This window comes from Vulpes vulpes, chromosome 13, assembly GCF_048418805.1.
Source record: "Vulpes vulpes isolate BD-2025 chromosome 13, VulVul3, whole genome shotgun sequence".
Lineage (NCBI taxonomy): Eukaryota > Metazoa > Chordata > Mammalia > Carnivora > Canidae > Vulpes > Vulpes vulpes.
This window is the reverse complement of record NC_132792.1, coordinates 26,783,282-27,023,573: the sequence shown is the minus strand read 5'-3', so window position 1 is coordinate 27,023,573 and position 240,292 is coordinate 26,783,282. Positions and strand designations below refer to the sequence as shown.

The window sequence follows — 240,292 nt, the reverse complement described above, 5'->3', positions numbered from 1 at the left end:
ACTGTGTTGTTGGCAAAGATAATATTGATTCATTAAACTGAGATAGATAGGAATAATATTTTTGTTTTTGGAGGTAGACTGGCTCCAAAATAGTTTCAAGGAAATAGATACGTACTGCGTTCACAGGAAGAACATAGATTTGATAGTTTTAGTTTAAATCCCGTTAATTTTTTCTCCATAACTAAAATATATCCAGACTGATTTTCTATGGCTTTAGAATTTTTAAAGATTTTTACTTTCATAAAAGTTGTTGCCCCAAATTAACATCGTGTGTTTTTTTTTTTTTTTTTTTAAATGTCATAGATACTCTACAGGCTAACTACTGCTGCTATGTTTGAATTAAAATCTTATTTCGTACTAAAAATCACAGCCTATGTAGAGAGATCACCCTAAGTCCTTTGCCTAAGCTCCCAGACTAAATGTGATTATAGAACCCAGTTGAAATTTAACTTTGGTAAAAAGCTGCTTTTTATAGTTCCAGGCCACATTTTCAGTTACCATGTTTATTAGCGTTTCTGCCAATAAACTCCCAATTAAATAGAATTGGACTCAAATTTTTAGTAATAAATGTATTCTCTTTCCTTATTTGTATTTATTTTTAGTTATGAGAATGCTACCTGACTTCTCTAAATTTGGGGTTCATAAAGGATAACCTCTCCTTAAGTACAATAAATTTTACTGCTTTTCCCCAGTAGTTGACAAGTATTGAAGTCTACTTTGGTCATGACTTTAACTGTGTGGGATTTTGTTTTGTTGGCTTTTTGATTTTTATTTGATTAGAAGTAAAGACTGGTTAGAAATTCTATGATTATTTAAAAAATATTTTTTTAATGAAAAGAATAAATAGCAATTCTGGGATTTCTTTTTTTTTTTTTTTTAACTTTGTTGGTATGTAAACTGAATTCCTGTGTTAAATTGGGTGTAATATCCCAAAAGAATTTGTGAAGTTAAATACATATGATAAACATTTCAGGTAAATGACCTTTTTAGCTTTGCAATTTGTAGTTTCTGTCTTTGTTTTAATTTTAATTAAGAATTACCAGTTTTAGAAGCCTCTTAGTAAAAGTCAAGAAGAACTATGGGTAGGCATAGATGGAATTAGTGAAGTGCTATCCATTATCTGAATTGTGCATTTCATGTATTGAGATCCCAAGTAATGTGCAGAATGTGAAACTTTGTGTTTTGTCTATCTACCTACCTATGGTTTACACTTCCACTTACGAAGCTGTAGCTGAGGATAACTTCTACTTTTGTCTTGACAACTTGACTTTTGTCTCTTTTTTAGTAGCATAATTAATTGAGTCAACGTTTTAGAACTGAGAATTTAAAATTCAGCATCTAAGTTCCTCAGTTTTGGCATGCCCTCATCTCCTTTGGCCAGGATGATGATTGGTGGTTGGGAAGAAGGTGGTAGCTATAGAAACTGGCATCTGGATCGAGCTTCCAATACTACTCTATAGGCTGCCAGTGTTCCAAAAAGACTGTTTTGTCAGGGATGGCCTGGGCCAGGTACAGCTGACCTTGTTTAATCCCATGTAGTTTAGCTTTAAGCTAACCTACAGCAGTGATTTTCACAGCCTTTAGCCTGTGTTCAAAAGAAATCTTTGAGGGCAGCCTGGGTGGCTCAGTGGTTTAGCGCTGCCTTCGGCCAGGGGCATGATCCTAGAGACCTGGGATCGAGTCCCACGTTGGGATCCTTGCATGGAGCCTGCTTCTCCCTCTGCCTGTGTCTGCCTCTGACTGCCTCTCTCGAATAAATAAATAAAATATTTTAAAAAAAGGAATTTTTCATAAGGTGTATAAGCAAATAACAGTTACCATGGTGAGTAGTTTTGGTTGAAGCCACTTTGCAGAGTAAGGGTGCAGACTGTTGATGGGAAGAATCAACTTTCTCAGGTGAACTGGAGGGATGAGGAAGATGCTGGGGAGCTTATTTTAGTGAATAACTTCTTTTTTTTCAAAGATTTTATTTATTCATGAGAGACACAGAAAGGCAGAGACACAGGCAGAGGGAGAAGCAGGCTCTGTGTGGGGAGCCTGATGTGGGACTCGATCCCAGGACCCTGGGATCACAACCGGAGCCAAAGTCGGATGCTCAACCACTGATCAACCCAGGCACCCCAGTAGTGAATGTAATAAACTTGTGCTCACCATTTACATAGAGTTTTAAAGTTTGAGGTACTCTTGATATCAAAAGGGAGCTCTTTTTATCTTTGTATAATTTACTTCACTTTAGCATAGGATTAGCATGTGATTCCTTTTGTATTCAACATTTTTTACTTTGCTTCCTACATTTTATTTTCTGTGCCCCTTGGTCATGGCTGTTGGGCTTGCTCAGTAAGTAACCAGGGTAAGTTTTGAGAGTAATGACGCTTTTCATCAAAAGCCTTGATCTTCTAAAGCTGGAAACAGAGACTATTCTAGAAACACACCCTTATGCACATACCTGCCCCCTGCCACTCCCACGCCCAGCAGATTTCTACCCTGAATACCTGCTACTGACCACGCAGGAGCTTTTGCATAGAAACCTATGCTTGAAGTCTGGCCAACCAGGGTAATTGCAACCTTCCCTTCCGGGAACTTAGCAGAATTAATACAGGTGCTTTGCCTATATATTGATCGGATTGCACCAATTCTGAGACTCAGAGTTCTCAGAGCTGTATAAATGGTGCAGTATTAAACTGCCTGAGTTTGCAAATCATTTAAGTGGAGATGGCGGTTTTAAGGATTGGCTGAGACTAAGTTCATTATAGTGCCTGTGGCACATACCTAAACACTCGGCAGATGGTAGTTGTTATGAAGGCAGCCCCATCCCTGTGGACAGTGGGAGAAGTTGGCTGATCTTGCCATATTAATCTTTACACACCTTTATGGTGAATTGCAAGTTTAAGAAAAGGAAAGCATTATTTGTTCAGCTTTGAGAGTCTAATAGCAATGACTCCTCCCAATCCAGTGAGGTAGACATTACCCCATTTCACATATAGAGTAAAGAAAGGCAGTTGTGTGCTTGATTAACAGAAAAAGAGCGAGCTTTGAGAGCAAATTACCCTAGTGGTTAATCAGCATTCAGTGTGGACCAAGATTTCAAAGTCCTCGTCTCTAGAAACTGCCAGCTGTCAATAGTTCATTAGAATTTCCTTTCTAGTTCTTAAAGAACTCAGTGAAAATGATCTTACAAATTGCAGTAGATAACATCTATTTGCGTTTTCTAAGAACTTTTTAATAAGGAATTTAGCTTGGCTTTTATTGTCATATAAATAACTGTAGTTCAATGTCTGCCATTAAGACTATTTCCAGTATACTTGAGTCAGATAGAATCAAGGCAAAATGAAATGTGGTTTATGTTCACACAGTTGCAAAAATAAGCCAATTACTGACTTGATTGGCTCATTGTTCTGAGGCCAGGGTCACAGGTTTTGTGCACGTATGGACCAGTGCTGTAGCCAGAGACCTTCCTGCCACAAACTGTGTCCCTGACCTTGTCTGGCTATCTTCTTAACGTGATTTTAGGGTCTGATTGAGAGTATAAATGGCACAGAAAAAATTTCCATGCATAGGAAATTCAAAAGACACACTCCTAAGTTCGTGGTATGTTGAAGGAAATCATTATGGCTTCTTACCTCCCCACCCCCCCCGCTTTTTTTTTTTTTATTCATGAGAGACAGAGAACAGAGACCTATGTATCACGCCCCAAGCCAAAGGCAGATGCCCAACTGCTGAGCCACCCAGGTGTCCCTATGGTTTCTTACTCTTACGACAATTTTGGCTCATTATAAGATACTAACTTCTCCCCCAAGTCAGTTTTATTAAAATAGTCAACTCTATACATCAAGGCAGTTTCCAAACCTGTTGACTATTCCTAAATAAAATCAGTGTTTACCTACTTTATGAAGAAAACTGTCATCATTAGATACATTGACTTGTGAAATCAATTTTTTAAAAGTTTTTTGACTTTTTTTTGTAGTGGTAAATGAAGACGTTTGTAAGGCTATAGATATATTCAACTTGTGTCATTTAAGTTTAAAGTACACAAAAATGTAGGTGCTTTTTATTGCTTTTTTGAAGCTTCACAGCACATCTGAACCTCATAACTGCCAATCTGTCTTGCTTAGAAGGAACCTTCATGCAGTAAGATACTTACATAGGTGATTTTTTTTTTAAAGATTTTATTTATTCATGAGAGACACAGAGAGACACAGGTAGAAGAAGCAGGCTCCCTGTGGGGAGCCCGATGTGGGACTCCATCCCAGGACCCTGGGATCGTAACCTGAGCTGAAGGCAGATGCTCAACCATGGAGCCACCCAGGTGCCCCCATAGGTGATTTTTTTTAAGATTTTATTTATTTATTCATGAGAGAGAGAGAGAGAGGCACAGAGACACAGGGAGAGGGAGAAGCAGGCTCCATGCAGGAAGCCCAATGTGGGACTCCATCCTAGGACCATGCCCCGTGCCGAAGGCAGGCACTAAACCACTGAGCCACCCGGGGATCCCCAAAGGTGATCATTTTTAAAACCTTTTTCCATGTACCACTTTCAGTGGGAGATGTGAAAATTATTAAAACTGCTTTCATTGTTTTGTTTTCTCTATATAATCAACAAGCCAGAAATAATGTGCTGGTTCAGAGGAATTAAAGGTCAGTTTAAAATGCCAGCACCTATTGTTTACTGTAGAAAGTAAGGCTGGCAGACCATTTCAAACACTGTGAGCTATTTGATTGCAAGGAAGGGGAGGGAGGGCCTGATTGCACCATCAAATTGGGGAAACATTGCAGTTGTTCATGGTTTTCATACTCATACTTTCATTACAGCTCCAGTCTGGCAAAAATGTAATTTTTCAAAGTTATTCAAAATCAGTTTGATCAAAATGACACCTTCAGGGAATGAGAGTGTAACTACCCCTGAAGTTGGGTCAGATAAGATCACCGTGGGGAGGAAGTTTAGGGTGGGGAGGAGCAGCAGGTAGGACTCCTGCCTTTATAAGCATTCAGCGGGGAGCCAGACTGTGGGTTTTATGGCCAGCATCATTCTGCCTCATGGTCCCAGGGACTTATGTGAGCTCTGGAGTGAGAGCCTCTTCACAGTTAAACCAACGGACCATGGGCAAACATGTATGAGAAAGATTAGAAAGCATCTCCATGAAGCAATCATTTGTTTAGGACAGTAGAGAATTGAGGCCTTTAGCATTGCTCAGAATACTAGACCAGGGGACTGGGAGTCACCTCACCAGGGGCTCTTACAGGAACTCAAGGTTTTTGAAGCATCCCCATATTTAGTGAACTGGCTTCCTAGCTGTTCTCAGAGGTGTTGCTGAGACCATTGTCTGGGATGAGAGGGAGGCAAATGGCAGGGCTCTGGGCCTGGTGCCCCTGTGCCCAGACTTCACTTTTATGTGACTTATGTATGGGGACTTTTATGTGGAAAATAAAAGCCAGTTTTTAAAAGAGGTACACCTTTTACAAAACAGTTACTGAAGTCTTCCTGTCTTTTAATACAAACTTCTGTAGCATTCAAATCTGAGATTTTAAAAATTGTCTGAAATTACTGTTGTAACCATTAGTTATCACAGCCATCGTGACTGTAAGAGAATCAGCAGTCACCGCAGAGCATGTCTTCCAGTGGTTAAAAATATTACCTGATATCCACCTGTATTACTCTAGGTGGAATTTCTAATTGTTTTCTTTGGGACACCTGGGAGCTTGACTTTCTTTCAAGATTTGATTGTGAAAACCATTATTTTTCAGTTCCTAGGTTACTGCTTCATTGTGCACTTTGCCTGGTAGGACCGGGAATAGATCAATTTTGGTAGAAGTGCTCACTGAGCCAAAATGGAAATTGGAAACTGCCCCTAAACCTCTGAAAATGAAAAGTCCTCAAGAGAAAAACATATCAGACCCAACCACTACTTAGGCAGGGCCTATGATAGATGCAAATCACAGACTTCCTTTCTCTCCTGCCACAAATGTCAGAAACGCTTGGCATCTGAGCACAAATGCGTTTCCTGCCCCTTTCTGAACAGCTCAACTTGGAAAGGTCAGCTTTTCCCTTTGGGGTAAAAAAACAAAAACAAAAAAAAACTTTTCTTATAAATTGGAATGTTTGCACACACAACAGTAGGAAATGTTTAACATTTACTTTGATGGGACAGCAATTTGTTCAACAGGGTGGAATCGATCTTCTCATGTTCCTCTTTGTACATCACAGGCACACAAATTACCAAATGCAGCCATGAGTGTTTCTAGATCAGATCATCCTGTCCGCAAAACCAGCCAACGCCTTGGGCTTCCGAAAGGCAAGCTTTATTCCATCTTTTTTTTTTTTTTTTTTTAATGCCAAGGGACTCATTTGTGAGAGACTGTTCTGAATAAAAGCAGTAATTTTCCACAGACTATACATACTGGAACCCTGAAGGAGTTGGAGGAAGGGCAGGGAGGCAGGGGGTGAGGAAAAGAAAAATAGAACAACTGGTCTAGGATCTTGTTTGAATCTCTTTGGTTTACTGAAAGAGGGATCCAGAACGTTATGACAAAGCAAATCACTGTTTGTGATCAGCTGCCTCCAATTTGATAATCAACATAAATGCTTGTGGTTCATGAAGAATTCTTCTTCACCAGAGCCTATCTTTTGATCCATTTTAAAATGATGGTGAACAGCTCTGAGTTTGTGTGTTATATTTGTTTCTGTAGCAACAGTGGATACGGAAAACCTGCTTATGATTTTTCTAAAGGTAAAAATGCTTTAATTTAGCAACGACCAAAAATAAACACAAAGAGGGACCATAAGGAAGATAACAGTGTCTAGGTATTGATCTAGGCTGGGGCTGGACTACAGGAAGGGACCTGAGTCCGCATGGCTTATTATTTTGGGACACTTCCGATTATTCACCTCCAGAAATAGTTTCCCTTCCAATTTAGACAAATTCCTCTACAGTGTGCAAAGGAGCCATGTGTGTCCCGAGGCATGTGTGTTCTCTAGTAGAAGAAACGCCCTGTCAGAGACAAACTACCCCTCTCCACATCCTCATGCCAGGCATCCTATCCCTTCTCATCTCCTCAGGGGCTTCTTTCCTTCAGTTAATCCTTCCACTCCTGGGTTAACAATTTCTTTTCCACCGCTCAACTACAAAAGCATACAAACACGTTCTAGCTCCTCTCGATATTGAAAAATAAAACAGCTTGTAACTCATATTCCCTTTCATTATCACCCACTTCCCTGCTCCCTTTCACAGTTAAACTTATATTTTAAAAAAATAACAAACAGCAGTACACACTGATTTCTACTCATTCTCCTCCATTCACTCTCCAACCCACTTCAATCTGGCTTCCATCTGGACTTCACAGAAAAGGCTTTTGACAGTTGCTAAGACTTTGTTTGTCAAAGTCAATGGGCATGTATCTGTTCTTGTGTTACTCAGCTTCTTGGCTGGGTTTCCACACAGTTGACCACGCCACTCTGGAATCACTGTCCTCTGTTTTCACAACCCAGCCTTCACCTGGTTCTTCTACCTTTGGGCTACCTCTTCTCAGGTTCCTTTGTTGGTTCTCTGTCCTCGATTTTTTTTTTTTTTTAAGATTTTATTTATTTAATCAGAGAAGGACAAACATTATATGGTCTCATTCATTTGGGGAATATAAATAATAGTCAAAGGGAATAGAGGGGAGAAGAAATGGGTAGGAAATATCAGAAAGGGAGGCAGAACATGGAAGACTCCTAACTCTGGGAAACGAACTAGGGATGGTGGAAGGGGAGGAGGACGGGGGTGGGGTGGGGGTGACTGGGTGGTGGGCACTGAGGGGGGCACTTGATGGGATGAGCACTGGGTATTATTCTGTATGTTGGCAAATTGAACACCAATAAAAAAATAAATTTATTATTAAAAAAATAAAACATTTCAAAAGTGCTCTAAAAAAATATTTATTTATTCATGAGAGACAGAGAGAAAGAGAGAGAGGTAGACACAGGCAGAGGGAGAAGCAGGCTCCGTGCAGGAAGCCCGACCTGGGACTTGATCCCGGGACTCCAGAATCATGCTCTGGGCCAAAGGCAGGTACTAGACCGCTGAGCCACCCAGGGATACCCCTCTGTCCTCTATTTCTATGTGAATGTGAGGTGCCCTAGGACTCAGTCTTTCGCTTTCTTTCCTTCTTTCCACTCTTTGGATGGTTTAATCTAATCCATGGTTTTAACAGTATGTAAATGCCAAAGAACCCCAATCTTATGGCTCTAGCCCTGACAATGCCTGTGTTTTTCACATTCGTATATGCAATTACTCACATTTCCACAGACATTTAATAGACATCTCAAATTTATTCTCTCAAACTGCCATTTTCAGGAAATGGCAGTAAAAACTGAGAATCACCCCTAATTCCTCTCTTTCTTAAACTATATCATATCCCCTCCCCACATCCAATCTCTCAACAAATCACCTTAGTTCTGTCTTCAACTTATATCTCTATTCAACTTAATCTCTGTCCACTTCAACCTCCCAAGTTGTCATAATCACTCACCTAGACTATTACAGTGGTCTTGCTGCTTCCACTCCTGCCTGCTTACAATGCATTCTGCATACAGCAGCCATAATTTAAAAAAGAGAAGAAAAAAAAAAGTAAAAACAAAACAAAAAACACCCCAGATCATATCATTGTCCTGTTTTAAGTCCATTCATATTTCTCATTGCATGGGGGATGAATTCAGACCAACCTTAACATGATTGATACTGCCCCACATGAACTAGCTACTTGTCCACTTCTCCAACAGCCTGCCACCCCCATCTCTTACTCCGCTCCAGCACCTCTGGCCTCCTTGTTGCCCTATAACATGTCCTGCCCTTTTTTCCCACAGGGCTTTTGGATTTGTTCTTTTTGTAACATTTACCCCCTATCTTCATATACCTGGCTCTTTTTAATCCATCGCACTAATGCTATTTCTTCAGAGATTTGCTCCTTTTCTTTATCCCTGTCACTCTTGGTCAAAACATTTTATTTGCTTGGAAATACCACCATTTTTTAAAGTGATTTTCATTTGTAGGCATGTTCTGTGTCTTTTACAGACAGAACCTAAGCTCCCTGAGGACAGAAACCTTGTCTGTCTCCTTCGGTATTGATTGCTGATCTTGTAAAGTGCCTGGTACCCAGTAAGTATTTGTTGGATGGAGTAATTCATCCAAAGGCTATTTTTAGAACCCCTACTATGTGCCACATATTGTTCTAAGTTCAGACATCTCCCCTCAGAAACTTAGTATCTTAGTGGGAGAGATGGGTAATGATCAAGACAAGTAAATCAAGTAAAAATACAGTATGTTTAAAGGTGGTAAGTGCTATGAAAGGAGAGTTTCTGGTGTAAACTTAGGATATTCTCACCTCTTTTTCCCTTTACAGTGGAAAAAACACTTGCTTTGCTGACACTTGAAATCCTGGCTTCTTGAGATGAACCATGAAATTGTGAGTGGTTTAACCTCCTTGAGGTTTAGCTCTGTTATCTGTAAAATAGAGTAATACTCACCTCACAAGGTAATATAAAGCACATATTGTCTCATCCTTCCCAGCCACCCACCCTCACCCTATTATTCCAAGGGGAGGAATTAGCATGCTCTCCCTCTCTGCATCCCTAAAATGCTTAAAAAAAAAAATCAACCCAACTTTTTTGCAAATACTCAACACATCCTTAGCAAATAAATATATGAACAAACAAGTGTATAGATAATTTCACAGCAAACAATCAAAGCTACTTTTATTCAGAAACAATGCTTTTTTAAAGACAGCAGGAAATCCTTACCTTTATTAATTTTCCCTTTTTCTCATTTCTTATTCCATTTTTATAGGCCCCTATTCGTAAAGAAGAAAGGATCTATCCATTTAGTCTTTCTTACTATATACAGAAGTAAAACTAAACAGATAATTATTTCATAGGAGGATAAAACATTTATTTAAATGGAAACACTAATCTTTATTTTCATCATGCTGAAGTGTGTAGGTACAAACAATTTCCAATAGAACACTATATAATAAGCAAAAAATAAGTTAATACGTTGTAAACTTACATACAGTTTCATTGATTAACAGGTTTAGGAACAAACAAGCCATTTTACAACTTTGGAGCTACATTTAGTAAAAAACTGCAAACACTCAAACCTTATCAACCCCAAGTAAGACACTAAGGAGCTATTCAAGACTTCTTCAAATCAATGACACAAATACGGTTTTATTTTTGGTTACAGTCCCCTGCTGTGCACAAGACCACTGGAATGCTGTAACAGTCACACATTTTAAAACGGCACAAAGCAAAGCAAGGAGATAACATGCCAGCCTTACAGAAGCTGTCTTGAAAGTGCAAACTCTGCATTTTCTCTTCCTGAACCACTAGGATAAGAACGGGTACCTCGCACGACACGGCAGGGTCAGGAGCATGCTTTCTCTACCACTGGTGGGACACTGAACTCGAACCACGTCTCCATGCCTTGGAAGATACCTCCGGTTTTAAACAGTGAACAGGCTTCGACTAAACATAGTGCAAATCAAATACGAGGAGCCAGACGACAGACCAGAGACCGCCGCAGGTCCCCCTGCTGATCCTGGGGGGGGGGGGGGGGGGGGGGCAGGTCCTCCTGCTCAGGTTTTGATGTGGAAGGCGGCGCGGCGGAGCGAATGCAGGGCGACCGCGCAGCAGCCCCGGAGCAGGGCTCCGATGTTGTAGACGGGGTCCGTGCCCCCCCTCTGAGTGCTGAATGCCCACAGGACGGTGGGGACCACGGGGGCAGCCACGGCCAGGAGATCCACCAGGAAACTGCGGCTCCAGTACTGCCCCCCCGCGGGCCCGCGCGCAGCCAGGGGGAGGGCGCCGCCGGCCCACCCCGCCCCCGCCGCCCCCGCCCCCGCCGGGCCCGCGAAGTCCAGCTCCCGCATGAGGCGGTGCGCAGGGGCTTCCAGACCCTCCGCGGCCTCGTCGTCGAACGGGGTCTCCACGGGAGACAGAAGGATGGCCGAGTTGGGGTTTCTTGGCGTCAGGTCCACCATGAACGCGGAGATGGACTCGGGGAAGCTCGCGGGCGAGTCCGCCCCCGACTCGTCCGGAGATTCGGGGCTCGAGGGCCAGGGGTCCTGCAGCCGCAGCACCTGCTGGATGAGCTCGGACACCGCAGGGCTGTAGGGCACCACGTCGGTCTGCACGGCCTGCTCGGCCACCGCGCTGAGCCCTTCCTGCCGCCCTGCCCTGGGCGCCGGCGCCAGGACGTCGGCCCCGGGGGCGGAGCGAAGCAGCTCCAGGTCGTGGGCCCGGGCCGCCCCATCGAACAGATCGGTGCCCTGGGCCATCGCCTCGCCCAGCAGCAGCTCGCCGTCGGGCCCTTCCTCCGCGCCCTGCTCTTCCAGGGCCAGCGCCTCCGCCATCTGGCCCAACGGGGTGCTGGGGCGGAGGCTCTTCCCTGGGGAGTCGCAGGGGAAATCCAGACACAGCTCGTCCCTCAGGGAGCCACTGTGCGCCATCTCCATGCTCTGCAGTAGAGACTCCAACTTCTTGTTCTGGATGTTTATGTCCACGAAGTACTTCTGAATGCCTTTATCTTTATCGGCCAAGCTGCTCCGCATGGTTTCGATGACCTGTCTGAGCTGTTTGATCTCCTTCCTGGCTTCCTTCAGGGCCAGCTGGGCCTCCACGCGGTGGCACTCTTCCTCGATCCAGTCCTCCCTCATGCGGGCCAGCTGGGACTTGAGCTCGGTGATCTCGCTTTCCCTGTGGGGAGAGGACAGGCTGGCTGAGTGAGGGAGCTGGGAGGGGGCAGGCTGGCTGAGTGAGGGAGCTGGGAGAGGACAAGCTGGCTGAGTGAGGGAGCTGGGAGAGGACAAGCTGGCTGAGTGAGGGAGCTGGGGAGAGGACAGGCTGGCTGAGTGAGGGAGCTGGGAGGGGACAAGCTGGTTGAGTGAGGGAGCTGGGAGAGGACAAGCTGGCTGAGTGAGGGAGCTGGGGAGGGGACAGGCTGGCTGAGTGAGGGAGCTGGGAGGGGACAAGCTGGTTGAGTGAGGGAGCTGGGAGAGGACAAGCTGGCTGAGTGAGGGAGCTGGGGAGAGGACAGGCTGGCTGAGTGAGGGAGCTGGGAGGGGACAAGCTGGTTGAGTGAGGGAGCTGGGAGAGGACAAGCTGGCTGAGTGAGGGAGCTGGGAGGGGACAGGCTGAGTGAGGGAGCTGGGGAGAGGACAGGCTGAGTGAAGGACCCAGGGAGGGGACAGGCTGGCTGAGTGAGGGAGCTGGGAGAGGACAGGCTGGCTGAGTGAGGGAGCTGGGAGAGGACAAGCTGGCTGAGTGAGGGAGCTGGGAGGGGACAAGCTGGCTGAGTGAGGGAGCTGGGAGGGGACAGGCTGGCTGAGTGAGGGAGCTGGGAGAGGACAAGCTGGCTGAGTGAGGGAGCTGGGAGGGGACAGGCTGAGTGAGGGACCCAGGGAGGGGACAGGCTGAGTGAGGGAGCTGGGGAGGGGACAGGCTGGCTGAGTGAGGGAGCTGGGAGAGGACAAGCTGGCTGAGTGAGGGAGCTGGGAGAGGACAGGCTGAGTGAGGGAGCTGGGGAGGGGACAGGCTGGCTGAGTGAGGGAGCTGGGAGAGGACAAGCTGGCTGAGTGAGGGAGCTGGGAGAGGACAAGCTGGCTGAGTGAGGGAGCTGGGAGAGGACAGGCTGAGTGAGGGAGCTGGGGAGGGGACAGGCTGGTTGAGTGAGGGAGCTGGGGAGGGGACAGGCTGGCTGAGTGAGGGAGCTGGGGAGGGGACAAGCTGGCTGAGTGAGGGAGCTGGGAGGGGACAAGCTGGCTGAGTGAGGGAGCTGGGAGAGGACAAGCTGGCTGAGTGAGGGAGCTGGGAGGGGACAGGCTGAGTGAGGGAGCTGGGGAGGGAACAGGCTGAGTGAGGGACCCAGGGAGGGGACAGGCTGGCTGAGTGAGGGAGCTGGGGAGAGGAAAGGCTGAGTGAGAGAGCTGGGAGGGGACAGGCTGAGTGAGGGACCCAGGGAGGGGACAAGCTGGCTGACCTGAGGGAGCCAGCAGCTCTTAGCCAGCCCCCCCCCCCCTCCAGTTCTGACCCACTGCAGAGAGCTGGTGCTACTCCCCTTCAAATGCAGAGCTTAAGTGGGTTTTCAATTTTTCTCTCACAAGTATTAGCCAGGAACTGCCTCCCCACAATTGTAAAATAGCAAAAATGATAATAACTAGAATCAGAATAAAAAATGAGGTGGCTGTTTGTCTTTTTCTTCCTGGGTGCTGTCAGGTGGTGCAATAAATATAACATTATCCCCCCTTCAGTACTTAATATTTGAAATTTTGTTATGAGAACGCTTTAGAATTTCTTTGCCTGCTTTTGCGTCCGTAGCCTACCCTTTCCTATATCTACACATTGTGGAAGGAAAGTCCATTTCACTTTTTTTTTTTTTTTCCATTTCACTTTTAAAGGTTACTACCTATCAAAAGAGGAAGGCGCACTGGTTAAGTTTTAGCCCTGCAGCATTGTTCTGATCATATTCTAATAATCATTTGAAAAAATTTTAAGCTATAACATGTTGCATGTTCCATGACATTTTTTTTTTAATAAAGATTTTATTTATTTATTCATGAGAGACACACAGAGAGAGGCAGAGACATAGGCAGAGGGAGAAGCAGGCTCCCTGAAGGGAGCCCAATGCGGGACTCCAGCTCAGGACCTCAGGATCATGTCCTGAGCCAAAGGCAGCTGCTCAACCACTGAGCCACCCAGGTGCCCTGCAAGGACTTTCTGAAGAGTTGATTACTCTTTGTCTCCTCTTAGGGTAAGATGACCCTGGAACCATCATCCTACACTGAAGGAAATCCATCTAAAAAAATAGATGGATTTTTTTTTTTTTTTTAGATAATTCATAGGACCTTATTTTAAGAACTTTGTCAAAAATCCCTCCTGACATATAATTTCTTCATAATCAATATAAATACAAGTTTTCATATTATCAGTAGGTATGAAGGCCAGGTGGTCAGGTTCCTGGTATACTCGAAGGAATGTTAGTTTTGCTTTTCTAAGTTTAGACCTGACCACTCTCCAGTTTCATTGTCATATGCTTCCCTGTCATGACTGCTCAAACCCTTCCATCGGTTCCTTAAATCATAAACAAAGACTTTCAGAAAGTAAGATCTGACTCATGCTACCCTGGTCAGAGCTCTGTTCGTCTATTCCCAAAATGTTCCAGGGGAAAAAATCATTAAGCAGAAAATCTGGCCCACCCCAAGATGTCAAAGGTCTTTTCTCTCTGAGATAAGATCTCTTTAAGCATGGGCTGTTTTTTGGTTTTTGTTTTTTACCTTAACACTTAGCCAAGAATAATGAACCTCTTCCTTCAGCACAGAAATAGCTTGCAGGAATCACAATACACAGGGCCATCCACGCTCTCAGAGAGATAAACAGGGCTTAATAGGGGCCCCTGTGTGTGACCCTTTCTGCTGGAAGTATGGGATTGTTCCTGCAAGTGTTCCTGCCATTTAAAAATAGCTACGCACACACCCAATGCTTCTGTACAGGCCCAGAAAAGCCAGGGGGTACCCTCTCAGGTGAATTCCTGAAACAGCCAAATCACACAGGAATATGAAATGGCTCTTCTGAAAGACTGGTTTAAGGAATTTGGCAAAAATGAAATGAAATACTTTTTCTTCTTTTCTATTTTTCAATAGTGTGGGTTTGTATTTCATTTCATGGAAAAAGAAACCGTCCTGAATCAGGGTGAAAGGAATGCAGATTCACCTTTCATGAAGGCGGCGCTCAGATTCCTTCAGCTTGGTCTTGAGGTGCCTCACTGTGACCTCTTTCTGCTGCAGAGGAGTCAAATATTGCTCTGGATTTGGGGGCTTGACACCATGATTTTCACCACAGGACATGTACCTTCCAGACCGCCTGAAACAATCCAAGCAATGAACTGTTAAAGAAAAGTTAAGGCACAGCTAATGGCTTGAGAAGGAGCGACAGCTGTGTATTGGGGTCTTAAGCCTCAATATTGTGCGCTTCACTTGGGAAGGGGGGCTATGACACACCGGCCACTCTTAGGGCCGCTCATTACTTGGGAGACTTCAGGAAGGCTGTTTGTGGAGAGAGTGGAGATAGTGGAGAGGGAGGATTTTCTACGGCTTACGAATGACCTCATGCAGAATAATGCACAATTGTGCACAGGCTTGCCTGTGGGTGCATAGTAACACACTATTATATTAGGGGACAATAAGCGGGGCAGGCGGGAAGGCAGGATGGGAGTGAGATGTCCTGACTTTCCACACAGTGTGCCACTACCCGAACACCTTGATTGCTAGGAGTTGGATTCAAATTGCTCTGAGATCAATCCCTGGTGTGAGTGTGCCAATTCGGTGGAACGTTTCCTTCTTCCAAAGGGAAAGGGCTACTCCACCGTCACCAGAGTGTGTTTTGTAAACGAAGTGCCCAGAGTTCTATAAAACTTCCTGAGCTGGAATGCCGGCCCCTCTCAGGCCTGGCCAAGTGTGGGGCATCCCTGCTGTAAGAGAGCTGACTAACGAGAAGGGCCACCCAGGAGGAAGAAGACTGAGGGTGGAGGGCTGGCAGCTTCCTCCCTGACTCTGGAACCAGTCCAGGCCGCTACAGTCACCCTGCTCCCCCTGAGCCTACATCTGTGCAAGATGGCCTGTGTCCAGCTCCCAACCTTCTAGTCCTCCTGTTGGGTCCTTTTGGGCATGCAGGTACTTTTTCCTACAACCTCCTGGCCCCCAGGGACTACTTAATTCCTTGCCCGACCTTCAGATTTCATTTCAAGGTCACTTCCTCAGGGAGGCCTCCTCTGGTCCCTCCAGACTGGGCTGGATCCCCTCCCAACTGCTTACTACACGTACAACAACGGGGACCTGCAGAATCACCTCAAACGTTGCCATGAGATGAGCCAAGTGTCCGGTACCCTCCTGCGGGAAGCCGGGGCCCCTCTCTGAGGCTCACTGCCCTTCTCAGTGCTTCACACGGTCCCTGGCACCGCGTGGCCCCCAGGACATCGCTGATGTCTGACTCCCTCCGGCCGGGGAGGGGGAGGTCCTGGACCCCCACTGCCCTGTGCCAGCCCCCCTCGGGCTGCTGAGCCTCGGCTGGGGCTGGCCGTCTTCCCGCAGCCCTGAGGGACTGGCTGCGCGTGGGAAGGGGAAGGCCGAGTGGGCAGAACGAGGCCCAAGCTCCAGGGCGGCCTCACCTTCCTCCCCCCAGGTTTCTGCACGCGAAGGCGGGCACCTGGGGCAGGGGCGGGAGACTCACCTCATGACCGGGCTGCCGTCACTCCCCTTGTAGGAGCCCGAGTTGCTGCTACTTGGGGAAGAGGGCGCGTAACCGGGATGGATGTTCACGGGGCTCAGCTGACTCCTGCACAGCATGGACAGGAAGTCCTTGTCCCGCGGGGAGGGCGGGCTGCTGGCGGCCTTGTAGGACGAGGCTCCATTACTCCGCCCGTGGGGCCCTCGGCTGGGAGAAGAGCGGAGAACGGCCGTGCTGGGTGCTGGGTGCGGGCCTCGGCCACCACCCGCCGCCAGCGCGGAGCCCGCCCGGGCCGGGCCGTGGGGCTGAGCTGGGCTGAGCCGGCGCCGCCACTGGTGCCCGGGCCGCGGGGGCCTCCTCCCGCCCCAAGCACCGGCGGCCTCGCCCTCCGCCCTCCTCGCAAATACTTTCTGGCCCCAAAGCTTGTTTCTGAATTAATCCCCAACGCCTGATAGGAGCACAAACCGCGTGGAATACCGATTTGGTTGAGGCTCACTTTGGAGGCGGCTGGAAGATGAGGTTGGTCCAGTCCACCTGTTTCCGCTTAAAAGCGTTCAGGTGTGGTTCACGTTGGGGTAAGAAAATTAGGGAGGTTCGTCTGGAGAATGAGGAGAAGGGGGGCTGCCCAAGAGGAGGAGGAGGGGTGGAGGAGCCCATACCAACGTATCAAGCCTGTAGCTTTGACCACCCATTTTCTTCCCGCTGCCAATGATCTAACAAAACCTTCATCATGTAACTGCTGAAATGTCACAGGCCTCCCGCCGCTCGCCGCCTGCTTTCTTGCCCCCTCAGCCAGGAGGCTGCCTCTGGCTCTGCGCGGTGTCCTCAAAGCCATTCAAGGGCTCCTACCTCCCGAGGTCTGATCCCACCTCCCCATCCAACCTACCCTCTCGCACCCCTCCCTCCTCCCTCCGTAATCCAGAATTACAAACAACTTACAGTTTCCTGATGACCCACGCTCCCCATCACTTTTATGTTTTTGAATTTATCATTTTCTCTGCCTAGAATGTCCTCCTGCTCCCTACCCTATGCCTTGGGATTTTTCCAACTTCCAGACGGGTGGGAACACTCCAAGCAGCCTTCTCCGGACTCCTCCTTCCCTAGGCTCGTGTACACGTGGCTCCTCGGTGGTCCCTAGTACTCTGTGCAAACATCCATCCTGGGATTTATCACATGGCACCACAACTACACAGTTGTGTGTCCTTCCCACTAGACTAGGGCAGTCTGAGGGCAGGAGCACAGTCTGTTCTTTTATATCCGCGCTACTTCCTGGCACATGCTAGGTGTTCCCAAAATGACGGCTAAATGAATAAACTGGGTTTGAGCCTTGGCACTGCCACTTATTAGGAGCTTAGGCAATGAATCTACTGAATACATGGGGATCTCTAATAACTTTTCTTGCCTTCCTCAGAGTTGATGGGAAAATCGAATCAAAGAATGCATGTGAGTGCATCTGATAAAATGTTAAAGGCAATGCAGCTGTAGGATATTATTACAGGATAAACTTGTTTGGACTTCCCTATTAATCTAGTTCCAGAAACTTGACACCCACTATGTAAGGAAGCATCTTGAAAATGTTGAAATTACTTAGATAGGATAACAGTTCAGTGTTGGGACTATTTCTTGATGACATTACAAGAAAATGAAAAAGAACAAGATATCTTTCATACAGAAGTACTGCTTTCTGACAATCCCCTCTTTGCAATTTTGATTACAGTTGTATCCAACGGACACATGTCAATGAGAAACGCATGTAAATGTGAGTGTGCGTGTGGGCAGACTTGGCTCCGAAACCACACTTACTTAAAATCAAATGTAACTTCAACTAGCTGTCAACCCAGTAAATCACATATAAATGAAACATCATCCGGTTCTGAAGTTAAAAAGTTCTTTCCTTTTGAAATCATCCAGATAGACTCTGCCTCCTTTTCATGAGAAGGGGACACTTTATATGGAACAGATGGGCAGATGGCTTTGTGACAAACCAACTTCAGCAACCCAGTGGTGCTGAGCTGAGCAGCAGAATACATGGGCTCTGGCTTGGATCTGCTTCTCCACACTTCACTTCTGAGTCCACTCCAACCGGCCTGACATTTCTGAATGTGACAATGAGAAACGTGCAGGATTAACCTCTCCCAAGTCAGGAGAGAAAGGAAAGAGCAATGCTTCGTTTTGACCGGGGGAGTCCTCTTCCAAGTCGACCTTCACTAATGACCTTCTGAGATCCTGGGCGTCTTCCAGATGTTCTACGAGCACAGTTTTACTTAATTTTGACCCTCATGCTATAAAGCTGGTACAACGATTACCACTCATTTACATTACACGAAGTACACGAAGTATTCAGTTACATGAAGCACTAAGGGTAATGTGGCCCAAGAACACACAGCTGACTAAGATTTAAAAACAGATTTTTTTTTTTTGACTCTACAGAAATATCTCCTTCTTACTTTACACAGATAGAATATATCTTTTGGAGCTTGTAAACAGGTATGTTATATACTGGCTATGCATGTGGTTATGACCTGAAGAATTCACCACCAACCTTTATTGTGCTGCAGTCACTAAGATACAAATTAAACTCGATGGGAATTTTTAAGAACACATCTGCTATACTGATATATTTCAGGAAATGAGTTGTTAGACTGCAAGAGCTGACTAGCTGCCTTTTTTTTTTTTTTTTAAATTCATGAGAGACACAGAGAGAGAGGATGAGATACAGGCAGAGGGAGAAGCAGGCTCCTCAAGGGGACAAGGGGAGCCTGATGCAGGACTCGATCATCGTGGGACCATGGGACCACACCCTGAACTGAAGGCGGACGCTCAACCACTGAGCCACCCAGCCGTCCCAAGAGCTGACTTTTAAAAAAGAAATTACATGCTTAAAAATAATCAATGAATTAGTTTAGTTCCGTTCAACTGCTAACACATATGGGTACAAAGTCATTGCAAAACATTTTCAAGGAGAGGCCAGGGTTCCATGTTTGCCATAGCTGTGAGAAGCAAACCCTATGCTACCTTCCTCAGCTTACCCCAAATGCCTTGGTGTGGTGGGCAAGAAGACTGAAGTCCACAAAGGGGCAGAATTCTGCTGACCCTACCCCTTCCTGCACACCTGAACACAGCAGATGGAAATGGAGAGAAAGGGAAGAGAACCTCACAAGGGGCCCACATTAATTTCTATCCCCCAATGTTGTCCTTTACTTCAAGGCAACATTACTACCATCACTGTCATCACGCTGATCACTGTTAGGGCTGCATTGTGTCGTTCCCCCCACCCCCGCCAAAATTCATAATGTTAAAAAGCCCTAACCCCTAGTACCTAAGAGTGTGACTGTATTTGGAAACGTGGCTTTAAAGAAAGGTAATTAAATCTAATTAAATCCTAATCCAACTTGACTAATGTCCTTATAAGAAGAGGAAATGGATGCAGGCACAGATAAAAATTCTGTTGAAGAAGCAGAGACAAGAGAGCCATCTCTAAGCCAAGGAGAGAGGCTTTTGCAGATGCCAATCCTGCTGACATCTTGATCTTGGACTTCTGGCATTCAGAATTGTGAGAAGGTAAATTCCCATTGTGTGAGACCCCCAGTCTGTGATATATTTTGTGACAGCAACCTGAGCAAACTAATGTGATCATCATCACAATCATCATCTTCATCAACATGTCCATCAGTATTATTTTTATCACTACTGAGGAAAATATCCATTTATGACCCTTTTACTAAATTCTGGGATTAGCTCATTTAATTCAATGAGGTAGATGCCACTATTATCCCATTTTCCAGAACAGTAAAGCTCAGGGCCCTGGCTCATGTACATAATTAATAAGGGAGGCTAAACACAAGCCCATGTTTCTCTGGCTCCAAATTCCAAACATTTTCTCTTTTTTTTTTTTTTTCCTTTTCACTTCTATCTGCCCTTGGTCAGATTAGGATTTTAGTTTAAGAAAGAGAATTCCTCAGGCGTGCCTGGATGGCACACTCAGTTAAGTGTCCAGCTCTTGGTTTTGGCACACGTCATGATCCCAGGGTTATGGGATGGAGCCCTGCATTGGGCTCTGTGTTCGGCCTGGAGTCTGCTAAAGGCTCTCCCTCTTCCTCAGCCCTTCCTCTGCCCTCCCCCCAAAATAAATAAATAAAGCTTTTAAAAAAAGAGAATTCCTCAGAGATGTTAACAGAGTTGGCCTTCTGTAAGAAGAGATCATTGAAACTTTAGTTTTGTTTTTAAGATCCCATCAAAAATATCCTCACCAACACCACCTGCCACTTATTTCTCCCACCCCTTCACCAAATGTTCCTGCTCGCCTTCTTCCCAGGAGCTGATTCTCCACAGAGAATATTCATTTATTGTAGGAGAAGCAAGCCATTTAAAAGGATGATAAGCTTTATAAACTTTGGCCCGGATACCTGGCACATCTAGAGGAGTCGTCCTCAGTGCATGGTCCCACAAAACACAAAAATTATGTGAAGTGCTCGAGATATCCCATCACATAAATCTACTGACTGTGCTCTATTCCTGGGTCAGATTTAAAAAAAAAAAAAAAAAGTGAGGCTAATAGAACATTGCCAATTCCAATTTTCCATCTATTAAGCATGTATCTGATTTGCACATAATTCTATTTAGCTATTTTACGTTTACTATATCAATTTTTAGTCATTTGGAGAAAACACAGATTCCAGACTAGACAATTTTCTCTAAATCACCCTGTATTGTTGACATTACCTTGGAATTTAACCACAAACACAAGTTCTTTTGAAGTGCTTAATACAATCAGCTTCTTCGACAGGCCATTTCTTTTTTCTTTTGCTCTCTGTTCTTTGATACCTTGTACCACAGGTATGTGCTAGTTTTCTTGAATGGGTTAGATAAATGGTTTATTCTCAGAGCAAGCCACATCTGATTTATACAGAAAATGTTTATATTCATATTATGTGATCCCAGAGGTATTTTATTTCCAAATAGATTGTGTTTGGGAATAGAACAATTGGGCTTTTTCATTGTGGGCTCCGCTCTTTTGTTACAGGTTTGTCTGGCTTCAGCTTTGTTTTTAACAATAAAATTGTGCACCAGGGGGTCTCAAGTCCCTTTTTAAACATCAGCTAAATGTTCTGCTCACTGAAGAGAAATGTGAGATACCTGCTTCCTGAATCCTGGGAATGCAAGTTTTTTTAAACTAACCTGTTTTTCTCCATGAAGGGACCTCAAGAATTATGTGGTCCAACCCTCCTTTTACAAATGTGGACACTGTGGCCCAGAAAAGTCAAGTGATTTGCTCAAAGTCTAAAGACAAATCATCCCCAGATGTCTTGTTCCTCATTCCACTGAATTGCTCGGGTCCCTGGCTCAGAGGTCTCCTGGAACCAGCCTATCCAAAACATACCATCCATCTCATTACTCTCAATATTCTTTACCCGTATGTTTTTAAAAATAATTATATTATTATGTATTTATTGTCATTTTTTTTATCTTACTAGAATCAATATAATTTCCATAAAGTTTTGTTTACTGCCCTATCACCAGAACCCGCCTCACAGTAGATGCTCATAGTAGATGTTTACTGCCCTATCACCAGAACCCGCCTCATAGCAGATACTTGAACAAATAAAATCATGCATAGTAGGAGAGAATCCTGGGGCTTAGAATCTTTCCCACCACATGTGAATGGTGGCTCATGAGTTTCCCACACTTCCCCCCACCCAAATAGTATCTATGGTGAACATTTGTTGATGCCTGCTAGGTTCTATGCACTGACCCACACTTCCTGTCTACTAACTAATCCTAACAGTGAACCCTACAAAGTAGGTATGATTACAGCCCTATTTTACAGATGAGGAAACTGAGGCACAGAGAAGTTAAGCAACTTGCTCAGGGCCACACAGCCTGCAGGTGACGGAGCCGACATTCCCACCAAGGCAACCTGGCTCCAGAGTCCATATAAGTAGCTAGTCTGCTCTAATGCCTCTTGGTGGTGGCCAGTCACGTCTGTGAACTTTATTCTTTTCTCACCCCTTCCCCAAGTGAGTGCTGGGGTTGTCTGAGCTCACTATGTCTCTTTCATGAGGGTAATAGGTAAGCTCAGCTAGAGGACAGAAATGGTGAAGTCAGAGGCTTCCCAGCTAAGAGATGACAGATTCATGGAGGGGAGGCAGGTAGGAAGTGGAAACTACTACGTTAACACCAGGTGAGTTCACAGGTGAGTGAGGGAAGGGGGGGAGAGAGAAGGGTGAGTGGACACACAGCCAGGGGCTGGCTGAGGGATGGCCACGGAGAGACACACGCGGATCCAGCCCTGTGACCACAGCTGGTAAGACAGTGAAAGGTTCTAATTCCAAATCATTATAAAAAACAGAAACTGTCCACTGAGTAATAACTAAATATGAACTGACAGCCATCCGAGTGGCTCCACAGGAACCTAAAGTACAGGTAGGTCACCTGTGTGAAGTGTCTTCACATTAGAGAGCAGGAAACAGTGCCTACTTGCGTGAGAAGGAGGACCGCTTGCTTCCCGCCGCAGACATGTGGACCTCAGGAGCGGAAATGCTGCCCGTGCTGCTCGAGGAGCTAAAATCAGCTTCACTACCTGCAAAACAAGGCGGGAGAGGCGTGAAGGAAAGGAAAGGGCCCTCCCCGCCTGTCCTTGGGGCTCCTGCGGGGCCACACTGGCTCAGCAAGTGGCAGGATTCCAGAGCGCCGGGCTCGCGGCCTTTTCCTCAAAGCAAACAAGAGAAGGTGCGAGAACAAGAACCAAGAACGGGGACATGGTTTCATAAACACCGCCGAGCCGAGCAGCACCCTGAGCTGCTTTCCTACGGCCGGGGCCGGCCGACCTTCCAGCAGACAATCGGCGGTGACCCGAGGTGGGGGCCTCTTCCTGCGCCCCGGGGCACTCCCTGGACAACAGGGACGCGCTGGCCGAACGTTAGGCCGCCTGGAAAGCACACGTGTCGGCCCCAGAGTAGTTTCTCCAGGGGAGTTTATCTTTGGGCGTTTGCAGTCAGCTAGCCAGACGCCTCGAATCTGTCACGTTAGCGGCTGGAGATAATCAGCCAGTTAGCAGCAGCTGGGAAGAAAGCCTGGGCTCCAGATAACGGCCTGAACCGGCGCTATCTGATCAGTGACTCTGACTGCAGCTGCTGTGTTTCTTTTTTTTCTCTTTTTTTTCTTTTTAAATATTTTATTCATTTGGGAAAGAGTGTGAAAAGGAGAGTACAAGCAGGGCGAGCGGCAGAGGGAGAGGGAGGAGCAGACTCCCTGCTGAGCAGGGAGCGGAGCTCGATCCCAGGACCCTGGGATCATGACCTGAACTGAAGGCAGACACTTAACCGACTGAGCCACTCAGGGACCCCAGCTGCTGTTTTTCCATTGAGAACACGACCGTGACAAAAAGCAGGAACTGAACATTTCCAAACAGGATGAAGAAAGTTCACAGCGACAGTGATAGAAACTGTGAATTATGCTGTGAGGTGAACATTTTAGTTGGGGGCGGGGTGGGGGGGTGGTGATGGTGGGGTGGTTTGTGCAGGGAGATTGTTCATTAGTTTACAAAAATCACATCAGACTACAGATCTGTATGTAATTAGAAACATGCTCTGTGGCCAAATAATATAAATTCATTTTTTAAAAGATTTTATTTATTCATGAGAGACACACAGAGAGAGGCAGAGACACAGACAGAGGGAGAAGCAGGCTCCCTGTGGGAAGCCCAATGAGGGACTCAATCCCAGGACCCCTGGATCACGATCTGAGCCGAAGGCAGATGCTCAACCACTGAGCCACCCACCCAGGCGTCCCCATTTCTTTCTTTCTTTTTTTTTAAATTAAGATTTTATTTATTCATGAGAGAGAAAGAGAGAGAGAGAGAGAGAAAGAGGCAGAGACACAGAGGGAGAAGCAGGCTCCCTATGGGGAGCCCAATGAGGGACTCAGTCCCAGGACCCCTGGATCATGATTTGAGCCTAAGGCAGATAAATGCTCAACCACTGAGCCACCCAGGCGTCCCCATTTCTTTCTTTTTTTTTTTTTTTTTAAGATTTTATTTATTCATGAGAGAGAGAGAGAAAGAGAGAGAGAAAGAGGCAGAGACATAGGCAGAGGGAAAAGCAGGCTCCATGCAGAGAGCCTGACGTGGGACTCGATCCCAGGACCCTGGGATCACAACCTGAGCCAAAGGAAGATGCTCCACCACTGAACCACCCAGATGCCCCAATATAAATTCATTTCTAACAAAAAATTACATAGTTCTGAAATGGTAATGATAGAAAAATTCCACGGGGTGCCTGGGGAAGTGAAGGAGAGTGGAAGAAGCAAAAGAGAACAAGTGGGAAGAAGGAAGAGAGGATTTAAAAAAAGATAAAATTCCATATGCTTCTGGAAGATAAATCTAGGTATATAATTGTATTTGACTTTATCTGTCAATTCCTACCACATGGTTTGTGAGTCTTCTGGTCTAGAACTCAGAGCCAGCTCACATATCTGGGTTGAAGAAAATATGAATAGTCTAAATCCTTTGAGTTTCTAACAAGTAGTGAACAGTAATGATCATCACACTAGTAACTATTTATTGAGGGCCTTGTAGGCACTAGGCCCTCTAGGACATATTTTCTATTCTTTGTTAATCTTGGCAACTCTGTAAGGCAGACTTAATCTCACTATTCTACTACTGAAGAAATCAAAACTGATTTGTCCAAGGCCTGTGGGGGATAAATCCTGGCCAGGACCAAGTCCCCACGCCACTTCTCCATACAATGCTGCGTCCTTGGGAAGGCCATGGGAAGAAGAGGGGCACGGAGGAGGTTCCTGGGTAAGCTATATACTACCATCTCCCTAACTGCCAAGATGATCTATTGGTACAAGGTGTAGCCAGACTGGTCCACCGCTGAACAGATCCTCTCACTGACGGGTTGTAGCAGTTTTGCTAGAAGGGAAGGCAACAGGGAGGCAGAAAAAGAAAAATCCCTTCCCCGGCTCCCAGGTCCTCTCAGGAAGTTCAGCCTCTTCTGGGAAAGACACCAAAAATGACCCCTTAACATAGATGACAGCAGTGAATCCTAATTCCCAGCAGAATTCTGGGAGACTCTCTGTGTCTCTCATGAATAAATAAAATCTTAAAAAAAAAAAAAAAAAGAATTCTGGGAGAATGAGGGTGGCAATTTATCAGGCCTGGGACTGGCGATTCCTTCCGGATTTCAGAGACTTTGTCTAATGTTGTTATGAGCTCCCCAACTGTAATTAGTTGCCTCTGAGTAATGCTCTGGCTAAACCGTAGTATTTTACTATCTCAAGGACTCACGATTGGTAGTGCTATCCGGCAATATGCTAGTCCTGACAGCCTAATTCCGCCAGCCTCGTCAGCTAGTAAATTATCAGGATGCTTATTAAGTGATAAAAGCAGACAATTTTCAAAATATAGATGCTGTGGTTGTAGCCACCAGGTTTGAGATATTATTTTCTAACATAAGATTATGATTCTGAAACACCCAATTTTCATTCCTGAAAAGAAACACAAAACCCCATCAATTATAACTTAACTGCCTCAACAAAAACAGAAATTCTAAAATAGAAACAGACCAGACAACTGCTGAAAATCCATTTTTTCCTCAGGATGCCTTTGATCTGTGCTAATTACTCTGAACTGAAGGGACAAGTTTGTTCTACACTTTACTGCTATTGGAACTCAATATATTGACCCTTGTGTATTGGCAAGGCCCAAGTTTCTTCCTATACTCTTCTAACTTACCTTCTGCACTCTGAAGGAGGTTAGAAGACTCATTCAGGAGACCTGGCGGTTGCACTCACTACTGAGCGACAGCATAGAGAAAAATGTCTATGCTACTTATGCCATTTCACTTTGCTATGTTTTAAAAAATATTTCTAGTTTGGTTAATGCAATGTAAAGTCAATACACCCTTTTTATGGGATACACAGATAGATCAATTTTACTACATCACCTGATATAGATATGCTTCCCATTTACTAACAAGGTAACTAAGAGAATGACTGGAGACCTGAAAGCTCCCCATTTATCAAAAAGACTCAAGGATCAGAGGCTCTCTCTATTCATTTCCTTTAAACAGCATGTGTAACTAGGTTATTGTTGCGAGGGCTGTAGGTCAATGCTCATCTGTATTATTCAGACCATACAAAGAGAATACCTAACACAGGCCCTGAGTCAGAGACCCTCAGTTCAAATCCCACCACTACCACTCACTAGATGGGGGACTTGAGGCAAGTTATTTCACCTTTCTGCGCTTCAGTTTCTAAATCTGCTACATGGAGATGATAATCATGGATTCTGCCTCTTAAGGTTATTGTAAGCAAAGAACGTGTGCGTGTGTATATATACAAATACACGCGCACACACATATATAAAGCGCCTGATTCCCTGTAAAGTCACAATAAATGTTAGCCATTCTTCTTCTTCTGCAGGGGTTAAAAAGACAACTTTTTTACACATTTCCTTTGTAGAAAATTTAGAAAATAGCAACGATCCATAGGACAAAGTGTAGTCTATTGTCCTATCACCAAAAAGTAATCATAGTTAACCTTTTGATATATAATCACTCAGCATACTTAGTTAATACATTACTATGTAACCTAATTGCTTTTCTTTAATATGTGAATATCTTCAAAATATACTCCAATTTTTTTAGATATATATATATAATTTTTTTTAATTAATTAATTTATTTGAGAGAGAGAGACAGCAGGGAAAGGGGCAGAGGGAGACAGAGAGGGAAAACTCAAGAAGACTCTGTGCTGAGTGTGGAACATGAAGCAGGGCTCGATCTGACAACCCTGAGATCATAACGTGAGTGGAAACCAAGAGTCAGATACTTAACCAACAACCAACTGAGCCACCCAGGGGCCCCTACATTCAGTTTTATTTATTTATTTACTTTTAAAGATTTTATTTATTTAAGAGAGAGAGAGAGAGAGAGAATGCAATCATGCAAGCAGGGGAAGCAGAAGGAGAGGAAGAAGCACAGTCACCGCTGAGCAGGGAGCCTAATGTGGGGCTCCATCCTATAACCTGAGCTGAAGGGAGACATTTAACCAACTGAGCCACACAGGGGCACCTACATTTTGTTTTATTAAATAAAAGAATATACACGCTATGTCTAATTTTTCTATCATTATATAATAACACTCTGCCAAAAATCATCCTAAGCATATTTATATAATCACTCATTTATTTCTCATGATAGTACAGACCCTTTGAGGTAGGGACACTTATCAGTCCCCGCTACAGATGAGATAGAGAAGTTGAGTGACATGAACAAGAGGTAGAGGCAAAAAAAAAAAAAGAAAGAAAAAAAAAGAAGTGGAGGTAAGACTTGAACCTAGTCTGTCTGACCCCCGGGTCCAGGCCTTTAAATACAGGCTTAATGTTCAATGGATATCCCTGGGGCATGCAAATTGACATATCTGTCTACTATTCTTTTTTTTTTTTAAGGTTTTAAAATTTTTTTGAAGATTTTATTTATTTGAGAAAGAGCAAGTTAGTAGGGGAGGGGGTAGTGGCAGAGGGAGAGGGCCAAGAAGACTGAGCTAGGAGCCTGAGATCATGACCTGAGCTGAAGTCAGACTGTGAACCATGTGAGTCACCCAGGTACCCTCCTTGTCTGCTATTCTTTAGAATAAATGCCTGAAAGAATTTTTAAGCCAAAGGATATGCTCAATTTCAAGAAATTTAATATATATTGTGTTATATGTATTTTTGAGTGTCATTAGCCTAAAGCAGTTTTTGTGGTCAAGAACGTATTTGCCTCCATGTGCCTGTATGTAGAAACTTGAATGTAAATCTCTGATGTCACAGAGAAGACTCTGACAAAGCCCAGGACACAAGAGTTGGCTAAGACTTGCGTTTGAACAGCAGAAGGGAGTTTTATTTTTATTTTATTTTTATTTTTTTTGTATATTTTTTATTGGAGTTCGATTTGCCAACATATAATATAACACCCAGTGCTCAGCCTGTCAAGTGCCCCCTTCAGTGCCCATCACCCCATCCTCCCACACCTCCCCTTCCACTACCCCTTGTTCCTTTCCCAGAGTTAGGAGTCTCTCATGTTCTGTCACCCTCTCTGATATTTCTGAAGGGAGTTTTAAATGGCGTTGGTGGAGCAGGATTCTAGGACAGAAAGAGGAGAATGAACTTGATGATCTGTAAACTACCTCTCGATGCCACTGTCTTGGTGACTACACGTCCTGCAGCACAGGGCGTTCTCCACCAATAAGAAGCTCTTCTCACTGGTCACCAGAAACTGGTGGTTTTTGTTTGGTAGTTCTGCTGGATTCTCTGGAGAGGCATTACTCTTATTCATAATGTTAGGGTAATGAGCATTCTGTGCATGTGATGGTCAGGCCAGAAATTAGAGAAGGAAAGAAAAATGGAAACATTAAGAGTATGCGCAAAAACTGATAACTAAACTTATTTTTTTGAAACACTGCCCGCAATCTGGTCTCTTAGGACATTATTATTTTTGTTTTCAGGAGACTATGGAGTCCTCAGACATCAGAACATCACAAGCCTCTGAAAACCGAGTCTACTAAGCTGTGTTAAGCCATTCTAAACCACTGATTGAAGCAACCCCAAACTTTCCTTTATCCTTTGTCATTACAGAGCTATCAAATTAATTCAGGTTGGTCACCTACATCCCCACCTCAAATAGAGGCAGCAATTTAAAAAAGGAAAAAAATAAAAACAAAAAAATAGTTCCCCATCCCTTCATCCTTTTCCCCTCCCCCAACACACACACAGATACACAGATCTTTTATTTAAAGGTCTCCAGGGAGGAGAGGAGCCATTTCCACTGAAGCCAAGCAGAGCTATTAAGAAGCAGCTGAGGCAGTGGACACATACAATTATAGAAGACACTATTAAAAAAGAAAAAAAAAAAGCTTTTCTAAGGTAGATTCAGTAGAATGGACTCGTAGCTATGAAGCTTTGGGGCACCCAACCAACGAATCCAAGAAATGCTTCACAAACTAAACAGGATTTTTGTTTTAGTTTCTGAAAACTATTCTCTAAAACTCCTATAGGTTATTTATTTTAGAAAAGGAGTATTTGATCCAAAGATCAATATATTGAAGATATATACACAGGTTTTCTTGCATTTCAGAACAGAAGTCTTCCTGAAAAACTGTAAGTATTGTTTTCATTAATGTCATAATTTCAGAAAGGGTTTATCTTCATTATGATTGATGTTCAATGAATGGAGCCATCATAAATTTAAAAGCATATATATAAACAAAAACAGAAGGAAGTTCAAATTTAAAGTATTTGGAGAATAATTTTGTATTGAAGAATCTGACTATACAACAGCAATACTGCTTATGGGAAAATAGCAGTCAAAGACAAATAATGAACTGAAGGAAAATGTTTACAACATATGACAAAGGGCCAATCTCCTTACTTTACCAAAAGCTCATACAAAAATCAGAAAAAAAAAAAGAACAGAAAAATGGGCAAAGGACATGAACAGGCAGATGGCAGATAAAGAAAAATAAATGATTAATACACATGAACAGCCATTCCACCTCACACATAATATTAAAAAAATGTAAATGTAAACAAGGATTTTTTCTTTTTTTTAGTTACAAGGTTAGTAAAAAATTTTAAAAATCAAGGTTTGATAATACTAGTTCTGTTGAAGCTTTGGAAAAAAACGCTAAGAGTCAGCAAGAGTGTGAGTTGGTATAACATGTGTAAGAAAGAAAGCTGTACTGCTAGGAATTGTTCCTGCAAATAAACATTGAACAAACAACCAAAATGCCCATCAACAAGGACCAGTGAAGTCAGGGGGTACAGCAACCTAGGAGAATACTCTGTATCATGATAAGGATGGCATGAACCTGTGCGTGCTGGAGTGAAAACATCCGAAGCCCTGTTGCTAGATTAGAAAAACTAGATGCAGAATAGGGGGTGAGGCATGTCTGCTTCTTCACAAATATATAATTAGCTCCATACATAGAATGTTTTTGTTGAGAGATTAAAAAAGGTCTATTAATATTGGTTTCCCTTGGGAATGGGCCAGTAGGGACCTAAAGGGACTCTCATCTTCATTTTATATCTTTCTGAGCCATTTGGCTTTTCTAACCATGTGCACATTACTCTTATTAAAAAAAATAGGATACACTAATAATTATGGACAATTGATTTTTCCTTTGGAAAAAAATCTAAATTTTTTTTTAAAAGAAAAAGCATTTTATAATAAAAGCAATCCCACCATTTAATGTAAGTATTAAGAGGGCTTTGGAGTCCAGTCACTTGGGTTTGAATCATGCCTCTTCTACCAAACTCTGTAAAGGCTTGGCAAATTATTTACCCTTTCTCTGCCTTAGTTTCCTATTCTGTGAAATGGAAATGAAGATATTAATAATAAGTATTGTTAAGGGATTGTAGGAATTAAGCGAAGCATGCAAAGAAGTTAGAATAGTGCCTGGCACATAGCAAGCACTCAATTTATGTTAGCTATTATAATTTCTAGTTAGAACTATGGGTACAATGGCTTGAAGGCTAGAAGAGAGCTTTTAAACATCTTTCCCTTTAAGGGAGATGCTCTGCGAGACAAAATGCCTTATCCTAGTTAAGTCAAACATTTTTACAAACATTCTTTATAAAAGCTGGTTTTCCTTCAGCCATTTGTCAGTGGAGAGTATGTTTCTATTTTTTAGTTTGTGTGTGCATGTAAAATAGAGCACATCTAAAAAATCTGTGGTCCTAAAACAAAGTCTCCTTGGCCTCCTCCAAAAATCTCTAGAGTTGCTCCTGAGTTAGAACCCCACCTTAAGAAAGCCCCAGGGAAAATACACATAGGTTTACTGATCTCTTCTCACCAAAGGCCAGTCATCTGAGCCAGGTAGCTTTGAAGGTCTGAGAAAGGGAGGGAAGGAGCACGGGAAAGGAGGCCCAAGAGGACTGAAAGCGTCAAAGACAGCTCCACCTGTTCACTCCCTGATCTTGGGCTGGCTCCACGACCCGTCTTGGCAGAAATACAGAGAATACACCTGCTGACCAAAAAAGTAGATAAATGATAAAGTGGGTGTAAAGAAACTTCAAGAAAGCAGGGGGAAGTGAACATTTCTGACAGGAACCCAGGAGACATCTAGTCTCCCTTTGCTTCACTCTGGGGAAAATTAAGACTATGCATTGGCCAACCTGAGTAGAGTACAGGAAAGACAATGGGTGCTGTTTGGTTCTGTGGATGACCACCCAACTTCCCTGGGCCTGCTTGATCAGTACTAAATATGTGGCCCTCTTAATTTACCAGAGATGGCCAAGAAGAGAACCCTAGACAAGAGATCCATCAATTCAACCCAAGGCCAACCAGGTGCCTCTGGGATCCTTTATAATACTGCCACAAACTACCCAGTATCACCAGAAGGAGGTGCCAGCCTGCAAAATCACACACCAACAAGCTATACATAAAGAAGGCAGTATAAATTCTGGCCCTATCTCTCAGCAGCTACACGTTCTTGCCTAAGTCCTTTTAACCTCACTAAAACTTACTTTTCTTATTTATGTATGTAAGTATGTACATGTATACATGTGTGCATGTATGTATTTTTAAAGATTAATTTGTTTAATGAAAATTAATTAACATCTGCCATGTCTTATGTATCAGGCCCCACTCTAGGTGGATAGCAGTACTTATCCTGGAGGATTGTTAAGTTGAAATAAATGTAAGTGAAATGCATGGGAAGTGCTTGACAGTTTCATAAATATTCATTTTATAATTATTATTAAAAATGCATTGATTCCTAAACCTTACTGTGGGAAAAGATCATCAGGAAAGTTAAGTCATAGTGCAGATTTCTGGGTAACACTCACAAAAGTTCCAGTTCAGAAGGTCTGGGGGGGAATCCAGGAATCTGCATTTTCATTAATTACCACAGATGACTATGTAGCCAGTGGTCCCAGACCACACTGAGGAGGGGACCTTAAAGATAAAGAGCAGATGGAATCTTCCTCCAGGTCTGATCAGATTGCAAAGACTTTCTTCAATGGTAAGCTGAAGGTCAGTGAGCAGAAGTTGACGTGGACCAGCCACCACATTTGTCAAGGACAAAGTGCCCAAAATCGTAGAATCTAACTTCCAGAGTGGCTTGTCCCCTCAGAGCTCTCCAGAAGCACCTTCCTGGGCTAAATCCATCTTCAATCCATCTTCTCCCCTGTCCCTGGGGAGACAGGGACATAGACAAGGCACACGTTGTCTGAGAACCAGCCCAGGTCCAGCCAAACTCATGCACACTTGTTGGTTTGCAAAGCTAGTGGGATACATAGCAGTTGGTCCACGGTTTCAAGTCCTCATAATCCTGTTTTCAAGAGGAGGGGCTGACCAGTTTGGAGCTGGAGGTGTCAACTACCATTTGGCAGAGAGAATCACCTCACAATGTAGCACGCTCCCCGTTTGGATTATCCCACTAGCCCTACCTTGCTGCCTTTGGTGTGGTCGATGTGTCGGTGGCTGGTATGCTGAATGGTACCAAACCACACAGGCACATGCCATCTCCATGCTGAATCAGCACTGGGGGTGAACCCTCTGGCAAGTGGGCAACTGTGTCCCACTGCCTTCCACTGAGCAGGTCTGGGGTGGGTTACATCCATTGTGGCCATGAACTTCATCCTAATTGATTATTTGACTATTTTGGGAGCCTGGATATAAGAAAAACAAATCCTCCCTGAAGAATTTTCCAGCATATGTTCCTTATCTTTAATTTCTTGTCAAGTTCACTGAACTGAACTTTCTTCTGCCCCTTTAAAAAAGCTAGCCGGAGAGCCTGCCGCTTCTATTTAAGGAGAAGTGTTTATTCAGTGTTTACCAAAATGAAGTGCCTGCCTCCGTGTCTGGCAGGAAAATCTACCTCAGGGAAAAGCCATCCTCGAGGTGGTGGGGTGGGATTAGAGCAGGGATGTCCTTGTGGGGGCAGTTAACAGGGGAGGAAGGTGGTGATGACATGGTAGGAAGAGAGAAATGGAGACCGAGAAGCCACCAACACTAAAAAGTCAGAGCAGGGCTAGGACTGAGGTCTGTGACTTTAAGTACAGAGTATAAGGGAAAAGGAAAGGATGAGTCTTTTTTGAAGCCACCTCATCTTCCACTCCCAGTGAAGTGGTGTTGTCTGCAGGCAGTTTGAGACTGTGAATGGAACAAAACACTCACTTGTTAGGAAGAGATGACACGATCTACTACTTGCTACACAGACCCCTAACACCACTCTAAAACAGTATGGTTTTTTATTTTGTTTCACTTTTTAAGAAAATTCTATCTTTGTATCTATCTATGTATCTACCCATTTATTTTTATTTATGAGACAGAGAGAGAGAGAGAAGGAGAGCTCCAGTGGTGGGAGGGACACAGAATCTCAAGCAGACTCCATGCTGAGTGCAGAGCCCAATGGAGTGTTCAATCTCACGACCCTGAGATCATGACCTGAGAGAAAATCAAGAGTCAAATGCTTAACTGACTGAGCTACTGAGGCTCCCCTTGTTTTATTTTGTTTTTTAACCTCTGTTCTGTCGAAGCACCATTTTCCTATTTGACTCTAAGACCTAAGAGACCTGGCTGCCTCCCCTCATCCTCCCCACCCTGTGGGCCAACCTCCAGGGCACACCACGCAGTGTGGATTCTCCCCTCACAGGCCCCTCCCACCTGAGCTGTGGTGCTGGGGTTGGGGGGCAGTGTGCCACAATCCACATCTACACTGAAGCTGCCTGTCACACTCGGCCAGCTCCCTTGACTTTCTCAGCGACACTGACCCTCCCCTTCCTGTACTGGAACAGTCTGCCAGAGAGTTACATCACTGGACCTTGTCAGCACTCAGCCATGCTCCACTTCTAATATCTTGATGTGCTTTCCTCTCGGCTCATGAATGATGTATCCCCTCTCCATTTCTCTCTTGCATTTTCAATCTCTTCAATCTCTCTTGCACATTCAATGTGAAGTTGTTTCTCTTTGCTTTTTATGAGGTGATAGGATTTAGTAGCCTCAATTACCAGGTGTGTGACCTTGGCAAAGGCACATAACCATTCTGTGCTTCGCTTTCTTCTATAAAAGGGAAAAGATAACAGTATCTATGTCACAGAGTTGTTGCAAAGATTATATGTGCTAATATATGAAAAGGTAGTGCCTGGCACTCAGTAAACACTTTAAAATACTGCCTTTATTTTCTCCTTATGATCATCCTCTCTGAACCACATCTGGGTCCCAAACACATCTGGCCAAAATCAGGGAAAAGGACTTGGAGCAGGAAGGAGGAGTGAGGGCAGGCTGTCCTCTTGGGTGTGAGTAACAAAACTAGCATGAAAATAGAAGACAGTTCTGACAGAGGGTGGTAAGGATTCTTCCTCCCCACTTTAGATCATAAATCAACGAGTAAATCTGAGTAAATCCTCAGCTCTGGGCTGCATCAACCGCTCTCTCCAATTTCACATGAAAGCCTAAAGCACACTAAACCACAGAGAGAGCTAACTACCGAACATTCCCGTAGAGGCTGTGGGTAGCATGCACGGCGGAAGACAACATCTGCACAAGGGCGAGATTTCATTAGTTCATATTTGAATGTACCACAGCTCTTTGCACACCTAGTAGATGTCCAGTTGAGACACTGATCCTGCCATCAGAAAATGGGGCAAATGCCTTAGGAGGACACAACTTGGTTTCTAAAAGAGGTCAACAAAGGAAAATACTACTTTCTTCTGGAAGGATTAAGATTCTGTGGAAGAGGCTCATTGAACTAACTAGCTTTCAAAACTATCCATGACTATTCAAGCCCATTGCATGGGGAGTGGTAGGGATAGTTGTCCAGGGTGAAGGGAACAGCACCGGAGGGAGAAGCAATATCAGGGAATGAGACCATAAAGGCAGTCCAGAGGCCAGTTAGTTGAACGTCTTTCTTCTTTTTTTTTTAAGGCTCATTTATTTATTTATTTGAAGGAGAGAGAACGTGAGCAGTGGGGCGGGGCAGAGGGAGAGAGGGAACCTCAAGCACTCAATACTCAATCTCATGACCCTGAGATCATGAGCCAAAACTAAGAGCTGAACACTTAACTGACTGTGTCCCCCAGGCACCCCTAAATGAGCATCCTTCTAAGCCACAGGCCCCAACATTTGTGTCTGGCAATAAGTTTCTCATACTGGACACAGTCTTTATTTTCTAAAATGTCTAGCTTTGCTTCTCTGAGAAAACATGTCAACATGTTACCTTCCACAGAAAGGTAAAGATCAGAGAAAGGAACAACATGGTTTTCCTACCCCAGTGATACCACAGCTATGGTCTCATCTGAAGTGACTCTGCTGGCAATCTTCAATGGCCTACTATTACCCTCCCTTAGTGATCTTCATGCAGAAAGAACCAACTGGACCAATGGAAATGAGGGATGGGACAAAGTGGCAAAGACTTCAAGTCACAGTGCTGTGTGGGAACCAAGCATGGGTCCAGAAAGTGACTTTTCATTATTTTCTTTGTAGAAAATCTATGAGTCACAGATGCACAGACTTTCATTAATCAAATTCCTTGGTTCTTGACACACTTTCATCATTGGCCCATGTAAGATTACCTTTATTTTAGTTCTTTATTGACCAATTCATATAAGCCAGTATTCATATTTATTTATTTAGTATTTATTGTACTTGTGTTTTTATTTCCTTACATTTACTATTATAGTAAATGAAGAAACCACCACCTATCACAAAACCTAGAACATCAACACTAAATTATATCTACCTCCTCATTCTATCTCCTGGTCACCATTTCCTTGCTTTCCTTTTTATAAAGAATGATCATACCTATAAGTATTCCTAAAAAGTAGATTCTTTTTTGTTTTCTGTTTTGTCTATCTTTCACTTTTTAATAAACAGCCTACTATATATCTATAATCTTTCAGGACAATTTGCATTCAAAATCATATTGCTAAGATTCTCCATGTATCTGTAGGGCATTCGTTTGACTGCCATATAATATTCCATTGTATGACTTATACCATCATTTATTTCTTCATTTTCCTGATAATGAGAAAATGAATTGGGTTTATTCCAGTTACTCATCTAGCCGGAGTTTCCATTCTGATAAACAACTATTTGTATTTCCAGAGGCACAAGTCTCCCAAAGGAAAAAACCAAAAGAGTAAATCCACTTGTATGTAATATATTCCATAGACAAAAAAGAAATGCTCTATGGATCATTTGTCCTTCCATACCTGTCCCTCTCATTGTCATGGAGAATCAAAAATTAAAAATAAAACTAGAATCTCTGCTTTATCCTATCCCAATTTTAGGATACAACATGCCTAAAAGTGAGCCTTCATTCTTGGGTCATTCTGACCCTGAATAGCACTCAAAGATCAGGAATTCCATGATGTTACTTTGGGTTTTGCTTAAGTTACTCCACGACTTTGCCCATTAGCCTCAGCAATGAGACCAGCTCATGGTGGTAAGATGACCCAGAGTTACTGGATTATGAATATAACCTCACTGAGAGAGAAAATCCTTGCTCCAGGGTAGGGAGTAATGGATGCAAATGGCTTCCTTAACGCAACCCAGAACTTGGTAAAATACCTAGTTCTAAAGCCAAACACTGGGGTTGCGTCACAGGGAAGGGAAATAAATATCTGAATTTTAAGCCAAGCCCCACTGTTTTGGAGAAGGGGAAGAGACTGTGTAAAAGTTTCTAAATTGAAAGCAACAGCCCTGCTTTGGAAATGTTAAAGCTAAAGTAAAGATTTCTATGTTTTGATTGTCACCTAAGTATCTCCATGTCAGAGCTGATGATTTGTCACTTCCTAGTGAAGTTTATAACTAGGTCTGTGAAGCAGGTCAGGCAATTATAGAGTAGTTTTAAACCATCCTTTTGTCCTAAATTCACCAATCATCTCAACCCTCTAAGATGGTGGTTCTAAAAGTGTGGTCCTAAATCAGCAGCATCAGCATCACTTGGGACCTCGTTAGAAATGCAGATTTTCAGACAACACCCCAGACCTACTGAGTCAGCAACTCAGAGACAGGGGTAGGGCTGCATATTCTGGGTTTTTAACAAGCCCTTGAGGTATCTGTACGCTCAAATTTGAGAAGTACTGCCCTAAGACATCCCGGATGAGATCCTTCATATGGCATATAGCATAGTTCCTGCATAGCTACCTCTGAGAAACAGAGCATCAATCTTGACTGTGACTTAAAATAGAGCTGTACACCATAGTATACATTTTGAGAATCATTTTCACACATTTCACATTCAAGATGAGTCAATTTCTTAATTTACTTGGCATAAATCTAAGTGTTACTAACCATGCTTCACATAACTGACAGTATATCTCTAAGAGCAGCAGATAAGAGCAAGGTCTAGCATTGGTAGGGTCTGAATTCAAATATCTGATCTTTAATGACAGTGTGACCGCAGGCAATCCCTTGATCTCTCTGAACCTGAGTTTCCTCATTCCAAGGAGGGATTGAGCATGCCTAGCTAATGGGATCACTGTGGGAAATAAAAGACGAACTGGGGACAACTGTTGAACTTCTCATCATTGTTATTATTGGCCTGCTTATCCATGTGTTTGGTATGTATTGCTAAACACTTATGTTTCTCTAAGAATTCTTGCATAGGGCCACTATAAATGTGTGTGTGTATTTTTTTAATTGCATGACTTAAATAAGAAGGTGACACGTTTCTTACATGACTAACTTCTAATACAGGTGACATAGTTTTTATAGATTACTGTGCTTCTGTCAGTAATGGTCAGAAATGGCTTATCAAGTTCACACACTATTCAATGTGGTTTGCTTGTATTCTTAGTTAATTCTCACATCAAGCCCATGAGACAGGTCCGGTTTTCTTCTTATTTTACAGATGAGAAGAGGAAAGCACAGGTAACTCACTTGTGGTCACACAGCTCATAAGTGGGCAGCTGGCATCTGAAACCAGGTGTACCGCCTTGAAAAATATCACAATAATAAATGCATCAAAATATGCCTTAAACACTAAGAATGCACACCTGAATGGAACTTCTAGAGTTGGGGGAAAAATTTTCTCCAGAAGTGTTTGCTTGCTTGCTCTTGCAAAGGCCGTGCTGAAACCTTTGAAAATTCATTTACAAACAATCTGTAGCAGAGGTTTTTTTTTGTTTTGTTTTTTTTGTTTTTTTTTTTTTTTGTAGCAGAGGTTTTAACAAGATTATCACCATTCTGCTCTGCTCACCATCCCTTATGGAGAGCAAACAATTAGTTACCACAGACCACACTAGCTAGAAGACTTTTTTTTTCCCAGCACATTAACCCTTGGGACTGAGCCATTCATGTATTTTCAACAGAGATAACAGGATTAGATTTTCATTTTTTTAAAGATTTTATGTATTTATTCATGAGAGCCACAAAAAGAGAGAGGCAGAGACATAGGCATAGGCAGAGACATAGGCAGGCTCCCGTGGGGACCCTGATGCAGAACTCAATCCCAGGACCTTGGGATCATGACCTGAGCCAAAGGCAGATGCTCAATCACTAAGCCACCCAGGTGCCCCTGGATCTTCATTCTTAAATGAAAAGTGAACATATTGTGAATGTACTTAAAAGAGTATTGCCATTTGAAAACATCCAATAAAAAGGGGCTTTTCATGATGTGATCTGAGAACTACCTATATCCATGTCACTTACATTATTTGCTGAAAATACACATTCACTCATATTCCAGGGTTGACTGAAGTTTCTTCATATCATTCCCATAATCCACACTTTTACAGTCCTGGTGATCTTTTACACACACTAAAGTATGAAAAACACTATAATAAATGGCTCTTGTTTTTAATATTTAACTATAAACCGCAAGCCACCTGCTCAGATCTGTTTCGTAACTCCGCGCTCCGTCTGCTTCTTCCCATCCGGAGGGCTCCATACCAGGCCACCAGGATTTCTCACCCAGAATTACTGAAACTGCCACACACTGTGCCCCAGCTGCTCAACGGGGCCTGAGCACTCCATCTTCCACACTGCTCCTGAGCATAAATCTCATTAGGTGACTCCCCTGTTGAAACCCTCTAATGGCGCCCCATGTCCTTCAGATCAAGTCTACGTTCCCTGACATGATTTACAAGCCCTTCAGAATCTCTTCAGCGGCCACTGCAGCCCCGGCCAGTGCAACTACCACCATTTCCTAAAGGCAGCACAACACTCTGCGGGCTCCCAGTTTCCACATATGCTGTTCCCTCTACCTGGATTATTCTCCTGTCCCTCTGGGCCTGGCTAACTATCACCTGTTCTTCAGGTCTCCAGCCTCGAATTTTAATTCCTTCCAGGAATGGAATCCGGTGTCCCTCCTTTATGCTCTCACCCTACCCAGAATTTAAGAAGCATTCATCACATTCAGAGCAATGCCTGTTAGTAATTTCCCAGCACGTCATCAGCTCCCTGTGGGCTTGCTCATCACTGTATGCAGTGCCTAATGCAGCCTGTAGCACACAGTAGGTGCTGCTGCTTTGACAGATTTCACACCATTAAACGTTCTCCACTCTTGGCATTCAGCAATGGCTCTTGGAAAGGCTCTGCAAGTGACCTTCCTTCTCTCCCTTCAGTTGGATTGACAGACTAGTATTATTGACAAGTAGGAAAAATATCCCTCTACTCCTATCTCCATCCCATATGCCCAAATCTCTCAAAATTCAAGTTTTTGGCCCCAAACTTGAGAAGCAAAAATCGTGCAACCTCTGTCTTATTCATCCCTGTTTCCCCAAGGCTGAGCACAGTGCCCGACATATAGTTGGCTCAGAACAATATTTATTGAATTAGGAGAAAAAAAATGGTACTGAAAGAACTTATAAATTTGACTGTGGAAATAACCCCACTCACTTTTGAGAAATCACAAAGGAAGAGAAGTAGCAGACTGGAGAAGGAGTATACACGCCATACAAAGTACTGGATAAGGGGTACCTGAATGGCTCAGTGGTTGAACAACTGCCTTTGGCTCAGGTCATGATCCTGAGGTCCTGGGATCGAGTCCCACATCAGGCTCCCTGCAGGGGAGTTTCCTGACAGAGTTAGGACTGCAGGCTGCCACCTAAATCATAGATGTGGCATTTGGTGGGCATTTAGTCCAACACTTAGGAGAATGTTACAAACGAGGCTGACATGCACACTGGATGAGGGCCCAGTCCGGTACCTGGAGGATGTTGACTAATGGATTGCCTGTCAACCTCGAGGGAAATCTCCAGTAATGTGTCACCTGACTCCATCCTTGTCCTTAACCTATTTAACATGCTTTATTAATGACATGAATGAAAACATGAAAGGTATGGCGCTGGCGGCAGACCATGGATTCCACAGGCCTTGAATAGATGAGATGAATGATACAACAAAGGGTGGAGTCAGGTACTAACATTACGAGCTGCCATGTGCCAAAAGCACAAGGTGTTAAAAACTCTAATTCCTCTCAAAAACACAGGGTGTCGACAAGGAAACTGTCCTGAGCGTGATGAGATTTGCCCCAGGCCATGAGCTGTACTAACAGGAGAGCTGGCTTGTCTGAGTCCAGAGTCTACTTTCTTCTTCACTCTCTCTGCTTGGCACCTTGTGATCAGAATCTGTAAAGATCTAAGAACTAGAAACCAAGATGATAACATTCAATTTAGTCCATTTCCGATATGCAATAAACTTTGTACCTGCTAAGGCCCTGGGGCTGGCAGTTGAAGAGGAGGGCCTGGAGAAGGAGATGTCTAGTGCTCAAAGATCCTTCTCGGAGCAAATGAGCCACACAAACAGCACACGAGAGGTCACGGTGAGTGCAAAACAGATGGAGGGGTCCTGAGGGATCATGGAGGAAGGAGAAATACTCCCAGCTAGGATATGTCATGGATGAGATGCCACTTGAGACAGGCCTCCAACACTGGACATAATATGAACAAGTGTCGGGGGTGTAGAAGGGAGCCTTGCAGGTGACAAGGATGGCATGAACTGAAACATGGGAGAAAGGAACACAAAGGGAATATTCAGAACACATTCAGTCCCTTGTTTGGCTGGAGTATAGGTATCAGACGAGATAAAGAAGCCATAAAGGTGGTTTGTACTTCGAAGAGTTGAAGCATGTGAACGCTACACTAAGGGCATTTACTCTGAAGACAAGAGGGAGCCATGAAGAGCCTGGAATTGGGAGGGGGCGGGTAATAGGAACACAGAGATGTTTTTTGCAGCTATCATAGCAGCAATATCTGGAGGAAAGGCTGGACGCTGGAAGTCAGGGCAGGTGACTAATACAGTTAGGAGGTGGGTCATATGGTAAAGTGCGGAGAGCCCTGACAGTGGAAACCCTTTCCAGTTCTGAATTCTTAGGTTCAGGAAACTAACTGCATCGGGTCAAAAATCATTTAAGCCTCCAGGTAAATAAAAGAATTTAAAACAGGAAAAGCAGAAATTAAGTAAAATGCTAACCAATACTTTCCCCTTGTGTTCCATGCTTGACGGCAGTGCTACTTACATAAGAGAACAATTGAGTGAAGACATGTATGTTTTCTGCACAGAGTGGAAAAACAAACCATACGGGAATTATCACAGTAAAACGAAAGGAAAAAAATGTCTCTCATATTGCCTGAGGACTATGTGAAAAATTAAATCACCTAATCAGAATGGATTGAGAGGCTCCAAGATCAATGCTAGATTTAATCTAGCACTGTGAAATCAATCTTTAATAACAAATATCTTTTATTTGCAAGCACGAATGTCAATAAGGTAGAACAAATAAACTGGGTAAATTCTGGCCATTTCTGGCATCTGTAGAGTGTTGGAACAAAAGCAAATGGAGAAATGGAAGGCCTAGAGGGGTTTGTTTTAATTCAGACATGTGTTCAAGGGTCGGGAAGAGGGAATAACAAAGTCACATGGAATTGTTTCCAGGAGAAAGCCTGGCAACACAACAGAGAGAATTCTGGATCAGAGGCCTGGCTTGCAGGAGAGCAGGTGCAAGGCAGGTGGACAGCTCCCTAGCTCCGCCCAGAGAGGGCTGTCCCAGGCCCGGCTGAGCCTGAGCCCCAGAACCTGCCCAGCCAGGGCACTTCACCTCGGAGGCAGTGCTCCCACTGTGACCTTTCAGAGCTGGGTGCACTTTGGTGAGAGAGACAAAGCATTCTGCAAACCAGCTCAGCTTCTGGCAGCAAGCTCCAGCATTTCACCTCACACCACTGTTTATCAATTAAAAACTATCTGAACTCTCAAGCTTCCGAACAAAATGTTTTCGAATGTCCCCCCTGAGAAAGTTCTGTACTGATTTTTGTGTGGTTTTTTAGCACTTAAAAAAGAATGGAGCACACTCACAATGAGATTATGCTCTGCACACAAATTATGCTCTGAATTTCCATGGACTTGTTTAATGGAACCTTCCCCAGGATCTCAACTCGAAGTGACATCTGGCATGGAGCACACATTCCCGGGCCAACACTTTGCTTGCCCTGCTGCTCTGCCCTTCCCCCAGCCCTCCACAAGTTAACTTTTAAATTCAAGTGTACTCAGTGTTCTCTCTTCTCTTCTTTCCTCCTCGCCCCACAATGTTGTTTGAAAAACCAAAATGGAATGGAAAAGCAAAGCAGACTGTTACAAAAATAGAGGCCACTCTCTTCGGGACCACTGGAGAATAACTACTTGGCAGTAAAACAGACAGTATGATAAGTAGGAAATGGTAGTTTGAAAATATCCCCGAACTATTAAATAGTGTATAATTAATTTTTGTAGACTGTATCTAGAAGCACTCCAAGGAGGCAAATATAACAAAGCTCAAAAGGAATAAGCTCGCTAAAGCTGAATTCCAGTATCTCCCTGACATATAGCACTACACAAATATCCTCTGCACTCTGGGGCATAACCTTCTATTCACAAACCTCTAGGGAGGACCTACTAAGTTCTAGGCACTGTGCTAATTATGAGGAACATAAAGGCACAGAAAACATGGCTCCAAGACTTTAAAATTTTACCCCTGTGTCTCTAACCTATTTTTAGGGAACACATATTTAAAATGGTAAGATCGTTTTTAAAGTGCAAGGAAATAATAAAACGCACATTTCAATATCGCAGTCACCTCTGGGGGAAGGCAGAGAATGGGATCTGAGAGATCACGCAGACAGCTTGGGGGTGATAATTCTGAAAATGGAAGGTGGATCACAAATACCTGCCTTATTATTGTAGCGAAAGGCTTACGCGTGTGTTTTATATATATATATATATATATTCTTGTGCATTACATTTTATCCATAATACTAAAAAGAAACAGGGAAGCAGCTCAAATGAATTTAAAATAAAAGATAATAAAATGATAAGGAAAGAAAGAGAAAGAAAACCTGGTCCATGACCTAGAAAGGCTCATTCCCCAGCAGAAGGAAGAGCCATCTAAAAAAAAAAAAGTATTAAATATAACACAGTGATCATAACAATAGAATTTTTAAAAACAATTCTAAGGGAGTACATAGTATTTAAGTTAACAGAAATGGCATGTGAAATTCAGATTCCCATGTGTCTTTGCATTTAAGAACCTGGTTTAACCCTTTGTAAGTGTCCATACCACATTACTTCCCCTGGGGTGCTTTCCAGACTCCCAAAGTCTGGGTTCTACCGTCCTTCTTTGCGCACTCATGGGGGCCTGCACTTCCCCCAGAAACATGTCACACATGTTACAGGGGGCCCTGTGTTTACTGTTATATCCCAGTACCTGGCTCACTACTTAGCTCATCAATAACTACTTGCTGAGAAAACAAATTGGTAGCATTACTGGTTCAGTTCTGTTAAGTGGTGGCTGAGAGTAAAGAGAAAAGGGAAGGGTGGAAATGTTAAGCCAGAGAATCCCACCCAAAATTCAAGGATGCCTCAGCTTTTTACAGACAAAACCGCTTTACTATCCCTGGTAAGCGAGGCTTGGCAAGATACGACACCAGAGCACCACTTACAGATCCCAACCCATTGCTCTGCATGCCCTAGAGCTTCTCAGCCTGTGGCCTGTATCCTTCCCTTCTTCCATTAACTGAGGGGAAGAGCATTGGATGTCAGGCAGTATCAGGTTCAGGCACAACCTCCATCTCTCAAGAACAGTCAGGTCCGCCCATAGTCTCGGCAGAAATCAGATCTTCCTGGCAGAGGCTTGCAAAGCCTGCCTATCTCAGCCACAGGGGTGAGTACAAGAAGCCACTCAGGAAGATCCAGTTTCCCCGAATAGTGTTGTTGCCCCACAAGACCCAAGGAAGCATCCCTCCCTCTGAAACTGCTACCAACTCCCACAGCTGAGAAAGGACTCAGCAAGCAGAACCGAGAGCTCCAAATGCTCTTCAGATGTCAACAAAGGATGTGACCCACGACGCATGCCTGCAGCACCAAGTGCCTAACCAACCCTTGACAAACTGTGCATCATCAGAGCATGTGACTGTATGACCGAAAACAATGGAAAAGAAAGTGGGGCATTATTTTGGTCACAGACCACCACAGCACAGATAAAAGGTCACCATGTTGGTGGGGGTGTTGCTAAGGATTTACTGTCTGCCTTGAACCATTACAACAGAAGGCTTATTCTAGCTACATGATCTGAGTGATATTGCATATGAAATCAAGTTTAGCATAATATATTGAGCTATATATTTGGACACATGTTGATTCTCAAGTTCCTAAACTCCAGAGAGCTCATTTTAAAATCACATCGTAAAAATGTCTTCCTCTTTTTTCCACTCAAGTGAATTGGTACAGTCCTTGTTCCACATGCCACGTTCTTTCCAGGGCAAACAGATGGAAAGATGGGCTATGCCAGAAAGAAGACATGGAAAATGAAAATTACATAAAATTAAAAATAAAGTTGCAAAATGTAATTTGGGTCAGCTCCTCCTGCGTTTTTAAAATCAGCACCAGCAGGTTCTGCGCATAGGGCACTGGTTTTAGATATTTTCTTTTGGCTCAGATGTCACACAGGATTAGTGCAAAAGGAAAGATCCCAGCATGGGGCCTATTTTTATACAGATTAATCAATCATTTCCTGTCTCTTCCTCTCCCATCACTCCCCAAACTTTCAACTTAATGAAACTGCTTTCTTTTCAAAGTGTGTCATTTACTGCACTCTGAACGGAAATCCTTTCAGGAAAGGGAGTAAGCTTAAACTTTGAGCCTAGATTTTTCACTGTCACATTTTTAATTTATTATAAATATTAACAACATTAAAAAAACCAACTTATGCCATGGCCTACCTCCTTTTATCTTATATATCCATTGTGGCATGCTACATACCCTTTAGTGGCAGCAAAAGGAACAGGCAGGTTTTATTATATGTATGGATAGCCATTTAACAAAAAGAGAAAGGCACGCATTGGAAAAGAGAAAAACTATTACATATCTCACATTTTGTTAGGTACATTACCATGTATACCGAATGCCATAATTGCCATCAGAATATCAAGCACATAGTTAGATTCTTAGTGGTGAGTATTTGATAGAAAATTTGATAGGCTCAATGGAGCCAAACCAAAGAATTGTGCAAGCTCTAAGCTATAGCCTTCCTTGACTATACAGCATCACAGAAATGGTGACGATGCTGCTCACAGTGATTGTAATACAACAGCTAATATTTATTGTATGCCATGTGCCACTGATTATGTCACTGAATTTTCAAAGCCTTATGTCATAGGCACTATTTATTATTCACTATACAGATGAGGAAACAGTTTCAGAGAGGAGATTCACACATTTTGAGGTGAAAAAAAATCCCACACTGTGCTGGTTTGCAGAGATGGGCAGGAGAATTTATCCCAGACAGATCAAGACGGGGAAATGGGGCCTTAAGCTACCAATCAGCTGAAAAACATTGGGAAAAGTGTCATTGACATTGTTTGCACGTCTCCAAAACCATGATCACAACAGAGTTCATCATGCCTCCTTATTTGTCTGCTGTTCCTTCGAAGGATGGAAATGATATTTATAAAACATTAAGGCAATGACCTAAAGCCTAATCTCCATAACAAAGTCAGATGTAGACTAGTCATACATAGTACAGTTCACATTCTCAAAGGGTGGTAACTCTTCACCATTTTTGGCAATTAAAATTGAGGCATGACTAAAGTTGTCCTTTGCTGAATGGTCAGTCAATAGTACAGAAAATAAGAGAAATTTACAATCTAGCACAATATTCTGTGCTCACTTTTTTATGTGATTAAAACTGAAGTCCTCTTTTTTTTTTTTTCTGACGTCCTCATACTAATGTTACACACATGTTTTGCTTTTTGTTTAGAGTTGTTTTATCTACTGTGAATGGTCTAAAAATCTAAATTTTACACAATTTAAAAGCTATCGAACTACATTTAGGCTTACCATATGTATAGTCTTTCTTTGTTTCTACTAATTAATTTTAACACCACAAGCATTAATCATTTGCCCACCAGATGAAAATCGCTTTAGGATGACTCATGTGTTTTACAACATTGCAAACCCAACCCGTATGTTCTTGGAATGCAGAGTAAAGAGGAAATGTTGGATCAAATCAGTTAATAAAAAAAAGAACACTCTTCCACATCCCAATTCCACGAACATGAAGAGTTCCAGAATTTCTACTGGATGCCACGTGAGAAAAGTAAATTAAAACTGGTCAGAGATGTGCTCTGAATAATTTCGACGAACTGGCAGACATGAGCACATGAGCAAGCTCTCTCCTGATAATAAATACATGGCGTCTCAGCCTACACAGAGGCCCACTGCAACTATGCGCAGTGCCAATTAGCATTAATTGTGGTTGTGCTCCTCTATTCCCATAGCACAGGACTGAGTAAGGCCAGGCTTTGCATTGACAAATGCACCAAGCAATGCTCAGAGTTAGAAGAGCATTCTAACACATAAAAGTCCATAGTCAATTTTTCTTGTTTTGGCTTCAAATTGCACAAACAGACTCACCCCTTAAAGGGGTATTTAAAACAATGTGTGTATGTGTGTGTTTAAAAGTTTGGTTATAGACTCTGCATTCAGAATATCTGAGAGGCAGAGTTGAAAATTTCCTTTCAGTCTACATTGTTAGCCTGCCACAACTAACTTTACACACGCATGCATACACGAAGAGCATATCCTCCATGACTATTATTTACTTACTGTGACTAATACTACTTACTTAGCAGGTAAGCTCCGTAGACTTTCATGGCAAACACTGCCTCTGCAAACAGCCTCCCGCCACAGGCTGGGGTACGTCTTGTGCAGAAATACAGTGTGAGCAGCTCATCTCTCCGTGGAGTACAGTCTCAGAGTGGGGTATCCATGGAGACAGAGCCTCCTCCATGTGCAGGGCAAGGAAGTTACTCTGCTGGGCACCATAGCAACAGGAGGCAGAGGGATGGCTGGCCTATCAGGGAAGAGCAGGGGAGCTTCTCCCTGGTGACTGCAGCATTTCAAATGAAACCATCGCCCTCATGAATGGACACAAAGCATTTAAAGAAATACCAAATTGTCAAATAGAAGGAAATGCCTACACAACAGTCAGGGCTAATCCTTTGACAATGTCGGAGCAAAACACTTAGTCTTTCTACAATGATTATGTCTCAATGGGCAAGAAAGAAATTACAGCAAAACCCCACACATTCCTAAATTTAGTGGCATGCATGTGAAGCTTTGAAAAAAAATGCTTGGTGTACTCCATGAATTCCAGCTATTTAAATATGCAAGGCACTTCATAGTGCTGCCCAAGAGAGAAGAACAGGAGAGATCTGTTGTTCTGAAGGGAGAAAAGGGAATCGAGGAATCTCTGGGACCACCCTCAGCATAGTCCTTCCAAATGCTGAGAGTAAACACATTTATTCAGCTTCCACCAAAGCCCTCCATTATATCAGAATAATTCTTACAAAAGAGGCATCTGTGATAAAACCAGACCGATACAGAGGAGATGGTGAGTGGACATTCAAATGCTTTAACACTGTGCTATTTGTCAACTTTCTCCATTTCTTATCACAGTGATCATTTATTGAACACCTACTGTATACCAGGCAAACACCATCACTTCAAACACAGCTTCTTGCCAAATACTGACATTGGTTTTTGTACATACATGATGTACATGTTTACTGCTAAAGCTGTGCTACTTGTAAACTATCCTCATTTCTTATTTAATAGCAATGATGATAATGATCATTTACTGAACACATACTGCATACCAGACAAACACCATTACTACAAACACAGTACTAACAATGATCTTTGTGATGTGCATGTTGACCTCTTAGTGTGTGCAGTATGCATATGCTCTGCTATATACCCAACACATTTTAGGATTCTCACAGTAACGTTTAAAAGCTAGCTATTAATCATCCCTCCATATTACAAAGAAAAAGTGAAGACATTTTTTTATGTTACAAAAGAAACTCTTGGGCAGCCCTTGTGGCTCAGCGGTTTAGCGCTGCCTTCAGTCCAGGGTGGGATCCTGGAGACCAGGGATCGAGTCCCACGTCGGGCTCCCTGCATGGAGCCTGCTTCTCCTTCCGCCTGTGTCTCTGCCTCTCTCTCTCTCTCTCTCTGTGTCTCTCATGAATAAATAAATAAAGTCTAAAAAAAAAAAAAACTCTTTTGCCCACTAACTTCCCTTCGCCCATAGCTCTGCAGGAGGCCTGGTGTACCCTATTCAGTGTCTAAATATAAGGTGAAGTAACCCTTCTTCCACAATTACCTCTCAGAAAAGAAGAAACCCCATATATCAGAGTCTTTCCAAAGCCTCTTATTACAGAGCTAGCTCTTGCTCATAAGTACTTTCTTTGAACAAAAAGTGCCATTTGAAAAAGACATCAGTCTAAATTGACCTCAATCTGTGCTAGTTTCGGCTGCCTTTGGAGGTCGACTGATAGGATTGTTTAAAATGAAGGAGGACAAGAAATTAAAAGAAAAAAACAGATTTTGTAATTATTCCTGTGACTCTTCCAGCCTTTAAAAGAACACTTTATTTTCTTTTTTAAAGATTTTATTTATTTATTCATGAGGGGCACAGAGAGAGAGAGAGAGAGAGAGAGAGGGGGGCAGAGACACAGGCAGAGGGAGAAGCAGGCTCCATGCAGGGAGCCCGATGTGGGACTTGATCCTGGATCTCCAGGATCAGGCCCTGGGCCGAAGGCAGTGCTAAACCACTGAGCCACCCGGGCTGCCCTAAAAGAACACTTTAAATAGCAATATAGTCAATGGTTAAATTGTACAGATCACAAAAGCCCCTATCCTTTGCTAACTGAACTCAAGAACCAAACGGCTTTGGATAGTGAAGAATACTCATATAGACTGACAGGAAAACAGAAAAGTCAGCTGTCCCCATGCTGTATAGCCAATGTTGTCCCCCAGTGTCTACCTCCATTCTTCCCTTCTTCCACTAAATAGGTGCCTGTTGACTAAGTGTCCTGGGATATAATTGCAAATGACATCCACATCCTGACCTTAAAATGAGTGAGTGCTCCCTTTCACCCTTCCTGCTGCCTGGTGGATGACAGCCACCTTGACATAGCTGCCGACCAGCTTCAATTACCCAAGTACCTAGGTTTTGTTCAGCAAGAGACAAACTTCTCTCTGGTTTTAACCTCTGTATTTTAAAGTCTTTATTTACAGTAACTTAACTGATACCCTCATAATACTTGTAGGCTTAAGAAAAATGTCCAATGAGAGGACCAGACACAGACTCAAAGTTGCTTCATATCCACAAATTAGGTGAAGGTGAAAATGATGTGCTCTAGAAAAGTCAGATGGGTTGAAAAGTAACTCTAGCGATGAGAACTGAATTTAAAAAATTACATCAACTATGAATTTTTAAAAATCAATGTTTCTAGGGGCCCCTAGGGTGGCTCAGTCAGTTAGGTGATTGACTCTTAATTTCGACTCAGGTCATGATCTCAGGGTTGGGGGACTGGAGCCTGGAATCGGGCTCCTGTTCAGTGGGGAATATGCTAGAGAATCTCTCCTCTGCCTCTACCCCTCCTTCCAACTGCTGCTCATGCTCTTTCTTTCTCTCAAATAAATAATCTTTAAAAAAATGTTGGTAAATGAATAATATAGTAAAAGTAAGTACATTTAACTAAGATAGCAAATTAAAAAACCCATCAGATACTATTTCATCTGTATCTCCAAAGATTTACTTGAGCTAGCAAATGAAATAAAACTTTTTTATTCTCCGTTGGGAAATGGGGGACATTACATTCTTTCATATACACTGTGTCCCTATACTTTTCTGTTTCCACTGCCTTCTTCCTAGGCTAAGCCATCTTAATTTAGCATACCTGCTTTTGGTTTTACCTCTTGATAATCCAAGCTCCACAGAGTAGCCAGAAGTATCTCAAACATTTACCTTAAATTATGTCTCTCTTCTTAATACCCTCCAATGGCTTTGTCGTACTCTAACAATACAGGCTCACCTGCTACTGCTCTTTACCTTCCTAACTCACTGCCCTACCCACCCACTCAGCCCTCCCTAAATATGAAGAAACATGGCTAAGTTCTCAGCTCAAATGTCATCGCCCCAGACACTCCTCTGCTCACCCTCTATAGAGCATTACCTTGCTTTGCTTGTCAGTATCTGAACTCATCTTGTTTGTCTGCTTGTATATCAGCCATCTCCCCATGTTAAAGGCAGACTCCATGAGAACAGGTATCTGTCTGTTTCTTCCCTCTCTCCTTAATGCCTAGAGCAATGGTGTCAGCACAGAATAAATGCTTAATAACTATTAGTTGAATGAATGAATGAATGAATGAATGAACGAAAGTTAATCAATGAATCCTGGCTAGAATTCAAGCAGAGGTTTAGCAGAAACCTCTTATATGTGAAAAAGTGAGGGTTTCCTTCTTTTCCTTTAGTTTCTACCATGAGCATCACCTTTCCACAAAGCCATAAACATTCTAGGCCATGCATTTCCAAGTATAAGCGCACTACAGCCAAGTTCATAGAGCATCACCTTAGTTTACCAAAACCTGCATCCTTCGTTGCTATCAGATACAAGCTTAGGTGGTAAAAAATTTAATGCAGTTAATTACCCAAATTAACATACTATGTGGTTCAACATATAACTTTTTGTCAATAACGCTGCTGTATGCCAAAATGCCACACAACAATTATACCAACAAGGAAGACAGAGAGATCAGGGTATTTACCCCTCTGGCTCTTTTCCTGTCAGGGGTTTCCTTCCTCTACCAAAGCTGCTTCACACGTGGCCTCAGAGCTCTCTCCCTCTGGGTTCTGGGTAACTCTACCCACGTCTTGGCCCTTCAGGATGTAGGAATGGCTCCAAGGTGCTGCCGGGGCCAAGTATTTCACCATGCCTTGTTGGATCCCCTTAATCATGCCCACTGCATGCAGAGTCTCTTCAATAAACTCACCTCAATTAGTACAAAAAAAAGGTCCAATCTGAAGCATATATCTGCATGATTTATAACTCTCGGTTTCCAAGTTTATGTATAAAATAAGTTTCTAGGTTTATTTCTCTTATGTTGGCAGTCGATAAATATGTCTAACGGTGGGTGTGTGGTCTGCTGAAACGTCTGCCCCGTATGGGAGACCAATAATGCTTTGCTCTCAACACATTAGAGCACTTAGTAAGCATTTGGCAGGACCCCAAACCAGTGGCTAGAACGCTGTACATGCAATAAATCCCAGCAGACTCAGGATCTGGACGGCAGTCACCTTTGGGAATAAGAGGATTATAATTCACTAATTCTTAGGGGGAAAACCATTAACAGACCAGTTGGCACCATTATAATGATTGGGTGCATCATCAAAAGCACAGATGGGAGAAAGTCATGAGAGTAAATATGTAACCCCACCATAAAGATAAACACTTCCATTCACTCATCACATTTAAGCTTTATTTTACTGGTCTGGTCTCTGTAGGGGAGAAGTGATAGATTGTATAACAGTCCACCACAAAACATTCTCTGCTGTCTCCTGGGTGAGCATTCTTTCTCTCAGGGTGAAAGAAAGGTTCAGAGACCCATTTCAGTATAAACGCAGAACCTCTTGTTTAAATTGACAAAAGTCTAATGATCTCTGCTTAGGAAAGTATTCATGATATGCAGGGCAGCACAATAAACATCCTGACAAGTAGGAAAGGACGAGTTTATGATGGGGAACACTGAAGACCTTAACATTCCTCTGATGTTCATAGCCTTCGGGTTTATTTTATTTTATTTTTTTTCGGGTTTATTTTTTTTATAAGATTTTATTTATTTATTGAGAGACACACAGAGAGAGGCAGAGACACAGGCAGAAGAAGAAGCAGGCTCCCCTTGGGGAGCCCAGTGTGGGACTTGATCCCAGGACCCCAGGATCACTGACCTCAGCCAAAAGCAAACACTCAACCGCTGAGCCACCCAGGCATCCCAGCCTCAGGGTTTATTGATCTGCATCCAAACAATCTTGTATGTTCAACTCTGTGAACTTTACATTGAGGTTCATTGATTTTCTTATCAGCAACAGCTAGCATAATCTACATATGGACTATATTAGCTAATTTATGAAAATTAAGAATGTTTAGGTTCTGCAGACATTAAAGGAAAATAATTTGTCTTATTCAACACATCTCTCAATTGTCACACTCCCTTATTGTAATTAAAATTATTCCTTTGAAGACAGACCTACAATCAGCACAATGGTTAAGAGTTAATAGCAAGACTGCCCTGTTGAAAATCTACTTACAAGCTGTATAACCTTGGATAAGTTATTTAACTTCTCTGTGCCTCAGTTTCTCCATCTGTAATATAGGGGACAAATAATATCCTTTTCTTTCACAGATGTTAGGATGAAAGACTAACATGCTTGGACTTTTGCTGGGGATGGTCAGCACTCCATAAATGTTAGCTAAAAAATATTGTTTTAAAAATATTTCACTTTTAAAAGTAATCTCTACATCCAACATGGGGCTTGAACTCATAACCCTAAGATTAAGAGTCATATGCCCTACTGAGTGAGCCAGACAGGCACCTCTAGCTAAAAAATTTTTAAATTCAGTTTCAGAGAGTTACTCAAGCCCCAAAATTACATCTCACATATCCTTCCTGATATTTTCATAAGGTTTTCTGTATCTAAAATAGATTACAGCCTTTACGTGAGGCTAGGTTTTGCTACTGCAAGACCTTTGATTGTACTATAAGCTATTACAAAAATAACACTTTGCCAGGAATGCTGGAAGTTTCCATAGAACCAAAATCTTTTAGAACTAAACTTTTAGTTGCTTCCATTCTATGAAAAAAAAATATTTCTAAAATGCTTAAGACATTTTTCTGCCCTCACACACGTCATTTTCTGCTGACTCCACCATCACAATGACTCAGTCTGTTTCTAGAACATTAATTACTGCACAAAGTGCTACAGAGCACTTAAACACTTAAGAGCCCCCTGTGCTTTTTTAGCATTCTTTTGTCTGCTCTTTCATATTTTCCCATCTCCTCATTGTCAAGGCATCAGCTGGCACTTCATACTGCTGTCCTCCTGTAGCAAACACTGCCCTCATTTTATATGATCTAGGATCCCAGGACATGCTAGAATGCTGTTTCAAATAAACAGAGGTTCTATATGAGAGTTTTAAAGGGTTTTCTTGTAAAGAAAGTGCATGGAATTTGTGACATATATTTTAGGAGCTACGAATGACCTCTAACATTTACTGAAGAATTCTTTTTTGGCAGGTCCAATGTTCGGCACTACATTCATTAGTCTACTTAATCTTTGAAGCAACTCATTTTATGGATGCTAAATATACAAGGTTTCAGGAAGAGAACCAGCAGCTGAAGAAAACAGGGTTATAAAGCAGTGGCATGAAGATTTGAACCTAGTAGGGTGGACATGGGACTCTGGTGGTTAGCAAGTGCTCCCAACTCTGACACACACTTTTTCTCCCAGGACCAGCCAAGCTGAGTAAACTGGAGAAAAGCTGTCCATGTCTACCCTCTCAACTCCTCTCTAGGTAGCTCAAGTTATTTTAAGAATAGCTTTCCCTCCTAAGTTGTCTAGCTCTCTTTTATCTCACAGAACCAACTTTGAAGTGAAAACATGTTTGTGATAAGCTCTGGAACATCTGTGAATGAAAAAGCCTCTATCTACTAAGCGAACCAGGGCTGATTAATCGCTAACCTAGTTGGTGCCTTCTGAGTTTTCTAGCATATGCCTCTGAATGTGGGAAACAGTCTTTTTAAAACAACCAGGCCTTGGTTATTGTTGTGAGGTTATTATAGTTCATCTGGCCAGGTCTCCAATTTCCATAGCCTGGGTGGTGTCAGATGACAACCGAATACTACCTTAGTTTGAATGCTGATGGCACACAGTGACACCTTTCAAATGCAGATTTCAACATTTCGGTTTCTAAATGTGGATTTCTTTTAAATTATAGTGACCCTAATCCTTTGGTCTTTACCTATCTCTTCCATCAGCAGGTGTTTTTTTTTTTTTCCCTCCCTTTCGTGTCTTGTGATTATTTGTTTAAATCATGTAAATTGTTTCCCCACCCAGCTCTCCAGCAAGCCTTGTGGAGAAAGGACTTAAGTTATTTCTTTTTGTAAAAGAATGACACCAGATCTTTTTCTTCCTGGGACTAAGATACACCAAGTAGTAAACCCTCATATTAAAGGAGGCCCAGGAAAGTCATTTAATGTACTCGGAGCGGGAATCCAATTAGGCTGTGCCAATCTGGGTGCAAACATCAGGAAAACCTGAAAGGAGTGCCTGGGAGCAGCGTTGTGACCACCACAGATTCCTCAGGGCTCCCAGATGGAAGGCCTTCATTCCTTTCCTTCTGATTGGCGCTATAGGCCAGATGCATCACAGGGTACTCTTCCTCCAGGGCTGAGCTCCCTAAAAAGCAGTGATGATGACACTGAAGACTTCTCTGCCCTGTCTCTCTGATGCTCCTCTCATGCCACACATAATTCCTTGCATAGAGTGCACACTGTATTTCTCATTGACGTATGTATTGGACACTACTTGACCACAGGCACCTTAGTAGGCTCTGGAGATTCAGTTTTGAGTGTTTCCTGAATTGACTTGTAGATAAAAGAAAACCGTGAAAATGCAAAGCCATCATCCATCTGGACCTTTAGGGATTGTTTTCTTTCCCTCTTTGGTGGTAATTTTTAATTAAATCTGCACAGCCATTAAGTGATAGAAGCCAAAGTGACAGAAGGCTCACTGCCTCCAAGAAGTTCCTGAACAAGGCCCGCCTGGAGGAAGGAAGGGCTTTCATGCTGTGTCTGTGTCTCAGTGCCCAGCTGGCAAGGTGCAGGCTCACTTAGCTCACCTTTCTACGCTTTTCCTGGCATCCCGTGACAGATTTCCCTTCTCCTTCTACATCAGATACTCAGTGAGCATTACTAGCTCTCTATCTGAGTGCCTAAAGGGGCATTTCAAGAACTCCTTTTTGAGGTTAAGAGCAGTTTTCCGGAATCTAGAACGGGCCTAAAATAAAATGGGCTTGGATTAATTTAATGTTAAAGAGTCCTGGAACATCTGTAGGAGAGACACTAATTGCTTGCTATTTTAATAAATTGGTATTGGTCCTAATGAGGAGATTTATTAAAAAAAAAAAAAAAAGTAGAGCACACATCTAGAGCTGAGGATCAGTTTGGGCTGAGGGGGGGACAATCACTTGGGGTTGGGGGGATGCAGAACATTTTAACCTGAGAGCAGTATCTTGTGGTTTAACACATGATGTCTTTGCATTTTATAAATTGTGGAGTCATCCAGGGGCCTCATTTCCAGGATTTCCTCTCTTCGTATTTATGAGACTGATAGGTTTATTCTGCTGAAAGTTCAGAGAACTATAGGTCACAGTGCAGATTTTTCTACAAAGAGCTTACGGTACAGAATTGGGTCCCACTCAAAAGCTTGAGCAACTTTTTCATTGATGATGTTAGGAATTTTAGGCAACTAAGAGATCAGCTTTCGGGATCCCTTTGACCTTGGTTCAATGCAAATAAATAAAGAGCACAAGGTAAAGATCGCATAGGTGGTATGTATGCCTATAAGCAAATAAATCAGAATTCTGATGACAAACGTTGGTGTTTGACATAAGTGGTGTTTCAGGATCTTCCTCTGGGTAAGGGTCATTAAGTTAGGATTCATAATTTCTAATAAAGGAGGTCCAAGAAACCTCAGAAACAGTAACTGATATTTTGTGCAAATGGGTATTTTTCTGGAGGGTGGGTTCATAGCCTTCTTGATTCTCAAAGGATCCGTGAATTAAAATGACATGAAGAACTGTTCCTGTTTTCTTACATTTTTCTATTCCTCCTCCCTCCCTCCCTCCCCCTCATTTTTTTTTCTTAATTGTCTGCATTTTCTTCAAGATGACCCTAGGCCTTAAACATGAAAGCAAGACAAGTACCTCCTTAGCAAGTGAGTACCTACTGCAGGACTAAGGACTTGCTCAGCGTGAATTCTGCACCCACACATAGGGTTGTAAGTCTTATGATAACATATGTTTATTCTTATTATCATTATTGAAACAAGGAAGGGCAATGATAATCTTAAATCTCATTTAATCTTCATTCTTGCTGCACCATACCTGTTTCCTGTGCCACTGTTTCCTTGTATTGTCACCACTGGAAAATGCTTTTGGAATGAGGCAGGAGGGGAGTGGGAACCAAGATTAAATAATTTCAAGTTGCATTCAAACCTTACAATACCTGCAAAATGAAATCACCTTTTCACTGTAATTCACAAAGCTGGCATTCTTTCCTGCACCATTTTCTCTTTTCAATCCCAGAGCCTACCTTTACTGTTAAGTCCCCACTATACACTGGACTCTGTGTGTTTGGAATACAAAAAAGAGGACGACAAGGCTCCTGCTCTTAAATTTACATCCCATATGAGAAACAGATCCTACTGGTGAGTACTCTCAGGTTAAAAGAAAATTGAAAAGATTTTTCCAAAGAATATGTACAAATGGCCAATAAGTACACTAAATGACGCTCATGTCATCAGCCATTGAGGAAATGTAAATCAAAAGCACTCTGGAGGTGCCAGGGTGCTCAATAGGTTAAGTGGCTGACTTTGGCTCAGGTCATGATCCCAGAGGGAGCCTGCTTCTCCCTCTCCCTCTGCCCCTCCCTCTGCTTGCGTCCACACATGCAGTCTCTCAAGTAAAATCTTGTAAAAAAAAAAAAAAGCACTATGAAATACTACTTCACACTCACGAGAATGGGTATAATTAAAAAAAAAAACAATAACAACAGTCAACAAGGATGTGGAGAAAGTGGAACCCTCATACATTGCTGATGGGAATGTAAAATGGTACAGTCATTTTGGAAAAGCCTGGCACTTCCTCAAACAGTTCAAAATGGTTACCATATGACTCAGCCATCTCTTTCCTAGGCATATATCCAAGAGAACTGAAAGCATATTCACAAAAAACTTTTCCATAGATGCTCATAGCATCATAATTCATAATAGCCAAGAGGCAGAAACAACACAAAAGTCCATCATCTGTGAATGGATAAACAAAATGAAGAGTAAGTGCATTTACCTGGCTTTACAAGGCCTGACTTTGGTTCCTTCTTATATCGAGATGACTGGATGCTTCCTTCACCAACCATTCCAATTGTGCATTTCTTCCTGGAAAAGTCTTCATCACTTCCAGGGCAAAAGCCAACAGGGCTGTTGCCAGTATCTGAGGGTGTCTTCACTGGAGACACTGACTGGCTACTGGGACAGCCTGTGTCATCTGGAAAATAGGAATCAATAAGTGTTTAATCAGGAGGAGGAAATCAATGATGGCAAAGAGAAGCCATTCAGTGAGCCATACACACGTGCACTCACACACATGTACTCTGCTTATGAGGACCTGGGTTAACTTCTGTGGGTGCCTCTCCTTTTATTTTCCATATTTTGGACAATTATGTTAAGAAAACATCAGCTATCATAAATCATATTTTAAGGCAAAATCTTCTAAGCTTTTTGGACCATAAATATTTCTGTAACATTCACGTTGTCAATGCTTAAAGGTTTGTCCATTTTAACACAGGTAGTGTATTTTGGATCAAACCTGTCCACTGATTTTTTTTGATGCGGTTAGTAATAAAAAGTTCACCACAGCAACTCAGGGGCATTGCAACTCTTCAGAGTTGTTTGTGTAAGGAAAAAATTTACTTGAGTATTATTGACCACACCCAGTTTTTGAACACTTGGCCTATCAACTGGTTAATCGAATTTAATAGGTAAGAGATCTGGGTTTTGGAGTTCAAGGGGACAGAACAAATGTGATCCCACCCATTTTATTAGCATACATACCATACCCACCCCAAAATATATCAATCCAATATCTTGTTATCTGGGATAAACTGGTAAAATGAAAATGATACTCAAATTAGAAACACCCCTTAAGGGAATCCCTGGGTGGCTCAGTGGTTTAGTGCCTGCTTTCTGCCCAGGGCGTGATCCTGGAGTCCCGGGATTGAGTCCCATATTGGGCTCCCTGCATGGAGCCTGCTTCTCCCTTTGCCAATGTCTCTGCCTCTATCTCTGTGTCTCTCATGAGTAAATAAATAAAATCTTAAAAAAACAAAACAAGACAAAACACCCCTTAACTTTCAAGTTGTAGATTATTACTAGGATCATTACTATAAGCTAATAATATGTGTAATATATGAAGTGACCTGTGTAGATGCTTATCGGGCAAGCAGGTAAGCCATACTGCTGACTCCTATAAATGCTTTCCATAATTATTAAATATTTATGATGGTTGGTTAATTCATTTATACTTTGATGAGGACAACTGTATGGGAATTTAAAGTAAATCAATATTATTTAAAAGTATGTCCAAATAGCCAATTAGTGGTAAATATTCATTACTAAGTATTTTGATGGCAGAGCTACTTTAGTAACTCATTAGACAAAAAAACAAAAAACGATAGAGACTTTTAGTACTAACAACTTTAGGACTATTATGCTTTTATGAATATTAAAGGAACAAAAATAATTTGCCCCCTGTGAAAGGCTCTCTTAAATTTTCACATCTTTAATCAAGACAGAAACAGAACTAGGCATGAATAAAATATATTGGTTGCCTGAATTAAGATGACTAGAATTTACGTAAGATATTATTGCTTTTGCTTCATTTTTGGCTTTTATTTCATTTTATTATGAAATAGCCCAGTTTCTGGAACAAAGTGAACTTGGCACTGGTAAAATGAATCATTTCTCCCAATCTTTTTTTTTTTTTTTTTTAACTTTTGGACATATTAGTATACACAGGACCTCAATGGTCCATTTCTGGAAGTGAGTGGATTTTAGTGCACTGTTCATGCCTTCTGCCTTTGCTGCTCTCTTACAAGTGCCTTGTTTTTTACCAAAGTCCGGAAGAAACTTTGGCCATGAATGACAGTGATGAGAGCCCCTCCTGGCTGCTACTGCTCAGCTCTTTCATTGAGTACTGGCCGTGCCTTTCTCTGACATTAGCATGTCCCATGCTTCCATCAAAAGAAATCCCAGCTCCTGCCTAAAGGTGCAAAGCTGCTAATTACTCAAATGGATTCCAGCACTTTTACAAGGCTCAACAGGCCTGCACATTGCTTCAGGAGGTCCTCCTTCTTGATTCTGATCCCAAAGCAGATAAACCCAAGCAAATGAAGTCTAATCATTTGAAATTATCCATTGCCTTTAAAATTATTTCCTTATGAGTCACTTCCATAAATTACTTCTTTTTAAAGAGAGATGGCCCAAATAAATAAAAACCCATGCTTCAGATTCACTAAACCAAAAAGCAAAAAATTTTTTTTTTGGAAAATGCTCAGACTCAAGGGGACAAAATCAAACCATTTCCAGTATTGAGAAACACTGTCAAGATTATAATTTATGTAAGTAAAAAGTGTTTTCTTGGTTCTATTATCATTTTGCCCGAGTTAAATAAGGATTATGTATAAGCCATATTTTCAGTGCTAATGATGTCAAGAATTAAGTGCTAGGGTCTGGTTAGAAATTGGGACCTGCGGGGCATCTGGGTGGCTCAGTTGTTGAGTGTCTGCCTTTGGACCTGGGATTGAGTCCCATCAGGCTGCCTGCAGGGAGCCTCTTTTTCCTTCTGCCTATGTCTCTGGTTGTCTCCCTGCGTCTCTCATGAATAAATAAATTAAATTAAAAAAATATTGGGACCTGAAATTATTTAGAATAGTGGCAGTTTAAGGAAGGCAGTGGCAACTTTTTTACCTGGAATGTGTCATCAATATTTACAGTTAGTATCTCCAGGGGAAGGTATTGAGAAGATGAAGACCTAAATAAATCTTTAACTATAGATACCTCGTACAGCATCAGAATCACTGCAGAAACTAGTGTTCACTCAACATTTCTTAACTGTCTAGTACTGTGCTTCATATTGAGGGAGAAATAATGGGAATATAGACATGATCTTTCATTGGTTAAACAAAGTGTTGGCACAGAACCAGCCTACTGGCATTATACCCAGCCCCCATATCAATGGCCCTCATAAATCAGCAAAAGGAGTTGGGTAAATATCACTTAAACAACATTCCTATAAACCAGCAAGCCTGTTAAGGCAAATCCATATGTAAGAAAATCGGTAACTTACTAGAAAAGTTTGGGATATTCTCTTGTTAGGTCTGATGAGATCAACACTAACAAAGGAAAATAGTTTTGGAAAGGGCGGGGTCATTGATTTTCCTTTTCAAAAATTTTATTTAAATTCAATTTGCCAACATATAGTATGAACACCCAGTGTTCATCTCACCATGTGCCCTCCTTAATGCCCATCACCCATTTACCCCATGCCCCCACCCACAGCCATTATTTTTCCTATTAGAGGGAACAGACTTTCAGGTATGCAAAAGGAAGACCTGAGCAAAGGCAACAAAGGTTCACGTACCAGGGAGTCATCCGCTAGCCTGTGACACCTGAGGTATTTTTCTCTGTGCAGCACTGAAAAGGTGGTTCTTTTTTCAACAAGTCTTAATTTAAGACTCCTTTTCTCCTTTCCTTCCCCTTCCTTTCTCTTCCTCCTCCTCTGTAACTTCACGGTCAGAGTTGGAAGCAGATTGCTAGTCCAGGTGAAAGTAATACTCCTTCCCAAAATTGTATGTAAAATATTCTCCCTTGACATTTACTCCGAGATTCTAAGACTGAAGTCAAGTTGATACTCTTGGTTATTCATGTCTAGTCTTACTCTGTGCCAAACTACATGTGGATCAAGCACATTTTACAGAGATTTATTTACTAAACCCACTTTGGTTAAACCCTTCGAGTATGCCCTCTGTTTTCCTGCTGCTACTAGCTAAATTTGTCCTTTGGAACCCATGGGTTTATATCCACAATATTTACAATTATGGCTTTTATTAGTTGTGTTAGTACAACGAAATTATCAATGACAAAAAATTCTAGTACAACACCATGAGGAAACTATTTCAAGGCAGGAAATGACAGAAATCCTGAATGACCTATCCAAAACGTGTGGAGTGTTTCAAATTTCCAGAAAAATGCCTGAGAAAAACAAAAACATTTCAGCCTGGTCTTGGCATAGGAAAGCTTTAGTGCAAGCCTTTAGGAAGAGCATGTAGAAGATTGTCAGTTTCTGGTGAGGGAGGAGTTTTTACATATACACACACACACACACCCCCTACATAATTGAGCTCTTTTTTTCCATAATTGAGCTCTTATACTTCTTCATTATTTATGGTAAATATAACTTCATTTAAAAAAAACATAAAACAGGACCACGTTTCATGTTTACACATTGTGATCCATCTGAAAATACAGGATGACTTCCTTCTGGGGTCAATAATTTTAAATCTCACTTAAATGGGCCCAGGATGGTTCCTGGTGGAACAGGGGTAAAAGTGACCCTTATCAAGGCTACTTTTGATCACCATCTGTAGGGAAGGAGACTAATTCACATTTCTTCTTTGATCTACGCTAAGGAATAGGTCATTTTGTTCTTGCTGTTCGTTTGCTTGGAATCTGTCAGCATACAGGATTAAGCATATAGAAAGAATCCTCACAGATCCAGAAGTCCCAGAAGTCATGATCCCCCCAGAGTGCTGTAAGAAATGTACCTACTAAATAGTTTCCAAATCATTGCTTAGGGGGAAAAAATGTTAAGGTCTGTAAGGACAGATGGGAGAAACAGGCATCTATTATAATTTTGTAGCCTGGAGGTTGTTTAAAAAAATGTTTTTAAATCTATTTTTCCTCTCTCTTTACATTACAAGCTCTTTGAGAATATGGGATATGGTTAATAATTGCACAACTGGTCTACTTATAATTCTGGAAAAAGGTGTAAGTATCTTCTAAAATAATTTGTGTCTTATTTTAAATTTACTAAAGGAATTTGATAAATTAAAGGAAATCTGTTGGGGTTGTTAAAATTTTAACTTAAACTATGACATTATAAAAGCAATAATTCTTAATGCAGAGAATCTAGATGGACTGCAGAAGAGTACACAGAAGGAAAGTAAAAATAAACAGAAAAGTTTCCTATAACTGTTGTACCCAGAAAAAATACTGAACAATTTGGTCTATTTATTATTGATCTTTTAATTATGCGTATGGTTTACTTGCTCACTTGCTTTTTGCTTTGTTTCAACATATAGTATATTCAGTTTCATTATTCTGATTTCTGAACACTTTCCCCTGGAACTTGTTAGGCTATAAAGAAAGAAGCTATTAAAGACAGGTGCTGGGGATCCCTGGGTGGCACAGCGGTTTGGCGCCTGCCTTTGGCCCAGGGCGCGATCCTAGAGACCCGGGATCGAATCCCACGTCGGGCTCCCGGTGCATGGAGCCTGCTTCTCCCTCTGCCTGTGTCTCTGGCTCTGTCTCTCCTTCTATCTCTCAAGAATAAATAAATAAAATCTTTAAAAAAAAAAAAAAAAGACAGGTGCTGATACAAAAAAGCCCACACTGGTCAAAGATGGAATAATCTGAGATCAGAAAGAACAAATAATTAATGCAATTGACTGATAGCCATTGGATAACACACACAAAATTTCTGTGAGTGCATAGTCATATAAAAAAATAAAACTAAAGAGAGAAAGTAAGATCCTTTCCACCTAAAAGAATCCCAACCTACTAGAAATCATTGGCAGTGACCCAGGGACCAATTTTTTGTATTGAAATTTCACAATTAGAAGGAAAGAACAAACTAGCATAAATCCTGATTTAAAAACCATTTCTATACAAACTATATTTCAGTATAACTGAAATCCTTCATTGATACTGGGAAGTCCTTCCTTAGAGAAGCATCTGGTTAATGAAAATAGATGAAATGATTGAAACAGAAAGTTACTATTTTGTAATTATTTCTTTTTATTTTTAAGGTTTTATTTATTTATTCATGAGAGACACACACACACACACACACAGAGAGAGAGAGAGAGAGAGGCGCAGAGACACTGGCAGAAGGAGAAGCAGGCTCCATGCAGGGAGCCCGACATGGGACTCGGTCCTGGGACTTCAGGATCAGGCCCTGGACTTGAAGGCGGCGCTAAACAACTGAGCCACCCGGGCTGCCCTATTTTATAATTATTTCTAATGAAATAATTGATTTAAATAACACACATAACGGATGAAACCATCAGACAATAGCCTGATGGAGAATTTACAGTGAAAGGATCAGGCCTTGCCCATCTGCACCCATTTTTAGCATCACCAATGTTGGGCAAACAGACATTATCTACCTTCTGACGGGATGCCAGATAAACACACAGCATTCCCCATGAGGTGTTCTTGCTCTGAAAATTTCCCCTGCATCTAACGAAGCTTTAAAGCTATTGTCCACCATATAAAATATATGGAGAACAGAGAGTAATGAGTCAAATCAGGGGCTGGCAAGCTGCAACCCGCAGGCGAATTCTGCTTGCTGCCTGCTTTTGTAAATAGAATGTTATTGGAACACAGCCATGCTGAATCCTTTAGATATTGTCTACTGTGGCTTTCAAGCTACAATGGCAGAGTTGAATAATTGTGCCACAGATCATCTGGCTAGCAAAGTCATAAATATTTACTATTTTGTTCTTTACAGAAAAAGTTTGTTGACCTCCAGGTTAAATGCTATAAGGAAGCAAACAGACACCTTTAAGACAACTGATGCTATTTCAATGTTCTCTATCATACTAAAGAATTACGTTAATTGTTCAGTAATGAAAATAGCACTATGATTATGTAAGAAAATGTCCATTTTTTAAAGAAATGCATGCTGAGGTGCATATGTAGGCATGATGAAATGACATGAGGTCTGGAGATTTGCCTGTAAAATGCTTCAGCAAAGTAAAAAAAAGAAAAACGGAATAAGTGTAACAAACGTGACAATATTTTGCTATTAATCTGGACAAAGTAGATAAGCAGTATATGGGGACTCATTGTAATATTCTGTTTTTAAATATGTTTTCAAAAGTCCCAAATGTTTTATTTAATTTCTCAAAAAAACATTATTTTAAACAAGTAATTATTTAAAATAGATATAAACATATCACTTAAAAAATCAATTCCATTTACAGCGGTTTTTAGGTTATTTCCAATTTTGTCACTATTATTGAAATTGCTTTAATAACACATTATGAAAATAAATCTTTCAGGCCACCTGGGTGGCTCTGTCAGTTAAGTGCCCAACTCTTGGTTTAAGCTCAGGTCATGATCTCAGGGTTGTGAGATGGAGCCCATGTTGGGTTCACATGCTGGGCATGAAGCCTGCTTAAGATTCTCTCCCTCCCTCTCCTTTTGCCCCTCCTCCTGCTCACAGGCATGCAATTTCTCTCCTCTCCCTCTCTCTCTCTCTCTCTCTTTCTCTAAAAATAAATAAATAAATAAATCTTTGGTCAAATTTTTTTATTACCTCATGGAATGTACATCCAAAGTGGAATTACTAAGCCTTCAAAGAATTTTGAGACAACTTAAATTCTCATTATTGAATCGGAGTATCCCACTTATAAAAATGCTGCCAATATTGAATACTATTGGTTTACATTTTTGCCAAGTAAATAATGAAAAATGTGTTTTTGATGTTTTAGTTTGCACATATTTAATTATTAGTGAGGCACAATGTCTTTCATATGTTTGCTGGCCCTTTTTACAATTCTATGAATTATTAGTTTGACTTTTTCTACTAACTGTTAGGATTTCTTATGGATCTGTAAGGAATCCTTATTTATGAAAAGCATTAGCTCTTTGTTATATTTCATTGAGTTTATTGTTTGTTTTTAATTTATTATGTTTTAACATTCAAACCTCTTTCTCTTTTTAGTTGTCAAATCTCTCCATATTTTCCTTTGCGATTTCTTCCAATCTTTTAATACTTAGAATATCCTTCTTCACTCCAAAATCAATCAAATATTTACTTATACTTTCTTCTAGATATTTAGAGTTTCATTTTTCATTCAAATTTAATCCATTTAGAGTTCATTTTAAAAGGCAGTGTGAGGTTAGATGTTAAATTTATTATTATTACTTAAGAAAAATTTTAGGAAATCTATTCTTTCCACATTACTTTGCAATGTTTTTTTGACAAAATTTTGAAAGCAATGAATAGTTTTTGCAAAGTGAATATATATATGCTTTTGTGTATATATACATTTAAAATCCACATCTTAAAGGATTAAGATTGCCCAAAGTGTGTGTGTGTGTGCGTGTGTGTGTATTACATAATTTCCTGATATTTAATTGAAGTGCCTACCAACCACTGTTATCAAACTTCTGGTGGCAATTATGATGACCAAGTCTCTACTTCAACATCCTTGCCCCAATTACATACAAGAATAAAACACTAGGTTCTAAAGATTACAAATAAAATATTTCTTCAAAGTCCAAGAAACATTTCTACAACTTCTGGTTCATTTTTGAATTAGATCGCAGAGCTCATTTGTTTTCCAAAATGCTGAACTAAACAATTCCAGAAGATGTACTTAAAAATAACGTCAGGCAGAAGAAAATGTGGTTTTGCCATAATGTCTTAAAACATTCCTTTATGGCTCGATGCTGTTCAATGTTCAGTTGCATCATCTGGAGGACAAAATCACTGCTATTCTAAGGAAACACTACTTTAAACTATAGGGAAATCTAGCTGATTGTTATGAATGACCGAGACTATTTAATTCATCCATCCAACAAATATTTATTACCTACTATGTGCCAAACACTGCTATGGGTGTTTGTACTCTTACTGTGCCAGCAATACTGTCATTTCTCAAGACAGTCTGATGGAGACATAAAATGCCATAGCCTAAACTCATGGTTAATCTGAACCCTGTGAAATTCTTACCACAAACCATTCAAATGGACTGAAAGGATGGAGATAAAACATAAAAGTGATATTTATTAAGTAGCTATCACATAACACTAATTTTTAATAATATTTTATAGGTAGGACAAATGAGGCTCAGAGAGGTTAAAGACTCCACAGTCACACTGCTACCAAGTAAGGGACTCAAGATTCAAACTCAGGTTTGCCTGACTCTAAAGTCCTTGCTTTTTTCCACCACTAAAGGCTAGTTTCTTTCTAAATTTTTCTACCTATGTTTGTTCCAAGAGGAAACAGCAGCTATTCTGGGAAGGCCCAAATTAAAAACAGACAGAAGGAAGCTGTTAGAAAGAAGCCATCCCATAATAAACAGGCCACAAAAATTTGAGGCAAGAAATTTTAGCTGGTTCTAGTTTTCCAATATTCTTGCTTCAACACAGTAACCATATAATGTTTGCCATTCAGATAATTTTGCATTCTAGGTTTGGAACAGGAAAATTTGAACTTCTCATCCTTTACCTAATTTTAGCATCTTTTTGGAGTGGGAATTCACAAGTGATTTTGCTTCAGTATTATTCAATGTGACACTACCCAATACAATAGTCAATGCTAAAGTGCAAGAATCCTATCCATTCGTCCATCCACCCACCCATCCACTCACCCATCCATCTACTCATCCAAGTCTTCCACAAATAGCTACTGATTTCCTATTATGTGCCAGGTAGCCTTCTAGATATTAGTGATGTTATGATGATCAAGACTCTCTAAGAGCCTTGTCCTGAATAAGTTTATGTTCTAGTGGTGGAAAGAGACAGTAAAAAAAATGAATTACATAGAGAAGATATTTGATTGTGATGTACTGTTAATGAAACAAATTGTGTGATATCATACAGACTAAATAGGTGCGGTGGGTGGGAAGTTATGTCATTTGACATGTTGTCATGGAAGGCCCTGAAGAGGTCATTCTAGCTGAGACAAAAAAAAAAATGATCATGAAAAAGGAAGGGGAAAGAACTCCAGGCGGAGGGAACAACAATGGAGTTTGTGCACCAAGGAAACTGGAAGGAGGTTGGGCAGGTTGAGAGGGAGAGAAGGCTGATGAAAGATTGAAGGGACGCAATAGCCTGAGCATGCACAGGAGCACAGGACCATAGACCAGGAATCCCAAATTTATGTTAAATGCGATGGAAGCCATAATGTGCATTAAGCAGATGACAACAATTTGGCTTGTGGAGGACATCCTGTAGTAATTATAATATACCTGGCTAATATCTGCAGAGTGCATACTAAGTACCTGGTATGTTCAAAACACTTAATACAAGTCTTAATTAACAGTCTAATATCCCTTGGAAACAGGCTAGTATCATCTTGCTTTGCAGAGGGCATATAAAACTAGTACTAGCATTTATGCCACCAGCCTGAGGTTGTAGTCAGTAAGTGGTAGAACCATGATAAGAATCCAAACAGGCTAAGTCCAAAGCCTCCTTCTTAACCACTATGCTGTGGTTTAGGAATGAATGAGCCGAAGCAAATAAATGTGTGGAGGCCCTGGCCCTGGTGGAAATCAGAGATGACAGTGGTTTGACTAGGTGGTAGCAGGGAAAATTTTGAAGAAAGTAGATGGATTTGGAATATATTTGGGAAAAATAATCCAAAGTATTTAACTCATGATAATGAAAAATAGGAAGAGTCAAAGATGTCTTCAAGGTTTTTCTCATAAGCAACAGGTACATGGTGGTCATACCTGAGTGAGAGAAAAATGGGTTTATGAGTGTGTAGGGGCTGAAACCAAGAATTCTGTTTTTGAGGGGCACCTGGGTAGCTCAGTCAGTTAAGTGCCCGATTCTTGATTTTGGCCCAGGTCATGATCTCAGGGTTGTAAGATCAAGCCCTGTATCAGGCTCTGTGCTGAGGGTGGAGTCTCCTTGAGATTTTCTCTCTCTCTCTCTCTGCCCTTTCCCTACCTCATGCTCTCTCTCTTAAAAAAAAAAAAAAATATATATATATATATACCTATATATATATATACATATATATATATATACCCTACCTATATATATATATATATATATATATATATATATATATATATATATATATCTGTTTTTGATATGTTAAATTTGAGGCACAAATTAACCATGACCTTGAAGATATCAAGTAGGCAGCTGTATATGAGAGACAGAAGCTTAGCGGACAGGCTGGGAACATCACCAACCTACAGGTGAGAAATTTAAAGATGGATACCCTTGGGGAGGGCAGGAGGAGAAGAGGGCATTGTGACACTATGAGGACAGGGAGACAGGGGAGCCAGCAATGATGCCCAAGGAGTGACTAGAGAGGCAGGAGGAACTTCAGAGGATTGGGACCACAGACACTAAGGAGGAAAATCCTCCCTAAGGGAGAGGTTTGTTCAATTGTGTTGAGTGCTTCTGAGAAGTCAAGGAAAATGAGGGCAGAAGAGAGAAAGATCTGCCAGCATGGTCACCCACACACTTGACAAGGGCAAATCATGGAGTTCTGCTGTGAAGAGAAGCAGAGAATTATGATGGCAGGCACAAGGAGATGAGGAGTCAAAGCAGCTTATTTGCTTTTAAGGATGTGTATACTCAAGCAAGTGCATGTGTGAGCTGATGAAAATGAGCTGGGGAAGGAATGCAAATGAAGCACTTCCACCAAGACTTGTCACCTACATCTATAAAAATGGAGAGTGGAGTAATTATTTAATGAATGTCTCTCTGGTTTCTTGGAGACAAAATAATTGTCTCACATGTAAACATTCCCAGGATTTCTGAGCTATTTTGGAGCTTCGAGTGCTCTCATACGTCATTCTGGTGCAGCCCTAGGCAGGAGAGGAAGACGAAGCAAAAGGAGGTAAGTCTCCATTTCTTCATAGGACTCGAGCTGTATTGGAAACAAAGGCCTGCCTCTACTGGTTTTTTTCCAAGCAGCAAGTTGTTTGATTTGTGTTAGCAGCCAGAGGAGAAGAAATTTGGAGAGGAAAACAATTTGGTCCAACTACATAGTTAATGTAGTGTGAGGAATGAATCTATGGAGTTCTGGTGAGGGAGTAGCTGGTGTGGAAACTGGGGAACCAGGGTGGCTATGTCACTGCCCTAAGACAGGTGCATCTGACGAGGGGTGTGGGGAAGGAATCTGCCCCTTAGGCTTCCATTTCTTTTGCCAGGTCCTTTGTAGGGTTATGATCTTTCCAAAATAGGCATATTATTAATACATCTGACCTTCCCTCTCCTTAGCAATACAAGTTTATTTGCAGTTTCTAAGCTATGCCTTCTTAAAGACTCAGTTATTTATTTTTTTAAGGTTCCTTGGTGGGAGAAGTTGGAGAGAGGGAGATGGAAGGAGAACTGGAAGGATCAGAAGGAAAGAGAAGAGAGAGCCAGACACACAGACCAAGAAGTTATCTTGTAATCTCTTGAAAACTTTATAACAAGGATACTCCAAGCCACTCTATGAACACCTGAATTATAGTTAGCTGTCTTGTAGCAATGTAAAGATTTTTCCCTTCCGTTCTATTTTTCTCACATTGAAAACCTGAACATAGTGATAGTTAGGAAGGAGTAAGGGATACAAATGGAAGAAAGTTATGGAAAAAACAATACTCTTAGAGTTCCTGCAATTGCTACATTTGAGTTTTTTCTATTTGAAAAAAAAATTGTTTTAGATAATATATGTGTATCACGGTATTTACTTTGGAACAGAGAAAGAAGAGAATTATGCTCATATAACAGTCTACTTCCAGTGATATTCATAAAATACATTCCAAATTTTGAAGGTTAGCCCCACGGACAAAATGTCCATCTACAGAAGAATGACTGAATAAATGATGGCCCTCTCTAGAGTGGGATATATGGTGTCATGACAATGAATGAGAGGACTTCTGTGTGCTGACAAGCAATGACAGGTACAGGTACTGCCTGGATACACATTCCTGGACGGCAAGAGTTCTGTCGGTAACTCTGTCCATCACTCTAGATCAGCTTCTGGGATAGTGCCTCGCCCACAACAGATGTTCAATAAATATTCACTTAACAAATAAATAGAAAGGATCACAGATCAATATAGCATGATCTCACTTTGGCAAAAAGCAAAACAAAATAAAACCTATAAATGTGATTACATCCACTCAAAGTGTTTGCATAGTTTTACTTCTTCTGAGTTTAAAAAAAATACAATAATTAGCATTAAAAATATAATTTTCACAAACAGCTCAGGGTAAATAGAAGGTTGAGTTAGGGTCCATGGGCTCAAGAATTCTGAGGGTTAGGTTAGTGTCTGTGGGGAAGGCTAACTGTAAGGGCACCCACACAAAAGACAGGATAAAGACTGAGCCAGCCAGGAAAAAGGAAGGCCCAGGAAAATTCACACTGAGCAGGAAAAAGCCTATAGGATGAGTTTCTGCAGGGAGCGGGGGTGAGTGTTGGATGAGGCTACATGCAGAGCACTGGTATGCACTGGGAAGCTTGGTTTGGGCTCCCTAAAAAGAGGGAGAGCAGTCATTCAGACCTACAAATATAGAGAACAAACATTGTGGCCAGAGGGGAGACAAGGGGAAAGAGAAGGGAAAAAAAGGTGAAGGGGAGTGGGAACCAGAGGTTGCCAGTTATGGAATGAATAAGTCACAGGAATAAAAGATACAGCACAGGGAACAGAGTCAATAGGATGTTGCATAGGGACACCAGTGAGCATAGCATAAGGTACAGAGTTGTTGAGGTAACTCAACAGATTTAAAAACCATACCTCATGTGGTATGACAGAGGAAACCCTAATGTGGAATGTATCCTTCGGCTACCTAGTCTGACCTGTAAATATACTTACCTATATTCACATCCAGCCTTTCTTTTCTTCCTAACATGTCTTCTTGGGTCCACCCCCAGTCTTATTACAAAGTTAATACTTTTCTGTTCTCTCTCAATCCATCTCTGTGTCTCTCTCATGCTCACTCCTCTCTCTCTCTCTCTCTCTCTCTATATATATATATATATATATATATATTATATTCTCTCTCTATATATATATTATATATATATATAATATATATATATATCTCCCTGTGTGTGTCTCTTTGTCTATTTCCCCTCAGCCTAGAAAACTTATCAAAATGCCTGTCATTTGATAAACACTGTCTTTACTACAAATGCAACACTTCTTTTTATTCTATTTACTCTTTCCTATTCCAGTTAAGCTTGTTTTAAAAAGTTGTCTACACTCTATTTGTCACCTTCCATTCATATCTTGGCCTGATGCAGTTTGGATCCATCTCCATGATCTTCTGGAATTATTTCTGTCTAAGAACACTGATAACCTAGTGCATTTATCTTTGAACACTTTTTAGTGCACCCCTTCCTTAATTTCACTGTGACATCAGAAACTGCTGACTACTTTCTTCTCAAAACTCTTCCATTAGCATTAGAGACACTGTCAGTCCTGGCTCTCCTCCTTCCTCTCTGAACTCTTCCTTGGTTGCCTTGATTTCCCTTTTTTTTTTTTTTTTTTTTTGTCTACTCTTGCTTTACCTCAGAGGTCTGGCCTTAGGCCTCTAATCTTTCTCCATGCACTGCCCTCAGGTAATACTATCAACTCCATGGACTTCAGCTACCAACATCTCTGACTTCTCTTTGGAGCTCCAGATCTTTCCCTTTATCTCAAATGCAACAATGGTTCATCTGAATTTGTTAACCTGACTCACTGTCTTCCCCAGTCCTGCTACTCCATTTGTGTTCATCCAGAGGAAAATGAGATAGAACACTTTCCTGCCCCTTCCACTTGCAATTGGCAGCTACGACCCACATGTTTTAGCCCCCAAATCCTCTTATATATCATGTTATCAGTCTTTAACTAGACTGCCACAATGGCCTTCAAACCAGGCAGACTCCTTACCATCATTCCTGCTTCCTTCCATCTACTGACCAACACATAATCAGAAAGATTTTTCTAAATCATAAATCTAGTCATAATTCTTTCCTGCTGAAAACCCTTCCATGACTGCAATATCTTTAGGAATTGTAAAATGGCAGCCCATGAGCCACATTCAGCTGTTTATGCATGGGACTTAGCTAGCAGTTAGTCAAATACCTGAATTTTTAGAATTTTGAATATCGTTAGCAGAGGCACATGCTGTCCAGTTCTAGAGTCCCCTTTATTGTCATCTATTCAGGTGGCCCCACTTTCTATATTACTATTCTAGTTTCTGTATAGATCCTTGATCTCATGAATCAGGTTAGCACAGCATATAAAACCTTTCCTGATCTGACCTGGCCCACCTTTCCAATCTCATTTTGTGCTTTTAACTCAGGTCTGTGATGCCAAGGCTCTTGGCATCAGTTTATCCAGTGCACTGCACTAATTAATGTTACTTCTTTGAGTCCTTGGGTTTATGAAATGTGAGACCAATGTGGATAATAAATGGAGCAAGAAACTCAAATTATAAGGAGGAAGTGTGTGTAGAGTGGGTGTAGGCAAAAGGGACAGGGAAACAAAACAAGTGAGTAAAGGTAGTTGTGTGAGAATTCTATCTAAAGATGTGTTATCCCACTTATTTTCTGGCACCAGGGTTAAGGCAGTAATATAATTGATTTTTCATTCTCTGTGTTTTATTCATTATCGTTGCTTCAGCACAATTCTGATCCTCAGTAGGCATTTAATAAATGCTTACTGGATACTACATTTTTTGTGGAAGCTTGCAAAAAATGGTGAATATCCTGTTACTCCTAGGTTAGTTTCTCTTTTTCTCTTTCAATGAATCCACTGGGTATTCACCAACAGTGTACCCAGTATACCTACTTTCAGTATATCCCGAATCATCCTAATACCAAAGAAAGTAAATGCAAAAGAGTTAGAAGTATGCTAGAGATGGTAAATCTAGAGAAAGGATTATTTGGGAAAATAAAGGAAGAAAATGCTTTCTCCTTCCCCTGTACCTGTCTACTATTTGGACACAAGTTACACCAATAATGTAGATACAAGGAATATTAATGCTAAGACTAATGACACGGGAATTGTAAAAACAGAGTGAGAAGCTATCATTTCCAGGGAATGCAGAGGCATTTTTCTTGCCGCATGCCATGAGTTTAGTGTGTCTGGTCATCAGTTCTGTCATCTTTGATCTTTCTTCATTTTGTGAAGCCACTAGGGTAGGCTCCTCACATCCCTCATCCAAAATTCCCAAACCCACACAGACCACAAAGGACTGAACCTCAGACTTCATGAGGCATAAGAGTCATCTGGAAAGCCAAAAAAACAAACAAACAAACAAACAAACAACAACAACAAAAAAAAACCACACACAACAGATTCCTCGGTCCTCCCATTCTGTGATAATAGGTTAGGGTGGGGCCAAAGCCCCAAGTTTTCCTGAGGATTCAAAAGTAGACAAAACCATTCTCTGAAATTGAGAAACAATTCATTGTTTCTCATTGTTCTAAAACATTGTTTTAGAACAATGTTAGTATTTCAGTACATAAAAGATTTTCATGTTAAGAACCATAACTTGCTCTTAGGCACGGTGCAATTCCATCACGATTACCATTCATTGTCCCCACTGCTATGTATTTCTTTTATTAGATGGCAAAAAAAAATTTTTGCTCTTGCCCTCCTAACTGCAGTCACTATATCCTCAAAGAAATACTGCCCAGGTACCCTTCATTTGTAACCTATATCTTTAGATACTTATTTCTGCAGCTGAGGCAGCTAAGCACTTGAAATCTCTATTATGCAATAGTGCCTGGGTCCCCTAATCATTAAAATGATACTAAAGTCTTAGGGTCTTTGTTTTTTTTTTTTTTTTTGTCACAGCAGGTTGGCAGTCATTCAATTTTAATGTAATTCAGTATTATAGCTCACTTCAGTTGAAGCAGTTCACCTCCATCCTGATTATTGGGTTCAAAGGTTTACTCTATCCAGATGCCAAGTTTCCTCAACTGGACAAAAGCAAAGCAGAAATATTTCTGTTTGACAAGCCTGGCAAATTTCTGGAGGTACTGTCATGTCATAGCAGGGCACTCAACAGGTTGTAATTTGCCTTAATTGTCCTTCCCACAAACAGCAGCAATGATTACCTCTAGGTCACTGGCGCTCAAAGAAGGATTTCTTTCCAGCCACTGTAAAATCCAAAATACTCTCCACAAACACCTTACTCAGGACTCAACTGCAAAGAATCTTGGATTCTGACCATTTAGTGTACAGACCCGGCACATGTTTTTAACAGGTGAAATCACAAACTTGTCTACGTATCTATGTGTGTATATTCACAACATGGAAGTAACTTCAAGAAATCACTGGTCTCCCATAAAACAACCAGGGTTCTCTACACATAATTTGTTCTACCTGCCATGCTTACAAGGCACCCCCAGGAGAACTAGAATAAAACCCAGAGATCCATCTGCCTTCCAGCTGCAAGGGGTAATTATTACCACAACTAAGCAAGGAGGAATGCACAGCATGCTGCTAACCACATCAGGTGACTGATGGAGGTGACTGGCTGACTTACCCGTGTCAGGGGCTTTTCCAAGAGTGGCTGGAGCCACAGTAGGGTGACAAACAGAATCCACTACCAATGAAGAAAGGGGAGGAAAATTGTCAGAGGCCTAGATTCAATGGGTCACACCCGAGACACAAATCACAAAGGTGAGTTTTATCAATTCATGGGTATGTTACAATGAGAAACAAGTTGCAGTGGGGTGCGGGGACAGAAAATGGGCTGACGTCATGCCAAAACACTGGATTAAAAAAACTATTTAAAAATAAAAGAGGGGGGACGCCTGGGTGGCTCAGTCATTTAAGTGTTCAACTCTTTGATTTCAGCTCAGGTCACGATCTCGGAGATGTGGGGTTGAGCCCACATGTATTGGGCTCCGCAAGCAGCAGGGAGTCTGCTTGAGATCCTCTCTCTCTTTCCCTGTGCCCTTCCTCCTTCTCTCTCTCTCAAATACATGAATAAATCTTAAAAAAAAAAAAGAGGAGACATGCAAGCAGACGTTTTCTTTCTACTGACTTATTATTAACTGTACTTCCTTCTGAATTCTTTTTTTCAAACTTCAGTTAATATTACTACGAATATATATTTTGCTTGCCATGCACACAAAATCGGGCCTGGCCTCCAATATCATATAAACTTAACTGTACCCAATTAAGGTCACAGTGACTAAGACTAAAAACAAACTGTAAAGAACAGACTCATCAGGAGAATGATATGGGAGTGCAAAATGTACGTGCTGATGAACAAAATATACGCATATCTTCCAAGAAATTCTGTTAATAAGAAGCTATTAAAAGAAACGCTCTTTGGGGATACACCCCAAATGAATTGCAAAAGGTCACACACAACTCCTCTCTGAAATGAGATAGATACAACATACAAATTAGCATATAGAATATCAAGTCATTAAATGTTCCTTGTCAAGACTCCCTTGGGAAGATAAGGGGAAGGCAGTGGAGTGGGGGAAGGAATAGAGAGAGTAGGCAAAAATGGACAGGTCACTTTGAAAATACATGCTTTCTGGTCTTTTAATTTCACAGATCAGTAAAATTAAAAGGAAAACATAAGGTAGATGTGGAAAACACACCAACATACAGTTAGTTGTCATTTATTTTGCTCAAGTTTAACCACCATCCACCATCATGACTTTTGTTATAATAAAATATAACATTATGAAAAACATATATATGTAATATATAAAGGATAGGATATATATAAACATGTATAAATAAATGCAACATATTTATATAAATATGTATGTGTGTATACATATGTATTGTATATGTATATATGTATATATATTGTATTGTATATGTGTGTACATATATATACATATATATATATTCCTTATGTAATATATAAAGGATAGGGAAGCCAGACTCTCGAAATAAAGGATAATTCTTTGTATTAGGTAAATTTAGTTTCATGTAAACTCACCACATCCTTTTTTAAAAAACTGAATATCTTAGAACATATGATGCTCTTCACAATTAATGCCTTTGACACAAATTTGGGGAAAGAGTCCAGTTTGCAGTTCTGAAAATGTAGTTTTCAAATTACAGGAATCCCCCTAACTCTGCATGTCCCCTTTCACATTGATGAATATGATGATTTTTAAAGAACACAAGCTAAAACAGAATGATCACCATAAGGTTATGAAGCTGCAGCAGCAACAGACACCTCTAAATTAGTTTAGGTTAATCCTAGCAGAGGATGGCACTTTTCACATTTGCATGTACCTTGGTCTGTAACTTAAATGCCATGATGAAGCAGCCAACACACATTCTGGCCTCAGTGTTAAAGTGGCTGGATTAAAACCAGCTATTTCCCCCTGCTGGTAGACATGTTTTACATTCTCTACCTCAATGCCTGTAGCTTTAATGCTCCCCATAGAACTAAAACCATTTATTTCCCATCCACCAACTGACCTCCTAAAGCATCATTAACACGCCCCCAAAGGGGGCTCCCGTCAATTTTCGTCAGCCCAGCACTCAAAGCTGTTGTGGGGTAGGGGTGTATCAGAGGAAAGGAAGGCAGAGAATGAAAGGGATGGACCCAAACCTTGGGGAAGCACCGACACAGAAAGATGAGGCCTAGGAAGAGAGGGAATCCTACCCGGAGGCAGGATGCAAGGCCAAAGATGGAAAGACCGGTTTATAGATGCCCATAATTAGATGCTTCTTTCACTCAATTCTCAGCTACTTAATGGCGGAAGGATCAATATCTGCTTTCGATTTTCATGTACAGCATTATGGCCTTAGTGGGAGATGGGTCTCCTGGGAAGGAGAGATCATCCAGGAATAGGTCTTGGAGAGAGTGAGTCATAACCAAAATTAGTTATTGTATTGGTTTGCCTAATGTATTTTCTAAAACATATGTAGAATTTTTCTTTTGTTTCAACCATCCTTTTTTTTTTTTTTCCCAACACTACTCACCCTGAAGTCCATATTAGAGAAGATATCAGGGATAAATGTGTAATGGAGTTATGTAAACAAAGAGTGTCAGTTTGAAATGATATCCCCTGGGTTCACCCACACTCTGACAAAACAATGCCTGAGCTCCAAACTGGAGTTAAAGCAAGCAGCACTGCCTTCTGCAAACATGTTTCCAGGTTTTAGGTATCTTTGTGTTTTCTCCTTGGAAGAGTATCAAACAACCATCAGTGGGTCTTCATTTTAAGCTAGATTCATATAAGCCAAATGGCAAGAAACAAACTCTAAAATGTATTTTGATAGAATTTTTTTTTCCAGAATCAAGAGAGAGTCTGAGGCTTTACAGAGGAAAAAAAAATGGTAGCATAGTATTTCCAATGTACAATTTACACATGGGATAGATTTCATGAAATTACGTTAAGAAATCCAAAGCTGCACTTAAAGGAACCCTGAAAAACATACTGGATACAAAAATAATGGAATATCGGAACCTGCTAAAATGGGGCATTAATCATGGCATCTTGATTCACATGTCCCTTCTCATACCTGTGTTAACCTCCTAATTACATTTTCCCTAAATAAGCTCTAAAGAATATCCACTATGAGACATTCTTCATTACTCACAAGACAGTCACTCTTTTAAATTTCATCCAATTTTCTGATACTTCCTAAAGAATGCAAGTTGTTCGAAGTCATGTCCTTTCATGGGTCATAACAGGTTCTGTTAAGTGATCATCAGGAGCTCTGAAGAGATTTGTGCCTTTACCAAACGTGTTCACAACTATAAGGAAACTTCCTAAATCATGTGCTCAAACTGACATCCCTAGTTCATCTTTTTAAGAACCATCATTTACTAAGCATTTCTATCAGCCAGGCACTGTACTAGGGAGTACTTTCAGGTCATTCAACCTTACAGCAGCTCTATAAGGTAGGTGATGATTCCATTTTATGGATATAATAACTGAGGCTTACGGAGGTTAAGCAACCTACCCAAGGTTATTAAGCTTCTAAAATGCTGCAAAGGTCAAGGATTCCATCTCAGGTCTGGCAGATTACAAAGCTCGTGTTTTTTCCCTCTAAACTACAAGGTCAGGCCGGCCCTGGGACATAAACCTCCTTGACCCTGACCTCACCTATTAGGAGTTGTTTCATCTTTGGGGATTCTATAATCAGATGTGCGCAGGCTTAGAAAGGTTGCTTGTATAAAAATGCAAGCTAATACATTTCCCAGATTTATTGAAAGAATAGTTTTTAAAAGAGTCATAGGAACAAAAGTTAGAGCTCATGTAGTAAATTATAAACTAGAAGAACATCTAAAACAGGTGCAAATTTCCATTAGGGTTGAACCAAATGAACCTGCTGTATGTGAAGGTCAAAAGTGGTCAAAAAAGGTGCAACCTAGGACAATTCATCCTGATAACAGAAGTGTAGATGTAGGCTCTAAGGGGCACACTCCAGCCCATTCACAATGCACCAGCAGAGCACACACTTCTTGATTGTGTGTGGCTTCCATGGGTACTATACCTGAGCAGAAGCTATTGCTGCTAATGGTCCTCGCTGAGCGCCCAGAGCTGCTGGCGTTGAACTCTCTGCTCTCTTCCTCAGAGAAGGGAGACTCAGAGGCGGGGGACACTTTGTGCTGTTGCTGGGGCAGATGGGGCCGAAGAATCAAACGGGGAATTCGGCTTCGGGAAATCTCCTTCTCATGATGCTGCACTCTCTGCTCCTTCTCAAAATTGGACATTAAAAAGAAAACAATAGGAAACTTGTTTCCTCCTCTTAACTCTTGTTTGTTTCTTCTGGGCTGTCTATGAAATCACATTTCTGAATATTGAATCTTCACAGAGCAGTCCTTATCTCAGCTGCTTAAATGAGCACCAAAACTCTGCCACTGAGCTGATCTTTCCAATCTACTGAAGAGCATACTTGAGAATAGGTGTGTGTGCATGATGCGCGTGCGCACACACACACACACACACACACACACACTCTTCCACCCATTAGCAGAAAAGCCATTTCATTCACCCATGCGATTCCTAACTCACCTTCCCACTTTGGGTTTTTTCTATCACATTCAAGCTTCTACTTCTCTCAAAGGTTCTTTATTACTCACAGTACACTCCAGCTTGTTACTTGATTTCCTCTAGACTTCCATTTTGCTTTCCCTGAATTAGCTGTGACAATTTGATTTCTGCTTTCCAGTCTGCTCACAGAGCAGTCCCTATATACCTGGAACAATTCTTTCCCGATAGATCATGCAGACTTATCTTTCAAATCCCTCCTCTTCCGGCCAGGATCTTAATTATTCATTAATATCCTGGTACACAAGGCTTTTTGCCAACAGAAAAGCAAACAAAAATCCAATACCCAGTAAGATGGCTCCACCTTTAACATCATATTTAGCTTTTGTTTTCCTTACAGGACACCCAGGAGAAGAGCGTTTTCTCTCTCTCTCCCCTTAAAAAAACACAGAATTAAACACAGAGGGCGATGGCTTGGTTTTAAAAATGCATAAAAAGTATTATCTTGGCAAGGTTTTCCAATTTTTGAAGTGCTTTCCCAACCGTTATTGCATTTGATCTTTACAACCCCAACTTAAATCCCTTTTTACAGATGAGGAAACTGAGTCTAAAAGCTTATGCAATGAGGCATATCATCATCTAGATGTAGAATGAGCCTTAAGCCCAGTGTTTTTCGGGGTCACCACCACCCTGCCTTATTAAAATGGATTCCTAGGAGGAGCTCTTCGCAAAAAACTCACCGCTCCCTCCAACCTCTGCAATCCAAAAAGGCCTTTGGATTGGGTAACAAACAGTGTTTGGAAACATGACCTCCCGCCCATTTCCCCGCGGCTCACCAGGCAGGGTCGCTGCCAAAGTCAACACCTCGGGAGGTCTGCACAGCGCAGGAACCGAGGGGAAAGCTCCTGAGGCCGCTCAGGCATCCACCCCATCCAGGGCGAAAGCCGCACCCAGCCGCTGGACCCGCGCTGCGCATCAGTCACCCAGCAGGTATCCCACGTCACCCGCCCTCGGCACACTGCAGACCTGGACCGATGCTGGGCTGCTGGCACGCTGGGGACCCTATTGCCGTCACCGGATCCTTTCTATTCTCATCACACACCACACCAGGCATCGTTTGGGAGCCGGATCCCAAATCCCCAATTTCAGGAGACGGGATTAACCCTCCGAAGTCGATCTTTTAATCCTCGCGTCCACACGTCAGCCCCTCAAATCTTTTCCTGCTGTGCCATCTCCCGGTCGCAGCACCTGAGCGGATGCCCCTCTGCCCTCCCAGCGTCCCCACCACCGCCCCCCCCGGCTCACCCCGCTCGCCCACTGCCCCGCGGCGCCCACCCTCCCTCTGCGTCTCCGGCGCCCGCGGAGGCTGCCGCCCGTCCCCCGACGTGCCGTCCTTACCTTGGTCTCCCGAAGGGGTCCCATCGCTCTGCCGCCCGCCGGGTCCCCGCGCCGCCGCGGCCGCCGTCCGGGAGGAGGCACCTGCGGGCACGGAGCGAGGACGCTGCGCTGAGCGGGCGCGGGCGCGGGCTGCGGGCTGCGGGCTGCGGGCCCCCCTCGCCGCGGCCGCCGTGCGCCGGGCTCCGAGGGCGCGCCCCGCCGCGCCGCCCCGCCCCGCCCCGCCCCGCCCCGGCCGGACACGTGGTGCCGCCGCCTCCCCGCCTCCCCGCCTCCTCCCTCACCTGCCCGACCCCGGCGACCGCTGGCGCCGCCCGCCCGACCCCCAGCGGGCAGGCCGCGGCCCGCACCCCCAGCCGGGAGGCGCCCGCCCCCTCTTTGGCACCTGGGGTCCGGCTGCAGGGGGTGCCCGTCTGGCAGGAGAGCGGAGAAAGCTGCGACATCCCCGAGGGCCAAAATGGAGAAAGTTCTTCCCTCGCGGCCCCCCCGCCGTCCCGGCTGCAAGTCGCCGTGCGGCTCCCGGTTACCTCGCCCGAGCGGCGGGGCGGGCCCCTGCACCCGGCCCCCAGCCCCCAGCCCCCAGCCAAGCCGGTGCTGCAGGACTGACACAGCGTCTGGGTCAGGGATGGGGGGGCGGGGGCAGAAGGGCCGGGAACGAGCCGGAGGCCGCTTCCCGAGGGCGGGGAGGCCTCTTCTCCGTCTCTGCCCCGCAGCGCCTGGAATGAGCCCCAGGCACAGGGCAAGGGGAAGGACCCTACACCTGAACTGGTCGCAGACCGGCCGCTCGGCAGCCCCAGCTCCCTCCCAGCTGAGCGCTTCACCGCGAAGTCGGACCTCTCCGGACTTGAGTCTATCCCCGTTAAATCGACGGATAATAATACCTACCTTGAGGGTGGCTGTGAGGATTAGATGGGGAAAACAAAACAGCTGTACCCACTTTACTGAACAGAATTTTACAAAGGCCCATTAAGTCACCCCTTCAATATTTCCTGAGGCCTCTTACTTGACAGGCAGAAAAAGCATTTGTGAGGCATTCAATTTTGTTCAAAAAAGCTCAAAACCCTGTCCAACGGAGGACTTAAAATAGAAACCAACAGCTAGTTCATGGGCCTTCTTATGAACACTCGCTATACTCTTATCTAGTGATGGAACTCAACATAAAGGATGACTTAGACGCCCTTCTTTCAGAATTGAAGGATATTTTTAGCAGCAATGTGGACAGGAAGCAGTCTGATCCTTACACCCAGTGTTATACATGGGAGGACTATAATCCTTGAAAATTGTGTTTGAACCACCACCATCCCCATTTGTCTGCCCTCCAAATAGCATTTTTCTGAGGTCCTCAAATCTCAAATCTAGGAATAAGCAGCGTGAGTTGAGAGAGCCTGAAATCAGAGGATTAGCGAAATCAATTTGTCTTTTTCCTAAATCCCTAAAGAAATTTTATCCCATACATCTTCCTGCCTTTTCAATCTACTTAGATTTCTTAAGCAGTGAGCTTGGTAATCTTAGAATCCTTTATCTGGAGGGAGGGGGTGATTTCTAATTCATCATACTCTCTATACCCACACTGTCTTAGATAAGGATTTCAGGAAACTGATGGTCCAGGATGATTCCTACAATGTTATTTCCAAAATTATGAGCTCAAGGACACACATACTATGACACAGGGATGTACTGTTAAGGCCAAAAGGTGCTTCTAAGTTCCCTACGGAGAACTGAGAATTGAGTCTGGGGGCCTAAGAGTAGAAAAGCCCACACTGAGTTGCCCCAGTCAGAACCTCAGAGTCATTCTTGACTTTTTCATCTCCCTCACATGGCCCCCACATGGCAGAAACCACCAAGTCATCTCCATGCTACTCCAGTACTAATATCTTGAATCTGATTACTTCTGCCCACTGTTCAAATCTACTATTTTCATTTAGAGTCTAAACCACAAACATCCCAGATTATTGTAGCAGTGGTCTAACTGGAGTTGTCTTGCTTCCAATTTTGCCTTTTTTTCCTTTCTTGCCAGTTCTTAAATTTTTCCACGAGGCCTTTTCAGAACGACCAAATCAAGCTATGTTTCTTCATTAACACCCATTAATGACTTCTCAGTTGTCCTCCAAATAATATTCAAACTCCTGAATGTGGCAGAGAGGCCTTTTATGATCTGGTCTTGTGTTGCCACTCCTCATCCACCCACCCTCTCTCCTTTACTTACCCCCACCCCTTGGCTACTCTGCCTTTACATTCACATGGATAACACTAGCACTCAGACTGTAGAACTTTCAGTTCTCTGGAAGTATCATGCTTTCTCATTCCTCTAGACTGTTCACATGCTGGTCTCTTTTGTCTAGAGCATTTCTTGCATCTCACTCTCCTTAACCCTCTTCGACTCCTAAAGATACATTAAGTTTCATTTTAGAGACAGCGTCTTCCAGGAAACCTCCCCTGATCCTCCAAGGTCAGTCCTTACATATATGCAGGACACTTGTTTTTTAAGTACCCTGGGAGAGCTGTTAATAATCTTGTTTCCGAATTCCCCACTTATTTGCCTGTCTTCACCAGGGGTCATAGGCAGTGCCTAGTACAGGTCCCGTCATGCAATAATAGGTGCTCAATATACAACAGTCTGATGAACGAATGAACGAATGAGTGAATTTTATAACCCCATAAGGAGCCCATCGATACAGAATAAAGAAAATAGGCACAATTCTGTTTTGCAAATGACTCATAAAGCCACTTCCAATATGTCTTTGTATTTGATGATGGGGTGTGTGCCTTAAAAATCCAACATGTGTTCAGTGAAAGCTTTTACTGCAGAAGTGCAGGCAGTGAGAGGCTGTGCAGTAGCCCTGCTGTCACCATAGCAACCTGCCGAAGGAAAGGCTGATGATTTAGTGTTCTAACGTCTCTTTGCTCTGTACTTTTGGAACACAAGCCTGTTTTTCTGCTGTTCTAAAAGGCAAGTTTTAAAAATGATAATATCTATGCTCCCTTTAATTTCATTCAAGTGTTTCTCACGTCATTAAGAATAATGTCTTACAGGGTTTGGATTATATCATCAAAAAGATATAATCTAATCGAGTATATTATATTCATCTTTCATCTGCTTTAAAATATTCTCATGCATCACTTTCCATTGCTACTTACTTATTTTGTTGTTTTGTAATTTTGTGGTTTTTCCTTTAGAAATGAATGTAATGCTGCTTTTTAGAGACTATCAACTGCTTTAGAAAGCTAAAACCCTTCAAGATTATAAATAATATCCCTGTCCGGGCCTCGGAAGGAAAGGGAGGCAGGGTGTTATAGATTGGGGGAAAAAGAGTACATACAGGTAATTATGCCCCCAAATTTGGTATCTATTATTTAATTCTTTGTTAATGCAAAATTTATAATTAAATGAATGATATCTTTCATCTGCACAAAACTTTATATTTTCAGAGCTCTTTCACATAGGTAATCTCATTTGAGCCTCACAAAAATCCTGTGAGGCACATGTGGCCAATCCCTGAAATAGATGTGATGAAGGACAGGTTTTTATCGATAGGAAACTGCCACCACCCCCCTCCCCAGACTGCAAACTTAACAGAAAAGACAATACATAGACATGCACTGCAAAGAGAAAACGAATGCACCATACAACCAGACCCATCACAGTCCCCCACATCTGCTCTCCCTCATAGCTCACCTGCGTGTGCTGAGGGCTTCTCCAGACTCAGTCAAGGCTGACAAAGCACCATCTCCTAATCCTATCAGCTGTGCAAGCTAGCGCTGCCTTCTGTCTCAGTGACCCGATGTTGGGTGATCTGCACAGCAACAAGGAGCAGCTGACGTGCTTTACCACACGTCATGAGGAGAAGAAACTGAATTCTGGGGCATCCTGGGATTTTTTTTTTTTTTTGTGGTGGAGTGGAGACCCATATTTTTCTTACCAGAAAGAGAGCTGTCCATTTTCCCTTAGAAGCATATATGAGTGATCAGCCCTCCTCTGATTCTATGTGTATTATTATTATTACTATATGGTTAAGGGATTTTGATGTTGTAAAACTGTAATGAGTAGAATTCTGTGAGATGGCTCACCGAGGAGGGGGCTTAGAGAGTACCTGGGACAGAGAGGGAGTGGGTAACCTGAAGCAAGACCAGCTAGAACATCCAGTGGATTCAGAGGGTGTCAGTTATCTCTGCTCTGCAAATGAGTCTTCAGTCAAAGGCACTTCTCAGATGAAGAACAGGAATTAGGGGAAAGTCCAGGGAAAAAAGCCAGAGGCTGAGGGTCAGGAGTTGCTTTGAAGGATGGTATGGATACAGTCTTCCACTTGCCAGATGGGGGAGCAAACGTGAGGTAATCCTCCCCAAATGCCATCTGCTGTTTGTGGCCTTTTGCCCATTTTTGAGAAGAGGAGGAGATACTAGCTGAAGACACAGGGATGGTGATTGTGTTGAACCAACTGGGGACACGTGGTTAAACAAGTACATATATACTTATTAGGACAGCAGATTAGAATGACTGAAACTAAGATGCTCTGGAAAGTGTGAGTGTCAAGGTTGCCATCTGGATAGGAGAAACTGAGTCTTGACATTTACCCAATGAAACGTTTTAAATGACTAGATGAGACAGCACAATGTGTGGGTCTTATGGACTTGCAGAAAGGGCAAAGAAAGTTATCTGTAAGGTAGGCATGGGAAGGCCTAAATCCAGAGGCTGAATTCTGGGCTGAGAGAAAATCACCTTCCATACTCAGGAGACCAAGAGACCAAGAAACACGAGAAGCACAGGGTGGCCGAACATTATCTGAACCCAGCTGGGATAGCTACCTTAAAGAGAAGATGAAGCTGAGACTCTTTTCACACATCCAGAGGCAGAGCAGCTACCCCAGGTTAGAGGCTCTGAAGGATTCATTCAGCATCCAAACCAGTCTAGGTTTAAAAATTTATAATGTGTTCCCAGAAAGATCTGTGGCTAGATTTGAGTTACATTAAAAGAACCTATTCTCCATTATATTGCTTATTTCCATGATTTTGTACGTTTTTTTCCTTTTTTTAGATTTTATTTATTCATGAGAGACAGACACAGAGAGAGAGGCAGAGGGAGAAGCAGGCTCCATGCAGGGAGCCCCACGTGGGACTCGATCCCCAGTCTCCAGGATCACACCCTGGGCCGCAGGCGGCACTAAACCGCTGCGCCACGGGGGCTGCCCTGTACTTGTTTTCTATTTAAGTTTCTAATAGATGTTCTTCTTATTATTTTTATTTATTTAGTTTTTGTAATTTGCCTTTATTTCTACTAAAAAAATGGGAAGAGACAGGATTTTGAGATTGTCTATTCAGAAGGCAGGAGCAGTATTGCAAAATGGAGCAGAGCGCTCCTAGTGGCAGCGGCAGGAGTCCAGGGAAAACCTAGAAGCACCAAGCCAGTTGGACTTTGGGAGTGGGGTCGGGGGAGGGGTTGCTTTATTTCCACCTCCTAGGTCATTGCTGTGAACACTTTTCCTTCATCATCTGAAATCCTGTGACCTAATGAGTAAATTTAGCCCCTGCTAAATTTCCAATACACTGCAGAAAATTCTGTAGGAAAATAAATCCAGAATTTGGGAATCTAGCTGATGTTGTTTCACCTGCCCATGTGTCCTCTTTGGCTATTTCTAGAATACTGTTTCATCAAAGAAGGAAAAAAGTACTTTTGAAAAATAGGTAACTTTAATATTTTCTTTTTAAAGAATACAAAAACCATGTCATCAAAATTTTGGAAAAAAAATATTACTCATCATCTCATTGCCCTAACATCAATTATCCATATTCCTTCCACTAGCATCTTTGTGTATTTGCTTTCAGGGAAATACTTTTTTTCATAGTATTTGCTACTATGCATCAAAAACAGGACTGTTAAAATGAGAATAAAATTCTCACTTGAGACCTCTTGATGCCATCACTTCTGGCTATTTCTGGATGGCTACGGTAAGCTCCCATGCCCACTGTTTTCTCAGAAGTTACCTCTGTTTTCCTCTGATTGGGCATTAATAAAGGATATAAGGCTCTTGGTCCTCCCTACCACTGTTGACAAACAGCTGGGACTGTAGCCAGAAACTCAGGACTCAAGGGTAGCTTCCCAGGTTCTTGGCCCAAGTGGTTACTGGATCAGCCAAATGTTTCAGGAAGAGCTGCCAGTGGTGTATAGTAGAGAATAGCAAATTCAAGGCTTGAGAAATGACCTCAACTCAGAGGCTGGTAGGAAAACATCTGTGTCCCTTTCAAATAGAAGCCCAGCTAGTGACCTCCCATAATGTGATGCTGATTCACTGGACCACGGGAAAGTGAAACAAGTTTCCTGAAGTTGGCAAAGACATCTGTACAAAAAAAAAAAAAAAAAAAGAAAGGAGTTTAGGGATGCCTGGGTGGCTCAGTGGTCGAGTGTTTGTCTGCCTTCAGCTCAGAGCATGATCCTGGGGTCCTGTAATCAAGTTCTGCATCAAGCTCCCTATGGGGAACCTGCTTCTCCCCCTATCTGTCTCTGCCTTCTCTCTGTGTCTCTCATGAATAAATAAATAAAATCTTAAAAAAAAAGTAGTTTAATAAAAAATATAGATTCTCATATCCCATAGGCCTAGTGAGTCCTTCTGACTGGGTAGCCTTAGACAAGCTGTTAATCCCTCTAGAACTCAGCATGTAAGTGCATGTTAATTCAAAGAAGAAGAAATGGAAGGAAGGAAGGAAGGAAGGAAAGAAGGAAGGAAGGAAGGAGAGAGGGAGGGAGGGAGGGAGGGAAGGAGGGAGGGAGGGAGGGAGGGAGGGAGAAAGGTCATTTTGTAGCAGTTAAAGTCTTTGGGAAAATTAACTTCTCTGATCTTCATTTTCTCACCTATAAAATGGACTTAATAACAGTAATTACTTCATAATACTGTTGTAAGGATTAGATAAGAATACATGCAAAGCCTATCATTTATGTCAGGCACATGGTAGAGCTTAATAGATATCCTTCTCTTCCTCAGGATCAACCACCATTTCTACCTCCTGTTTGCTTTTTTCATATTCTCCTTATCCTGAACATTTTTTATTTTAACTTTTATTAAAGGGAAACATTAAGTTTTTCCCCAGGTGACTTATGAGATAGAAAGAAACTGATTTTTTCATGGAAAAAGATGTTGACAGGACTTTTCTTCCCAAAGTAAGATTAAAAAGGTGGAATGCATGATAAATATCCTGATACCTATTATCCAACCATCCATCCATTAGTGTTTATTCTGTTCCTGTTCTGAGCAGAGCACCGGCTCAGGCACTGTTTCCAGAGTATTTATAGATGAACAGCGTTTCCTGTCCTCAAGGATCTCACAGTCCAACAGAGACATGAGCATAGCCATCGGCTGTCACACTACTCATTGTGTTAGCATCCTGACAGATGAATGCCCTGAGGGCTTGCCAATGTCCAAATTAGTCTGGGGTCTGAGGCTTCCAGGGGTGAGTTTTGAAATGAATTTCAAAGGATGAATAAGTCCTTTTAAAATTTTGGCTCCTTTAGAGTTCCTTTCTCTTTTTCTCTTCTGTCTTTTTCTGCCTTCTCTCTTCCCCTTCCCTCCCTTTCCTGGACCTTCTCCCTGCCACCCTCCAACCCTTATTTTTACTTTGAGAGACCTACTACCCTACATACTGGCCTATGATGGATTTATACAGAGAGAAGCAGCTTTAGATTTCCCACTTGAATCTTTACTGTCTGATTGTAACCTTCTGGAAGAAAGTGATCTGTCTCAGAGTTTTGATTACCTAATATAGCATCAAGCACATACCTAGTGCTTCAATTAGTATTTTAATTAGCAGTATTACTTAAAATTTCAAGAACGCCATGTTATACTGCCACCTATTGGTTCATTAGTGAAGTTTTCTCTTGATAAGTAAAGTGTTTTTTCGGTTTGCAACAAAGTCTTTATTAAAAAAACCTTAACGGTACTCTTACTCAAACTTTCATCACTTCCAGAAAATTTTCAGTGTTTAAGGCTACACATAACTGAATACCAATGGCTAGACTAAATATTCAGTAGGAATATGACAACAAGTATATGCTTTGTGGTGTGACAGACAAGCAAGTTAAGTCATATTTGTAAGTCATATTCAGATAGCCCCTACTGTCTGTATTTCCAGATCTATTTCTTAAATTATTAGACTCTATATTTTGAGCAGTTTTAGGCTCACGGGAAAATTAAGCAGGAAGTATAGAGTTCCTATACACTCTTTCAAAGATAAATAAAAAACAGATCTTATAATTTTGGACACAACCTATTCCCTGTTTGTTTGTTTTTTTTAATCTTTGGACACAATCCATTCCTAGTTAAACTCCAGTTCTGAAGAAGTGCAAGTAAGTGCTTGTCAAATGGATCTACATCCCTCACTTGTTCCCTGCCCTTCTCCATAATTTCTACCTGCTTGGTTTGCCTCCACAATCTTCTAACTTCATAGTGGACTCAAGGCTAAGACTTCTGGACCTTTCTTGGATACTCTTAACAGCACTACCTCTTCCTCTGACCTGACGCTGAGCTTGAGGTAAGCCCCACATACCTGCAGATGGATGATACAGCTGGCACTTGCTCTCTGGCTGCAGTGAGACCTCAGTGATGCCTGGCAATCATTTTCTGCCCCTTTGTCAACATGTTTTCCTATCCTCCAAAGGTCTATGTGAAACCCCCACACTTCAAATCTACTAGCTTAATACCTCCACCCTCACACTATGCCCTTATTTCCTGATTGACAGATAAAATGCAAGCTATTAAGAGAATTCCCTCAATCTCTTGACTTCAAACCTACAAATTCTTCTGCTTCCACCCCATCCTCTCTATTTCTGGTCCTTTAGGATGGAAGTTACTCCTCTTCTGTACTGGGAAAATTCCTTTACTCAGGCTTTGGATCCCACCCTTTCCATCTCTCAATGGAAGTTATCCCATCACTTAGTCTTTCTAGGATTCCAGGTTTCTATTTTCTTATCCGTAAAATGGAATAATCACAGTATCTATCTCATAGGGTTACTGTGAACATCACAAGAGTTAATATATGTAAAGAACTTGGAAGACTATCCAGTGTATATTAAGCACTCAATACGTGTTCACTGTGATGATTAGCTATTTCTTTTGTGTGTGTGTGACTTAAACTTACTTTCCTATCAGAGAGTTCACATCATCAATTTAACAAGCTGAGTCCTTTCCCAACTAAATAAATGACTCTCTTAAGCTCTCATATCTCTCTAGTACTACCCAGTTGCTTCTCCCCATTCATCAACAAACTTCCAAAAAAGAGTCTAGGTTCACATAGCTCACAGTTTCCCTGCCCCTTCACCAACCCCACTGCACTTTTGTATGTGTACCCATCATTCTATCAAGAACTCAGGCCCAGAGTAAAAAATTACCTGCATGTGGTTTAATCTAATGGTTAGTTTTTATCTTAATCTTGCCCTCTCAACAACCTTTAATAGAAACACTCCCACACTTCTGACAATTGCTTTCCTTCTGTAACTCAGCCCTCCTGTTTTTTCCTACTTCTCTGTATCCTTTCTGGCCATTCCTTAAATGGTGTTCCTCAGTTTCTAGCCCTGACCTTCTCATGTTTTCATCCTACCTTCTCTCCCCAGGTAACATCTTTCTAATTGCTTCAATTACTATGTATAGGTGAATCTTCCATAAATTTTACAAATTCACATCATCTCTATTTCATGACTATGGCATAATCCATCCAGATATATTGGTTTTCTTTTTTTTTTTTTTTAATTTATGATAGTCACACACAGAGAGAGAGAGGCAGAGACATAGGCAGAGGGAGAAGCAGGCTCCATGCACTGGGAGCCCGACGTGGGATTCGATCCCAGGTCTCCAGGATTGCACCCTGGGCCAAAGGCAGGCGCTAAACCGCTGCACCACCCAGGGATCCCGATATATTGGTTTTCATATCCCATAGGGTCTACAAACTCAGTATATTCCAAGCTGAATCCATCATACTTCCTCTAAAAGCTAATCTTCTTTCTGTGTTCTTGAAGTTAATAAATGCTATCATCTTACAGATCTAGGCAGCTGGGTGATCCTCTGAGCTCATCTTTCTATTTCACCTTTACGACTAATTGGAACCTAAGTCATATCTGTTCTACCTCTTAATTATCTTTAAAACATGTTCATTTCTCTGCATCTCTTCCTGTCTGGATTTCTAATCTGGCCTACATACTTGTCTCCTTTAGTACATTATAAACAGTAGCCAGAGTGATCTCATTAAAGTGAGAATTTGACCATCTTCCACCCCATCCTACATTTCCTGGCCCCAGTGGAGGCCTACAATGTTCATCATTGCCCTGAAGATAACTTTCATACACTAACATATGGTTTACAAGATCTCTCATGATATAATCCTTATATTCTACCTTTGGCTTTCACAAATGTTGTTTCTTCTACCTAGAACACTTCCCAATCTCTAACCTTCAGCTCCTACCACCAACATCTGGTTCCTACTGCCCTTCAGATAGACTCATTGGAAAATATGTCATGAATTTACTCTGATCTTGAGTGTGAAATAGAAAAGAATGATTCCTGGATTTGTAAATGCTTTCTGCTGGAATTGTATGGGTGTATGGTATCAAGGAAACATAAAGCGATATTAAAGATAAGATTAACACAAGCTCTTAGTTTTTGGGCTAATAAAATGAGTTGAAGAGCAATTCAAAAGAATTTTTTAGTGATCAAGTGAAATAATGACTTCCAAATTGGTACAACTTGAAAAGCTTCTGCCAGAGAAAATGTATGTTTCATCCTATTTATTATAAAATCTTAATCTTAGCTTCACTATTCTAATGGGCCCACTTCTTGAGTGAGAATTCAAAGAATGCTCTTTGAAAAAGTATTCTCATGACTCCTTGTTATAGTTCTTCCTCCTGTTTTCCTCTACCACTTATTTGACTTTACTATTAAAATAGAAAACAATTCTAGATGAAGATTTATTTTTTATTTTTATTTTTATTTTTTAAGATTTTACTTATTCACAATAGACAGAGAGAGAGAGAGAGAGAGAGAGAGAGAGAGAGAGAGGCAGAGACACAGGCAGAGGGAGAAGCAGGCTCCATGCCAGGAGCCCAATGCGGGACTCGATTCCCGGACTCCAGGACCATGCCCTGGGTCAAAGGCAGGTGCTAAACCACTGAGCCACCCAGGGATCCCCTAGGATTTATTTTTTTGAAAGACACTGGCATTTATATTTTTAAATACTCATATGGTTACACTGCTATATTTTTTGTTATAATAAACTCAGGAAAATGCAACTTTTTCTATTGTATATATGACTTCAGTAGATCTATTTTGAAACTTGGAAAATTTATAATAAATAGTTACTGGGGGTAACAATATTAGAACACTCCACACTTCAAACCCTTTTTAAATACACTTGAGAGCAGCCAATTTCCCAGTGCTTGAGATGCTAAGGATAGAAGTGTGAGTTTGTTAAAAAAACAATGTGCTTGTATTTCCATAGTAAACACCTGTAATTTCTGCATATAAATTACTATTCTTTTTCTGCCTATGTGAAGGCATATGCCTATATTCTCTGCATGGAGTTCTAAATTCAGGACTATGAAATGTTGCAAGGACTATGAAAGGACTATGAAATGTTGCAAATGAGAATAAATATAGACTTAAGAATCTTCTGCTTTTCATTTTGGGCTTTTAATTATGCAATAACAGATATATGAAATGATATTTTAAAAATATCACAATAGAGATGAAGCAAATAATTATTAGACAGTTTCTGTGATGCTCACCTAAGAATTGCCTTGCAGAGTTATACTTGCATTGCCACAAATCCTATCCTGTGCAATTCCAGAATTTTTACAAGTAATTGATTTTATTTATTCAACAAATATTAACTGAGACTTACCTTGGTAGGTACAAGAACTCTGGTAAATATTAGGGGATATTTAAATAGTTTGGCTAGGTAGTAGGAATGGGTATGATTTTTAAATTTTACTCTGTGTCCTCGGCAGTGTTTTATGACCATAGAGAATAAAGGCAGAATAATGATGAACTCCATCTAACTATTAAGCCATGCTGCATCCTTTTGGGCAATTTTTAAATCAGAACATAAAATATGATCATTTTAATACTTATAATGACATGACCTACTTAATAACATCAAGGGGTGCCCGAGTGGCTCAGCTGGTTAAGCATCTGACTCTTGGTTTCAACTCAGGGCACGATTTCAGGGTCCTAACTGCGATCCTGCCCCATGTTGGGCCTTGAGCACTCAGCACGAAGTCTGCTTGTCCCTCTCCCTCTACTCCTGCCCCACCCCCGCCCCCGGCCCTGCTCTCTTAAATATATAAATAAAAATCTTTTTTTTTAAGACTTTATTTATTCATGAGAGACTCCTGCCCCACCCCCGCCCCCGGCCCTGCTCTCTTAAATATATAAATAAAAATCTTTTTTTTTAAGACTTTATTTATTCATGAGAGACACAGAGAGATAGGCAGAGACACAGGTAGAAGGAGATACAGGCTCCCTGCGAAGAGCCTGATGTGGGACTCAATCCCAGAACTCCAGGATCATACCCTGAGCTCAAGGCAGACGCTCAACCACTGAGCCACCCAGGCATCCCCCAAAAAATCTTTTAAAAAATATTAATAACTTCAATTTCTATCTTTAAACTATATTTGGAGATAAAGTGAAAAAATTCAAACAAACATAAATATGACAAAAGAATACTATTTATTAATACAGGACATCTGTGTATTTTTTTCTCCATAATTAAGAAATGTGGTCAAGTGAAAATCAAGCAAGCAAAGCTTTCTTCCCCTTGGCTGAATCCCCTGAAATCCTTTTCCATAGAGCACTGCTGTTTCTATAAACATTAAAAACTAAACAGACACACAACAATTTCTTAATGATAAGAAATGTACTCACTTCTTCATTTTATTTTGCCAGAGTAGTTCTATTATTACACTTTACTACAAACCAGTCACTTCTCCATAATACACAAATAGAGCCAGAGTTAATGATGATTTGCAGAGAGAGTTTGAGTAGAAAAGTCTGCTTTTTTTTTTTTTTTTTTTTTTTTTTTTTATTAGAAGACTATGGTTCTCCTTCACAACTGAGGTTTTCTGAGGGTCTTTTGCCAAAAAGGTAATTTGATTGCTCTGGTGAGCTTTAGTAAGGAAAGGTTGACAGCAGGTCTATAGTTACATAGTCCCAGCGTTGGACCTTCTGCCGAAATGTTCATTAGATATTCAAGTCCCTTCTCAAGCATTTTATTCCTGTAACCTGATTTCATCTTTTCCTCTCTGTTTTTGCCACTGAAACTGGAAATGACTGCAGAATACAAATCATATGATAAGTATTTGGGGATCTGTCTCTGTAGTTTTCACTGCCACTGCCAAATTTCTGGCCTAGAGAGCTATGGGAGGTTTTTCAACCTGAAACCTTTGAGCAATCCCATTCTCTAGCCAACTGGGAAGCATCCACATTTATTTCATTGTAGTAGCCCTTCAAAGGGATTAATAAACACTTAGAGTTCTTTGCATATTTAAGGCTTGCCCGTTTGTGTGTCATAGATTTATATCCAATCATCTTAAACACTGAGATGTATCTTCTTTATGGAACCCCCCCCCAAATGTGATATTCACAGTTTTGAATTGCATTAGTATCAATGAAGACTCTTTCCCTAAATTTTTAATCACAATGTTTTTCCCCATTTAGTCTAACCCTACTGAATATGCCACTTTTGAGTTTCCTTCTGCATTCATTAGTAAATCACTGAGTGCACCATACAACGTCCCTTTCTTGATCCTCCTGATGGTAAGGTAGGCACTTTCCAAGAAGTGATGTGTCAAAGAGCCAATCACACTGTTCCTCTGGAAGGCAGCACTATTTGGAGAATAGGTCTAATATCTCAATGGTGAGTAGAAAATGTAGGACAAATTTTAAACTAGTCAATATCTTCAGGGAGCCCTGGATTCTCATTTGTAGGACTGGCCTTGTGATCCTCTCAATGACCACACTTTTAAACTGCGGCACTGGGACAAGTGGGTGGCTCAGCTGGCTAGGGGTAGTCCAATCCTTGGTTTCAGCTCAGGTCACAAGCTCATGGGTCATGAGATAAAGCCCCACATCAGGCTCCTTGCTCAGCTGGGAGTCTGCTTGAGAGTCTCTCCCTCTGCCCTTCTCCAACTCATGAGTGCACGATCTCTGTTAAAATCAATCAACAAATCTTAAAAAAACAAAACAAAACAAAAAGACAACCCAAAAAACCTGAGGCACTAACATAGGATATAAGGGCTTTGCCTGCCCCTTTTTTTAATGCTGTAACTAGTGCATCCCATTGGCTATCTTTAGTGGAAAGAAAGGCTTTCTTTAGTGGTAGATGGTCTTCCACAAATTCTACTAAAGTCTTTAACTCACAAAGACAAATGGGCTGTTTGATGAAAGTTATAAAGAGAAGTGTGGCAAAAATGTCAACAAAGCCAATGTTCTCAATATGTTCACAGCTGCTAGCTCTCTCAGTGGTAAAGACGAGGTACTGAAACTAGGAAAGGCATTTCCTGCTTGAGCAGGTCAGAAACTTCTCTCTTCATTTAGAAATTAGAGCTAATAGTGTCACTCACTACACAAATATATTTGTTTTCATATCTATTCCAAGTTCTGAGACTGTTAAGAATTATTTTCCAAACCTTCTGTATTCATCTTCTTGATCTCTGTTAAACTCAATACTTTAATATTTAGCAAAGGAGTCTTACCCACACAGAACATGTACTTCATTTCACAGGCACTATTAATAAGGATGGAAAAGTACTGGGTTTGCTGAACAGAGATCATCAGATCATGTTTGATGGCTTTTCCAATGATGTGGGTGAGCCTTATGTTTACTGTCAGCAGGGCAGTCCTGCCCCAGGTCTGCTCTGTGATGGACTTCTAGTTGGGCAATGAGAGAAAATTAGCCAAGGGAATTTCCAGTTTGGCTACTGTGTAGGCAACAGCCAACAACGTGACAATCTGCTGCCTCTTGTTTGCCCCAGGACCTGTAAGACTTCTATTCATGACTGTCAAGTTGAAGTTTTCCAGAGTAACAGGGTAGGGATTTTTCAAAGCTGATAGCTCTTTGTTGCATTTCACTTCCTACGTCCTTCTTAACTCTGCCCTTTTCCAATGAGGAGCCTGGAATCTTGACAAAAGCAGCACTGAGTTTCACAGTACCCCAATTTGAATTTTTTCTTTTATACACAGAGAACAATAAATTTTACCAACCATAACTCCATTGCCAGTTTCATATGGGCTCTTCACTTCTGCCCACCATGTTTAAACTTTTCCCATACTAAGTGCCATTCTGTTGTTCCCTTCTACTATTTTTCACTTAGTTTTTCTTCTCCCTCCTCTTCCAAATCTTATAGCTCTTTAGCAGCTCCCTGTAAGTAGGTGCAATCTAGTGACTGTCAGTATGAGAAGGGAGAAATACATATTTACTATTGTTAATTTGTTTTAGAAACAGAGGTGGGTGTTTTTGTACAACTGTTTCACAAGTTGATTTTTAAAAAAATTTATATTGCTACAATCCTAAGTACATTTGTCATGTGAAAATACAAATGCTGTATGGAAAAGGACAAAAAATTAATTTTGCTCATATCAATCTGAATGTTTATGAATCAAGCAGCCAATTAGCCAAATAGCTCTGATGAAATGACTGAAATATACCCAATCCCGAGCTATCTTGTGGCAATATCCATTTGGCTTCATTTATTTTAATAAGAATAGATAGAAATATTTTTCACATTGATTTCAAATTTAAACGAAAACCAAAATCATTTTTTTGTTTGCAAATCAAAAAGTAAAAGCTCTTTTTCTTGTTAAGCTAGGAAGAAAGCTGATCTACAGTTATTTATAAATTCTTAACTCTTTTCCACTGACGTGTTGTAATAAATGGCTTCCATCAGAACTACTGTAGAAGTTACAAGTTATTTTAATGTCTATATAATTATTTATACATATTGGAAAGATGAGTAGATCAGAAACTTTCTGGACTTTGTACTTAACTATGTTAGGATTGTGATTTATCTCAAATAATCCAATTGGAGTTCCCAGCTATTGTCTGATACCTTAATATTCATGCTTATCATTTTTCAATGCCAAATGCATTGAAAATGCATTTCTATTTTCTATGGCTCAAATTAGAATATATTTCCAAGTGTAGCGTGGAAATATCTGCCCACACATGGGAAAACCTTTAATTCAAGGCTAAAGAAAACAATAATATGATCAACAAGAAAAAATAGAAATTAAAAATAAGATAAAAGCAATATTCTAAATAAAAATAAGACATATGAATTGATATTATTTTCTACTCACCAGACAAGGATTAGTACATATTTTTGACGTTATCATTTGACCCCAATTTCCAAATTTTTTCTCACTGAATCCATGTTTATTGAGAAATTCTGACTTTGCTGCTACTTAAACTTTTGACGAGTAAAAGGGAGGTACTCATTCCACAGTGAGTAGAACTGAAAAAGACATGAATTTCTGGGTATTCTTAAAGGAAATTTTGGAAACGTACAGAGAACATATGGATCCATCCACATACAAATCTATAGCGGCTTACTCTGAAAATAATTACAAAATTCTCGACATCATTTCCCAAGAACCATAAGATAAAATAGGAGAAGGCTGAAGCTAAAGTGTTTAAAAGGAAAAAGGAAAATGAAAATGATATAAAAAATGAAGTGAGGATGTTGCATGAAGTGACTAAATTTCCAAGGCCTCTAATCTTGGAAGGAAAAGATCAAGTGCGTTTTGGACAGAAGCACATACATCATATTGTGTACAGATACAGTGCTCCCATACTCATCTACTAATTAGGTTCTAGAAGAGGACTCTTGAGGAAGTACCTTTTGACCTTGAGAAGTTAAGAAAAAATCAGTGGTCTCCAAGGTGCAGAGAAGTTCCCTGGTCAGGTGGAGGGCAGCTAAAGAAATTACTGGGTGTGGAAATGCTAGAGTGGCAATTTGCAAATTAAAAATTATTATATTTGGGATCCCTGGGTGGCACAGCAGTTTAGCGCCTGCCTTTGGCCCAGGGCGCGATCCTGGAGACCCGGGATCGAATCCCACGTAGGGCTCCCGGTGCATGGAGCCTGCTTCTCCCTCTGCCTATGTCTCTGCCTCTCTCTCTCTCTCTCTGTGTGTGTGTGTGACTATCATAAATAAATAAAAATTAAAAAATTATTATATTTAATATGTGTAATGAAACCAATGCCATAATTTAGTTCCTAAATCAGATGTTTGGCACCACCTATGTAAAAATGCAATGAGAGTGAGAGATCTATAATCTAGAGTTGTAACAGTGTAGTTCACATGTGCCTGGATAATACAGACTAGTTTTAACTCAACAAAAGAAATGACTTTAAAAAGTACTCTGCAGAAGAACTGCAGATGGAAATTCCTGTTCATAGTGCAAAGAGAAGCAGACCAGAAAAGAATAGAGTTGCCTCTTCTCCCAGTATGAATTCTCACCATTAGCTATGAGTGAAAACAATTGAGAATAAGTTATATAAATAAGCCTGTATGCTCAAAAACTGTCTTAGAGGTATGTGACCAAAGAAATTTGTAGAGCACTGATTTAGGGTCTTATAAAATGAAATACCAAGATGCATGCTTATCAAATTCATTACCTACGATAAATAATATCTATGTAGAAATCCAGTCTTTGCTATCTCTGATATATTCTCTAGAGAATTTTTTAAATCTCTGTGATATGTACTCTCAAATTTAGATCTGACAGCTGAGGGCTTCATCTCTAAATCTCACCTGGACAAGTCTACTTGCAAATACAGTCATCCCAAGTCCAAACTTTATTTCAAATGTTAAGTCATTATTTCTTATTCTCTTCAAATTAGCTCTTTATCCCAAACTCACCTATGTCACTCTCATTTCTTTAGGACAGAGACCAGCATAGATACAGAGAACATGGGATTTGAGTCTAGACTGCCTGGATTAAAATTTCCACTCAAGTTATATTTCCTCTATGGATTTGTTTCCTCACCTATAAAACAGGGGAAATATTAGTACTTACATCAATAAATGCATCATGAAACTCAGGAAAATCCACGCAAAGCACACAAAACACTGGCTCAGAGCAAATGCTCAAAAGCATTAACTATTATTATTATTTTTTATCTGTGCTCAAAACCTTGGGGTCATTTTTGACATTTTACCTTCATCTTTGATTTTTCTGTTTCTAGTCAGTCACCAAGTCCTATCTATCCTCCTCTCAAAAGCTGCCCCTGGCCGAGTCTCATGGCTACTGCCCTAGACAGACCTGCAGTCTTCCAGCTCAGGCTAAAGCCAACAATCTCTGTCATGGTTTCCTTATGCTGCCTCTCCCTGCCTCAATCTCTTCTGAGACTGGGCTGTGTGTCTCATCTTACCATAGGACTCGTCTTGTGGATTCTCTCATCAAAACTCTTCATGGGCTCTCTGATGTCTACCAGAACATAATGCAAACCATGCTTCTAGCTTTAATAGCCGCCAAAGTTGGTTTTACTTTGCCAGCTTCCTTCATTATTCCAGCCTGCTTTCAGTTCCCCTTTTCAGAACTAAAGTATATGTCCCACAGAATTTTGCACTCACTCTCCATTTGTTTCCTAATATCTCTTTGTCTTTTCTTCTCAACCCTCAATGCAAAAACAGGTATTTTACTTTCTTTTTACCTTCCTTCCCAAAGCATCTGGCCCCAAACTCAGTAAATAGATGATAAATATACACTTGCTAATCAGTTGATTAAATAAAGTATTTTGCAATATAGAAAAAGTCATGGAAGACATTTTTCATCGGTTATTAAGAAACCGATGAAACTTGGATCTTCAGATATACTCTTGATTTTTGAGGTTGGAATTCAAGAAAACAGCTACCCTCTTCTTCAACACAATGTTCAATGCCTGTCAGGGATTCTGCAAATATTAAGTGAATTGTACCAGGCACTAGAAATATAGAAAGACATAAAACAGTCTCTTCTCTGTCCCCTTCACTCATATTTTATCTGGGGAGTCAAGTTTATAAAAATATATGTTTTTACTCATATAGGATAGGGTAGGCAGAGATAGGATTAACTTCGATAATGATAATAAAGGATAAAATGGGTAGGACTGTCTCTGGATCAAATTTGGCATTTCCTAGGTACCATCTATCATGTTAAACCCTTATAACTGGCTTGAACATTGTCATTTTGCTTTGCATGTACATATAATTACAATAAACCAATTATGCTTTTGAATTTGGTCACTGAGTACAATTTTTGAAAAATGAGTTAGTTATTGACTAATATTTATGATAAAACGGTATTTGATAGAGGTCCTATTTTTTTTCAGTGTCGTTTAATTATTTCTTGTGGCACTTTATTATTCATCTTTGTCTTTCCTTCTCCCTAGTACTCTTTTAAGGTTCTCTTTTTCACTCCTATTTTTAGTCTTCTTCTTGACCTCCAGTTCATATTTTCCAGTAATTTACCCCTTTTGCCCTCAAAGAAATAGCCAAGGTACTCATTGGCTTTGTTTAGGTTGCTGATATTTTCCCTATTGAATATGTTGCAGATTGTCCTATACTTCTACCACTAATTAGAATTTAAATTTGAAAGTGAGAACTATAGGGTTTGGCTTACTTAATGTCCACTTACTATTGCTATTATCACGAACAGGACTAATACAAAGATAGTATGATCACTTAATATACTAAGCTAAGTCAATAGGTAATTGATAATTTTGCATACTGTTGGCCAAAATGATTTCTGGCTTTGAAAAATCATATACAATGTATGTTAGGAAATAAGAAATACAAATTTGAAAAATCAAGTAAAGGTCTATAGTTTATATAATGGCTTAAATCAAGAGAAAAAAAGCCACAGGAGAGTATGTGCTGCAGCAAAGGAAACAGTCAACAAAACCAAAAGGCAACCTACAAAATGGGAGAAGATATTTGCATATGACATATCAGATAAAGGGCTAATATCCAAAATCTATAAAGAACTTAAATAACAAATAATCTAATCCAGAAATAGGCTGAAGACATGAACATACATTTCTCCAAAGAAGACATACAAATGGCCAACAGACACATAAAAAAATGCTCAACATCACTCCACATTAGGGAAATACAAATCAAAACCACAATGTGATACCACCTCACACCAGTCAGAATGGCTAAAATTAACAAGACAGGAAACATCAAATTTTGGTGAGGATGTGAAGAAAGGGGAACCCTCTTGCACTGTTGGTGGGAGTACACCCAACATGCACCCCAATGTTTATAGCAGCAATTATACAACTAGGCATTCAACCCAAAGAGATAAATGTAGCGATCCAAAGAGGCACCCTGCACCCCAATGTTTAGAGCAGTAATGTCCATAGTAGCCAAACTATAAAAAGAGCCCAGATGTTCTTTGACAGATGAATAAAAAAAGAAAATGTGCTATATATACAATGGACTACTACTATTCAGCCATTAAAGAAAAAAAAGAAAATAAAGAAAAGAAAAGAAAAAGAAAAGAAAAGAAAGAAAAAAAAAGAAAAGAAAAGAAAAGAAAAGAAAGAAAAGAAAAGAAAAGAAAAGAAAAGAAAAGAAAAGAAAAGAAAAGAAAAGAAAAGAAAAGAAAAGAAAAGAAAACCTTGCCATTTGCAATGATGTGGATGGAACTATAGGATATTATGCTAAGTGAAATAACTCAATTAGAGAAAGACAATTATCATATGATCTCACTCACATGTGGAATTTAAGAAACAAAGCAGAGGATCATAGGGGAAGAGAAGAAAAAATTAAACAAGATGAAATCAGAGAGGGAGACAAACCATAAGAGACTCTTAATCATAGGAAACAAACTGAGGGTAGCTGGAGGGGAGGAAGGGTGTGGGGATGGGGTAACTGGGTGATGAACATTAAGGAGGTCACGTGATGTAATGAGCACTGGGAATTACATAAGACTGATGAATCCCTAACCTCTACACTGAAACCAATAATACATGATATGTGAATTAATTGAATTTAAATAAAGATTTTAAAAAGAGTATGTGCTATTGTGCTGATTGTATATGCATTGTTTCTCACGATGTGTTTCTAGTAACTCAGTCCTGTGAAATGCATGCAAAAGAAAATGCCCTCTATTGTCAAAAACAGCTGGAATTAGTTAAAGTCAGTTAAAGCATCCAACTCTTGGCCATGATCTCAGGGTGGTGAGATCGAGCTGAGCTGTGTGGGGCTCCACACTCAGCAGGGAGTCTGCTTGAGATTCTTTTCCCGCTGCCCTTCCCCCCCCCACTCTCTCTCTCTCTCTCTCTCTCTCTCTCTCTCTCTCATAAATAAATAAATCTTTAAAAAGAAAGAAAAAAGGACTGGGAAATGCTGTATATCAAGTTCTCAATCCAGATTAAACTCTTAGGGGTCCTAAGAAATTCTGTAGTAAAGAAACTAATCTGACTGTTTAATTCAGTATTTCTCTGACTCATTTGACCATTTCCTCAGAAAACGCTACTCTGGCAGTCCTGGTGTTAGAAGTAACACACTTCAGGAAAGGTCGGTACAGAGTAAGAGCTGAGGAATTGAGGAATGGGAGAGACCACTCACAGTTGGGAAAAACCATTATGAAAAGCCAATACTTTGAGTTAGATCTTGAGGACTGAGGTGGGAAGACATCTCAGACAACGGGCACATGGTGAGAGAAAAAACAGAGGAGAGAGCACTAGGTGTTCAGGGAGGTGTAGGGGATGCAGAAGGTTCCTGTGGGGTAGAAATGAGGACATGGGAAGTTAACACTAATAAATGATGCTACTTAGCAGAATGATTAGCTAACTACATATGCATTTTCTCTCATATAACCATAATTTATAAAATGATTATTTGATCCTGAAAGTGACTACTTAATTAAAACTTGAAGGGTCTGGGCCAGTGCTGTCCAATAAAAATAATGAGCTATAGGAGTATGTACTTTTAAATTTTCTAGCAGCAACATTAAAGAAGTAAAAGTAAAAAGAAACAGATTAATTTATTTTATTCAACCCAATATATCCAAAATGCTGTTACATCAACATGTAATCAATATAAAAGTTATTGGGATTTTTTGGCCACACATTTTACACTACAATGTTGGACAGGACAGATCTACCTATTAGGATAAATTAGTTGGCCGGAAGACTCAATTTATACTTTTCTAATAACATATACCATGACTGAAAGTTGTAAGCTCTTTAAATTAGTAAGACACATTTGCTTTATTGGTTTTTGAAATGTGTCTTTTTTTAAAAAAAGATTTTATTTATTTAGTCATGAGAGACACAGAAAGAGAGGCAGAGACATAGGTAGAGGGAGAAGCAGGCTCCCTGTGGGGACCCTGATGGAGGACTCGATCCTAGGACCCCAGGATCATGCCCTGAGCAGAAAGCAAATGCTCAACCACTGAGCCACCCAGGTGTCCCTCATGTTTTATTTTTTAGCTGGATTTGATATAGGGAATTTAGATGTGATTATAGATTAAAAGTGAAAAGCTCAATGTTCCCTACAAATCAGACAATTAATGTAAATAAATTACCTTCCCACTCTCTTAGCTTTTAACTATTAATAAGTTAAGAAAAGTTAGTGGATTTATTACAGTTAAATGCAAAGGCTCTACTACATATGCCAGCTGATTTGAAACTATATACATGTTCTACAAAACTATTTTTCAGCGTTTTAGAATTTTAAATGATTCCTCCTGCTGGTACAATTTCTTCACACTTCATCACATTTCTAAATAAGTGATCATGTAACTGAAGATTTCATGTCCTGAAGGCATTATACCAATACTTCCAAATGCTTCAACTTAAAATACAAAGCACTGTTATTCACACTTCCCATTTTTGAATCCACTAAAGGCCATTTGGGGGAAAGAAAAACTAGAAACCTGCTCTGCTGTTTTTGTTTTCTACAAATTCTCTTTACTGAGAGAGCTTGTACATTTCTTGCTAAGTTTCCAAAAGCACATTTAATCCCCGTCAGACGCTGAGTGAATATGGCACATCCTTTAAATGGAAGCTCTGGAAAATCTGCTGCTTTAAAAAAGGAAGATGAGCGCCAAGCCAACTGCTGTGCTTCTGAGCAGAGAGCTCTTCTCTAAAGGACCAATGTGGACACGGAATAGAAATGGAAAATAGCCAACCACACAACATAGTCTTTGAAAGTTCATGGCTTTATTCCAGGGTTTCTGAGCATCAGCTTTATTAACATATTGGGCCAGATAATTCCTTGTTGTGGGGGGCTGTCCTATGCACTGTGCCATGCACCTCTAGCCTCCACTCACCAGATGCCAGATGTGCAACCCCCCCACACCTGCCCTCACTCTGGTCTTGACAAATCAAAAATTTCTCCATACATTGCCAAATGTCCCCTGGGGCACAAACTATCGCTGATTGAGAACCACCATGCTCTTCAAAATCTAAAAAATTATAGATTTAAAATTATACTAGAGCTCTAGCTTCAGAGTACAAACCCATTAACATCATTATCTACATCTGCTTTTCCTAAGAGCTTGCAACTTTGGAAAATAGATTCGTTTCATGTACTATTCTCTTGTGTTCCACCTTCTCAATCTCAATGGTCTTGTTTCAGCTTGCCCTCCAGTGTAAATTTAAATTCCCAACCTCATTTTTACCTGGAATCGGAATATCATCATCATATCAAAACAGTAAAAAAAAATGTAGCAGTTTAAAACCCCTTAGATATATTTCAACAGTATACATTGAAATCATTTTTTTATAATGACTTGTACTCCTTAAATAAACAAGAAGGGCACTAAAACTTCACTACCATCAATTTGGTATTCTTCAGTAGTACCACAAAGAAGACATAGTAATTTATGTTTTAATTAGTACCTGAAACCTTTCCAACTATATAAAATATCATGTATGAATAAAACACTTTCGATATTTCTCTATCTCCTTTAAAATACTTCAGAAATGAAGCATCTTATACTTAGTACAGTCTATTCCTTGTCATATGTAAAATTTGGATATTTAAGAATAGTAAAGGCATATTCCATCTTTTGAAGCTTATACATTTACTTTGAAATGACAGAACAGGAAGGCAGATATATTATGAGGACAAGACCATGGTAATTTCATAGAGGTAGCACCTAAAACAATGTATACAAACTATTTGTTCTCTACTACCCTCTGGTGGTTTGTTTAAAAAAAAAAAAAAAAGTAATAGTTAAAAAAAAAAAAAAAAAAACACCCAACCTTAAAGAACCATTCTAATCACTAATATCAATAGCTATCATTTATTGGTAGACACTATAGAAGGCTTAATGGAAATTCTCTCATTTAACCCTTAATAGTTGCTTGAGGTGGGTATTATGATCTACATCTGATCATTAAGAAAACTGAAGCTCAAAGTGTTGAAGTAGCTTGTTTAAACTGAGGTACCTGGTAGAAATGGCATTCAAATTCATCTCTTTTTAATGCCAAGGCTCATGTTCATTGTGTGTGTGTTGCTGCTTCCTGGGCAACTCTTAATGAAAGCTGGCCTGACACCATGAGCCCTGTAATTCCAGAAGCCTAATGGAGTTTTTGGCAAAACAGTCAAGTCTTGTCATAGACTCATTTAATCAAATTCAACTATTCAATTTGAGAGAATGGAAGAGAGAGAAATTTTTAATAGTGAAGCCATTTTCCAGCTTAGGCCTGGGAGTCAATTTAGGCCTAAAAATATATGCAATATGTTGCTTAATATTGCTTGTTTTTGAGCTTTGTAAAAATGGTGCCAAACTGTAAAAAAAAAATTTTTTTTAAATAGGAGTTGTGAATCTGTTATTTTTCTCATTCTCACATCTCACCAAGCCACATATGTTTCTACTGTTTAGAGATACAAATACTTTTATACAGGGTTATAATCATAAGCCAACAATCCACCTGGTATTTAGCTATAGAGTGACCTATTCTGATGTTAGAAGGAAACTTATGAACTTATGAATGATTTAAATAATTTTCAAAGATAATCTGAATTTTATCATAAATGTTGTTGCTGTTATTTACCTTGCATGCTTTCTTTCAAACCTCAGCCCAGCATACATTGTGATCCTGCCCCTTTTGTATGTATGTACATATGTGAAGAGAATAGGAAGTAAGAGGTAATTTTGAGGGGGGTATCACTGCATAATTTTTGACAAGAAAAGTGAAGCCAAAAAATATATTCTTTGAGGTATCATTTTAAACAGCAAAATAGTATCCTGCCCTTTCAGACCATTGCTGGCAAAGATGAATATAGTTCAGAGGTTCTCAAGATGACTGAGCCAGGGGAACACTGAATAATAAATGTTGTTTTATTTTCAAATAGGAGAGTCCTTCAAGAGTCACAGTGAAAAAGATTATGCTGATAGTTCAAGCCCAATAATTTATAACTGGAAATTCCCCTTCATTTTGATTATGGTATTTTGCGAGAAATAATAATATGTGTATTCAACTCAATTACATTAGATTTCAGGTACAAATGGACTGAGAGTCACCTGCATGTCAAAAATTTGAGTGCCTATGAAAGGGGAGACATTGAAAATACAGAGCAACACTTTTACCAGGCAGTAGAAATGCAGACTTATTTCCCTGACTTATTTAATTACTTTATGAAGCAACAGATATCTGAGATTGAAGATAATTATTGGCCTTGGTATAAATACCTATACAATCTGATTGAACTAATTACATTTATAGAATATTATTATATAAAATATATCAATAGGTTGAATTTCAAGTGGAAAACATCTTATTGTCATTTCTGATTTAATACCACATTAGGTTTTATTCAAACACTGTATCTTTTAATTTCTGGAGTGCAAGTTAGAGATTCTACCAATGAAAAGCTTTTTGGGGTTATTCTTTCCTCATCCCACTCCTCTTCCCCAGCCTGTCCAAGAAAATGCAAGGCAGTCAGAGGCTATATTATTTATAACAGAGGAAGAGTACATCCATTGATTTAAAGTTTCTATATGAAGGGCATGCATTTGTTAGCTTAAATCAGTGCTTATGCCCTGACTACAACTTTTTTTCTAAGTATTACTGACTGAGCCTGGATCCTAGTTACATATACAAAACATGGGAAATTCATGCGTGCTTGTGCTGTCCAAATCCTTAATAACAATGGACTGTTCATCACAGGTACTTTTATTTTCAGTATAAATGTAGAGGATTATGGGCTTAGGCCAAATGAAGGAAAGATTAATGATAATAGAACTTTGAACAGAACTCTAATAAACACATTAATTTCTATGATGTAGAAATTAGATTCTGTTATTGTCTATAACATATGTATGTATGCACCAATACACCCATAAAAACATCCAAACTGAACATGAAAGAGGTAGCATTTTACTTTAAGGAAATTTCAAAATTCAGACTTTTCATATTTACAAAGAGAAAATTCCAGAAAAATACAACTTTAAACATATTATCTTATATATCTTAGTTACTCTTATATATATGTAATTAATCCTCTTCACGTATACTGGCTCATTTAATTTCTAAATGCCTCTTGACCTTTATGATAATGTTTTTCCTATAATATTGTTTTATTTTTAAATTTTTTAAAGATTTCTATTTATTTATTCATGAGAGAAAAGAGAAAGAGACATAGGCAGAGGGAGAAGCAGGCTCCCTGTGGGGAGCTGATATGGGACTCAATCCGTGGACCTGGGATCACGCCCTGAGCCAAAGGCAGATCCTCAACTGCTGAGCCACCCAGGGGTCCCTTATAATATTGTTTTAAATGAGCCTATTCTGTAATTATCTTTTGGTTTTGTGCATACAACTGAATGAGGATACAAATGGTGGTTCACTTCTATCTTCAGTGTTTAAATGTATCTTTTAAAAAAAAAAAAGATTTGTGTGTGAGAGAGAGCGAGAGCACACATGCAAGGAAAGGGCAGGAGGGGCAAGAGGAGAGGGAGATGAGCAGGCTCTCTGCTGAGGGGGACCCTAATTTAGGAGCTGGATCCCAGGACCCTGAGATCATGACCTGAGCCAAAATCAAGAGTCTGACACTTACTGGCTGAGCACTTCAGGAGCCTCTAATTATATCTTTAAATAATATTTTTAATTTAAAAATATTTGCCTTATCTCTGTCAGGATATATTTTTACCAAACAATCCTGATTCCTTCTTTCCTTTTCTTCTCCTTTCCTCCCTCTCTCTCTTCCTTTCTTAAATATAATATCATTCTGGGTATGACATAATTCCTTTGTTTCTATTTTTCTCTAAGAAAAGGAAAGAGAGAGAGATTGGTTTAGTTTATGTAGTCTGGTTCTGCAAAGGAAATCTCAATATGGAATTGCTCCTCTGTGTTCTAAGGGATAAGAGAATCTACAGGTTCTTTTAAAATGATTGACTGAAATAATATCTCTCAAGTTATAAATCTTCTAGGTAAAGCTACTTGCTCTTTGCAATTCATAGCATAGTCATGAGGAACAAAATTCTTGATCTCAAATACATAACGTTGGTTCCCCCCAGCCATTATAATTCTTTTTGATAGAGTGGATTCAAACTTATATGCAGAAAATCATTCTTTATGATCAAGTCCCATAAGTTCAAGACAAATTTTATTTCATGTTTCTTAGGTTTCTCCTCATTATGGGTATGGCACAGTATTTTTTTGTAAAAAAGAGAGGAAGGTTACGTGAGTGCATATTTCATAAGCTTCTTATTCATTATTCATACCATTAAAGATAGAAGGATATATACACATGGAGAATTCTCTCAGATGTGTCCTCTGAGAAGTATGCTCAGCCTAACCCTCAAGGGTCTCTTTCAGTGGGGGCTGGAGAGAAGCTCCAGAAGAGAGCAAATGGCCTTCCTAAATATATTCTTACAGTAATGCTCTGGTGCATTCCAGTTCCACTGTAATTTAATTTTTTGCCACCTGAATTAGGCCAACAGCACTTTACCCTAAAATACTCAGTACAGACACCTCGGTGGTTCAGTGGTTGAGCCTGTCCTCCGCTTAGGTTATGATCCTGTGGCCCTGGAATCCAGTCCCCCATCTGGCTCTCTGCAGGGAGTCTGCTTCTTCTCTGCCTCTCTGTGTCTCTCACGAACAAGTAAAATCTTTTTAAAAATAGGGATCCCTGGGTGGCGCAGCGGTTTGGCGCCTGCCTTTGACCCAGGGCGCGGTCCTGGAGACCCGGGATCGGATCCCACGTCGGGCTCCCGGTGCATGGAGCCTGTTTCTCCCTCTGCCTGTGTCTCTGCCTCTCTCTCTCTCTCTGTGTGACTATCATAAATGAATAAAAATAAAAAAAAAAATTAAAAAAAATAAAATAAAATAAAATAAAATACTCTGAGTAATTACAGCATTTGAAAAGTTTCAAACTAGTTTTGTTCTATGGGTTTCTGAAATATTTTCTGAAATATGAAATAAAACAATCTCTATTTTGGAAGGAATCATATCACTTGTTTATTTTGCTTATATAATCTAGACTCCTTATTCTTGCTTCGGCCTATGAGTTAATTAATATGCATCGAAGGGGCTGTGGGTACTTTATAAATATTTCATTATAAAAAAGAACATAGCACATTCCTCCTCCATTTGAATTGAAAAAGGAATACTTCACATAAACCTTTTGAAAAACTCATTTATGAAGTCAAAAGGAACTAACAAAGTGGGTGCTAAAATATACTATGTAATTTAAGAATAGGAACAATAAAAAAAAGAATAGGAACAATAATCTTTTTCCTTAATATCAGCTTACATTTTTCCCTGAATCATATTTAATTGCAATAATAAATGAAATATTGAAAAGAAAGCAAAGAAATAAGAATGAACTTTAGAAGCAAACTTTTCCCACCCCTCACGTCTGCATATATCTAATAGAGATTCTCAGTTATTTTCTCAGGAGAACATTTGCTGACATTAATAGATTAAGTTATCATGTAGTTCATTATCATTATTAGAAAGAAACAAACAAATGCAAGTAATTTTAAGATTACTGTGCATTTAATAAATTGAGCAACTCAGAACCTGAGGTCTCAGTATCAGTGGGAGTTGTCTAACTCCAAGTTCATGGGACAGCATCAGATTTTTTACATGCAAAATACAAATTAGCAAGAATTCAACTGAAATAGAAAGAGCATAAATAATTTCTTTATTTAGATTTATAGAGTGATGTCCAGAGGTTGTCTGACCAAAAGTGACATAAATATTTCCTTATTAAGTTGAGCTGTGGACATGGCACCCAACAGGGCATGGGATTTTTTTGTATAATTAAGAATGTGTCAGTTTGGCATTCAGTGGATTGCTTTGGCAGTAGTCAGTTATCAACATTTAAACTGGCTAAGAAAAAAAAAAACTGGCTAAGATCCTAGAGTATACATTGTGGAAAATTCTCTCTCTCTCTCTCTCTCTCTCTTTCTCTCTCTCTCCCTCCCTCTCTCTCTTAAAGAAGATAAAGAAAAAAAGGGCAAGAAGTATGTATTTGGTTGGAAACAGGTATGTGGTATACATATACACAAATTACATATATAGGAGTTAAGATTTGAGTTGGAAGCTTTTTAAAGAACTTATGTCGATAAATGACAACGTTCACAAAACTAAAGGGATTTAAGATACTTTAAAAATAATACATACAAATTAATCCTTAACAACTTTTTAAAAAACAATATGAGACAACTCAATTTTAGATAATTTCTGCAGCATTTAAAAATAAGGATGCTGGGAAGCCTGGGTGGCTCAGTGGTTGAGCATCTGCCTTCAGCTTAGGGCGTGGTCCCTGGATCCCTGAATGGAGTTCCTCATCAGGCTCCCTGAGGAGAGCCTGCTTCTTCCTCCGCCTCTCTGTGTCTCTCATGAATAAATAAATAAAATATTAAAAAAATAAAAATAAGTCATTTTAGTCATTTCTCTTAACAGTAAGGCAAATTAATAAATCTTGCATTTTCTGCATGATTTCTTAGTTACTTTGAATTCCTTAAATTATTTTGAAATGAATTACAGAGAAATATATATCATATTCCAGGCAAAGCTCTGCATTAATCCACTTTAAAAAACAAAAGAGGAATAAACACAATATATGGGACATAATAGCTTTTTTATACCCATTGCCTGAAGGTTAACCTGGATTGTTTTAATTCACAATTAATTGAAGAAGGAACAAGAAAACTATCTAAGATAGTTTACATTAACTGTGTGTCAGGCATCATGCTAGACATTTTAACATGCATTGTCCCATTAACCCCTTCAGTAACCCTCTAAGGAAAGTAATAATCTAGCCACTTATTCTTTTTTTTTTTTTTCTAGTCATTTATTCTAGTTGAGGAAACTGGTTTGGGTGTTGCCCAAGCCTCTAGATGAGACACGTCTTAGAGGCAGAAGAAGTGCGTTAAGCATTGCTGAATAACTCACAATATTTTTTATATTTAGTTTTAGATATGTTGAGACATGGAAAAGTAAAATTAAATAACTTTTTACATTCTACTTTTCCACACCTGACTCCATATACATCAGCATTTAGAAAAGCATCTTGCTTTACATCTTAAAGCTAAATATGTTTGCACCCCTATGAATTTCATTCATCATTCCGTGCAACTCAAGTTGCTGGATCAACCTTGATACCTCCCAAGTAGATAAACTCACAAGTAGATAAACTACTCTACATCTCATATTGTTTTCTAGGGTAGAGAGGAGAGCAGTTGACTTTTAAAAATCATGCAGGGAAATAATTCTTTCTAAGGCAGTGGTTCTCAACTTTGACTAAGTCTTAGAATTACCTGGGAAACTAAAAAAAATATGGATGGCTGGGACTCATCATGTGATTATAATGTGAAGCTAAAGTTAGAAACCACTGCTCTTAGTTTCCATCCACAAGGGCACCTTTGTTTTATAAGTGACTTTCACCCTTGTGACTTCAAAAAAGATAAGCTTGGGGGTACCAGGTGAGTGTGGGGAATTAAGGAAAGCTCTCTGTTATTAGTTAGCAATGAGATACCTCAGAAAGTAACACTAATCACCATCACTTTGGGATAGCTTTCTAAACTTCTGCAAAAACAGTATATACCTTAATGGAGACAAAGCTGTCATAGGGCAGTAGACAACAACTCTTTCCCCCCCTTGCTGAGGTGGAAGTTTAACTGGCGTCTGCTTAATGCCAACACAGATTGGAACCCCTAAGGAAACAGCTTATATTTATTTATTTTTAAAAAGATTTTATGTATTTATTTGACAGAGAGAGAGAGAGAGCGCATAAGCAGGGGGAGCAGGAGAGAGAAACAGATTCCCCGTTGAGCAGGAAGACCTACCTGGAGCTAAATCTCAGGACCTGGGATCAAGACCTGAGCTGAAGGCAGACACTTAACAGACTGAGCTACCCAGGCACCCCTAAAGCAGATATATTTAAACCCAGTGTCATCTGCAAGAGTCTCCATCAAGTTGTAAACTAGACTAAACTAAAGTTCATGGCAGCTACTTTTCAAAGTGTACATACTAGATAGTTTAGCAATAAATAATATAGTGCTTCTACTTAAAGCAGACAGGACATTTTTTGCCTAATCTGTGACGGTTCCCAACTAGGAGAGCATGTATAAACTCTCACAGGCTACAGAAGCATTCAATTTGTACAACCTCAAAACAATGAACATATCACATTCTAATTAATTTAATTAAAGTGCTTCTAGACCAAGAGCATTATTTTTCAGTTACATCATAAAGCAAAGCCTGCACTATAAAATTATCGAGTCTGGAATAAACTCTGGATAGAAACTCACTGAAACTCAATTACTCACTCAACGCTATCTAGCTGGCAATTGTGGGAATGGCCACATGCCACTGTAGTTAGCAGTTCTCTCCCTGTCAACCAGATCAGAGATTCTCACAGTAAAGAACACAGGTAGTTTTATATGGCTTGATAAAAGGAATGCTATCTTCTACCAAATGACAAATTAAATTTTTATAATACATGATTTGTATTTTTTTGCAGTAATCATAAATTAGGCAATATAAATTCTTTGCTATTTAAATGCTCACTTGGAAGCTTAAATTTCCTCTAGATGTTTCCCACCTCCAAAACGAGGCTTTTCTGGAAAAATCAGTGATATTTTATAAAATGTGGTTTAGTTAACTATGTCTTCCTTAATTTTTATGACAAGAACTCTGACAAAAATATAACCCCTGAGCAAAACAAATATTCCTCCCTCATTACCAAAAGCAAACTCACTGAGAAGGGAAAGTAATAATAAAAAAAAATCATTGGCTCAGGCAAATATAAAGAGCTTATATTAGGCTTCAATTTTGAAGCCAATGGTTGGAGACTTGTTTAAATGAACCCAAGAGTTAAAATGGCAGTGACTACCCCCTAAAGGGAAACCAGAGACTGGTAGGTGGTGCTTCTGGTCACCTCCCTTTGTTCTAAATAAAATGCTAATGCTAAGCTGCACTTTATATTCCTGCTTGTTCAGGAGAATACCAATGCAGTTTGACAAAGATTCCAGTTTAAATATCCTTATGGGGGAAAAACAAGTCCCAGAGATGGAACCTCCATTGTGTACTAGTAAATCTGAATGGTTGGAAATCTGTGGTAACATTAACATTACCTCATCTTCTTTAAAAAATATACTAGGGACACTGAGAAAAGAAATTTTCCACTTTTTGCAAATGTCCACTAAGGAAGGGAAGGATGTGTCTTTGAAATTTTTTTTTACCTCTTTCTTCTCCTTGGTGTGCAAAATTTTCATTGGCAGATAAAAGCAGGTAGTGTAAAAAGAAAAAAAAATTCCTTAGGGCAGTGAAATATAGATCAAGGCATAGCATAATGGGATAAAAAATGCTATGAGAAAGTTAAGACCATGAAAAGGAAATAAAACCTAACAATGTAATTTATTCATGTGTTAACATGATATATCAAAAGCAAGAGGTTTAATTTCAAATATTTTTAATGCTTTTTTTTTTAAAATATATATACTGGAGGAATATAAATCAAATCAAAGAGAGAAAGCCTTATGATGGACCTAAGAAAACCCAAAATGAAGAGTTTTGGGGAAAAAAAAAACAGAAATTGACAGCTGCTAAATATTACTGATGTTGGTATCTCTTAATGAAAAGGGAAGTGTAGGAACAAAATGATGAAAATTCCCAAGGTGTACTTCAAATGGGTTAAAAACAAACATTTGCTAATTCAGCCTCCATGCTGCACATTATTCAAATACACAGACTTGCCAAATGTGCAAATTTTATTGCTATGCTGATTATAAGGCTTAGCAATACATTCATTTTTAATCCTTATCTATATTCTTATAAGTCATTAATTGGGAGAAAAATCAATCGTTTCCCCCTGCTCTATCTGACCCTATAGTGGGGCCAATTTCAGCACCATGGACAAAGGCCAAGGCACAACAGCCTCACTCTTGGGACCTACAGGAAATGTTCCCCTTAGGTTAAAATGTAAGAAATAACTTTATAGTAGCCATTTTAATATGTTTTGAGGACCAAATGAATACAGAAGAATGTTCATCTAGATAACATAAAGTTTATACTTTCAATCCCCTTCTATCTTATGAAAAAACATAATGGCCCTCCTAAAGACATGCATCATTGTGATACATGCATTTAAGTGTCATTAGGTTTAATGGCTCCTAGTCACTCAGACTATTATACTTTACATTTTAGAGTTAACTTAATGTGTATTAATGGTGTGAAATTGAAGAAATTATGAATTGAGCTTCCCTGAGCACAGGTTAAACCAAGGAAGAAGGGAGAGGATAAGTTAATATTACCTTCTACCCCATTCTTCACTTGTACTACAAAAGATGTTAGCTATGCCCTCGGGAAAGAAATGCTCACCATTAGTAAGTTGAACTTAAATTGATTTTTTATGGTTTTAAACTCAGGTAACTATCTTTGGTTGGTTCACCAAAGGTTTACAGTTTTCTTTAGGGAATAAGAAAATATGTGCACTTCTGAGATTAAGTTCATATTTTATTCCATAGTTTCAGACAGATAGATAACTTGTCATTTTTTTCCCACTCCATATTCATCTTACAAGTTCAACTTAGAAGGTCTTTTCAGGATATTTTTGCATGTATTTAATGTATACATTATTTTGTAATCTCTCCTTCACATTATCACCATGAATCACACAAAATAGTGATGTTTAATCAATTTAAAATCTGAGTTAAATAGTATGATAATAAATCCTATTATTATCAATGTGAAAAATTGAAAATACAAAGTTCTGGTTCCAAGAACACTTGATACAGCAAGTATCTGTGGTTCACAGTATCAGGAAGACCAGTTCTGAGTTTGAACTCTGACTTCCAAAAATATTAAGAATGAAAACAATATTCATCTTAATTATGTTTGAAGAAAGAAAAGTAGAAAATCACTTTTTGTTGCAGTTCACTAATAGGTGACTAAAGGAAGACAGAACTCTGTAGCTAGTCATTTATTTCTCTATCAAGTAAAACGATCTCCAAACTAAAAAGGATAAAATAAAATTTGGCAAAGGAGACTAAAGCTCAGGCCAAGTGATGCTACTAGTTTCTCTGAAGGTATTTAGTTAATTTGACAGACAAATTCTGTCCTATATTTTATAATCTCACCTTTTACAGATAGGATTATGATAACACGCTTAATATCTTTCAAGAGTCTTGGAGATTAGGAGAGATACCAAAAGGGTACAAATCTAGAAAGGAAGTACGTAGTTCTGAGTTTCAAAAATTAAAGAGTCTCTAAAACATTGGTGAGACTAAATGAAACATTAGGCAATATTCTGGCAAAAATTAATAAAAAGATGGTCTGTGAGCTCTTAGGACAGCAAATGTAACACTTAGAAATCAGCTTGGGCTCCAAACTGAGGCAAGCCTAGCTTCATTTTTTTTTCTTTTTAAGATGGGGTTAAGACTAGTAAACCTAAGAAATAGGACAAGCCACAAACCTAGAAGTTTACTTAGTCAAGGTAATGAACACAAATGAGCTAAATGGCTCAGTGTACGATTAAGTAGAATGGTAATGGGCTCTGTGAAGAAAAGAGATTGTACTTAGCTATCACTACTCAGCCCTAACTTTATTATTTATTTTCCAGGGAAACCAGAAATCTGGGATTTCTTTGTAAATCTTCTTGATTAAAAAAAAGTCCTAACTGCAACTTTTTATTAGTGAATACTCTTCTGGTTTTTAAAACAAAACAAAATGTAACTGCAGACTGAATCTGGCCCATAGGCTGCCAACTTGGGACGCATGGCAAAACATATGGATCACAGTGAGGAATCTGGCAAGGTTTCACATGATATCATTATTAAGAATTTCTGGCAGGGTGACAGTAGAGACATTCCAATTAGGTGAGATCAAATTTAATCTTAATATAAGGATAATTAGATCTTCCCAATGATGAAATGGACTGCCCATGTACTAGAAGTATTCACTTTACTTACGCTCAATTTGGCAATTCACAAGATCACGTGGAAAAATAACCTGGGGCTGAATTTTGAATTTAATGTTAATAATTTCTCATAAATGTAAATATTCTTATGGGTACATATACATGTATTCTTTCATTTACTCATTCATTTGAGATTTTTATTAAAAACTTAGCATTGCCAAGCATTGTCCTAAGTGCTGGGAATAAAACAGGAATAAAAAAATATCTTGTCTGTGGAGTTTGCATTCTATATTTTCCCCAGTTTGGACATTAAATTATATAGACATTCTATAAATGTGTCTCTTTGTGGGCTAACTTTATACTGGAGTTTTCCTATGCATTCAGCATAGGGCATGAATTAGTTTGAGTGAACAGGACATTACACTGTGACAAATAGGTGTTGTTACCTAATGCATTTATTCATTCATTCACATTTTCTTTCTAAAATATTCATTATTCAATTGCCACTCTACTGGAACAAAATGCTAAACCAGATGGAATATAGAGTCAACAGGTATGTGTATATACATAGTTGTATTTCACATGCACCAAAATGTTAAATACTTTGCTGACTCCGCAGACCAAAGTCCTACATTATCTTTGATTAACTTTTCATAAACTTAAATAAATTAGAAAAAAGGGTGAAATCATCTTCACCTGGCAGTGACTGTTCCAACAATAGTATTATCTTCCTTAAGGAAAAACGTCTTGTCTTTGTTTTTAAATCTCTAACTTTCGTAGACTGTAATTCCAAAATGAGGTGGTCTAGTCATAGACCTATAAATGAATCTGTCCTATTTCAACTTCTTGATTTTCTCTTTGTATTGGTAATAGGGTAAAGAAAATATTTTTTTAAGATTTTTTTATTTTTTTTTATTTATTTTTATTTTTTTTTAAGGTTTTGTTTCTAAGTAATCTTTAATCCAAAATGGGGCTTAAACCTACATCCCTGAGATCAAAAGCCACGTGCTCCACATATTGAGCCAGCCAGGCACTACCAGAAAAGTTCTTTTTTTTTTTTTTAATTACCATGTGTTAAAAATAACCCAATCTGATTTTGTAAATAACTTAGTTTTTTTTTTTTAAACAAAGGGCCAGAAATAACTGGGATATTTAGGTTGTGACTTAGTTAACTTCTCCTTATATAAATTCAATCATAATCAAAGAATGAATATTCTTTTTTCTCAAATATGGATTTTGTGCTACATAGGTCTTCGAAGATATTTTTCAATTACCCACAAGGCATACTGATATTTCTTGAGAAACAAAGTTAACAGAGTCTTTTAACTCTTGCAAATAAATTGTTTAGATAAAAAAGAATCACAGTCTTGAAGAATGCATTTGCAAGCCATATGTTGTTACAGTAAATGTCTTTCCTTTTTTTTAATTAAAATTTTAGTTTTAAGTAATCTCTACACTCAAATTGGGGCTCAAACCCACAACCTGGAGATCAAGAACCTCATGCTCCACCGACTGAGCCAGTCAGGCAATTCTGTCTTTCTTTCTTGATGAGTAAATATTCCCACTTAAGTCTGATGGCTATAAAAGTTCATTTTGGAACCAGCAGAACAGAAGGAGTTAAAGCTCCTTGAAAGCGTTTCTAGGAATACTGTTATGGTCCTTCCATACTCACCTACCCCTCTTTTCTCATAAAGTTTTTAAAAATTCACTTAAAGAATGCAAAGGTTTTCTTATCTATGGATGTTTATCAAAGGCATTTCTATGCCAAACCAAATGCCTTATAGTTCAGGCAAACTGGGTTAACATACTGTAAGAAGAGAGACCAAAAAAGTCCACATATATATGACTTGGTGATTAAGCCTGAGAGACAACTTGTATAGCCATTACCATAAATTATAGAAAGAAAATGTTGCTTCTAGTTTCTACAGAGCTAAATATATTTTCTGAGATGCTCCACTCCAATAAAGAATGAAAGTATTTTTAGGAATAGTATATAACTTAAAAAGCTTAATAAAAGTTGCTTTTTTCTAGAAGGGATAATAGGTCATTTTTGAAATGGCTCCTAGGAAATATTTCCTATTCTGGAGATAGTTCCTCTTATCATGGAGAATAGTATTTCTTTTCTTTAAATATTTATTTATTTATTTATTTATTTATTTATTTATTTGAGAGAGAGAGAGAGAGAGAGAGAGAGAGAGCAAGAGAGTGAGCGTGCACATGCACAGGGGGAGGAGCAGAGGGAAGAGAGAATCTCAAACAGACTCCCCTCTGAGCCTTAGGCAGGGCTTGATTTCATGACCCTGAGATAACGACCTGAGCTGAAATCAACAGTCAGTTGCTCAACCAACTGAGCCACCCAAGGGCACCAGAGAATGATATTTCTTTGATCAGAAGTGTGTATACAAGAACTTTCCTTTCCTTTGTCAGGATCTGCAAGGAAGGAGCATAGTCTACAAGACTACACCAAAGCTTTAGTTTTTCATCTCCTTTGGAACTGTGTTCTAGGCCTTCTGTCATTCATGTTGGCCACCCCATAAAAGAAATCTCATTTTGGAATTGATGAAGTAGCTCTAAAAATCCACAAAAAAATTTTCAGATGTTTTAATTAATTAGTAATCCTGAATTCTCATAAAGAAAAAGTCATTATGAGTATTAGTTTCTTTCTAAAGGAACTGTATGTCCTCTCATTACTTCTGCTTGGTGATAGCTACCCATTTAATCTCCTGAAGCACAGAAAGCATCCTGCCAAGAAAAGACAATTTGAGATCTAAGACCCCAGTATTTTCATGCAGAAAATAAAAAGAAAGAAAAACACCTGTTATTTTAGCACATAACTATTTAAAGGTGACACCAATATGATGTTGAAGAGCTCAGGTGATGAGCTCAAAACTGGTCTCCCTATTTTCCAAAATTTTAAATAAATTACCTTAAATTACTATCTCTTGTAAGATGCTATTTAGTATCTCCAGGATATCCTGATGTTCTAGCATGAGCAGATAAACCTTAGAAGTACACATGGTTTTTTAAAATATGAAATGAGCAAATATGCAGGTATTAGTTTGTATTACATACTTAAAATAGCATATACAGCAAAGCAAGGAATTTTGTGTACAATTCAGATTTAGCAAAATAGTCAGTGTTGGATTTTGAAGCACTTACAAAAGTACTTTTAAAAAAAAGCCTTTTTATTTTGAGATAATTATAGATTCATAGGAAGTTTCTAAGATAGTAGAGAAGTCCCTATATCCTTCACCCAGTTTCCCTCAATGACTGTATTTTACATAACTATAGTATAATATCAAATCTAGGAGGCTGACATTATTAGTGCAATGTGTATGTAAACCTATGATATTTCATCACATATATAGACTCATATAGCCATCATCGCAATCAAGATACACAACTATTTCATCATCACAACTATTTCATCATCACTATTTCAGGTCTCTTTCATGACACCTCTTTATAATCACACACATCTCTAAGACCTGCCAATCAGTAGTCTGTAAAATTACTTATTTATGCATATCTTTTACACATTTTTACTAAAATATGAGAAAACCACAGAACTGGGTGTCAGGAGGTGGCTGGTTCTAAATTTGTCACTGGCTAATTCATATGCTTGGACAATTCACTTCCCTTCTACAGCCTCAGTAGCTCATCTATAAAAATGAAGGTTTGGACTCTTTCTTTTTTTAAGGGCACCAGCATTTGAAAACTCACATGATTACTGTTCTCAATTATGATATCACTTGAAAGATTATTAAATGTAAACCAAGTTAAGAAAGTATGATTTAAGTATGTGGAGATCAACAAGGACTGAATGTATTTAAATGTATTCTGCATTAAAATAGTGTCATTGTCAAACAACTTAAGTGACAAAAAGCTGCATTATGATAATATACTGCCGCTCTAAAATTTGAAGCAAATAAAAACATGATCTGACTTGGATCCATCTTTCATGGGGACAGGGGCTACTGTTCTCCCAAATGCACAGGTGGAGAAAACCTGGCACTGGGATTACCTGACTCCCTTTGCTCCCAAGGGCATCCTCTGGGGAAGAGGAAGCCAACATTCCTAAAATGTGCCTGGCTATGTATCTGAGCTCGCAATGCTGCAGCAGAAACTTTAAGTTGAAGATTCTGGACCTTGGGGTTCACATTTGGCCCTTTCTGGGAAGGGAGATTGACACAGGAGCTGCTCTTTGCTTCTGCAGCCCAGGGTCTGGGGTCAGAGGACCTGCAAGGAGCCTAGCAGTGGAGTTCCCTGCTGTCTTAGAGAGCACTCCTTGCTCCACACTGTAGAACAGCATAAAGACAACAGGGAAGCAGTTTTTCCCAAGTGCCTCCTTCCCCTTAAAGCTTTAATAATCTCTTCCTATGCGCCATATTAAGCTTGCCCATCTCTTTCTCTACAATATACTCATCTTAAATTCAAACCTGTTGACGTCACCCTGTAATGAGGAGTTTTGAGCTCATCACCTGAGCTCTTCAACATCATATTGGTGGAAATTCGGTCCACCCTCTTCACCTCGAAGAATTTGTATGCAAAGTCCCCAAGAGAGCAGAAAGTTGAAAAGTGTCGTCTGGGGACTTTGGCGTCCATCCACGTCTTTGGAAAGATCTACGAAGGCTTTCTTTTTTTTTGGATAGCACCAACTCTTTACCAAAGGATTCTCTGGATGCACCAATTCTTTACCAAACCTTCCTCATCAAAACGCACCATTTCTAAGTTCCGCTCCCCAGGACAGTTAGTAAAGGGAGATCCCAAACCTACGGCCTGGTCCACCCTGCCTGCCCAGCAAGGGGCCTAGCCCAACCACCTCCATGGCTAATCAAACTGGGACACTGTCGCCCCTGCCTCCGTGCTGAGAGTGCCCACGGCCCGCGATCTCCTCCCGTGCGCCCGCGAGCGCCTGATACCCTCCTCACCCGCGCAGGTCCGAGGATGCGCCCGGGAGGCCTGGCCGCCGACGTGGGCATCCGCACCAGCGCCCGGTCTTACCCTGTCTCTCCCAGGAGGGGCCCATCGCGCGGTCCAGGAGGAGGCATCCACGCGTGCCCGGGAGGCCGGGGCCCGGCTGGGCCGGGGTCGGCTGCGCACGCGAGCGGGCGGCGCGGCCGGTGCGCGCTCAGGCTCGGGGCGCCGGGCCCGGCCCGCTCCGCCCGCGCCAGCCCGGGCGGGACACGTGGTGCTCGGCCGCCCGCGCTCTCGGTGCCCGCGGCCCCGGGGCCTCGGCAGCCTGTTGGGCCGCGGCAGAGGTGGCGGACGCGGCGGGGCGCAGGGCGCGGGGCGAGAGGCGGGGCGCGGGAGGGTGGGGCGCCGCGCCGGGGGCGCCGGGACGGCGGCGCGCAGGGGGGCTCCGGGGGCCTGCTCCCGGGGTCCTCGACCTGCGGGCTCGGTCCGGGTCCCCGGAGACGCGCGGATGGCGCGGCGGCTGCGTCCCGGGGCCGCTGGCGGCGGGGGCGGCGGGGGCGGCGCACCGCGGGGGCTCCGGGGGCGGGCGGGGTGCGGGCAGCCGCGGAGCGCGGGGGCCGCGGGCGCCGCCTGCATGACCCTGTCCCGCGCCCGCCGGCCCGAGCAGCTGCGACCCGGCCGGCGTCCGCTCGGGGCCTCACCGCCGTGAACACTCCCTGCCCCGCGTGCAGGTGCGAACCGCCGCCGACCGCAGCGCGGGCCGGAGCTGCCCCTTGGGACAGCCTCTCCCGGGAAGGGCCCTCCCGCGACCACAGCCCGTCGTCGGGACGGCCGCGGAGGACGCCGCCCAGACCTGGGGAGGAAGACTCAACCCGAGGCCACAGGCTCTTTCACCGTGGCCTTGGACGCCTCTTCCAAACAGGGTGTCTCTGTTGGATTTCCTGGTTCTGAGGATAAACGTGGCGATTCGCTTTCTGACTCTAAGGCCGTAATAGCCACTGGGTTAAAAATGATAATAACAGGCGGGCCTGGGTGGCTCAGCGGTTACGCGCCTGCCTTTGGCCCAGGGCGTGATCCTGGAGACCCGAGATCGAGTCCCACGTCGGGCTCCCTGCATGGAGCCTGCTCCTCCCTCTGCCCGTGTCTGCCTCTCTCTCTATGTCTCTCATGAATAAGTAAATGAATAATCTTTTTTTTAAATTTTTATTTATTTATGATAGGCACACGGTGAGAGAGAGAGAGACGCAGAAACACAGGCAGAGGGAGAAGCAGGCTCCGTGCAGGGAGCCCGACGTGGGACTCGATCCTGGGACTCCAGGATCATGCCCTGGGCCAAAGGCAGATCCTCAACTGCTGAGCCACTCAGGAGTCCCCATAGATCTAGTTTGTATTGACTTTAGGTAAGGCTGAAGGAAGCTTAGGACTAGGAAGAAAACCATTCTGATGTGTAGGTCCAAATGCAAAAATTCATCAGCCCCTCTACCTGCTTTTCTAGGAAGGTAGGTTTGAAGGAATTGGTGGGAAAATACTTTCCTCAGAATTGCCAGAGCCCCAGGTAGCCCCATCCAGGGCACTGAGCTTTCCTAAAGAGCCTCAGGATGAACTGATTTCATCATTCTGCTCTCCCATAGCTGAGGGTCAAAGGGCAGTCACCACAGTTTGGCTAAGGGCTCTTCTTGGTGACTTCCTTGTTCCACTATTTGCTGACTCCTAGATCAGTCTTCATTTTTACCCCTGAAGGGAGCTTTCTGTACAGCAGAGTGGTTCTGGAGGGCAGCATCCCAGTCCTCACCCTGACTGCTTTCTCCTTTCCCTGGCTCCCCTTCTCACCATAGTCACTAGTTTTTAGCACACCCAGTCAGCTTAACATATAACAGACTTCTATTTGTGTGAGAACTCTACACAGTTGAAACCATCAGTCTCACATTACTTGGCAAATGCTAAATGCACGAAACATTTTATTCTGTTGTGTCAGCTCATTTTTCTTTGGTCTGTTTTCTACTTATGTCTGATCATAAGGCTCAGACTTTAAGATTTTGTCTCCTATTTTCTAAGTCTTGGAAAGCCCCTCCTTCATGAAAAATGAAGATTCCTAACATAATCAAACCCCATCACAACAGAAATTCTTCTTTTGCCAAATCTTGACTTCACCAGGTGGCAGCATGTACTCTGTGACCCCACCCTCTTTGCCTCTAGAACCTCTTCAGGGTTCTACCAGTGGTTTAAGTCTCCTTGACCTACGGAGAGATGCATCTGCCCCTATGGCTTCTTGTCAAAACTTCTCCCTATACCAGCATATCTATCCTTTGCCTGCTTGGCTTATGGTCTTTTGGGAAATTTGTTTTTTTCTCTTTCTTCTCCTCATAATCCAGGCTTCCCGACTCTCTGAGTCAAACATTGCTGCATTATTCCCACTGAATCCCTCTTAGTTCTTTATAAGATTGCCGTGAGGCTAAAAAGGGAAGTGCTTGGAGATAATAGGACTATTGGGTTAAAGATAACCAGTCTCATGCCCTCCCAGGTTTACAGCTTCCTTTAAAACAGGGATTCCCACCTATTTGGAATGAAAGGTTATTTGATTTTTATTCAGAGGCCTTCAAAGCACAATGTGAGATAAATTGGAATGATGTTGGAGAGTGAGGGCAAGGCGTGGTAAAGTGGAGAAGAGGGAAGGGTGGATATGGTACTAATGTGGAGTTTCTGAGTGGGAAATGTCAAGTGGACCAGAAGATGGGAAGAGGAGAGAGGAAAACCCTATAGGGAATAGTTTTCCTTGGAATGGGCTCAGTGGCCTCCGTGGAAGAAAATGAGGTGCTTTTCTGTAGGAGCTTAGTTTCTTACTTACTGTCAATATACATCCTCCATAATGCATCTTCTATAGGATGACCTTCTGAAACTAAAAACACAAGAAATACCTCTAGACAGTTATGAAAGCACAAACCACTGAACTCAAGCTTTCCCAGACATATTGCAGGAAGACAGGGTAATTGTAGAAACTGTGTAGAATTTATTTTAGAAGGAGGGTTTATTTTTTATTTTTATTGATGCATGAGAGCCACAGAGAGAGGTAGAGGGAGAAGCAGGTGCCATGCAGGGAGCCCGATGTGGGACTTGATCCTGGATCCCAGGATCACACCCTGAGCCAAAGGCAGACACTCAACTGCTGAGCCACCCAGGCATCCCTAGAAGGAAGGTTTAAACGGGGAGGTTTATAGAATCTTGGAGATCAAAGAGACTTTAAAAGATATTCTGATCCAGCCTTTGAGATGTTGCAGTACTCATGCTTTTCAGTTCTTTAGTTTTCTGTTTCTTTTGTCTGGCACAAAAGTCCTTCTCAAAACTCATGTTTGCAAGAGAGAGCATTCTTCATGGCTACTAAAAAAACCCTCTCCCTTACCCAGTTGTTTCTTTCTAGATTCTAGATTTGAATTAGACTGGAGAAAATTCTCCTTTAATTTCTCTAGACCTGAGGATATTAAATAACCAGCTGACAGGTGGGAGGATTCAATGGGTACCCAGGAGCCAAATGGTCCTACAAGAAAGTTATAGGAAAATAAATTCAGTATTGACAAAGAAATGCCAGCTTTTCTTCTGGGGCTAAAGTGTAATTTTCTTGCACTAAGAATATTTGAAGTCTAGTTTTTCACTGCTTTTATCAAACTATGTAGAGCTAGTACCTGTCTATAATTAATTTAGTCATTTGCAATGTTTACTCAATACTGTATTCTAGACTCATCTTGGTTTTCCTTTTCCTCTTTCCATTTTCTTAAGGCTTGTTTGTTAAGGTGTGATTAGATTGATATGTTACTCCTCCAAGTTGCCAGGAGGAGGAGGAGTTCTCATTTGCTGAGTGTGTACTATATATACCTGCCACCAATTTACAACATCTAATTTAATTTTATACTTTTCTTAAGAAGTAGTTAATCTTAGTACATTTTACTGGTGAAGAAAAGGAGGCTTATGACATTTTTACAGTCACAAAGGTAGTAAATGATGGAGTGGGGATTTGAACCCAAGTATTTCTGATTATTCTGTATTCCTGTTTAACTCCGGGGACTTTCTGGAGGTAATACCTTTATTCAAAGGAATAAGTCAAATGGGAGAAATATTAGGTGCTACTGCAGGATGGACAGGGAGTAGATTTTGTCATCTCTTGTGCACTCAACTAAAACATGCTAGTAGCTTTCTCTTTTCTTCTAGAAAGGGCTGGGCTGGAGTCTAATCAAAATCCTTGGGAGACTCGAAAACTGTTACACTCTCTTGAACCACACACAGATGATTAATGTTTATTGAAAAAAATTCAGGGATCCCTGGGTGGCGCAGCGGTTTGGCGCCTGCCTTTGGCCCGGGGCGCGATCCTGGAGGCCCGGGATCGAATCCCACGTCGGGCTCCCGGTGCATGGAGCCTGCTTCTCCCTCTGCCTATGTCTCTGCTTCTCTCTCTCTCACTGTGTGCCTATCATAAATAAATAAAATTAAAAAAAAAATTCAGAGGAAGTTTATTTATTATAATTCCTTGATATATACCATAAACTATAAAAATATTTAAAGTATTATCCAAGCCAAGAACTTTTATTCATAACAGATTGGTTAAGTGAAATAAGATGCATGGTGTGTTTGGTCAACTCATCTACCCTCTCTGAGCTTGTAGTCATTTATCTATAAAATAGAAATTAAAAAAAAAAAAAAAGCAAATAATAAATGTAAGGCTCCAAGAGTTTGAAGTGTCAGAGGAAATAATGGAAACCAAAGTGCTTTGAGAATTATGATTACATATACATTGATGTATATGTCAATAAGAAAAAAGCTAAATGGAAGCCACATGGTGAATTGAATGGGAAAGGAATATTTTATGTCAAGTAACCTTTGGTCACAGAGTTATGGAGTTTTAGCATAAGTAGGAAAATTATACGTTATTTAATTCCTCCTATCTATAAATGAAGAAACAAATGCTCCCCCAAAAGTAAATTGTCCACAGTCACAGAACATCCCTAAAAATATCATTGGAAATTCTAAAATAAGAAAGCAATATCATAGGAATAGACAGTCATGCAGTAAATATTTATTGAATACCTACTGTATGTCAGGCACTATTTTAAATGCTGGGAATGTAGTGTTGTACAAAACAGATTGCATTCCTGCCCTGAGAGGACTGATACTCTAATGGAGAGAAATAAAAGGTATGTGAACAAACAGGATCATTATAGACACTGACAAATGTTTATAAGAAGTTAAAATAGGCAATATGGAAATGATGCCAAGGTTTTGATCTGAATAACTGAATGGATGGGGGTGGATGGCGCAACATGTGGTTGTGGTGGGGGTTGTGATGGAGATGGGAGAAGTAATTAGTTCTGTTTTGGGCATATGAAATGCCAAATAATGATCAGACATCCACATGGAGCTGTCTGAGCTCAAAGGAGAGGTCCAGGCTGGAGATAAACATTTGAGAGTCCTCATCACATAGACTGCCTCCAAGCCATGGGGTTAAAAAAAGGGGGGGGGGGTTGTTTTTATGTAGAGGGTTTTCTTGGTCAGGCTGCTGTGTGGGTAAGGTGATTCAAACATGTCTTAGCTTGTCCACTCAAACTAAAGCCACCCAAAGCTGCTCAGCCATAGGCTAGCTGACTGTCACTATATCAACAGTGTCCTGACAAAAGGGATAGAGAATCTTTTCTCATTTTGAGGCTAGAGTCATGTCTACCATTTTAAAAGGAAAAGTGTTCATGACCACACTGTTATTCCTTTTATTCAGGCCCAAATGTGTGCCTCAGATCCATTTCAGGAACTGTTGTGATGAAGATACTAGCAACTCCTCTGCAGAAATGGATTCTCATTTTGTGCATTAGGGTTCAAATTCTGAGCTGAACTTAAATGATAATGGCTTCATATTTCTACTTTAAGATATATACCTAAAACCATCACTCAATTTGGATTTTCTTACTGAGATTCTCTTGAGAGCCTATTTTTGATTATTTTTAATTTTTTACGGGGTGTTAGAAAATTGGTCTTTCATTGCTTTCACAATACTTTATTTATTAGTCTGGTAACAGTTGCTGTAGTGTGCCAAAGGAAGCTGTTCTTGGGTAAAAATTCTTTTAGAGGATGAAATAATGAGGCTAGAGATTATTGATTTCAGTGATAGTGTTTCTTAAGGTGAAGTATGTGATAAGAAAAGGCCCTTAATGCCCCCAAATGGCCAGGTTTCACAATGATTAATGTTCTACCTTTAGAGAATAATTTCTGTTAATCCAGCTCAGGATTTTCTTTGTAGTTCTGTTTTATTTTTAAAAATAAAACCATACACACATATTATAGAAAATTAAAAATGAAGAAAGGCACCAAGAAGAAAAAATCATTTGTAATCTTTTATTCAAAGATAAATGCTGTAATATTTGTGTGCAGTCCTCTACTTCTTATGTGCTCCCTCCAGGGAGCCTGATGTGGGACTGGATCCCAGGAACCCCAGGATCATGCCCTAAGCCAAAGGTAGACACTCAATCATTGATCCACTCAGGCATCCCTCCTGGGTGACTTTTATTTTTTTTTTAAAGATTTATTTATTTATTTATTTATTTATTTATTTATTTATTTATTTATGATAGACACACACACACACACACAGAGAGAGAGAGAGAGAGAGAGAGAGAGGCAGAGACACAGGAGGAGGGAGAAGCAGGCTCCATGCCAGGAGCCTGATGCGGGACTCGATCCCGGGACTCCAGGATCGCACCCTGGGCCAAAAGCAGGCACCAAACCGCTGAGCTGGGTGACTTTTAAAATAAAATAGAAGCATGCTAAATATACTGTCTTGCTAAATAATGCCTTTTTCTGATCAAAAAGTAATACATTGTAGAAAATTTAGAAAATACATAAGTGCAAAATACCCAGAAAAATAATAATTACTTATTATCCTATTATCTGAGGTAGCCATTTTGACAAATATGCCTGCATTATCAATGAATACATGTATTTTATTTATTTTTAAAAAGATTTTGTTTATTTGAGACAGAGAGAGAGAGAGAGCATGCACTAGTGGGAGGTAGGAGAGGGGCAGAGGGAGAAAGAAAAGCAGACTCTCCAATAAGCAGGGAGTCAGATTCAGGGCCCAATTCCAGGACCCTGAAATAGCGACCTGAGCTGAAGGCAGCTGCTTAACAGACTGATCCACCCAGGTGCTTCTCAATGAATACATATATCTTATATGTACACATAAGTATGAAATATGCACATATATTTTATGTTAAACTGGGCTTACCTATTTAGCTACTTGATTCTTCCACAGAATATCATACATAATTTTGTCTATTACTATTCTACACAATTATTTCAACAGCTTTATAGTATTACATCATATGGCTACATGATATAATTGCTCAAAATATAGATACTCATGCACAGTGCCTTGATTTCATGCAAGGGAGTAGGTTTATATCATATTAAAATGAATGTCTTTAACAATTTTATGCAAGGTAAATCAAGACAGTAAGGCTATCAAGGCAATTTGGGGTTTTGTTTTGTTTTTTTTTTATTTATGATAGTCACACAAAGAGAGAGAGGGGCAGAAACACAGGCAGAGGGAGAAGCAGGCTCCATGCACCAGGAGCCCGATGTGGGATTCGATCCCGGGTCTCCAGGATCGGGCCCTGGGCCAAAGGCAGGCGCCAAACCACTGCGCCACCCAGGGATCCCTATCAAGGCAATTTGTAAGTGGAAAATAAGTAGCAAATGAGCAAGTTTCTAACATATGTGTCTGAATGGATTAGGGTAGCCCCCCCAGCTGGCTGATGATGCATATATATGACCATAGGAGTGTGATTAGGGCATTTTATTGTCATTCAGCTATAGTTAGAAAGGTTGTTCAAAAGCTATTGAACAATGTTAAAGCACCAGTGTATTGTGCACAGTATGCTTATATACACCTGCATAGATGCAGATTCAAAAACAGATATAGATATAATTATAGAACATCATCATTAATTTGATGAGGTTTATGGAATTCATGTTTTTAGTGTACAGAATATTTCAAAATGGCACTGAACATGGAAGCCTGAGTGGAAGAAAACTCCGGTATTCATTCTTTTGGAGACTGGCAGACCAGAAACCAGCTTCCCACATTGTATGCAGCCTATGTGGATCTTTGAAAGGGTTAATAATGAATTTCATAGTGAAGTTCATGGAGCAGTATTTGCATTACGGATATTTTGAGACTTATTAAAAATTCAGATTTCTGGAGCCCACTTGACACCAAATAAATAAAATTCTCAGGTTTAACACATTTCCCAGGTGATTTGTATAGAAATCAAATTATTAGAATGATTGGGAATTAATTTAGGCAACTAAGAAAAAAAAAACCTGTGAGCTTCTTAGCATTAGGGATTTTTTTTTCTTATTTGTATCTCTGGCACCTAGCACAGTGCCTGGTCCATGGGATGTGACAGACATATAGTTATTACATTGACTATTTGTTTTAATACTTGTAATGTTGTCGTAAGTTCTTGCCTCGCATATAACATTTTTCTTAAAAAATTTTTTTCTTCAAAATCTCTTGTCATAACTTTTCAGACTACTTTCATAATCTTGATGATTATGTCTTGCATACAGTAAGAACTTGATGAGTGTTGATTACGTGAATGAGGAAAATAATTTGTAATAACACCTAATCACTCTTACTTCAGAGCAGTGCACTACCACAATTACCTGGGATGCTGCCTGAAAGTATGACAGCTGGGAGTCAAACCTGTGTTTAGTAACTGCCATAATTCCCACATGACCATGGATGAGCAACTGCTGAGCCCTATTGACTTGGGCTTCATAATCTATAAATAAAGAAAATGGCAGAGATTCAATGAGATAACACCCACAAGGATACTTTGAAATCAATAAAGTGCTTTGCAGAAGTAAGTTAGTATTATTCTTATTTTCTCCATCAAGGTCATCCTCATCAAGAACTTTTCCACCTGCCTCAGTTCTTGGGAGTATTTCACGTTGTATATGAATTCTTCCCTTCAACAAAAATTAATTTACTTATAGAGCATCTACTAGTATGCCAGTCACATTTATATGGGGTAAGTTGGGGCAAGAGTATATTTTAGAAATTTGTGAATGTGAAATCCTTAAGAGTCAGGGTGGCAAATAAGTTGACCAATGTCCATCATGTCACCTCCAGTCTCTAAGACCAAAGTCACTAAAGAATTATAGTCCTCTACTTCTTATGTGCTCAGAAGTTGCCTCCCAAGTTTCCTCAACCCAGTGAAGCCCCTGTGATTAATTGTCACTGACCCTTCAGTAGAACCTATTTGCCATCTCTGGTGTAGGATAAATTTATATATAAGTATAAATGTATTATTTTTTAGTTCTGCACATATTTCTTAAAGATATGATTCCATTGTATGTATGAAGGATTTGTGGGCTGTGTGTGTGTGTGTATATATATATATATACACACACACACATATATATATAGTGTGTATATATGCATAGATACAGACATATGTATTATTTGTGAAATAATACTAAATATAACATAAAATGTGAGTGTATGTGTATATGTAAAATAGAGAAGCAAGAGGATATTAAGGTCATCTTTTTGCTAGACTTTAACATTAAAAATTCACAGTAAAAAAAATTTTTAAAAATTCACAGTAAAACCTTCTGAAAGAAGTTGAAAGAACAATATGAAGATTACATAGGTCTCCCAGCTATCAGCAAGTGTTAGAATGAGCCTCTCAGTCCAGGCACCAGAACCAGATTTCCTATTTTATTTCTGGGGAGACCCCAGCTGGAGTTTTGCCTCTTTGGAACAGGATGCAAGTCTGAAAGATTTGGATAATTTAGCTTTACAATGTGATAAGTGAGACTTTAGTTCCCGGTAGTGGAAATACCAGTAGTCCTTTGGAAGAGTGTCTCAATTATATCTCTTAGCATCTTGCTTGAGTATTTCAAGTTGAAATGAAATTTTCCCTTCAACAAAAATTAATTTACTTACAGAGCATCTACTAGTATGCTAGCCAGTGCTAGATGCTAGATCAAAAACTCTGCACCCCTAAAGTTTAGATTAAATCATTCTATGTGCTCCAATAGTAGTTTTAATTTCTACTATAAAAATACATATCCCATTGCATGATAATTGCCTGTGTTGTCTCCCACTGAAGTATCGACTCCTATGAGACAGGGTTGATTTACGATTGTATCTCTCCTGGTTAAACCAGAGTTTGGAAGACTTTCTCTAAAGGGACAGTTAATGAACATTTTAGTTTTTAGGATCTGCAGACCATATATTCTCTGTCTCAACTACTCAATTTGCCAATGTAGTGAGAAATCAGATATAGACCATATAAAAATGAGTGGGTATGACTGTGTTCCAATAAAACTTTATTCATAAAAACAGGTGGGTTAATATTTGTTCTTTATTGGTTGGCACATGGTCAGAGCTCAATAGATTTTTAGTAGTAGTAGAGCTATGTTAACTTTGTAGAATTCATAAATGAAAGTCTAATGAAACACAGTGTTTGCTTTCATGGATCTTACATTCTACTGGAAATTAAAATGTTTTCAAAATTGTATGAAAAGTCCTGTGATGGACCAAGGGTGGTATATTATGGAAGCATAATAGACATCCTGTGAAACTAGGAGAGTAGATTAGAAAAGTCTTCATGGAAGAAATAGATTTAGAATTCTATTTTGAAGAAAAAATAGAATATAGAGAAGACAAGAGGTAGAAAGGATGTTCTAGGCTAAGGGAATAGCTCCAGTACAAAGCCAGAGCAGCACAGAAGCTCATGACACATTTGGAGAGCTGCAGCTGGTTCATTGTGGGAATCTTAACTATGGAAGATGGTGTTGCAGTTTGGTTCTTCCACTTGTGCTCTAACCTCCTTGTCTATTTTCCTTTGGGACCTACTCCATCCTTTTTTTCCCCTTTGTTCTCTTTCACTGATCCACCTTAGTGGACATGCTCAGGTATTTTCTTTATTTAAAACTACTATTTCCATTTCTACTATCACCACTACAACCTGCATCATCACTTCAACCACCTCCTCCATGGCCACCAGCATTTTCACCAGCACCTTCGCTATCTCTGCCACCGCTACCCTCTTCATCACCTCCAAGACCATCACTGTCATGACCACCTTCATACCTGTCATCTGCACCATCATTCCTGCCACCTCCTTCACCACCCCTACTACCATCACCACCATTGCCATATCTGCAATGACACCTTATTTTTAGTCCTAGCCCTCTAAATCAGTCATGACATTTCCCTGTTTCACAGACAATCTTCTTGAAAGAGTAGTATGCACTTGCTTTCTCCTCTTGGATACTCTCATTTGCTGTTCAGCCAACTACAACCTGGTTTCAATTCTTGTGACCCCAATGAAATTATTTGAAATAAAGTCACTGTTTACCATGATCATCATATTGCCATACTCAGTGGACTCTTTGGCCCTTAACATATATGACTTCTCAGTGGCATTTGATTCTGTTTGAGTTTGGTAATGCTAAAACCTGGTTGCCTCTTCATATTTTGTACTTTTATTTTCAGTTCTCTCTCAGACCATCATCCAGTTACCTCTTAAATGTGAGTGTTTGCTTGGCTGTCCACTGATCTCACAATCAGTAGTAAACTGTGTGTATAACGTCTCCTACTCAGTTCCTATATCCAGTGAGTAGGAATGAGGAAGTTTGTTGCACGTGAGTAAGAAAACTTACACGAAGATGCATTTGGCATAGCTGCTGAAGGAAATGAGAAAGGGAGTTGGCTAAGATGTGCCGGTCAGGGCAGGGAGCCTGGTAGAAGTTGCAGATCTGAAATTTGTAATGTTTTGAAACCACTTGGTATATTTTTCCACCATACTAAGAACAGGGAAAAATTTATTTAATGGATATTTGGGTAGAAAAAGTTATAAAATCACTAAATAAATTTCCTTAAGGTCTTTACTGGGACTATTCCCTAAACTGACATCAGATCCTTAAACGGTTGCGAGTGTATGGCTATCACAAAACAGTAATCTCTAACCATTTTGTAGTTAAATCAATACATCCTTCTTGTTTGATGTGATAATTCTTTATTCTGCTCTTCCTTCATTCTGAGATGTTGTAAGATTTATTTTTTAAAACATTAATAAAGTTAGTTTGTCTAGCCCTTGCTGTGACCTTTATAGACTTTAAGATGATTTTTTAAATACTAAATCCTGGAACACACAAAATAAATTTTGATGTAAACATTTGGAACTATCCCCCTAAAAAGGGGCTCCCTTGTATTTTTAGAACTGGTCTGAACCAGCTCCTTCTTAGCCAGAATCCTTATCTGACAATGCATGGATAATTGCATGTCTGAATTCATATGTGTTATTTAGTTTTCTTATTTAACATTGCATTTTCTGTTGCAGATCCTTGAGAGTATTATTTAAAATTATTAGAAGTCAGAAAGAATTACCTTTTGGATAAAATCCAAATATTTTACCGTAGCCTTTCATTAGAGGTCCTTAGACTGTCTCTATAGTTGCAGCTTTCCCAACCTCACAACATATGCTCTAGCCATATTGAATTACTTTTGAATTTTTAAACATGCCTTGCCCTCTCTTGCCATCTTGTCCTTGCAGATGGTACTCATTCACAGTAGATTTCATTCTAATTCCTGTGAACTTCTCAAAGTTTCACATTGGGATGTCTTTCCTGACACCCTAATGTTAACTCTATCATAGGACTTCATGTATCATGTTCTAATAGTTCCATCTTTGTTACTCCTGCTAGAAAATAAGATCCTAGGAGACTCTATTTTTGTCCTGATATCTAGTGCCTAGCCCAGTAATTGACAATTGAAAGCATTCAATAATTGATATTAGATGAATGAATGAATGAATGAAACATGAAGAGTAGCTACTCTTCATGTTTCATTTTTTAAAAAAGATTTCATTTTATTACTCATGAGAACAGAGAGAAAGAGGCAAAGACATAGACATAGGGAGAGACAGACTTCCTCTAGGGAGCCTGATGCAGGACTCAATCCCAGGACCTCAGGATCACAACCTGAGCCAAAGGCAGATGCTCAGCTACTGAGCCACCCTCATTTTTCTTTTTAAGTCACGTTACTCATTTTTCATATAGTTCAGTCATTTGTCACAGTTTCTTGAATATAAAATTATGTTTTAGTAATAATGTAAATATTGCTTGTGAGTGGTTTTGCATCTTTGTAGACGTCTGGTATTATTTGCCAGAGATCTTGTGCTATTCTTGTTCTTGTTCCCATAAGCGTCACTTCCTCTGTTTTCATGCATTTACTTGCTTGCACTTGCAGGCCTAGACTGGTTCGAACTGCAGCAGGAAGTAGAAGAGGTTTCCTGCCAGGGACTGGAGGTTGCCAGAAAAGTTTCTTGATTCGTTTTGATGGATAGCATGGTTTGAAGTTGAGCAAAATTGCTACACTAATGATTACTTGAAACACTACTGCTGCACTAATGATTACCCGAGATGTTTTACATTAGACATGACAAGTAGGATCTCAAATGTTAGAGGACTTATAGAGGCCACCGTTATTCATTGCTTACTATAGGCATCTAATTTCTCATTTGATTAATCTTCAGATAAACACTATGAGCTAGGTACTGTCCACACAGAGGGTAGTTAAACTGAAACTGAGAGATGTTAAGTTACTGGACCAAAGTCATATAGCTAATTGCAGAGTAGAAATAGCTCATTGATTGTATGTCATCATATGACTTATTAATCCATCATTTTACTGCGAGAGATAATATGTTCAAAACAAATCTGATCATCTTATTACCTTGCTTGAGGATCCCTACAATGTCCTAATTGATGACAAGATGAAGTAAATTTTCCTTGTCGTAATATAAAATATCCTTCACAATCCATCTTCCAACTCCCTCTTCAATTCTATCTTCCCCATCATTTCCTCTATACATTGGTCATGCTATATTTCCCAACATTTTTGTTACACATCAAACTCAGAAACAATGAGAACCTTTGTACTGGGGTTTGAGAGTCATCTGAAGAGGAGAACAGTTCTCCTTTCCAGGTTCTGAAACAATTGAAGAACCATAGGAGGCAAGGATCAATAAATCAATTTTATTATAAGTAATACAGATTAGGAAGAGGCAGCTTGGAATCAGTGTTCTGAACTGAGCCTACCTAGCTGGTCATGGATGAAGCAACTGGATAACTGTTGGTCTCCCACAGGGGTCCAGGGAAATCTTGAGCTGGCATACCTTGGAGGAGCATTGCTGCTGCTTATAAGAAATGAGCACATGAACTGAGGCTCACCAGTCTTATCAATCCACTCAGCTATGGTTTCTTCTAGGGTGGAATGAGTGAGAGGTCAAAGGAAACTTCTCAAGATCTCTAAGAGGACTGAAGTCCCTGTTTATGACTTGAATAGGAACTTGGAAAACAGGAGAAGATGAGTCCCCCTATACTTTTCATAAGTAGTTTCCTTGCTTTGAGTGACCTTTTCTGTCTTTACCACCAGCGCTGTATTGCTTCTTTAAAACTTTCTGATTTTTATAATGCAGAACATGTGGTTTCCTCTCCAGCTATAGCATTCAGTTCAGACCTTTTTTTTATGATACACTTATCTTACAGCATATACACTTATATGCTTCTCACCTCCAAGGCCTGTGAGCTTTTCCGAGGTAGGGACCTTATCTCATTCATTCTTATAACACCCAGTGCTAATAAGCACAGTGTCAGAAACGTTGTTTTCAAAATACAGATGCAATGAAATGCCTGGACACCTGCACCCCGATGTTTATAGCAGCAATGTCCACAATAGCCAAACTGTGGAAGGAGCCTCGTTGTCCATTGAAAGATGAATGGATAAAGAAGATGTGGTCTATGTATACAATGGAATATTACTCAGCCCTTAGAAATGACAAATACCCACCATTTGCTTCGATGTGGATGGAACTGGAGGATATTATGCTGAGTGAAATAAGTCAATCGGAGAAGGACAAACATTATATGGTCTCATTCATTTGGGGAATATAAAAAATAGTGAAAGGGAATAAAGGGGAAAGGAGAAAAAATGAGTGGGAAATAGCAGAAAGGGAGACAGAACATGAGAGACTCCTAACTCTGGGAAACAAACTAGGGGTAGTGGAAGGGGAGGTGGGTGGGGGGTGAGGCTGACTGGGTGATAGGCACTGAGGGGGGCACTTGATGGGATGAGCACTGGGTGTTATTCTATATGTTGGCAAATTGAACACCAATAAAAATAAATTCATAAAAAAAGAAACATTTTCATTCTTCACAAGTGTGAGCATTCTATGGTATGACCACACCAAGCTGCCCTGCTCATATACAGGTGTCCTACAGTTATTCAGCTGCTTTATCTGTGCCTAACACAGTGCCTGGACCACACAGCACTTGGAAGATGACACCACAAAGGTTGAATGAATGATTTAGCTACAGCAGATAATTTCATATGTCAAAATCTATTGGCTGCCATTCTGTTTCAAGGTGTTGGACTAAGCCAAGTAAAAGATGTATATTTTGAGAATGGACTAAATATGGATAAAGTCCACAAAATGTTACCATGGATAAGATAGAGGAACAACCCACTTAAATATCAAACAAAAGCTACTGAATTGGGAATCTATAAAATTCCATGGGTTGTACAGGATTAATCCTGTAAAATATATTCACATGCTCTTAAAAGTGCTATTTATCATGCTATATAATTGATGCATGTGAATGGTCACATATATTACTAGACATTAACTCGTGGGAGATTTATTCATTTGTAAAGCCCGCATCCGGTTAAATGGAGGCATTAAACTTTTCTTGGAAATACTTATGCCATCTTATTATTTTTACAGTCCACCATTACAACTTTGCTCATATTTCTTTTAGACTGGTACTTTTTTGGAAACATTTAAATTTCTTGGGTTTCAGGAAATAAGCTTAAACTAGTACACAGTCCCTCTTAGGTGTTGCCATGTGAAATAATCAAATGGAACAAATATTGGCATGGAATTTGTAGTTATATTTTGTAATTGATGAAATCACTGGAGAAAGTAGGTCAGCGTGCTTATAGATTCGGTAGAGTCTTTAGACATGGACTCTGGAAGCAAATTTCTTTTCTTTCCCCAGAAAAATCTCATATTTTCCTTCATATAATACTAAATCTTTACAGAAGAAAATAAATATAATATTAGAATATTTTCTTGAAGTTTTTAAATGTGATAGAATGTTGGTAATGCACAGTGCCTCGTATACAGGAGACGATAAATTATTGCTGCTAGTGCTGCATCACAATGTATTTCTCTTCAGATTTTTAGTTCTGTAAGCTCCCAGAGGCCAATAACCATGTGTTATTAGCCTTTGTATTGCTTGCACCACCTAGCACAGCACCTTGCACAAATGAGATATAATAAATTTTGGTGAATAAATGAATCAATTAATTAAAGAGAGAATTAAATGGCACAACATGGGTGAAAACAGTTTCAAATTATAAAATGCTGTCCTAATAAGAGATTACTGTTATTTTTAAAAGATTTTATTTATTTATTTTGGAGAGAGAGGAGAGAGAAAGAGAGAGGGAGAGTACATGTGCAAGCAGGGGAGAGGCATATGAGGAGGGAAAGACACTCTGGAGCAGACTCTATGCTGAGTGCAGAGCCCATTGCTGGGTTTGATCTCAGGATCCTGAGATCATGACCTGAGCTGAAACCAAGATTCGAATGCTCAACCAACTGAGCCACCCCCTATTATTTTTGATGGTGAGTAATTTTTAAAAGTTTTTGAAACACGACTACATCCAGAAAGGATAAGATAATTAGTGTGAATTTCCAGAAAGTGAAGAAACCCAAATAACCAGCCCCCAAATAAAAAGCCCAATATCTCAGAAGCCCCATTATGTTCCCTTCCCATCACTGTCCCTTTCATATTTTGGGACGTAGTGATTTTTCATTTCATGAAAAAATGAAAGATTTTTTCATTCCCATTGCTATATAGTATACCTGTGTGAATATATTTTAATTTATTTATTCTTTCTACTACTGAGGGACTTGCTTGTTTCCAGTTTTTGACTAGCATGAATAGTACAATATTCTTCTACATGTCTTATGAAGATATGTACATATTTCTTGTGAATATCGTATACCTAGAAGAGGAAATGCCTCTGGGTGTAGATATATTCAGCTTTAGCTGATGCTGCCAGACCATCTATCAAAGAATTTATACCTAGTCACACTACCATCAGCCACATAGGAGAATTCCAGTTGTTTTTTCATCCTAGACAAAACTTAATGTTGTCTAGCTTGCTCATGTTAGCCATGAACTGGTGGTGGGTGTCTGGTAGTACTAAAATGTGTTGAATTTGCATTCCTATGATGACTAATGAAAACAAAGACATTTTTTATTAGCCATTTGGATATTCTCTTTTATTAAGTGCCTGTCCCAAGATTTTGCACCATTTTATTTTTTTTTAAGATTTTATTTATTTATTCATGAGAGACACAGAGAGAGAGAGACAGAGACAGAGACACAGGCAGAGGAAGAAGCAGGCTCCATGCAGGGAGCCCGACATGGGACTTGATCCCAGGACACCAGGATCACACCCAGGGTCGAAGGTAGCACTAAACCGCTGAGCCATCCAGGCTGCCCAATTTTGCACAATTTTATTGGGGTTTCCTTCTTTAAAAAATTCTGTGATAGGGATCCCTGGGTGGCTCAATGGTTTGGCGCCTGCCTTCGGCCCAGAGAGTGATCCTGGAGTCCTGGGATCGAGTCCCATGTCAGGCTCCCTACATGGAGCCTGCTTCTCCCTCTGCCTGTCTCTCTCTCTCTCTCTCTCTCTCTGTTTCTCTTATGGATAAATAATAAAATAAAATCTTTTTAAAAATTCTGTGATTGTTCTTTGTATATTCTAGTTAATGTGCTCTTTGTCAGGAATAGGTATTTCAGATGTCTTGTGGGTGAACAATTTTAACCTACAATCCATTCAGAGTGAATAGCACCAATGACTGGTGGTGTCAACTTGGTATACAATAAAATCCCTTGAGTAGATTTCACAAGATACCAGCACTAGAGCCTCATTCCTGAACAAACTGAATCAGAATCTCTGGGGATGAAGACTGGCTCTGCAAATTGTTCATCATTGTATCTCCAGCCCCTAGGAAGCAATATTCTTGATATTGAATCAGATACTTAAAATTGAATCTTTAGTTCAAGATGCGTTCTTTTGCAAACTATATACAAGGTAACTTGAATGCATTTTTCACATGATTAAAGTAAATCATGTTTAGAACTTGATAAACAGGGAAAAAGTAAAAATTTGTCTTTACATGTTTGCTCTGTATTTCTGATTATAATAAAACAAACTTTCTAACAAAATGTTTAATAATATCCTTATATAAAATGGAAGAGCCACTTAAAATTACTTTTTATCTTATTCTTCATAAAATGATGTTATGATTTAATTTTATATTTTAAGAGGTTTATGGTGCAAAATCAGTTGGGGTAAGTTTCTCTGGAGGGGCAAATGGATAGAAATTAAAGATCTCTAGGTTGGGGCTCCTAATTAAGAATTTGGGGAGACAGCGGCCCAGCAATGCAAAGGTCTCCTTTCAGGAGGCCTTGAGTGATGCATTAAATGAAGAGTAATCACATGGAGTTTGAATTTCCATTTGAATGGAAATTTCCACAGTGAGTCAGATTAGATGACCTTTACAATGCATTGCAGCTTTATATCCTATATGTTTTTGCAATGAGAGACATATGATATGGTGCAAACACAAGTCTTCCCAACCCCATTCCTCTTGCTACTCTTGCCATGGATGCAGAGGCACACACTGACCATAGGGTTTTGGAAATCATCATTTGAGGGAGTTTTCACGGAAAAGATACCTAATTGTTATTGACTTAGCATAGAGTTTCTTATTAGACTTCTTCCTTTTGCATTTATTTTTGCTCTATATTTTTAGGGACCTCCCTCAGCTAGATTCAAGATGTTCTGTGAAATGGAAATGTAGCTGAATGGAAAGCAAGATTGACAGTGAGAATCCTCAATCTGCCATTTATGAAGGATAATTTGTTCAACATTAAATATAAAAAGCTCTGCCTGATGGTTGCATTATAACCAGTGGGGTGTCTTGTCAACCAACGTGCTCGGAAACAGGTTTATACAACTCACTCTTTTTCAGTAATTATTGCCTTTTAAGTGAGAGCATCTAAGCATGTTAAATGAGACTTAGTTCATAATTGTCAGATATTAGTATAATGGATTCAACTAAAAGGATTTTAGACATTTGGGCCAATTTGGCCCTCTGTTCTAGAAGCTGCACGTGGCACAGGATGAACGTGCCCCTTGAAATTGGAGAGAAGATGATGTGAATGACTGAATGAATGCTTGCCTTTCCTTTTGAACATTTCCTGACTCATCAGCCACCCAACCCCGCATCCCTGCCTGCATTAAAGCAAGCATACCTCTAACAAAAAGCAACATATGGAGGGAGTTACTGACTCCAGGATGCATTAAAACCAGAGCCTGAGCCTCAGACTGAAAACCCACAATCAAAAATATTTTCATTTGCCTTCCTGAAGCTTGCATTTCCACGTGTTATATGAGATTTGTTAGGCAGTTCTAGGTCTTATGTTAGGAAGTGAGCTGTTGCCGAATTCCCAGGATATGTCCTGGTCTGCAGTGTATTGTGCTAGTTTCTCGTTTGTAAACGTTTTGGTCCATGACATTTCAATGGACCTTTTTTCAAGTCTCTAATACATAGGGTGTGCACCCACAGCAGACAAATCACACCAATTCTGGGGGTAACTCAATCAGCATGTCATGCTTGGGCCTCAATTTTCATTCTTTGGCCAGGTTGGCATGTTACTTACAGAGTTAGGGACCATTGGAAGAACTCTTGTTCTTGTTCTTGTCAGGAACATTTTGGGATATTCCAGAGAAGATGTGATTATTTTGATAAACACATATCTAAGACATGTGACTTTCAAGCACATAGTAGTCTCTGACCTTGCTCAGAGAACCTTTAGAATGGGGACAGAACCTCCGTGGTGTGAATATTCACTTTAGAATATCCCTCAGTTATAGTTTTATCTGGAAATCCTTGAATCTCTGATAAAATTCTGTTCCACATCCATGCCCAGATTCAGTCATGGACCAACCCCATCTTTCCTCCCATCTGTTGAAAGGTACTTATGAGTTTACACAGGTAATATATAGGTAATATATGAATTCATTCTTGTGGGAACATTCCAAACAATGAAGAACTGTGTTCATGATTGAAGAGTTGGTCTCTTTTCACTCCTGACAACCCTAGAAGTAGTTATCATTAATAACAGAGTAGCATGTTCTATTCTTTTTAATGCATTTATGTTGATATGTGAAGAAAACATACAAGCACGTACTTTAGCAAATATTAAAGGAATCGTAGAATACACATTTTTTTTAAATTTTGCTATTTGCCTTTTCATCAAAAAATTTACATTAATTGTGTTTAAACCAGAAATCAGGATTTGGGAATGCATCCCTCTTTACAAATCCAGAGTTGGAGTCTTCCAAAGGCCTCTCTCACCTGTGGTCCTGACTACTATTTCATTTCACTGCCCACCCTGTCATTGTCCTTTCTATTACCCCAGTCCAGCTGCATCAAGGAAAAATGTTCCATTCTGTGCCTTCAGATTAAAATATACTTAAGATTTTTGAACCAACAGGGTGAGAAAATGGAAAGACTAACAAAGATTCTAATTAGAGCCAAACAGTATACATAGATAGGTTGCTTAGGCAGCAAGGGAATATTTCTCATAGCCTCAGAGATGGAAATGGGATAATTGCTAAGAAAAATAGGTCCATCTAACCTATTATCCCTTATGTCTGCCAAATTCTAGCAGCTTCCTTAAACTCTTCCTTTATGACCACTTGACAACTGAGCATAAGGCAAGAGCTCTTCCCTGCAACGTTGAGCTTGATTGCTTACAATCTTCTGCCCCCAGGGGTTCTCATCCCCCTCCTTGATTAGGAGAAATGGCCCCCTGCTCATCCTGTCAAGACTCCCCGGCTGCACACTGAATGGGGGAGAAATCTCATTTTGGAGACAAGCATTTTCTGTGAACTCTATTAAGCAACAAAGCAGCCTGGCTTTCACGGGGGTCACATTTCCAGGATATAATCACCAACTTCTTGGGTGCAATATAAGGCCCCTGCCGGAGTCCACTCTTTTCCATGTTCGTCAATGTGATTATTTCACGATAACAGCTTTCTCGAGGGAGTCAGAGATGCTTTCTGCACATTTTAATGAGCCTGTCATCCGGCCTCAATTTTTTCCCCATACTCTTTCTTTTCTGATTCCTTTCTTTCATGTTGTGATCCACATGTATTTGGAAGGCCAAGAGGACACAGATTTTAAATGTCATCCAACATAGATGAAAATCCATTGTCTTCCCTTCTTGAAATTTAGCAATATTGCAGGGTTTTTTTTTTTTTGTTCAAGTGGGTTAAAAATATTCTATATTGGTGTTCTGAGAAAAAATAATGTATAATTAATTAGTCATAGAATTTCAATACATTCCTAGGTAAGGAATAATCTTAGTTTTCATGAAGAATTAAAACATATGTTAAATACAATTATAATAAAGAGCATTATAACAAATATCCCTGTGTAATAAAAGGTTTCAAAGTCCTACCCAAAGACCCAGCAAATTCAAGATTCCATAGTTATGGTTTTACTAGAATTTATTAAAAGAGCTAGATGACAGAGTGGTTTTAATGCTAACATTTCAGTTTTGAGACGTTACTTAATTCATCAGCAAATACTGAATTTGGAATCCATAAAAATTTGGGTTTTGTTTTTAAGAACAGGGGGAAAGAATAAATTAAGAGTGGTCAGAATATTTAATTTCATTTCTGTTACTCATACTACTTCATATTTTCTAAACTTATACTTAATTTTCAATATATTTATTTTTTCTTACACTGGACTTTGATTTTTATGACTAAATCTACCTTGAGATTTTCTATAACAAGGCAGTAGAAGATGATTTGATTTTATAAATAAATTTACCTTGAGATTTGCTAAGTAAAGACTATAGATTGGAGTATATTTTAGTGAATTTCAACTAGCCATTGATGATTTTTTATGCTAGTTTTTTTTTAGATGGCACTTGTTAATGAATGATGTCTGTGACTAATGCTCCTTGTAGCTTAACCTACTTAAATTAATCAGGCTCTTTATCCTTTGTAAACATATGTATGATCTGCTTCAATCAGATTTCTGAAAACAAAGGAAAGTATTCTCCATCTTTTCTCAGGAGGCTTACAAATGATATGCATTGAACTAATCCAATTGGACTAATATGATTATTTTTTGTGTGTATATGCAAAAGGGCATAGATTGCTCAATAATATATGAGAAAAGAGAGAGATGACTATTTCCCTGCCAGCGTCATTACATCTGGATCCAGAGAAGAAGGTGTCTGTGGGCTAAGAACCCATGTGGCTGCTAGCTCCAAGACTTTTCCTTAGGAACTGCATTCTGTTTCCTCTGAAACCGAGGGTGCATTTCTTAACTCAGACAAAGCAGATGCATTGACTTATCTTCAGTTACACCCTTTTTCTAGAAGTGATGAGGGATTGGTAGGCACAGACATAGGCTCCCACTTGGCTATCAGGGTGGCAGAACTGAGGCCTGGGTATCCAGGCCAGTTGACCAAGGGAAGGACATACCTTCTGTCTGAGTCTGGGTATGGGTCCATGAAGTCACCCCACAAACACCTTTATGGTGTGTGTTTTGGTCTGTTTGGGCTGCTGCAACAAAATATCTTAGACTGGGTGGCTTATAAACAACAGAAACTTATTTCTTATAGTTCTGGAGGCTAGGAAGCCCAAGATCAAGGTGTTGGCATGGTTGCACTCTACTGAGAGTCTTCTTCCTGGTCCATAGCAGGTATCTTCTCGCTTTGTCCACAAATGGTAGAAGAGGCTAGAGATGTCTGTGGGGTTTCTTCTAAGAGTGCTAATTCCCTTCAAGAGGGCTCCACCTTCATGACGTTATCAACTCTTAAAGACCCCAGCTCCTAATACCATCAACTTTGGGAGTTGGAATTCAATGTATGAATTTAGGGGGACACAGACATTCAAACCATAGCAGTGTACTTCCTTCCTCTATACTCCTTTACTCACCAGTATTCTCAAAGCTCCTTTCTTAGCTGTCCTCTCTTCGTGATACATAAATTCCCTGGTAATTTCACCAAAGTCAGGCTTTCATCATCTCCTGTTGACTCTGAAAAATATATCACCAGCCCGGATCGTCTCTTGAGATACAGACTCAAATATTCAACAGTCTATTGGATATTTTCATTTGAGTGTACCATTGATTTCTCAAAACCATCAGGTCTCAAGATGAACTAATTATCTATATTTTCAAACATTCTTTTGTGTTTCTTATCTGAGGAAATGATACCACCGAACTGCCAAAAATGGAGCAGTAATGTATTATCTTCTCTTGTTACCTCCCACATACCAGGTCCCTAAAATCTATAAGTTTCCTCTCTTGAGTATCTCAGATTTCTCCTCTGTTTTTCCTGACCACTTCCACTACATTATATCAATTAGTAAATGTATTTATTATTTTGTGGAGGAGGGAAGTAGTGAGTAGTGTTTTTTCATAAATGTGGCACACACTCTCTGGGGTGGGTTAGACACTGAACATGTTAACATTCCCATTTTTCTTCTTTTATAGCTTTTGTAAATATAATTTTAAAACTCTAAATGACTTTAACTAAGACAAGCCATTTACCTATTGATGGTATATTCCCTACATCAATTTATTGTTCCACTAACATTATATGAAAGTGCTCTTTTATATACACTATTTCTAACTCTAAATATTATCAGTTTTTTAATTAACTAATTTATTTATTTTTAAAATTTTTTATTATCAGTTTTTAACAGTCTGATGGGCAATGTGCTGTACTTCATTCTCTTAAAGTCACATTTTCATGATTATTAATAACTTCCAGTTTTTTCATACATTTGCTATGCATTTCTGTTTTTATGTGAATTAAAACATGTTTTATGTGAACTATCTGTTCTCATGATTTTTATCATGATAATGTAATAGCAAATATTTCTCTGTTGGGTTGGAGGAACTTTTTATGTATTAAGCATATGAATGTTTTCTGGGATGGTGGCCAAAGGTTTTCCTTTTACTCTACCACTTGCCTTTTAAGGATGTTTATGTTACCCTTGTCACTCAGAAATATTTTTCATGTAGTTTTTTTAATTGAAATATAGTTGAAATATGTTGTATTAGTTTCAGGTGTACAACATAGCGATTCAACGCTTTACATACATTACACCATGCTCACCATGACAAATAATTACCATCTGTCACCATACAACATTATTACAGTATTTTTGAGTATATTCCCTTTGTTCTACTTTCCATTCCCATGATTTGTGTATCTTATAACTGGTATATGCAGTTTGAGTTAGTCTCCTGGTCTTTTCCTTTCTGCCTTAGTAATGTTATTTAACTAATCTGTCTCTCATGGTCTCCTTGCCTTCTTCAGGGCTTCAAATTATTCCAGAGTGACTTTCACAACACAAATCAACCTGCTAATTCCTCCTTAAAATCCTTCAGTGGCTTTCCATTGTCTACATTAATTTTAAAGTGCATGTTAATTTTAGTACAGCAAAGTAGGTCTCTTGTGATCTGATCTGGTACCTTGCTGTCTCTCTGGCTTACAGGCTTTCACTCATCCCAACTAGCCACAGAAACCCACCGGCGCTAACATATACCATGTCAGAGCCTTTGTACATAGTCCCCTTTGTCTGAAATTCCTTTCCTCTTTCCTTGTCCTCTTAAGGAATTCCCTCTAAAGGAATTCATTTCAGGCTCAAGCACAATTGATTATTCCTTTCTTTGTGCCTCCATACACTGTATATTCCTCTTTTGTATTGTTTTCCCAATTTTTGCTGTAACAGTGTATCTGTAGTCTTATTTACTTAATAGCTTTCTTTCACATATATCCATTTTAACTTAAATAGAACTATCCAAAAAGGAAATGTTCTATTTCTGCTATAAATGGAGATGCAGTGCTATTTGCAGTAGATATGAGAAAAACATAAAAATAAAAAATATAACTATTACAAAAATCTATCAATTGCCCATGTAAAATCATCTCACACATCAGTGGCAATACACATGTTACCTTTTAGAGCATGCTGCTCAATTGTACCACTTATCAAATTATCCAAAGATTTATAGGCCTTAGTATGATGATGGCTTATAAAAAAGATAGAAATTTAAGAGGGTTTAAACAAATCTTTAAATAATCACATTTATTTCTAGTTATCACCACAGTAAAAAGCATTACTCTTAATCTGTGTGAATGGAGTAAGTCTTGGTTGACTATACACTGACTGAATTCTAAACAGAGTGTGGTGGAAAACCTTAAAAGTGTTTCTTAGCCCATCTTTCCTATGGCCTTTGTCTTAATTCAGGAGGGAAAGTATTAAATACAGATAAAAGGAAATGGGATCAGCAGGGCAATGAAAATGGGATGTTGTGCCTCAGGGGACAGATATCGTTATGGAAAACTCTGTCAGGCTGAATTTGTTAGATTATATGGTAGGATGAATATGAACTTAGAATAAAACATCAAATTATATTTAGATTTGGAAATGGTCAAGGACTATTGCTAGGTTAGACTTAGTTACACGTGTCATTTGACTTTGTAGCATTCTATATTCACAAAAATCTCAAAAAGATCCATTATTTATCTTAAAAATTTAAATATACAATTCACAGTGCTTTTCATTATTCTCTCTCTTGTTCTTTTCATTAGTAGGTGCTGATTTGTACATTTGTTAGAAATGCAGTAGCAGTAGTCTATATTCAAATGCTTTTACTATTTGAATTTGTTGAGAATAAGTCAACATAGAAGCTGAATATTTAATAAATTGAGAGCTAGAAACAAAGAAAATTATTATTTAAAACTTTTTGAATTTGTTATACTTCATATCCCAGTATTATAAAGTACTAATTTTTACTAAATGCATAAAAGTGCTGCCAATACAAGAAATTTTAGAGAGAATAGTAAGCCTTAACTAGTAGTATAAAAATAGAACTTTGTGACCAGTAATGAAAGGGTGTTTATTTCTCTGAAATGTATAATTTTAGTTGTTCCTTTTCAAATTACAACCGGATACAAAAACCTCTTTTCATTCAGAAGGGATGTTATTAAGTTTTCTTTAAAAAAGGAGGGGCCCAAAAGATGAATGCAATAGCTTATTAACATGATTCTATATTTTAATGAGATGAAGTCATACTGTTTAATTCTTTGTCCTTTGTGCTGACTGTATTGCCATTCACCATTCATTGGTTGTGAGAAAGGCATTTAGTTTAGACAATGCTGAAATTGCTCATTGTCAATAGCTCATGAGTCCATGAGCTATTGAACTGATAATTGTGTCCTTTTGTTCTATTATTGCAACTGTGTCTTCAGAGTTTTCCTAGACCTCTAGCTGAAGCTGGAGATCCCAGGCAAATGAGATTTCCCTTCCTTCAGTGAAAACCATCTGACATCCTCAATAGAAGGCCTTAGAGCCTTGGTGAGTCTCTCATGACTGCTATGTCATAGAGGTCAATGGGGAGGCTTCTCAGTGTCATAACCCGTCCCCCAAATTATACACAACAGTGTGTTGGGTTTTTTTTCCTCAGAGAGGAGTTCCATAGCTTCCAGAAGGTTCTTCAAGGGTCCATTAATTTTAAAAAGTTTGAAAACTACTCCTGCAATACCTCATTTTGTTGTAATTTATAGTCCTAGAGCAACTGTCTCCACATTATATAGACTCTAAATCTTTTTATGGTGATAGTGATGAAAATTTCTTTTTTAAAAATAATGTAATATATAAAACATAGTATTTGTCAATTTAACCATTTGTAGTGCATAATTCAGGGGCATTAAATATATTCACAGTGTTGTGTAACTATCATTACTATCTATATCCAAAACATTTTCATCTTCCTGAATAAAAACTCTCCACCCATTAACAGTAACTTCCTTCCTCTGTCCCCAGCCCTTGTTAACTTCCATTGTACTTTTATCTCTGTGAATTTGCCATTTCTAGCTAGGTACCTCGAATAAGTGAAATTGTGTAATATTTGTCTTTCTGTGTCTGGCTTATTTCACTAAACGTATTTTCAAGGTCCATCCATGTTGTACCATACATCAAAATTTCATTCTTTTTTATGGCTCAATAATATTTTATTATGTGTATATACCACATTTTGTAATCCATTCTTCCATTGACGGACACTTGGGTTGTTTTCACCTGTTGGCTATTGTGAATAATGCTGTTGTGAATATGGGTGTACAAATATCTTTTCAAGTCTGCTTTCTGTTATTTTAGGTTTATTACTAGGAGTGGAATTGCAGAGTAGACCTCTTTTTATTAGACTAAAAGTCTAGTTTCTTCTTTTCACCATCAAGAAAAGTTTTTGCCACCAAAGCATTCAAAGTCCAATGTTATGTCCTAATCAGTTTGCTATATGTAAGTTCTCTGATATTAATCCATCTAGATTGTCTTCTTGGTCACCCTGGTATTGTCCTGTGAAACACTTGGAAACAAAATTCATCAAAGAAGAAGACAGTTTCTTTACAAGTTTATAATTTCCCTTAAATATATAGATTCTATAGATCCTGTTTTCTTTAACCATTCATGACACAGAGAACTTTTTATTTCATGACAAAGATATCCTAGACACATTTTCCTACAATTTCCAGAATTTATTTTGCAAATTACTTGGAGTGGCACCTGTCACCAATAAACAGGGATGGGAAATAAGGACAATTCCCCTTGTGGAAATAATTATTCTGGACACGGTGCTAATTTGCCAACCCTGAAAAAGTCAGTTTTGTTTATAAAGACCTTGACATATCCACAAAATTGAAAATTTTAAATAAATATTATGAGCTTTTGTTTGCTGGTCCTTGGGGTAATACAAGTTCCTCCAGAGTTCTTTATCCTTAGCAATCATATTAAGGCAATGACATTAACTAGGTGTGGGAAGATAGGAGAAAAAAAATTAAAGATAGATTTATAGTTGGAGCTCAGACCAAAGGATTCATCTTCATAGAGATATTTTGTCATTTCTCCTAGCCTTGTCCTTATGTCCATCAGAGAGACAATAGAGTGGGAATGGACATATTCCTTTGAGACTTACAGTTAATTATCCTAAATAATGTAGTAGATGCTGCCCATTAATCGGAATAGAAGTCAAATAATCTCAGGAACCTGCAGTATCCACATCACCTCTCTTACTCCCTTCTGTCAGATTTGCTCTGGATTAGCTCAGGTTCTGTAGGTTTTCTTCTATTCTGGAGAAAAGTGGAAACGCAGAATTGAAGATTTTGGAGGTGTTTGTACTGATGTGTTTGAATTCTGTCTGTATCTCTAAGTGGATTTCTGGATCCCAGAATTGTTCAGACAGTGAACAATATGGGCCAATGTTCCAAAGTGCTCCAAATGGAGAGTCAGACCAATTTGGAGCTAATTTTCAACTGTGCCATTTACTAGCTGTGAACTCTTACATAAGTTACTTAAATATCCTGAGCCTTGGTTTCCTCACTGTAATACATTTTTAAATAACACCTTGCATGATTGTTAGGAGAACCAAATAGAATAAGGCTTGTGCAGTCCTATCATTATTAAATGGCTGTTTGTTTTCATTACAATAGTGAGTACTTCACATGCATGTTATCCCTTCTTGCAACAATAAGGGAGTATCACCTAAGCCTTGAGTTATCATTCAGACAGATTACTCCTAAGAGTTTCTCAACAGCATCAAATCACACATCATCTGCCCCCTTCCATTTATTCTCCAAAAAAATGTTTGTAGTGACACTTGAAGAAATTTGCTCATATTATTTCCATACTTGAAATATGTTAGTATTATCTTCACCGTTAGGACTATGTTCACATTATGCTGGCCATACTCAAATGTCACTTCTACACAGCTTCCTGAATACCTTCACATAATGTTGCTGTAAGCTTACTTAACTGCAGGAGACACAAAGCTCTGGCTCTTAGTGAGCAAAAACTGCCTTTCATTTCCTGTATGAAAACACGAAGCACGAGGCACCTGTGTGTCTTAGATAGCTATGCGTTTGCCTTTGGCTCAGGTCATGATCTTGGGGTCCTGGAATCAGGCCCTGCATGGGGATCCCTGCTCAACAGGGAGTCTGCTTCTCCCTCTTTCTCTCCCCTCCACTCATTATCTCAAATGAATAAATAGAATCTTAAAAAAAAAAAAAAAGGAAAGAAAACACTAAGCATTTTTCCTGGCCTTTAGTAGCTCTTAATTACTATTTACTGAATTGATGAATAAATGCATGGCAGTCTTTTGAAATTAATGAGTGTGTCCCCCTTTTCCCCACCATGTCTCCTATCTTTAACTTATTCTTCACACTAAACCAGAGACACATATCTAGTTATACTTATTAATATACGTGAGTGGACTCAGCTGCCCATAGGATCATTCCAAGCTTGCTTATGATTCAGCTGGTAAATTGAGCATATGGGTTCATCTCTCCTCCTTCTAAAATACCCACTGAAATGATGATAGAAAGTACAAAGGGTAATGCAGTCTAACAGATACAGAGACTTGGAGGAGGAATATCAGCAAACCAAAAATTTTAACCAGTTTCTGGGAGACTAAAAATGGATAGGTTCACATTGCTAGATAAAGCAGAAAGGAGGGAGGACTCATGGCTCAATATATGTAGAAGAAACTAGTGTAAGGCGAACCATTTTTTTTTCACGATAAATATATTAGATTGAGCAGTGGAAAGAAGCACAGAATCAGATGACCAAGGTCATTAAGAACTACGGACCAGAAGCTCTTCCTGGCTTATGCCACCCTCTTCCTCTGCTACTGTGTGTGCAGTGCTGGCATTTGTCTATAGTTTAAAGCCAGATAGGTACTCTTCAGAGAAATAGCACCACTCTTCCTGGGAAGAATAAAGCCTCTCAGATCAGGGAGTAGTGCTTCTGAATAGTATCTTCTTTCTCTTACATTTGAGAGTGGGGGGGTTGAGAGCAGTCTGCCTTCTTGCTTTCCTCCTGTACACCCTAGCTGAAGCCCACACATCAACCTCACCTAAATAGAATTTGCATCCATCTTGCTTTTTCAGCAACAAGACAGCACAGTCCATGCATCAGTTAACCATCACTCAACTATAAGTCATCAAAGTTTACCAACCCTTTGAGGAGATCCAGCAGTATGAAAAAGAAGCACCAAGGGGGGAAAAATCAGAAAAGTTGGTCTCTAAGGAAACATAATTCATAGTAGGAGAGAAAAGTTTTTTTTTATTGAAGTTCAATTTGCCAACATATAGCATATCACCCGGTGCTCATCCTGTCAAGTTCCCCCCTCAGTGCCCATTACCCAGTCACCCCAACCCCCTGCCCACCTCCCTTTCCACTACCTCTTGTTCATTTCCCAGAGTAAGGAGTCTCTCATGTTTTGTCACCCTCACTTATATTTTCACTCATTTTCTAGGAGAGAACATTTTTAAGTAATTTTGATTGCTCATACCTACCAAACAAGAACAGACTGTTATGGAAAAAAGTGGGGATCAAGAAGATAATTCATAAAAATAAAATAAATAATAGTAATTGAAGGCCTGGAATAAACAGCCAAGGAATTTTCTAGAATGTAGAACAAAAAGACAAAGACAGGATGCCTGAGTGGCTCAGTGGTTGAGCATCTGCCTTTGGCTCAGATCATGATCTTGGGGTCCTAGGGTTGAGTCCTGCATCAGGCTCCCTTTAGGGAGTCTCTGCTTCTCCTTCTGCTTATGTATCTGCCTCTTTCTGTGTGTCTCTCATGAATAAATAAATAAAATCTTTAAAAAAAGGGGAAAGACACTGAAAACATGAGAAAAAAATTAAAGAAAAAATATAGAGTATCAATATAGAAGAGCCAACAGCTGAATAATAATTGTCAAAAGGGAATATATAAAATGAAAAGACAGAAATAATTCCAGAAGTATAAGCAAACAAATAAAACATAAAACCAAACCAAAATGAGGAAGTTTCTCAGCACTGGCACAAGAGAAAAGTTTTCAGTTTGAAGACCACTGAGTGCCAAGCAGAGTAAGTTGAAGTAGATCTTCATTTAAACATGCCTTGATGAGTAAATTGAAGATGTTAAAAATCTTTCAGAGACAAACAGATTTTATCTACCTAAGACAACGTAAAGAGATGGCATAGTAGGGAAAGATGAATAATGGAGGGGGTAAAGAAAGGGGAGTAGGTCCTTAATTGTACATGTAGCTCACCTGCTTTTATAAGCCAGGCAATTGGGATATGCTTCTAACAAAAACATCTTGAAGACAGATGGCCTCTTATCTTTTGGAGCTTAAATTCATCATATACAGGAAGTAGTCTACGGATACTATCTAAATTGATAGATCAAGAGAAAGAGGTCAAAGCATATTATAAAATGCATAAACACCCACAATAAAATGACTCAAAAATGTGTTTCCTGGCAGTATGGAGGAGGCAGTGGAGGGAACAAGTGTGAAAGTGCTGGTTTGTATATCTTTTATAGTGAGGCATCACTCAATAATGTTTAAAGTTGATTGAGAAATAGGTATAAATACATAGTCTTTCAGTTTCAGGATGACCAATAGAAAGACAAATATCAGAAATGGTAAGCATCAGCTCCTTTTTAGCCTCTATGGAGTAGGGCCCAGCCCATGGGAGGGGGGTTTCTTTTTTATCTGAATCTTCCTGAGTGGTTTGAATATATATACACGTATCTCTTATAAGAACAAATAAAAGTTTTAAGAAAATGCCTTTGCAGTGCCCATTAGTCCTTTCATTATCTTATCCTTAACTCTTTTTTCAGTTTTGTCTCTTGCTTCTCCTCTCCCTCCCCCTCCCCTAGCCCTACACCGGAATCATACAGAAACATTTGCTGTTAGGATGCTATTTGTCTTTGTGTCTTTCCCAAATGATTGCTCTGCCTTAATGTTTTATCCAGATTCTCCCCAGTCAACTCCTTATCATTCTTTAAGATTCCACTTCCACATCTTCTGGGAATTCTGGGGAGAGATAGGAGGTCCTCGGCCCCTTGGAAATCCTTCTATTAGAATGCTTAACACATGGTATTACAGTTTCTACACCATTATCCTCATGGACTGTCTTTGATAAATTTTGGTTGAAAGAATGAATGAATGAATGACCAGGACATCGTCTTATGCTTCTTATGGTTCTGGCCTCCCTTTGTGGATCATGCTACAGTTTTTTTTAAAAAATACTTTTTGATATACAGTGTGAGTATATGTAGGGTTAGGCAGGGAGTGGACAAATTACTCAATTGAAATTATTTATTTTACAGGTTATTTAAATAATATATTGAGAATAAAAATAATACCATTTGTTGATTATTATGTGATCATCACTGTGCTGTTAGCTTTGTACAGATAATCATGAATTCTCATAGCCATTTTACAAGATCATTGTTAATGTTTCCACTGTTGTTATGTTTCCATTGTATTAGTTTCCTATGTCTACTCTAACAGACGGCCACAAACTTGATGGTTTGAAACAATTGAAACCTATTCTGTCAAAGTTCTGGAGGTTGGAAGTTCAAAAGTTGCTATCACTGGGCTGAAATCAAGTGTCAGTAGAGATAGCAACACTCCTTCTGGAGGTTCTAAGGGAGAATACATTCGTTGCCTCTTCTAGCTTTTGGTGGCTGCTAGCATTCATTGACCTGTGAGTGCATCACTCCAAGTTCTATCTCTGAGGTCACAATGCCTTTTCCTCCTCTGTATCAAATCTCCTGCTTCCCTCCTGTAATAATATATGTAATTGCATGTGGGGCCCACCTGGGTAATCTCCCCATGTCAAAATCCTAACATTAATCATATCTACAAAGACTTTGCCATATGGTAAAAATTATAGCTCCAGAGATTAGGACACAGATATCTCTTTGTGCAGGGAATATTTTCCACCCCACCAAAGCACACTCTACAGATTTGGAAAAAAAGGGATTAAGTTCCCTTGCCCAAGTACACACAAGCATTAAGGAGTAGAGTCTGGATTTGAGTTTGCATCTATTTGATCTGAGAATCTGTCTGTCTCTTCTCCTCTCCCTCTATCCCTAAATAATGAGTAATACCCTAAGACATTTGCATTGTTGCTTTATTCTGAGTCACATTTAAATGTAAAGCCCCTGTGTTCAGGATTCAAAGAGCAGGCCATACCAAGAGAAATCACTGATGACACAGGCATACACTCTAGGTTAGCTCAACACTTGCATTTATTTCCCTTATTGTTGAAGCCGGCAGGAAGGTGATGAGGAGGGAAGGCTGATGTGCACGCCTCACAGGGATGGGTCAATGTCTCATGACCTTGGCTGCTGTTGACTGTCAGCTGTTGTGTCAGAGGCCTCTGCTAGCAAGATTTCCTTCTGTCTAGGAGGCTGGAGTCATTTCCCAGTTTTGGGGAAGTGACTTTCCAGTGTTGCAATCTGCACAGAACCCAATCCAGTGTCCTTCTTCAGAGTTGCAGAGAGGTGAATCCTCAGGCTCAGGGATGGTGTGGCAGCTCAGCCTCTAGCCTCTATGCTAGGATTTTTCCTAGGGCACTAAGGACTACAGCTTTAAGAACTATTAGCTCCACCAGATTTTATTTAAATTCAAACAACTTTTTATATTACTTTTCAGGTATAAATAAAATTTTTCCTTTTCAAAAATGTTTGTTAAAAACATTATGTTCAAAATGAAATTTTGGGGATCCCTGGCTGGCTCAGCGGTTTAGAGCCTGGCTTTGGCCCAGGGTGTGATCCTGGAGTCCCAGGATCGAATCCCACATCAGGCTCCCTGCATGGAGCCTGCTTCTCTCTCTGCCTGTGTCTCTGCCTCTCTCTCTCTTTCTCTCTCTGAGTCTCTCATAAATAAATAAATAAAATCTTAAACAAAAACAAAACAAACAAAAAACAAAATGAAATTTTATATTAAAATGTTTATAATATTTCCTAAGAATAATATGTTTAGATTTAACAAAGTGTAGTGAAAACATTCTGCCTAAACAAGTTTGCTTGAGGGGAGTGCAGAAGTATCTTTGCAAAATATTTAAATTACACAAGGCATAATTGTACACATTCAAACAATACAATTGCAGACAGGGCATTCCTTCCTTAGAGGTAATCACTGTGAATGGTGAATAATTTGGGGTGCATCCTTCCAGTCCTCTGTTTATGCATTTTTACATAAATATCTAATATATTTACTTTTATTTTCAATACATGGGATCATATTGTGACTACTTGCTTTTTAAAAAATTATTTATTTATTCATGAGAGACTCAGGGAGAGAGGTATAGAGATAGGCAAAGGGAGAAGTCCCCCCCAAAGTGGGACTCTCTCCCAGGACCCCAGGATCTCGACCTGAGCCAAAGGCAGATGCTTAACCACTGAGTCACCCAGGTGTCCCTTGACTACTTGCTTTTTAAAATAAACAGAACTTTAGAGGTGTTACAGATCTGAACTTATAAAAAGTTGTATAGTATCGCAGAATGTGGGTATTTAATATAATCCCTACTGGACATTCAAATGTTGTTTTTTCCGTTATTAAGGCAATGCTATAAGAAGCATATTTTACATGTAGCTTGAATGTTTGTGCAATTATATACATTTAGGGGTGGATTTTTAAAGTGGCATACCCTTTCCACTATACCAAAAATGGAAAGATTGGTGCCACGCCAGATTTGAGTCAGAGAGCCCCTCTGAGAGCTCAGAAGTTTTAAAGTCTGAAGCCAGAGTTTATATTATAACATAGATAAAGCCTTCTGGTAACTGAACTTTATCAAGAGGCTCCTTGAGGTATGTCTTGAAGAATTCATCTACCAACATGCCCATTGCTACCCTTGAAGTTGATTGTGGTTCTCTTCATGTTACTAGGTTAACTTCATATTTCTATTGTTTCCTTTCATGGTGTATCTGTTAAGATTTTATTTGGCTACAACACAGCACACTTGACTGCAGTGACTTTCCCAAATAGATTGATTTGCTTATACAAGAAATCCAGAGGCCATTGTACAGGTCTGGCATGACAGCTCCATGACACCCATAGAGACTGGGCTTCCTCTGTCTTCCTGGTCTGCCACCTTTTGCATGTCTCTTTTATCGTCATGGCTGCAAAATGGCTGTTCTGCTTGTAGGCATGATATCTGCATCCTGTACTAGAAGAATATGGGGAAGGCTATGGGTAAAGGGCAAAGACAAAAGCTGTATGTCAGCTGAGGGTGTCAGAAGAGCTTTCCCAGAAGCCTCAACCAGTGGCCTCTGCCTACATGCCAGAACTGGGATTATTTTTCTGGTTGTAAAGTTTTAGGGGGGAGATGAGCATTAAAACAGGGTACTTTGTGACCAAACTGTGTGTTTAGTTACCAAGAATGGAGGGAAGAATGGAGATTGGGTAGAAGCTAGCAATGTCTGCCATCCTTGACAATTCAGGGGAAAATGTCTTAAACAAAGCCCTAAGGGCGTGGAATACTCATCAATGATTCTAAGTAAAGGCCTTAAAATGCATGGCATATATAACGCTGTAATAATAGTTTCAAAAATAAGAAATTACTTATTCTACCTTTCTAGAAAAAGAATGTTTTTCCTTTTTCTACACTTTATTCTGGTCTCACTGAATAAGCACTTGTGATTTTTTTTTCTTGCATACCTTCTACATACATACAGTCTAAAATAAATTAAATGTTATATTCTTTGCCTCTTCACTTAATGTAAGTATATTAATCCTTTGCTATCCAATTTTCTAAATATTCATTTAAAAGAGCTGTAGTTGGGACACCTGGGTGGCTCAGCGGTTGGGCGCCTGCCTTCAGCCCAGCGTGTGATCCTGGAGTCCGGGGACTGAGTCCCACATGGGGCTCCCTACGTGGAGCCTGCTTCTCTCTCTGCCTGCATCTCTGCCTTTCTCCCTGTCTCTTATGAATAAATAAAATATTAAAAAAAAAGCTGCAGTTGATTCCACCAGTTTGATATTTATTTATTATTTATTTAAATCTATAATATTATACATTTAGATTTTTTCAATTTTTAAAAGATAATCTATAAAATGTTACAAAGACTTTTATATATTGCTTTTTATTTCTTTAGGACTCATACTTTATGGACACATTTCAACAAAATGAAATAGGCGTTGAAGGATATGAGCATTTTTATGATTGTCAGGAAAGGAACCATGCTCTTTTTGGGAAAAGTTTTTACCAATTTATATTCTCATCATCTGTGTATCTCTTTTAACACATTAAATAAAAGGAATAAAAGAAAGAGAAACAAAGAAGGAAAAAAAGAAAAGAGAGTTGTCCAGAATTGAATCAGCTCTGCCCTCTTGTGGTAAATCTTAAGACTTTAGGGCAGGCTTTTTCTTTCTCAAGAGCTTATTTTTAGAATGTTGTGCCTAATGCCATTGTCAGCCACTGATTTTTTTTCAAATAGAGAGTGGGAACCTCAGTATTAGTTTTATAGACTCAAAGAATAAGAATGATTTAGGCTTGAAATCCACAACATTACTGAAGAAATGACCTACAACAGATCTGTAGGGGAGCAAGTAAATTCTTCTGCTGATTAGTAATTCGTGGTATTGCTTGAGAAGCAGTCTTCTGAAAGGGCTGGTCTTTAAATGCTGATTTAAAGGAGGGAAGAATATTTGGCTGAAAATCTCTATATCTATATCTGTATCTATATCTATATCTGTATCTATATCATGATGAGACAGAGGGAGAGAGAAAAATATAGGAAACAATAAAGATTGTCTAGCCTAATTATTTTATTTTGCAAGTGAAGAGACTGAAAATCAGGGTAATTACGTGGCTTTCTCAAGTAAAAACTCCAATAAATGACACAGAACTTGTGGTTGCCCTGCTAGCCCTGGCTTTTGCTACTGGACTCCATGGTCTTTCCATTAGATTTCTTCTTAAAAAGTATGATCACCAAATGAGATAATTCACAGGGAGTGCTTTGAGAAATATTCAGTGTAAATACAAGGAAGCAGAATTATTAGATGATAGAGAGGCTGTGGTAGAGTGTGATTTATATCTGTAGCATAGTCTGCCTAAAATCACTGAAATAGCAGAACTCAGAAGGGTCTTTAAAAAGTCATTTTGGTCCACTCAACTTACTGGTGGAATAAATGCATCTTAAATAATCATTACCACTATACGCTTAGCTTGTCCTAAGTGTATTACATATACTAATTCTTTCAGTCATCACAACCACCCTATGAAGTAAATTCTGTTATTAATCCCATTTTATTAGGAACCTGAGGCCTGGAGAGGTTAAGTAACTTGCTATCATCACACAGCTTTAAGTGGCAGATCCAGGATTTGACTACAGGCAGCCTTACTGTCTCCCTAAAGTACATTTAATGACATCAAGTGCTCGGGCTAGAAGCCCTTTTTCTGGCTACTGCATAACACACTGTATCTTCTCTGTTTTGCATGGTTGTATCTTACGCTGGAAAACTGAAGGAGGCCTCAGATCTCTTTAGACAGGAGCAATGTAACTTTGTTGAAAGTTCAAATCTTATCAAAATGATGTAAGCGTTACAGCAGAAGAGTTAATATTTAATTTGTTTTCTACTTAATAATAGCAGTGGAGAAAGAGCTAAGGCCAGGATCTTTTTCTTCTTAAAGCCAGAGGGGAGATAATGTAAAGTGTCTCCTTTCTCATTCGAAAGTCAACTAATGTTTACTGCCAGTCTTTTAGCAAAAGGCTGAGGTTACTTTGAATAAGGCAGATGGAATCCCTGCCCTCAAGGTGCTTACATTCTTGAGGAATTGAGTGTCACTTAATTGATCACAAGGGCAAATGTAATAATTGCTGTAAAAAAGGAAGAATATATGGCAGAGTATAACACTGTGATCTATTTTAATATGGTAAGTTAGATAAGGTTTTCTAAGGAAATAACATTTCAGGAGGAAGAGCACTTCAGGAGGGAATAGAGTGTGCAAAATACTATCACAGGAGGGAAGATGACCCCAGTAAGGAACTGAGAAATGACTGTGGCAGGAACACCTGAGAGCAGGAGGCTCCAGGTGGGATGAAATAGAGGCGATGGACAGATCATACAAAGCTCTCTCGGAACAGTGAATGATTTTTTTGATCCTTCTCCCAAGAGTGGTGGGGAATGATTAAAGGGCTTCAAGCTGGTGTGTGTAGAGCAGTGAGTGGAGTAGGAGATATTTCAGTCTTGCAACAGTCTGAAGAATGGATTGAAAAGAAACACTGGTGACAGTGTGACTAGGAGATGCCCTTTCAGTACTAGGTGGGAAGATAAAGTTTTGGATAAAAACAGAGGCAAGGTGAAAAGGTGGATTAAATAGATATTTAGGAGGTAAACTAGACAGGATTTGGTAATGGATTAGATAAGGTAGATGACAGGAGGAGATTGTTACAGAAGCCTTCAGGTTTCTTAGAGTGCAACTCAACAGATGGTGCCACCCTTTGTTGAAATAAAGAATACCGAAGGATGGGGAATGTGGTAGCAGAGCTCCTTTTAGGACTTCAAGTGTTAAATCCAAGGAGGTATTTGAGTTCATGAAACTAGAGTTTATAAGAGACAGCAGGGAATAAAACGTGAGCATCACTGAAGTACAAATGGTCATAGATGAGATTGCCTAGGGTGTATATGAGAAGAGGGTCTGGATGAGTCTGAAAGAACTCTACTATTTAATGGCCAGAAAAAGAAATGTGAGCTTGCAAAAGAGACAAAGAAAGAGTTGAAAGGTAGAGAAAAACTAAGGAGTGGTGTCACAGAGGATGCAGAACAAACATTTTCACAAGGAACTAAGTATCAGTTATCAAGTATGCTAAAAGGCCAAGAGAAGTAAAACTGAGAATGTTCATTGGATTTAACTACATGAAGGTCTTAGATGGTCTTGGCATGATAGAAGCCAGATTAGACTGTGCTAGACAGAATAGATAAGGAGATGGAGATGGGAGAATAGAAAGGTTGCTGAGTTAGTCAAGTTAGTCTGTTTCCAGAAAAATAGAACTAAAAAATATATATAATATATATATAATTCATATACATAATTCACACAACACACACACACACATATATATACATATATATGTATAATTCATATATATATGAAAAGATTTATAAGGAACTGGCTCACATAGCTATGAAGGCTGACAAGTCCCAAAGTCTGCAGGATGAGTCAGCAAGCTGGAGAACCAAGAGAACCATAGTATACCTCCAATCCAAATGCTGGCAGGCTGGAGACCCAGGACATGTTGTTTCAGTTAGAATCTGAAGGTAAGAAAAAGCTAGTGTTTTGGTTCAAAGGCAGTCAGGTAGGAGGAATTCTTTTCTTGTTCAGGGAGGGTCATCCTGTTTTGCTCTACACAGGCCTTCAACTAATTGTGTGAGGCCCATTCACATTAGGGAAGGCAATCTACTTTAGTCAGTCTACTGATTTAAATATTAATCTCTTCCAAAAACACCCTGACAGACACACCCAAATAATGTTTGATTGAATATCTGGGTACCCCATGACCCAGTCAAGTGGACACAAAAAATTCACAGCTGCTATTGAGAGACCAGATAGGAGACTGAGAAATACACACTAGATTAATTGACATGGCAAAGAGATGGAACAAATCATGCCATAGATGACCAAAGAGTGCATGAGAGGTGATGGATGACCTATAGATGTTTCATTTGGGAAATTGTGTTGTGAAGGAGAAGAAAGTGGAATGTGAGCTTGAGGGATTCTTTCTTTCTATTCCTTCCTTCCTTCCTTCCTTCCTTCCTTCCTTCCTTCCTTCCTCCCTTTCTACCTTTCTATCTTTCTCTCTTTCCTTCTCAAGGTAGAGAATTAAAAACATTTTGAAGGGGAAGATCAAGCAAAAATAAAAGAGATAATAAATATAGAGTTCTTGGGAAGTAGGAGAGGATGAAATTCTTGCCTTTCCTTTTCCATTTTCCTGTCAAATCTCAGCTCATAATATTGATGGGAACATCTAGGACTCTCACTAGACTAAACCTTATTGTCATGATTTCATCACCATCATCATTGGCATCATCAAGAAGCATTTAAATTTCCAAATCACATAAGGTGTGCCAGAAAGGAACATCATTTTTGTCTTGTCTGCTCTGTCTCAAACTCTGGCTAGAAGGGATAGTTTAGTCTGGTATGCCTTAGATAGGATGCACACAACTGAGGAAAGTACAGAGCTTTTTGCTCATCTGGGAAAATTTGTTTTCATTCCACATACCAAGTTGACACCATGTTCAGGAATAATGAAGATCATAAAAACCCATTCGGTAGATGTTTTAATTTAAAATATTAAAGGTTGAACCACTAGGGCTTTCTGAATCTTTGTACTAAATGTTAAAAGTATGTATAAATGGTAAAATTTACCTTTATTTTCTTATTCTTTTTGCTTTCAACATTTATTGAAGAAGCATTTAGGAAGCATTTACCAGATGCTAACAGTATTCCTGGCACTAGAATAGAATGGTGGGCAAGGAATGTTTCCTGCTTTCAAAGGATTTGCAGCCTGATATAACTAGGATAAATACAAACAAGTAAAGAAGTCACTTGCAAGTCACAGGCTTTATGCATAACAATTCACTTAATTCTTATAAATTCTCTAAGGTAGGGAGTATTGTTGTCTCTATCACATAGAAGAGAGATATAGTATGATGCAGTAACTTACCCAAAGTCACACACTAGTGACTAGTCAAGCTAGCATAGGTTGAAGAGGAACTCAAGCAGTCTGTGCAGAGTGTGCTCTGACCACTACCAGGTACAGCCTCTCAGGCACAAAGCTTGGGAGAGAATCAGACTGTGTCCCAAAGCACATCAGTAATGGGTAGCCAGAATTGGGACAGTTTTGGAAAGATCACTGAGCATACTCTGGAGAACAAATGTGTATGGGCAGGTCTGGAAGCAAGAGGAGAAGTAAAGATCAAAGCTGATTGGAAGGAGAAGAGAATGGGAGAACTAAGAATTTAACCTTGAGGAACAAAAAGAAAATTGTGAAATTTCAAATATTCTGTTGGATATTTGAATAGTTAAATGTGCAAATCCAAAGAAGATGACTCTTGGAAAATGATGTCAGCAAATTGGCCAAATAAGACATTGGTATCCCCTCGACAACAATTTGCCCTCCATCCACAGACAAAAGTGACTTTGAAGGGGGCTGTGGGATCCAGGTGGGAGATTGTGAAAGCTTGATACAGTCCAAGAATGAGGAGAGCTGTTTTGTGAGGACAGGTCCATACCCAGGCAGTTGGCTCACTGACTATGGTCTTAGCTATAGACCCAAAATTAGCTCTATACTCCTGAGGACTCACCTACAGCTCTTTAGCTTTTGTTCTGTCACTAGCACCTTATAATAAGGAACCTAGGAGAAGTCTCGCTCACCTGTAAGAGGTAAACAGATCTCCATTCCAGCTGTAGACTCTAAAACAACCCTTGAACCAGCTCCAGCCCCTCTCAGCTGCAATCTGGAAACCCCTGGAGAACACTAACTTACTAAATCATCCACAGATGAGAAGCCTTTGTGGAAGTCCAGGAGTGTAGTGGAGAAGTTTAAGTATGCTGCTGGAGCAAAAAGTCTTGGATTGATGCACTGGAGAGGGTAAGAGGAAAAGCATCTTAATGACTCCTCCAAAAAAATGGTTAGAACTAATTACCAAATTCAGTAAACTTAGAGGATAAAAAAATCAATGTATATAAATCAGTTTTGTTTCTGTACACCAACAAGAAAATATTTGAAAAAGAAAGAAAGAAACAAACAAACAAAAAACCAATCCTGTTAGTAGCCTTAAAACAAAATATGTTGGAATAATTTTAATCAAGAAGGTGATCATCTATACACTAAATTTCATGATTCTGATGAAAGTTATTAAAGAAGATACAAATAAATGGAAAGATATCCCATGTTCATGGATTGAAAGAACTAATATTGTTAATTTGTCTGTATTATTTAAAGCCAACTATAAGTTCAAGGCAATCTCTATCAACATTCCAATGGCATTTTTTCACAGAAATGAGAAAAATCAATTATAAAACTTGTATGGAACCACAAAAGACTCTGAATATTCGAAGCAATCCTTAGAAATACAAAGCTGGAAGCATCACACTTTCTGATTTCAAATTATATTACAAAGTAATGGTAATTAAAACATTATGGCATTGGCATGAAATCATACACATAGATCAATAGAACAGAATAAAAAATCCAGAAATAAACCCACACATTTATAGTCAACTAATTTCAACAAAGGCACCAAGAATGTACAATGGGGAAAGGATAGTCTCTTTAATAAAAATGGTGTTGGGAAAGCTGGATATCCACATGCAAAATAATGAAATTGGATTTATCTTACCTTATACAAAAATCAACTCAAATGGATTAAAGACTTAAATATAAGACTTCTAAACTGTGATTCTCCTTAAAGAAAACACAGAGGGTAATTTCCTCAACATTGGTCTTGGCAATGGTTTTTGGATTTGACACCGAATGCAAACAACAAAAGCAAAAATAAATAAATGAGACTATATGAAACTAAAAAGGCTCTGCACAGGGACACCTAGGTGGCTCAGTGGTTGAGCATTTGTCTTTGGTTCAGGTCGGGATCTTGGGGTCCTGGGATCTAGTCCTGCATAGAGTCCCACATCAGGCCTCCTGCAGGGAGCCTGCATCTCCCTCTGTCTGTATCTGCCTCTCTCTGTGTCTCTCATTAATAAATAAATAAAATCTTTAAAATAAAATAAAATAAGGGAGGAGAGGGGTGGGCAAGATGGTGGAGGAGTAGGGTCCCCAAGTCACCTGGTCCCACCAACTTATCTAGATTACTTTCAAATCATCCTGAAAAACCTATGAATTCAACCTGAGATTTAAAGAGAGAACAGCTGGAACGCTACAGAGAGAAGGGTTTTCGCTTCTAACCCGGTAGGAAGGTGGGAAAGACGAAGCTGCATCCAGCGGGGCGGGGCTGCGAGGAGCCGGGCTAAGGCCGGGAGGGCCTCGGCCGGGAGCGCCCGCCCGGAGAAGCGGGAACTGAACGATCCCCGGAGTCTTCCCGCCGGGAGGGCGCTCGCAGGGAGCTCGGGCAGGACCACAGGAGGGCAGCGGACCCCCAGGTTCCCGGGGTCACTAGCAGGAGGGCGCCCCACACCCCGCTGGCGGAGCTCGGGGAAGGGCTGGAGCCGCGCCGGGGGGCCTCGGGGAGAAGCCGGGGGGTGGGCGGGGGCTCCGGGCGGAGGGGGCTGCACCTGCTGCCTTCGGGAGCCGCGGCCCCGGGAGCGCGATTCCAGCGGCGCAGGCCCCGGAGCCCAGGGCGCGGGGGACACAGCCCGGGACCCTGCACCCCCGGGACAGGCGGGGCAGGGAGGGCCCAGGACAGACGCTCCTGCCCCGGCCCCGAGCTGTGCAGGTCAGCGCCCCCGCCCCGGATCATCCAGGCCCCTGCGGACTGGGAGCTGCGGTGGTTACTGGGGAGCTGACTCTAGGGCTGGGGGGTGGCCGCCGCCAGTGGTGGTGTCCCTCCTGGTGTCACCCTGTGCCTGGGAGGGGCGGGCCTCCAGGGAACAGGGACCTCGGGGGTACACAGCTCTGACTGAGCCAGCACCTGGCAGCGCGCGGGGCATCTCCCCAGGTGCACACACCTGAGAGTCAGCACAGCAGGCCCCTCCCCCCAGAAGACCCGCTGGAAGGACAGGGGAAGAGCAAGTTCTTGGCCCAGCAGCACTGGAAAGCTCCAGGGGGAAGTCGAGGGATTTACAGTATATAGAACCAGAGGATACCCCTCCTTGTTTTTGTTTTTTTTCCCCCTTCCTTTTTCCAGTACAACTTGTTTTTAGCCACTCTGCACTGAGCAAAATGACTAGAAAAAAGAACTCACCACAAAAGAAAGAACTAGAAATAGTACTCTCTTCCACAGAGTTACAGAATTTAGATTACAATTTGAAGTCAGAAAGCCAATTCAGAAGTACAACTATAAAGCTACTGGTGGCTCTGGAAAAAAGCATAAAGGATTCAAAAGACTTCATGAGTGCAGAGTTTATATCTAATCAGGCCAAAATTAAAAATCAATTAAATAAGATGCAATCCAAACTGGAGGTCCTATAACCAAGGGTTAATGAGGTAGAAGAAAGAATGAGTGACACAGAAGACAAGTTGATGGTAAGGAAGGAAGCTGAATAGGTATTACCTACTGAATAGATATTACAATGACACTAAATTCATATCTTTCAATCGTAACTCTGAACGTGAATGGGCTAAATGATCCCATCAAAAGACGCAGGTTACAGACTGAATAAAAAAGCAAGATCCATCTATTTGCTGTCTACAAGAGACTCATTTGAGACCTAAGGACACTTACAGCCTGAAAATGAAAGGTTGGAGAACCATTTGCCATTCAAATGGTCCTCAAAAGAAAGCTAGGGTACCAATACTCATATTAGATAAATTAAAGTTTATCCCAAAGACTATAGTAAGAAATGAAGAGGGACACTATATCATACTTAAAGGGTCTGTCCAACAAGAGGACCTAACAATCACGAATATTTATGCCCCTAATGTGGGAGCTGCCAAGTATATCAATCAATTAATAACCAAAGAAAGACCTACTTAGATAATAATACACTAATACTGGGAGACTTCAACACGGCACTTTCTGCAAATGACAGATCTTCTAAGCACAGCATCTCCAAAGAAATAAGGGCTTTAAATGATACACTGGACCAGATGGATTTCACAGATATTTAGACTTTACATCCAAATGCAACTGAATACACATTCTTCTCAAGTGCACATGGAACTTTCTCCAGAATAGACCACATACTGGGTCACAAATCAGGTCTTAACTGATACCAAAAGATTGGGATTGTTCCCTGCATATTTTCAGACCATAATGCTTTGAAACTAGAACTCAACCACAAGAAGAAATTTGGAAGAAATTCAAACACATGGAGGTTAAAGAGCATCCTGCTAAAAGATGAAAGGGTCAACCAGGAAATTAGAGAAGAATTAAAAAGATTCATGGAAACTAATGAAAATTAAGATACAACTGTTCAGAATCTTTGGGATACAGCAAAAGCAGTCTTGAGAGGGAAATACATCCCAATAAAGTTTATTGCGCACCTCCTCGCATCTGAAGGAACTGGAGAAAGAACAGCAAATAAAACCTACACCCAGCAGAAGAAAAGAGTTAATAAAGATTTGAGCAAAACTCAATGAAATAGAGACCAGAAGACCCGTAGAATAGATCAACAAAACCAGGAGTTGGTTCTTTGAAAGAATTAATAAGATAGATAAACCATTAGCCAGACTTATTAAAAAAGAAAAAGACTCAAATTAATAAAATCACAAATGAAAAAGGAGAGATCACAACCAATACCAAGGAAATACAAATGATTTTAAAAACATAAGCAGTTATATGCCAATTAATTAGGCAATCTAGAAGAAATAGACACATTTCTAGAAAACCACAAACTGGCAAAACTGGAACAGGAAGAAATAGAAAACCTGAACAGGCCAATAACCAGGGAGGAAATTGAAGCAGTCATCAAAAACCTCCCAAGACACAAAAGTTCAGGGCCAGATGGCTTCCCAGGGGAATTCTATCAAACATTTAAGGAAGAAACCATACCTATTCTACTAAAGCTGTTCTGAAAGATAGAAAGGGGCGGAATACTTCCAAACTCATTTGATGAGGCCAGCATCACCTTAATCCCCAAACCAGACAAAGACCCCAAAATTCCAAAAAGGAGAATTATAGACCAATATTCCTGATGAACACAGATGCAAAAATTCTCAACAAGGTACTAGCCAATAGGACCCAACAATACATTAAGAAGATTATTCACCATGACCAAATGGGATTTATCCCCGGGATGCAAGCAAGGCTGGTTCAACATGTGTAAAACAATCAACATGATAGATCACATCAAGAAGAGAAAAAACAAGAACCATATGATCCTCTCAATAGATGCATAGAAAGCATTTGACAAAATGCAGCATCCCTTCCTGATCAAAACTCTTCAGAGTGTAGGGATAGAGGGAACATTCCTCAGCAACTTAAAAGCCATCTACAAAAAGTCCACAGCAAATATCATTCTCAATGGGGAAACATTGGGAGCCTTTCCCCTAAGATCAGGAACATGACAGGGATGTCCATTCTCACCACTGCTATTCAAAGAGTACTAACTAGAAGTCTTAGCCTAAGCAATAAGGCAACAAAAAGAAATAAAAGGCATTCAAATTGGCAAAGAAGAAGGCAAACTCTCCCTCTTTGCAGATGACATGATACTGTACTTAGAAAAACCCAAAGGACTCCACTCCAACATTGCTAGAACTCATACAGCAATTCGTCAGTGTGGCAGGATACAAAATCAATGCCCCCAAATCTGTGGCATTTCTATACACTAAAAATGAAACTGAAGAAAAAGAAATTAAGGAATCAATCCCATTTACAATTGCACCCAAAGCATAAGATACCTAGGAATAAATCTAACCAAAGAGGTAAAGAATCTATACTCTATAAACTACAGAACACTTCTGAAAGAAATTGAGGAAGATACAAAGAGATGGAAAAATATTCCATGCTCATGTATTGGAAGAATTAATATTGTGAAAATGTCAATGCTACCCAGGACAATTTACACATTTAATGCAATCTCTATCAAAATACCATGGACTTTCTTCAGAGAGTTGGAACAAATCATTTTGTGTGGAATCAGAAAAGACCCCGAGTAGCCAGGGGAATATTGAAAAAGAAAGCCAGAGCCGGGGGCATCAAAATGCCGGATTTCAGGTTGTACTACAAAGGTGTGATCATCAAGACAGTACGGTATTGGCACAAAAACAGACACATAGATCAATGGAACAGAATAGAGAATCCAGAAATGGGCCCTCAACTCTATGGTCAACTAATATTTGACAAAGCAGGAAAGACTATCCACTAGAAAAAGGACAGTCTCTTCAATAAATGGTGCTGGGAAAATTGGACAGCCACGTGCAGAAGAATGAAATTAGACGATTCTCTTACACCATACACAAAGATAAACTCAAAATAGATGAAAGGTCTAAATGTGAGACAAGATTCCATCAAAATCCTAGAGGAGAACACAGGCAACACCCTTTTTGAACTTGGCCACAGCAACTTCTTGCAAGATACATCCATGAAGGCAAGGGAGACAAAAGCAAAAATGAACTATTGGGACTTCATCAAGATAAGCAGCTTCTGCACAGCAAAAGAAACAGTCAACAAAACTACAAGACAACCTACAGAATGGGAGAAGATATTTGCAAATGACCTATCAGATAAAGGGCTAGTTCCCAAGATCTATAAAGAACTTATTTAACTTTACAGCAAAGAAACAAAAAATCCAATCATGAAATGGGCAAAAAGACATGAACAGAAATCTCACAGAGGAAGACATAGACATGGCCAACAAGCACGTGAGAAAATGCTCCGCATCACTTGCCATCAGGGAAATACAAATCAAAACCACAATGAGATACCACCTCCCCCCAGTGAGAATGGGGAAAATTAACAAGACAGGAAACAGCAAATGTTGGAGAGGAAGTGGAGAAAGGGGAACCCTCTTGCACTGTTGGTGGGAACATGAACTGGTGCAGCCACTGTGGAAAACTGTGTGGAGGTTCCTCAAAGAGTTAAAAATAGAACTGCCCTATGACCCAGCAATTGCACTGCTGATTTACCCTCAAGATACAGATGCAGTGAAAAGGCAGGAAACCTGCACCCCAGTGTTCATAGCAGCAATATCCACAATAGCCAAACAGTGGAAGGATCCTCCGTGTCCAAGGAAAGATGAATGGATACAGAACCTGTGGTGTATATACACAATGGAATATTACTCAGGCATCAGAAACAATACCCAACATTTGCTTTGGCATGGGTAGAACTGGAGGGTATTATGCTGAGTGAAATAAGTCAGTCGGAGAAGGACAAACTTTATATGGTCTCATTCATTCGGGGAATATACAAAAGTAGTGAAAAGGATTATAGGGGAAAGGAGAGAAAATGAGTGGGAAATATCAGTGAGGATGCCAGAACATGAGAGACTCCTAACATTGGGAAACGAACAGGGGTAGTGGAAAGGGAGGTGGGTGGGGGGTTGGGGTGACTGGGTGATAGGCACTGAGGGGGGCACTTGATGGGATGAGCACTGGGTGTTATGCTATATATTGGCAAATCGAACTCCAATAAAAAAAATATACAAGAAGAAAGAAAGAAAGAAATATGATTATTGGGCAGCCCAGGTGGCTCAGTGGTTTAGGGCCACTTTCAGCCCAGGGTGTGATCCTGGCGACCTAGGATCAAGTCCCACATCAGGCTCCCTGCATGGAGCCTGCTTCTCCCTCTGTCTGTGTCTCTGCCTCTCTCTCTCTCTGTCTCTGTCTCTCATGAATAAATAAATAAATAAATAAAATCTTTAAAATAAAATTTAAAAAAATCTTTGCACAACAGAAAAAATAACAAAACAGAAAGGTAATCTTTGGACTGGGAGAAATTATTTGCAAGCTATACATCTGATAGGTGGTTAGTATCTAAAATATATAAAGAACTAATATGACTCAGTCACAGAAAAACTCAGACAACCCAATTAAAAAACGGACAGAAGACCTGAATAGACAGTCTCCCAAAGAAGACATAAAAATGGTTAACAGGTATATGTAAAGATGCTCAACATCATTCATCATCTGGAAAATGCAAATCAAAACCTTTTACTTTTTGGAATGGCTATCATCAAACAGGTAAGAGATAACAGGTATTCTTAAAGATGTGGAGGAAAGGGAACACATGTTCTGTTGGTGGGAAAGTAAATTGTTAGAGCCACTATGGAAAACAATATGGAGGTTCCTCAAGAAATTAAAACTAGAACTATCATATGATCCAGCAATCCCCCTTCAGGGTATATATTCAAAGGAAATGAAATTGGGATGTCGAAGGTGTATCTGCACATCCATGTTCATTGCAGCATTATTCACAATAGCCAAGATATGGAAACAACCCAAGTGTCATTGATGGATAAAGAAGATGTGGTACACATACACACACATATAATATATACACACACAGGAATATATTATTCAGCCATGAGAAAGAAGGAAATCTTGCCATTTGTGACACCTTACATGGACCTCAAGGACATTACATTAAGTGAAATAAAAAAAGACAGAGAAAGACAAATATTGTATGATCTCACCTATGTTTGAAATCTAAAAAACCAAACTTGTAGAAACAGAGTGGAATGGTGGTTGCCACGGGTTGGAGGGTGGGGGAAATGAGGAGATGTTAGTCAAAGGGTACAAACTTCTAGTTATAAGATGAAGAAAAAAAGTTCTGAGGATCTAATATATGTAGCTAAGAGAGTAGATACTAAATGTTTTAACCACACACACAAAATAATGGTAATTTTAGCTCTATTATAATCATTTCACAATATCTAAATGTATCATTGTACACCTTAAACCTACACAAGGCTGTATTTCATATCTCAATAAAGTTGGAAAACACCCCAATAAAGTACTTGTATCTTTGTTTAGCATTAAAAACTTTTTTAGTCTGTAAACATAGACTCGGAACTTTGGTTAGACTGGGAGGAGGGTAGTAAATTGCCTCTGTTCTGAATGACAACACTGTGGGGATAGAGAGGTGTGTACATAAACAGCAGGGTAATAGTGAGGGGCAGACACATCCCTGAGACTGATGATACTAAAAAGCCTACAGAAGGACAAGGTCAGTGAGGAATTCCCCGTAGAGATGGGGAATAGCAGATACATTTTGGAAACTCCAATGCCCATTTAAATTTGAAGTTGGTATCTTCTATGGTATCTTCTACTCCTAAACTCTCAGAATTGGTCAGGCCCATTCTCCTGCCTTGGATTGGTAGTGCTTGGGAGAAGAAAGGAGGCGGGGGTAGGTAAAGCAGAGATACAAGTTTCAGGGACCCCTGATTCAGGGCACAGATAGTACATACTGGAGGAAGGGACCCTGGGAAGACGGGAGACAGGCCTTGAGTGACTTAAGCAATAATGATCAAAGATTGATGATTATTCTAGTAGAGGAAGTGAGAGTTTCTTTGGCAGAACATAGCAGCAGCATACAAATTATTTCAGGGCATAGTTGCTGTGAATTGTGTATACTGGCTTAAAATCTTCATAGTTTAATGAGAGGCGAAAACTAAGTGAAAATATGAGAACTAACATCAAGTAGACACACAGCAATTGTAGTGGCAAAGTGCAGCTGGGACATTTTGAATGAAAAATGTTGAGTGTGATCAGGGAAATCTTCAGGAAGTGAGAAGCATAGTGTTCTACTCTATGTAGCGATTTCAATTTTCATTGAAGTTTTAGCCTTCCTTCCACTTTCTCACTTAGGGCTCACTTGTTTATTCCTTTGTTCCCACTCTAAAGATTTATTTACTTATTTGAGAGACAGCATGCACACAAGTGAGGGGGTGGGAGGGACAGATGGGGCTTCCATCTCACAACCCTGAGATCATGACCAGACCCTTAACCGACTGAGCCACCCGGGTATCCCCCTTTGTTCCCACTCTTTTATCTGCAAAACTCCACAAAAGACGCATAAGGATAGAGGCAGGTGAGTCTTCTAGATGACTATGTAACCTCTACCTGAAAACTCATGGAGGAAGTAGGATATAAACAATGATTTAGGGAAGACCAAGTGGTGAGTGGAGAAGAGAGAGCAGAGCATTCTGAGTGGCAGGATATGGTGGTTTGTGGTCATAAAGAAGTCATGTAGGAGGAGCAGTAGCTTGGTTTACCCCCTGAACATGGTGGGAGAAATAGCCAGCTTGTGTGTTCTTGAGACCTACTATGTGTCAGGCTCTGAACTACATCTTTTACCCACATTCTCTCATTCTCTCCTCTCTCTCACCCAGTGAGACTTGAACTATTATTATGCTCTTTTTACAGATGAAGAAATTGTGGCCCAGTGAAGACTAATATGTGAGATTTTTTGGGGGTAGTTTCAAGTTTTTATTTAAATTCCAGTTAACATACAGTGCAACATTAGTTTCAGTAGAATTTAGTGATTAACACTTTCATACAATACCCAGTGCTCATCACAACTAGTGCCCTCCTTAGTCCCCATCATCTATTTAACGTGTCCCCCTGCCCACTTGCCCTCCAGCAACCCTCAGTGTGTTCTCGAGTTAAGAGTCTGCTTTATGTTTTGCCTCCTTCTCTATTTTTTTCCTCATATGATCATTTGTTTTGTTGCTTAAATTCCACATAGGAATGAAATCATATGGTATTTGTCTTTCTCTGACTGATTTACTTCGCTTAGCATAATTCGGTCTAGCTCCAGAGAGAAATTTTTAAAATCACACTGCTGGTAATTGGCAGAGGCATTTAATCCCAAATCCTGCTCAGATCCAAAGTTATTCCTAGAGCTGTCATACCAGTTAGATGCACATACCAGGACAGGGGAACAACAGTATTTCTAGTATCAGTACCTGGAAGGTGTGTGTCAGTCTCTTGGGCCCATATTTCAGTCTTCAGGTCCTGTCTGAGATATAGAACATTGTGGTAAATCAAGTGATTCTCATTCAGTAGATTGGGAGGCTGAGGTACTAAGTTTCAGTCTGTATGGTAAAGACATTGAGCCAACACACCAGTATTAGGGTTTTACTCATTTCTGGGGAAGACTATTTCATTCTGTAGCGTACTCTGCAGAATTAGATTTCTGTGTACTTAATTGTTTTTGGTCTCGGAAGAAACTTATCTATGAATAACACCTATGGAATGCAGCTTGTGAATAATAAAGTGAGAGGGTTCATTTTCCAGTTGTTTTATCCAATTGCTGTTGAGTTTACACAGAAAGCAAAGGAGCAAGGATTTCAGATTAATTGCAGAGGAGCACATTGAATAATGCAGGTCAGCGGTTGCCTGGCTCATGGGGAAACATTTTTAATGGATCCTTTCAAAAGTAGAGTTTAAACAATGTCCTGAAAGATTTACCTCCAGATTTCTAAGAAAGCGCGTCTTAATAAAGCTATCTTGGGGAGATTTTTTTTTTCATTCCTGTTCAGTATAAGCCACTGCCTTCCACTGATGGCTCAACATTTGAGTGTCTCCATATACCCACAAGCCTGGTGTACTAAAATTGGAGTCTAGCTTTGGAAGTCTAATGCAAGAGGTTTGAGACTGAGACCACTCTGAAGATAATATTTTAATTGTTGTGGCTAAGAACATGGCTCATTGCCAGCAGTTTCAAAATCTCCAGGAATACCATACCCCTTGTTTCCTTTCTTGTTCAGGTTTTCTAGAACTGTTCCTGGGCTGCTTTACATCTGCAAAGAGGCAGGAAGGAGTGCTAAAAGTCATCTGTAAAGGCCAATCACTTTTATTGCTAGTAAGAATATTTTTCCTTCCTTCTACAACTAGCCCATGAAAAATAACATTCAGACTTTATGGCAAATGAACAAGGAGAGAGATTAAATCTATTGCCAGGTGAATAAATACAAAACGTTAAAAAATGAATTTTTGTTTCATTGTTTGGCTTCTGCTCATTCAGAATTCCACTATCTGGGAAGATTTAATATTGGTGAAGTAAAATCCCTGTTTGCTCACTATTTCATGGGGATTACTGTCATTTAAAATGAAAAATTTTTTGTATCTTACCTTCTCTTTCCCAGTCAAGATTTAGGTTGCAAAAAGGAGAGCAATAGTTTTAGAGGCAGTTTGCTCATTTAGGTGTCATCTCTGTAGGCTTTGTATTATTCAGACAGATTATCCAGATTCTTGATTTTTGTCCCTTCATACTGTGTTTTATAGCATTTTTGCTTCACAGACTAATATACTCAGTTTAAAGACTTCCACAAATGTAGGCAATTACTGCAGTTAAGTCGGGTAACAATTGACTAAAACTCTTGATCAGATTGAGCCTCATCGCTCATATCTTTTAAAGGATATATATATATCCTTTATATATAGATATATATAGATATATATAGATAATACCCAAAAGGTTCCTTTTTCTTTCTCTGTATTTGAATATGTGTTCTGGACAGCCGTATGACCTTGTACAAGACATTGAGCTTTGCTAAGGCACATTTTCCTCATCTATAAAATAAGGACATAGTTTGCTATCTATCTGATAGAGACTTTGAGGCTTGTATAAAGCAGCATATGTGGAGCTCTTTGTGGACTGTAAAACCTCCCATGGAGCCTATAAAGTATTAATGAACTGCCTATTCTACTCGCCTATGTATGTGCTTTTCCCTCTTCCAGTTTTGATGTCCCACAACCCAATATCTCAGATAGGCTTCCATTATTTCTTTAATGCACTGCACAACCATACATTTGTCCCTGGCATACTAGTTAGTGTGGCTTCCTCCTGCCTTCCTGGGGAGTGGGTCTTTTTAGTCTGCTGCTGGCTGAAGGCTGTCTACAGAGAAAGCACAACTTGCTTTTCCTGAAACCAAACACCATTGAGCTTTGAATTCCTAGTCATTATGCTCTTCATTGATTGCACACATATTTATTGTGCCTTATTTTGTCAGGACCTGTTCTTAGCACCCAGGTATGGCCACTTGCTGGATGTCTTCTGTTGGCCCCTGCAGACCTGGTCTCTAGCCTTCTCTCTGCTTTGTGCCCCCAGGAACTGATCTGTGGGGACTGCTGGATTCTCTTTGGTTTCAGTTCTAGAAAGCATCTGTAGGCAGTCTGAGGGATGGATGGAGGGAGGGTAGTTGAGATATGTGTCTTCCAGGCTCCTCCCCTTCTTTTTAAAAAAAATTTCTTATGTGAATGTAAAGCAAAAATATCCTTTTTTTTTACTTTGATAGTTTATTTTTTTTACCTTAAATTCAATTAATTAACATATAATATATGATTGGTTTCATAGGCCGAGGTCAGTGATTCATCAGTTTCATATAATACTCAGTGATCATTACATCATGTGCCCTCCTTAATGCCCATCACCCAGTAACACATCCCCTCACCCTATTCCCCTCTAAAAGGGAGACTGTGGGCTGGCTGTGCCTCTCCACTGGAGGTCCTTGCTTCTGTTGTCAGTTCCCTCCAAAGATCTCTCCATTCTCTAGGCTCTAGTAATGCTTCCACTATGCCCTTCAGGCCTAAGAGTGTCAATAGCATGCCCTACTCTCACGCCCCTGACTCCTGCACAGAAGTCATCCAGTAGTCCTGGTAAATAGTCTCTTATTAAACTATCTCCAGTTACTCATCTGCTTCCTGTTGGGTCCCTAGTGGATTTAAGCAATAACACAACATATAAGACCTTGTTTGTCATGGAGCTTACACTCTAGAGGGGAAGGCAGATAATTAACAAACAAAAATAAGCAAAATCCTAATAAATAGTGATATTACTTTTGTGGGGGAAAAAGGTTTATTTGATAGAAAGTAGTGTGTTGGGCCAGGTACAACGTTAGGTGGGTTAGTGGGGAATACTTTTTAGGAGGTTAGATCAGATTGACAAAGTGTTGAGGGAGACTAATGTGCAGGCAGAGGAGAACTACTGGCGCCAAGACCCTGAGATAGGAATGAGAAGAGAACAAAGAACATACAGAGAAGGCCAGGGTGGCTGGACACCATGAATTCAGACTGTAAGGATGGGAAGGAAGGAAAGCCTGAAAGTGACCAAGTGTCAAGGAATGCCTCAGAATGACGAAAATATGGCTAAGAGATCTGGTTAATAAGGTACAGGCTCCAAGATGTTTTGTTACACATACCAGATTTTTTGCCTTATGGCAGTATCTAAGTGGGGTGGAGGCACTGGAGGTAAGAGAATTCTCCTTGAAGCAGGACAAAAGATAGAAGTTTATTGAATACACCACAAGGGAGGAGTGGGCAGGACAGCAGGGGAGAGACTGCCAGCCCTGCGGCAGTGGGTGGGGGGCTGCTTTTAAAGGGGGAAGATGAGGGGCTACAGCAACATACAGAATATTCTCTCTTTAGGGAACGGTGACTCGTTGCTAGTAGCCCATGGGTCAGTTAGGGCCTACAGATATTTTGAGGTGGGTCGCCTGATGGGCCGGTCTGTATTCAAGCAATTGCGTGGGCCCTTTCTATATTCCATTCATTCCTCAAGCCTGTTTGCCTAAAAGTGGCCTTTACACCTACCTACCTGGAGATTCCAGAAAGACAACAGATCAATAATAATTTTCCCCCAGTGGAAAATACAAGGCTTGCTTGTATCTCTCAGTTATATTTTTCAGAAATTGCATTGTGTTTTTTAAAAGTCAAGGTCAAACATCCCCCACCCCTGGCTCCCCAAATTCCTTTTTTAAAAACATGCCTTGGGCTTCTGTTTCAGCCTGCCATTTTCCATCTCTGGGCTTGTCATCCAAATGCCTAGACTTGGGAATGTTTTGCGCTTTTTCAAAACTGTCTTCCAGAGAGCAAGCCAGTCATGCTTGCAGCTCATTACTTCTCAGATCAAGCCTCCCTTGGGATTTCCTCCCTTTAATAATGTAGAACCACTGCCTCTGATACTAGGTTTGGGAAGATCAGGCCCCTCACTGCAGGTGTCCACTGTTGCAAAACTTTCTGATCTCAGAGTCCAGTAAGCCTCGAGGCTGTCTTCCCAGTGCAACTGGAAGCCTCCAACATAGCAACGGAGTCTACAGTCCTGAGTTTGCAACGGGACCGCCTACGATGCCCTGATGATTACAGACAGGGTGAAGAGGAGCAAAATGTACCACCTCAAGATATGCCTTTTTGGCATATTGATGATTTTGAGCTGGTTATTTTTAAGAGGCTGCAGACTTGGGAGAAGCACTGAAAACTGAGCAGATGTTGCCCTTTTGTAAGAGATATTTACATTTATAAGGGGAATCTTCATTTGTAAGGGTGTCTTTCTCTCTGTTACAGGCAGGAAAGGAAGACTAAATCTCCAGAAACTCTTGCTTAAAATCTTCATGACAACCCTACCTGGTTTACCATGCTTTCCCTGATAACTTAAAATAACTGCCCTCCCCCTCTCCAACATATTTTTAAATTTGTTTTCAGCTGGAGATGTTATTTAAAGTGTGGGTCCTAAAAAAAAAAAAAAAAAAAGGGATCCCTGGGTGGCGCAGCGGTTTGGCGCCTGCCTTTGGCCCAGGGCGCGATCCTGGAGACCCGGGATCGAGTCCCACATCAGGCTCCCGGTGCATGGAGCCTGCTTCTCCCTCCGCCTGTGTCTCTGCCTCTCTCTCTCTCTCTGTGACTATCATAAATAAATAAAAAATTAAAAAAAAAATAAAGTGTGGGTCCTTCCCTGGGATATTGCTCAGTTTTCCTTGATCTCTCTTATGTATCCAGGAGGAATATATGTTATTAAACTTCTGTTTTGGTCCTGTTAATCTGTCTTTTATCCCAGGGTGGGGTCTCAGCCAAGAACCTGCAAGGGGAGAGGGCACATTGCTTTTCCTCCTATACAATGGAAAACACTTGTCTTTGAGAAAAAGTTTTGAAGCAAATTCTTTAAAACTATAACTTAGAGAAATTTAAAACTGCCATTGCATCAAGAATAATTCAGTCTCTTTACATCAAACATGAAAAAGGCAAATGATGTTTATGATTATTGAATCAGTACCCAGAGACTACAGTAATATCTGATTAGTATATTTGATTCTTGTGTTTAATAGTATCTTCCAAGAAACAGAATTATATTGGTTCATTTAATATTTAGGAAAAGGAACTTGTTGAAATGCTGGAATTTTAAGAAAAGTGGAACATGACGAGTGGAACCTTGGAACTTCTTAAAATTCATTCGATATTTGGAACCCTGGCTCTCTGTTGAAATGCTGTGGATATTAACACATGTGGAACGTTCACAATCCTATGTAGACCAGAGAGAAAGGGAAGGAACCTGTTGATGAGGTAAAGAGTTGGAGGACTGACCTCACAATTAAAAACTTGGGACTTCCAGCAATTCTGACTTCAGCATTGCTGTATGATAACCACTAGATGGCAGGAGTGAACAACCTAAAAAAATACAACATGGCTTCTAACCGGAAAAAAAACTAGTTTATGTATCTCCCCCCCCCCCCCCCCCCCCACTTCTTATAAGCTCCCGTCTTCTCATTTTTTCATTTTCCCTCTTTCTGTCCCTCACTGTATTTGCGTTTCTAGTTATACTCTTAAATAATTGATCCTCAAGAGTCACATAGCTGTTTCTAAGGCCTTAGATTTGAAAAACATCGCAGGTACCTGTAATTTGAATAGTAAAGCAGAAATTATTTTCCTTAATTCAGGATATCTTGTATAACTGCTTTCTATTTGAGCTGAAGACAAAGCTGCAGAGACTGCTGAGACTCAGAAAGCCTCATGTTTTGGTCTCATCCTCACACTGGCAGGTGGCGTATGTGAGGGGGTGTTGTGCAGATGAGCAGGATCCAACAAGAGAGGATGAAGAAGCACAAAGAACTGTGGAGTTCTGTGTAAACTGATAAGCTGTATTACTTCTCTGTGATACCATCAAAGGGGTGGTTTGATAATGATCAATGCTGTGCTCAAGTTATTCTTAAAAAAAAATCCACCACCACCACCACTGCCCCCTCAAAACAAACCCACAACCCTACAACACAACTTGGCTGCAGGCAGCACTTAAAAAAGAGCTACCAGTTTACTAAACCATTCAAAGAAGAAGTCATCAGTCTGAATAACAGACATGCAATTGAGCCCCACGTTTGAGACGTGTGATTTAGGCTCTGTTTCTTTCTTGGAGTCATTGTTCTCTGCTCAGTAAATCTTCCCTTTTTTTTTTAAAATTTATTTTTCTAATCTCAAAGGCTTCTTTTGAAGACTAGGATTCTACTTTCTGAAGTGCAGAATTTGAATTTTGTCCCCCAATCTCCTAAGAGCTCAAAGGCAGGCTTCAGAGAGCTTCTTAGATACTTGCAGTACCTCTTGGGGGTGCTCCTGGAGCGCTGCTGGTGGGGCAGGGGTTTTGCAAGATCTAGCTGTCATAGCTTTTCAGACTCTGGGAATTAAAAAATTGCAAAAGAGCCGGCTCTCCCCCATCAGTCGAACTCTCTTGCTCCTTGCATCTTTCTCTGCCTTTTTGTTTCTCTTTCTCTCTCTCTCTCTCTCTCTCTCTCTCACACACACACACACACACACACACACACACACACACACACAGACACTGTACTCAACAAACATATAAACAAGAGAAGGAATGCTTATTGCAGTTTGAAATTAAACCTGACTAAAACAAATGAGATTATGAAAATTCCCTTCTCGATGTCATCATCCTGTTGACTCAGTTTTTCCCTGTTGTAGAAGTTAAATATTAGGACTTGATAGGAGGTTAAGAGAGAGGAATAGGCTATAAAATGAGGTAATTTCTGGAATCATTAAAACTTACTGATAAAAGCTACATTAGCTCCAGCAAAACTCCAAATTCAGGGTATAATTGTTCATTCCAACTGTTCTACCTTTGAATTGCAAAGCAGCACATGCATAATTAATATGATTGCTTTATCTGAATTGACTGGTTCACACTCTGATACCATCACATTGTAGGTATAGGTTGTTGTCAAGGTACTTAACACTCTGAGGTAGTTTCCTCACTGGTAAATGATGGTTGATAATATCTACCCCACAGTGTTGTTCTGAGGGTGAACTGAGAGAACATGTTTTAAGTGTCTGGAAGTGTGCCTGGCTCACAGTAGGTGCTTAATGAATAGAAGTTATTAATTTTGGGGTACAGATTAGGAAGTAGTAGAATGTGGACAGTGGAGTTAAACAGACCTTGGTTTAAATGGTGTGCACTCTTAAAGGCTGCCAGATCTCCAGTGAGCTACTCCACCATCATGTATAAAAGGGTGATAATCTCACGTTGTTAACTGAATTACTGTGCCTGCCGTGTGATAACAATTCTATAATGGTAACTAGTATTATTGATGTTACCGGTTCATTCCTTAAAATACTTCTTGAAAACAAACCCTGTTATGTTGTTTAGCATTATGTTGAGTGCTGAGAGAGACTATACAGAAGAATCATGTGATGGCACTTGCCTTCAAGGGGTTAATGGGTGAAAGCATGGTTGCTTAATGTAACAATATGAAATAATCAAATTTCAGAAGTAAGCAATATATATAATCAAGTCTGGTGGATTTTAGACAAAGGAGAGAATTTGGGAGCTGCCATTGTAGAAGAAGACATAGAGACATAGTCAAGTCCTGGAGGGTTTTGAAGGATAAGTAGAGTTTGTAGATGTGGGGATTGGGATGGACAAATATAAAGTATTTCAGGTAGTGACGTGAGCTATGGAAAAAATAACAGGGGAGAGGCAGAGGGAGTACTGGGGTGGGTTACGACTTCAAATAGTATAGATAGGGAAGGCCTCACTGAGGAATCCTCAGGAGATATTGCTAGCTGAGTAAAGAAGATGAAGGAGTGAGCCATGTGGGTATATGGGGAGACAGTATTCCAGGCTGAGGGAATTATAGGTATAGAGGTCCTAAGGCAGATACATGCTTGAAATGTTGGAGAACTGGCAAAGAGCCAGTATGGCTGGAATGGAGAGAGCACAGGGGACAGTCAAAGGAAGTGAAGTTGGAAAGGTAGCACTGTGCAGCTGAAGAGAGTGAACAGATCATGTATGGGACCTTGCGTGCCATTTTAAAGACTTTGGCTTAACTTTGAGTGAGACGGAAAATCTTTGAAGTAATCAGGCAGAGAAATGGCAAAACCTGACTTCTATTTACAAAGGATTGTCTGTCTGCTGTTTTGAGAAATAGGCTATAGGGTGCCAAGGATGGAAGCAGGGAAATCATTTAGGAGAAATTTGTGACAGTACAGGTAAGAGATGATGATGTCTTGAACCGAAATATCAGATGGATTCTGATTGGATTCAAATGATTGGATTCTGAAATTCTGGATATGTTTTGAAGTAGCTGGAAGAATCACCCCAAAACAATGATTTCATGAGGTACTTTTGAGATAGTTAACCTTTGAGCCCTTTGATTTAGATTTATACAGTTTAGAGATGAAGAGGAACATTGTAGGTTTTAAAATTCTCTTTCCTTTACTTCTCAACACTGTTCTGATTTGATCCCTCTTTCTCTCACCCTCCACTCTGTCTCCTTCACTAAACATCCATCCCTCATTTTCCCATCCATCCATCCATCCATCCATCCATCCATCCAACCATCTATCCATCCATTAATATCTCCATACTTTGGGAACCCAGGATATGTGGATTTTAGAAACTGATGCTGATGATTGATAAATGAATATAGCTCATGACCCAGGGCTTAAAATGCTTATAGTCTAACAAAGGAGATAGGCAAAAAGAAAGGAAACAGTCTGACGGGAACAGCAGGCAGACATTAGAGAGGTTGAAGACATGATGGGGCACAGAATATGTTTAGCACTTATCTGTGTGTCAAAGAAATCTTCACAGTTGATATTTTCCCGTGTTCCCTTAAGTGTAAGTATTCACTGAAGTTCTGTCCTTGAGCCTTTCTTTTCTTTCTCCTTTTGAGGTCTCATCCATTCCCATAACTGTATACCCCTATTAGTATTTCTTCCAATTCTTCTCTAGGCTTGACCTTCCTTTCAATGCTCGCAATTAAGTTCGAAATCTTATATCTTTCGTGGATACTTAGACCCTCACCCTGAGGCTACTGTTCTTTTAGTGCATGAGGTGTAGACTTCAGTCAACTTTGACCCTTCCTCTTTGTTTTCTATACTCAAACAACTACCAAATCATGTGCAATCTACCTCTGCAGTGTCTTTCTTACCCATTCTTTCTTTCTTCTATCCTGTTGCTACCAGTACATTACTTCTTAGCTTGACTGTTGTGATAGCCACATGTGACGACTATGGCAGGGTTCTCCAGTCTATTCTATACTTGGCTACCAGACTTATTTTCATAAAAGTTTACTCAACAGTTAACCATTGTCTATGTGAGTATGAACTCTGGAAAAACATAGCATAGAGTCAAACCTTATTTCCCTGCTGATATATTTTCCTCTACTGCCAAATTGAGTGTCTCTTGCTTTATTGCTTCTAGGTCATTTCTTATTTCTTATATTTTTCCAAATGTACGGAATTCTCTCCGTTCCCATCTCTGCCTTTTAAAATCCTAACTATACTTCGAAGTTTATTTCCAAAATTATCATCTATAGGTTGTTTTTTCTCTTTCTTTCAATCGAATAAATATATAACTATATAGTAGATAAATCATACAATTGTAATGTTTACATATAAATTCAGCAAGTAATTATCTACTATGTGTTAGGGTATATCTAGGTTTACGATATTGAAAATACCTATCATCTATCTTTCTATCTATATATTTATGCTGGTAGGCACAGGTTATTGATTGAAATATGGGAGTACATTGGAAAGGTCCTTTATCTGGCCTAAGTAGGGGTTAGGAGAGCTCGAAAATATTTCTTAGAGTAAGAGAAAAGTGGGGTCCGAGGGCTCTTTTCTTCTCTATTTTGGAGCTCAGATTTATTGAAGTCACCCATATTCTTATACAAGTTCTTTGCAAATTCCGTCCTTCTAAATGAATACCCAGTCATATCTTATAAGTTTGGTGTGATTAAGTCTGCAGTGATTCCCACATTCTTTGTTATTCTTGTGGAAGTAAGAGTCCTGGGAATGTATATTTCTCACATATGGCAATTTGTGTTGATGATGGGAGTGTGTGTGAGTAACTTCTTACAGGACTGTTTATATTGCTCATATTTTTCAGACCTTATTCTGCCTTATGGATTTGCCTTATCACTTCTAGTAGGAAGGGCATGCATGAATTGGGCTCCACTTAAAAACTCATTTTTTCAGGGTTATTGTGCAATAGCGTAAGGTCCCCTTTGCCAAAAACATAGCATAGTCCCTGGTCTGTAGTAGGCGTTCAGTGTGATATTGCTTCTCCCAGGTTTTTACTCCCCTACTCTTATAAGCTTCTTAAGGGCAAGGATTGGACCTGATATCTATTTAATCACTTAGCACAGAATAAGGTGCTAACTAGATGCTCAAAAACTACTTTAAACATGAAATTCTTTATCTTTTGGAAAACTGAATGGAAATCCAAACATGCTGGTTCTCAGATTTGTTGTTCATAAGAATTATCCAAGAAAGTTTATAAAAAATTCAGATTTATGGGGCTACTCTGCAGATATTCAATAGGTCTGGGGTGGAGACCATAAATCATTATTTTTAATAAGTATTCTAAGTAGTCTGAAATTGAGATACAACACCCCAAAATATGGGATGATTTACCTAAGCTCACCTAACACACCCATAAACCAAGCTTAAATCAAACTTTATTTGGATATTAGGGAGATCTGGCTGAAATAATCAGTAAGTAGTAATGCTGGCTAGTGGATGTTCTTCTTTTCTCTAATGAAACTTCACACACCTGGGAGTTTTTTTTGTTTTTTTCTGGTAAATCTCAGCTTAGAGATCTCATTTCTTAGCTACATTTGGCTCTTTGAGTAGGATTTGTTTGGCCAATTTCAGTTGATATGTCAATTTTAAAAATAGACAAACACTTATTCACTGTTGATGGGAATGTAAATTGGTACAGACACCATGGAAAATACTATGGTATATGGTTCTTCAAAAAGTTAAAAATAGAACTATCATCAAATCTAGCAATCAAAATCCTTGTTATATATCTGAAGGAAATGAAATCAGTATCTCAGAGATATTAGCACTTCCATGTTCACTGCAGCATTATTCACAATAACCGAGAATAGGTAACAACCTGAGAGTCCATCAATGGATGAATAGATAAAGGAAGGTATGGTGTGTGTGTATATATAATAGAATATTATTCAGCCATGCAAAAGAAGGAAATCTTGTCATTTGTGACAAGATGGATGGATCTTGAGGGCATTATGCTAAGTGAAATAAATCAGACAGAAAAAGACAAGTACTTTATGATCTCATATGTGGTTTCTAAGAAAGTTGAGTTCACAGAAACAGAGAGTAGAATGGTGGTTAAAAGGGGTTGGGGATAGAAGAAATGGGGAGATGCTAGTGAAGAGTACAAATTTCTAGTTATAAGATGAGTGAGTTCTGAGGATGTGATATATGGCATGGTGATTGTCATTAATAACACCCTATTATATACTTTTAAGTTGTTAAGAGATAAATCTTACATATTTTCATGACAAAAAAGAAATGGTAATTATGTGATGTGATAAAGGTGTTAACTAATGCTATGGTGGTAATCATTTTGTAATACATGAGTACATCAAATTAATACAATATATACCTTAAATTTATACAATGTTAATATTATTTATATCTCAATATAGTTGGAGAAGAAATAAACAGAACCACTTAAGGATTTCAACACAGTCCTTTTGATGTCTATATTTTTTAGAGTACTGATGTAGATAGAAGTTTTGTTTTGAAAATGAAATATATTGGCACAATGCTTTTTTATTTGAGATGATAATTGTTCAAAGGACTATGTACTGATGCTTCTGTCTACAGAGTTCCATCAACCAGACAGAAGTGATTTCGTTTTCATTTTTTACCTCTTGTCAACAATAATGACAATTCTTTTAAAAGAAAATGATGAGGGATGCCTGGGTGGCTCAGTGGTTGAGCGTCTGGCTTCGGCTCAGGGCATGATCCTGGAATCCCAGGATCAAGTCCCACATTGGGCTCGTGGCATGAAGCCTGCTTCTCCCTCTGCCTATGTCTCTGCCTCTCTCTATGTCTCTCATGAATAAATAAATAAAATCTTTTTTTTAAAAAAAGAAAATGATGAAACTGGAACAGATTTTTATTATTTCAAAAAGAAAACAAAACCTGCACACCTAGTAAAAATACTCCTTAGTTTAGAGGTTCCCATTTGGTAAGAGAATGGATATATTCTCTCTCGCAATTTGTGTGTGTTTTTGTGTGTGTGTGTGTGTGTGTGTGTGTGCATGAGAGACTTTTCAAAATATATAATGACATGCCAAGTGCATATGACTCATAACTTATTGAATAGAATTGATACAATCTTTTTTCCCCCCAATAAAGTTTGTTGCTTGTATTTGTGTTCAGCACCTTTTCTAGGCACGAGTGTCTCCTTAGTCTACCAACTGAATATCCCAATCTGTATTGAACAGAGTATGACAGTTTTAATCTTCATAGCCTTGTCTTAGCTTGCCTTTCATCTCTTAGTCCAGTGTCCCAGCAGGTACTCAATAGGAGAATACAGAATTGCTTTCCCATTTTTTAAAAGATTTTATTTATTCATTAATGAGACAGAGAGAAAGAGAGAAGTAGACCACTGAGCCACTCAGGCGTCCCCCCATTTTTGAATATATACTTTTTCAAATCTCTTTTTACTTGCTGTTTCCTTTATCTAACATACACTTGCCTTCCTTCTTGGTTAGGTAAAATCCCATGCATTCTTCAGAGCCCAGCACTACTGAAATACTACCACTTCCACCACTAACAGTAGCAACAAAAACAATTATTTACAGAGCAGTGACCTTGTGCTAGGAATTGTTTCATCATTAAATCAACCCTACAAGGTAATTGTTTTTAAATTCTTATTTTTCACATGAGGAGTTTAAGTGACCTGCTAGGTCACATAGAGAGTGAGACTAAGAATCTATGTTTGAACCCTATACAACTGAGCATCAATAATGGTTTTAATCATAGTGCTCTGATGCATAGATAATCCCAGTGGGCCAAAATCTCATTGTTCAAATATGATTATAGATATGATCTCATCAGTTTCTAATTATTATGCTAGATAGCCAGTTCTTTGAAACTGGAAACCATACTATAGCCTAGTGCCTGGCTATAAAGTTATCAAAAAACATTTACTAAATGAATTAGACAAGTGAACATCCCTTGCATTTTTGAAACTTACAAATAAAGAATATTTTTAACTTCTAGAAGTGTTTTGTTCAGCAGTGTTTATAGTTTGAAAATAGATTCTTTTTAAAAAAGATTTTTATTTATTTATTTTTGTGAAAGAGAGATGAAGAGAGAGAGCATGATTAGGGGAAGGGGCAGAGTGAGAAGCAGATTCCTCACTGAGCAGGGGGACTGATACAGGACTCAATGCAGGACTCAATTCCAGGACCCTGAGATCATGACCAGAGCCAAAAGCAGAAACTTAACTGACTGAGCAACCCAGGTATTCCAAAATTGATTCTTATATCCAGAGTTTTCCTATACCCTACAAAAATCCATGAAAGCCACAGATTTGATAATAAAGTTGGTTGGCAGGAAAATAATTGGTATCAGTAATACTTCTTTATAATAACTACTCTACTACTGCACAGGATTACAACTCTGATCTAGGGCTTTTGATTATTCTTAGATCTATAGTCATTTTATTTCACCTGGAAATCAGGAAACAATAATTGTTATAAGCACAGATACTAAACTTTTTTTTTTGTTTGATACATATGGTATCTTTTACTAATAAATATTTATGTTTTAGAATTCTAAATGATTCAACATTGAACATTCTCTTGCTTGTTGAGTGAGTTCTAAAGGTTTTTATTTCTGACTTAACTGTAACTTTACATTTGATGCAAAAGGTCCCAAAGTTTACACATTATGAAATCTAATATAATATAAATTTATAGAGAATTCTGGGGAAATTTCATCTCTATCCCTGTCTTCACTTTCTCTGTTTTGTAGATCTCTATCTTTATTGATCCACAGTTTCTGGCATAAAAACAATTCCAATTTCCAAGCACTCTTGATAAATAAAATCTACTTCACAATGATTTTTTATAGCAAATATTAGGTAAGAAATTAAGTTAAAAAAGAGACATATACATAAGAAATAATGAATATATAAGAATAGTATATAGAATATACTTTCTATCTATAGCAGAATCCACAATAGATTCCCTTTAAATCAAATTAGTGAATGTAACATGATTTTATTGATGAAAATTTAAAGTAAATATAAGTTTTCAGGAACACTAACATCTGGCACAATTTTTTGCTAATGATAGGCATTGAGTAAATTCTTGTTGCTGAACGAATATGGTGAAATGGACATCTTAGCGCATTTTTTGCAGATTGATGCAAAATCAGTGCTGATGTCTGGAAGAACATTAGTTAAATGGGGGAAAGGAGACGGGAAACTTGGCTGGATGAGTAATGTGTCTTGAATGCTGGATATGGAGTTTTGGACTTCATTTGCTAGAGAATAAGGAACTATGCTAGATTTCTCTGTAGAGAATTAACCTGATTAAAGCAATATTGGAGAAGATGAATTCAGTGCCAGTATGTGGTACTGAGGATAGAAAAACTCTGGGCTCTTAATTAGAGGATTATTGCAGTAGTCTAATTGAGAGGTACTGAGTGATAGACTAGAATGAAAGTTGACATTTATGGCTCTCAGATCACAATCAAACACAATAAAAAAGGAATTCTTTAAAGTAATAGAAGGGAAAAGCTTGCATGCATTAATTAATTCCCGTTTATTCTTTGAGCCATTTTTGAACATTTACCGTGTGCCGCACCCTTTGTCTGCCAAGATTTAAGAGATGCATGAGATGATATTTTTGCTTCCAAGGAGCTCATAGTCTAAGACGGGTGACAAAAATATAACCCAATAGTTACATAAATTTAGAGGATTGTTTTTCTCCTAATAGTGACATAAGTTTTCTCTATAGTCCTCATTTGCCCTTTGGGTTTGTGCTAATAGTGTTTAGTTAGACTGACCAGGATTAAAGTCAAGTCTGTGGTCTGTAATGTGCCGTCTATGAAAGGGAGTTAGCCTTTGGTTGATTTAAGGGTGTTTTTCACATCCTATTTACTGCCTCAGTCTCTTTGGCTGCTGTTTAGCTAAGTTCGCTAAGGAGAAAAGAACTCAGACAGCTGAGGATAAAAGAAGTGGAAGAGAGAGGGGCAAAGCATCAAATCCTGCAGCACACCTAATTGTCTGACTTCCAAAAACATCCTCAGGTTTCCTTGGCTTTGATGAAGTGTTAAGATCTTGTTTTCATGGACTGAATGTCTTTCAAATGGGTGATAGATCCTCTTGCCAGGAGTAAAAAAAGAGACTAGAATGAGCATTCTTAGTCTACTAGTGCCATCATTTTGCTTTATTGGAACAGCAATCAACTGATGAAGAGGGCTCAGACTTCTGAAAAAAAAAAAAGGAAAAGAATGCTTCTTTATTACTTACCAGTCTTTGGAGCTCTGTCAGTAGTACTAAGAGCAGTTGCCAAGTAAAATGATTTAGCAGGTGGAAAGTAGTTTATAAGTGCAATTTCCACCCCTTTCTCTCTGAAAGTAGATGACGACCTAGACACCAGCAGTATCACAGAGTGTAAATGAAATTCTGGAGGCATTTCTTGCTGGCTTGCTCACTGGCACAAGATGGAACCCAGTGTTGCATTGGCTAGGTTTGGAGGATGCGCTGAAGTGTGTAAGAAGGGCATGGATGAGTGCCAGGCACATAGTAGGTGCTCAGTTAGCTCTTATGAAAGGGTGCAGTGTGTTTTCATCATTCACTTCCCTGTAGGTTCTCTTATCGACCACCATAGATTGCAGATATACAAAAGGTGACATTTAGAACAAAACAGACATTGTATTAAAAATGAAGCAGGGCAGCCCGGGTAGCTTAGCGGTTTAGCGCTACCTTCAGCCCAGGGCCTGATCCTGGATAGCCGGGATTGAGTCCCACGTCAGGCTCCCTGCATGGAGCCTGCTTCTCCCTCTGCCTGTGTCTCTGTCCCTCTCTCTCTCTCCCTCTGTGTGTCTTTCATGAATAAATAAATAAAATCTTTAAAAAAAAATGAAGCACAGCTCATCATGTGTGGTTTCAGGGGTTTTGAATGCAACTTTGAAAAATAAGTCTTATGATACACCTGTGTGTGTGTATTTAAATATATTAATTAAACAAGGAGACAATTAGACTGTGGTGGTTCCAATGCTATGGCAGCCTATGTAGGTAAGCCCAAACCTAAACCTATAAATGCCTCAGGTTTATGAAATCAAAAAGCAATGGAGATGCCTGGGTGGCTCAGTGGTTAAGCATATGCTTTCGACTTAGGACATGATATCATGGGGTCCTGGGATCAAGCCCTGCATGAGGCTTCCTACAGGGAGAACCCTCTGCCTATGTCTCTGCCTCTCTCTCTGTGTCTCTCATGAATAAATAAGATCTTTAAAAAATAAAAAAAAAATAAAAGCTATGATCACCAAAGCACAGCCAACTAGTCTTTAAACTCTAACCAATCAAATAATTTCCTTTCTTTGTTTCCAAATCTTCTCTATGTAACTCTTTCCAGAGTTACTGTTTCCAGATTCCTGTTGGTGGAGTGATCCTAACCACTTCAGGTTTGCTGTTGTCCTATTCCAATATATTCTTACTCAAAATTAAAAATTTTAATATGCCTCGGTTTATCTTTTAACTACATATATGTATATATATGGCATATACTATTATATATAGTATATACTTTATAGCATGTATTTTGTATATAAAATTGTACCTTCTGTGAAAATATTTTAGACTGAAAAAAATACTAGTCATCTTTCTCCAAATTCAAGTGCATTCTCTGCATAGCTGCATAACAGTCACTGGACGAGATCAATTGTATAAATTCAATAGATTTGCCTCCTTTTTCATTCTCTTTGCTATATGATCAAACACCAGATGAAATTAGTAGATTAATTTTAGATTTGTACATGTTAACTCAAATAAATATCTTATTACTTTTTTCTTCTTTTTAAATAATAGACTAGCGTTTCAAAATTAGATGCCCTTTTTAAAAATTAATTTATTTGAGAAGTGGGGGAGGGATAGAGAGAGAAGGAAAGAGAGAGAGTTTTAAGCAGGCACTGTGCTGAGTGCAGAGCCCAACACAGAGCTCCATCTCATGATCCTGAGATTATGATCTGAGCCAAAACCAAGAGTTGAAGGCTTAACCAATTGTGCCACCCAGGAGCCCCTAGATGCTCTTTCTAATTGTTAACATTTACTTATGGTTTTAATTCCTTAGACATATTTTTTTAGCCCAGACTTCTTTCAGTTTGATCTTTAAAGAATTGCACATTAATAAAAGAGAGGATATAAGATAATAAGACAAAATGATCTTCAGATTTTTTTTATCCCAGTTTCATTTATCCAAAAGAATCACATAATTGGGTGTGCAGGTTATATAGCTCTGAAGCAGAGTGTAAGGTACTCTGACTTTCTAATTATAATGAAAACTAAAGTCATTATTCTTGTTTCCAAAAAGAAAAACAAAGACATTTAATGATATCTGCTTTATAAGGGGCCCTTTCATACCTGATATGAAACTTCCATAGCCAGAACAGCTAATTATTTCTGCAGATATTTCACAAAACATATGAGCCTTAAATAGATTTCAGCATTCACATTCCCCTCAAATTTTAGTAGACAGAAGCATTACCCAAGGAGTACTTTAAGAAAAGGCAAATTCCAGTTCTCCATCCACGCAGATTCTGGTTTTGTAACTTTGAGGTTGGATTCTAGAGTCTGCATTTTTCTCTGCTGCTTCTTGGGATGTTCACACTTTGAGAAATACTCTGGGCTTTTGAAACTGCTCCAAAGGCAAATCTCAGTCAAATGCTCAGTTACCTTCTTGCCTCTCATAATATTCATTTTTCTCTGTACAAATATAAACTTCATCAAAGTATATTCTTGCTCAAAAATAAAGTGATTCATTTTTGTGGTTTTCATATTGTTATGTAATTTTTTGTGAGTTTAGGAACAGCCTTAATAGCTTTAATTTCTTGGTTTAAAATTTGCATATGAGTGAAGGAATTACTCATGGATAATTCAACATTTAGATGAAATGCAAGATAATCACCTGCCATTCACAGACCTGACCGCAGTGTTTCAGAAGTAGAAGAAGAATCTACAGTGTTTCTTCAGGAAAGGAGAGTTTTGAGAATAAACTGGAATTTATGCTGGGCCATTTTAGGTTGTTCAGAAGTGTTACTCATTTATTTTAATGTGTCTTTATTTTTTTGGTCTTTCGGAAGTCAAGTTTAGCCTCATTTGAATGAAGTCAAAAAATGGCAAGGGACATTTTGAAAGGAGTTTTTGTTTGTTTATTTTGCCAAAGAATATACAAGGTGTTTGTAGTTGAAATGAGCTACAACCTGCTGTATTTTATAATTTGAGAGAGTTACAAAACTGAACTCCCTCAAACTTCACATCATAGTATCTACCTGATTTCTAGAATATTCTGGATGGGCATCGTTCAGTTGAACTTTGTGCAGATACCAAACAATTCTATATCTGTACTGTCTGATAGGGTAGTCACTAAATACATGTGTACTTGAAATGTGGCTATTGCAATATAGGCTGAATTTTCAATTTTTAAATCTTATTAGATTTTAGTAATTTAAATTAAAATAGGTACATGTGACCAGTGGCTACCAAGTTGGGCAGCACAGGTCTAAATAGTATATTCAGAATTCATCTATAGTCATATATTTAGAACTTACATATACTAAGCCCATGCAAAATTCAAAATCCTTATAAAGAAATTCATGTTTCTTTTAAACATGATAACTGGAATAGTAGCTATTAAATTAACCATTCAGGGAAAAGACACTCAACTTTCTTTCTTCAGGGGAATAAAGAGGAGTGTGGCCCGAAAAGGTCTCTCCAACTTCAACACTTTACAGTTTGCATTTAGATTGTTTCTAGATACTTCATGGAGAACATAGAGAAATCAAGAATACATTTTTCTTGGCTGACTGCTGTTTTCTCTATAGATTTTTCTTTCCATGGGCTTTTTCACTTTCATAATTTTAGTTACCATCTCGGCTTTAAATTTCTGCATGTGCCCTCTTACACACATTCTTGTCCAACAATTAAAGAGATTTAGGGTTATCTCTTTTTGGATATTCTACTTTTAAACTCATCATAAACATATATGTTAGGTGCTGAGTTGGGTGCCCCTTTCACCATTTATGTGTTAGAATCCAAAACCCTAGTACCTCAGAATGTGACCACATTTGGACATAGTGTCTTACTCGTACCCAGTAAGAATGAAGTCATTACTGTGAGCCCTAATCAAATATGGCTCATGTCCTCTTAAGAAAGGGATGCTAGGAATAGGTACACACCGAGGGAAAACCGTGAGAAGACAAAGGGAGAAGATGGCCATCTATGAACTAGAGGAGCCTCGTCCTGCTGACATCTTGGTTTTGGACTCCTAGCCTCCAGAACTTTCAGAAAATCAATGTTCATATTCAAGCCGTCCAGTCCGTGGGACTTTGTTATGGCAGCCCTAGCAAAATAACATCCAAAACTCTAAACTTAACATTTTTCATCAGATTCTCACATTATTTATCTAAAGCTACTTTAATTTTTTTTTCTTAAAGGATACAAACGTTTTACCCATTCCACATTAAGGAAGCAGACAACAAATATTTGAATACTGTGTTACAATTTTTAAAGCTTTGGACTTTGGTGTTTCTATTATTTATTTCTTACCTCCTGTTTTTGACCACTCCTGTTTTTCCTTGCTTTGCTGTTGAGATTCTACCTTCTTAGAATCTGCATATCTCCTCCTTTTATGCTTGTTTTTATTTTAATTAACTTCTAAGACCGGGTCTGGGTGATCTTTAAATTCTGGGTGAGCCACAACTGTTCTCAATTTCCATTGCATTTCACACAGCACTCCATTTAGCTTATTTACTGGAGTGCAATGTTCCTCCCATATTTTTTTTTAAGATTTTTTTTATTAGGTTTCTTTTTTCTTTTTGAAGATTTCATTTATTTATTCATGAGAGACACAGAGAGGGAGAGAGGCAGAGACAGAGGCAGAGGGAGAAGCAGGCTCCATGCAGGGAGGCGGATGCGGGACTTGATCCTGGGACTACAGGATCAGGACCTGAGCCGAAGGCAGGAGTTCAACCCCTGAGCCACCCAGGTGCCGTCTGTAAAAAGGTTTTAACTCTGTGCCAAATCATAATTCATCAACAGCCATGCTTCTAGCCCACAAGAACTGTGCTTGTGTGGCTTCCTCTCTAACAGCCTAAAACCAGAAGGCTCATATGCCAGGTAGAGGTTCAGTATGGCTGTCTTTGGGTCTTGCAATGAAAGTGGATATTTTGAGGTCTCCCTGGCCCCACCGGCCAATGGCAGATTGCCCATTGGAACCAAGAACTGTATTGTTGTTCCTTGATGGGTAAGGTTCGGATAGTGGTTGTTATTCTTAAACACGTCCAGGGACTTTTAAAAATTGTCCACCCTGGCAGATTCTCCCAGAGAGGCACACTTCTTTGCCTGTCAAGCAAGGATATTAAATTGAGCAATTTTTATCAGATAACACATCTTCTGGTTCATGTAAATGTCCCACAAATCGCTGAGCTCTTAAGCCTGATGGAAAGCAAGCCGCTAATCTGCTTCACTTTGTAGATGGGTCCTGGGTGAGCTAGGAGCTTGTCCTTGCCCAGGAGCCCTGTGACAGCCATGCTATGTCACCCCCTCCTCCATCCCCTTCTCTGCCAGGCTGGAAGTGTTGCTTGGCGTCCAGTACCCCAGCCCCTGGCCTCAGACCTCATAACTGCAGGAGCCCTGATTCCTGGCGTCATAGAGGAGAATGCCGCATGCAGGACACACTGTGAGTACAGTTGAGATGTGCCTGGCATGGGCCAGGAGATCTTTCATCCCGCTTCTAACATTTTCCCCAAGCTCAAGTTCAAGGACCTAGTTCTTATTTTGCACCAGGCCCATCAAATGTTGGCTCCAGCCCTTAGCAGCTGCCTGTTTTAGTTTCCTCATCTATGAAACCACAAGACAGCACTCGTTATGTATACAGCAGAATCTGTATAGTAGCATATATAAAATATTTGTCCCAATAAATTTGGTTGTTCTTCTAAAAAAAAAAAAGATTTTCTTTTATTTATTCATGAGAGACAGAGAGGGAGACAGAGAGAGGCAGAGACACAGGTAGAGGGAGAAGCAGGCTCCATGCAGGGAGTCTGACGTGGGGCTCGATCCCAGGTCTCCAGGATTACGCCCTGGCTGAAGGTGGGCTAAACCGCTGAGCCACCCAGGCTGCCCCCTGCCATATTGATTTAAAAAAAAATTCAGTTTCCCAGGACTATGGGAACTCTTGGTATTTGATGGACACTCCAGAAACATTTTTTGAAATGAACATGTAATAGTCTTGTTTCTTCAGATCCTAGGTTCCTGAATAGTTATTCTCTCTCATGTTCTTCAGATATGCAGTGTTCACTGAGCATTTACTATATGGAAGACTCTGTAATTATTAACCTTTCACTTCATTTGGGCTGTATGCAAAGGTTTATTCCAGATGTGTTTTCTTTTTGCTAGATTGCTTTGTTGGGTAACCATTCAAGCATAAGAAGTGTCTGATGGATTGTGCCATCATTTAGTACTGATTTGAACTGAACTAGTTGTATAGAAAGTGGGTAACTGTGATAGTTTGATTTGTAGTGAAATAATGTGCTCTTAAATGTATCTTTGCTCTTAAGTGCATCTATGCTCTTAAGTGTATCCTTCCATTCTTGGAAGATATAGTAGTTGATTAAATTCAAAGAAGTCCTAAATCAGTATGGAAAATCAGGAATTTATATCACTTTCAGGCAGGCTGAGTTCCATCCATTAAAATACTTTTTATTTTAATCGCAAATGACCATTTTGGCCTTATCATACACACAACAGGTCTCTGAACGAAATGTTCTAAGAAATTTAATAGCAGACATATTGAGGGGCATATGCAGTAGTGGTCTCCTTTTATTTCATCATGCAGACTTTTTTTTCATATCTGACTTGTATACATTTCTGAAAAGAAGAGTTCAAAGTGGCAATGAAGGCAAGCTACTTGCCTTGAAGTAATGCTCTCTCGGTATGCAGTGTCTGTAAATTGAAAAGGATATGGGAATTTCCCCAGGAAATAAGATAAAAGAGAAAATTGGAAACAATAAAAAAGGAGAGCTAAACTTTGTCTCTCTGTTCAGTTCTCATAGGACATAAGACCATAGACATCATCTGCTTGAAATTCTGTTGCTCTGGTATATAATTTCAAGAAATCCTGAGGAATACCTGTGCCTAAGTCCATCCTCTGCATCTTCCCTCTGCAGATGGAGCAGAATATTCCTGATGGATTCAGAATTAGGATCCAGCTGGGAGTGGGGAATTAGTTGAGCTTATTAGCCATTGCTGTCTTCACCACCCAGCATCATCAAGATGTAAGAGCCTTACAAGGATGTCTAGTTTAGTTCTCTTCACAGATTAGAGAAATGAGGCCCAAAGAAGTTAAGATCTGGGACAAAACCAGATGTTTTCTAATTCACCTGAGTGTCATTTTTACAGTTAGGGAATTTTACTTTTTACATTTAGGGAATGCTAATTTACATTTTACAGTTAGGGAATGCTAATGATTAACACTCATTTGAACTGAGCTACTGTTATATGAAAAGTGGACAAATGTGGTTTCTAAATATCTAGGTACAGAAGGGGGCAGTTCAATTTTCACACATATCCAGAGAGAAATGTCAGGCAATTTGATCTTATAATATAAAGGTTATTCATCATTAACCTGGTTGAACACCAGAAAAGGAAATTTTGATGAATAAAATAAAGCAACTGACACCCAGTTTCAGAAGCTTAGATAATTTAAATGAAGATGAACTTTCTCTTTTCTTCTGATGACATTTACTGACTGGAAAGTCTGTATTGTTATCTGGAGGATTAATGTAAAATGGCATTGCATTGTTGAAAGTACTGTTTTTCATGTGAATCATAACTGAAAAAAAGTCAGTTCAATATTACAAATGTGTAAGTTGATTAATGTCCAGTATATCAGCATATAAACTACTTCCTGGAGGAAAGCATTCATTCTTTTCTTAACTATTATTATGAAAACAAAAAATTGCAGTGTTTTTAAATTATGGAAAAATGCATCCATAATTTATTTTGTACTAGCACAACTATTATTATTTTGCGTGTTCCCTTACAGTTATTTTAAGTGGTATTCTTTAAAAAAGAATCTTAATTTTGGTCCTCAGGGGCAGAGATTTGAGTTTATTATACTCTTTGTCGTAACAGAGTACATCATGGTCTGGGCAAGGCCATTCTCATTTTATTTTTTTCCTTCATTTTCATCCCCACTTCAATTTCATATGTGCATTAATCAGGTATTTTTTAATCTGTGTTCATTGTGATGTATGCATATAGACATTCTGGAAAGATCTATAGTGCTATTTTGTGTATCTGTGCTGTTATTTTATATAAAAGGCCTCAAACAAACCTCAGTCACCTCATTCCATATTTTTAGTGCTTTCTTCAAAATACTATTATTTCTGCTCTTCAACTCCTTTTTAGAGGTTTGTATTTCAACGTATTACATTTTTCGTTTTCAGAATCTCCAGAATCTGCCTCCTCAGGACTCTCTTGCTGGCTTATGTTTGTAATATTCCCCCCTCCTTTTTGTTAAATTTTTATTTATTTATGATAGTCACACAGAAAGAGAGAGAGGCAGAGACACAGGCAGAGGGAGAAGCAGGCTCCATGCACCGGGAGCCTGACGTGGGATTCGATCCCGGGTCTCCAGGATCGTGCCCTGGGCCAAAGGCAGGCGCTCAACCGCTGCGCCACCCAGGGATCCCCCCTCTTTTTTTTTTTTTTTTGAGGCGACATGTTTTATCTGAAAACTTTTGCATAAAATTTTATTTTAGCCATTCCATTAATTTGGCTTCTTCTACTATAGAGTATTGAGTTTATTGTCTTCCTTCTAAAGAACGCTCCTCCACGGGACACCTGGGTGGCTTAGCGGTTGAGCGTCTGCCTTTGGCTCAGGGTGTGATCCCGGGGTCTTGGGATTGAGTACCACATCGGACTCCCTGCAGGGGCCTGCTTCTCCCTCTGCCTATGTCCCTGCCCCTCTCTCTCTAGTCTTACAAGGATGTCTAGTTCAGTGAATAAATTAATAAAATCTTAAAAAAACTTGTGCTTCTCCTGTTCAATTTCAAGAGTAGAGTGTGGGGAGATACTGCAAGGTGGAGAGCCCCTGATGTTACCACCTGGGCTAGCCTATGACCTCTTTCCATGGCCATGCCTCTGAGTGTTCCACTCTCTCTCCCAGGGCATTATACTGCTCTGATAGCTGCTTCTCTTGAATTAAATCACCTAGACCAGTGGTTCTATAACCTTAGCAGGCATCAGAATAATCAAGCTTGCTTGTTAAGCATGGAGTACTAGGCCGCCCAGATTTTCTGATACATAAGTCTGGAGTAGAGAATATTTGTATTTCTCACAAGTTACCAGCCAGTACCCATGCCACTGATCAGGAACCACATTTTGAGAGCTACTGACCTGAATAATGGGATAGAAGCAGTAAACAAATATTTAGGTACAGATGGGGGCAGTTCTAATTTTCACACATATCCAGAGAGAAATGTCCACTCTGGGCTGTCCTTCTCCAGTTTCCTGATTACTTCTACCTGGTTGGGCCTAACCAAAGTCTGTTTAATCAGAACTTTCTTACAATTTTGTGTTCTTCTAAAAATTTTTTAAATTTATTTACTTTTGGCTAATAAAAATTGTGTATAATGTGTACAGTGTAATGCTTTGACACGTATATACATTATGAAATTATTACTGCAATCAAGTTAATTAATATATTCATCACCTTTCATAATTACTGTTTTTTAAATTTTTTAAAAAAGATTTTATTTATTCATGACAGAGAGAGAGAGAGAGAGAGAGGCAGAGTGAGAAGCAGGCTCCGTTTAGGGAGCCTGACATGGGACTTGATCCCGGGTCTCCAGGATCACACCTAGGGCTGAAGGCGGTGCTAAACAACTGGGCCACCAGGCCTGCCCCATAATTACTGTTTTTCTGTGTGTATTGAGAACATCTGAGATTTAGTCTTAGCAAATTTCTATTATAGAATCTATTATTACAGTCACCATGCCGCATAGTAGGTCTCCAAACTTATTCATCTTATGACTGAAAGTTCATGTGTTTTGATCAATACCTTCCCCTTTCCACCATCTCCCAGCCTCTGGTTACCACCATTCTACTCTCTATTAACTATAAATTTGGCCTCATTTTCTTTTTTTTTTTTTAGATCCTATATATAAGTGAGATGATGCAATATTTATTTTTCTGTGTCTGGATTATTTCACTTAGCATATTGTCTTCCAGGTTTATCCATGTTGTCACAAATAGCAGATTTCCTTCTATTTAAAGGCTGAATACTACTATCCCCACTGTATATGTGTGTGTGTGTGTATGTGTGTATATACACACATACACACACACACATTTTCCTTATCAATTTGTTGACAATTTGTTGACTTAGGTGTTTCATATCTTAGTTATTGTGAATTATGCTGCAGTGAATATGGGCATACAGATGTCTCTTCGAGACATATATCCTTTGGATATATACCCAGAATGGGATTGGTGGATCATCTGGTAGTTCTGTTTTTGAGGAACTTCCATATAGTTTTGCATAATGTCTGTACCAGTTTACATTCTCACCAACAAGGGTTCTCTTTTCTCCTCATCCTTACCAACATTTGTTATTTCTTGTCTTTTTTTGGAAATAACCATCCTAAAGAAGATGTGGTTTATGTATACAATGGAATATTACTCAGCCATTAGAAACGACAAATACCCACCATTTGCTTCAACGTGGATGGAACTGGAAGGTATTATACTGAGTGAAGTAAGTCAATCGGAGAAGGACAGACAGTGTATGTTCTCATTCATTTGGGGAATATAAATAATAGTGAAAGGGAATATAAGGGAAGGGAGAAGAAATGTGTGGGAAATATCAGAAAGGGAGATATAACATAAAGATTCCTAACTCTCGGAAACCAACTAGGGGTGATGGAAGGAGAGGAGGGAGGGGAGTGGGGGTGAATGGGTGACGGGCACTGAGAAGGGCACTTGACGGGATGAGCACTGGGTGTTATTCTGTATGTTGGCAAATTGAACACCAATAAAAAATAAATTTATTATTAAAAAAAACCCATGAAGACAAACACCTTTTAAGATTAAAAAAAAAAAAAAAAGGAAATAACCATCCTAATAGGTGTGAAGTGATAGAGATATCACTTGTGGTTTTGTTTTGTACCCTGATGATTAGTGATGTTGACCTTCTTTTCATATTCCTGTTGGCCATTTGGATGTCTTCTTTCAAAAAACGTCTATTCAGTGTCCTTTGCACATTTTTTAATTGGGTTATTTGTTTTTTGATATTGAATTCTATGAGTTACTTATATATTTTAGATATTAGCTCATCAGCAGAGATACAGTTTGTAAATATTTCCCCCCACTTCATAGGTTGCTTTTTCATTTTGTTGATGATTTCTTTTACTGTGTAGAAGGTTTTTAGTTTGATATAGTCTCAATTGTTCATTTTTCTTTTGTTGCCTGTGCCTTTGGTGTTGAATCCAAAAAATCATTGCCAAGACTGATGTCAAGGAGCATACGCGTTATGTTTTCTTCCAGGAGTTTTATGGCTTCAGGTCTTACATTTAAGTCTTTAATCTCTTTTGAGTTGAGTTTTATATATGGTGTACGATAAGGATCCAATTTTATTCTTTTGCATGTAGATATCCAGTTTTTCCAGAACTATTTATTGAAGAATCTCTCCTTCCCATTGTATATTCTTGGTGCCTTTGTTAAAAATTAGTTGACTGTGTATGTCTGAGTTTCTTTCTGGGCTCTTTATTCTGTTTCATCAGTCCATATGTCTGTTTTTATGCCAATACCACACTGTTTTGATCAGTATAGCTTCTTGATATAGATTAAAGGCAGAAAGTGTGATATCTCTAGTTTTGTTGTTCTTGCTCAAGTTTGCTTTTGTTATTTGAAGTCTTTTGTGATTCCATATGAATTTTAGGATTGTTTTTTCTATCACTCTGAAAAATCCCATTGGAATTTTCATAGAAATTGCACCAAATCTATAGATTGCTTTGAATAGAATGGACTTTTTAACAGTATTAAATCTTCCAATCCATGGATGTGAAATATCTTTCTGATTATTTGTATCTTCTTCAATGTCTTTCCTTTTTTTTTAGTGTACAAATCTTTCAACTCCTTAGTTAAATATTTCTAAGTGTTTTATTCTTTTTTTGCTATTGTAAATGGGATTGTTTTCTTAGTGTCTTTTTTGAATAGCTTGTTGATAGTCTGTGGACCTGCAACTGAATTTTGTATGTTGATTTTGTATCCTGAACTATACTGAATTCATTCATTAGTTGTAACACTATTTCAGTATTCTTTAAGGTTTACTACATTAAATCATGTCATCTGCATAGTTTCATGTTCTGAGATCCAACATCTCATGTTAGTTTGCCATCTTGTCTGGCTTCCTAATATTTGTATACTTAAAAAAAAACATAATACACATGAAGTTTTGCAAGGCTTTATTGTCTATCTAGCACCTGTAATAGCTATTTTAAGTTTTTTTGTGTTTTCTGTGGTTTATTTTTATTATTTTTTAAAAGATTTTATTTATATACTCATGAGAGATACAGAAAGAGAGGCAGAGACACAGACAGAGGGAGAAGCAGGCTCCTCACAGGGATCCCAATGTGGGATTCGATACCAGGACCCCGGAGATCATGCCCTGAGTGGAAGGCAGACGCTCAACCACTGAGCCACTCAGACATCCCGTGTGTGTGTGTGTGTGTGTGTGTGTGTACGTGTGTGTTTAAATATTTTATTTATTTATTTGAGAGAGAATATGGGTGTAAGAGAGAGCATAAGTTGTGTGGAGGGGCGGAGGGGTGGAGGGAGAGGGAGAAGCAGATTCCTCACTGAGTGGGGAGCTTAACATGGGGCTCAATCTGAGGACCCAGAGATCATGACCTGAGCTGAAGGCAGACTCTTAACCGACCAAACCAGGGAGGCATCCTAATAAATTATATTTTATTTAATTATTCCTTACTTGTGGATATTTGGGATGCTTTCCATTACCTAAACATTATTTAAACGTTAGTAGTAGCATTAAATGTATTATCTTTTTACAGCTACACAGGTATTTTTGGATACTTGCCTTTTTTGTTGTTTCCCAGTATTCTGAAAGATTTAAAGCAGCTTTCAGAAGTGCTTTAAGTTCTGGGAGAATCTGGCTTTTTGTGTCTGATTCATTTTCTGAGTGGGTGGTATATGGCTCTAACCTTGTCACTGACAGGAAAGTTCAGATTTCACACTGTAAAGAAAGAAGAAGTCTGTCCTTACAGTTCTCTTTGACTGAAGTATTTGCCTTCAGACAATGATTATACGCACTCTTCCATCATCACACTGGTACTTGCTAGTGTCAGTTCTTTGAATTGAAATTGCAATTTCCTTTGTTCATCTGGGCTATTTTTAAGTCTTGGCAGCTCATTTAAAAGGCACAAGTTGTTTCCAGGTTATTCGTGTCCAAATTTAGTAATAATGGTTATGCCATTGAGTGCAACCAAAATAATCAAGTGAAGGAAAAACATGTATTTTCTAATTTATTTGGCCAAAATGAATGTTCAGATAGCATGACTGTAGTTTTTATATAAACCCACTTTGGTAAGCAACATCTGAGAATAGGTTAGTGAATCATCATGGGAGGAAACTCGAGAATCTTTGATTTTAAAAAGGATGTTTGTAGTCATGTAAGTCAACCTACCACCCAAAGCAAAACTCATCTACAATGTGCCTGATGGTCTACCAGTTTTTGACCAACCCCCTTCCATGGCTGGATTACCACCTCATCAGAAAGCCCATTTATTCTTGGACAACTATAATTTAAAAAAAATTCTCCTATTTATTTTCTCTTGAATTGAAATGTCTTTTTTAAAAAAAATATTTAACTGTTACTTCTGTTTTTATGCCCATTTTCAGAAATAGTACCATTTCTTAAATATCTGCTCTTCTTTAGAATATCTAGGCTGATAATCAAGCTTTTCTTATATGTTCAGGAACCCACTTTCTCAGATCTCTGGTTAAGGCTAGGTTTAGAGTAAGGGCTAGGATGCATGTAAGGATACGAGCCTGGCATCCGGAAGTTCAGAGACCTCTCCAGAGAATAAAACCCCAGACTTCTGCTGGGGTGAGATGAAACTTATCATTTTAACATCTATCAACGATATATTGACTTCCTTTTGGAGCCATACAGAAAAAGGTGCACTTCTCCTTATCATAATCCTTTAAGTATTTGAAGACATCTATGTGGTTTCCTTGTAGTCTTTTTTCTTTGAGATAAATATCCTTCGGCCATGCAGGCTTTTTGTTTTATGTTGTTTTTTCCTCAAGATGATGCTCTCTATATTCCTAATCATCTCAAATACTTTTCTGGATATTTTCCAGTCTGTCCCTGTTCTTTTTTGTTGTTGTTGTTGTTGTTGCTGTTCTTAAAGTAAGTGTTGTAGAGCAGAAAATATTGGCTCACAGATACAACAGAACCACTTTGCATTCCTGCAATCTTGACTTGAGATATTTTGATTTACAAATAAATATAGACTTCCTTAAAAATTTGTTATCTTGTAAGATTTCCCTGTGATGTTACGTATTAGTGAATATTATTTCCAACAATCTTATCCTAGAACATAGTCGCTGAGAGATGGCACCTTATTCACAAAAGTTAGGTATAATATTGGTAATTATTAAGCTGTTTTGTAAGGGCTCTGTCTTAAAGCCACAGTGCTTTTGATAGGAAGTATGGTTCATAATAAATAAAAACATTATCATTTACACCTGAGAACTAATCTTTAATTGCAGCTCGAATTTCATAGTCCATAATGGGAGAAAATAAAATGAAAAAAAGAATTTGTCAACACACCACAACTGGTATTAGGGAGTTTTGTATGCCTAGAGGATTTGAGGTCTAATTATTTGTAAAGTATATCAGATTCAGATGAAAAGAGACCTTTCACATCATACGCTCTTAATTGCTCAGGTCATTGCCACTCCTTGTTTAACTCGACAACCTAGGAACCACTTATATTTTGAAAGATTATTTAAGAGTTGATCTCCCTTTTTTTTACTTTTTGTTTTCTTTTTTTTTCCTGGTTCCTACTCTACAGAGATAATTATTTGATCATTTTGAACATCTTGACTGAATTCAATCAATCTGTCTACTAGAAAACAAAGTCAGTTAAAGTTTGATGATATTTATTATTCAAGTTAGCCACAAGTGTCAATCTAGGAATTCCTTAAAGACACAAGAATAAAAAGTGTGTGGTATATTTACTGGTTTGTCTTTTTTATATGATGAATTAATTTTTAAGACTTTTTAACTTGTGAAATTTACTTACAAATATCATATGTATATAATATGTAGTATGTATACAATATGTATACATAATAGGTATGCAAATATATATATCTCAGATAACTCATTTGAAGAAAATGCATTTTTTTTAATGATTATTATTTATTTATTCATGAGACACACACACACACACACACACACACACACAGAGAGAGAGGGGCAGAGACACAGGCAGAGGGAGAAACAGGCTCCATGCAGGGAGCCAGATGAGGGTCTTGATCCCGGGTCTCCAGGATCAGACCCTGGACTGAAGGTGGCTCTAAACCACTGAGCCACCTGGGCTGCCCTAGAAATTACATTATTAATGCCAGAAACACCCTAACAAGCTCTCCCTTCCCCCACTGTGTATATTTCCTGATTCAGACCTCCTCTTGCTGTCCAAAAAAGTCCTAGCTTTTGTGGTAATTATTTTCTTACTTTTTAAAAAAATAGTTTTATTACCTAAGTATATATCCATAGGCAATATATTGCTTAGTTTTGCCTATTTGGGGCCTAAATATAAGTACTGTTATATTTTCTATCTTTTTCTATGGCTTGCTGCTTTTGTTCAATGCTATGTTTGTATAATATATCCACATGAATATGTGTAGTGTTTCACTCATTTTTACTGCGGTATGGATACATTATAATTTATTCAATTTACTGTTAGTATACCATTAGGTTACTTCTAGTTTTTGCTTGTTTGTTTTTATCTATTAAAAGTACTCCTGCTAGTAATACTTTTTTATGTCAACCAGTGCACAGGTACAAAAGACAGCATTTACATCTAAAAATGGAGGTGCTAGGTTGTAAGGTATGTGAATGTGCAACTTTACTACACTGGACCAACCATTTTCAAAATAATTATATAAGCCATATATGAAAGTTCTTCTTATCTCATTTCCTTGCAAATACTTGATATTGTCAGATTTAAAAACTTTTGCTAATCTGGAGGATATACTGTGTATGCCATTGTGACTGTAATTTGCAAATGTTTTATTAATAATGAAACTGAGTTCTTTGCAAATATTTATTGGGCATTTGAGTGACCTTAGTTTTAGTTTTTGTTTGTTGTTGTTGTTGTTTTTTGGAGATCTTATTTTTTTATTCATGAGAGACACAGAGAGAGAGAGGCAGAGACATAGGGAGAGAGAGAAGCAGGCTCCATGCAGGGAGCCCAATGTGGGACTCGATCCTGGGACTCCAGGTTCATGCCCTGGGCTGAAGGCAGGTGCTCAACTGCTAAGCCATCCAGGTGTCCCTGGCTTTAATTTTTGAAGTGCCTGATTAGGTTGTCTTTTTTCCTTTCTGATTCATAGACTTCAAAGTAATATTCTTGATATTGGTCATTAATTGTTATGAATGTTGCAAATATTCTTTACTAATAGAATTTTTTACTATATTTAATATATATATAATTTTTGAATCGAAGTTCTTGATTTTAATGCAGTTGAATATATCAGTCTTTTACTTTTGGTCAGGATGCTTTTGAATTTTGAGTTCTGTTTAAACTATTTTCTTCTCATGTTGAGAGCATGAAAATATTTTTTTCTAAAAGGCTTATTGCTTTCCTTTCAATTATGTTTTTGAATGGCAGGAAACATCTATCTTTATTATATATGGACAAATTGAAAACAAAGAAAGATTTCCATTTCATTGTCCTAAACATAGGACATTTGGTATTTATGGAAGATACTTACTGTTCTATTTAGTGCATAAAAACCAACTTTATAAATAACCTGTTTCTGAGTTGTTTTTTCCCCCGTGTATTTAACTGCTTAGAAACAAACTAAAACAAAAATCCCATTCTTCTAGAACTTGTTGTTATATTTCACAGTACCAAATACTTTCTGGAAAGTGCTAGGAAATGGTAGCTCCAAATTATGCAGGACACTTGCTTCTCTGATGATTCCAGATTCCACCACTTAGGTGTAGACAATTACTTTCTAATGTCACATTGACAACCACTCTGAGAATGGAGTGTAGCTATTGAGGAGAATTTCTCATTGTTTTAATCTTTCTATTAAGGTGATGATAAATAAAGCCTTTTAGCATGAAACAGTAAAATTAACCTTTAAGTTCATGACAGCATTTCTCAAAAGAGGTAAACTATGGTTTAGGATACTTTCTGGCTTTTTGGTTATGTCTAAGACTGCCTAACCCAAGGTCACAAATATTTCTGTCTTTTTCTTAGAGTTTTATAGTTTTAGGTCTTATAGTCAGTCTGTGATCCATTTTAAGTTCATTGTTATGTATGATATAAAGGAGGGGTCCAACTTCATTCTTTTGCATATGTGCATATTCAGTTTTTCAGCACCATTTGTTGAAAAGACTATTCTAGGATGGTGAGGAGGGCACTCCTGGCAGCAGCCTGGCTGCAAAGCCTACATGGGAACATGGGAAAACTGACAGAAGCTGGCAAAAGGAAGAACACTTATTATTATTATTATTATTTTAAAGATTGTGTTTATTTATTCACGAGAGACAGGGGTAGAGGGAGAAGCAGGCTTCCTGTGGGAAGCCCAGTGCAGAACTTGATCCTAGGACCCCAGGGTCATGACCTGGGCTGAAGAAGATGCTTGACCACTGAGCCACCCAGGGGCCCCAAAACTACAAATTCTTAACAAAATTGGTGTTCCCAGGTATCCAGGAGGCCTCAGCAAGAGAGATAACTTTCAAATCATCCTAAAAACCTACAAATTCGACCTGAGATTTAAAGAGAGAACAGCTGGACCGCTACAGAGAGAAGAGTCTGCGCTTCTAACAAGCCACTCTGCACTGAGCAAAATGACTAGAAAGATGAACTCACCACAAAAGAAAGAATCAGAAACAGTACTCTCTGCCACAGAGTTACAGAATGTGGATTACAATTCAATGTCAGAAAGCCAATTCAGAAGCACAGTTATAAACCTACTGGTGGCTCTGGAAAAAGCTGTAAAGGATTCAAGAGACTCATGACTGCAGAATTTAGATCTAATCAGGCCAAAATTAAAAATCAATTAATGAGATGCAATCCAAACTGGAGGTCCTAAGGATGAGGGTTAATGAGGTAGAAGAAAGTGTGAGTGACATAGAAGACAAGTTGGTGGCAAGGAAGGAAGCTGAGGAAAAAAAGAGAAAAAGAATTAAAAGGCCATGAGGAAAGATTAAGGGAAATAAGTGACAGCCTCAGAAGGAAAAATCTACTGTTAATTGGGGTTCCAGAGGGTGCCAAAAGGGACAGAGGACCAGAAAACATATTTGAACAAATCAAAGCCAAGAGCTTCCCTAATTTGGGGAGGGAAACAGGCATTCAGATCCAGGAGATAGAGAGATCTCCCCTAAAATCAATAAAAACCGTCCAAGACCTTGACATCTAATAGTGAAACTTGCAAATCCCAAAGATAAAGAGAAAATCCTTAGAGCAGCAAGAGACAAGAGATCCATAACTTATATTGGGAGAAATATTAGATTAACAGCAGACCTTTCCACAGACCTGGCAGGCCAGAAAGGGCTGTCAGGATATATTCAGGGTCCTAAGTGAGAAGAACATGCAGCCAAGAATACTTTATCCAGCAAGGCTCTCATTCAGAATAGAAGGAGAGATAAAGAGCTTCCAAGATAGGCAGAAACTGAAAGAATATGTGACCACCAAGCCAGCTCTGCAAGAAATATTAAGGGGGACTCTGTAAAAGAAAGACAATGCCCAAAGAAATAATCCACAAAAACAGGGACTGAATAGGTATCATGATGACACTAAATTCATATCTTTCAATAGTAACTCTGAATGTGAATGGGCTTAATGATCCTATCTGGAAGACGCAGGGTTTCAGACTGGATAAAAAAATAAGACCCATCTATTTGCTGTCTACAAGAGACTCATTTTAGACATAAGGACACCTAGGCCTAAAATTGAAAGATTGAAGAACCATTTATCATTCAAAAAGTCCTCAAAAGAAAGCAGGGTTAGCAACCCTCATATCAGATAATATAAGTTTATCCCAAACTGTAGTGAAAAATGAAGAGGGATACTATATCAAAGTTAAAGGGTCTATCCAACAAGAAGACCTAACAGTCATGAATATTTATGCCCCTAATGTGGGAGCTGCCAAGTATATCAATCAATTAATAACCAAGGTAAAGACATACTTAGATAATAATCCACTAATACCAGGAGACTTCAACACGGCACTTTCTGAAAATGACACATCTTCTAAGCACAACATCTCCAAAGAAACGAGAGCTTTAAATGATACACTGGACCAGATGGATTTCACAGATATTTACAGAACTTTACATCCAAATGCAACTGAATACACATTCTTCTCAAGTGCACATGGAACTTTCTCCAGAAGAGACCACATACTGGGTCACAAATCAGGTCTTAACTGATACCAAAAGATTGGGATTGTCCCCTGCACATTTTCAGACCATAATGCTTTGAAACTAGAACTCAATCACAAGAAGAAATTTGGAAGAAATTCAAACACGTGGAGGTTAAAGAGCATCCTGCTAAAAGATGAAAGGGTCAACCAGGAAATTAGAGAAGAATTAAAAAGACTCATGGAGACTGATGAAAATGAATATGCAACCATTAAAAATCTTTGGGATACAGCTAAAGCCTTCCTGGGAGGGAAATATATCACAATATATGCATCCCTCAAAAAATTGGAAAGAACTCAAATACACAAGCTAGCCTTGCACCTAAAGGAACTGGAGAAAGAACAGCAAATAAAACCAATACCCAGCAGAAGAATAAAGTTAATAAAAATTTGAGCAGAGCTCAAGGAAATAGAGACCAGAAGAACTGTAGAACAGATCAACAAAACCAGGAGTTCGTTCTTTGAAAGAATTAATAAGATAGATAAACCATTAGCCAGATTTATTAAAAACAAAAGAAAAAAGACTCAAATTAATAAAATCACGAATGAAAAAGGAGAGACCACAACCAATACCAAGAAAATACAAATGATTTGAAAAACATATTATGAGCAGCTATACACCAATACATTAGGCAATCTAGAAGACATGGATGCATTTCTGGAAAGCCACAAACTAGCAAAACTGGAACAGGAAGAAATAGAAAATCTGAGCAGGCCAAAAACCAAGGAGGAAATTGAAGCAGTCGTCAAAAACCTCCCAAGACACAAAAGTCCTGGGCCAGATGGCTTCCCAGGGGAATTCTATCAAACATTTAAAGAAGAAACCATAACTATTCTACTAAAGCTGTTCTGAAAGATAGAGAGGGATGGAATACTTCCAAACTCGTTTTATGAGGCCAGCATCACATAATTCCAAAACCAGACACCCCACCAAAAAGGAGAATTATAGAACAATATCCCTGATGAACATAGATGCAAAAATTCTCAACAAGATACTAGCCAATAGGACCCAACAGTACATTAAGATTATTCACCCTGACCAAGTGGGATTTATCCCCAGGATGCAAGGCTGGTTCAACACTCGTAAAGCAATCAACGTGATAGCTCACATCAATACGAGAAAAAACAAGAACCATATGATCCTCTCAATAGATGCATAGAAAGCATTTGACAAAATGCAGCATCCATTCCTGATCAAAACTCTTCAGAGTGTAGGGATAGAGGGAACTTTCCTCAGCATCTTAAAAGCCATCTATGAAAAGCCCACAGCAAATATCATTCTCAATGAGGAAACACTGGGACCCTTTCCCCTAAGATCAGGAACATGAAAGGGATGTCCACTCTCAAGACTGCTATTCAACGTAGTACTAGAAGTCCTAGCCTCAGCAATCAGGCAACAGAAAGAAATAAAAGGCATTCAAATTGGCAAAGAAGATGTCAAACTCTCCCTCTTTGCAGATGATATGATACTGTACATAGAAACCCCAAAAGACTCCATCCCAGGATTGCTAGAACTCATACAGCAATTCGGCAGCGTGGTGGGATACAAAATCAATACCCAGAAATCAGTGGTGTTTCTATACACTAACAATGAGACTGAAAAAAGAGAAATCAAGGAGTCAATCCCATTGACAATTGCACCCCAAAGCATAAGATACCTAGGAATAAACCTAACCAAAGAGATAAAGGACCTATACACTAAAAACTATAGAACACTTCTGAAAGAAATTGAGGAAGACACAAAGAGATGGAAAAATATTCCATGCTCATGGACTGGAAAAATTAACATTGTGAAAATATCAGTGCTACCCAGGGCAATTTACACATTCAATGCAATCTCTATCAAAATACCATAGACTTTCTTCAGAGAGTTGGAACAAACCATCTTAAGATTTGTGTGGAATCAGGAAAGACCCTGTATAGCCAGGGGAATATTGAGAAAGAAAACCAGAACTGGAGGCATCACAATGCTGGATTTCAGGTTGTACTACAAAGCTGTGGTCATCAAGACAGTGTGGTACTAGCACAAAAACAGATACATAGATCAATCGAACAGAATAGAGAACCCAGAAATGGACCCTCAACTATATGGTCAACTAATATTTGACAAAGCAGGATAGACGATCCACTGGAAAAAAGACAGTCTCTTCAATAAATTGTGCTGGGAAAATTGGACAGCTGTGTGAAGAAGAATGAAACTTCGCCATCTCTTACACCATACACAAAGATAAACTCAAAATGGATGAAAGATCTAAATGTGCGACAAGAATCCATCAAATCCTAGAGGAGAACACAGGCAACACCTTTTTTTGAACTTGGCCACAGCAATTTCTTGCAAGATACATCTATGAAGGCAAGGGAAACAAAAGCAAAATGAACTATTGGGACTTCATCAAGATAAACAGCTTCTGCACAGCAAAAAGAAACAGTCAACAAAACTAAAAGACAACCTATAGAATGGGAGAAGATATTTGCAAATGACGTATCAGATAAAGGGCTAGTTTCCAAGATCTATAAAGAACTTATTAAACTCAACAGCAAAGAAACAAACAATCCAATCATGAAATGGGCAAAAGACATGAACAGAAATCTCACAGAGGAAGACATAGACATGGCCAACAAACACATGAGAAAATGCTCTGCATTACTGGCCATCAGGGAAATACAAATCAAAACCACAATGAGATACCACCTCACACCAGTGAGAATGGGGAAAATTAACAAGGCAGGAAACAACAAATGTTGGAGAGGATGTGGAGAAAGGGGAGCCCTCTTGCACTGTTGGTGGGAATGTGAACTGGTGCAGCCACTCTGGAAAACTGTGTGGAGGTTCCTCAAAGAATTAAAAATAGAACTGCCCTATGACCCAGCAATTGCCCTCCTGGGGGATTTACCCCAAAGATACAGATGCAGTGAAATGGCAGGATGCCCCCCAGTATTTATAGCAGCAATGTCCACAATAGCTAAACTGTGGAAGGTGTCTCATTGTCCATCAAAATATGAATGGATAAAGAAGCTGTGGTCTATTTATACAATGGAATATCACTCAGCCATTAGAAACAACAAATACCCACCATTTGCTTCGATGTGGAGGGACTTGGAGGGTATTATGCTGAGTGAAAAAAGTCAATCACAGAAGGACAAACATTGTATGGTCTCATTCATTGGGGAACATAAAAAATAGTGAAAGGGAATACCGAGGAAAGGAAAGAAAATGAGTGGGAAATATCAGTGAGGGTGACAGAACATGAGAGACACCTAACTCTGGGTAATGAATAAGGGGTGGTGGAAAGGGAATTGGGTGGGGGGTGGGGGTGACTGAGCGACAGGCACTGAGGGGGGCACTTGACAGGATGAGCACTGGGTGTTATGCTATATGTTGGCAAATCAAACTCTAATAAAATATATATATACAAAAAAAGACTATTCTTGCCTATTTAATTGTCCTAGCACATTTGTTGGAAATCACCTGACCATGAATTTAAGGATCTATTTTTGAACTCTTACCAATGTTTCATTGTATCTATCTTGTTACCACATTGTCTCGATTACTATAGCTTCGATGTAAATTTGAAATCAGGAAGTGTGCTCTTTGTTCTTACTTTTCAAGATTGTTTTACTTATTTTAGGTAACTGTATTTTCACATTTATTTTAGGATAGGCTTGTGAATTCTCATAAGAAAGCTGGGATTTTTATAGGAAATACATTGGGCCTATAGATCGATTTGGGGAATATTGTTACCTTACAATATAAAGGCTTCTGATTAATAAATATGGATTTCTTTTCATTTATTTAGGTCTCCAATTTCCCTCAATAATACTTTATAGTTTTTTCATATAAATCTTACATTTCTTTTGATAAATTTGTTTCAAAGCATATTCTTTTTGACACCAATGGAAATGGAGTTGTTTTCTTAATTTCAATTTTTGAATTGATCATTGGTAGTGTGTAGAAGTACAATTGTTTTTTGTGTATTGGTCTTGTATCCTGCAATCTTGTTAGATTCTTTTATTAGTTCTAAAAATTTTTGTATTTTTTGTAAATTTTTTTGTAAAGTTTTGTAAAAATTTTAAATGTTTGATGGAATTAACAATGAAGTCATTTGAGCATGGGTTATACTATTTGAGAAAATTATTAATTCAGTATCTTTACATGTTATAGATTTATGTAATTTTGGTAGTTTGTGCTTTAGTAGGAATTTTTCCATTTCATCCAAGTTATTTAATTAGTCAGTGGATTAGCTCTTTTTTCATGGTATTTTACAGTTAAATGAGGGTTCTCAACAGTTTACTTACTGTTTAAGATGGAGTTCTAATTTAAAAACACCAAACCCATCCCAAAGCTGTTAAACTAATATGGTACAATTCCATAAAGGCTATGGATCACACTTTTTCTTTAGGAAGTAAAATTTCCATTACTTCGGGCTATAAAGGGGAAAACCAAGGGAAGAAGAAATGCTTATATTCAGTCTCTTCTATCAGGATTTCTTTTTTTTCCTGAGACTTCTGTTTCAAGGATTTCCTAATTCTATGATTGTACAAGGCTCTATGGAACCAGTATTTTATAATGAGTTTGGGCTGGGCATAGATAAGGAAACAGCTGTAATGCTGTTTTTATGAAGGAAGATCTCTTTTTATTTTTTTAAAAAAGATTTTATTTATTTATTTATTTATTTAGAGACAGAGAGAGAGAGAGAATCGCAAGCAGACTCCATGCTGAGTGCTGAACCCAATATGGGGCTCCATCTTATGAACATGAGATCATGACCTGAGCGGAAATCAAGAGTCAGATTCTTTTTTTTAAAAAAAAAGATTTTATTTATTTATTTATTTATTTATTTATTTATTTATTTATTTATTTATGAGAGATGTAGAGAGAGAGAGAGAGACAGAGAGAAGCAGGCTCCATGCTGGAGCCCGACGCGGGACTCGATCCCTGGTCTCCAGGATCAGGCCCTGGGCTGAAGGCAGGCGCTAAACCACTGAGCCACCCAGGGATCCCCCAAATCAAGAGTCATATTGTTAACCAACTGAGCCACCCAGGTGCCCCAAAAGAAGGCCTCTTTTTAAACATCCTTTTTGTGCAGACTATAAATAACTCTTGGGCCACAGAAGGGCATTTTACTCAGGACTAGCCTCCTGGATAGCTTAGGGCTCTGGGGTTTCTAGATCTATCACGGTCATATCTATCCTGGGTTACCTGCCTGAGGAAGCAGCCTGAGTCAGCCTTCCTGGCCACAGTGTATCCAGCTGATTCCGTTTATGCAGAGTCAATCCAGGTGCCTCAACAAAGTAATAGATTCAAAGGCTTTGAGAGCCTAGTGTGTGGCATTCAAGCCTGGGGAATGAAAGGCTGAACAGGAGGAAACGCTATGGATCGCAGATTACTTGTGAGTTCAGATGCAGGGTGCAGAGGAGGTCCCTTTGGATCCATCTCAAGGAAGAGATTTAATGTTATCCCTTTTATAAATAGCTCTGAGATTTGAGGGGCTTTAATCCAGGGGGCATCAAGCTTGGAAGAATTGTGACTGGTCCATTGCTTCATCAGGCACAGCTATGCTGAGGTCAGGAAGTCTGCTGGGAAATTTATTGAAATGTTCTCCAAGGAAGAAAGAGGTCCTGGAAATCAGTGATTACGTGGGCTTAATCGTTCATATTGGAGTAAAGTAGAGCTAGGAGCTAGCTCATTTATGTTCATTCAGAGAGAATGGACCATTCTAAGGAATTGTGCAGTCTGGAAATGCTTAAGTGTGAAGAAATCATTCCATTTTAACTCCATAGATTTCTGCCTGCCCTTGTATTAGAGTTGGCATACTTGGGGTTTGGGGAGATGTCTTTATGCCTATTTGTGAGTTTTATCAAAACCTGAGTGACTCAAGGCCTGTTGCAGGAGATGTTGTCATTTGAAGTCAACAGCTATGATTAGAGGTTAGAAGAGAGAAGAGGCTAGTAAAAAAATGACCTCAGCCACCTTGTGGCTTTCAAATCTTCAAATCTTCAGATCAAAAACACATCTTCCAAAATTTTTAATAAATTTGGAAGCTTAAACGTTTTTCTTTCCTTAGCTTGGACCTTCTGGGTTCTAAATCTCAGTCTTGATAAGGGAACTAAATTTTCTTTAGAAAAATTGTGTATGGGGTCGCCTGGGTGGCTCAGTGATTGAGCATCTGCCTTCGGCTCAGGGCGTGATCCTGGAGACCCGGGATCGAGTCCCACATCAGGCTCTGTGCATGGAGCCCTGCTTCTCCCTCTGCCTGTGTCTCTGCCTCTCTCTCTGTTTCTCTCATGAATAAATAAATAAAATCTTAAAAAAAGAAACTTAAAAAAGGTTTAGAAAAAGTGTGTGTGTGTATGTGTGTGTGTGTGTGTGTGTGTCTTTTAATCTGACCAAGATCCTTCTCCTGATGTTTGTTTAGTAGGTTGTCTCCCTCTCTTTAATCAGCTTGTTCTGGACTAAGAAAAGCCAGGGAACCAGCTGCTTACCTTCCCAGGAAAGTCCTAATGTTGGTGTTGGGGCTGCTTTGGAGATTTTGAAGGCTCTGGCAACTGCCGCTTCCACTTCAAGGCTCTGGCTGCTTCCTTGCCCTCCTGCTCAAACCCCTTCTCTTACTGTGCCTCCAGCCCTCTCTCTCAGTTTCTCACATGTTGGCAACAGATCATAGATACTCTTGTATGCTGGTCTAGCTCTCCATATAGATACTAAATATGGCTACTGTATGTATTCAATGAGTCTAATGTACTTGACATTTCAAGGTTATTTATTCTAGTTACTGAATCAAAGTTTTATAGTATACACTTATTATTTTTCCATCTTTTATGCTCATCCTACAAAAATGTGGACTCATAAATTATAGTAACTAAGAATTTGCATTAGAATAATAATAGCAGTATCACAGATTTTTTTTGGGGGGGGGGGAACCCAGACATTATCATGCCAACCTCTTTTAATTCTTACATATTATATTTTAGTTTTTGAAAATGTAATTTTTCAGGGAATATATTGTTTTGTATTCCACTTTTCCTAGTAATTATTATTTCTGTAAGTCTACACATTTATTATTTTTAATGGACTTACTCTTATGTATCATTTAGATATTTATGAGCAGTTCATTGATCATAAGCTATTTAGTTTAATTTTAATTTCCTTCCTTCCTTCCTCTTTCCTGCCTTTGTTCTGTTTTTCCTCTATAAGAGCTCCATTTGGATGGATCTCTTATTAATGTAGGTGTTTGCTTTTGTTAAATGTATTTCCTTTGGAAACATTCCTATGAACAGGGTTGCTGGATAAAAGCATGAATATAAATGGTTTTATAAACAAAAGTAATTTTTAAACTTTAAGTGCTTCCAGCTGTGTAAGTCTGCATAAGTTTCAGCATGGTCTTCAGCATCATAGAGTATCATTTAGAACATATTTCATTACTTTGAGATGATTTAATCTCAGAGAGATCACCAGTCTGTCCTGCTGAACCTGCTGCCCTCAGTGGAAGAGCTTCAGGAACCAGGTCTGGGCTTGTCCCACCATCTCCATGACCTGCTGCAGAGCTGTAAGGGCCAAACCTTCCCAGGTTCCTGCAACAACTTGGTTATATCTTCACCTTATTTTATGCCCTGTTCAGGTTTTCACTCTTGTTTAGGGCTGGTTTGGCAGCCTGAACGCTATGGTATGATTTCATTTGTTCCATCTAAACTAAGCATGATAGCAGTAGCCCAAGGATTGGCAGATTTGGTTCTGCTTTTGATAATCTGAGGATAGGTATTTTATGGTACAAAATTGATATTTTTTGCTGCATCTGCTGCTCCAGTTTTCCAATTTTAATTTTGGCTTCTATAACATTGTCTCTTGCCCCCCCCCCCTTTTTTTGGTTCCCAGATGTTTTTTGGGAACTCATGTTAATCTCTTACATGGCATGTACTCTGGGGGATAGCTCTCTTCCTGCCATTAGTAGAAGACCTCAAATGTGCACTCTGTAAATACTAGACATTAGTTAAAATTGTCACCTGCACTCAGATTGGCATGTGTAAAAACTAGTAACATTAGTCTCCTCCCCATCACCCATTCCCAGTAGTAATCCCTGGGAAACCATCACATTCCTACTTTTCCTTCCCTCCTGGGTTCTCATTTCTCACTTGTCCTAAGCTGAGCCCTTGTGTTTCAATAAACCTTCTGTTACTTCCTTTTTTCCATGGTTTTAAAAGCATTTTATTATATCAGAAAAAAATTTGACAAACTAAAGAAAAATGGAAAAAAAGAGAAAACCCCAATGGTGGTTTCACCCAAACATTGTCATGTATGTTGTTTTGAGTTGTTTGTCACCTGCCATGCTTCCTTTGCATACATATGGTGTTTTTTTGTTTTTGTTTTTTTTTTAAGATTTTATTTATTTATTTGTGAGAGACATAGAGAACGAGGCAGAGACACAGGCAGGTTCCCTGTAGGGAATCCGATGTGGGACTTGATCCCAGGATCCCACCCGGGATCATGCCCTGAGCCGAAGGTAGATAGATGCTCAACCATTGAGCCACCTAGGTGCCCTCTATATGTGTTTTTTAGTTGTAATCATATTCTATAAACTTTTTTTCAACATATTTTTTTTTTCAAATTACAAGCATTTCTTATATTATTGCATTATCTTCGTTGATGCTTTAGTAGCTGTTTCCTAGCATGGTTTGCTTAAGCATTCATCTTGCTTTTCTAATATTTTTAGCATTAAGTCATTAATAATTATATGGTAAAGTCTTTGATCCATTAGGATAAATTCCTTAGGATAGATGACCAGAAATTGATTTACTGAGTTAAAAGGTATAGATATGCATATGTGGGCACATATATTTTATATTTCATTACATTTGTATGTGCATATGTAGGTATATGTACATATGCATATAAATATAAACATAAATTTTCACAAGACATTGATGAATGACTTTCCAAGAAGAAATTTATTTCTCAAAGGAGAATAAACATTTTATATAATTTTATAGCCTATATTTTTTTACTGAGTATATTATGATCATTTTCTTACATATTTATTTTTTTAAAGATGATTTTAAGATGACCCTTAAGGATACTAAAGGATTAGAATACATTAAGCTCTTAATGATACTAAAAATGATACTAAATAATAATGATAATGGTAGTAAATTAGCCTCCAAAAAGGTTGTAACAATTTTTACTCCCAAGAACATGAGTGTATGTATTTCACTGCATTCAATTCAGAGAATTTTAATTGTTTTCTTGCCAAGTAGATAAGTGAAATTAACATTGTATTATTGACTACTGGAGATTGAAATTAATAGCTTTGTGGTTAGATTATTAATTTTAATGGTTTGCTCATGTCTCCTTTTACTTCAAAATAGGATTTTGTTTTGGTTTTTCTTATTTCTTATTGTTACAACCTGCAACCAATTAAAAGCATATGAGCATGCAAATTTAATTGGACTCTAAATACAATTGCTTAAATCAGATAGCTGACTATCCCCCCATGTTCTCTGCCTTGCTTGCTATAATCTGCCAGGTACAGTAGTACATTGAGATGAGAGAACTGATAAAACTGACGGCTTGAGGGGAGATAAAGTAACTCAGAGCATGCAGAGGAGCAGTAGAGAATAAGAAAAAAGAATACACTGTTTTAAAAACACAACCAGAATTGTTTTTCTGGTGGGAGATATTTGGTTGTTTTCACATATGGGAAAAATGCATTCATCACTATAGAAGATTCTCCCTTCAAGAAACTTAGGTGGGAGTTTCCAATTGCATTTGGGAGGTTCTAGGCTAAATAATATAAATAGAATGAGAGCAAGAAAAGCTCAGACAGTGCTTAATGTCAACACAGTAGAAATTGGAATTGTGTCTCACAGTGGGTTTGGTTCTTTTAAGACCAGGACGTAGTCCCATTCTTAAACTTACTGCTCTAAAGGGATAGCTTCAACATGCCTTGTCGGCTGTGGACGCTATTGCCAGGCCTGCTCTGAGAAAGCAGTAATAGTTATGTAGCAGCCAATCCTTATAGTTCTGCCAATTTTTTTTTTGGTTATTTTTTTATATGCAGGAATCATGCTCCCGAAGAAAGCCTCCTGTTGTATTCTGTGATATTTCCTTACTTTCCCTTGTAGGAGTTTTAGAACTTAAGATGTTCAACTACCAACAGCAGATGCCCTGCTCTGGCCTTACGAAAACACTGAGAGGCACCAGGGGGCTGCCTTGAAGATGTTATTGCTGTGAATTCAGGACATGTCACAGATGTCTCTTGCACGGCTTGCTGGTTCCTGGATGCCAGACAAAGAATCTTACCCAATCTATGCACACGCTATGAGGCAAAGAGCAAGACAGTATTGTCATTAAATGGTTGAACTATATTGGGTTTACTTGGAGGGTAAGGACCACTGAGGTCAGCCTCTGCCAATAGGATCACTCAGGTAAAACCCTTCAATGAAACATCTTACGTTTCTTATTGTTTCTTCATCCTAAAAGTGTTTGTATTCTAAAAGTATGGTCCTTTGGCTTAGTCCTATGGGGTTGTGGACAAAATTTTATATACTAGGAGACTTAATTTTCTCTTTGTATAGTTTTTTCTTCTCTCCATCAATGCATATCAGGAATGATATACAAAACAATAGGTAAAATTTTAAACAGAGTAAGTGTCTAAACCTTAATATTTGTATGGAAGCTTAGCTGTGGAAAATAACTGTTAGAAACTTCATTTTCACCTAGGATTCTGTTAAGGAGAGCACTGTGTAATGCACATGAGCTTATAACAGCTTAGGTGGCTATAGTAGGAAGGGGATCTTCTAAGGGGAATTGCTTTCTAACTCCTTTTATTCTGGAATGTAGGAAAGAACCCTATTTTACAGATGAGTAAGGAAAAATCAGTCAAGGTAAGCCACTTTCTCAAAGACACGCAGCTACTAAATGACTTATATGAGATTTGATTCCTGATATACTTGGCTCCAAATTTGTCCCAAGATTTGGCTCACTAAGCACACAAAACCATAGAGTATCCAGTAACTAGGCTGGAAGAGGTTTCTTAGTGAAGGTCTATGACAAACCATAGGGCAGCTTGTAGGACACAGAAGCCCTTATTCTTTCCCCATCTGACTGCCCAGGGCATATGCAAACTTTTACCTTTAGATGCCTTTAGGGCAGGAAAAGTTAGTGGAGGGGACAAATCGTCCTGGCAGGGAGTTTCAACTCTGACTTGAGAGGTTATTTACCCAAGAAGAAATTGCTTTAGGTGGGAAGACACTGAGTTATTTTACTAAATAAGCTTTACATTTTGAGTGGAATAGGTTAGAAGGTAATATATTCAGACAATAACTCGAGCTGGATATTTCTTTTCTATGTATGAGTTACAGTGTATAGATTTCAACCTCACTGTAAATGTGTGCTGTAGATGCTTTTCAAGCAGCTAGAAACTATATTTATTCCGGTTGAATAATATATTTTAACAATAATAATTTCTCTTATGAACCTAAGACTCATTTTTCCATCTGCCTTCTCTATTTACTCTGCTGGAACTTTCCATATATCTGAAATTCAACATGTCTCACAGGGAAGTCATTACTTCTACTTGAACTGGCCTTTTCCTTGTAGGTGTTATCTTGATAAGTGGCTTTTAGGTAGGTTTGAAATACTGGTTCTATTCTCTTTTAACTGTCCATCCTCTCCCTCAACCAGAACATTTAATCATAAGTATACACACACACACACACACACACACACACACACACACACACACACATATTGACTTCTGCAGTTGTGGGGGCTGGCAAGTCTGAAATTTGTAGAGCAGGCTGGCAGGCTGGAGATGCTTGCAGTCTTGAGGCAGAATTTTCCTTAAGGAAATTACAGTTTTGTTCTTAAGGCCTTTATGATCTTTTAACTAACTGGGGAAGCCCACTTCATAATCCTCATTATTGAGATAATCTCCTTTACTTAAAGTCAACTAACTGTAGATATTTGCCACATCTACAAGATAACCTCTATAGCAAGACTAGGGGAGTTCTGTTCAGTAACTAGTACCAGATACTGTTCATCTAACCAAATTGATGCATAGAAGTAACCATTGTACACATGCAATTTCTCAGCAATTTTCTGAGCATATCAGTAAACACTTAGCAGCAACTTCCTGAGTTATTAATTAACTTAGTAGTTCCAGATATTTGCTGCTGTGGATACATGAAAAGTAAGACATAATTCCTGTCTTTGAAGAAATCATGGCTGAGTCATAGAAATTGACATCAAATCAAATACATTATAATCATTGTAGTGTGAACAAAGGGGTAGGACACTGCAGAGGAGGTAGTGACAATGCCATCTAGGGAGTTTACAAAAGAAATATTTCCAGTCAACACACTTCTAAATCTACTGTTTCAATCCATTGTCACCATTCTAACTCAAGTCTTCAGCATGAGCTGGAACATTTCCACACCCTCCTACCTCATCTTCCCACTGGCACTTTCAGCCACTCCTGCCTCAGCTTGCCACCAGGATAATGCACACTCCATTCTCAGTCACAACAAACAGCTTGACATTCTCTGAACCTTCATTTCTTTCTCTTTTTTTTTTCATATCCAAACATTCCAGACACAATTCCCTCTGTTGTCCCTATTCTCACTTTATCTAGCAAGATTTTATTTATTCTTCTGATCCAACATAAATATCTCCTATTCTGTGAGGGATTCTTCATTTCTGAGTGCAGTTAGTGCTCGTCTCTTTGTACTTTTATTATACATTGCTTATACATTGTCATAACTCATATTTGAATTGTCTTTCTCTCTTACTAAAACGTGAGCACCATAGTGGCAAGACCTGTATTATTAATTTTGCATCATCCTCTATACCTAGAATCAAACCTGGAACATGTTTAATATTTAATATATATTTGTTGATCAAAAATTGCACATTTTTTAAAACTAATGCCTTAATGTTACTTCAAGTTAATGTGGACATTAAAGATAAAGCCCAATACTATTTACAATCATTCCTGATAATTAGGTATTATTTCTTGCCTATAAATTTGAGGCTGCCCTCAAATTCTGAAGATCTGAGTTCAAGTTTTAACTTTATCACTTATCATGTAATCTTGATCAAGCTAGTTCATTGCTCTGCATTTGGTTTCCTTTTTTTTTTTAATATTTTATTTATTTATTCTTGAGAGACAAACAGAGAGAGGCAGAGACATAGGCAGTGGGAGAAGCAGGCTCCTCACAAGGAGCCTGATGTGGGACTCGATCCCGGAACTTTGGAATCACACCCTGAGCCTAAGGCAGACGCTCAGCCACTGAGCCACCCAGGTGGCCCTGCATTTAGTTTCCTTGAATATTATCTGCTCCATTATGAGAATGAAATTAAATCATGCAGAAGCTTTGTAAATGAATATCCTACATAAACATCATTGCTGCTTATGGAGCTACATCCTATGCAGTTATCTTGTGGACTCTGCATCCATCGAAGATAACTTATTCCATTGTCAAATGACTTTATACTATTTGGGGGATTTTTTCTTCTCTCTTAATCTTGTCCTGAAAGTAGAAGAAATCACAGTACCCCTTTGCTAAGAGACTTAGGGAAACATGTACATTCCTTTCTTGTTTGAATTTGTTGGATTATGACCAGGGGATAAAAAATCCTGATGATTTCCTACTTGGTATCTTATTACATGGCTATTTTTCATATTTTTCTTTTTATCACTGTTATCTAAAATTGGTTTAAATGGTAATAAAGATTATTTTGTACACTAGGAATAAATGCTGAGTTTTATTTCTTACGTGTACATAATCATGTGCCTTAAAACATTTAATGGGCTTCTATTCAGTATGTGAAATGCAAAATAAAAAGAATATAAGATACTTATTCATGAAGAGCTTGTAGGGAACTGGTGCATTGAAACATTGTAATGTGAGAACAACAGTGCATCTATTAAGAAATGCCAAAATAAAATCTTTAATTTTGTAGATAAATGTATTTAAATGGCAAAATTCATAAAACAAAAATTTTTTAAAAAGGTTTTATTTATTTATTCGTTCATGAGAGACAGGGAGAGAGAGAGAGAGGCAGAGACATAGGCAGAGAGAGAAGCAGGCTCCACGCAGGGAGCCCAAGGTGGGACTCAAACCCAGAATGCCAGATCACAATCTGAGCCAAAGGCAGATGCTCAATCGCTAAGCCACCCAGGCATCTCTCATAAAACAAATTGATATTCATAGTATCTGAGGTTTCTTCACATAAGAAAATGTATGCTAAACTATCACAGATTTAAAGGAAATTAATATAACTGTGATTCTCAAAAAAGTCGTATCTAAAAGATAAATTGATCCTACTAGAAATTCTAGTTCCTAGCTACAAGCTTTATAGAAAATATTTTGTTGCTGTTTTATTGTTGTCTGATCCTTTTTTTTAAAAAAAATGAGATTTATTTGACACATAACATTATTATAGTTTCAGGCATACAATACAATGATCCAATATTTGTATAGATTGCAATATTGCCTGATCTAAAAGCAGTCTATGTTTTTATCATTCTCAAAGAGAATCTGAGATTAATCAATACAAATATGTATTCCTGAAGTTATTATGAAATCAAATGAATCTTAAAGTACCAGGTAGAACTGCTTGTCTTTTCAAACAATTCATGTCTTAAATGACTATTTCAAATGTATTGTTTATGATCTGCCCATGGATTTTATACTTTGTGAATCAGAAGAATGCTACAAAGTAGTTCATCTAGAGTATGTCTGTCTTGATTCTGCTGCACACCTGTTAGTAATTCCTGGCTCCTCTGGAAATGCCAACACACACTTTTCCAAACAAACTTCTGGATTTTCCTACTGAAAGTATTTTTTTTTCTTTTCTTTTAATGAAGTCACTATAAAGCAGTGCTGAAGAATACGGGCTTTTAGCCAACCATCCCTGCCTCAGTAACTTTATTTTCCAAAGCCAAGAAAATGGGCTTTTGATTTTTTTTCTGAGTTGATTTTCTTCAAGTTGTCATACAGATCTACATATGTAGAGTTTGAGGATGCTGGCCATGGAGTAGCACAAATACAGCTATTAGTTATGCCTCTCTTGAATTATAACTAGGTGGAAAATCTGAATGGTTTATTCTGTACCAAAACCAAATGGAGAGAATCCTGAGCAGAGTATTTATGGGTAAACATTTAATTTTATGCTCTCAGTTTTATAAACTCTTGCCTCTGACTTGGAATAAAATGAAATAATTTGAAATCTGATATCAAAATAGAAAAATTTGTGATCATTGAATGGTGACTGAATATTAGAGCCAGCAGGGCCTTTACAATTGATCCAGGACAATATCTTTCCTTTAAAAGTAAAGTATATGAGACCTAGAGAGGCAAAACAACTTGTGCATGTTTACATACTAAGGGGTAGCAAGATAGAAGCTCTACTTTGGCTCATTCTTAGAAAGAAACATGACTCACAACTCTTTTCCTCTTTAACCTATTAATGCAGCAGGAAACTGTAGGAAATGTAGGAAACTACATTTTTCAAATGAGTTAGTATCTGTACAATATCTATATAATATTTAAAATATTAAAGACTCATAAGATGAGTACAATATTTTACAGGACAGAGCTCCGCTGCTAATTTATTTTCATTTTTTGATTTTCTAATAAAATGGAGATGTTTCAGATTGGATGGATTTATTTGTAACTAGCAGACTCTTATTAATTTATATGGTACCCAATTTCAGCACTCCCACTCTCTGCTCTCTGAGGGCTTAGTGTCAGGAACGGAGGCTGGCATTAAAGTCAGAGCAGATGTGTATTCACTTCCTCCTCCCTAGCTTGGCTCAAGCTGTTGGTGTAATCTCTAGTCAACTCTAACACTCAATTTTTGGATCACTGCCTTAAAAAATAATAACATTCTGAATGAGATTCTGGTTCAGAAATCCTACCCCAGATAGAATGATCCTTCTTGTATTTGCTTGACTGGAAATTCTGGAAGGAGCAGATAGGTTAGGCAGGCCTGTAGTTAATATAATTCCTCTTCCTTGTGTGGAATTGGGAGTACATCTTCCGTAAGGAAGTCTCCCTACTGGTGACATACACCTTGCACATGACCTTTGTTGGTCTAACCCTGATTTCATTTCCTTTTCTGAGTATATAATACCTATTTCTCGATAAAGATGGCTATTCATCGTGTATGTTCTTTTTTGTTTCCAACTCTCTCAGGCAAGTTTAAGCAAGCAGAAAATGCTAAAATAAGTTTTCCCAAAGTTTAAACATGCTAATGGTTTACAGCACCTTAACTTGGTGGAGGAATGTTTTCATTCTAGCTGAACGGATTCTGAAGAATCTTCTTACTGTTTTTAGTTTGATTTTTCTGTTGTCATTTGGTTTAACTATTTCTATTATGTCTTAAATGAGGAAGGCATGCAGATTCAACAGCAAAAACTGTGGATCATACTCTGGAGGAGCCACAGAAAATAATATAGAAGTCAAAATGATGAGTTGTAAACGGCATCACAAACCTAAGAGTAAATCTATTTGAAGTCAAGATAGAATGAAGATGTATTTTAGCTATTTTAATTTATAAAGTGAAATCTTGGCACTTTAACATTGGAAGGTGGTTCAAATAATCTAGAAATTGATGAAAGCTCTCATTTGATCTATGAGAATAACAAATGTCAAATTTTTGGGAGAAGGATGCACAAGGATTTTTTTTACAATGTTCCATCCTAGTAGGAACTAGTTTCTTTTCATCTTGATGAAGTGCCTCCAACCTTTTACTGTTTTTTTTTTTTTTCCTGTAGCAGGAACTCTGGATCTGAAATGAGATCAGATTTTTAAGTTTCTACTAAGTGAACATCATTTAGCATTTTCATTCTTTTAAGAGAGCTCATCAAATAATTGCCCTCTAATAGCAGGCAAGCAGGATAAGGCATCATGAAGCTAATGAAAATTTAAAATGGTGTCCATTTTCCATTGGCTTGGGAAAAGTTTATCAGAGCAATGACACACCCCACAGAAAATGACACACCTCTGAAAAGACATGCAGAAAGTAAGATGAGTCTTCTGGTTCTCCAAAGCTTAGCAGTGGTTTAACCTGACAAATTCTAAGGCAAAAAGTCAGAAATTAAGATCCCTATAACTGAAAAGAACTGAGCTTATCTGTAACATCTGCACAAAGATGTCTACGAAACTCTCACTTAAAGCTATCTCCTTTTAGGTGCTGTATCAAGCCTACATATTTCTGAGTATGTCCCAGATGATTTTTTCTTAACTTTAACTTCTAGTCCTAAAAAATAAAACAGAGGATCATAGGGGGAGGGGGGAATAAAACAAAATGAAATCAGAGAGGGAGACAAACCATGAGAGACTCTTAATCACAGGAAACAAACTGAGGGTCGCTAGAGGGGAGGGGGCGTGGGGTCACTGGGGGAGTAGCATGAAGGAGGGCATGGGATGGGGTGAACACCAGGTGTTATATAAGACCAATGAATCACTGACCTCTACCCCTGAAACTCACAGTACATCATATGTTAATTAATTGAATTTAAATAGAATAAAATTTTTAAATTTCCAAAAAAATTTACTTAAGTTGTATTAAGGAAGGAAGAACACTTTTTTTAGTTTGGGTTTACCCAAAATCAGATTCAGACAGGGAAATAACTATATATATCTTATTTGGGAGATGATCCCAGAAAGCACAAGAGAAGCTGTGGGAGAAATTGAGAAAGGAAAAGGAGAAAGCCCTTAAAGCAAGCATGAGTAAGTGGATTACCATTGTGATCAGTTGGGGTTCAGTTCTGCTGGGGATCTTCTGAGAAATCGTATAGAATGTACTTCAGTATTGCATCACCAATGGAAGAGGAAACTGGGTTATTTATCATCAACTCTCATTCCTCAGTGGTGTGGGGTTACCTGACATCTTGTGCTACCTGTGTATAAGTTGTACCAGCTCCTGTGGCACTGATAAAAGCCCTCAGACAAAGAAATAGAATCACACTTGAGAGCACCACTCTCATGACCTAATCACCTCTAAAGTGCTCCATCTCCAAACACCATCATTGGGATTTAGGTTTCAACATAGGAATTTTTTTGCTGGGGGGATGGAACTGTAAACATCCAACAGCATTCTGCTCTTGCACCCCCCAAATTTGTGACCTCACATACAAAATATATTTATTTTACTCCAAAAGTCTTGACGTGTTCCAGTATCAACTCTAAAAAATCTGAAGTCCAAAGTCTTACTTATATATTGTCTAAATTAGATATGAAGAAAACTCAGATATGACTTGAGATACACTGCATCTTGAGGAAAAATTCCTCTCCAGCTGTGAACCTTTGAAACCACACAAGTTAGATGCTTCCAAAATACACTGATGGGACAGGCATTCCCATTCTAAGGGGGAGAAGTAGGAAAGTAGTGTTAAGGGGCACCTGGGTTGCTGAGTTATTAAGTGGCTGCCTTTGGCTCAGGTCTTGATTTCAGGGTCCAGAGATTGAGCCCCCCATCAGGCTCCCTGCCCATAAGGAGTCTGTTTGTCCCTCTGCCCTTCCCCCTAGTTGTGCTTTCTCTCTTTCAAATAAATAAATAAATAAATAAATAAATAAATAAATAAATAAATAAAATCTTTAAAATAAAAAAAGAGAAAGTAGTGTTAAATTAACTTTAAATGGAGATATTACACTGAGGTGACTTTAATGCCTTTGTAGCTTACATAAGTGAACCAAAACCTAAACCTGTAATCCCTCATGGTTAAAAAATCACAACCTAAGGACAGCCAATCATGAGCAGCCAACTAGGCTTTACCAAAGAAAGCAACTACTTAAATTGTAGCCAATCAAATGATTTTCTTGTATTGCTTGTTTCCATATCCTCTAGCTTCCATTGGTGGACCTATCTTAACCACTTCCAGTTTGGTGCTGCTGAATTCAAACTGGTTTTTGTTAACTCTCTAAATTTTAATATGGCTCAGTTTACCTTTCAACAGAAAAGGAATGACAGGTCCCAAGCAAGTCTGAAACTTAATGGGACAAATTCCATTTGACCATAGGCTCAAGAAGAATCCTCTTTGACTCAGTGTTCTGCTTTTCAGATCCACAGGGCTGGCAGTGTCACTTCCACATCTTGGTGGGCCCCATTCATACCAAGGATCTCTGCTGTGATCCAGTGGCTCTGCTAGGTGACACTGTCCTTTGAAACCTAGGTGAAGGCATCATTGATTCCTCAAATCAATGAAGTCTCAAGATGAGTTAATTATCTCTATTCTCAAATATGCCTTCTTTTGTGTTTCTTATCAGAAAAAGTAATACTATCCAATTGCCAAAAATGGAGTCATAATGAATTCTTCCCTCTTATCATTTTCCAAATTCTAGGTCACAGAATTTTTTAAATTTCATCTCAGCAGTGTTGATATTCCCTCACTAGTACATTCCTTATTTCTTTAGTGAAGGGAATGACAATCAAGCCTTCCCAGGGCACATAGTTGATGGCCTCCTGATTTCATTTTGACTTGTTCACCCCTCTGTTCCTTCTAATCTTTACTAGCCAAGGCAGTTCTGCATCTCACTTTTGATGACATCAGGCCAAGCTTTAGAGTCATCGTAATGTTAAAAGAGAGTACTCCTATACCAATAAACTCTCATGTCCCCAGTCCAATACTCTAACTATTCAAACCCATATCCCCATTTCTTGCTAGTATGTATTTGCCAGATTCTACAGTGTTTTTGGTGGATAAGCTATGTCTTCACATAGGGCTATACTTGTCTGCTCAGGATATGCTAGTTATTGGTCTAGATCATGTGCTCTAAACCAGAGTAAAATGGATTTTTTTTCGAAAAAAAAAACTTATATATTATAAGTTATTTGTTGTCCTCCAAGGGACTACAAAACAAATAGATATATGGTATACCTATGTTACTAAAATTTACCAGCAGAATGTTGGTGAGGGGGCAGCCCGGTGGCTCAGCAGTTTAGCCCCGCCTTCAACCCAGGGCCTGATCTTGGAGACCCGGGATCAAGTCCCACATTGGACTCCTTGCATGGAGCCTGCTTCTCCCTCTGCCTGTGTCTCTGCCTCTCTCTCTCTGTCTCTCATGAATAAGTAAATAAAATCTTTTAAAAAATAAAAGAATGTTGGTGAGGGTCAAATGTCTAAGAAGGTCCTTAGGTAGCTGATAATGAAAAAAAGAAGGTTGAGAAACATTGGTCTAGATGTTACAACTATATTTCTCAACCTTAACAATATTGACATTTTGGACTAGATCATCTTTATTGTGGGGCTGTCCTATGCATTATAGGATGTTTAGCAGCATCCCTGGTCTCTAGTCATTAGACGCTAGTAACATTTTTCTCCTCCTTCCCAAGTTATAACAACCAAAAAAATGTCTCCAGACACTGCAGTGGTTTTCAAGTGTTAGCACACATCAGAATCTCCTCTAGGTTTTGTTAGAACACAGATTTCTGGGTCCTACTCCCTAACGGGACCTGAGAATTTGCTTTTGTAAATAATTTAAAAGAAGCATGGGTAATTTTAGTACTTATCTCATAGTATTATTTTCAGGATCAAATGAAGTAAGGCTGAGAATAGCTGGAACAAAAGCCCTAGAGTTGGAGTCTGCTCAGTTTGGTCAGGGGGTAGATAGCAGGAATATCAGTAGCTAAAGCAGAGTGAAAAAGGAGGAAAGTAAAGTAGATGAATTAAGAGCTGTAGTAAGGCACCATATCTCGCAGAGCATATTGGCCACAGTAAGGCTTTAAATTTAACTGAGTGATCAAGACCCATGGTAGTATTTTGAACAGATGTGATCTGACATAAATGAGAAGGTTGACCTTGTTTGCTGTGTGGGGTGTAGACTGAATGGAAGCAATAAGAGAAGCAAGAATACTAGTTAAGAGCTTATTGAAACTTATGAAGAAATGTTGGGGTTTGGATTTCCTGTGGAATTGGGGGAAAGTATCAGGTTATGGAAAATTTCCAAGTAAGAGTTGGCAAGATATAATGATGGATTGCAAATGCATGACAGAAAAAGAGAGGAGTCAAGGGTCAAGAACATCCCCAAAGTTTTGGGTCTGAACTGGAAATATGGAGTTACCATTTACTGAATTTGAGAATAATGAGGAAAGGTGAAGTCTGTGGGGAGAAGATCAGGCATTTAGTTTTGGACATGTAAAGTTTGAGGTATCTAAAGTGGTCATATTGAGTAAATGATTAGCTATATGAATCTGGAGTTTTCAAGAGTGGGTCTGGACTATAAATACAAATGCCCAATTATATTTCCACAGATTATGTTTAAAGTTTTGACATTGGAAGAGCTTACTTAAGAATGGGTGCAGAAAGAAAAGAGATAAGATCTGGGGACTGAACACTACTGAGCTAAAAAGATTTAGCGCAATTGGAAACTAAAGTTATTTTTAATAAAATGGATTATGAAGAATTGTTTTGCAAAACTTTTCAAGTAAAGTGATTGAAAAATACCCCAGTCAAATATCTCCTATTATAATAATTCAGGCAAAAGCCAAAGAAAGTTATTATTCTTGGTCTTTGGAATTCAGGGTAGGGTAGGTTTATTGAAAAATTGAATTTGCGTGTGTACCTATGGGCTATAATAATTACCTCTGGCAGCTAATTATAGGAATTAGGACTAGTCTAACACTTATTATTTTACTTGAAAAGGAGTAGTGAAATTTGTTTTATGCTGCATAAAGAACTTGTTTGATATATATTTCATGAGCCCTAGTTGAGAGGGAGCATTTCATATTGGAATATATGAAAGCTTCTAATCAAACATTTATGTCAGAAAGAGTTTTCTTTTGTGGAAGAAAGTTAATGTGATAAAAAAGTAAAAAGGGCATAATAATGCCCTGAAGATGCTAATCCATTTTAGACAAGATAGAGGGCAGGGAGGAGCCTTGGTAATGGACAGATCTTTACAACTCGACTGAAGTCAGGAGTTTGGGCCATAGGCATAGCTTTTGACCTCAATTTCCACGTGGAGCCTCTTAAAGTTCTATTCTCTTAGCTAACTCTGAGCCCATTCTGTTACACCTGCTTAATAACACAGCAGCTGTGAGTGGTGGCCTTTAACTCTCTTCAGACTCTTATGTTTGAATGGGAGGAAACAAAGAAATTTAGTTTAAATGAATCTAGGATCTAATGCGAGCAATTTCTGAAGGGGAGATAAGATGTTTTAAAATGTGTTTATTTTATTTGGTAGAATATATTTCTTGTCAGCGTTTGTCTTTTCCAACTATTCCCAGCTGAGACCATAGAAGCCATCATACTCTCCCTTAATGTAAATGAATTTTCACAGGCCTGTGCATGACTTATACATCATCAACAAGTCTCCCCTTTCTCTGTCCTCTTCTATCTTTTACATGGCTGATTGGATATTGGAATAAGTCTGATATTCTAGTAATGACCATTGGGCTCTTGATTTCAACTTCTTTATCGCAGAACCATGTTCCCTCCTCTACCTCAGTAAGTATTTTTCTACCCCTAGACTTGGGATCTGGTAAACAAGGGAGTATGTGAGTGGCTCAGAAGACTACACACTTCACTTGTTTTCCTCTTCCCACTCTTTTGGTTCAGTCCTAGGTCTGGGTATTGACCCAGATTCCCATCTCATTCATTCAAAGTAGTGTCCTTGTGTGGGGTCCTCTCTGGAACTGAATCCTGACCTTAACTATATATTATTTGACTAGCTGGACCAGTTCCTGTGAGATTGGACCATCTTTCTGCTTGGGGTTAGCATATTTTTAAGATGTCTTATAAATCAACTATTTCTTGTTTGATGGTCAAGTGTACAGCTACCTTCTGGTTGCTTTATTCTGCCTTCTTGATTGTAGATCACAATGCTAATTAGTTTTAGAACCTCTGTTGTGAGAGTTGGGACCTAAAACACTGTGTCTTGACCATGTGGACTTCTTCTCTGGAATGATCCCGGAATCTGTTCCCCAGAATCCCCCCTTCTTGTTTGGGTCCCAGCCTTGTCATTATTTCATCCCCTTTCCTCTCTCTCTCTACCTCCATTCTGGGATGTTGTAGGTTTCTAATCATCTGTTTGTTCAGTAATCAGATAACTTGAGTTAATGAAGTATTAACATAGTAACATTCATGTCTCATACAAATCTGTTTTATCTAACATTGAATTTTAACTTCTAAACTTAAGTAGAACACAATTTTGAATCCCTGTCTGAGACTCAGATTTACTTCACTAAAGTTGTGTCAATTTCATGAGCCTTTCTGAAGTCAGAAATGTCTTTTCAGGATTGAAGTGAAAACAATAATAGATCTTATGTGTATTCCCCATGAGGATCAATGCACATTTCCATTTACTTTCTTTCAATCAGAAGTGAGCAATTTTTCTCATGTTTTGCTTTTTCCCTTTAGCTTAGGTTAAAAATTGATTTTTACTGGTAAATTTAATTTTATAAACCTTAGTTCTATTACTGTCTCTGATCTGATCTTTTTTAAGAGAGAATTGAAACTACTCTAATGACAGCGTATTCGAATGTCTGACATTTGACCATTACATGATAATATTTTAAGACAGAATAATAATTTCTTTACATCCTACTCCCAAAGTTATGTGCTTCAAAAGCATAGGTACATTTGTTATTCCTGGAAGTGAGAAAAGCTCTGAGAATATTGTGCCTCTGTTCTTTGATCCCCTGAGCATTTAACATAATAATGATGCTTGCATTTATGTATCATTTAATACATTAAAAAATGTTTCTTGTAGCAGCCTAGCAAAATAAAAAGAGCATGAATTTTTGGAATTAGGCAACCTTAGACTTAAATCCCAGCTAACATCTTACCATCTGTGTGATCTTGGTCAAGTTCCTTAATCTGTCTGCACTCATTTTTTTTTCAACTCAAAAAATGGGGGCGATGCTACTTATTTAGGGAAGTTGGGAAGATCAAATCATGTAATGTATGCACTGCTACTGGCACATGGCTCTCAGTACATCCTGGTTTGATAGCAACCTTGGGAGATTGAGAGGAATTGAAATAATAACCAACATAAATAACTTGCAAGGACTTTTTGTATGTGTAATAGGTAAGTATTTCCTCTTCACACATCAGTACAAGAAATGTTATTTTGGTTTAATTTTCTGTGTGCCCCTACTCTCTGTGGAGGTGAGAAATTAAATCTCAGTCATGTGTTTTAGTGTCTTCTCACTCCTTGGATTCCAAATTTGGAGGGGGGAAAGAAGGATGCTTGTGTGCATATAGAAAGATGTGGGAGGTGGAATGGCCCTCCCTCCCAGTTCTTACAGCACCTCTTTTCTGCAAAAGCTACTTTCTGTTTTTCCCTCCAGAGAGCACTAATGCTCTCTTTAAAGCTCAGAAGTGCATTCCTTAGAAATCCTGTCCATGGACTATAGGCTTGGTCACTGAAGACCTTTGGTGATCAGTACTTGGCCTCCATCAGTATTCTGCAACGAGCAACCATCAGGGATATTACATGCACTCATGTAATCTCCCTGGACCCTACTCTGTTGTGGAAAACTCTTCTACTGGCCTCCGTTCCCAGTACCAGCCTTTTCCCCTGTTCATTCCAAGGGTCTTCACTTCATATTACACCTGTGAGGAAGTTATTCCTCACACACAGCACATTTTACTTTCAAATCTCAGGTTCTCTGAGGCAGTGGAGCCTAGAAGCAGAGTACCAAGTTTTGAATACTTTTGGGAGAAAAGGAAGGAAATAGTAACATTCTTTTAAGCATCCAGTATTAAGTGAAAATAATATATACGTTAATACAATAGTAGATCTTTCTACAATAATTTAGGTCTTCCATTACTTCTATGATGTAAGTTCTTAAGCCACCACATCATGCTCAATAAGGAAAGAGGGAATCCTGGCTTCTTACTCCATGAGGATTTGCCCCTTTCCCAACTGACATACTGCTTCACTGTTAAGAGTGAAAAAGTCCTACAGTAACTGGTAGTTCTGATCAAAGTCCTCTGAGAGGGAGTTCACTCATGCCCTGGCCTCAAGACATCCAACATGAGCATGCATGATGTCTCCCCAGACCTTCTCAGGACCGATCCCATCATGATTTACATACCTCTTCTGATTAGTCACGACTAGAAACAGCTGCCTGTGTTATCCATCATCAGGACTTTTATCACTATATGGGTCCAGTGAGTGCTCTTATCCATCTGCCTCCATTTCTGGCCTGATCTACCTCTCCTCACCGGCTTCCCAAACCCTTCCATTGTGTCTTCTGCCATTGGAAAAATACCCTTTATCCTCATCCAACTTTCTGTCCATTTTCATTTTCTTCATCTTCCTTTTCTAATAGAAACTAGCTTTTCCTTGATGTCACTTACCTCCTGCAATTCTTTTAAATGGGGATGTATTTTCTCCTAACTTTCTTACCTCAGAACCTAGAACTGGATATATATGTTCCCCTCTACCTCTATTTTTTTCCTATTGATTCCAAAAAATAAAGTCTAGAAAATGTCATCCAGTTTTAAGTTGTCACCTGGGCTTCATCATTCCTTTCCATGGGCTGTGGGGACCAAGAATACAGCCATACAAGTAGTTCCCAGCACTCGTTTCAGTGGCAGGAGAAGTAAGGGCATTGTGCTTCAGTTGTCATAGGGGCAGAGCTTGCATTTAGACGAAGAAGTGGTATCATATGTCAAAAGAATATTTGGCAACCAAAATGATTTTGAGTAAAAAATGACCCAAATATGTTTCAGTGAGCTTTTCTATTACCTCTAGAACAAGCCTTTTGATGAAAAAATACTAAATTTTCTATAAATTTACTTCTTATTAATTACAAAATTAATGTTTACAGATAAACTAAGTAAAAGGAACAAAGGAACAACACAGGAGAAGAATATAAAAAGCAAACAAATGATGCTCGCATATATCCCATATTAAATATAAGAACAAGTTTTGATAGCGAAGGGTATATTATCACATGCAATTGCTATTTGCTGAGTACATGTTTTGCTAAATATTATCTAAGCGAAAACTCAATATATCTTTTTAAAAATTGAACTTACGGGTACCTGGTGGCTCAGTCAATTAAACGTCTGCCTTCGGCTCAGGTCATGATCCCAGGAGTCCTGGAATGGAGCCCCACATCAGTCTCCTGCTAGGTACTTCTCCTTCTCCCTCTGCCCCTCCCCATGCTCCTGTTCTCTCTCTTGCTTATTCTTTCTCTTTCAAATAAATAAAATCTTTAAAAAAATAAGTTGAGCCTATACCCTAAATAGTAAGAGAATAATTTCCAGATGCTGTTTTATTAGCAATTCTGTTTTCTTGCTTGATAACTTAAAAAATTTTTAAAAAATGGTCATTGCTTGTTTTTTTGATTGACTATAAAGAAATTTTTTACCTTGTCTTGTTCTGAGAAGTCATGGTTTTGGTGGATTGATTATTTTCAAGATAGTTTCCCAACAGACACTGGCTTAAGATCTCACTCAGCCTAAGTATGATGAACAAGGAGTGCGCTTTGCCACCAGATGGAAGCCTGTGGTCAGCAAAGAAGTTAGGTTTCTGTCACCAGGCATACGTCACCCAGATGATGAAAGTTCCTTTTGTACACTGTGCACCATTTCCAGAAAGCATTAGTTAAAATTGGCTAATCTTTGCTCTGCGTATATTCTCTCAACCTGATTATGTTATTTTCATAGAACAAGATGAGGTGCTAGGATCAAAATGTTAGACTCAAATGAGATGTTTTCCATATTCATAATCCTTAGGTCATTGCCATATTCAGAACTATATTAGATAATAAAATTTAAAAGCCCATTTTCATTCTAGCTGCTCAATTTTAGTAACTGTTGAATTTCACACCACCTCTCATTCCTGTGCCAACTGCCTACAGGAAACACAGAAACTTAATTGACAGGCCAAATATTTGCATCCTATGGAAACCAGAGTATTCCATAATTTAAGAATGTAGCAAATATTTTCCTTTTCTCTTTGTTTGTTTGTTTGTTTGCAAATATTTACCTTAAAGCCAAAATTTGTTACATTTAAAACTAGCAGTATAACCTTTCAAACTGCAGTTGGGATCTTCTATCTAATTTGAGGTCTGAACATAGGTTATTAGCTCTTCTTCCTTTCTAAATTTTTTTAAAAAAGATTTTATTTATTTATTCATGAGAGACACAGAGAGAGAAAGGGAGAGGCAGAGACACAGGCAGAGGGAGAAGCAGGCTCCATGCAGGGCATCCAATATGAGACTTGATCCGGGGTCACACCCAGGGCTGAAGGCGGCACTAAATCGCCGAGCTAAACCTTTTAGAAAGGGTCCCTACCTTTCTAAAATTTTACTCTGCCTGCTTCTGCCATTTCTTCATTCATGAGCTATAAAATATCAGCTTACAAGTTGATAAGGCTCTATCTACTATTTTCTTTCAACATATGAGTAATTTCTGTGCCATCTATCTACCAATTAACATTTTTCTGTGCAAGAGGATCTCATTTCAGAATGTTCATGATCAGATTTTGTTTTTTCTTGCTTAACCTGCAATTTTCTACAAAAGGTGTACTTGGTAAGTGACTCCTTTGGTGTAAACAAGTTGGTTCACTTTACAGGGCAGGTTCTAGGGAAGTACAAACTGTTATTTGCAAGTGCTTGAGAAATGTAAAGTGCTGTAAAAATAAAAGACATTATTGTTATTATTTTCTTATAGCTTACAAATGACTTGCATTTTAAGAATGACCTTTGGGAAGTCCTCCAAGTTTTTAGTATCATAGAAACAGCTATGCTTCATGGAGACTTTCCAATTTGGGTATTTATTTATTTATTTATTTGAGGGAGAGAAGGAGAGAGAGAGAGATCGCATACACAGATGGAGAGGCAGAAGCAAACTCTCTGCTGAGCAGGGAGCCACTCAGGGCTGGATCCCAGGACCTGAGATCATGACCTGAGCCAAAGGCAGACACTTAACTGACTGAGCCACCCAAGCACCCCTCCAGTCTGTTTTCTGTATGTCAAAACAAGGCTGTTGAAGATGATTGCTATCCCCAAGAAAGGCAGAGGTTGGAGTCCTTTCCATGCTTTCCCAATGGTCAGTCAGTTTCACAGCAGTGCTATGAATTAAAGAAAAGGACATGAGATTAAGAAACAGTCTCTACTCTCTTACATTTCTCCTATATAACTCTGGACAAATCATGGAGACTTTTTGAGACTTGGTTTCTGTATCTGTAAAATAAGGATGGCTATAATTGCCATACCCAGCTTTTGGAATGAAAAATAATCGTAACTTTCAAAGTGCTACACACAGGTGGTTATTACCAAGATTTAATCATTGGTGTATTATTTCGCATCAGAGAGCCATGCACCCAAGCTGCATTGTTTTAAAATTGCTTTTACTAAACTCCATTTTGATGTTATTCCATTAGCCAAATTTGAGGGCTACTATAAGAGAATCAAAACTTTTTTTCTATCTGCTTTACTATAAAAAAGTAATTGAAGAAATTGTTTACAACTCACATAGTGTCTTTTTTATGAGGTCCTAGAGAGGTGACACATTTTTCTCAGAATATTTGGGTTTCTTTTAAACATAGCTTTCTATTTTTGTTTTTCAAGTCATGTATCTGATTGTGTTTTCCTTCACAGTAGCTTCTGGGCAGCTCTGAGTTAAGTCCATGATTCATATCTAACAAAGTATGTATGACTTTATATTATCTCATAACTGTATTTAACGTATTACTTCTAGCTCTATTTTCCTTTTCTTTATAATTTCCTCATTTTACCCTCTTCATACGCTACATGTATTTTGAAAATGACATGATTTTTTGGAATGAAGTGGTATCTAAGTATAAAAAAGTAATTTCTTCTATAAGATAATAATAATTGTTAGCATGTATTAAATACTTACATTGTGTTAGGTTCTATGAAAAACACTATAAATAGGATGCCATTTATTTTTCACCATGAAAGTAGTGTTATTATTTCCTATACTTTATCAATGAAATTGAGGTTTACAGAATTTAATTGAGTCATCCAGTGGCTCTCCACTGATGAATGGAGGGTGCTAAATTCCAACATAGGTTTATCTGGCTCCAATATTCATGCTGATTAGTCATTATACTGCCTTTTCATGCTCATTATAATAATGTGACAAATGACTAATATTATTGTAGAATTATCAAAGATTTTTGATGTAGTAGAATCTTTAATTTTTATCAAAACCACCCACAATTTAAAAAAAATTAGGTGTTTTATGAGACGCCTGGTGGCTCAGTGGTTGAGCATCTATCTGTCTTCAGCTCAGGACATGAGCCTGGGGTCTGGAATTCAGTCTTGCATTGGGCTACCTGAGGGGAGCCTGCTTCCCCCTCTGCCTGTGTTTCTTTCTGCCTCTCTCTCTGCACCTCTCATGTATAAATAAATAAAAAAATCTTGAAAAAATTAGGTATTTTAAGATCTGTATTCATATCTTTGCTTGAGAATTTGACAGAGGAGGTCTTTCACCACACCTTGCCTTTACTGCCATAAATGATATCAATGTCTGTCTCCTTTTGTAAGTTGTATGATACCCAAGAGAAATCCATGCCTCATAATGGCATATGGAGAAACATATCCAACAATCCTTTTTTAGAAGGTAACAAATACTTTCTGGCACTTCTAGCAATCTTCTGCCAGAGTTTGTTCTTTCAAGGTATACTTCAAATACCTTTGTTACTGTCTTCCTTTTCATAACCTTAAAATGTCATTATTCATTGCAATATCCTCCTGTTCAGATTTGTTTAAGTTCAGATCTTTTTAGTCCCCTTTCTTTTTGCTATATGGTAATTGTCCTTAAGGAATCTGTTCCTTTTCAATTTCATAGACATGGTTAGGGATGTGTGGGTCACACATAGTTAATAAAAAATGGTTAACAGCAAGATCTTGGTTGGGTTAGTGGGAAGGTGATGTTTGATATCACAGTAAGGAGAGCATTATGGAGTGAATGACTTCTGAACTAGGTTCATATTGAAGGGAGTGGGCATCTTGGAGCTGCAGTGCTCTGGACCAATAGGCTTGTTCCTCTTCAGCAAAGCCATATATAAAAACCCTCCTCCTACCCCAGAACAGATTCTTCTCAGAAGAGAGAAGAGTAGTGTTCAGAAATTCTGAAAGGTGCAATCCAGTTAGGGAAGTCATTTCCAGAAAAACTGGTAACTCAGGCAGTCATTTTTTAAAAATTTTTATTTATTTTTTTTCAGGCAGTCATTTTTAAGAGAATTGAAGGAGACAAGGTATCTATTGCTTCGTTTGTGTATTAACTGATAGGATTGGGAGCAGCTAGAACTATAAGCATATAATTCATGAGAATTCTTAGAGAGATGACTTTTGAGCACCATATTCAGAAAGAATGAACTACGTTTACAACTGTGCCATCATTCCAGTACAAACCTGTGTGGGACAAAGATCAAAGGGGAAACACAAAAGAAAATCTGCCAAAGACACCAAATCAGATCATGAAAAAAAGAGGATAAGAACAGAACCAGCAGGGAATTTTTTTGCTCAACATTTGCTAAAACTTGAAACCCTTGCTGAAGTAGAATTAGAATTGATTCTAAAATTTGTCTCTTTTTTTTTTGTGATTTGCTTTTATGGAGAGCCATTTTATCTAGTATGTAACGTAGGCAAACTCTGAGGGTTATAAATTTCCAGAAGATATACAAATAAATATGCCACCTAAAAAGTGACCTATTAGCTCTAGAATACGAAATAAACAGCTATAAGTCAAAAGGAATTAATATTTAATGACATATCCACAAAATATTACATTATTTGTTTGACTGCAACTTCACTCAGTGGTTATATCTTAAGATAGAGGTTAAAATGCAAAAATGAAATATTTGTCCTTGAATAAATAAAATTATGAAAATACTTTCTAAATTCACAGCAAAAATATTCTTGATGTGCGATGTGGGTGTTTTAAAAACATGCTTTATATGAAGATTAAAATTAAGAAGGTTGTCATAAAATAATTCAGAATGAGTTTATGTACATATGTGTTTCAGTTTTCTATTGCTATATAAAAAATTACCATGAGTTTAGCAGATAAAAATAACACACACTTATTATTTCATAATCTTCCTGTGTAGGACTCAGGCATGTGTTATCTGGGTCCTTTGTTCAGAGTCTAACCAGATAGAAATCAAAATATTGGTTGGACCTGTGATCTTATCTGGAGACTTAAGTAATGCAGTTGGCTAAGGGTCAAAATGGGAATGGCATCCATCAGCTTGGTCACATTATGTAATATAGTTATAAGAATGGCATCCATTACCTTTGCTATATTGTATTGGTAAGAAGCAAGTCTCAGGTCCCACCCACACACAAGGTGAAGGGATTATGCAAGTGGGGAGTGGACCATACATCCTGAAGTGACTTATTGGGGGTTATTTTTAGTTGTGTCTGCCACAGTATTTGAAGTTAGCTTTTTCCTTTTTTATAAAAGATTTTGAAGTAATTGACAATAACTGAATCCGTGTGTGTGTGTGTGTGTGTGTGTGTGTCTATGTAAATGCATGCTTATATGTCTGTGTATTAACTTGGTGTATTACAATAGATTATATTTGGTAGTAATACTATTAGTTCTTACATTTTTGTGTTTGAGTATATGTGTTCTTCCACTCCAAGATGGAGGAGTCAGGATCACCTGACTCATAGAGTAAATGATTCTAGGACCTACCTATTTTTGGAAGGAGCTTGGTAACTTGAGCAGGAGTTTATTGGAGAGGCCTTTGCTTGTAGTTAGGACTTCATAGATGGAACAGGATTTCTGAAGATGAAGTGAAACTTGGTAAGTCTTAGAAACAATGGAAGTTTGTTTTCTTGGATTAGATTCTTCAATTTTTGAAAAGCACATGGTTTGAGGGGCAGATATATACATCTAAAAGCAGTAGCAAAATTTTAAGATGAAGATGAGGAGAACTGGAAGGAAGGGTCTCTGGGTGACAGTATTAGTTTTTAACCTATCACATTTGGAGTCGAGCTGTGAAGCAACCCTATAAGATAGGTAGCTGCATTCACTAGCATCATAAAACTTTAAGATGGTTGTATACATTCATAGCTCCCAGTTAAAATTCCTACTCTGAAGAAATAAGCAATGTATATTTGGAAGATAGTTGCTTTTTGGTAGGAGTGAACCATTTGAAGAACTTTCAAATTCAGTATATTTTGTGTCAGAGCAAATGAAACCACATTTTTAATGAGTGAAAATGTCTAGTCTTCTCCAGTTTTATTTTCTCTTCTATCAATTATTGCAGATGCTTGAACTAGCCTCCTCAGCTGCAAATTGATGAATACAGAGAACCAGCCACATGGAGTGTTCATATGATTGTTGCCATCTGCCTTTAAATATAACACTCTAGCATGTGTCTCTAAGTAACATAACAAGACAATCGCTACCTGGAACCACAATTCAAGCTTAGTATACATTTCCCAAACATATAGATTATGGAAAGATCAACAACTAAAGAGAGAACAAGTAAGTGAAGAAAAAATATGACTGTTATAAAGGAAGAAAGAAGTGAAAGAAAGTAGAGAATTAATTGAACAGCAGGAAAAAGATGGACAATTTCCAAGAACAATATATTCCTCCCACTCTAAAGCTGGGGAGCTTAATTTCTTTTCTTTCTTTCATAATTACTGGGAGAGCCTCTTTAGAGCTAATAAATTTATTGTTTCAGTTAAAAATGTTTATTATACAGGATCTACATAAATCTGAATATAGTTGTTTTGACTCTATTAAAATTTTGTAT

The 240,292-nt window shown here is 39.3% G+C and overlaps 1 protein-coding gene and 1 long non-coding RNA gene across 10 annotated transcripts; both read right to left on the bottom strand.

Moving 5' to 3' along the window:
• Positions 1-9,699: 9,699 nt before the first annotated feature.
• SYBU (syntabulin) lies at positions 9,700-121,330 on the bottom strand. 9 transcript variants are annotated; one of them, XM_072734034.1, is made up of 8 exons: positions 121,082-121,330; positions 80,737-80,817; positions 78,842-79,046; positions 57,680-57,877; positions 22,726-22,828; positions 16,252-16,455; positions 14,737-14,886; positions 9,700-11,724 (listed from the first exon to the last, which is right to left on the bottom strand). In XM_072734034.1, the coding sequence occupies exons 2-8, from the start codon at positions 80,758-80,760 to the stop codon at positions 10,605-10,607; spliced, it is 2,004 nt and encodes a 667-aa protein (XP_072590135.1). In that variant the 5' UTR covers positions 80,761-80,817; positions 121,082-121,330; the 3' UTR covers positions 9,700-10,604. The 9 variants fall into 9 exon arrangements, with proteins under 9 accessions (XP_072590135.1, XP_072590136.1, XP_072590139.1 ...); XM_072734035.1 differs by having other exon boundaries at positions 78,842-79,043; positions 121,082-121,260; XM_072734038.1 differs by lacking the exon at positions 121,082-121,330 and adding an exon at positions 84,410-84,548 and having other exon boundaries at positions 78,842-79,043.
• Positions 121,331-141,384: 20,054 nt separating this feature from the next.
• On the bottom strand, positions 141,385-234,030 carry LOC140595148 (uncharacterized). Its single transcript, XR_011996543.1, has 4 exons — positions 233,916-234,030; positions 233,581-233,643; positions 144,150-144,249; positions 141,385-142,489 (listed from the first exon to the last, which is right to left on the bottom strand). It is a non-coding gene; the product is annotated as an uncharacterized lncRNA (long non-coding RNA).
• Positions 234,031-240,292: the final 6,262 nt, after the last annotated feature.

Bases quoted from the DNA above. Each gene is read 5' to 3' on its own strand.
- SYBU (XM_072734034.1), bottom strand. From the start codon at position 80,760: ATGGGACCCCTTCGGGAGACCAAG. The intron at 14,887-16,251 runs GTGAGTCTCCCG...GGATTGTTTCAG, and splicing joins GACGGCAGCCCGGTCATGAG to GCGGTCTGGAAGGTACATGT. The intron at 11,725-14,736 runs GTGAATCTGCAT...CTCTCCCCACAG, and splicing joins GAGCGCCGCCTTCATGAAAG to GGAAAGCGAGATCACCGAGC.